At 30.4% G+C, this 265,431-nt stretch overlaps 17 protein-coding genes and 5 pseudogenes across 17 annotated transcripts; 9 read left to right on the forward strand and 13 right to left on the reverse strand.

The window, feature by feature from the left end:
- The first annotated feature begins 21,966 nt into the window (after nt 1-21,966).
- On the forward strand, nt 21,967-24,243 carry LOC132942510 (uncharacterized). The gene has a single exon (XM_061010957.1). It carries the CDS (start codon nt 21,967-21,969, stop codon nt 24,241-24,243), a length of 2,277 nt encoding a protein of 758 aa, XP_060866940.1.
- Nucleotides 24,244-35,277: 11,034 nt separating this feature from the next.
- LOC132935564 (uncharacterized) lies at nt 35,278-41,369 on the reverse strand. The gene is made up of 2 exons (XM_061002157.1): nt 41,102-41,369; nt 35,278-36,853 (listed from the first exon to the last, which is right to left on the reverse strand). The coding sequence occupies exons 1-2, from the start codon at nt 41,286-41,288 to the stop codon at nt 35,883-35,885; spliced, it is 1,158 nt and encodes a 385-aa protein (XP_060858140.1). The 5' UTR covers nt 41,289-41,369; the 3' UTR covers nt 35,278-35,882.
- A 2,443-nt stretch (nt 41,370-43,812) lies between these two features.
- LOC132942514 (uncharacterized) lies at nt 43,813-45,146 on the forward strand. The gene is made up of 4 exons (XM_061010968.1): nt 43,813-44,247; nt 44,345-44,585; nt 44,664-44,933; nt 44,992-45,146. Exons 1-4 carry the CDS (start codon nt 43,813-43,815, stop codon nt 45,144-45,146), a joined length of 1,101 nt encoding a protein of 366 aa, XP_060866951.1.
- An 11,569-nt stretch (nt 45,147-56,715) lies between these two features.
- Nucleotides 56,716-57,405, reverse strand: LOC132934059 (uncharacterized). The gene is made up of 2 exons (XM_061000337.1): nt 57,170-57,405; nt 56,716-56,866 (listed from the first exon to the last, which is right to left on the reverse strand). The coding sequence occupies exons 1-2, from the start codon at nt 57,403-57,405 to the stop codon at nt 56,716-56,718; spliced, it is 387 nt and encodes a 128-aa protein (XP_060856320.1).
- A 5,713-nt stretch (nt 57,406-63,118) lies between these two features.
- On the forward strand, nt 63,119-63,941 carry LOC132934506 (uncharacterized). Its single transcript, XM_061000816.1, has 2 exons — nt 63,119-63,361; nt 63,720-63,941. The coding sequence occupies exons 1-2, from the start codon at nt 63,119-63,121 to the stop codon at nt 63,939-63,941; spliced, it is 465 nt and encodes a 154-aa protein (XP_060856799.1).
- A 3,112-nt stretch (nt 63,942-67,053) lies between these two features.
- LOC132942520 (uncharacterized) lies at nt 67,054-67,913 on the reverse strand. The gene is made up of 2 exons (XM_061010984.1): nt 67,434-67,913; nt 67,054-67,329 (listed from the first exon to the last, which is right to left on the reverse strand). Exons 1-2 carry the CDS (start codon nt 67,911-67,913, stop codon nt 67,054-67,056), a joined length of 756 nt encoding a protein of 251 aa, XP_060866967.1.
- Nucleotides 67,914-68,720: 807 nt separating this feature from the next.
- LOC132942521 (zinc finger MYM-type protein 5-like) lies at nt 68,721-69,266 on the reverse strand. Its single transcript, XM_061011000.1, has one exon. It carries the CDS (start codon nt 69,264-69,266, stop codon nt 68,721-68,723), a length of 546 nt encoding a protein of 181 aa, XP_060866983.1.
- Nucleotides 69,267-69,669: 403 nt separating this feature from the next.
- On the forward strand, nt 69,670-71,468 carry LOC132942522 (uncharacterized). The gene is made up of 3 exons (XM_061011016.1): nt 69,670-69,774; nt 70,132-70,657; nt 70,705-71,468. The coding sequence occupies exons 1-3, from the start codon at nt 69,670-69,672 to the stop codon at nt 71,466-71,468; spliced, it is 1,395 nt and encodes a 464-aa protein (XP_060866999.1).
- Nucleotides 71,469-80,984: 9,516 nt separating this feature from the next.
- Nucleotides 80,985-82,051, reverse strand: LOC132942524 (putative nuclease HARBI1). The gene is made up of 4 exons (XM_061011030.1): nt 81,935-82,051; nt 81,431-81,627; nt 81,217-81,364; nt 80,985-81,104 (listed from the first exon to the last, which is right to left on the reverse strand). The coding sequence occupies exons 1-4, from the start codon at nt 82,049-82,051 to the stop codon at nt 80,985-80,987; spliced, it is 582 nt and encodes a 193-aa protein (XP_060867013.1).
- Nucleotides 82,052-85,332: 3,281 nt separating this feature from the next.
- LOC132933962 (uncharacterized) lies at nt 85,333-116,499 on the reverse strand. The gene is made up of 7 exons (XM_061000234.1): nt 116,437-116,499; nt 114,133-114,294; nt 90,943-91,077; nt 90,667-90,830; nt 90,309-90,595; nt 85,494-85,630; nt 85,333-85,413 (listed from the first exon to the last, which is right to left on the reverse strand). Exons 1-7 carry the CDS (start codon nt 116,497-116,499, stop codon nt 85,333-85,335), a joined length of 1,029 nt encoding a protein of 342 aa, XP_060856217.1.
- On the forward strand, nt 96,142-97,691 carry LOC132936164 (zinc finger MYM-type protein 1-like). The gene is made up of 2 exons (XM_061002854.1): nt 96,142-97,427; nt 97,508-97,691. Exons 1-2 carry the CDS (start codon nt 96,142-96,144, stop codon nt 97,689-97,691), a joined length of 1,470 nt encoding a protein of 489 aa, XP_060858837.1.
- Nucleotides 116,500-118,443: 1,944 nt separating the features above from the next.
- LOC132942530 (SCAN domain-containing protein 3-like) lies at nt 118,444-119,327 on the reverse strand. The gene has a single exon (XM_061011043.1). It carries the CDS (start codon nt 119,325-119,327, stop codon nt 118,545-118,547), a length of 783 nt encoding a protein of 260 aa, XP_060867026.1. The 3' UTR covers nt 118,444-118,544.
- Nucleotides 119,328-120,321: 994 nt separating this feature from the next.
- On the reverse strand, nt 120,322-121,911 carry LOC132942539 (uncharacterized). Its single transcript, XM_061011055.1, has 2 exons — nt 121,831-121,911; nt 120,322-121,632 (listed from the first exon to the last, which is right to left on the reverse strand). The coding sequence occupies exons 1-2, from the start codon at nt 121,909-121,911 to the stop codon at nt 120,322-120,324; spliced, it is 1,392 nt and encodes a 463-aa protein (XP_060867038.1).
- An 86-nt stretch (nt 121,912-121,997) lies between these two features.
- Nucleotides 121,998-122,630, reverse strand: LOC132942541 (protein FAM200C-like). Its single transcript, XM_061011070.1, has one exon. The coding sequence runs from the start codon at nt 122,628-122,630 to the stop codon at nt 121,998-122,000; it is 633 nt and encodes a 210-aa protein (XP_060867053.1).
- An 8,277-nt stretch (nt 122,631-130,907) lies between these two features.
- On the reverse strand, nt 130,908-216,838 carry LOC132942549 (uncharacterized; annotated as a pseudogene).
- Nucleotides 134,260-135,107, forward strand: LOC132933552 (uncharacterized; annotated as a pseudogene).
- Nucleotides 151,938-154,487, forward strand: LOC132936174 (GATA zinc finger domain-containing protein 4-like). The gene is made up of 7 exons (XM_061002863.1): nt 151,938-152,472; nt 152,587-152,706; nt 152,826-153,044; nt 153,180-153,263; nt 153,328-153,891; nt 153,976-154,229; nt 154,296-154,487. Exons 1-7 carry the CDS (start codon nt 152,424-152,426, stop codon nt 154,485-154,487), a joined length of 1,482 nt encoding a protein of 493 aa, XP_060858846.1. The 5' UTR covers nt 151,938-152,423.
- Nucleotides 171,724-178,056, reverse strand: LOC132936179 (uncharacterized; annotated as a pseudogene).
- A 708-nt stretch (nt 216,839-217,546) lies between the features above and the next one.
- Nucleotides 217,547-218,777, forward strand: LOC132942556 (uncharacterized). The gene is given in 4 exon segments (XM_061011094.1): nt 217,547-217,797; nt 218,032-218,216; nt 218,219-218,246; nt 218,312-218,777. Coding segments are annotated over 4 exon segments (930 nt in total).
- Nucleotides 218,778-224,175: 5,398 nt separating this feature from the next.
- LOC132942571 (craniofacial development protein 2-like) lies at nt 224,176-225,351 on the reverse strand (annotated as a pseudogene).
- A 30,966-nt stretch (nt 225,352-256,317) lies between these two features.
- On the forward strand, nt 256,318-256,887 carry LOC132942594 (uncharacterized). The gene has a single exon (XM_061011151.1). The coding sequence runs from the start codon at nt 256,318-256,320 to the stop codon at nt 256,885-256,887; it is 570 nt and encodes a 189-aa protein (XP_060867134.1).
- Nucleotides 256,888-258,751: 1,864 nt separating this feature from the next.
- LOC132942603 (uncharacterized) lies at nt 258,752-261,223 on the reverse strand (annotated as a pseudogene).
- Nucleotides 261,224-265,431: the final 4,208 nt, after the last annotated feature.

Consider the following 265,431-nt stretch of genomic DNA (forward strand, 5'->3'; position numbering starts at 1 on the left):
TCTACACAGCAAAAAATATCACCCAAAATATTAAACAAATTTGTGATTAATGTGAAGTTTGTATAAAAAATAAATCAATGAGAAAACCTAAATATGGTTTAATGTCACATTTTGGTCCAGCAACACGCCCATTTGAAATCATATCTATTGATATTTGATACCATTGGATCACGGTCAACCAAAAAATATCTACATCTCCTGGTTGACCATTTTACAAGGTATGCTTGTATCTGCACGTCAAAAACCCAAAGCTTCAATGACTTTATAAAATTAATTAAAAATGTAACACAAGACTACAATATAGAAATGCTTCTAACAGACCAATACCCTGGTATAAATTCTAAACAATTTAAACAATTTCTTAAGAGGGAAAACATAAGAATGGTTTTCACTGCTGTGGATGCACCATTTTCAAACGGACTTAATGAAAGACTAAACCAAACATTAGTCAACAAGATAAGATATAGAATAAATGAAAATTATAAGAAAACAGCATGTACTACGTATACGTGAAGTTGGCACCCCGACATTCTCCGATCAGAATCCAATCAACATCATTTTTTTGCAACCATTTTGCAACAATTTGCAACGCTCATTAATAAATTTGCAACACATTTTTTGCGGTGCTACAGACAAACATAGCATCGGGGTGCCAAATTCACGTGGCACCCCGACATCGTCCGATCGGTTCCAAATCGGTGTCACTTTTTTGCAACCAATTTGCAACATTTTGCAACGTCGATCAAAAAATTTGCAACGCATTTTTTACGGCGGCATAACCGAAATTCCGTTTAGTGGTAGCACCCCGACATCGTCCGATCGGTTCCAAATCGGTGTCACTTTTTTGCAACCAATTCGCAATAATTTGCAACGGCTATTTTTAAATTTGCAACTTCAACCAGTCTCTGGAAATTCTGATTTACTGATGTCGTGCCAACTTATCGCAACATTCCCACTTTTGAATTTTTATATCTTCCCACACTAAAAATATTATTCATATAAGTTTTAAGTTTGTAAAATATAGAAAATATTATTAGTATAAATTCCCTACAGCCGTATAGGCCAAGTTACTTACCTACATAATAATATTCAATCGTACATTACTATCCAAATGATTATCACTCATTAGTTATTTTAATACCTTTTTAATGAATATTTTTATAACTAACTTTTGTTATTAATTGCAATCATGTTAAGTTAATAGTATTTATTTACCTAATTCAAACTTATTTTATGTATTAAAAATGTCTATGACCTTACTTTGTAGTTGAATTGAAAAAAAATTTTAACTTAACTGAGTTGAAAAATATTCATTAATACTTTCCCAAATGATACAAATCTACTACAGCTAATAGTATATCTTGCAATTTATCTATTTTTTATGTGAATCAATTTGGCTTTACCATATTAACACCATTTTTACAGTTTTATGTGTTAATATAATATTAATTTATAGTTCTCAATCAAAAGTACCTTATAATATTTTATATTTATCTAAATAAAAAAAAAAGTATTTAAATTAAAATAATTAAATGATACAAAAATCATTTGGTTTGGTGGTCATAATATTACATATATATATAATTGTACATAAACAGGAATGAATAATGACAAAAATAATTACAATTAATAATCCTTTATTCAATGTTACAAAACAATTGTTTATTTTTGGTACTATAGACCTTTAATTATAATTTCTGTATATTATAAAACTTTAAAACCTTAGATAAAATAAGCAAGAACTTTTTACTTAATTTTACAAATTTAAATATTTGAGCACTCATAAAATGTTTTTTTCAATCTTTTACTTTTATATTCATAAGCATATGTGGATTTACTTGACGGTTTTTACCTTCAACAAAGGTCAGCACTTTTTTAAGTAGGTCATTGTGCGTTTCCCACTTTTTTTCCCTTTTTATGTGAGAAACGTAATGATCATACCCGTAAGCCACGACTCCATAGAATATGTAACTAAAAATAATGGTTGGACTGTTTCGTATGATATTAACATTCTGACATTTTTCATTAGAACATTTCCTATTTTCTGTAGCTGATGGTGCATTGTTCATCAGTTGCGTAACTAAATGCAGAACACTGCATCTAGCATCGATTAATTGAACACCAGTTATTCCATCCACCTCTGGGAATATATTTTTTAATAAATGTAAACGTTCAATATATGTGTTTTTGGTTGTTCCTTTAATAGCTAGATTCTTACAAAATTTTAAAAATTCATTTTTAGTGGAATCCATAAATTGTTGGTACTCACAATTATCAAGATAAGCCTCTGGGAATAGATATCATCGCCGCAACCGAATCAAAGGGACAAGTGTTATGAACCATATATCTTTTTCGAGATACGCGCAAACAAGATGTTGTATTCCCATTTAAAAGAAGCGTATTCAAGTGGGACCGAGTATTTTTTTTATTCAACATTTTTTCAATTTCTGGAGTGCTTTCCATGTACTTCGTAATCCTTTTTCTTTTTGTTTTTTCTGAAGGTTGTATATCTTGGTTTTTACCAAGGCTGCTCCAATTTACAATTGGCTCTGCCAATTCATGATACATATTCGAATAACTACTACTTACTTCTTCCTGCTCATAATTTTTTTCACTCAATGTTTTTGCAATTTCTGGAGTGGTTTCTATGTACTTTGTAATCCTTTTTCTTTTTGCTTTTTCCAAAGGTTTTATATCTTGGTTTTTATCGAAGCCGTGCCAATTTTCGATGGTATTTGTCAATTCAAGAGACATATTCGAATAACAACTATTTACATCTTCCTGCTTATCTTCATTTCCATTATTATATTCTTCATTTGCTTCAAATTTTTCAAATTCATTTTCAACGTTTGGTTTAAAGTTTTTTTCGGGATTCTGACTGTCGAATGAGGTTTTATTAGTTTGTTTTAGCTGTGAACTTCTAAATAGTTTGGTATTGCTATCAATGCTCAATAAATGTTTAGCAATAAACCGATCTACAGTCATAGGTTTTGTATCAAACCGTAAGATTTTATTTTTCAATTCCGAAAAATCACTTTCGACTGAAGCTGATGTGGCGATTTTATAAGGGGAATTGAAAAATGTTTGCATGACGTTAGTCCATAAAGGAAAATATTTAGACATTCTAATAATATCGTTTGATAAGCCAGGTAGATAGTACGCCGACAATCTATCACCTTTTATTTCAGAATTTCCATTACAAAATGATAAGATATCTTTTAAGAAATTATCGATATTGTTTGATGAATTACCATCTACACAATCTTCATTATCATCATAGTCATCGCAGTTATCATCAAGATCAGGAAATCTTTATGATCATCTTCTTCTTCAAAATGTTCAGTAGTTTCAATACCTTAAATATGTAAAAATTGTAATGTTAATTTAAAATTATAAAAATTTGAAAAATGTGTACCACTTTGATGTGCATTATAGGTGTCAAATAGTTTACTGTAATGGATGGGTTAAATTTGAACTAAATAATTTGAACATTTGTAAACGAAAATATATGTTGATCAATGATGGTGTGTGTTTGTCCAAGATATTTTATATTTTATTAATATTACTGTTAGTAATAATAAGTAGGTCGTTATTACAAAAAAACATTGCCTTTCCATATCTATTATTCTAAAATTATCAGTTACTTGGGTGCTACCCTTAAACGGAATTTCGGTTATGCCACCGTAAAAAATGTGTTGCAAATTTTTTAATGAGCATTGCAAATTGTTGCAAATTGGTTGCAAAAAATTGACACGGACATGGAGCCTATCGGAAGGTTTCGGGGTGCCACGTGAATTTGGCACCCCAATGCTATGTTTGTCTGTTGCACCGTAAAAAATGTGTTGCAAATTTTTTAATGAGCGTTGCAAATTGTTGCAAAATGGTTGCAAAAAAATGATGTTGATTGGATTCTGATCGAAGAATGTCGGGGTGCCAACTTCACGTACGTATGTACTACTATTGCACAAAAGTTTGTAGAAAAATATAATGAAACAGAACATACAGTCACGAAGTTTGCTCCAAAATACCTTTTAGAAGGTGAAAATGTAAATATTCTACCACTTGAACTAAAGAAAAAAATGTTTGACTTACATAGACGGAATCATAAATTAAAAGTTAGAGACAGAATATATGTGGAGAACGGTAATAGATTGAATGGGGAGAAATTGGAGGAGTTAAGGATTGGACCATACAAAATACTGAAGAAAATCTCAAATTCAATCTATGAAGTTGATATCGGACACATAAAAGCGGAGTCAAACCTCTACCATGAGACAAAACTGACTCCAGTGAAAGTGTATGAAAGTAAATAAACTATTGCATATGTTGACACTTGCAATTGTTTCTTTTTTTTTTTTTGGGGGGGGGGGAGATGTTAAGATAACAATGTGACTCATACTTTAGTATGTTTCTTTAATTTGAATTGTCTGTCCTACTGACCAAACCGCCAGATGGCGCCAGGGTCATATTGAAATATCCTATCATTATTATTTATTTATTAAATGGGGAGTGCGTAAAATAGCCGAAAATATTTCAGCCGACCCGTATTTTGGCCGAAAAATATTTCAGCCGAAAAATAATTGATTGAACAAGTATATTAGCAGAACCGTATTTTAGCCGACAAATATTTCAGCCGACAGTATTTCATCCGACAAATATTACTGCGACAAAATGTCACAAACATTATGTACACATTTTTATTATAACACTTAATACTTATTAACCTATATAAAAATCATTTTATTTAATTTAGTAAAAACTATAGAAATAAGGGCTTTAAATGTCGTGTCTTTAATTGTTTTAGGTGAGTAAATCATGAAATATAATGTATAATAATTAATATAATTAATAAATAATCTTTAATTGTTTTAGAGAAACACAGTTGAGTCTTGTTTTATTTACTAGACCAGAAGGCTATTAAGATTAAAACCTGATAGTAGTATTATATACATATAAACTTATATTTTGCGTTTTTTTTAATAATATAACTGAAGTATACTAATCAACTTAATGCAATGTACCTATTGGATAATTTGTAAATGTGCTTTAGAGAAACAATTATTATTTAAAGCACACGTCATACTAAAAGAGTGATCATAAAGAAATGTTGTCGAATGGGCCGATACTTTGTTGAGGGCCGGTATAAATGTAAAATCTCGGTGGGCCGAAAAGTCTCTATCCCGCGCTGTGTTCAATAGTTGTGTGTTTATTCCGAAATCCGAACTGGTGTTCAGGAATAAGCTGTCTTGCTTCTATTATTGGTTTTAATCGCTTAAAAAGTAACGCGGGCTAGGTAAAAAAAAAAGAAGGTGAAGCACTCGACCGTGAGTATAAACATAAACCTAAACATTCCCATTCAATATGTGTTAATATTTTGGTATTATTTATTAAAGGCTATAGGTCTACATTTTAAAAAGTAAACAAGACTTACGTAGGTAGTAGTATGTAATGGACATTTTCCGATGGGAATAATTTGAAAAAAAAATTTTATTTAATAAATAAAATATTAATAAGAAATTTTAATAAATAAAGAATATAATAATAATAACAAGAAAGTTATCATCAAATTAAAATAACAATACTATTATGGGAGATTGTGAATTAAATAAATTATATTACAGAAAGTTAAGTGATTTGGAGGGATGTTAAATTCGGAATATAAAAAGTGCCGATCTGATCTAAGATAGATTGTAAATTTCGATTAGCAGCAGCTTTTTGTACATTGAAATAGACAAACTATGCAAAACAAAATAACGAATGACATTTGAGTGGTTGATGAACCATTTAAGATTTTTGAAAAAAAAAAAAATTAAATAAATAAATAATAGAACTATTAGATGGAGAACCTTAAGTTAGTGAATCAAATAAAGTCTCAATAAGAAAAATAGGTAGTGAAGAGCGGGGCAAGTTGACTAATTGGGTTTTGAAAATGTTTTACGCCATCTAGTGGCGATTTTCAAAGACATTTAGATTCATATCTATGCATGCATATAAATTATATCGAAAATAATGATTATTTGATAACACATGAGCTCGTGTTATCATTTGTTTGTTTATTGCAGTAAAATAAAAATTTGAAGACCGTTTCCGTAAGGCTTCACCAATAAACTAAGTAAGTACAGCTATTTATTTTTGCATGTATGGATAGTGGTAGTTGTTAGCAATTATATTACACTGGTGGTATGTGCAATTTAATTTTACTATAGGTGTAAATAACAATTTTCAGCAATGTAGACGCTGGGGCAAGTTGACTGGGGTAAGTTGACTAGTTCGTCAACTTGCCACTTCCTTGTAGTTTGGCTTAAAAGATTTGTATTTGAAGTTATTAAAAATTAATATTCAAATTCATCTAACGTTTGTTGTAGGAAAACATGGTACGAAATTATGGGAGAAGATAGGTTTCAGATAGGGGTTTGTGGTCAAAAGTAGATATGCAAAAAGCATTAGATTTTTGTATCAATAAGAAAATGGCCTGTATAAGCATTGCAAAACAGATGAATATACCAGAGCTAACGTTACGCCGATACATTAAAAAAAAAATACAGCAAAAAGTAAATATCAATATAATGAATATTAATTATAATAAGTACCTGCCTACACAACTATTTAAATTATTTGTCAGTTGTTATTCAATTTCATAATGAACACAATTCAAATTAAAATAGAAGATAAACAGATATAATTGTATTTAATTTAAATACTTTCTACCATTAAAAATAATAATATTTTTATTGAAATGTTGAATGGCTTTGAAAATTGGTAATACAATTGTTTGTCTGATCGGTCCAAAATTCATTTTTTTAATTTAAATGTTTTTAATTTGTGCAATATTAATTACTTTTTATTATTATAATATAGGATTTACCTGTTAATGGAGGTAGATTCAAACAAGTATTTAATAATGAACAATTAGAGCAGTTGAAGACTTACGTTACTGATATTGAACGTCGGGCATTTGGTTTAACTAAAGTACAGTTTCAAAAAGTTGTGTATGATTTTGCAGAAAAGGAAGGCATTCAAAATTCATTTAACAATGATACAAAAATGGCAGGAGAAGGTTGGTTATCCAAGTTTATGAGCACCAATAATTTAAGTTTGAGAACTCCAGAAGCCACTTCAGTTGGGCGACTTATGTGCTTTAACAAAACCAATGTTGATCACTTTTTTAGTATATTGAAAGAAATTCGCTTACAAAATAATTATCAGGCACATCAGATATACAATGTTGATGAGTCCGGATTTTCTACAGTCCCAACAAAGCAACCCAAAGTCATCTCTCCTACCGGTACAAAGCGAGTGGCTAAAGTAGTGACAGCAGAAAGAGGTAAAAATGTAACAATTGTTTGTGGAGTAAGTGCTATTGGTACTTATATACCACCATTTTTCATTTTTCCTTGAAAACGATTAAGACCAGAATTTTAATTTGTTATAAATAAAATAAATTGTCACTAAAGTTTAGTTAAGTTAAGTTGTGTTATGTGCTTAAAGCATAAAGCATGTTATACAACAAGTAAACAACCTTATTAATTATTATATTAATATTTTATACTGAATAAAGATATTTTAAATGATTTAAATGAGATTTTTAAAACTTTATTCAACACAACCAAAATAACAGTCAACTTGCCCCATGGAAATGTCATCTTGCCCCAACCATGGGGCAAGTTGACGAAATTTACAAATTTACAAAAATTATTTTTGAAGCATAAGATACTAAGTATTGAGAAACCAAAAAATTACCATATACTCTTAGTATACTCTGGATTATCTGTAAAAAAAATTATGATAATCTAACCATTAGTTGTGGCAGGATAATTGTTCGAACCTTAAGGTAGTCAACTTGCCCCGCTCTTCCTATAAATAAACATAATAAATTTGATAAGTTTAAATGTTAAACGCATCTTTAAGTGAATAGAAGTTGTACACTCAAATTTGGATTAATAAGATAAAAAGTGAGCAAACAAACATTAATGTAGAAAAAAAAAATGTAATAATTGATAAATATATTAATAATAAAAAACCATAGTAAAAAAATAGAAATAAATAGATAAAAGAAAACATTTTTTTTTTAGATATTATAAAATTGGGAGATATATATTACATATATATATTACACTGAAAATGAAAAGAAAATATAGGAATAACTTTGGAAAATATTCAAAATAAATAATATTTTGAGAGAATATTATAAGCATGGTGTTGGAGATAAAATATACGTAATAAATTACTAAATTAGTATATATGTATATATATATATATTGTACAAGAAAACAAATATATTGTAATAATCTTAAGTTTAAGCACGATTGAGATATTGGAATTACTAACAGTAATATGGTATATATTGTGGGAAAAATAAGAAATAATCCTTAATCGAATAATAATTTAAAAACTAACAAGGATGATAATTATGTAACACCTATAGTAAAAGAAATATTGTATTAGAAAAGAAAAGAAAATATCATGATATATAATAATACTGTAAGAGCTCTTGTTAACGGCGACGGACAACGGTTTTCTACAACGGACTGTTATCCGTTGCACAGTGCTGCATAGATTAGTATATTTGTTTGTTTATGCACCGGAAACCATCCGTTAGCTGATAAGAACCGGATCGCCGTACGTTGTCCCCTCGGCGCACCGGGTGCCGGCACGTTGCAGTAAACCACGCTAGTCTATACGATTCATCTCCAAAATAGCGAAAATAAAAAATCGAACACAAAATATTGAATATAAAACAGCGAATATCATTTAATTGAAAAAATAAAATAGCGAATAAAAAATAATGGAAAATATAAAAAAAATTAAAATTATGACAACAATTATTATTTTTGTTGTATCTAATAAAATATTAATAAGCTAATACGTCAAATTATAGGCAATTCCTTTTAAAAAATTTAATTTATCATTTTCGTCGTACCCATTTACTAATTTTTGAATCCGTACAACCGAATCTTTGTACTTCTTTTTTTCCTTATATTATTTATTCCAGATTGATACTGCTCATATTTAATTTCCTCAAAATTCTGTTGTCTTTGAAGGCATTCAATAAATTTCCAGATGGATGGATGATGTGATGCTAAAGATTAAAATATATTAAGTTAATTAATTAATTAAATTTATCAACAAATAAAATATGGTACCTAACAATGAGCTGAAACCTCTATGCCAACCCTTAATAGAATTATTGGTTTTGGCCCCCTGGCGTTTGGGAATTTCATAGCAGTTCCATAACATTATATCAAAACACGGTGATTTCCGAACATTTTTTCTTCCTCGACGTCCAATCCACGTGTCTTCAAAATAGTTGGTGTATTAAGAAATTCTTCATTTTCGCAAAAAAATGGGGAATTCAACAATTCTTCAAACGCGAGTATAACATTGTTGGGTGGCACAAAGGCAAGAGCCGATATCATTCATATATGTAAAGCAAAATTAGGATCTAATTTATACTTTGTTGATAAACCTTGAATTTGTTGAATGTGCCTCCATATAGATTGTGCGAAATGAAAATGACAACCATATTGTTTTATATTTGGAAATACATATTTGAATGCGTTGAAAGCACTACGTTCGAAGTCTGTCATGATTGATTTTGGATTTAAATTAGGTTTAATTTCTTTTAAAGTTGTTAACAGACGAATATACGTTTTTTTCAGTTTTGTTCGGCAGTTAAGCATTAATAGTGGGTATAATGATATTTTCCTTAATTAATACATGTATTGTATAAACTTGCGAAAATATTAAAGGCGATGTTTTAAACGTGATATCAGCAAATCAATCACTATAATTGTCCATTATGTCTAAATTATCATGTGTAGAAAATATAATTATTCGATTATTTGAAGGGCCACTATCGTGCAACAGAAATTGTGCGCCATTTTTGGTTTTTCTAAATTGTTCAGGAATATCAAGATCAAAAAGCGATTTTGGATCCGTAGGGACGCAGTCGTTCCTTTTGCGAATTCGACGAAGTGTATTTTTTATTGAACTTACTGATGGCATTGCTCCCACCACTCCAGCTGGTATTTGTCTAGCACTTATTATTTGTTGTGGTAACTGTTGTGTGTGAATAGCTTCGTTTTTCATATTTGCCACTACAATCCTTGCATGAAGTTTACTTGCATCAGCCACGTGTGAATGATCTGACGGCCCTTTAGTAATAGATTCGCTTTTAATTATCATTCGGCTTTTACAATGGTGTTCTGTACACCTTAAATACATTGTGTTCTCAATAGTTTTTTCCACTCTAAATGTATATCCATCAACAATTTTGAATTTTTTATTTTTATTACTGAGTACGTATTCCATATTAATACAATATTATTTGCTCTTAGCGAAGAATTATACACGTAAAAGTAACACGAACTACACTAACCATCACTCGAATACTCGATTACTACTAACGATAACCACGATTAAAGAATAAAGATATCTTTAATTGTGCTACTAAACTGATAATTTACTTGTGTCTGAAAAAATCATTATCGATATTATTGTCATTCGCTTTTATCTAGATTCGTCCAAACAGCTTTCTCTATTTTTAATTCGCGGTTTTTTTTTCGTTATTTTTTTTTCGCTATTTTGACAGTATACCAGTCTATACGATGTGTTGACAACGCCGGTATTCACTCCGTTTTTCTTTCAATTTTCAAAGTAAAATCAAACTTAAAACCTAAAAATGAATATCGATATGGAAATGTTGATTTCCCTGGTTGAAAATAGACCTGTTCTTTGGGATAAAACTTCAGAAAGTTACAAAATTAAACAGCTTAATTTTACGGCATGGATGGTGGACATGTGCAAAATGATACATCCAAGTTTTGATACATTATCTGATAAAGAAAAAAACGAATTTGGTAAGTTTACATTAATTATCTATTCATTATTATTTATTATTTATTATACACATATTATTTTTTCCCTATTTTCATTAAATATACTGATTCTGCCACGGTAATCTCCCTCATATTTGATGTTAAGCTACCTCTTACCAAATTTGAACGAGGTAATTGGCGTAGATCGGAGTTTAGATCTTCAGTAGTTGAATCGCTAGGTATTCTATTAATAATTCCCTCTTCTTTGTAAATACAATTTTGCAACAAACAACAAGTCTTTACTATATCCACTGCTAAATCCGTAGATACATTTAATGGTCGATGTAAAAATCGCCATTTATTCGCCATTATTCCAAATGTACATTCAGCATACCGTCTTGCTCTTGTCAAACGGTAGTTGAATGTACTTTTTAATTCATCGAGTTGATGACCACCAAACGGTCGAAGTACATGTTCATGTAGGGCAAATGCTTCGTCACCAACGAATACGTAAGGTAGATCACAATCAGTTCCTAGTTTATTTGTAGATGATGGTATGCTCAATCTATCATTTAATAAGTTTTTTCAAAATTGTGTTTGTTTGGATACCGTCGAATCACATTCTTTCCCGTATGCACCAACATCGATAAAAATATAATTATAGTTAGTGTCTGCCACGGCCATCAGTACAATGGAATAGTAGTGTTTGTAGTTTAAAAACATTGATCCACTTTGTTCGGGTTTTATGACTCTAATATGCTTACCGTCTATGGCCCCAAGCATAGTGGAAAATTTGCAGCACTTTCAAAATTGGAGACGGTTGGAGACCTGCATTGGATGCGTCGTCCTGTAAGCCGGACCGAAAAGTGTCTTTTTTTTGTAACAAATAACTAAAGTGTGTCAACTATGTAAGTCTATCAACTGGTGATATATTTTTTTTAAATTTATCTAATAGTTTTTTTTGTTCGAAGAAAGATAGTTAACAGAACCAGAAGTGGGATACAAACAAGAATCGGCCCCAGTTCAAGAAAGTGGATCGTGAGCGAAGGCGTGGTGGTAACGGGTAGACTCGGGATTTTTGGAATCTGCGTTTCGTGGCCGCGATTACTCACCAGCTGAAGAGTGCGAAGAGAGTAACGCAAAGAAATTGCAGAAAGACGAAACAAGAAGAAAAACGGTTGCGTTGTTACACAGTTTGAACAAAACATGGGTTACTGGGAAAGTAAGGTTAGTAGAACCAGTGTCGTTCGGGGCAAGGTGTCGTGCCGCGGAAATCGGCAACCATCGCGGTTGTTAGTGCGGTAACGGTAGTTAGTGGTCATGTGATAACACTGATAACGGGTTGTTGATTTGCGACTGTGATAACGCTTGTTATTTTTTATTTTACGACGGCGTTAACGAAAGTGGCGTCTGGAAGATGCCACCGAACGGCGACTTACAAGCCCCAAGCTATGTTGAGCTGCATAAAACAATCGCCGAATTACAAAAGAAAATTAAACAGTTAGAATCGAAAGTTGCTTCGTCGCGTGATGGGAGCCAAGTCTCACCAACAACCTCGGTCGTCAACACGCCGCGTGCAGACGTTTGCGAATATAGAGTGCTGCCGGATTTGAATAAATCGATTAAAGTTTTCGATGAGTGAGAACCAGTGCACGAAGCGGATGACTGGATACAGACTGTTGAAGGTATGGCGAATTTAAATTGTTGGCCGTTGGCATTTCGCATGCAATTTGTACGATCGTACATTACGGGAGCCACACGCAGCTGGTTCACCGGACGCGATTTTAAGGATTGGGATGACTTTGTACAAACATTTCGAAATATATTTGTGCGACAACTAAGAACAGCTGATAAGTGGGAAGCCATGCGGAAAAGACGACAAATTTTCGATGAACACATCATGATTTACTTTCAAGAGAAGTTACGGTTATGTTGTGGGCTGTCCTTATCGTTCGACGAAACCAGAGATTACATCATTCAAGGGATCTACCATAAAGAATAAGCCATGTACGTGCTGGGCAAGAATCACGCTGACGAAGAAGGGCTGATGAGTGATCTGTTGGATTGGACTTGCATGAATGCGAAACGTACAAAGATCAAGCATGAAAAAGAACAAAGGGTCGTCCTACTTTAAAAGCACGAGAGGTGGCTCAGGGTCTGGAGGTTACGCTTCTGGTTCGACAGGAAAGTGGGTCGCGAAGACAGCTAAACCTGAAGTGAGTGACAAGTCTAGTACTGACACAGATGAAATGGCAGAAACGGACAAAAGCAAGTGTTGGGTCTGTCGAAAAGTCGGACATTGGTCAAGAGACTGTACAATGAAAAAAAAGAGTAAATGCTTTGCTTGTGGTGCTGAAGGGCATTTTGCGCGGGACTGCACGTCACGACCAACTGTTAATAATGTGATGATGATGAAGGAAACAACAAACCCCTACCTTAAGCGTGGAAAGATTAACGGTATTGAAATGACAATGCTACTGGACACTGGAAGCTATTATACTTTGTTGAAATCCAGTATGGCATCCCGATGCAATTTAGAGCTGAGGAGAACCAAGAAATCGTTATACAGACTAGGCAGTGTCTCAGTGCTGTCAGTGTGTGCTGTGGAGAAAGCGAACACAGTCAAGGTATTGGTAGTACCTGATAACGTACAGCGGTACGACATCATTATTGGCCGCAACTGGTTAGACTTTGATGAAGTTACTTACAAGAAAGAAGAGGGAAAGCTCGTTCTGTGCAAGTCGAAGGATGATATAGGACTGGGCAATGTGTCAGTCATAACCATGGATAATGAGTTGGACATGCTACAAGTGCTGACAGCAGTACCAGGACATAGACGTAGAGATCTAAGGACCAAAGATTTCAAGTATGTTAACACTGATGTATCTATTGAAGAGCAGACAGAGCTGCTATCGTTGATAAACGAGTATCGCGATTGTTTTGCTCTGGGGATCGAGGAGTTAGGTTGCACGACAATGACGGTGATGGATATTAACGAGACTGAAGGAAGTGCACCCGTGACTGGCCGACTATACAAAACCACAGCTGCCGATCGAGAAGCTATAGCTGAAATAATCGAAGAGTGGAAACGACATGGTGTGGTGGTGGAGACTGACTCGCCTTATGCTAGTCCAGTGATTCTAGTGAAGCAAGGCGATAAAAACAGATTGTGTGTGGACTACAGGAAACTAAACAAGCAGATAATAAGACACAATTTTCCATTACCTGACTTACAGGAACAAGTTGAGTCGCTGAGGGCAGGACGTTATTTTACACAGTTGGACCTGGCGAGCGGTTATCTGCAAGTGCCCCTGTCTGAAGCTGCTCAAGAAAAGACGGCCTTCATCACACCTGATGACACTGGCCAATTTACCAGAATGCCTTTCGGGTTGGCGGGAGCCCCCGGAGAGTTCACACAGCTGATGAGGAAGGTGCTGGGTAGCCTCAAGGACAGAATAGTCAAAAACTATTTGGACGACTGGGTAGTAGATGCTGAAGACCCAACAACCCATCTTCTTTTGAAGCAACTCTATTAAGCTATGACTTTTTTTCAAACTACAAATCACATCAGGTTTATAATTCCATAAGACCTGGAAGAGCAAAAGATGACCCCGAAGTTTAAATCTAAGAGCAATTCAATATAATCCTGAAAGTCAGCGCATTTTTTATAAATTAATGTTTGATGAACCCTACACCGTATTGCCTATAGGAAGAAAATGTGATAAAATTAATCCAGATGTGCAATATGACAAACTGTATAAAAAACCCATCCCCATAAATTTATCAAAATGGCAAGATTTACAGAAACTCAAAAAATTTTTACCTCAAGATACTCATCCGCTTTATGACAATTTGAGTCATTCTGATACATACAAGTCAAGAAATGGTAATATATAATAATTTATTATCAAACTTTATTTTAAATATTTAAATTGTATCCTTATAATAAAGAAATCCTAAGACTGGAATCATGTTTTATAAAGTTCATTAATTTTTATTTTTTGTTTTATATATTTTAAGTAACAATATTGTTACTACAATTCTATTTTATAACCAAACTTTATTAACAACTATTTCTAGTTATTTTAAATATTTAAATTTTATCCTCATTATTTACTAAGGAAATCCTAAGACTGGAATCATGTTTTATAAAATTCATTAATTTTTATTTTTTGTTATTACTTATTTTAGTAAAAACATTGTTACTATAATTCTATTTAATAAAAAAATTGTATGACATTTTTTTATAGTTATTTTAAATATTATAATATCTAAGTTTAATTATTAAGTTCTACAAAATTAATCCAAAGACTGGAGTTATATTTTATAAAATCTATTAATGTATATTTATCTTTTTTTATTATTATATTGTTACAACAGTATTACTTCAACTATTATATAAAATGTATTTTCATTTTTTAGTTATTTTTAATGTAATAATATTTAAAGTTTGTTAATAATTAATGTTTACAAAAAAAAAATCCAAAGACTGGATTCATATTTTATGAAATCTATTATTTAATTGTTTGTTATTATTTTATTGAAACTATAACTGTCAATAAAAAAGTTATGAGAGTTCATTTTTAATAATAATATAAACGAACTTTATCAAAAAATGTTTTCTCTATTTCAGTTACGTGGTCTTGATAGTATTATTTTATGATAATATATTATGTTTTTTTTTTGGTGATAACATGTATCTCTAAGTATCAATAACACATATCTTATTGTGATGTGGCTAATAGCACGTAAGTGGATTTTCCAGTAAATAATACTGTTTTTTTAATTTTTAGTTAAAAAAAAACGATGTAGGAATACTTAAATTAACAGATTACATTTTTAATCTGGTCGACTTAGTATTAATTACCAATTAATTCAGTTTATTGTCTCTCCTGAAAAGTAGCAAAAATGCGATACGTGTTATTGCTGTTAAGGTAACGATATAATAATTAATAATATAATAGTAGATATTAATTATTAAAATATTATGATTATCTAGTTGAATTTTTTTAATTTTTTTAGATACAGGAATATTTGCATCAACCACTTCTTCCTCCTACATCAAATTCCCTTGTATGGTGGAAAACTAATACTGAACAATTTTCAAGTTTGGTTCCTGTTGCGTTGAAGTACCTTAGTATTCCAGGAACATCAGTTTGTAGCGAACGGATGTTTTCCAAAGCAGGACAAGTGGTTACAGCCCGAAGACAAAGGCTATCACCTCAATTAGTTGAAAAATTGGTGTTCTTACATGACAATATTTAAATTAATATTTAATTATATAATTTAAAATTTGATACAAAATGTAAATAAAAAATATGTAGGTTCGGATCTGTTCGAGTTCGTTAATTTAAAGAAGAGTTTGGTTCGGGTTCGGTTCGACCTTAAAAATCAATAACGCATAGTATCTGAATATTAACGGAAGGCATATAACATATATGGTAAAGATAATAATGGGACATGATTCTAGGAATAGCCAGGCGTAGGAATGAATAGATAATATTTTGGATCACGTCCTGTGAGGTCCACAGATATATCAATAGACTAGGGGGAAGTAGGAGAGCAGGAAGCCCTATAAAACCAGACCCGAAACGGCCTGTAGATTAGACGTGATTTACCATCGTACATGCGAGCACCTTCGCGAGAGACAGAATAACGATTTTGTCAATTTGGACTAAGAGTGTTTTATGAAGAACAATTTTAAATATACAACTTAAACTTTTCAACAAAGTCTAATTATTTATCAACCTACCTAAGAAATCCTCTACCAGCGGTCTTGCTACCTGCAACTTATAAGCTAAGCAACTAATCCAATTGCCAGGTTATAACATCTTACAAAACAAATTTTAACAATTCTTACTCATACAAAATGGTTTGCCACAAAATTTAAATGAAATAACAATAACAACACCGCCAACACCCCCACAAACAAATTAATGCGGGTTGAGCCATCAGGTATAGGGTTGAGCCAGCAGGTTGAGGTTCCAGAACTCTCTTTTTTATCCTACTAATATTAATATCTATATCCTTTTCACAACTTAAAAGAATAAGACTTTCAAGTCGTTCTTCACCCATTGTTGAGCGTAGTGTAGTAAACCCAAAAGCCATTATATTATTTTAAATAAAATAAGTAAAATAATAAATTATACATAGTATAATTTTTGAGTAGAAACGTAGGTATTAATATAATCCTAAATAACAGGAAACATAGAGCAAAGGTGAAAACAACAAGTTGTTTTACCGAGTCACAAAATAGTGCAATTCAACAATATTAGGGATGTATTAATACCCACAGCTATAATACGATATTAAACAATATCACGTAGAATAAATTATACATTTAGTATAATTTATAATGGGTAATGTAGGTAGTAATATGCAATGTAAAATAGGCCTAAATAACAGGGACCGTGGATCAGAGGTGAAAACAACAAGTTGTTTTACCTACTCCCATCATAATGCAATTTGACATTACTGGGGAAGTAATATTAGAATATAGATATCACGCCACCAATACGTCATTGTTAGAACCCGCATAAATACGGGTAGAGCACCAACTATTACTTAGAAGATAGTCAGCCCTCGACGTAGGTCTATCAAGCTTACGACAGTGCTTATAGTTATTTTGGAATTCAAACTTGTAATAATAAAGTGTTATGTAATTGTCATATTTAAAAAGTCTAAAAAGTGTTATTAATTATTTACCTATCTTTCTCAACCACGACTCAAGACGACAACGAGTGCTACGTCGTTTAAATAATTATTGTATTAGTGTTCAACGTGTCCTTCACGGCGATCACTACAGTAGTCTCGTCTTCACTAATTTTACCTAAATTTAAATTAAATGGTGAGTCATCAATCATAAATAATTTCTACTCATAGTTTAAAATAATGACTAGGGAACAGATTTAAATGCTCTAAAGAACAAGACAAATGCATTAAAAAAATATGGTTGATACACTCATAACAAAAATAATTTTAACATTGAAAAAAATTGTTTTATTATTATAGAAATTCTTATTCATATTAATTATTTTTATCATCTTATTATTATTTTATTATTCATTTTATTATTTCGTTTGAAAAATCGTATAAAATAGAAGTACGACGAGAAAAAATAAATAATATTTTATTTTATTCTTTTAGAATGAATTTTAATTATATTGTTATCAAATGTAATCTATTCTTATATAAAAATGACTTAAATAAATAAAAAAAAGTCAAAAATGCTCTAAAAAGTAAGTCTTAAAAATGCACAATTAAAGATACATTTTTTAATTCCTTGATGTATGAAATTAACTTTGTGCTTGGATAGCAATGTTTTCGGACATTCAGAAAAAATTGCAATCTACATTCAAATTCGTTCCCTAGTTATTACAATTTACAATAAACATTATTATAAAATATTATGATATTAATAACATAAAGAAAGCTGACGCTGAAGATGCTGGTACTGTTCCTAATGCTTTGTAAGCCAAATATAAGTTTGGGAACGTAGACACAAAATCAAAACTTGTTAAAACATGTAGGATACCAGATACTGTAATAGTATTTTTGTAACATATTGATTCAGTTTCATCATGATCAATTTCAGATTCACTGGTTTGTAAGGTTTCTGGTTTTGATTCTGTGGTTTTTTCATTGATAATGCTTGTGTCGTGAAGATTAGCCGGAAATTTATTTCCATCATGCAAAGGTACTACACTAGTACTAAATACTTTGTACTAATTTTTTTAATTTTCTAATGATATACCCTCGATCCATTCTGCAACATAATTAAAGCAGTTTTTTGGTAACTCTTGCTCGGGATCTTTGCCAAATTCAATTAAACGCTCAGGTGAAAGTAAAGCTAAAGTCTTTTAAAATATCTTGAGCACCACTGAACCGTGATATAAACGATGTTGTTATTTTATCTAAAGCCATATAATATGTGTTGATTTTATACTTTTCAAATGGTGAATTTAAATTTTCTTCTTCAGCATTTTCATCAATTTGCCTCTTCCGTTTTTTTAATCTAATAATTTTAAAGTCCTTTTCAGACAGATCATGTGCTTCACAAAATTGTTTGGCTTCATCTATAATTTTCTCATATTTGATGTCAGAGCGCATAGACAGTAAATTTTCTTTTGCGTTATTCACAAGTAATAAAAAATATGCCTCAATAAAGTCTAGTGATTTTGACTGTAAATAGTTAGACAGTGGTGTTACAACTTAAATTACAGTAATGACAAGTGAGTGTAATGATTCATAAGTAGTTTACATAATAAATTTATAGGATACACAATTGTGTTTTTTTTTATTATGACGTTCTCATTTATTTATAGACATTTTTATATAAAATTAAAACATAAATTATTTAGAGTCATTGCCTATGTGAGTCTTAATAAAAAACACAATTATGATATCTCCAATATTTCAGGAGATATCACAAATATTAGTAAATCCACACGGTACATCCTATATAAAATTGTAATTTATATTATTTTTTATTCTTTCTAGTGTATTATTCGGAGATGTTATTTCACTGAAAAAGTGGTTGTTAAAATGTGATTGGTGTCGAACTACATACAGTTGTTCCAATTACATACAAATGGAATAATTAATGATCATTATCAAAAAATAATGAACTGCCACGAGTCCATTAATAACCGAATGTTGAAAAATTGTGATTTCCTTTTTATGGCTTTTGTTAATCAGTTGGACAAGTGGTGGAAACATTACCATACAATAAATGTCGGTATTGCGGATATGGTGTAAGTATTAGGAACCGTAATATCAATTACACCTTGTATACTTACAATATAAAATTATAACATTACATATGTCCAGTCGAAAAGACACAATATGACGCCTCCTTTTGAATACTATAATAATATATTAGTTCTGGCACGTTTATACGTTTATTACCAGTTTTCATGTTCTCACCTTCACGCAATACGGTATGTATTGATATTCCTATAAATACATTCAATTTATTATAGGCATATTTTAATTTTTGATTTTTCAGCTTCATAACATATTCAACCACTTTACAATTATTATGATCATCACGAACTACAAATTCATCAAAAAAAAAAATACTTATCGACAGTGTCGTCCTGGCCATGGCCGGTTGGCCGCGAATGCGGCCGGGTCCCCTCCTTTTTTTTTTTTTTAGTGTCGTCAATTTTGTCCAGCATTTCTCTATGGCCTATAATATGATGAATAATAGTACAATGAAATTGTCTAGTAATAACTTGACTGCAGAATCCGATATCCAAGTTATGGAGACTTCTGTTGGAAAGAAATTAGCACCAGTGGACGTGGTAGATAACTCCATAAGTCTCAAGCTCTCTGCTGAGTTTGATAATTTGTACTACGTGTGGTGTACCGAGTACTAATAATTAACACATATACTATAGATTATATTAGACATCTTCTTTATTAATTGTCACACTACAACATTTCAGAACTACAGCAAGAGAGTAACAATAATGCATGAGACATTAACGAACAGCATTCAAACATAATCATAATAATAATAAATAACCTCAAACTTATTTATCATGGAATAATACATATTACATACATTACACTACGAGTTGGTTGCGTTCGCAGATGTTTATGGCCTTTCATTGTCTCAAATTGTCGACTCATCATCTTCTCAGTCAGTACAAAATCATTCAGCTAGTTTCGGAAACCTCTCAACATACAAATTTCCAACACGGAAGTTCCCTACATTTTCTGGGCTTCTGACTGAATGGCAGGGTTTCGAAGATTTGTTTACATCAATTTTATCTCACGCCCCAGCTGATCTTTCGGACGTCGAACGATTCGAGATCTTGAAAACTTCATTAGAAGGTGAAGCCTTGACGCTTATCGCACATATTCCTTTGACATCGGTAAACTATCAAAAGGCTTGGGAAGTATTACGTTCGCGATACGGAAATAAGCGTGACTTAGCTCGCATCCATCTGGACGCTCTGTTGTCCCCACATACAGTTAAGGCAAACGACGCGTCTTTAATTAAAACTCTAATCACATCTATTCAAGAGCACACTGCTGCCTTGGATAATTTGGACTTTATTACTCGGCAGTGGAGCCCAATTTTGGTCCACATTTTCGAAAATCATTTGGACTATGACCTTCGAGCGCGTTGGGAGATCACTGTGGGTGACCGACATCAACCGTCGATTTCCGATTTTCTTGAGTTTCTAAGAAGTCATGTACGATCAGCGGAAGCACGTGCTGGACAGTACACGTCGAGTTCGACGTCGTTCACGTCTCAGCAAAAACCTCCTCAAAAATAAAAATCGTTCACTACCAAATCTCGTCACCCAATTGCACCAAAGGTTTTAGCTGCTACTACCACCTCATCCACCGTGGTTACCTGTCCATTATGTACAAAACCACATACGGTCCGAAAGTGTCCAACTTTTCTTTCAAAATCACCAAACGATCGTTTTCAAATAGCCAAGACGCATCGTTTGTGCATAAATTGTCTGGGCACAGGACATGTTACTTCATTATACCCTTCAAAATATAAGTGCACAACTTGTGATCGGTCTCATAATAATTTGCTTCACTTTGACTCAAAGGAAAATCTTCCGTCCTCGTCCACGGTTCTCTCAGCAGACCAACCCGATGCTGGTCAGAGTGCCAAAGCCATGATTGTAAGAGGACAGCCTCAGAATGTAGTTTTACTCTCTACTGTCCTACTTGATGTGGTCGCTGCTGATGGCACCCGTCATTCAATTCGAGCCCTGTTTGACAGTGGTTCTCAAGCGAGTTTTATAACTGAACAAACTGCGTGTGTGTTGATGCTAAAGCGACAGCATTCGACAGTAGCAATTACCACGTTTGCCAGTAGTACAACGTCCCCAGTCCGTGGTCAAACAACCATCACTGTGATGCCACGTGGCCAACAAGCACCGTCGTTTTGCGTGGACACTTACATCGTCCCACAGGACCAACTCCTCAAGCTCCTATCGTGCCAGGACAATGGAGGCATATTCAAAACCTCTCCCTCGCTGATCCGTCATACCATCGTCCTCAGGCAGTCGATCTGTTATTGGGGGCCGATATCTTGCCAATGCTACTTCTAAATGGAAAAGCCACCGGCCAGCCTGGCGAGCCCATTGCCTTCGAGACTGTTTTCGGTTGGATTTTGATGGGACCTGTCGACAAAAATGCTCAGTCAACTTTCACTGCTATGTGTTTATCTGTTTCTGAAACTCTTGACTTGTCCATCAGGCGTTTCTGGGAGCTTGAAGAGTTACCTGTTGTTCGCCATCTCAGTCCAGATGAGCGTGCTGCTGAGGAAATTTATAAAAATACAACAACTCGGCTGAGTACAGGACGATTTATGGTGTCTCTTCCATTTCGGAAAGCATCACCTCTGTTAGGTGATTCAAAATCTATTGCCCTTCGCCGCTTCCAGGCACTCGAAAACCGATTGAATAATGATCCAACCCTTCAACGCCAGTACGCAGACTTCATGCAAGATTACCTGGACGCTGGTCACATGGAGCTGGTTCCACTCGAAAACACCGACAATGTGTTTCATTATTATATTCCACATCATTGTGTACTTAGGCCGGACAGTAGCACCACCAAGCTTCGTGTCGTTTTCAATAATTCGTCTCGTACAAGTGCTGGGTGTTCCTTGAATGAGAGCATGTATACGGGTCCGAAACTCCAGCCCGACATACAAATTGTTCTTCTTCGTGCACGGTTGTGGAAATATGTATTCATGACAGACATCAAACAGATGTATCGGCAAATTGTGGTGCGGCCTGCTGATCGAGATTACAAGCGAATTTTCTGGAGATTTTCGAAACATACCACAGTGCAGGAATACCGTCTCTGTACGGTCACTTACGGCACATCAGCGGCACCATATCAAGCTCTTCGTACAATTCAGGAATTGGCAATCGTTGATGGAAGACTCTTTCCCATCGCTGCGTCAATTCTCCTGAACGACACCTTCGTGGATGATATTCTCACTGGAGCTAACACCGAAAAGGATGCCCTTGAGTATCAGTCACAACTTATACAATTGTGCTCTTTAGCCAAGTTTGAGCTCCGAAAATGGGCCAGCAATAACGGTAATATCTTACACGCTGTTCCCACAGAAGCTCAAGCAATGTCTCCAGCACTTCTGTACAATGACAAAAATGAATGTGAATTAAAAATACTTGGTTTGAAATGGGATCCGAGAGCTGACGTATTTTCATTTGATACAAAACCATCGGCAACTGACCCGACAAAGCGGTCAGTTCTCTCTGACATTGCCAGAGTTTTCGATCCGTTAGGCCTTCTGTCTCCCATCACGTTCTGGACAAAACACGTCATGCAGTTGCTCTGGACCGCTGGTCTCAAATGGGATGACAAAATACCCACAGATCTTGCTCAATTATGGACACGATATCAATCAGAACTGAAATTGATTGAATCGATCTCTATCCCTCGTCGTATAACGGTCGAAGAGGCAACCAAAGTGCAACTTCACGCTTTCTCGGATAGCTCAGAGAAAGGTTACGCGGCGGCAGTTTACCTGCGAACACAAACAGCTACTTCAGCTTATTGTCACCTTGTAACAGGTAAATCCAAAGTAGCACCTCTAAAAAAGTCTACTATCCCACGTCTTGAGCTGTGTGGAGCTGTATTAGCCGCCAAACTATTACGTTTCGTAGCTGATACTTACTCGAAGAGTCTTCAAATTGATGAGTTGCATGCTTGGACGGACTCAACCACTGCGTTAGCCTGGATACAATCGTCACCACATCGTTGGGCCACATTCGTGGCAAATCGAACAAGTCAAATTCATGAATTCACCTCACCAGACATTTGGCATCACGTCCCCACGCAGTACAATCCGGTCGACTGTGCTTCCCGTGGACTATTCCCTTCGGAACTTGTTGATCACCCGTTGTGGTGGACTGGCCCTGCGTTTCTGGTAGAGTCACCGGAAAATTGGCCATCCGTTGTCCCTCGTTCAGACAACACAGATGCTTATGTTTCCATTGAAGCTCAAAAATGTACTGTTCTCCTAACAAAAACTACATGCTCAATTACTGATCTTCTGCATCGTTTCTCGTCGTTCGATAAAATTCTTCACATTGTCGCCTACTGTCTTTGTTTCTCGAAATCACGTCCTTCTGCATTCACACAAATTGTCAATGCGAGTGAACGAGAACGAGCCTTGTTGGGCTTAGTATATTCCGTCCAACAAACATCATATTCCGAAGACATATTCACGTTAAAAAACGGATTGCGTTGCTCTCCTGCCATTCGGAAATTAGACCCGTTCATTGATGAAAACGGACTTCTTAGAGTAGGTGGGCGTCTCACGAATGCTGATCTCCCATACTCTCATAAACATCCACTTCTCTTGCCATGCCAACATCGACTAACGTTGTTACTCATTGACTATCATCATCAGTGACTGAAGCACCCCGGATGCGTCTCCCTTCAAGCGCATCTACAACGTGAATTTTGGATACCGTCGGTACGGAAGATTATTCGATCTCGGATACGGCTCTGTACCTCATGTTTCCGCACCAGGCCGCGTGCAGTCCAGCCGAAGATGGCCAGTCTGCCGAGCTTTCGGGTGCAGCAAGTGAAACCGTTTGCAATAACTGGAGTGGATTATGCTGGACCAGTCACGTTGAAAGAAGCACGTGGACGAAGATCGGTTCCAAAGACAGCATAAATTTGCTTGTTTGTCTGTACCACAACAAAAGCGCTCCATTTAGAGCTGAGTTCGGATTTGTCCACAGAATGTTTTCTGATGTCATTTACTCGATTCTCCGCCAGACGCGGACCCATCAAGGAACTACACAGCGACTGCGGGACCAATTTCGTAGGAGCGTCACGATTATTGACCCCCCTACATGAATTTACTCATTCAAAAGGTTTTCAAGATAGTGTTCATCATCACCTTGCTAAACACCAAATAACTTGGCACTTCAATCCTCCCGCATCTCCCCATTTTGGGGGTTTGTGGGAAGCCGGAGTAAAATCCGTAAAGTCATTAATTCTTCGGTCCATTGGATTGCACAAATTGACGAGTGAGGAATTTTTGACACTTCTCACTCAAATAGAGGCAACATTGAATTCTCGCCCATTGTGTGCTATCAGCAACGACCCAGGTGACTTAGAAGCATTGACGCCCAGTCATTTTTTGACTCTTGAACCTTCCACCTCGCTGCCAGAACCAAGTCTCGTCAATCAACCTATGTCAAAGTATCAGCGATGGCGTCTCATTACTGATTTACATCGCCACTTCTGGACCAGATGGAAGAACGAATACCTCAGTAGTCTTCAACTTCGTAGAAAATGGACGGAACCAGGTCAAGACTTACGCATTGGTGAGCTTGTCCTCGTGAAAGAAGCGACGCATCCTCTACGTTGGCGGATTGGACGAATACGTGAACTCCATCCGGGCTCCGATGGGACTTCCAGAGTGGCCACTGTAGAAACTACTTCTGGACCGTTGACACGCCCAGCTGTCAAGCTCTGTCCACTCCCAATGTCTTGAAGGGATATTCCTTCAAAGTGGGCGGTGATGTTCGCACCAAGCAATTAACGCTTATCGCGGGACGCAAATCTGCGCTGCGGCGACATCGTCCCTCCTCTTCCGTCCACTCATCCTCTCTCCTTCATGCCGTTATTGAAATGTAAAAACGATTATTATAATTGGATTATTGTTATAATTTTTGATATCTCTATTCTCTTTGTGTTTTGTCTTATAAATTATCTGTCGGCCTTTTGCCTCAGATAGTATTATAATATTATCAATAGTTATTAGTACCTTTTTTGTTTACATTCAGCGGCCAACGCCCTTATTATCATTATTGTTTTTATTCAATTATTATTATTATTCGTGTTCTTTTTTGTTCCGTTGTTACAGCGTCCATACTTTTATATATATATTTTTTTTATGATCCGCTCATATAGCGATCTATAATATTGCTATTATAAAAATGTATACTTTGTGATCTGCTAATACAGCGATCCGTGATTTTTATGTGTGGTCCGCTATTAAAGCGAGTACCACAAAATATTCATTTATTTATTGTATATGTTATAGTGCACACGGTTGCTCTATTAGTATTATTTTTATTATTATATTGTATGGTGCTATAAAATATCTGAGCTGCTGAATAAAGATACGCTCTCCAACAAATCGTAAGTCTTTACTTTTCTTGTTATTCTCGTCGTCATTCTTGGGAGGTCGTTGTTGTCAACGTCGGTGCCGTCAGATTCCGCGCGTAAGTCCGCCAGCAACGTAGGTACATACGTTGTGTGAGAGGCCGCCCTAGGTCGTCAGGTCGACTTCATGTTACTACTGCGACCACATCGGTGCCATTAGTAGCTGCCGCATAAGTCCGCCAGCACCGTGCATACGGTGTGTGAGAGGCCGCCCCAGGTCGTCCAGGTCGATGTATGCCAACAGCGTCAATCAGTGGGTCGTCTCAAGACTGCAATAGGGTTAAGGTAGTTGTTAAGAATCATCCCTATTATTGTGAGCTCTGTGGTCATTGCACCAAACCGAATCGGCCACAGAGACCCCCTCCCCATAACTAGCCTGCACCTTCATCACTCCTTCGATAGTTCCTTTCCGTCGTCGTCGGTGTCGTCGTGGTGCGTAGAATTGCCTACCCACCAAACATTAGGCGAAAGCACATATGGTTGCCTACCTTTGACAAGAGTAGGCGGTAGGGGTGACATAGGCCAAACTCATTAACCAACTCATAACAAAATCGTTTCTCGGGCATCACCGAGTGGTCCTTCGGGTGTTACGGTCAAATTCTAGGGCGTAAACACATATGAAGAATCGATCGGTTCAGCTGATGATCCTACTTATACACTGAACAAAGATTTTTCTTCAAATGAAGAATGCTCAACGAGTGGTGATGATGGTGACGAGCAACAAAATGGTGCTCATATAGATAGCATATCCGTCGATTTCGAAGATATAACCAGTGATTGGGAAGACGATTTCAATGATATTGAAGATTTCAATTTTGATGAATATGGTGCTGGTGTGCAATTAGATATTACCGATGAGGCTACCCCGCCCCGTACGACGTTTTCATGAAGATCTGGGACGATGAGGTAATGCAACTTATTTTAAAGTCATCTAATAAATATGGAGAAAAACTTAGCTATTTAAAACGCCCCCATATGAAAAATAGTCGTGTACAAAATTACAAAGAAATTTCAATGCTCGAATTGCAAAAATTTTTTGGATTGTGTTTATTGAGAGCGGAACTTGGTATACCTGTACTTAGGCAATGTTTCGGAAAAGATCCATTGAACTATCATCCTATAATTTCCTTCACAATGAGTGGGAGAAGATTTGAACAAATATTAAGTGCTCTAAATTGTTCTGAAGGTTTTCCAGTTGAAGTAAATGACAGACTTGTAAAAATATCTCCACTTTTTAATATGATCATAAAAAATTTTCAATCTTCTCTCCATCAAAAAATTTGTCACTTGACAAATCTATGATGCTCTGGAGAGGCCGTTTAATATTTCGTCAGTATATTAAGAACAAACGACATAAATATGGAATAAAATTCTATGAACTTTCCACTACCGATGGATATGTACTTTCAGCAGAAATATATAAAGGGAAAAATATAGAAAATACGTCAACGTCAAAAGTAAACGATTTAGTTATGAGACTAATGAGACCATTTTTAAATAAAGGTCATCATCTTTTTATGGACAATTTTTATAATAGTGTGGGCTTATCAAAAATATTACTTGAACATAAAACACATACAATTGGAACATTAAGGTCCAATAGAAAATTAAATCCTACACGAATCACAGGTAAAGATGTTAAATTTAAGAAAGGAGACCACAAATTTGCGAGAAAGAGTCCTGTTTATGTTAGTGGATGGAAAGACAAAAGGGACGTTTTCACCATAACTACTGGATGTCACCCTGTAATGGTCACTGTAAAAAACAAGAGAGGGATAGAGGTTCAAAAGCCAAAACAAATAATAGAGTACAATCATGGGCGGGTAGGCCTACCGGGAAACCGGGAATTTCCCGGTGGTCCCCCCTTCGTATTTCGGTAATGGGGCCCTTTAATAAAATGCAATTACCTACGATAGAAATAATTTGAAATATCAAATAAAATATTATAATCTTATATCTCATATACATTAGGTACTATCTGTGGTCTTTTTCAAAACATTTCTTATCGGCCCGCAGCCGCCGCGCTCTCACAACTACATCGTCGATTAATGGTTGGCGGCGGGTAGTGGGTCACGGTTGAAACTGGTAACTGGTGAGGTGGGTAATGACTCACAAATAGGTTGTTGTAGATACTATTTTTAGAATAATCTAAACTAAACATTGGACTTTTTCAATGCTATCGTGTATTTGTGTGCGGTAATATAATGTAATATTTACTATCATCACAAACAAATTGTAGAATTATAATTATTATATACTTATTGCACTATTGCAAACATAACGTTTCTACTAACTCGCGATTACTCGTTAGTCATTTTTTTTGATAATTTAAGTTATATAGTTGATCAGTATTTAGTGTTATATATTATATTCCTTAGTTCTTACACATTGCATAGTACATACAGACATACAGTTAAAACAGACGTTTACGTGCTGTTTTATTTTTTTCAATGGGCAATTCCAAAAAATTACATAAAAGCGGAAGTGCTAAACGAAAAAAAAAGGAGAAAGAGATGCTTAGAAAGGAAAGTCAAAACCCTAATCAAAAAAAATTAAATTTTGTAAAATCAAGTAAGTATTCACATTGGTTATATTATATATTATATTGTATAATAACTAAAATTACACTATATTTTATATAGATATCTTAATATCATTATTACATTTGATAGGTAGCAATTAGCAGTATAAAATAAGGTAAATTGATGCATTAATTGTATTGTATTTAATTTTGGAATAATGTTAGGACTTCAGAATTAGTTTAATTAAAAAACAAAATTATAATAATATAAAACATTAGATATATTATGTTTTAACTGAATAATTTTATAAATATACTTTCCACTTTTCATCTTTAGGTGACAATAATTTGAAAAAATGTAGCAGTAGTGTAATTTAAAATGAAAGAGAAAATCTGAATAGTGATAATGGTAATTTCTAGTTATTTTTCCATACTTATTTACCTAAACTATTTTAAAAATGAAAACTTCCCTTTCTAGATGTCAATTCTTCAAAACAGGATATTAAAGATATTGAAAATGTTGATACCATGGCAATAGTTGAAACCGAGGTTGAAACCTGTTCAAATATTGATAATGGTACCTATATAATATTATATACCTAATTTTTAATTATATAAATCTAATTTCCAATTATCATCTGTAGGTGACAGTAATTTGAAAAAAATATAACAGTACTGCTATTGAAAATGAAAGAGAAAATCTGAATAGTGATAATGGTAATTTCTAGTTAACTTTTTTACCTAAACTATTTTAAAAACTAAAACTACTTTCTAGATGTCAATGCTTCAAAACAAGACAATGAAAAAAATCAAGTTAATACAATTGAAAATGTTGAAAATGTTGATACCATGGAAATAGTTAAAACCTGTTCAAATATTGATAATGTACCTATATAATATACACCTACATTTTTTTTTATTTATTTATTGTAAATTAAAATGTTTCAGCACACTGAGTGCTATTACAAGTATTATACAAATATATAATTGTGTTAATAATAATAGTTAATAATAAATGTTATACGTAAATTTGAATTCTATAATTTTAAACAAGTATAACTTTTTTTTTTACAGAGGCTACTGATATGTTTATAAAACCTAGAAGTATTAATTTTACAAGCTTTTGGTCATTCCATCCTCATCAACCGAAAACCAACATTCCATTCAGACCTTCAAAATTGTACAACCGTAAGGATGGAGGTCATCGTAAATGGATATCTTATTGTGTTAAGAAAAAAGCTTTATTTTGCAATATATGTCTTTTTTATGGTGATGGTTCTGGATCATTTTCCAAAGGATTTTCTGTCTGGAAACATGTTTATGAGCGAGTCAGTGATCACGAAGAAACAATAACACACAAATTAAATGTTGATGCTCATTTGATGAAAAAGCAATTTTCCTCGGTGGATTCACTTTTAACACACGGACTTGGTTCAATAAGAAAAATACAAGTTGAAAACAATCGAAATGTATTACTTCGTCTTATTGATGTGTTAAAGTTAATTGGAAAGCGCGGACTAAGTTATAGAGGTAAAACAAACGAGGCTGCTTATTCACTCGACGATTCTTCCTTAGACCATGGCAATTTTTTGGAAATAACTTTACTTATTAGTAAATATGATTCCTTGCTTAAATCACATTTAGATAAAGTTGTAAAAAAAAGTTTAAAATGTCATAATTCTGGAGCCCAACAAGGAGGAGGTCAAGTTACTTTTTTATCAAAAACTACAATTAATTATATTATTGAAATTATTGCTAAAAATATCAAATTTACAATTTCTAATGAAGTGAAATATGCTGTAATATATTCTGTACAACTCGATACAACACAAGATATATCTGTTACAGATCAATGCTCAATAATATTAAGATATGTAAATGGTACATCTGTCTTTGAAAGATTAGTTGGTATGGTAAGGTGTAGCTCAAGTAAAGGCTCTGATTTTGTTGAGTTACTCTTAAAAGTTCTCAAAGATATGAATCTAGACACAAAATGCTGTATAGGAAACGCAACCGACGGAGCTGCAAATATGCAGGGAGTTTATAATGGATTTTCCACAAAAATAAGCGAAGCAGCAGTTGAACAAGTACATGTATGGTGTTATGCACATGTATTAAATTTAGTTATTAGTGATATTACAAGCAAAATTGTCCAATCTATTTCTTTGTTTGGTATCTTGCAAGGATGTGCGGTATTTATACGTGAGTCATATAAACGTATGGACAACCAAAAATTCCAAAAAAAAAATATGTACAATCGGCGAAACAAGATGGTGGTCCAAAGATGCAGCATTGACAAAGGTTTTTGGACAATTTAATGAACCCGAAAATGGATTGTATGTTGATCTCATAACTACATTAGATGAAATTGAAAACAATTTAGGTACAACTCCAGATGCTCGATTCAAGGCAAAAAATTTAAAAGAAGGTTTGTTAAAATATGAAACTATTTTAATTGCCCAAATGCGAATTTTTAAAAAAAAACCACTCCTCTATCAAAATATTTACAAGGGCATGGAGTTAATATAATTGCAGCTTATCAAATGGTGAAACAAACTTTGAATGATTTACAAGACTGTGCCCGCCAATTTCAATGTATAAAAGAAGCAGCCAATACTTTTGTTGAATATACCAATAAAAAATTTGATGAAATGGAGAATAATACTTTAGAAATTCTAAATGAGTTACCTCACATTAGAGTAAGAAAAAAAAAAGACAATTTACTGACTATGAATCAATAGATGATCCTATTACAGATCCATTACGTGCATTTGAAATCAATGTTTATAACCAAGTATTTGATACTGTTATTGAAAGTATTTCAACAAGATTTGAAAAACATGAACAACTATGTGCCGATTTTTCTTGTCTCGACCCAAACAATTTTCAACCAGATTTACCACTTCCAACAAATGCTTTAATAAAAGTATATGAAAAAATCAGAAATTTTATTCCGGACATAACTTACGATGATCTTAGAAATGAATATGTTGACTTTACATCTAAATGGAGAGAATTGAAAAAAACCATTGCTTGTGTGTATGATGAACTAAATAATCAAGTTACTGATGATGGTGATGATTTAGAAAATGGTAATCTATATTTATTTTTACATAAATATTAATAAATAAAATCATTAATAATTATGTTATATTTTATTTTATGTTTTGTTCTAGGACTCAAGAGTGATGATGATATTATAGTATGTGTGCATAGTGCCAGTACCAAGTATTGTGTAACTTGCTGTTATGAAGTGTTGGTGAAATATAATTTATACGCAAATACATATCGTGGCCTCTATTTTGCATATAAATTTATGCTTACTTTATCCATTACACAAGTAGAATGTGAACGTACATTTTTGAAATTAAAATTTGTAAAAAAATATTTAAGAAATACAATAGGTCAGAATGTATTAGAGGGTATGTTGCTAATGAATGTAGAGAAAGATATTCTCAACAAAATTGATTCCGAAGACATCATAAATAAATTAGGAGCTAGGAGCCCAGTATTTGGTAGAATGTTACTATTTTAAAATGAAAAACTAAATTTGATTAAATAGCAAAAAACTGTTTTATTATACATTGTTGGTTATGTGTTATGCTTTATTTTGATGCGGTACTTAATAAAATTCACATAGTAATGTACTTGCGAGCGAAGGGAGCGACTTTTTTTTCATGTGTGGGGCCCCTTTGTAAAATTTCCCGGTAGACCAAAATTGGCCTATCCGCCCACGAGTACAATTTAAATATATCTGGTATAGATCAAATGCTGTGATCAAATGCTATCATATTATTCAAGTCCGAGAAAAACCATCAAGTGGTACAAGAAAGTAATGTTTCATCTTCTTGACATGGCTTTGTGGAACTCATTCTACATCTATAGAAAAAAATGTCCACAGTACAAAGGACGTTATATTGATTATCATCGTGAAATCGTCAGAAGGCTTATTCATTTACCAACTGATATTATAGATGGACGTCAATTGATCAAAAAAGACAAAGGAAAAAGCAGCACTAATTCAAACTTTCCTAGTCACTCTCAAGAGAAGATACCACTACCCGAAGGTAGTATGAGTATTTTACATTTTTTTTATTTATTATGAATCGCGTATTTTAATTTGCTTTAATTTTACTATAGGGTGGACAATAAAAACATATTTCTTGAGTTGTCGGGAATGTTACAAAAAAAAATAAGAAAAAATACGTCTTGGAGGTGCAAAGATTGTCCCTCAAATCCTCCATTATGCCCAGGACCATGCTTTGCAAATCACCACTTATAAGTTATATACCTTATAATTATTCTTATATAAATGTATACATTATAACTTTATATATATCATTTATAATCATTAAAATATAAATTGAATAATCAATCATACTCATAAATGTTATTTTATTTTTATAATTGTTATAAAAAAAAGGATTGACCTAAATTGTTTAGGTATATATCCTAATAATAATACAGAAATATGAATGTATTTACGTAACTGCTATAGCAGTCATATGACCATACGAATAGAAAAAAAGTCACTGATGGGCTTCAACTGCTATAGCAGTTGTATTTTTTTCTATTTTCATTGTTTGTATTCTTTTAAATTAAAAAGAAAAGCTTTGACTCATTTCTTATTATAAGCAATTGTTAATGAGATATACAAGTGATGATGAAATTACAGCCAGATGCATGACTGCTATAGCAGTCATGTCCGTCAATGTGTTAAACGAATGATTTCCATCGTGTCGGCTTTGCGTTAATATTGTATTATAATGCTATTATTTATAAATATTATATAATGTTTTTCTCGCATCCCATCGAGTATCGACTATAGTTATAAGAATATTGTCGACTAATATAACTAGGATAATAGTGATAATACGTACACACTACACAGCTATGATTATTGATTTGTTATTTTATTAATCAGACTGCTCACTGCTGTAGTCATGTACTCGCGTGCTGTCGATTATTGTTAATTGTTATTTGTTATGCGATATATTTGATGTTATACTGTTGTCTATTGTTAATTTATTTACCATGAATTTGTGCAATTAATTTATGAACATGAAACGTATATATAAATCTGGGGCCGCAAAAAAGGCAGAAAGAAATAAAAAAGCATTATTAGCGACCCAATCGGCAATCATCCCCACATCAAAAAAAATTAAGTTTTCCTACACTGGAACAAGTGCAGCGTGTTAAGATTGCTGAGAATAGTACGAAAAGTAAGTTTTAAATATGTTGATTAAGACTTTTTGGGTTTTATTTAGGATATTGTGTATGCAGTGAATAAGAATTTCTTGTTTTTTCAGACTAAAATATACACTGTCATTTTAATAATAACAATAGAATTTTGCAAATTCACAGTCTTTAAGACATGAATATACCAAAAGGATGATTTAGTGCAATTAATATTTACACAATTTAAAAAAATTAAAATATAAAAATTTGAAACAATTAAAATATGTTTATTGCAATCTTGCAAAATTATAATAAATTTAAATTTAAAAAATTTAAAATCAAAGTTAGTGTATTCGGTAGGTAATTGCAGTCTTTAGTAGGTATACAGAAAAGAACTGATAGAAATTAACTATCAAAAATTGATAGAGACGATAGCATATTCATCTAATGAATTAAAAAAATTACTTATTTAAAAATTGTGTTTTATTATTCAAAATATTCTTACTAGGTAGGTTAGGTTAGGTTTTATTTCAAAAATAATTAGTTGTAAAATTGCTTTTATATTTAAGTTAACTCATGAATCATGATTATGATATATATTATGATCCATATTGGTAAAAATGTAAAGTACCTATATTTAAAGAAGTATCTTAATATGTTGTTTCAACAAAATACAGTGTACATTTTTTGGGGGCCCCTTAAAAAAACTGATCCATGGGCCTTTGGTAAGCCAGGCCGACACTTCTTATCGATTTAATAAAAGAAAAATTCATAAACAGCAATAATATTAATAACAATGTAACCATTTACACAGCTGCAAATATCAACAAAATTAAACGCACCGTGAATAGTTATATGCATGGACAAGTTTACCTGTGTACAGCAATGTTTTACCAAGTAAGAGGAAATTACAGTTCACAAATTCAAATAATTAATTTAATTGCATTTTGTCTTCTATTTCAGTTACCAACAACTCTGTGGGCAAAAACTACTCCAAAACATTTAGGCACAGCACAAAGAACCGAAATATTCGATAAATTATGAAAAAAAAAATATATTCATTAATCAATTCTTAAATACTATAACATTAAACACCACGACACAAGACATAAACATTGACTGAACCCACAACATACAGACTTACAAATGACAATTACACAAACGACACAACTCACAACATTAACATTTGACGAACTTATGACAATAACATTAAACGAACAACCTGAACTAACACATTACAAACAACTGCCAACAAACATTCAAATAACAACAAACACTGACTCTATCAAAAGAAGCCCACTTTTAAAATATAATATTGATGATTATAACAATTAAAAAATATATAGTAGGAGCAAAACATTGTCTTGTGTAACAACACTACACACAATATATGCAACCAACCAGATTACAGTGTTTCATGGACAAAATTACCGCGACAGATAATACCTGAAACCTGTACTGCTATTCGTAATGTTCTGTGGAGAGATCATTTAGGCCCGATGCACACGTGCGTTTTTCGCCGCTGCGGTGCCGCTGCGGCGCCGCAGTTGTTGAATACACACCATTGCGTTTTTGATGCGGTAACCGCACGTCATCCAGTCGCCCGAGACGGCCTTCAGCATGGAACACTTTAGTTAGTTTTTAGTTGCCATTCAGTTACCAACTATGGAGGTTTATTACAAAAAAAAGGCAATTTTAGCTTACTTGGTGCACAAAAAATATGTACGGACGTATGATAGACGTTACTGGGTGCACCCATTTACAGATTCTAGATTATTAAGAGGTGAATTTTATACTACATTTAGTGATATAAGAGAAAATCCAGAAAAGTTTTTTACTTATTTTCGAATGAGTGTTCGCTCGTTTGACGAACTAGCAACAAAAATATCTCCAAAGCTAATCTCTCAAGACACGTGCATGAGACTCTCTATACCACCACTAGAAATGATTGCAGTAACTTTGAGGTAAGTTAATTCTATTGTTATTATTTATTTGCGTAAGTAAGTACTGAATGTATATATAATATAATATATTATATAAAAGGTATAAACGTGAAAAACATATTTATTTACTTTTTAAAAATATGGGGTTTAACATTACAAAATATAGGTACACGTAGGAAAAGTATAAGTAATGTACCAAATAAAATAATATTACTTTGTTAAATATTTTTAATTGATGTCAAGACTATCTTCTTCACTAATACTGTAATTGTTTCCAATTGATATACATGGAGATGTAGGATTGGAATCCATCCCATAGTTATTTGATTGTGGAAGTGGAGCAGAATATGTGCCAGGTTGAGTATATCTTGGCGGGCTTTGTTGCATGTTATTTGATTGAGGAAGTGGAGCAGAATATGGACCAGGTTGAGTATATCTTGGCGGGCTTTGTTGCATGTTATTTGATTGAGGAAGTGGAGCAGAATATGGACCAGGTTGAGTATATCTTGGCGGGCTTTGTTGCATGTTATTTGATTGAGGAAGTGGAGCAGAATATGGACCAGGTTGAGTATATCTTGGGGGCCGTTGTTGCATGCAATTGGGAGTTTGATGTTGGTATGATGCAATTTGAGGAGAGTAGTTTGATAACTGTGATGTTTGATTAGCATATAAATAATCCTGATTAATTCGTGGATAACCATAGTTTTGTGGCGGTAAAGTTGCAGCCCTCATCCGTTTTATAATATTTAGTACCTCACAGCGGAATTCTATTTTCTGGTCTTCTGTTAAATTTGCAATGGATGGCAATATGCTGTCGAAAAAAGACCTGTCTGGATTTGGTTCTGGAGCTGGTGTTGTAATAATTTGACTAGGAATAGGAGTGTTTAAATAATCTATTAAAGATGACTCTAAGTCGTGTTTGCGTTTTTTTGATGAACTGCTTTGTGTGTATGAGGGAGGTGTTTCAGCTTCTTCGTTAGATTGGTTTGCTAATAATTCTGTATCCTCCTGTTCGTCGTTCCCATCAAAACTACCCTGTGTATTGGTTATGGCCCCGGCTGTTAGTAAAAAAGATAGCTGACGATCATAAATGTAACGTCTACCTAAGTTGGAACCCTGTCCTGACGTCGTTTTGTTTTTTTTTTTACTTTTAGTGTAATTGTCTTTTATGTTTCTCCACTTTTTGATAAGTTTTTCACCTAAGAAAAAATAAATTTATATAATTTGTGGAAGTATACAAGTGCAAGTTGAAAAAGGTGTGTAAGTGGATGTCACTCTGCTGTATAGTATGTTACAAATGGGTCACTGTGTAATGGATGGTATTAAATTGGAATTCAATGATATAATATGTATTCACAATTATAGAAAAAAACCTAAAATCATTGGAAAATGAAAATTCCGTAAACAGCTCAAGATAAATCAAAATATTTTAAAAATGTTATGGTGTATAGAAAATGCTAATATAAACATTCAGTCAAAATTTCATGTATATACGGTCATTTCTTTTAGAGTTATACCAAAAACCAAAATCAATTTTGTCGAAAATCGGGTTTGCGTAAAAATTCCCATTTTCCGTTAATTTTTCATTTGTGTTTCTCGATTCTTTCGAAAATTACCGGGAAATTTTAGATTCTGAGTGAAGCGATGAATGTATTGATTTTACAATGATGTGTGTTTTTTTTTTTTTTTTTTATATTTTTTTTATTTTTTTTTTGTGTCTGTCATCACCTTTTAGGACAGTAAAAGTGCTTGGATTTTCTTCAATAGTAACTTTTATGATAGGAAAGTGAATCTAGTTGGTACTTTGGGGGGTGAAAAGTAAAAATTTCCCAGTAGTTTTCACAAGCGACGTGAAAAACGAAAGAAAAATTAAGGAAAAACGGGAATTTTTACGCAAAATCTGTTTTCGAGAAAATCGATTTTGGTTTTTGGTGCTATTCTAAAACAAATGACCGTAGGTGCATGAAATTTTGACTGAATGTTTATATTAGCATTTTCTATACACCATAACATTTACAAAATATTTTGACTCTTTTTGAGCTGTTTACGGGCATTTTCAGTTTTCAATTTTTTTAGTTTTTTTTCTATAAATATCAATAAAGTTTTATTTGTTGGGCCATAAAGCGTATAATATATTGTTACAATAGCAGTTGAAAAATGTTAAAAATACAAAGGTACAATTTTTTTTTATAAGCATTTAAAGTTTGAATTTTGACAACATTTATCAAATTTAAAATTTAATAATTATTTTGTAGTTAAAAATTTGTAAAAGATTCAACTTTTATAGCTAAGGATTGAAAATTGAAAACAAGGTTCCACGTAAATAGATTATATATAAATTACTTTATTCACAATAATATCATCAAATATACTTGGTAATATCATAGGCTGACTGACCGTTTTCGCTCAGAATCGTTTTTCTTATACAATGATATTATATCATTGAATTCAAATTTAACACCATCCATTACAGTGACACACTTGTCACATACTGTACAGCAGAGCGACATATACATACCCACCTTTTTTACTTTTGACCCCCCAAAGTACCAACTAGATTCACTTTCCTATCAGAAAAGGTACTATTGAAGAACATCGAAGCATTTTTACTGTCCTAAAAAGTGATAACAGACACAAAAAAAAAATAAATAAAAAAATAATAATAATAAAAAACACACATCATTGTAAAATCAATACATTCTTTCGCTTCACTCAGAATCTAAAAATATATGAGTATAATTATATGAGTCGTAATTTCATTACAGGTACTTGGGAAGTGGCTGTGATCAGATAGATTTACATTTAACTTATAGGATAGGACACTCAACTATTGGAAAAATTTTGAGAAGAGTTTGCGGTGTTATATGGGAAGTATTACGATCTGAAACATTTCCTGAGCTGAAGGAAGAACAATGGAGAGATATAGCTGATGGATTTCAAAATCACAGTCAGTTTCCCAATTGCTTAGGGGCAATCGATGGCAAACACGTTAGAATTCGTAAACCGAAGATGAGTGGGTCACTTTTTTATAATTATAAAAATTATTTTTCAATTGTTTTGCTCGGCATCGTAGATGTAAACTACAAGTTTATTTATATTGACGTTGGCGCTTTCGGTAAAGAATCTGATAGTACGATTTTTGAAAAGACAAATTTTTATAAGGCACTTGAAAATAATACACTGAACATTCCAAAAAGCCGACCCCTTCCAGGTACTAATATAAATATGCCTTACACATTTATTGGTGATGAAGCTTTTTCCCTTTCGTCGAACATCATGAGACCTTACAGTGGAAAAGTATTGTCTCATAAGAAAAGGGTTTTTAATTACAGACTTTCCAGAGCTAGGAGGCATGTTGAAAGTGGGTTTGGTATAATGTCAAATAAATGGAAAATATTTCATAAGCCCATAAATGCTAACTTGGATTTAGCCATTCAAGTGGTAAAAACATGTTGTTCACTGCATAACTATGTTAGAGTAAGAGATGGAATCAACATACAAGATGTCATGAGTGTTACAGGATTTGTTGACGCAGAACAAGATGGAGGAACAAGTACAACTAACCAGTATATTCAAACGAGAAATAAGTTGGCTGATTATTTTGTTTCGGATGTTGGCAGTGTTCATTGGCAAAATAATTACATTTAAGAACTTTTTTTTTAATGTTATTTAAATTAAAAAATAATAATTTATACTATATTTAAATTTGGTTGAATTTAGGTATTGTCATAATATTTTAGGGAGTTTAAATTTACATGTACAATTGTTTTTATAAAATATTTGTTACTTTTTTTTAATATAATATAATGTAATATAAAATATGATGGGTAAGAGAAATATACAAAAAAAAATTATAAATTATAATATAATAGTTGCTAATTGTATAGTTCACCTAAGGATTTACTTAATTTGTCAACCCAATCAGAAATGTATGTCTTACGCCGATACTCACAAATGGCGCTGTAATGCGCCTGTACTGGCTATCAACAGTCGGCTGGCCCTTACGGGCACAGTACTGGCTAAAATTGTATCCAGTACTGCACTAATACTGCAAAACTAGTACTGGCAGCCAGTGTTAACTCAATCAAAGTTTCGACAGTTTTTCATACTTATCAAATAGCTATCAATTGACAATATTATCATAGTATTTAGCAAGCCTGGGCATTAACGAGTTTAAAATGTTAAAGTTAAGTTAAAAAGTTAATTTTATCTTAACTTTTTAACTTAACTAGTTACTTTTGGATATTCATTAACTTAACTATTAACTTATTAAATTTACTTTTTAACTAACGTGAAATCAACGAGTTGATTTTCATTTTACAGAATAAGTTAAGTTAATTTTTAAAAATTTTATATTTTTCCAATCACTCTGTACTCTAAAGAAACACCCTGTTTTATATTATTATTAAATAAATAAATTATATCAAGTAACAATACAAATATAGACATAATAATATAGTCCCATTATGACTATATGGCATTATGATTTATGGGTATATTATTGTTATTGATAACCAAAGTCGCCATTTCGGGAAAAAAATATAAATCCAAAAAATAAACCAAGCCTAAAAATAAACAAAAACCAATTATCGATATTATGATTTTGTGTGATGTGGTCCTGAAATTGTATCAGTGTTCAGTTGTGAACTTTTGGTTATACACGAACGACACAAACAGTATGCAGTATGCACGTTTATAATTTATTAAAATATAATATACTATATAAAATATAATAACTATATCTATATGACTAAAATGTGTATGCTGAAATAATAAAATATTATATAATTATCCAACTATTTCAATGTATTTATAATCTTTTTCTTTAAATTATATGTTATATTTTAGTATTTTACTAAGTATGTAATACCTAGTACCTATCTATTTAATAAAATATTTAGTGATTATTTATTAAACACAGTAATATTCCATTTCAAACCCACACACACAAATAGTATCTGTTTTCAATGCTTGATTAAATAATATTAATTCATTATTTTTATAGGTATTTATTTACTACTTATTATATATAGGTAAGGTAACTACTGTTCTTTTTTTTAGAAATGAAAATTTCAATGAAGTTCAATAATATACTGTATAGAGTATAAACATTTTTTCTAGTCACAGTCCAAAAATTAGTTTTGGGTTTCAGGGTTTGTAAGAAATAAAATATGCGTAAAAAAAAATTAACTTTTTTTTAACTTAATAAAAAATTTAAAAAAAAATGTGTATTAACTTTTAACTTAACTGAGTTAACCTAAAATTAAATTAACTTTTAACTTTTAACTTATTGTTATTGGTACATATTAACTTAACTTAACTGAGTTAAAAAAAATCATTAACTTGCCCAGCCTTGGTATTTAGAATACTTTATAAATTTGTAACTACAAAATAATAGGTGCATTTTCGAGATTTTGACGAATTTTAATAATATTGCGAATACTTACATATATCATTTCTTTCTTTGTCGTCCTTTTCATCAAACGATGGAAAAAAATTCTGACAGATGCTTATCCAAGCACTTCTTTTTTTGGTCCTATCGTGATAATTTTCATCAGCGATGTTCCAAATTTCTTTATGCCTTTTGACTTCACCGATCAACAACTCGATGTCAACATCGTCAATTTCGGACATCTTGCGTGGAAAAATCGGGCGTGTGCACGAGTCGATATACAACAATGTACTACTGAACCGGATTTGCGTGCGCGGTGCCGTTGCGGCGACGTTGTTATCTGCGGCAGACACCGAACGCAGCGGTGACGCAGCGGCGCCGCAAGACGTGTGCACGCACGTATTGATCACATATTAATTACGCCGTATTTGCGGCGCCGCAGCGGCACCGCAGCGGCAAAAAACGCACGTGTGCATCGGGCCAAGGTAAATAAGCGTTTTTTTTTCATTGTATTTATATAATTGTCGATGCATTTTTTTGCATATAATTATCTCAATTATCTAGTTTAGCACCAAATCGAATTTGTAATTGTTTTTTTCAGAAACCTAAGTATTTTAAGGAGTTAAAAACGGTAGGGCAAAAATGTATTTATGGAAATCATTAGTTTTTAAGTTATAGCCTTACCAAGTTCAAGATTTGGCAAGTTCATGGTATTGGCGGAATTTCAATAAGTGCATATCTATTTAAGGTGCCTAACTGGGTTTCAAACAAGGCATCAAAGATTATTTTTTCTGCGTATATTCTCATCATTGGGTCTAAAGTACGAAGTTTTCCTGCAAAATTTTTACCTGTAACATCATGGGCATCTTCAGGATTTGAAAACTTAAGATTCTCTCCAACTAAAGTGAACTCTTCATCAGCCTTGTTATTCATCTCTTGTGAATTTTTTTTCCTTTTACGATTATCATTTTCGGTCAATGAGCTATGGAACAAGAAGAAATAGGACTAAATATGTGTACATTTGCATCTGTTTCCTGAAATTCTTGACTGACTTCATCGCTATCGTTGTTCTAAAAAAAAATAACTTCTTGTCACTTATTAGCTATCGCGTATTTTTGTTGTAACGTATTTATTTGTTTTAATACTTTTCATAAAATATCAACATTATACCACATTATCCATACAAAAAACTTTTTTTTTTTAAAATCTTATTTGTACAAAATAATTACATACTTTGTTGAATGGTCCCACCGAATATTATTTATTTACATTATTATTTGATGTGCGTATTTATACATTTATTGTAAATTCAGGATTTCTATTATTATTATTATTAATATTTTTTTAGTATTTAGTAGCTTTTATATTTTATAGTGCAATACAATATAATATAATATAATAGTAATACAATAGTAATAACCAACTCAATATAATAATAATACGCATTCTCATGAGTTTTTTTTTGTTTATAATAATAATTTGTTTGTTATTCTTATTTAATTATTATTTGTCTAATAATATTCCTACTACATGCCTATATGTAATATTATATTATAGTTATATTATACTTATGCATTGCATTTGTTTATAAGTAATGACAAAATATTTTGTATCTATAAAATAAGTTAAAACGTTAAACTTTTTTGTTTGTATTATTGCTATATAAAATTATAAAATATAATTTCAGTATGTTGACAAAAAGGAAATCATCTTGTTTATTTTTATACTTGTTTCGTATTTATACTATTTCCTCATTGTTTTATTAAAATAATCATTAAATCCTAAAAATAAATATGTTGGTGATGGTAACTCGAGTTCGTAATGAATATTGTAAACAATTATTATAGATGCCAAAATGAATTCTTTCTATCTAGTAATATTGTGATATTATCAAACTGTTATATAACTGTTATAACTTATATTATTATAACACTATTATACCTACTGTAAAAGTATTTATTATAACATAGTATAAGTTAAAACTGTTAAAAGTTATAAGCAATATATTTACCTGACTAAGAGCATCAATGAATTCTGGACAATCACTACCGATGCTCGATCTTGGCATTTCGTGGTCCTTAAGAAACATCAATGAATCAAAATACCATAGGTTGGGTTTGTAAGTTGTAGATATCATCTGTACCAGCTCCCGATTTCATTGATGCGACTACTTTTTTATATTCCTTGCGGAAACAACTGCGTAAAGAATTAATTTTTTTTGCCACGTCTTGTCTGTTTGAGTTTGGGTTTATTTCTTTTAGTTTCACGAGTAAAACATCATATGCTTCGTTATTTTATTTTTTTCACTATATTCTGATGACTTAACTTTCCATAAACATGATTTTCTCGGTAAAGTTCAATAAATTCGCTTAGAATCTTTTGTGGCCAATTTCGTTTTATAATTAATTAATTATATATGTATATGTACTTACTCTACTAATATAATATATTATATTAATAATTATAGTTGATATACGATGAATAATATTGGAAAGTTTTAATACAGGGACTATTTATTATTTATTTAATACGTGCAGTATGCCCTTGGTCTCGTTCGCGCCAATTCAAAAAATCAAGAAAAACCAGTTCAGTTCATGCCACGCCCAGGACTGAACGGGCCTTCAGTTTTTGCATACTTAAGCTGAGTACACACGTTCAGTCTTCAGTTCAAACTTAACTTAAAGTAAGTGTGTTCAGGTAAGTCGGAGTTCGTGATTTACTACACACGATTTGTATCGTTGATCAGTTAAGTGTGGCCACTTCATGATGAACGACGATTTGTGTTTAATTTCGACTGCTATTGCGTGCTATACAAAGTTGAAGTATGAACCAAACAAGTCAAACAAGAGCTCAAAATGGGTCAAAAATTGGTTGCAAAAACGAAGCACTTACTCTCATGTAAATTTATTAAACGATTTACGCCTAGAACCAGATGACTGGAAAAACTATTTGCGTATGGACGAGGACACATACATCGAACTTTTAAATTTGGTAACACCACTTATAAAAAAACAGGATACTGTAATGAGAACGGCTATCACTCCACACGAGAGGCTGTCAACAACCTTGCGATTTTTGGCGACTGGAAGAAGTATGCAAGATTTAAAGTACTCTGTAGCCATATCTCCGCAATCACTTGGACAGATAATACCTGAAACTTGTACTGCTATTTGTAAAGTTCTGTGGAGAGATTATTTAAAAGTAAATTAGTATTTTTATTTTCATATAATCATTTATATCATTGTCGATCTAGTTGTTGAATGTAATATTAATTTTGTTCGTTTTTAACGTTATGTAGTTTCCAAATTCAGAAGATGAATGGAAAGAAATTTCAAGAAAGTTCGAGACAAAATGGAATTTTCCTCACTGTTTGGGAGCAGTTGATGGTAAACATGTGTCCATAGCTTGTCCTCCAAAAATTGGTTCGTTTTATTACAACTATAAGGGATTCTTTAGTTTAGTTTTAATGGCGATTGTAAACGCCAACTACGAATTTATATTATGTGATTTCGGGACTAATGGTCGTGTCTCAGATGGAGGTGTTATTGAAAATACAAATTTTTATAATAAGCTTAAAAATAACACATTAAATATTCCATCTCCGTGTGAATTTCAAGGAAGTAAAAATAATTTACCTTATTTTATTGGTGATGAGGCTTTTTCATTAAAGCCAAATTTTTTAAAACCGTACAATCAAAAGGAACTAAATTATGAACGTAAAGTATTCAACTACCGGCTATCAAGAGCTCGAAATGTAGTAGAAAATGCCTTTGGGATTTTATCTGCACGATTTCGCATTTTTCATACCCCTATTAACATGAAATTAGAAAATATTGAAAGAGCAGTGTTAGCTTGTTGCACACTTCATAATTTTTTACGAAGAAATTGTAAAGATTCGTTTATGTTGTCTAATGAATAATGACAATTCTGGCAATATAAATATAGATAAAGAGGGACTTATTTTAACGAATTTACAACGTGGACATAACCGTCATGCTGGAGAAGAAGCCAAGGAAGTACGTGAAATATTTTTAAAGTATTTCAATGAAGAAGGGTGTGTTGCATGGCAACATAATCGCGTAACAGCAGGCAAGGATTAATAAATTAGGTAACTACTAATCTCACTATTTAAAACAATGTTTTAGTAAAAACAACAATACCGAATAATATTTAAAACTAAAACTTTACAATAACATATAAAAAAAAATTCAACCTTTTAAAATTAAATTTTATTAAAAACAACTTAACAGAGTAACTATTAGTTAAAAAGTTTAAATTTTAGTTACGTTAAAAAAAAACTTATCTTAATTTACTTATTTAACGTATTTTGGTATAAAAACAACAAATATTTACTTTTTATGATTAAAAAAAAAATTTAACTTCCATATTAAAATTGAAAAAAAACATTAATTTCCATATTAAAATTGAAAAAAAAACATTAATTTTCGTAAAAAAATTGAAAAAAAAACCATTAACTTTCGTAAAAATTGATTTCAAAGTAAATAAAAACCGTTATGACTTGTAAAGTTTATACCTTTTAAAATACATAAAAACTGATAAGTGCAATACACTTCAATTTATTTAAAATACAAGAACTCGCCTACATCATTTCCTGGTGTTTCTTGTCCGTTTTTGTATGATTGATTTTCATCAATTAGATTTGAAATTGAAAATAAGCGCGATTGTGCGGGCTGTAGATTTTGATAGACGTGCTCAACATTTTGTTCAGTACCTTGAAAAAACAATGGCGATGATGTACCTGAGATATGTATGGATTTGTCAGTAATTGAGTTGTTGACTGCTGATTTTGGAGCATTTTGATCTGGTATTTGCGGAATTTCAATACGTGCATATTTATTTAAGGTGCCCAACTGGGCCTCAAACAAGGCATCATAAATTATTTTTTCTGCGTAAATCCTCATCATAGGGTCTAAAGTTTGTAATTTTCCTGCGATATTTTTACCAGTAATATCATGGGCATCTTCAGGATTTGAAAACTTAAGTTTCTCTCCAACTAAAGTTAACACTTCATCAGCCTTGATATTCATCTCTTGTGAATGATTTTTTCTTTTACGATCGTTATTTTTGGTCAATGAGCTATTAGTTATATACGTTGCATACATACGTTAGGACTTGCCTGAACGGCCAGGCCTGTTCAGTCAAGTTTTAAACATAATCTAAACGTGTGTACGCAGCCATACAATAGTCACAAAGCAAATAGTATTGCCAGTGCCGCAACTACACCATTTTGGGCCCATGTGTAAATAAAATGGATGCCCCCCCTCCCCCGCTTGAAAATTAACTTATTCACTATTTTAAAATTAATTTTTCCAAATTTTAAAACATACTTTGAATTTTGAGTAATTACTCAATAATATATTAAAATCATCACACACAGTTTTCATTCCTTCAAATCTAACTCTTAACTGTAATAGTACTGTATCTACAACTGGGTAAAAGATAGTAACTCTAAAATTATCATCAGTTGTAGTAAGCCGGCGATCACTGTCTACTTCATCAAAATATTTTTTAGCATATCTTTGACGTGTTTCACTTAACTTGAAGGGTATATTCCACTTCATACACAAATTTCTTGAATCTTCTAATATTTGGTCATATTGATTCCGCAACTGTTCTATAATTAAAATAGCACTTTCTAATTGTGTTGATGCTCTTTGTAAGCTTAAATTTACTGATTGCATACTCTTTGAGACCACTTGTAAAGATTTTAAAAGGGGTTCCCATATACATAGGATAATTACAAATTCAGCATTTTCCATTTTTTTTTTTAAAGTTGTAGCCATATTTATTTCATCTTTTTTGGAACTTGAAAGCTGGATATTAGAAAGAGCTTTCAAAACATCAACAAACCTATGTTTTAATGAAAATAAAGCATTATGTCTTGCTTCCCACCGAGTAGGACACACTTGGTCTTGTTTGGTTATGTCTTGAGTAGAATCTAATATAACAGAAAAGAAACTACTAGATCTTATATTATTACAAATTAAATTACGTAACTCTGTAGATAAAATGTCTAACAACTCATTCTGAACAGACCAACTTAGATACTTAATTTTTTGATTTTCGTCATGTAAAATACTATTTAGAATAGGATCAAACTCTGCGAGTAATCGAACTGTTCTTAAAAAGTTTCCTTCGGTGGCATTCTTAATTTTAAGGCTTCCTTCATTTCCTCTTAAAGCACAATTTCCTGCTGTTATGGAAAGTATAATTTTTATCAACCTTTTCAATACATTCCTCCATTTCATTGCTTCGTCAGTATATTGTTTTTCTAAACTAGCGTCAATGGTTTCATTTTTAATCCAAATGGACCGAACTTTGGCAGCATCCAAATGTTGAATAGATGATTCATGTCTTTGAATACTTTGTGACAAGTGATTCCAATCATTAATACCATATATCCAATCCCACTTAAATTTGCTATAAGATCTATCAGCAAACAGCCAACATGATTCGCAATACACGCAGTCTAAGTTATAAGAATAACATAGCCAAATTCTTGGAATTTTTGTACCAGATTTAGTTGTTAAAAAATAATAACTAGATGAAAAACGTTTACCATTAATGTTTACTGGAAAGTTAGTATCTGGCTTACAGGGTCCATATAATAGCAAACTTCTTATTAAATTTGAATCAGTAATAGTCCATGGAAATTTGGCTATGTCTGTAGGGAAATCATCTTGGAGATTCAGCATACTATTCAAATCTATAATTTTTTATAAAGCATAAAAGATACAAAGATAATAAATTTGTGTTTACAAAAAAAATCAAAATTAAAACTATTAAAATGTGTACATATTAATTATAGTATAGAATAAAACAGAAATTTTTAAATCAAAAACATTAGGTATTAAAAAATATTTTACAACACTGAAATACTATTAACATAATATGCCTTAAATTTCAAAAATCAAATTTTGAGCTAGTGTACCTATACCTGTAGAAGTGCTAACATCAGAAGAGTTATTATTCTCATTCTCAGTTGTATTATTTATGTCGTGTCCATCTTGTTTTGAATCTGAAATACTTTTTAGATCATTTTCAGATATTTGTCCAGCACTTTTAAATTCTACATCACACTCCACAACTATAAAAACAAAATTTAATATGTTATTATTGTTTTATTTATTATATTACATATTAAGTAGGTATAATGATTAATCATAGAATTTGAAAAGAATTTGGCTGCTAAAGTTTTTTTTTAAAACTGTGACTGCTTGATAACCGAACTTTTTCTATACCAATATTCTATATGACTATATCAAACAATATATCTACAATTATTTTAATATTGTTATAGGTATAATCCTCATTGTTTTTTTATGTTTTAATATTGATAGTAATATTTTTTATTATAAACCACATTGATTGATGTTAATATTGAAATAAAATGTTTGTTATAACACTTTTAACTTTAGTCATGATTTTAATTTTTAATGGTTAAATTTGTAAATGCATATGGTTATATTTTAAATAGGTAAAGAATTGTTTTGAGATTTCATCTGGAACCCCTAATTAATATATATTTTGATCACAACCAAAATATTAATTTACTGTGCTATGAGACCCTAACGGAATCACATGGATTATAAATACAAAAGCCAATGAAAAAATCTACATTTATGTGCTAACATTGCATGTGTACATTTTTGAAGTTAAAAAATCAAAGAAAGTTTTTTGAAAAACTAGTAGCAGAGAGTTTAAATCCTGTGAGATCTAATGGGCCATGATAGGTATTAGGTACTATACTACTATGGCAGTCAAGTTGTTAATAAATAGGTTAAATAACAACATTTCAGTCATCTCTAATTTAATACCTTAATGGTCATTGGTCAACAATATATTATAATCATAAAATAATTTTGTACTTACCATCATTAACCTGACTGCATTCAAAAAATGTATTAATCTTCTTATTTGTTTTTAAAATATTACACTGTTGTTGATGTTTCTTTTTTCTTTTGGCTGCTCCACTTAGAGCTTTCGGTGCCATCGTTTATTGTAGAAGGTATCAGACGTCAGAGCATTCGATTAAAAAAGTTAATTATGTAGGCAATCATATAATTATTGTTTTATAAATTTAATTATTCAAATCAATATCGCAAGTCGCAACTAAGTTTTCACAGATGTAAATAAGATGGATATCTTGTTGACAGACTACAAACACCGACCGACGACCGTAGAAGATACCGTCTTTAGAACGTGCAATATAAAATCGAGCCCGGTCTCGTTTTTCCCGCATGACGAAAGGCGATTCCCGCATAACAAAAATAGACACCAATAATAAATTGAGACGCGTAAACACACACACTAAACCAGTCAAAATGCGCGTTACTTCGCATGACGCGCTTTAATCAGTTGCAACCAAACTATTTTTAATTTCAGTTATACAGGCGGCATAAGAAACGTATGATAATAATAATAATAATAATGTACGATAATGTTGTGTACATAATAAAACCGATCTATTGTTCAATCTGTATGAATAATTATTATTATTATTACAAAATTATTTTGTTTTATTTCTTTCTATATATTTTTAAATTTTTATCATTGGGCCCCCCCATTATCTGTTGGGGCCCTGGGCCCGTGTGTTTGACACACGCAACACACCCGGTTATTGTGGCACTGAGTATTGCGCGCTAACGCGTAAATGATCGCACTATTATGTAACAGATATCCCCCGATCCCCACAACCTGCTGTGTTCAGTGTCCAAACGCCGTTGCCCAAGGCTGCCGATGCCGTCAGCGCCTGGGTCGCGCCCGGCATCATAAAGGTAGGTTTACACGAGACGTGAGCCACGATCGTAGTCTTTAGAAGCGTGGTTCACGGTTTGTGTAAACAGACAATTCGTACTTCACGATCGTGGTATTATCGTCCACGAACCTGTCACAACTGGCTCGTGCTATTGATTAAACCATGTTAGATATTTCAGTCGTGAAAGCTCAATCGTGGTGTACTGTTTGTCTGATTATGTATATCTTTTTATAACATTTTGACTAAAAATACTTGTAATAACTTTTTGTAATAATTAAAATTATTATTATTACTAATTATTTTACTCAATTGAAAGTTATTTAATTATAATACATTTATTATTTTATTATTTTATCAAGAACATGAGTGTAAATAAAAACGTTATGAAAATGAATGACGAACAAACAATGCAATTTATAGACTATTATGAAAAAAAAGAAGTTCTATGGAACACTAAATTACAATCTTACAGAAATAGAGATGCTAGAGGCGAAGCTGTGAAAAGAATAGTATTAGGCATGAATATTGAAGGTTTATTATTTTTATTTGATTATGTTTGTATTTACTTGATACATCTAGTTCAACTAAAGAAAATAATAATATCATTTTTAAGGTTTTGGACCTGATCACGTTATAAGTAAATTTAAAAATTTAAGAAGTTCATATTGCCAAGAACTGAAAAAAAATTGCAACTAGTAAAAAATCTGGAATATCTTTAGAAGTTGTTTATGTACCGCATGTAGTTTGGTTTATCAAAATGAACTCATTTTTAAAACCGTATGTGACTATGAGGGATACATGCTCAAATTAAGTAAGTATAACATTAAAATGTATATTTCAATAATTAATTACAAAAATCAAATGTGTTGACTTTATTTAATTAATTTCCATTGCCAAGGAACAGCTCCATCTCCGTTGAAATATGCACAAAGTCATCTCTAATTTTCTTGGCATTTGTACATGCATTTCTGTGATTTGTTGGTTGAAAATCTACGATGCAACTTTGATTTTGTCTCCATGATCCATTTGTGATTTCATAGTTATAATCTTCGTGATAAATAAGACCCGGTGGTAAATAAGCTTGACTTGTTTTTCGTAACCAATTATGTATTGCACAACAAGCGAGAATAATTTTATTGACTTTATGAGGTATCAATGGGATTGGTCTTTCAAAAATTCTAAATTAGATGTTAGTATACATAAAACTTCTCTTATCTCAGTGTAACAGTTTTGTATTTTATCTAATGATGTGTACTAATATGACCAACGAGTTTCTACAAGCCTTTCTAAATTAATAACTTTGATATTTTTTAGATTTTGCGCTTGTATAAAGAGTTCATATCTTGTACTACCATTCATAAGAAATTTGTAGAGATCCTGGACAGTTTTAAAAAAGTTGACTATCAATTGAACATTTTAAATAGTATTTATGAGACAAAGATTAAGTCTGTGTGCATAGCAATGGATATATACAGCATGTGGTATAACATTTGATATCCTTTGCTGTATCCCTGTATATTTGCCACTCATTACCGATGCCCCATCGTAACACTGGCCTACACATCTGTTAATATCCAAATTATTATCTGCTAGTATTTTGAAAATTTCTTGAGCTAAATGCTGTGCATCACACTTTTTCATATGGAAACAACCTAAAGCCTTTTCATGTATATTAAAACTTTCATCAATAAATCGAATAATAAAACTCATTTGTTCTATTTTACCAGCATCTTTAGTTTCATCAATTAATATCGAATAATCTTTAATGTTGGACATTTTTTTCAAAATATTTTCTACTGTACATTTAGCAAGAACAGGCTATCTGTTCCGTTTGAGACAAGAAATTGTTAATTTTCCAACGCAAGAAATATGAAGAATCGCTTGGGCCGAGTTCTAGATTTGTATACCAGCTATGTAATAGATACCCGAGGGATGACGATTTTGGCGTGAAAGTGGTGGCTTCAAAGATCATTTACATGGATAACCAAATAACAGAATTATACGGGTCAATGGAACCTGTCACAGATGATTTTTGTCTGGTCCAATACGAGAATATTCAGTTGTGAAGTCACAATCTACAGGCCCAAACTAAATGGTGGCTTGGTCCCGAAAATTTCGTGAATCAAACACAGATATATTGTCTTTATGAAGTGACGGTGCTATTGGCCCACATTATTTCGGACCAAACAACAAAGATTGTATTTGTCGTTCGTGTGAAATTAAAAAACTGGACATTATCGAGAAGCTCGAGAACAAGGTACAGATTGCATAATGTCGAATTCACACTGCAGTGAAAAAGATTCAGAAAGATTACACAGAGAAAATGTATTTACATGCAATGTGTGGGAAAATTTTATTGTACAAATGTTGGGTGTGGAAGACACATTGCTTCCCATATGGTCCCGATTCATGAATGTGAAGAATGTCATAGGGTTTTCAACAGGAAAGATACTCTTTATAGACACATAAAAAATGTTCATATAAAAGTGAAGCATTATTGTGATATATGCGGTTGTCAATTCATCACAAGTCATAGCAAAATTAGACACATCAACAGGACTCATAGCCAAGAGGATACCACAGTCCACTGTCCAAAATATCCTTCGACGTTTTCTTACCAACTGGACCTATGATAACTATACCATGATAACTTAAGACACGCTCTCTTAAAACCGTATATGTGTAAGGAGTGCAATCAACGATTTGAAACACCTTATTTGCTTCATATACATATTATGTTTGGTAACAGTATTACCCACTTATGAGAAATCTCGTTTTTAATTTCGTATCTTTAGTTGATTAATCTTAAAATTGAACATATTATACATTTTTAACCAAAAAAAGATTTGCAAATGTTTGCGGTATTGACTAATTTTGTAAAAATCTGTATCTACTTAAAATACTTGCATAAAAAAATAATCATACATAATGTATCTTCATTGTTAAAAAATTGCTATTATAACAACTTATGAGGAACCTTGTATTAATTGTTCAAGCTTTTAGACCAAGCGAAAATTGATTGATTATTTTTTCAAAATTTCAAATATCTTTAAATGGGTCAAAAAGAGTCGAAATATTTTGAACATTTTATCATGTAGGCACCTACAGAAAGTTATAATATTTTATCATGATCATTTTGTGAAAATTTGAAGTATCTATTTATAGTTAAATTTTGAATTACAACAAAATATCGAAAATCGTTTGAGGAGAAATTATTGACTAACGGTTGAATATTCATCGTAAAAAAAGAATTTCGAATGCATACAAGAAATGATTCCAGTGTTGGGAATAGATAACAAATTCATAGATAGTAAAAATACTGATTACAAATTGTTTTTACCACATAATATTACACTTAAATAATAATATGCTCACATATTTTCAAACACGATAAAAATCAAATATTTCCAATTTGAACTAATCGAATAGAATAATATGTATTTTAATATATTTCGTAGTGTCTTGTACATAATGTTTCTTTGAATTGTTTGTAAACCCTACGTCCCGCGAGTCACAGCACTCACGACATGTACCCATATAACGTACATAATATTGAGCACACATACTGACTGTATAATAGTAATAGAATTGACGTCTCGGCATCACGCGATCACTGCTGCAATGGGATGTAAATTGTAAACGTACAACCACCAACAACCCACCACCGATTTAAATCATCTGCCACCGTAGACACGCCTATGTCCACACCACTGTAGGACAAGGAACATATTATTCAATGTAGTTATAACAAAAGTACTATTAACAGTTACTGTGTATTAATGTTTTATAAAAAACATTGTTTCAAGTCGTTCCAAAACAAAGTTTTTATTAAAAATTTTGTTTTTTAAACGACTAAACCGTTAGTGATAACAACTCTCCTTCAGTGACATGGTGAATGGTAATTTCATAGTTTTATCTTAAATAGAGAGGTGGGTGGTAGTCGGTGGGTCCCCTAGTAAATGTAATATGATATACTTAATAGGTAATCAATAATGATCTGAAATATAATGAGTTATATTATATTAATACATTATTATGCAATTTATCCTTGGGATATTTGTAACTTGCCTCTGGAAAATTTTCAGTTCGCCACGTCACTGCTTTTCTTCGACAGTACAAATTATTTTATAATAATAGTATTATAAGACAGTATATTATAGGTATTAATAAAACATTTGCCTTTTTGCTTGCAGACTATTTTACCTGTCACTATTGTGATAAACAATATAAAAAAATCACTTAATGCTCACATAAAAACTCACGAACAACTATATGATTGTACTGATTGCAAGAAAGTATTAACAAGAAAGTATACATCAGAGCGCCATGCAAGAACTCAATATCCTGCAACTACACCAGCTGCTACTACTTCAGGAACTCCAATACCTATCAATTGGACTGTTGATATTATGTATGATGTTAGTTCCAATTATTTATTAATGGGTGCAAACACTATTTTAATCACGGCCAATAAATTGAAGTCCTTGGGTAAATAACTATGAGGTTAAATTGTCATTTTTTTTAAGACTACTTGATTATTAGCTAGTTTTGACTGTGGACAATATTCCACGCCATTATTTTAACTTGCAATTCACTATGCCATGCGAGAGGTTCAAAAATAAATCAAAAATGAACTTCGTTTTTTTGACACTCGCAACCCCATACGGTTTGTGTGGTACGCGTTTTTATATGTGAGGCACAAAGAACCCAGGTGGTCACCCATCTGGGAGCCTGCTCGACCGCTGCACACATTACTATATTAGTGACTGCGTCCAATCACCGCGCTTCACTAGGTGAACTCTAATACCAACCACGTTAAGTTGTATATTATATGTTTATATATTTACCAGTTTAAATTCTTGCCAAATGTATTATATGAAACATTTGACATATCAACAATTATTGCATACAATATTACAATCCTTAATATAGCAATAGTACTGAGTAGTAAAATATAAAATTGTATATACAGATAATTGTAAATTGAATCATTTGTTGGTCGTTGCCACATCGATAAAATCAAATATTTAAGTAACTTGATCGTCATATTTAAAAGGTGATTTTGAAAGGATTTAATATTGATACTTGTATATTTTAGAAATATAAGAAAAATATATTGGGTTAGGTACGTTATGTTATTTGGTATTAGCAAGACTTAAACAGTTAATCTAACTATTAATTAATCATAGAAATAATAAACTAGGTATAGGATCATAGTCAAATACAATTTTAATGTTTAGAAAACCATGTAAACATTCAAATTAATAATTATGTATATTCTTATAACGTATCCACTACCTATACAAAGTGTGACAGTATACCTATATGAAAAAAAAATTAAATTAAATATGTCCAATTATGTTCAATTATTACCTAATAATCGTTAGAATAACGATCAAATGTGTACCGGTTATTAGGTATTTTTTCATTGCTCAACATTTTAAAAAACCCAAAATATAGATCTATTAAAAAATTGATAAAAGTATACAAATAGTATGTATTAAAATAATTAAAAAATATAAAATGTATCAAAAAAGGATAATGAAAGGATGACTGAACCAAAAAACTTGAAAATTTACCCATGTGTAATGTAAATTATTAAATATTCAAAAAATAAATAAAAAATACTCTATGAGTCCCAGACTAAAATACTAAAATATTAAACTCATTAGTAATACAATTAACCTAAAACTATAAAAGTTATAAATACAAATTTAAAAACTATTTTTAATAAACTATTATTTTAATACTTACTTGAGTTTAAATTTTGGATGAGTAACAGCTGCAAGTATAATTGATTTCTTTGAAATCATGGAACCAAATCGTGCATTCACACCATCTAAGCAGGCTGTAGCTAACACTTTACAACTACCACCTGATATAGATAGTTTTGATAATTTAATTTTAAGCCAACTAATTGTAGGTAAAAGGTATCCCATACACATAAATTTATCCCCTTGTAGCAAATCAAGAGCTTGGGCTAGTGGTTCCATAACCTACAAAATCAGGTTTTTTATTAATTGTATTTATTTAAGGATAAAATATATTATTTATAATAATTAATAATCAATTAAAATTATTAATCTATTAGTCTAGTTATCTACCTTGCAATAATCTGACATAAATGACTCATCTTTTTTGTCAAATCGAGGAATGTTTGCTTTATCACAAATAGATTGTAATTCCAGTTCAGATTTTATCAAATTTTCATATAAACACTTGACAGCCTTATAAGTGGAATTCCAACGTGTAGCATTTGGTACAACAATGTAAATATTTAACGAATCGTGGATATCATCAGCAATTAGACTAGTGCGTTCCTGTTTGTTCCATAAAGATTGCATTCTAGCAAATGTGATCCTAATTTGCTTTTTGTAAATGGAATCAGATAAAGCTTTTTCACTATCTTTAGTGGCAATTAAATTTAGAGTATGGCTAGCACAGCGATGATGATATGGTAATCGATACGCTGAATCGATGTTTTCTTCTTCAAGAATATTACCTATTTCAATAACTTCAATATATTCTTCAATTCCACCATCATCAAGTTCGCACTGACTTATAGTTACATCTTCTTGCTCTCCAAAAATACTGCAAAAATCATAATATAATAATAATAACTAATATAGGTATTAAATTAAATAATTAAAATAACTAATAATTTTATGATTTATGATAAAATAAAACCTACATGCTAATTTAATATTTTTATTAATAAAATAAAACTAAAAATTAAATTGTATATTTTAAAACAATACACCAATTAGTGGCGATTATATTTATATTAGCAGATACCTATGAATTTCCTACTATTATAACTGAATATTAATCTTACCGAAAAGCCTTGACAAAGTTAGAGCCATTGTCCGTTACTACATTGATTATCTTATTTAATATGCCATATTCACAAAAACATCGTTCAATATTTTTGCTAATGTATCATATGTGCATCTCCCTTTAATTCTGCGACAAGCTAAAGCAGCAGATTTCCGATCAAGAGTTTCAAAATCAAACCAATGAGCTGTTATCCCAATATAACTTCTGAAAAAACATTTTTTTATTATTTTACAGTTTTAACTATAGCTTATAGACTCTATGTCACCTACTTATATGGCCTATCCAAACATTTTATTCAATACATAAAATAAAATATATATTCATATTCATAATATAGAATGTATGACTTATGTAAACTTAATTATTTAAATATTAATTTATATAGCCATGTAGGTATTAATATTAAATAAAACTAAAATATTTTTTTTTAATTTAAAAATGTGCCCGTTGAACATATCATTCAAATATTAAATTAAGACAAATCGATAATAATTAATAAATAATTACTTTTTAAACACAGACCAACAATCTGCAGTTGCACAGACATGTTTTACTTTTGTAGATATTAACTCCTCTTTCACGTTTTTTCGTATATTTTCTGCGTTTGTCGATACTCGAGACATGAGTGTTTTTCGTGTTAATGAACGTCGATTAGGAAATCCTTTATCAATTATTATTTTAAATTTCTCTTGTTCAATTGTACTGAATGGGTGATTACCACAAACTATGAATTCTGTGATCATAGTATCCAAACATTCTGAATAATATAAATTACAAATTACAATTTACAATAGTAAAAATTGTTTGCGGGTATATTATACATGTATTATTGTAATATCTTACCTTGACTAACAACTTGAGGTCGGTTGAAAGCATTAGCAATGGACATTTGTTTTTTATATGAACTTTGGCCAATACTTGACTCGAGTTCATGTTTACGTTTTTGCCCTTTTTGGTTATTTTTATTTAAAAGATCTTCAAGCTCTTTAAGTTTTGTGGAATGTTTCGCCTATATTCAATAGTCAATAATAAATTATAAAATATAAACATTTAAAAATCTAAATAATAATCAGCCTGTATAGGTCTTATTATTTATTAATATTTATTTAATCAAAATTATACTGTATATTATTATTTTAAGAGATTACATAGATATATGAATAAACTGAATTAGGTACTTACAACAATGTGTTTTTTCAAATTTGAACTACTTGTAATCGAAGTAGATAATGTTTTCAACTTCACGCATAATTTACATTTAACTACAATATTTTGGTTATTTTTAGATAAACATTCAAAAAATGTATTATATGCACCCCACGGTAGTTCCATTTCCATAATAAAATAAATTTAATAAATCATAAAGCGAGTAGCGACAGTAAACATTAGAACATTTTAAAAATGTATCACAATTTACAATTGTGTAGTGAGCCAGTCCAGTGAGCGAGTGCTACACAAATACTGAAATAGATTCAACAATATATCAATAAAACTAATAAACTGGAAGTGGAAGTGATACGACGGGCGACGGCATGTCGCGACGCCTGGATTTTCTGGTTTAATTTAAAAATATTGTTAGTACAGTCCAAATATAGATAGGTACTAGGTTATTAATGTTATTTTCAACAAATGACCACTGTGATAACTGATAATATAACTATGAATTGTTTATTGTTGACATAAGCTCCGGCCTACCAATAGTTATTATCGGTAATCCGTAACACGGACATACCATATCGATGTACATATTTTATCAGATGTGATCTAAAAATAAATAAACTATAGCAGTTGGCAGTTGCTGCCTGTATAGGCTATAATCGATGTTTATAATCAGTTAAATTGAAAATAATATTAACACAAAATCGTATATTTATATAATTATATTAGATTATACTGTGAAAATTGTGTAATTACATAAATACCTACTTAAATTATTAATATAGGTACATTTATAATGTAACGCGTTCTTTTGCTAAGTTACTTCTAAATAATTAACGTAGTTACTCTTGCGTTACCCAAAATTAATAATAACGAAGTTACCATAACGTTACTGAAAAATGTAACTACGTTACAGTAACGAGTAACGCACGTTACGTTACTACCCAACACTGAATTTTTATATATATTACTATATTGGGTAATTTATTTTTAAAATTAACAGCGTTGTCTGTTGCTAATCACTATTATTATTATTTTAATTTCCATTTTCTACTGCGACCTGCGACTATATAAAAAGTAAGATGCATGACAGAATAGATCTATTTCGTATATTTATATAATTTGTTATACCTATGATTACCACTATTATATTTAAAGTCACACCTCAACCACCAGCGGTGTACCGTCAATTTATCGTAAGCAATTGATCGCAAGTCAATTTATCGCAATTACAATTTGCCGCACGATAATTATTGATCGTTAACATAGCTATATAGGTTAAATTAGGGCAATTTTAAGGCAAATAGTATTTTTTCTTAACATTATTCGATCGTTAAAGATCGAGTGGTATCTAACATTGTAGTCGTACCCTATTTATCAGTCCATATTATTCTCTAATAACCCGATAGTCGTATAGATCATCATGAAACGCTACGACAATACATTAGTACTGACAAAATCGTCAATCGGTATACTAATAACTTCGTGCAGCTGAACGTACTGTACATATAATATGGCTTTAGAATACGTATTAATCGAAAAAATAATTTTATGTTTATTTATCAAGGTTTTTTACACGTAAAAGAACGAGAACATGACAATAAAATATAGGTACTGGAAATGTTCAGAATATAAAAAAATTCACTGTAAAGGTTGTGTACACGTATTAGACGACTAAGTCACTAAATATATTGAACATAACAATCATGTTCCAAATGCAGCAAAAATCGAAGTATTATTCCAACGTTCTTCCTGGTGTTTACATATTATTACTGCCAGATAAAAAAGAAAAAACTTATCGTCACATGTTTGAAATTTATTGGATGTATTATTTCAATATAATATAGTAATTTATTATACAAATTAATTCACAAAGTTTTCTAAAACTATTATTTTAGAAATGATACCTGTTTCAAATTCCCGGTTAGGTATTAAATTCTAAAATAATACCTATTATAATATCGATAGTAATAAATAATAAATACTAAATTACGTCATTAATTATTTTAATACAATACAGATCTAATAGTAATTATAATATAGAATAATAATTATAAATAATTTCTAACCTGTGCTACATGTGTGTTAGTATTACCCAGCCAATTATGAAAATACGCCGAAGTTCGATCATTTTCTTTTTTTTTTTCGAGAGCTTTTTTCCGGAACTCTATTAACACTTATACTTAAACTGTAACATTCATTAGATACCGTCCAGTGAACAGTGAAGAGAACGCTAAATACTGTTATAATAAATAAAACTGTTAAATAGCAGAAAATACGCACACACGAATACGCAATGCTTGGTTATCGGCTTATCGCTGTGCAATTAGTTCGTCTACGTCTACGACTGACCGATACAATAGTATACACTATACAACATAAGTTTATCTTAATTGCAGATTGCCCCGATTGTGTTTTTGGCTATTTTCAGGAAAATCATAAAATTGAAAGTATAATATAACATAATATGTCGAATGTCTTTTCTTAATCATTACCAGTGTGACTATATTGAATTAAAACTATTTAATTTGAAATACTTGTGTAATTCAAAAAAAAAATTAAAATATAATAAAAATGATGAGTTTAAAATTTGAAATTTGCGCCCTCTATGATAAGCGCCCGGGGTACGGGCCCCGGATGGCCTCCCCCCTAGATCCGGTATGGATTTAGCTTCCACAAATAATGCTATAGAAGGGTGGCACAATTGTTTCACATCACTTATAAATGGTATGCATCCTTCAATTTGGCGATTTATAGATGCATTAAAAAAAGAAGAGAGCATTAATCGGTTTAAAATCGAACAATATGTAGGGGACAACGAGCTCCCCCCCCCCAAAAAAAAAAAATTACCGAGATAGAGCAGCTAAAATAAAAAAAATATGTACCAATTATAACAATAATACAAATATTGAAGATTTTCTTCGTGGCATTGCATACAATTTTCAATTGCAAGTTTAATTTTTAGTGTTTTTCATTATTATATACCTACATTGATGATTTATTATTATTTTTTTTTATTCAATTAAATGTACCAATTTTTTCGATTTATATAAAAAATATTGCATATTATAATTTTAAATTGAAAGTTTAGTTTGTTAAATTTTTATATACCTAACAACATTTTTTAAACATTTTTAATCTAAGACGAAAAAATATATATTTAACCATACATTTAACCAAAGTTGTGCCAAATTTATTCAAATTAAATATGTACCTATTCAAATTAAAAATTATTCCTAAAAATGTTATTTTTCGATCAATTGGTGTGCGGTAAATTGTAATTGCGATCAATTGACTTGCGATCAATAATTTGCGGTAAATTGTTTACGACCAATTGACATGTATCCACCACCAGCACCCACGAGACGCCACTGACTGAAATATATTATGATAATTTCCAAATACTTGGTTACAGAAATATCTGTTGATTCGTCTAGCAATAGGCTAAACTTATTATTACCTATATCGTTTTTTAAAAATATCAGGAACGCGATACAACGCAGATGGAGTTAAACGAATCGACTTCTGGAAGAAAATGTAATACATGGTGTAATGAATACGAATATAAAGATGAAACACTTACATTCGGAGAAGCATAATGGTGTAACATATACAGGTATGCATATAAATTAATTTAAAACATTGTTGAAAGATTAGAAAATACATTTATGGTGTCCTATGCCGTACGTGATGGTATTACTGTACAATCCAATAGGAAACGAGGATTGCTTTTGAAAGACTTATTTACAAACCAATATACTTCCGAATTGACTGTAATTAATGCAGCGTGTACGGCTCAATTCAAGTTAAACAAATTGTTTGCCAAATTTTCCTTCACTGTCCCAACCTTGGTATGTCCTGTTTATTCAAATAGATTTTTAAGGGAAGAAATAATTGTAACAGTCAATTTACCAAATGATTATTTAATTTTCTTACAAGATATAATGGAAGGTTTTAATTTTACACCATCACATTGTAAAAATTGTGACACAAGTATGACACAAGCCCTGGACTTTAAAGAGCATTTAATTATCGAACCAGTGGTACCTCTTACTCAACAGCGAAAACTTAAAAAAACTTCTGGACTTAAACACTCAATTAAAGGTTATCCTCCTATCTTATCCTATTCTTAAAGTGAAAAAAAAGTTATTTTATCTAAGAGGAATTTTAAACTTTATTTCGCCAATTCCAAGTGCAATAAATGCAGTTGGACATTATATTGCCTACTGTTGTAGAGAACCAAATAAAACATGGGAAAAATATGATGATTAATTTCAACAAAAATCAAAAACTGTAGACCAATAACCGACCAATAACCGAGGCACTTAACTGTCAATATTTAAAATACAGTAAATAATTTTAAATAAGTAAAAATTATAATAAATATTTTGTAGTTTAATATACGAATAAATTGAAAATAGTTAACAATTAGGTACTTTAGATAGTACCTTCGCACCCCTGTCGACCGATCAACAGGTCAAGCTGGTGGCTGGTGTCAGGTACGATGTAGATGTCTGCTGCCACGAGTGTCCTTTCGTTGATGCTTAGGTACTGTTTCCCCCCGATTGTAGTGGTTTCCGCATTTACGCCGAAACCCATAGTCGTAGTCTTGTCGGGTAATCTGGGAAATTGGGAAATCTAAGCACTCCCTCGTAATATGCATACTGATAATCCCGAGTCGATAAGGCCATTTATGGCATGCACCCCATTTAGGTAGGTACACTTGTTTTTCATGTAAGGTGCCACCACTACGTCAATCCGGACCTATCGATGTGCACGTATGTACTATTGTGCGGTAGGGCTGCACACCGAGCCGGTGGACGAGTTTGCGCATGTCTGTGTGTGCGCGCCCGAACGGCGACCAACACGCAACGCGTCGTGTGCGATTACTTAAAGCCGGGTTCACACGGAGTCGTAAACAGGTCGAGAATACTACTCGCTCTGCGCATGTCTCACGACTGCTTGATTTTCACGACCGATAATATACGACCTCCAGTTCACACGAATTAGTGTCTGAAAGGCGTCGCGACCAGAAATGTATCGCCGCTGACAGTTGTTCATGGTACGTTTTTTTATTTATTTGTGTTTTTTTTGTGTTTAATCACGGCTAAACGGGAAAGTGCAAAAATTGTGTGTGAACTTTTAATAAATGAATTACAACGTTTGAAAAATGTTTAAAAAAAGAAACGTGTGTGGGTCCGTGATTGGATAAAAAAACGAAATACTCTTGGTGCCACTAATAATATATGTCGAGAATTATCATTGGAAGATCAAAGTAGCTACAGAAACTTTTTTAGAATGGATCCAAGTCTACATTTATATTTGCTCTGTAAAATAAAAGTAGCGATTCAAAAAGAAGACACCAATATGAGATTGGCGATTCCAGCAGAATGTAAACTTAATGTCACCTTAAGATTCTTAGCGACCGGTGATTCATTCTCCAGTTTACAATATTTATTTAGAATACCAAAAAACACTATAAGTACATTTATTCCTGAGGTATTCGATGCGATTTACAATGCTTTATTTGACTTTTTAAAGGTAAGTTCATTGAAAACATTAATAATGTAAAAAACGAAACAATTATACGTTAGCAAACTATCCTTTTTTTACATTTTTTAGGCACGATTTTGTTTTTTTTATAAGCATTATAAGTTTATATTTTTACAAATATTGACATTTATCAAAATCTTGACAATTTACAAATTATTTAGTAATTATAAATTTATAAAATTTATAAAATTTAAAACAAGGTTCTTACTGTACCCAAAAAATCTAAGTAATACACTCTTATAAAGCATGCAAAAACACACAAATTCAAAAAAAAATTTAAAAAATCGAGAAATTGCTAAACTAGAATTATGCCTAAAAATAATAATTTATTGATGGGTCATTTTAGGTGCCAAACTCCGTAGAAGAGTGTAAAGAAATCGAAAAAGGTTTTAATGAAAAGTGGAATTTCCCAGGATGCATTGGAGCAATTGACGGCAAGCATGTGGCTATTCATGCTCCAATGTTTAGTGGAAGTGAGTATTATAATTATAAAAATGCATTCAGTTTAATACTTATGGCTGTAGTTGATGCCAATTATTGCTTCCGTTTCATTGATATTGGAGCTTAAGGACGTCATTCTGATGGTGGTGTTTTTGACCATTGTTCTTTAAGACATGATTGAACAAAATAAACTACATATCCCAGAAAACTTTGTGTTGGTGGGAGACAAAGCGTTAAAAAAAAAACTATTCTCGACATTGATTGTAACAAACTAAATAATCATTATGTAAATGTAGGTTTTAATCTAGCGTCAAACATACCAATTGTAGAATCGAAAACTAAAAGTAAAAATTGTGTTAATTCTATTTTTCTCGAACTCATCACCCCAGATGAAATAATTCTCAAAATGTATTCTCTTAAAAATAATATCGCTCCAGGTTCCGATAAAATTAGTGTGAAATTATTAAAATCAGAACATTCATCAATCGCAGGACCTTTATCGGTTATGTTCAATTCATTTATTGAAAAGAATTACATCCCTAATGAGTTTAAACACGTGTTGCATATAATATATTTAAAAATTATTTAGAAAATCGAACATGTTGCACAAAAACAGGCAGAATTAAATATGAAAAAAAACTAATTACTTGTGGAGTTCCGCAAGGAACATGTCTCGGACCTTCACTCTTTATTATTTACATTAACAGTTTAACAAATCTTAAATCAAATGGAAATTTAATTCTTTTTGCAGACGACACTGCTTTAGTAATAGAAGCGGACAACCCGACAGATCTATATAAAAAAGCTTATATCGATCTTTTTAAAATTAGGAATTGGCTAATGGAAAATAAATTATCTCTCAATATCTCGAAAACTCAATATATAGATTTTTCCGAAAAAATAGACAAAAACATTAATTTGATAATTCATGATTACTTTTGTAAAAATACTTGTAATTGTCAGAATCTCGAAATTGTTGAGGAATATAAATATTTAGGTTGTATAATTGATCGTAAATTAAATTGGAAGCCTCAAATTGACAAAATTAATAAATCCCTACCTTCCTTTAATGTTGCCAGAGAAACAAGTTTTAAAAAATCTGTGTACGCTGCCTTAGTCCAATCTCATTTGCAATATTCAATAACTATATGGGGAGATTCTTATAATTTAACCCAACTACAAGCTTTACAAAATTATATTACCACCAAATTTAATATAAAAAATGTTGCGTCCATGCAAGAGCTTTTCGATCACAGATTAAAAAAAGAATTTTATGAACTTGATTATTTAATATTGCAATATTTTGAAATATTTACGTGTTCCTAGTGGGTATTTTTGCTCATGTGTCGCTCAATATATTATTATTAGCCTACTTTAATCTTAATTTTAAATTTCATCAATATTTTTTTTATATATTTATATTTATATTATTTACATATTATACAGTCATACACATTCATTAAATATCTAACATTATCGTTCCGGAAACAACTCCAACAAAATTCTTGTGGCTTAACGGTGCCGATTCAGAATAATAGGCATTTTAGCAACAACATTATCAGGTTATTCGCTTCCGTTAATGTAATGACATTAAATGTATCATCGTATATTATTTAACATTGAATGTTTATCTTTGTGGATGTTGTGTGTGTGTGTGGTGTGTATATATATTGTATATTATACATCTGAAATAAACATAAAAAACTTTAACAGCAACATCTGAACGTAAACATATTGACGTCTTACGTTATTACGTTGTAACGTTGTTACGTTGTTGCGTTGTTACGTTGTTACGTTTTTTGTTGAATTTTGGGATTGAGAATTTTATTTTAATGATATGTTAGTAGTCAATTTCAATAAATGGTACATTCCTGAAGACAAAGTGTGTATAGACGAAAGTGTGGTTCCTTTTATAGGACGATTAGTCTATAGACAATACCTGAAGAATAAAAGACATCGTTATGGAATTAAGATACTCAAACTATGTTCAAAAGATTTTTATACTTTGCGTTATAACATTTATGCCGGGAAAGAAGCAGTAAGAGAAACTGACGTGTCTTATACAATTGTATTAAAGTTAATGGAGCCATATCTTAATTTTGGACGAACCTTGTATACTGACAATTGGTATTCGAGTGTTAAGTTAGCTGAAAAACTTAACCAAGAAAATACACATTTGGTGGGAACTCTGAGGGCCAATCGTAAGCATAACCCGGAAAATGTAGTTAAAAAAAAATTTAAAAAAGGAGAGATAATTACTTCACAGAGCAACAATAACGTAATTATTCTTAAATGGCGGGATAGACGTGACATTTTATTAATCACAACAAAACACTCTGACCAAGTCATCGAAATACAAAAAAGGGACAGGATAATAAAAAAGCCACTCGTTGTCGAAGATTACAATACAGGAAAATCGTACATATACCGTTCTGATCAAATGTCATCTTACAGTACACCTTTGAAGAAGACTATAAAATGGAATAAAAATGTGGCTTTTGATATTCTTCTATCCACATCATCGGTCAATGCATTATCATTATTTAAGTCTGTAACAAAAAATAAATTCATAACAATAACTACTTTCAAAGAAGAAATTGTCAAGCAGCTACTATATAAACCAAATGTTCCTCAACCTATTTCACCAGGCTTAAAACACAACAAAAAAGAATGTGTAAGCCGTGTAATATTTGCATAATTGGTTACAGTGGCGTGTTGAACTACTTTTAGTTAAGGAGCGTAGTTTCTTACATACCACCCACCCACCTATTTTATTAAACCCTACATACCAAAACCGCTCGCTTCGCTCGCATTGTCACTTACAAATCATAATTAACAATTTATTTTAATTATTCACCCCCCCCCCCTTAATACTGCATTAATATTTAAATTCTATACAAATATAGAAAAGTAGTTTAGATTTATACTCACTTATTAAACAGTTTTGATCAATTTTACATATGTAATTGGTAAATAGATATCAATTTAATTCGTATATTTTTAATAATGATAATTGTTTCATTATACTTCATTATAACATTATATTATACTCAACTTAAGTCTCACTATTTTTAACATTAAGTAAAATAAACTATTAGTTAACTAAAACTTAATTCATTAAATACTTAGTCACTAAGTCACTATACGTCTTAATGTACAACTGTTGAACTGTATAAAGATGTTTCTTAATAAATAAATACTAATTCATACATTTTATTATTTTAACAAGATATAAGTTGTTACTTATATAATAATGCCTCTTGTAGTAGTTTAGAGGTATTGGCATATTTGTTTATTGCTTCATCAAGGTTAATAATTACATCTTTTTCGCATGATAAGAGCATCAAACTGTCCAGACGTTTTTGTACCATTGTTGAACGAATTCTCGTCTTGATCAATTTTAATTTAGAAAAAGTCCTTTCGCTACTGACTGATGTAGCTGGTATGGTACACAAAAATGTATATGCTATGTACATATTAGGAAATGCAGATATCAAGTTAAATGTTTTTAATAACTTTAATACATGTAAAACTGTCATTTTAGTTTTATTTTCTTCATTATTGCCTTCATCTGAATCAATACTTGTATCCTCATCTGATTCACATATTATTCACATACCTTTTCATGCAATTTTTCAATTGCTATATTTGATTTCAATTTAAGGAAACTGTATGCAAAAGTGGAATACTCCAATTTTAATTGATCAATTTGTAAATTTGGAATCCACTTATCAAGATACACAAAATTATCTTCAGGTATTGGACATCCTTTACTTGTAGCAATGAGTCGGTCGACTGAAAGAAGGGACAAGTCGGATAAAATTTCTCGTGATCCTTCAAATCGGCTAGTTATAGACGTACATATTTGATCTAAGACAGTGAAATAAACTTGTATATTAAAATTATCCTTGGCATTTGATACTATTTCATCATTGGTTTTTTCTCCAGCCATTTTTTTCCGTCTCTGAACCTGTTTTTCTGGAAACCATACTTCTTCCAGTTCATTTTCCTGGGAAAACATTTTGGCTTCAGCCAATAGAACATCTAACTGTTGCTCATTTCTTAATTCAGACAATTTCCTAGCACAATTATCAACCATAGTTAATGCGGTGATGAAATCCAATGATAGCGATAGTAAATACATGAATAATGGAGTTGTGTGCTTAAAGATATTTTTCATTAATAACAAATGTGTAACAAACTTGAATGAAGAAATAGTAGACAATAAATTTGTTGCCATTGAAGATGTATCGCGTTCAGTTGAGTCTGATAACTATTTGAATGTATTAGTAAGTGCTTTATATTTTTCTGTCAAAGCACGGCCATGAGATGTCCAGCGTGTAGTAGAAAAATTTTTCATTCTACAAACTCTTTCTTCTGGATAACATATTTTTTGATGATTTAAAAAAATTGCAGAACGTTTTCTTGATCTTAAAAAAGCTATCAATGATTGTAGATCTCCAAAAAAATTTCTCATAGTTTTACTTGTATCACAAGTGTCCACCACAACAAGATTTGAAATATGAGAAAAACACCAGACATATATTGCTCAAGGATTTTTTTCTTGAATATATGCACGAACACCAGAGTATTGGCCTTTCATGGACGATGCTCCATCGTATGATTGTGCACACAGTTGATTTTCCCAATCAATATCATATTTTTGACAAATATTACACAAAACATTAAACATACCCATACCCCTTGCGTCTGATACAGTTTTTAAAGCAACTAGTCTTTCTTCTACTTCTTCATTTTCATTTATAAACCTAATTACTAATGAAAGTTGCTCTATATTAGAAACATCTGTTGTAGTATCTATAATGAATGAAAATACTCCAGATTTTTTAATTTTAATTAAAATATTTTCCCGAACCATTTCACCAAGAACCCGGAGCATATTATTTTAGCTTAGGTTGGATAAAAACGTTAATCGATTTTTTTTTTTTGAATTTTGAATTTTTGATAAGTGAGACGAAAGTGTTGGATTATATTTTGATATGAATTTAATCAATTCAATAAAATGTCCTTGTTTATTTGGAGTCCAAGATTCATTGCGGCCTCTAAACGTTATATTTTGACGAGCAAGGTAGATAAGACTTTCAAAAATTACTCTAACAATTTCCCTATTTTCAGAAACATTTCTGTTTGAGGATTCAAAAATTGTACTAATCACTCTTTGATTACTTACAAACATGGCTCTTCGAATTTCAGACTCTAAATGGACACTATTTGATTTAAGCTTGAATGATATATGGCTCCAATCGTCAGAACCAAACCGCGCTAGTTGATAGCTTATTGCATCTTCTTTACCAAATTGTTTGCAAACAATGCAGAAAACTTTATCTTGCGACGGGGAATATGAAATCCAAGTTCGCTTAACAAATTTACCGTTTGGAAGTTTTTTATAATAATGTTCCTCGTGAAAAGAACGCAACCATTTTCCTTGCATTCTAGTTGGAAATATACACCTTAAGCAAACTGTTCTGGGGACATTTTTGAATCTAGAATTATTGATGGATCATTTGGAAATTGATGAAAATGCCCGACATCCTGCTCGACAATGTTACCAATATCTGTTAAAATAATAAGTGACATCTGAATTAATTATCAGTTTTATTTCAAAATATGTATTTTAGTCAACGTAAATTTAAACCACATTTATTTGACTGCCTTTTAAAAATAAAATAAATAAACTTTAATATATAAATATTAATTTTCAATTTTATTAATTAAATATTAAATTATACCTTCAACGTCTCCAGTTGATAACTCATTATATTCATCTTCATCAGAACAGACACTATACAATATGTTAGATGATTCATCAACTATAGTCTGTCCAGCGAGAGAACATGACGCGGATCGACCAAAATCGGTCTGTTTTCGCGCATGAGTTCCGACGAACGACGACGTGCTCCGACGACCGGCTGCACGTGTCCGACGACAACGCTGCGGTGGCAAGTGGCAACGATTTGATCGATAACAGTAGATACTAGATGCATCGTAGTGACGTATAGTATCTACTTTCCCGTGCGTAGTGTGTTTACTATTTTTTACGATACGTAACTGCAGTGAAAATTATAATAATTAATATATATTTTTTTGTATTGTACTACTATTATAATTTAAAAATGAGTGATGAGAGACCAGTTTAAATAACACCATTAAAGGTGAACCCTAGAGGAAAAGTAAGTATTCATAAATTGTAATTGTTTTTTTTAATTTATTTTATTTTGTAATTTTTTTATGTGTATTATTTAATTTGTAATGGCTACGTATTTTTTGTAATATATTTTTTTGTCCTATTTTTTCAGTTCGTCGGCAGTCATCAAAAACTGATGATCGTTAACCTATATAAATCCAAAATTGTACAACAGCCAACGCTAAAGGTAAAAGAAGTCGTGAAGATAATATCTAAAGAATTGGGAATTGGGCAAAATACAATCCAGTTAACCATTTCTGAATATAAAAATAATAAAACTGTGAGTTCACCAAATAAATGCAAGATTCGAGCGACATTCAAGGACAAAATTGATGATTTTGAACGTGACGCCATACGGAGGAAGGTGCACGAATTTTGGTTCCGAAAACAATTACCAACACTGGACAAGATTTTAAGAGCTGTAAACGAAGACCCAGACCTAAACACTTACAAAAGGTCGGTTCTACATTTACTTATACGTGACCTAAATTTTGTACATGTCAAACGCGGTCGTAACAGCGCTCTCATAGAGAGAGATGATATTGTGTTGTGGCGCACAAAATATATTGAGGATATACGTAAATACCGGGAACAAAGAAGAACGATCTATTATCTGGACGAGACATGGGTTAATGCAGGTGACTGCAACGATAGAATTTGGCGGGATAATACCGTTACGTCCCAGTGTCCCGCAGAGATGCCTTTTTGAGCGGTCTTTCAACTGGCGCACCGAATCCAACAACAAGAGGCAAACGACTTATTGTTGTTCATATTGGGTCGAATGAGGGTTTTGTCGACGGTGGTTTATTGCTATTCGAATCCAAAAAAGATTCTTCGGATTACCACCAAGAAATGAATGGCGATGTGTTTTACGATTGGTTAAAAGGCGTCATTCCATTACTTAAAGACAATTCTGTCATAGTTATGGATAATGCGCCTTACCACTCGGTAAAATTAGAAAAATGCCCAACATTAAGCTGGAAAAAGGCGGAAATTGAAAGTTGGCTTGAAGAAAAGGGTGAACCATTCCAAAGGCCGATCAACAAGGTACGACTCATGGATATCGTCAAAAGTATTAAACCGCAGTTCAACAAGTTGGTTGTTGACGAATACGTTAAAACTAAAAATATGACGGTATTACGGACGCCACCATATCATTGTGAGTTGAACCCAATTGAACTTGCGTGGTCGTCCGTAAAAAGGTATGTGAAAACCAACAATACCACATTCAAACTTCCGGATGTGAAAAAACTTTTGATTGATGGTGTTAACCAATGCACTCCCGAAATGTGGAAGAACTGTGTCGAACACGTCATCAAAATAGAAGACAGATTTTGGAATGTGGACATAACTGTCGATGATGTGATGGATGACGACAATTTACATGTAATGACTATCACTGGGGACACGTCCGATTCAGACGATCTAGGATGTGAAACTTTAGAGTAACTATATTTATTTATATAATTTATGTATATGTATTATGTATTTTTTTTGTTTTTTTTATTAGCTGTTATGACAATGGTAATTAACCTACTTTTAATGTATTTTGTATTATGTTTATTGCATATGAAATAATTGTTAAAGATGACTATTAAAAAAAATGTTTAACGCTTATTAATATTTGATATTCAATTTTTTATTTATTAATAAGGAAAACGGATTCATACGAAACCTTAGAGCTTAGGGTATACAATTAATTGTAAAAATTACATTGCTCACAATAATTACGATTACGATATTATACGCTCTATTATTGATAGATTATTATTATACGGGCGGCAATAATCAACAGGTGGTTGATTACTGATGATCGGCGACGAATCGATCGACCGTCTTCGTCACGCCGAGAGAGGGGGAAATGGGGCCTCGGAGCTCTCTCGCTCGTCAGTCTGCATGCGCAGAAGCGGCATGTTCTCTCGCTGGACAGACTATACATTAATTTTACTGCCTTTTAAAAACAATACAAATAAATATGTAAATTACTTAATAGTTTATAATAATAATATGCAATATTTTATGGAATGAAAGTACACGCTTATGAGAATACTAATTATAAACTTACAAGAAGCTATTGAGTTGGTAACCAAATCAATCGGTACTACTATTGTGTTAGCATTGCCTGCAGTATTCAATATATTGAATGGGGTAACAGAAGATCCATAGTTTGAAGTAGCAGGTGTAATTTTATCTTTTGGTGTATCAATTAACAAAATAAAACCTCTTACATGTGTCTTTAAGTACATCTAAATCTTAAAAATATCTAATATAAAGTAAAGTAAACCTCTAAAGAAACTATAAAATAAGTTTTTCTAAATACCTATATTATAGGTAATAAGTAAACTTTAAAGTATGATTGTTATAATTTAAAAATGATTAGAATTCCAGTAAAATTAGTCAAATAAGATTTATAATACAATATACTATAATTAGGTAGATAATTAATAAATAATTATTCTGAATTGTGTATAACTATTGTTTATTTTTATTGCTAAATAAAATAGAGAAATTACCTTCTTTTGGTAGAGATGGGTGCATTTCATCATTAATAGTTCTTTTTTTGTCATATAAGACAATAGACTAGTTACAGTTTTCGAACTTTTTAGTTTTTCAACATAGCATGCACTTTGATGACGTTTCCAGTTTGTATCATTCATTTTTTGCCTTTTTCTTTCACATAAACACAGATTATTGTTTTCTGACATAATTTAAAATTTTTAACTAGGTTAAATTTTGAAGAAACTGAACAGAACAATAAAAAAAACACGAAAAACACGTAAAACACGAAAAATACTTCCAACACTAATACACTATAATATTATGTTGTATTGCTGTGTGTTGTACAACGTATATTGGATATTACAAAATATGCAGACGGTGTCATTGTGGCAGTAGTCGCGGTCGATCTGTCTTTAGTATCTACTATCTACTATCTGTGGGCTATAGACCTGTAACAAGCTGTCAACAGCGTTGTTGACATAATATTTTCTATTATAATTTACAGCCAGCAAGCGGGCGAAGTTTAGTGAATTATTTTGATAACAAATACAGTTAGGGATTCCCATTCCCATATATTTTAAAAATAGAACTGATAACTGGATTGAATTTCTGATAATATTTTGATACATTACACATGGAATATAGATAACGAAACGGTTTCGTATGTACTACGGCAGTAAGTTGCACGACTGTCTTTATCTTTGAGAATAACAACATACTACGTAGGTACTAGGTAGTACGTATTGTATTATTCTTAGATCATATACAATGGATGGAGTCATAGCATACTACGGGCATAAAAAGAGTTGATGCCAACATTACTATAGGACCTGTGACATCTGCGCATGCGCAACTGCTTATCATAATATTTCAATCTGTTCATATACGAATGGATCAATAGGATCAATAGGAAAAATGTCTCACTGTCCATGACGTCATTACGCCGTCGTATTGCCGTTTATCATTGTTGATAACAGTAGACAAGCATATTATACAAAACGCGTTTGCGGCATTTTTAAAAAAATGTTTTTGAATAGTAAGTTTGTTTTTCTGTCTAAATAAGAAATTATTTAGTAAAGGTAGCTGATATATTCATATATTCATGCTTTTTTGTAGAATATGTGATATTATAATCCCTCTTAATGTTATGCACATCTTTTTTTTCAAACAAATGAATTCGTTTTAAGTCTCCTTGAATTGTTGATGCTCTTATATCTTCTAATACTCTGTTGACAGGAACACCCATTGCCAATTTTCCTAAAAATAAATCATTGCAATATTATACAGACTGGGTAATTAATATTTTAAATCATAAATCACTATTATATAGTCTATAATGTATGTAAGTATATTAAAACAAAAATTAAATAATAGTAAGTACCTGCAATCATACTTCTGTAAACAATCTTTGTTTACCTATTTCCATATTATGCCACATATGTGTACTACAATATTGTACATTCACTTTTGAACTATTTACATGTACTTTAATACTTGATGGACATACTGAACCAGTTTTAACAGATCCACTGCTTTTGGAATTTTTACACCCCTTTATAGACAATAGACATACATTAATCATAAAAAGTAAAAACATTCATTAGGTTCTTCATTAGTTATTTTGCAAAATTTACAACGATACAATATATTAAATATTAATAATTATTACTAACTATTAGAAAAAAACTGCAACAACGAAGTGCAAACTGCAAACAAAATACTATTGATTATTGTATTATACTTATTATTTTTTTATTATTTTAAAAGTTGGTACTTTCTATTGTTTTAAATAGATAAACCAAAATTATATAAATTAATATAATATAATATAATTAATATAATTTTATAAATTATAAAATTATATTTAAAAAAAAACTTATTATTCAAATACATTTTTTTAAAAATGCCGCAAACGCGTTTTGTATAATATGCTTGTCTACTGTTATCAACGATGATAAACGGCAATACAACGTAATGACGTCATGGACAGTGAGACATTTTTCCTGCTATGATCCATTCGTGTTCATATTATTATAATGCCGACACTCTGCGCCAAGCATTAATGATAAGAGACCACGCGCATGCGCATATCATCGAGGTCCTACAGTGATGTTGGCTTCACAAATAGTTCGTATGGCTCTATCCATTGTATATGATCTAAGGTATTATTACCGTAAAATGGGGTAACTTTGATAATACATATTTTTCATCTTTACATTGATAATATCAGGTGTTTAAATGTAAGAGTTGTCGTTTTTATTCTTTTGTCGTACAGTGCAAATGACCATGATCCAAGAATGAATTATTGATAAATCGTTCTTATCATAATTTGTTTGTTATCTCTAGTTGTATTACATGCTTTCTTAAACGAAATTATTCTTTTCAAGATTTAAAATCTGCGCAAAGTAAGTACATTTGAGAGTACAGTTATTTTACATATTCCAAAAGAATGGTGATACCACAAACATTGAAATACGTTGTTAAAAAATATGTTTTGCTTTAAATTTTATGAAATAAGTGTATTTATTTGTCTTGGAGGGTAACTTTGATACATTTCATTTTTATTTTATTATAGTGGCTCGCAATCCAAAAAGGAAATTAGGCAGTAGACAATACAAAAATTATACAAATGAAACTTTAAATGAAGCACTAACTAAGATTGCTAATGTTGATATGTCTATACTTGCTGCAAGTAAAACGTATAACATTTCATATGGAACTTTGCATAATAAATATAATGGGAAACACATAAACCGACCTGGAGCTCCCGGAGTATTCAGTGATACAGATGAAATGACTTTCTTGACAGCAGCTATGAAATGTGGACAATGGGGCTTTCCACTAACATTAATGGACCTTAGGTTAGTATTAAGCCACAATTTTTATACTTTGAAAGATTTATACACAAAACTTTTTTTTTAAATTAAGTATTAAATAAGTATTGAATCATCATAAACAAATGAAATGTTTTTATTTGATTGGCTTTTGATTTTGTTACTATTAATTTTATTTTTATTTTAAATTTTGATAAACCTGCCAGGTGTATTTGTTATACATTTACTATGTAGGTACCAATCGATTTCAATAGGTAATTAAATATTTTAACAGGTTAATTGCAAAATCATTTTTGGATTCCAAAGGCATTGTGATTGAAAAGTTTTCAAACAACTTGCCAGGTAGAGATTGAGCACAAAGTATGTTAAACAGACATAATAATTTGGTATGCCAACGAACATTGCACGTAATCGTGCAGAAGTTTCTCCAGAAATTATTTCTGAATATTTTGATAATTTATAAAAAGTGATTGAAAATGTCCCTGCTCAAAATATATACAATTATGATGAAAGCAACTTGCAAGATAATCCGGGGAAACTCAAAATGATTTTTCAACGAGGAACAAAGTACCTAGAGCGCGTTCAGAACCATTCTAAATCCTCTACGTCCATTACGGTTTGTGGTTCAGCTGCTGGAGTACTATTGCCACCATATATTATTTTCAAAGCTAGTGAAATGTGGCAACCATGGACAGAAGGTGGACCAAAAGGCCAACCATGTTGTTCAGAACCATGCTGTTCAAAAGGGTCTCGATATAATCGTACAGCTCATGGCTGGATTGACGGAGTAACTTTTAAAGATTGGTTCAAAACAAGTTTTTTGCCTCATGCAAAACGTCAAGGGGGGAAAAAGTGTTAATAGGAGACAACCTTTCTAGCCATATTCAACCAGAAATTATTTATCTATGTGAACAAAATAATATTGATTTTGTCTGTCTTCAAAAAATTCAACACATCTTACACAGCCCCTAGATGTTGGGTTTTTCAGACCTCTTAAGCAGGCATGGCGAAATTCTTAATATTAATGGAAAAATCAAAATACCAGATTAAAGGCTATCCCTAAATCGTCGTTTCCAACACTAGTACGCCAAACTCTTAATACTATGGACAGTTTTAATGGTGGTGGTTCCATAACAAGAGATTTACAATCTTCTTTTAAGGCTACAGGTATTTTCCCATTAAATAAACAACATGTTATGGAAAAGTTACCACAGCAAGATAACTCCGTTATAATAAATGACAAGGTAACTGATTATCTAAAAAGTCAAAGGTATTTTAACTCTGATCAAAATTCCAGGAAAAAAAGGAAGAAAATAACAGTAGCTCCAGGAGCTAGCATAACATCAGCTACACTTGGTTTGGTCCCATCTGATGAAGAAATAGAGTTGAATCACCACCAACTAATGACAGTTGATGATTCAGAATCAGATCATAAAGCTAATGGTGAATCAATTCCAGAATATCAAGAACCAATGACAGAAAATCTTAAAATTGGCACATTTATTTTAGTGAAGGTCAAAATTGGAAACCGTTGTGCATCAACATGTACATATCTTGCTGTCATAAACAATATCACTGACAACATTATTAAAGTAACAGGATTAAAATCTATAGATACATCCAAGCAAACGTTTAAATTAGTAAAATGTGATGGGTTTGATGTTTCTATAAACAACATTCAAGCAGTTTTGAAGTTTCCAATGATAGAAAGTATTGGAGATAGTATTAAATACAAATTTCCATATTCTGTAGATGTGAGAGAAGTCTAATAGAATTATACAGTATATTATTTAGTCTGACAGAAACGACATGACTGAAAATGTATTAAATAGGTATAAGTTTTTAATTTAGTATTATTATAATGATTTTATGATTTCTTGTTATGGTTATGTCTTCATTAATATAATATAATATAATATGAAAACAAGTCTGACAGTAACGACAAGACTGAATAATAGGTAACAAATAAGTGTTTTTTTTATTTTGTATTGATATAATAATTTTATAATTTGTTTTAGTTATGTTATTTTAATAAAATAGATTTGTTAAAAATCTAATATGATAATGAGTCTGACAGGAACAACAAGACTTGATAGGTATCAAAATATATAGGTTTTTTTTTATTTAGTATTATTAATTGTATAACAATTGTACCTATAGTTGTATGATAATATAATTTAAAAAAGTTATAGTTTATTTGTTAATAAACAATTGTTTTTACTAGATAATTGATTATTTATTTTTAGAACTATAATAACCTATATCAATGTTACCCCACCTAAGTAAATCGTGAATAACTCAAAAAGTAAAAGTCAGAAAAATTTTTTTTGCCAACATTGATAGTTTGACTATCATACCATTTGATTTAATGTATAAAAATAGTAGGTATCAATGTTACCCCCAAAATAAGTGGAACTTTGATAAGCACATTCAATGCTTAAAATGTATGTGATAAAATTATCGATTTTTTTTTTTTTTTAGGATCTTTTGGGAGAACTTATATTTGAGCTGAATTGATTATGCTATACAATGTTTATTCCTTTAAACAATATTTAAAAAAAAAAATTTAAGAAAAAACGAACAAAAATTATCAGTTACCCCATTTTACGGTATAAGTTATGCCATGTAGTATATTGATGATCATACAAATACACAATTACAATTCCATTTTTCGTATAAGCAATAAAGTACCCACAGCCACGACCCACTTAATTATTAACCACCCACCCTTAAAATATTGATGGAGCGACCGCTCCTTAAAAACATTGTCAACACGCCACTGATTGGATATAACACTTAAAATTGAATAAAGGATCTAATGACCCTACATTTGTCATTAACGCCACGTAGGGTTCTAAGATCCATCACATTTTTTATGTGTGCATTCATTTCAGGTAAGAAAGTTAATCAATAGTTAATATGTAATCAAAATTGATAGCTGTCTTTCTTCTCGCTGAAATGTAAAAAAATTTTTAGACAAACCTACTGAATTTGATAAGAATCATTTTGACAAGTCGTATGAAAGGTCAATAGACCCTACATGGCGCTTAACTTGTTAAACCAAGGTTTATCTTCCGTTCCTATTACTTCTATAACATTATCGTCAAATGCAAATATAGTATTAAAATTACTCACAAATCCATCACACAAATCTTGGCTAGATGATGTTTTAACTTGATTAGTTTCCAAATTATTATTTATTGAATTCATTGCAGACTTATCTAAATTTGTGAACTTAACATTTTTTTTTAAAAAAACAAATCAATTTCTTTTTTAGGAGGAAATTGGAATATAACACCTAATAATGTAATATTTTTCAGAAAAAAACTAATTAATTAATTAATGTTATAATCTATTCTTACAAGTTAACTAAACTACTACTATTATTATATAAAAATAAAATGTATTAGTTTATTTAATTAATAAATTATAGTAAATTTTATTATTTCAGTCGTACAAAAATCGAAACAAATACGTGTTTATACGCTAGAAACTTCACATTTGGTGGGTTTTTCATGACTAAACCGGTGGTGTTCAATCCAACATGCCAGAGTTATCACGACCGATCTATTTTTGGTCGTTGACGACTCCCACTACCACGACTACCAGTTCACACCAGGTAGTGATCACGACTAACTCTCCTACTAGTAGTATTCTCGACCAGTTTACCACTCCGTGTGAACCCGCCTTTACGGATCGGTTCATTAAAATGATCCGGTTAAAACACCCGTTCGTCTAAATCGGATCATATTAGATCTAAAAGATCAATTATCCAGATACCAGTTAAAACTGGTCTGTGGCTCCTGCGAACTGTGAACCATGATAAACGGTTCACGTGTCTTGTGACTGGCTGGTTGTTATTTGTAAGTCGTAACTCGTTACAACGTTACATACTTTAATACTTACATGATATTTTGTCATGAGTCGTTTGATATTATAGGTTAGATAATATATAGGTAGATCCATTATTCGGACGAAGAAGAAACTTATCAAAAACCCTTGTAATTTGTAACTGATTCACAAAATGTAATAACAATAACAAACACACTAGTCGTTGATATTTTACGTAATATTTTTATTTTTTCAAACTAACCCATAAAATAATAATTTTTAATTTTGTATATTATTATTTATTTTATAGCTTGTTTATATAATCTAATATTGTAAATAAATAGTTACGTTAATTAATGGTATAGGTAGCACTTTAATTTATTTTTAATAATACATATTAATTATTTTGTATTGTAATACAATAAATTATTATACTTTAATAATAAATTATTTTGTCAAATTGTTGAGTTTGTGTTTTATTTTTTAAGGGGATTTGATACCGTGATTTTCTTTTTTTGTCTAACACACACGCGACATAGGATTTTAGATGAATTTTTTGCCAAACACCAATTTTGAAATATTTGTAAATACTAAAGTTATAAATGAGTTAATAATTACAATAATATAATAATATTAACTTGCCTAAAACGCATTTCAAAAGACCAATACACCTTTCAATCAAACTTCTAACATATTTAAATCTGTGATTGTATCTTTCTTCGGGTGTATGTGGTTGATATTGTGTTAAGGGTGTCATAAGCCAAGGTCTCAAGGGGTAACCGAAATCTCCTGTAACCCATATTAGTTGTGTTTAATTTTTTAAATTATGTAATAATAGGATAATAAATTATAATATTATAAAGAAAATCTAACTTTCATATAGATAAAAACTACCAATGTAATGAAAAGTGCCTAGTACCTACTAGGACATATTCATACCTAAAAGATAGAATCCTTCAGGGTAATGGTTATTAATAGGGCTCGGAAGTTGTAGGAGCTAAAAAAGGTAAAATATGCACGAAAAAATTGCAAAATATGCATTAAAAATGTTAAATATGCAAAAAATATTATTCTGAATTCCAAAAATTAAATACATCAGTGATGTTGTTTACAAATTAATCATTAGTTTTCAAATGCTGCGTGACCGTACATTTTTTTTCTGCATTTACTTTAACTGAACATACTTTACAAAATAGTATATCGCCATCAGTTGAAAACACGTCTCCATATTCTCTTAAATATCTTTGTAAATTAATGTCTTTTGGCATTTTAATAAAATCAAAATAAATAATTAAATATAAAATTGATCAAATATACGCACTTCACCTACTAACAATACGACGTCTAAAACGAAACTGTCAAACATCAATCGTGTACAATCGACAGTGACGATAAACGAAGAAACCATCATTATATTTACGATAACTTATCGACGATAAGATAGTACTACAAATAAGTATTTCGGCATACTAGCGTGATAGACTAAATGCGTATCACATTAGTACACCACTGTTATTAACTCCGTAATTGACTATTAGTCATTTTGAGTTTTATATTAAATATTAGTTGAAATATACAGGTTAAGAAAAAAAAATCAATTTTTTTTGAAAAATATGAAATATGCATAATATGTGTATAAAATCAATGAAATATGCACTTTTTAGCTAAAATTGGCAAAGTATGCAAAATATGCATTTTTAATTTTTGTATTTATAAAGTCATTGTATAGAACGGATTTATAGCTTGGTTTTATAAATTGAGAACATACAGAAAAATATGCAACTCCTACAACTTCCGTGCCCTAGTTATTAATTTCCCTAAGAATAAGTTCTAGTTGACTATTGTTCCAAATGTAGACGTCATTTACACTCCCTGGAAATAATGCTGAAACATTAATTATTTTCATATCCGAATCACATACCTACATAAAAAATAAATAAAGAAGTATAACTATGGAAATTATAACATATTATTACTATAGTCTATAATTAAATGTATTATTTAACCAATGTAATGACCAATAATATACGTACTAGATGGACATTAATGCTATGGTAGTTTTTTCTATTTACATATATATATTCAGGATGATCTGGATCATCCTTTTTGGGGGGAAATATTCCAACATGGGTACAGTCGATAATACCCACTATTCCCGGAAATATAAATTTAGTATTAAACCTGTAAAAAAAATATTATGTTAAATTATGTTAAAAATATAAATTTTTAATACATAGTGTAGATTACTTTTCTCTTGTTCGTCGTAATTCATCGTATGTTGATGGCAATGTTACCCAGTAATTAAATATTTCTGGTTGATTCATAGCTTTTACTACTTCATCAATTGCTCTCGAAACTGATGGCTGGGAAACAAATGTTAAATGGCTATTTCCAACGGGATGTTTGTAAGAACCAGTCGCACAAAAATTTAAAGCTATAAATACCTAAATTATAATTAACAAATTAATTGACGAATGTGTTAAAAATATTAAATATAATTGTTATAAACATTAAAAAATGTAAAATTTTAAAAGTATTGTAGAGGTAACTTAATATTTATGATAAGTAATTATGTTCAGTGTTCACCTACAATTAGGTGGTATTGTTAGGCACAGAAATGTATTATGTAGGTACTTACTTTAGTTTGTATATCTAAAGCAGATTTTCTTGTCGGTTCTATCAGAAATGGAGTAAGTATGTTTATAACATATCTCACTAAATTTTTTTGAGTCTATAATTTTTAATAAAAACATCGTCTGGCAATAAAAAAGCATCAAACCTTTCTTTATGATTTAATTTCCTATAATTTAGAGCATTAATTTCTTGTCGTTCGAGATTATCTAGGGCGGCTACATAAAACTCATCCATTATTACCAAAATATATTTAAATGTTTAAATATTTTAATTTAGATTATTATAATATTATTTAGAATAATTCAGTGAATAAAAATATAGAAAATAAACTGTAAACAATTAGGTACTAAATAAAATATAAGATTTTTTAGTAATGTATGTATCAATTTATTTACATTATGACATGATGAAATAACTGTGATAATCAAATTCACCGGCAAAATGCCTAGGGATAATTTATCACTTTTGTTATCAAAGTAAATTATGAAAAATAGATTCCAGAATACCAAAATACGATAATTTCGATATTTGTGTGATAGTTCATGAATATCACGCGTGTTAAATTATCACAGCGATTCAAAAATTGGGCCCCAGACCTATCAATCTAAGACCGTGATTTGTACCATCAATAAGTGATAAGAAATAATTTAAGTTTCAACCTAACCTAAATCATAATTAATTTCGCGATCACACTCTCGGTAGTCGGTAAATCGTTAGGACAGTTGACGTCGGCTGAGTTGCGTGATGATTGTCATACCCGATTGTCAAACCACCAAAAGTATAAAAACAAATTAATTCTTAGTAGGTATAATATAATTTTTAACTATTTATTTTAATTATAAAACATTGATGTTAAGAGCTGGATTATTGTTGTCGGGAAAAAACAAACATTTGATAATGCGGTCATTATGATCAGTGATTGTGTAAGCGTGGCACACGACTCATCGGTATCAGTAAATTATGGACCTGTAAAAATATTTTGAAATTTATTTGCATTTATTTGTAAAAGTTATAAAATGTTGTAAAAGCATTTTTTGTTTGTTTGGGAAGTTGGTGATGCACAATATGTAACATTAATTGTTATTCAATCCAAAAATTATGTTGACCATTGTTATCTGTTAAAAAGAAATCCACGCCAATCATACAAATACTCAAAATTGGATTGAAAAATTGCCAACAATATGTACTTTGATAGAAATTCTAGAGTACCTACTTTCGGAATCCATTAGGGTTTTTAATATAATATTTTTAAAACGATCAGGAAGCTTTTAAGTCAACAGAGCTCCTCTTCCCTAAAACACTAAAAAATAATTAAATTGATATAATATCTACAGTAAAAAAATCTATAATAATTTGTTGCTTCACAAAAAAATCAAATGTTTTCTACACACCATTCCTATTAACTATATTATATGATTCTGAGCATAGCGATAAATGTATTTGTTTTATAATTCAAACCATTGGACGGATTGGGTTGAAATTTGGCATACAGATATCAGTTATGATGTAGGCGTTCGCAAAAAAAGGAATTTTGGATATTTTCCGTTAAAGGGGAAAATAAGGGGTTTTGAAAATACAACAGTGGTGAAATTTATCAAGCAATATCTAATTTAAATATATAATATTGGTTTTAAAGTGCAAAACGTACGTACTTGATATATTGAATAGTGGTTCCTCTAATTATCTAGATGTGCTATAAGAAAGAATTTTCTGATATTCATGTTTTAAAGAGGTGTTCAAACAGGGTTAAATCTTAAGATTCACGGTGGAAATTGAAACTTTTTTTGTTTATTTATGGTTGCATTTGGTTACAGGTTATATATACGAATTATTTCATAAAACTAGATACAATTACGCTGATTTGTCCGTAAAATTAAAATGAAATAAATTAAAATATATAAGTATATAAATATTAAATACTCCTAAAACTGTTTTTGAGATATTTTCGATTTTATTCAATTATTGTCGATAAATAATTGTTTGTACGATTAATTAACTTGAATAGGTAATACAAGGTTTCACATAAGTTTTTACGTCTTGTTAGTAGTGTAATCAATACAAAAAAGTTGTGAGTAAATCCTCAATACATTTTTATGATTATCTGAAGTTAAAATTTTGCCAGAATTCGTCAGTATAAGTTTTCTACCCTTAACAAAAAAGTTTTTCGGCATATAACACTATTGACAGCCATGATATATTTAAATATTTTCGATTTTCATTATCTAATTTTTTTTTAAATTATTTATTTAAGTATGTTTGGCTGATAATCTTTCCGCTCATTATCCATTACATTACCATAATCGACAACTACTGTAAAGCAGAACCCATTTGTCCACCTTTTGTTTTCCATCATATATTTATTATGTTATTTATATAATTTATAAATCATAATGTTCACGATTTGTTTTTACTTTTAATTTTTGTATGATTTAGTTGATACATTTTTCTTTTCCAAAATTTAGATTGATATAAGATTAATAAATGATTAATAATATAGAGATGTAATAAATAAAATGGTGATACCAACAAAATAGCAATATGAATAAAACAATTTAAATCAAAAAATTAATACCGATGAATATTGTTTTTATTATAAGAATTAAAAATTAAAAAATGATTGTATTCACATCTAGTGAAAAATGAAAGTACCTATCTAAAATTATTAGCTTATGAGTTACACCAGATAAATAAAATCGATATTGTCAAAAAATGACTTTGCGTAAAAATGAATCCTTAATTTCTTTTTGGTCTTTCTCGATGCTTTAGTAAACTAGGTACTGGAAAGTTTCAATCTTTACCTTTTTAATACACCAACTATATTTAAATTCCTATTAGAACAAATGCTGAAGTCGAAATTCGGTGCATTTTTACTACCCCGAAAATTGGTGACAGAAAAAAACACACATCATTGTAAAACTAATACATCCATTGCAACGCTCAAAATCTAAAATCTCATAATTTTCTTAATAACTTGATAATAATTTTTAATAATTTTCTTAAATAACTTGATTATGAATTAAAATATGTATGAATTATGATGGATAGTTTTGAATAAGTGGAAACTCTCATATTTATATGTTTTTGATGAAATTAATGATGTACGGTTATCATGTCAATATTATGATGTGCCACCATTGACGTGTAGTTGATGGCAAATTTTGAAAAAATCATATCAAAAAAATTACGCTCTAACAAATGCAGGAAGACTAAAACAACAATTCAAAAATCCAAATACACGTTGGTGGCCATTATTAAATTAAATTACGAGCGATTCCGGCACCAATCTCTGTCCAACCAAATGTCTACACATTTCCATCTACGGCTCAAAATAATTGTTGAGTAAGTTGACCGTTTTAAATACTTAGTGCCAATAAATTCATGGAACACAATATTTTTGAATTGAGCCCTTCATAGCCAAACTAATTGTCACCACCAAACTATCGAGTTAATAATATTAAAAACACATAGTTGGATATCATCGAGCTTAAGTCGGGAGACAAACTATACGTACATGTTTAACAGGTGTTAAATGTTCCACATTTACTAATCACGATTTTGTGTTTTGGTTTACCAGTCGCGAACCCCAAATCCTCTATCTAAACAACAAAAAACGTGCGGTTAAAAATGTTATAATCTTAAATATTTTCTTGTCCTTTTTGGTCAAATGGATACACACGAGTCTTAACGTCTTCATCCCGCCAATGACTCTACCAAAAACAACATGTCTACCGTTAAGTACCGTCAGTGGCTTGAACGTGATCATGAATTGTGAAGCGTTTTCGTTTTTTTCAAAATTGTACATAGACAGAGTACCTGTGCCAATAAATGTATGGGTGTTATAAACTATAATACATTTATATAAATATTAATCTAACCATTCTAAACACGTCATTGAACCGTGTAGAGATAGTTTGTACCTAAAAACCTAACCTAGCTGTCTATTAGGATATGAGATAAGACTATAAGCACAAAACTCAAAACTCCACGCTCCCTTCTCCCCCTGATGAAACGAGATCTACTTTGGTAGACTGTCATAATGATTGTTTATCAGTTTTTTTACGCCTCAATCAGTCTTTTTTTTAATCCATGGGGCCTCGAACGAACGCGGTATTATTCTGCTTAATTTTAAGAGGACGTGATACCCGCTGTGTTGTCTCCATCTTACATGAGCGTAACATAACAAATTTTACGCTCAGCAGAAAATGTATAGCTCCGTTAATTTAAAAATTAGAGCGAATTGACCTCTTATAAAATTTAAAGGTAAGGTTATTATCTAGGGAACCTCGTGGGTTTTTAAATATATTTTAATTTTAAAGCGAGTTATGAGTATTTTAAGATGTACAAAAAATTTACAATTTTAAAATACTCATTACTCGTGTTAAAATTAAAATATGATAAAAAAAGAGGTTGCCAAGATAATAATCTTACCTTGGGATTTTATAAGAAGTTAATTCGCTCTAATTTTTAAAGTAATGGAGCTACACGTGTTCTGCTGAGCGTAAAATCTGCTATGTTACGCACTTGTAAGACGGAGACAATACAGCGGGTATCACGTCCTCTTAAAATTAAGCAGAATAATACCGCGTTCGTTTAAGGGCTCGATAACAGTTGACAATTCATATAAATCATATAAAATTACTCTAATAATGTTCTATTTTTTTTTTGTAGTAATCTTTTATTTCTAATTTTACATGATTTACTATGGAAACTTATATTAAACAAACACGATAATAAAATCAATACGTACATAGCTTGAATTTACCGATTGCCTATACTATATGCTGCAATTTTTAACCACCACAGTTTTTTACAATTAAGTAGCACACACCATAAAAAAAAATGTTCTTTAAATTTTTTTTTAAATATTAAATAATTGTAGCTATGGCTAAATTAAATAATTTGGTGAAAATCCGATGTAAAAAAAATGATTATTACTTTAGGATATATTAAGAAATGTAGAATAGCAACGTCACGTCATTGGACCCGGCTCATCGTAATTGCCTATCTTAGCGTAAAAGTTCCTCGCTTTACACAACGACTTACCTATCTAAAAGTTTTATTTTTTGAATTTTGTTTGCGTATAAATGTGTGATTTTGTGTGTTTAAGATGATTAAAGCATCAGAAATTCATATAATGTTTGGTTTTTCAAATATCAATAAATCTTTAGTGATATTTTTGTTAAACGGCGCGTCATGGCCAAAGTTCAAATATGTCTTAAAAGACTTTGAGTATTTAAAAAACTATTATATTAAAATGCTGATACTTGTATCGTCTTAAACACAAAACCACACAATGCTATGTAAATAAAATTTCAAAAATAAAATTTTTAGGTTGTTAAATCGTTGTGTGAACGAAAATGTACAACAAAAAATGTTCAAGTACTTTTAAATCACTTTTAGTCTTTTATGTTGTATTAATATCATTCTATAAGAAAAACGATTCTGAGCGAAAACGGTCAGTCAGCCTATGATATAACGAAGTATATTTGACGATATTATTGTGAATAAATTAATTTATATATAGTATTTGTTAGCTACAAAAGTGGAACATTTTATAAATTTTTAACTACTAAATAATTATTAAATTTAAGTTTAAATGCTCATAAAAAAAAAATTGTGCCTATGTATTTTTAATATTTTTCAACTGCTATTGTAACACTATATCAAGAGCCTTGCATTTAATGTTCACGCCTTTTTACCCAACAAAAAAATTTTATTGATTTTTTTTATATTTATAGAAAAAAAAAACTAAAAAAAATTGAATCCGTAAACAGCTCAAAAAGAGTCAATTTTCTAAATTTTATTGTGTATAGAAAATGCTAATATAAACATTCAGTAAAATTGTCATATATCTACAGTTGTTCATTTTTGAATAACAATAAAATAACAAAACCACTATATGAGAAATCGAGTGAATATACCCAATCTTGTAAAAATATGAGCTTTAAACGCTCATAAAAAATTTAATTTGATTTGCTTGTAGACATTTTTTTTTTTGATAAAGGTAGACAAAGTTGAGGAATCTTGTATTACATTTTCAAATCTAGATTTCAAAAGAAAAATATTTATGAATTCTCAACTCAAAATAATTTGCTAATTTTCGTGATTTTTCCGTATTTTGTCAAGATTTGAACATTAAATTCTTATAAATAAAAACTGTGACTAAGGATTTTTAATATTTTTCAAATGTCATTGTAACAATATAGTAGGAGCCTTGTATTAAATTTTCAAGCTTTTTATCCAATAATTAAAGTTTTTTTTGACATTTAAAGAAATAAAGTCTAATAAAATTTAAAACTGAAAATGTTACTAAAGGATGTTGAAATACGCATGCCTCGAATTTGTCACAGACAAATAAATAGAGTAAATATTGATCCTGAAAATGCTGAAATATATTTCAAACGATCAATATTTCATCCTTTTCTTGATTTCAATCAATGGATACACGGTTTGATAATATACTATTTAGTATTATCCCTCTTGAAGGTTTGATTCCAAGTCATTTTGATGAGTATGACGAGGGAACTATTTTAGAAGCTGTCAAAATATATAGCAATGATTTAATCTAACCATATGAAGTTTACACTCAAGGCTGAATTATCTTTATGGAGGCAACAATGGACAACTAACAACATACCAAAGCCTGTCTCAGCTATTGAATCAATATCCCACTGTACTAACCTTGTACCTAACATTACATTATTGTTACAGTTGTTTGCAACCTTGCCTGTAACTTCTGCAACACCAGAAAGAACATTTTCCACCTTATCAAGAATGAAAACATACTTAAGATCAACAATGATGGAGAAAAGATTAAATGGCTTAGCAATGGCAAATATAAATAAAAAAGAACTCGTGAAGGAAGCAGATGTCATTCATGTTTTTGCTCAAAACGCCCCAAGAAGAATGCAGTTAATTGGAGCCATAATAAATAAATAAAAATGTTTATACATGTATACAATTTTTTGTTGCTTAATTTATTACAAACATTTTAAAAAGCATAAATAAAAATAATATTTTATTTGTAATTTTTCATATTTTTGTGAAGCTTAGCCCCCCCCCCCCCCCTATAAAAAATTCCTGGCTACGCCACTGAAAGTGATACTCTTAATATATAAAATCATTACGTAACATTTTTGAAAATCATTTCTTATTGCACGGTAAAAATATGAGAAAAACCTCTATTCCAAATTTCATGTTCGTACGTTGCGTAGTATTTGACTATTTGAGTTACAGCGATCAGTAAGTGAGTGGTATTATGATTTTATATATTAAGATAGGTGATTGATTGTTATTCAAGCTTAAAATCTTTGTTTTTATTTATTGTATAAATACATTTAACACATACAATTGATGTATATTAACATTTTAACATTTATCAGTAAAATGTGAGGGAAATGGTTATAGTATTAAGTTTCATAGGTATCTAATATCATAATGAAGATACCTATAGTTATCTTTGCTTATAAAACATTCACTTTAGTATACTAGAACTAGGTATATTCATACAACAAGAAAAAAGTAAAGCTGAATTTAAAACTTAAAAAAAAAATTATATCATGGGACATGCTCCATCTTGTCTAATTGTATTTTTCCTGTCTTCAGTCTTACCCCAAATAGTAATATTTTAATTTAACGTGTCTATTATTTTTAAAATAAGGATACACTCTACCAAAGTCGAATTAATCGAAACCTAACAAGACTAGCCATTAAAGTTATTCGAGAGTAATTAAGAGTAAACAATTATTTAATAACTTATTATTATTTGTAGATCGCAAAATATTACATCTCATATTGCCGTTAAATTCAAAGCATCCGTGACCCGTGCATATCAAATAATATTACTATAAATATTGGCATTCGATCACATATGGTATGCGCTCTGGTGGATTAGTTTGTAACAACTCAAACGAGGTAACCATCGACGACAGTCTATAAATATCGAATTTGTAGAGTAATTATTATGGCGCACAATTTTATATATTATTATCTTGATTCCAGGTTGTATATATCATATTATACTATCACAGATAAGTAAACTACCTACATATTTTAATATGAATTATGATCTGCGAATCGTATAAAATATATTGAAAATATCAACCCATTGTGATTGAAAAATGAAAATATTTAACAATTTTCAAAACTTTTTCATTATATCAAAGTAGACGCGTATGCCGCCGCTCGACAGTTACCTCGTTTGATATAGACCGAGTCCACCGTTCAGATGCCAATAGTGTAACCAACAAACTAAATTTTTTCCAAAAACTCAATAGTTTCCGAGATACAATGACGTCCTATCTTACCATCTAGTTCTTATCTTACCCAGGTTTCCTCTACCTATACAACGATAACCAACTTAATAAGTAAAATATTATTAAATACTAATGTAAAAACATTGGGAACCCCATGTATAAACCTATAATTTCTAATTTGGTGAAAAACGGAAAGGTTATTTTTAGTGAAACACGGTAGTAGGTATCCTTTGTACCTGGTGCGTTGTGGCTGAGTGCGTAGTTCTCGTCGTTGAAATACCGTTCACCTTTTGTGGCTGACAAACCACCGAGTCCGATCGAGTACTCAACGTCACCGGCCAAACAGAACAGCCCCGGCACGACGCGAAAGATCTGCGTTCCACTGTAATCGAGTTCATCCGACCTTTGCTGGCACAGCATTTTGAAATTATCAGTTGTTTTGGGAACGACGCTGTCATAAACTTCAATTGTCATACGACCCAGCCTTCTATTTTCCGTCAAATCTTTGATGTCCAAATAACACCTGTGGTATCATATCACATGTATCGCCGAATGTAAAATAAGAGACGCTGATGTAATGTGACTTAGGTATACTTGGATTTTTTAATTCGTATGCTTTTCGGTAATTCGGTGTTTATAATAAGCGGATCGTGATATTTTTTATTCTTATAACTCTCTGGAAATTTGCTCATTAACATTATTAACTCAACGTGTTTTTTATAATGTTCTTCCATTTCATTAAAATCCACTTGAGGCTTCTAGAGCATAGATAATAAATTATGTTGAATTTCAGCAGCAGTTACAATTTTATTTGTATCATTTTTTTTTATTAGTCCCTATAATTATTTAAAAGTATTGATGTGTACTTACTACGTGAAGAATTCTATCTAGCAATTCAAAGTTTTCTTTCAATTTTGCCTGGTTCAACTTGATAATATTGACCTCGTTATTTTTAACTTTTATTTTACTGTTCGATAATTTTGATCTAAAACAATCAGTTTTACCCTGACACACACTTGTATTAACTGGATGTAACTGATATCATAACTTTAAAGGTAGGTAGGTACCTACTATATTATTCTATAAGTTTAATGACATTCTTTAAATGTATAGGGGTTTCCGTTTCCCGCCAAAATGACCTCGTCAAATTTTAACAAAACCGTTAATAGGCCGTTTAATGATATAGATTAGGGTGGTCCTTATATGGCAGTTTTGAAAAAAAATATTTAAATTTCTCAGGGGAAACCCCTTAGATTGATTCAGTTAGATATAAAAATGAAATATTAGAAGTTTCAAGACAAACAGAAAAGTTAAGCTGTGCCACAAGAGCCTCAAACTTATTTATTTTTGTTTTTCACAAATTATTTTATATTCTAAATTCTGACCAATAAAATATTAATTTTATACAAAATTTTATCAGATAATATTTGTATAAAATACTATTTTATAAATTTTATATCCTTAACTAATTTTCATAGAATTATTATTTTACAAACAAATAGTGTTTCTGTATTAAATTTTGTTTTTTAAATAATTTTGTGGATAAAGAGTACCATTGTGACATACAATATAGAACGATTATTTTGTTAACTATAATCTATATCAATAATCAATATAATAAGTATTGTAATATTGAAATATAACTATTAACTGGGATGGGAAACTTTTACCGGCTTTAACAGGCAAGTATAATGTGGATAGACTTCCAATTGTAGCTTCATGGAATGGTAAAGAACAATTACTTGGAGTTCCGGCTCTTGATACCGGGATAGGAGTTGACCAGGCTAATGAAATATTTCAAACACTTGAAGATTGGTGTGTTACAGATAATATTCAAGCATTATCCTGTGATACAACTGCCTCCAATATGGGCCGTATAAAAGGTGCCTCTGTTTTATTGGAGCAGTTACTACAGCGTAATATTTTATACGTGCCGTCTGGGCATCATATTTTTGAAATTGTATTGACGAGTGTATTTGAAGTGAAATTTGGTATAACTACATCGGGCCTAGACGTCCCAATTTTTAAACGATTTAGACAATTTTGGTCAAATGTAAATACTACAAAATTTGAACCTGGTATCAAAAATGAGTATGTTGAAAAATTATTGCACAACGTTAGTACAGAAAAATAGTTTTGTATTAGTAATTTAAATAATAGGCTCCCTAGGGAAGACTATAGGAAACTGTAGTTTCTCGTAATTTTTTTTGGTGGTGTACCACCACGAGGACTATCATTTAAAATACCTGGAGCCATACACCAGGCACGGTGAATGGCCAAAGCAATTTGCTGTTTAAAAATATATATATTTCGAAAACAGTTTGATTTACAACAACGAGAATAAATATTTATTGCTAGTATATGCGTGTTTATTGTTAAATTATATGTAAAGGTTTGTTTTAAAGCTCCTCTAACTTCATGTGCACCACTGCAAGATTTAACATTTTTAAAAGATTTAATAAAATATCAGTCGGTCGATAAAAGTATTTCAGATATATCCATAAAAAAAATGTGTGGGCATCTATAGTGTTTATCTCCAGAAGCTATCAGTAGCATTCTCATTTTTTGACAAGGATGTCTCCGTGGAAACAGAAAACAATGATAACGGCTTTAAATACGGATTCCGAAGACGAATTCAGAAAACAATATATTCTCAAACCAAACCAAGTTAAATAATAATATAAATAAATAATAATAATAAATAATAGGTTGTTTATAAATTTTTATTCTTTTCTTTTATAATTACCTTAATAAATTGTAAGTTTATGATAAAATAAATCAGAATATAAATTTTAGAAAATATTGTTTTCTAAAATAAAGTCAAGTATACATTTAAAAAAATATTTACTTTCTTAAAAATCAAGGTTTATCAAACTTTGGCGCTCTTATGTAGGGTTACCATTAGTACTCTTTTAAGAGTACATGTACTCTTATGAGCTCTTAAAATGTTTGTACTCTCACTTTTTTTATATTGTCAACAATGTACTCTTTTTTTCTATTTCTATTTAATTCCGAAAATACCGAAATACCACAAGTCGTAATAAATTTATAAGCTAATCTAATAAAGTAATAACATAAATATAAATTTAATAGGCACGGACGTTATCGATGTTATCGACGTTTTTCTCCGAAATGTCTACGGTATTACGGTATATATAATATATGTTACATGTATGAATGTATGATCGATGTTTGAAAATTGGAATTAGTCTGTGTTAGTATTTGCTACTATGTACTATAGTTACAACCATATAGTTTAGTTCGTTAATTTCGTAAATCGTGTTCATCAAAAATGTCTCGCCGAAAATGTAAATTTAATGATAAATTAATAGAAGAATACCCAATGTTTAAAAAAACAGAAAATGAACACAAGGCTTTTTGTAAAATTTGTTGTATAATTGTTTCATTGGCCAATAAAGGCAAAGCTGATTTAATAAAACATTTGTCTTCGTCTAAACATTCAAAAAATATTCAATCAACTAGTGGTTCAAACTCTGTGAATACGTTTTTTGTAACACAGAATACAAAAATTGAAGAAAAAATATTTGCAGTTGAGACCACACTTGCCCACGGTAAGACATCACCATAGCTATAAATCTTGTGATTGTTCCACTAAATTATATCGTCTTATGTTTTGCGATTCAGAGATAGCATCTAAAATTTCTTCAGCTAGAACTAAAACTGAAGCTATTGTTAATAATGTCTTAGCCCCACATTCATTAACAGAAGTTTTAAAAATCATTAATGATAACAATATTTCATTTATTGGAGTTTGTACAGATGGGTCTAACCACGGTGCTGTGAAAATGTTTCCTATTTTAATTCAATATTTTGATAAAAATATTGGGATTAAACATAATTTAATCGAACTTAAGTCATTACCAAATGAAACTAGTGAAACAATCTGTAATTTATTGATAGAGACTTTAGAAAACATGAGTTTACTTTCAAAGTGAATAGCCTTTTCTGCAGATAATTGTAACACCAATTTCGGTGGTGTAGAAAGACGAGGGACAAATAATGTTTTTTATCGTCTCCAACAGCATATTAGAAGACCAATTATTGGAATCGGATGCCCTGCTCATATTCTAAATAACTGTGTTCAGCATGCAATTGATGGCTTACCGATAGATATAAAGTCTATTATATTAAAAATATATAATTATTTTTCAATTTATACAGTACGTACTGAAGCATTAAAAGAATTTTGTACTTTTGTCGATGTTGAGTACAAAAAAATTTTTTTATTCAAAAACAAAATGGTTATCATTATTTCCGGCTATTAATAGATTGTTACAAATATATCCAGCACTTCAGTCATATTTTTTGTCACAAAATCAAATACCGATTGCAATTAAATCTTTTTTTGAAAATCCTTTAAATGAAAGTTATTTATGGTTTATGCATTCACTAATGTATGTACTTCATTCAAAAATTGAAATAATGGAAAAAGAAAATAATTCTATTTGGGAGATTTCGTCAATATTGTTGTCTGTAGAAAATGCTTTACACGAACGAAAACAACAAGAATTTTTACCCTTAAAAGTAAAAGAAATATTTTAAAATAATTATAATCTATCCGGTGCATCTAATTTAAAAAAAGAAATGTTAAATGTTTATGATCATGGTTTGTGTTATTTGAAAAAATGGACAGCCAATTTCGATCAATTTAATTGTTTAAAATGGATGTCTTTAAACACCAAACCTTTGTGGACTGATATAGAAAATAGCATTGTATTTTTAAACAAATATGATCTACACAAGGGCGCCCACAGGGGGGGGCCGGGAGGGGGCCATGGCCCCCCCCCCGCTTTTTTTTACCAATGTTTTTAATTTTTATAATAGGTATTACAGTATATTTTTATAAATATTTTAGAAGTTTTGTAGCATTTTATTCTTTATATTATATTTTAATAAAATAGATCGATAATTGATTAATCATAAGTGATTAGTGATAAAATTGTTCTGTGTGATAACGTGTTATCAAATAACGTGTTATCTAAATCAATTCTTATGTCTGATCATAGATAATAAAAATCTTTATCATCTATGTGTCATCTATGTATGATCCATACTCCATAGCCTTATTGATAACTAAGTGCCCACTAGTCAAAAACAATTAACAAGTTTGTTACTTTATAACTTTGACGAATTAATATTAAGATGAATCCACCAAAAAGAAAAAATACTTTTATGGATAAGTTTGTTGGTAAAATATCTAAAAATGATGACGACAGAAGTACAACTGATGATCAAATATCTACTCCAACACAAGTAGCACCTTCTAAACTACAGGTAGGTACCTTCATAAGATTTTTTCCTAATAAATAATTATTACTTAAGGATTTATATTTTATATTTATTATTTATGAATTTTTATTAAGATATTATTCAAATGCAAGCAAATAATAAACATGATATTGGTCTTTTTCTTGGTAAGTCTGTTGACAATACATTAAAATATGAAATGCTTATGTCTCCATGGAACCCTTGTAGTGCTTATGATTTTAAAGCAGATATTGGTGTTGGTAAAAGACCTTTTTTGTTAGCTTGGCTTAAACAGCATGATTGGCTTTGCTACTCAGCCATTTTTAAAGGAGCTTTTTGCAAATTTTGTGTTTTGTTTGAACCAAAGGTGGAGTGCAAGGCGCATTCATAAAAACAGCGTTTATTAAGTACAAACATTTTCAAGCTCAGTCAAAAATACATTCAAAATGTTCTTGGCATATATTTTCAGTACAGAGTGCTAAAAATTTTATAGCAATTATGGATGGTAAAAAAATAGATGTACATCAAATGTTAAATTCTTCAGCGAAAAATGTAATTGAATCAAACAATCGTAAACTGCATTCAATAATTTCTTCTATTATTTTCCTTGGTGTACATGGAATACCACTCAGAGGAAAAACTGATGACACAGCTATATTTAATAATTTACTACATTTTAGGGTTGAAAGTGGAGATGAAATTTTGAATGATCATTTTAAAAATAGTGCTAAAAATGCAAGTTACATGTCTCATAGAATACAAAATGAACTTATAAGTATAATAGGTAATGTAATATGTAATATGATTTTAAAACGTGTCAAGGAAGCTGAATGTTATTCAATATTAGCAGATGAAACAATGGATATAGCGGGAATAAAACAATTATCAATATGTTTAAAATATGTGACTTATGAAAACAACCAAACAGTTATAAAAGAAGACTTTGTTGGCTTTATTTCATTGGAAAAATTGGACTCAGAAAGTATAACAAACAAAATTATTTCTAGTTTACAAGAATGGGGTTTGGACCTAAATAAATTGGTAGGACAAGGATATGATGGTGCTAGCACAATGGCTGGACATGTCGGTGGTGTACAAAAAAGAATAAGAGACAAGTATAAGAAAGCAGTTTTTGTCCATTGTGCTAGTCATAGATTAAACTTGGTTTTAAACGAACTGAACTCAGTTCCATGTGTTCGGAATACAATTGGTATTATTAAAGAAACTATAAACTTTTTTAAAGAAAGTTCATTGCGTCGAATAGTTGCTCCAAGTCTTACGAAATTGTGTGTTACTAGGTGGTCGGAGTCACATAAGGCATTAAGAAAATATTATGAAAATTTCCTGTTGATAGTGGAAGCACTAGAGTATCTCAAAGTAAATGGGAATAAAGATACATCATTGAAAGCTACATGTCATTTAAATTCTGTTACCACATCTCAATTTATTGTGTGCCTTAGGATAATTGCTAAATACTCTGCAACTATAGAACCTATAACTAATTCTTTACAGGGAATAAATTGTGATTTATTTAGTGCAAATAAACATATTAAAGACCTTATTAAATATATCAGTGATGACAGAGCTAATAACGAAGAAATGTTTCTAATTTTAATGAAAGATATTAATATGTACTTAAATGAACTTGGTATTACATTAATGACTCCAAGAGTATCCTCAAAACAAACTTTAAGAAATAACCCCCCTTCGTCAGGTCCAGAAGATTACTACAGAAAATCTATTTATATACCATATTTAGATTCACTGATCACATCTTTAAATGAAAGGTTCCCAGAGGATAATTCAAAATATGAGATCATTTCAGTTCATCCTAAGTACTTAAAACAAACAAAAAAAGAAGAATTTATCATACAACTCCAAAATCTAAAATCATTTTATGGAGAATTCATTGAGAATATTGAAGAAGAAGGCCTAGTATGGTACAATATGTGGAAAGAAAAAAATGATGACAATATGGATTTTCTGAAGTTATTAGATGAAGTCACATTTCTACCTTCAATAAAAAAATGTCTTTTAATAGCAGCTACACTTCCATCTACTACATGTAGCGTTGAAAGGTCTTTTAGGTTTGTATTACAGTTTATAATATATTTTTTATTTTTACTACTTCAATTATTAATTATGTTTTATATTTGCTTTAAATTAGCTCGCTTAAAAGACTTAAAACATGGCTTCGTAGTACTGTTACTGAGAATCGCTTAAATGGCTTGGCATTGATGAATATCTACAAAACTTATGTACAAGCTCAAAAATCCAACATTATAGAGGAAACGATAAAATTATTTGCCATGGAGCCTAGGCGCATGCAATTTTTATTTAATGACAATTAATAATCTTAATATTTTTATAAAATTAGATACCTAGGTTAATAATAAGCAATATAATAATTTATAAGATTTTTTTTTTTTTTCAGTGCTCTTGATGTCTCATATAATATTTTGATGATACCCACGTCCTACAGTAATCATATTATGGTGTCATCTGCAGTTTGTAATGAATCTATAAAATACTATACCTAATAATATGTTATGGCTATGTATAATATAAACTTTGCCCCCCTCCCCCCCCGGTGAAAATTTCTGCGGGCGCCCTTGGATCTACAGTTAAACGACTCTTTATTATTTGATCGATCTCAAAACTTAAATTTGTTTTTGTCACAAATGGAAAAAAAAGAAGACTTTTCATCATTATTATCAGATAAAAAGTGGGTGAAATATTTTGAACAAAGAAGCTATGATACTATTAAAAATATGTACGTTCTACTTCGCCATACCTGCTCAAAATGCAAATGTCGAGAGAATATTTAGTCTTATGAAAGCACAATGGACTGATGATAGAAATAGACTTCTACCCGATTCTGTAAAACATTTGTTGATGACACAATACAATTTCAAGCATTTTGACTGTACTCAGTTTTATGATTATTGTATTAAAGACAAAAGTTTGTTATCAAAAATTCGAAGCAGTAATAAATATTAAATTCTTAAACATATATTATATTAATACCCATGTACCTAATTAAAATTATTAATAAAAACTAATTTTTTACCAAATGTATCATAAATGATAATATTATGCATTTCGGTATTAAGTATTCATACATAGTTTAGTATATAAAATGTCTTGTTAATTAAATAAAAATTAACTATGTAATCAGAGTTTTTATATTATGTTCTCTTTTCTAAAAGACACAATGTGGTAACCCTACTCTTATGGCACGGGTTAATTATTTTCAATCATTCCTAAACTTTACAAAACTCATTTTTATCACTATCCAAACGACTTTAGGGGGTTTCATCTGAGTAAATCAGAGATCGAAATATAAGGACCAATGGGGTGAATAGGAACATAGAGGCGAATAGGAACAAATGTACAAAAAAATGTTGTTATCCATGATAATAACTAAATTGAAGGCCTACCGTGGAGATCGGTGTATGTTACAATTTTTCAAAAACCGTTTTATTACATTAATTGATAAAACTTAGTGTTGCTAACAGATTGTAGTACATAATGTATGAATAAACGTACGTTAAGAATTCAAAAAATCGATTTCAAGAAAGATTTTATGTATCTGAAGTTGTGGACGTTTGTTGAAATCGGTGTATGTTACATCTGGTAACATAATCAGTATATATTAGTCAATACGTTCAAACTTGAATATTACAACTCACATGTACATGTTTTTCGTTGTTCGTTTGAAGAAAGCAAAAACGGTAACACAATGCACACCTGAGACACTAGTTGTTTGTAAATGCTCGTATGAATGTAAAAAATTGACTGTGAATCGTATCGTTTTGACTCGTAAACAGTTTGCGTCTTTGCGTTATAAACAACAAGGGGATTATTTGTTGAGCAGAATTTCCTTGAACAGTATTCAGCGGCGTAGTAAGGAAAAAAAAGAAATTCCTGATAGCAGTCGTAGACAATGTTCAATCAAATATACAGTGCCGGGTGAAGAGAATTTGCTACAGGTTTGTAAACAGTCATTTATGCGTTTATTTTCATTATCGAATAGTCGGTTACAGAATTTAATTGAGCACGCAAAAAAGGGTGAGATATCTTTTATAAGTAACATCGGAAAAAATCCAAATTCGCATTTACATAAAATAAAGTACCAAGAAGAAACGCGAAACTCTATTATATTACACGTGATGCAATTCCCAAGAGAAAAATCACATTATAGTCGTAATAAAAATAGTAAAGAATTTCTCAGCCCAGATCTTAATATTTCGAGATTGCATAGCGCATTCAAAATTCAGAACCCTTATTCAAATGTTTCTATTCGATTTTATCGCCGTACATTTCTAAAGTATTTTCCAACCTTATCTTTCCGGCGACCGCGAACAGATACTTGTATGACGTGCGACCGGTTGCACATGCAAGGAAAAGATAAAACGAAAAAAAGGCCAACGACCTACTAAAGATGTTGGACTATTTGGAACCGAAGTACCGCGAATTCTACACACAACTGTGTAGCCAAAAATAAAAATATTATTATACTAATTATATTAACAATATTAACAATATTAATTATAAGAGCTATTATTTAAAAATAAATAAATAAATTTCTTTTGTCTCATACACCGATCTCTAGCGTTCTTTTCTTATACTGCCTTCAATTTTTATTGCAGGAACGTAATTTTTTCAGGTAACATAAAACTAGCGTCATTGAAAAAAACCATGTACTAAACATGCACATACACCGACTTCAATGGTATATATACAGTTATTTGTCGCTCCTGAAAAATTTCACTTTTGTAACATACACCGATCTCCACGGTAGGCCTGTAGTCAATGATGATGCTTCTGATACAGCTGATAACGATCAAAGCAATGAAGATAATTCAAATAAAGGCAGAAAGATCAGAGACAAAACAAAACGGAAAAGGAACATTCGAAAAAATTTAAGAAATGCTGGTAAGAAATACATAAATACCAAAGGTAAAGAAGTTCCTGAAAAATATTTTGAAGATTTTGCGTTGTGTCACAATAAATGTCACCAATTATTTACTTTAGAGCACAGAGAAAATGTGTTTAAATCCTATTATGCAATAGGGTGTCATAATTTCCAAACTTCTCATTTGTGCAGTTTAATAACTGTTCTTAAAAAAAATCGATGTTATAATAAAAATATATCTATCAGAAAGGAATTTAGTCATATATATCGTTTTCCTGTAAGTCTAAGTAATATTGATTCAACCTACATTAAAGTTTGCAAAGATTTTTTTAAACGTTTATTAAGATGTCTGACGGTCGCATTACAAGAGCTTTAGTAAATAAAGTTGTTGGTTCTACTCCGCCTAAAGATGCCCGTGGAAAAAGTGGAGCTGTAAATAAAGTATCAAATAAAAAGCGTTATGAAGTCATAAATTAAATTAAACAATTTCCTGTGTCACATTATTCACATCACATCACATTATTCTAGACACAAAAATTTAAATAAGAATTTTTTAAGCTCCAATTTATACATCTCATTAATGTATACACTATACAAACATGAACACAATGATCCAATTTCAAAGTATGTATTCAGACAAATCTTTGACAGACATTTAATTTATCATTCCATCCTCCAGTTTTTGACAGTTGCAAAAAATGTGACATATTAATTACTAAAATTAAAACAGCCTCTAATGAAGATAAAGTCAAATTAAATGAAAAACATGAATTACATCTAAGAAAAGCTGAAGCTGCTCGTAATGGGATGTATTGTGATATACCAACAGCTAAAACAGATAATCAAACAACAGTTATTGCTTTTGATCTCATGAAAACGTTTGCAACTCCATCTTTATCTGTTGGTATAGCATATTATAAGAGGCAATTGTGGACATATAATTTAGGTATACACAACCTAAGTACAAATGATGCTTATATGTACGTTTGGGATGAGTCCATAGCCTCAAGAGGGCCACAGGAAATTGGGTCTTGTATTTTACACTTCGTTAAAAATTATGTAAATACAGAAAAACTTATAATGTACAGTGACCAATGTGGTGGACAGAATCGCAACATTAATATGGCTCTAATCTGCAATTGTATTGTATGTTCTGACCACTTGTCTCCCATCCAAATACATCATTAATGTTTAGTGTCTGGACACTCATACTTACCATGTGATAGAGATTTTGGGGTTATTGAAAAACAGAAAAAGTACCATCCTGAAATTTATGTTCCAAATGATTGGATTATAGTCATTTTAAATTCTCTGAAAAAAGTCCCTTCAAGGTTGTACAAATGACTCAAGAAGATTTTTGTTCCACTGTACTTATTGAAAAAGACATCACTAATAGGAAATGGTGATGGAGAGAAAGTAGAATAGTTAATATTTCAATGGATCTTTTTTACAAACGACAAACCCTACCATATGTTCTACAAACATTCAAATAATAATTTGTTACATTTTCTTGTGTAAATTTATTTAAACGTGCAATGGCTAAGCCAAAATTACTTCAAAAACTCTACCCCAATGGAAATCCTATTCAGAAAGAAAAATACAAAGATCTCTGTGAACTAATGCAATTTATACCACCTATACATCATGATTTTTATAAAAAATATTAAACAGAAAAAATAAATTTTTTATTAATTTTGCAATTTTAATAAATAATAATAATATTATGTTGTATTTTATTTCTAAAAAAATTATAAGTCTGAATTATTAATTTATTGTTATTGTTTAAATTCTGTTATAATAATATGCTGTTTTTAAAATATTTCAAGGTATGATAATAATCATTATGTTATATGTATATATAAAAATAAGTGAACATTTTGAATAAATTTTATAACTCAAGATCCACCAAACCGATTTCGATAAAAATTTCAGAACATATTAAGATTGATATGTAGATGGTTTCTGTGAAGTGTGTACGTTGTGGGATAAGTGGTTCCGGAGTTATTGCCTTTTAAGTGCACACCTGGCGACATGGACAAAAACAACAACAATTATTTTTATCTATATATATAACCCATAGCAACCATTAAAAAACAAAAATTTCTATCGTAAATCTCAAAATTCCTGTTTGAGCACCTACCGGAGGTGATCACTTCCCTTTTTAAATTAGCCTATGACACTCACAAAGAATGTGGCTTTGTATTGGTGAAAGAATTTTCGAAATTAGTTCAGTAGTTTCGGAGTTTATCCCGAACATACAAACAAACGCTATCATTTTATATATTAGTATAGATATAGACAAAAATGAATGTTTGTGTGTAGATTAAACCTCTGGGAAGAATATATATATATATAGATATATATTTTTTTTTTATTCATCGGATTTTAGTATGGTTGCGATAGGCTTTTGTATTAATTGATTATATTAATCCTCCGTATGTGGAATTAAGTAAAAATGACAAACTCGGTACAATTTTGAGTTAAATCATACACTTACGTACAAACGGCACGGGGTCCGCGATCTACCGCAGGTAGATTGCCTACCTGATAATATACTGCTGCGAATCAGAATTTTTATTCCGGGCAACAGAAAAGTTAAGATAAATTTTGAACACCATACACCATACACCGAATATTAAATAACGAATCGAACAAAGTTTGAGTCATATAGAATTGGTACATTTAACGGGCAACGAAGTGCCAGCGGGATCAGCTAGTTTTAATTCTAAAAAATGCATACGTCTGAATTATTAATTTATTGTTATTGTTTAAATTCTGTTATAATAATAATATTATGCTGATTTCATAATTTTAAAATCTGATTAAAAATATGTGATTTAAACAATTCATAAGCCTGAATTTCAAATACCTATATTGTTATTTTTAAATTGTATATTAAGTTGATTAAAAGAGTTTAGTTGACATGACATGGTTGATTCTTTTATACAAATTTGACCTAAACCACATTTTATAGTTATGAAGTCGTTATAAGAAAAATGCAAAAGTGACCTATCCAACATTAACTTAGGGAATTTTGACTTTTTTTGGTTTCAAAAACGCTGATGTAATCTACAGTGGATTGCAATAAGAACCCCCCACCCACAACAAAAAAAAAAAATATTAAATTGTTCTCGGTGATACAAAATTAGTAAAATAATTAAAGCTTATTAACTCGGATTGATGGTTGAGTCAAATAGGCCACTTTTGTGCTCAGCGCCTCATTTTAGAGTAATGTTCAAATTATTACCCCCGGTTTTACATTTGTTTATTTGGAGAGGGGTGTCTTTAGAAAATTTAAAAAATAATAAAATGTTATTATAGATGGAAACATACGTGTGGGTTCAATGTCCTCTTAATGTACAATAGCTATAGTGGCTTAGACATTTAGAATTTGTGTCAACTAAATGTATTCGTAACAGCCTGAATATAAATTATTCAAATATTCCTATGACTGACAAATATGAAATATTAAACGAATTTAATTAGTATTATTTATTATATAAATATGTTGATAAAATTATTTCTGATGAGTTAAAAACGAATAAACTAGCGGAATTACCCGGCTTTGTTTCCGATTGTTCAACTTCTTTTAGGTATAACCCGCCGTGTGGAAGCAATGTCTTTTAAAGTGTAAATTATATTATATTTTGATGTATAGTCATGCGGTAGTGCGGTATAAAAAACTGTTTTTTTGTTTATTTTAAAAAAACTTCATATTTACCAACCCTACGGTTTTGTATAATTTAATATATCTTATGTATCAAAGTTATACCTAGTTTGTAGTTTTTACTTAATTCAACCTAAGGCCGTATATATAATCAATGTATACAAAATCAAACATTCTCGTGTATAGATAAAGAATAAAAAGAAAAAAACAATTTAAAAACAATACAAGAAATTTGTCCACCGAAACTGTGGTTCGAACTCAATACATTCTGTACTAAAATACATAGAAGTACCACTGCGCCAACAGGTTTATCGTTTTAGTAATAATAATAATTATTAAACCCAATAACAACCATTTACAAACAAAAAGTCTATCGTAAATCTAAAAATCCCTGTTTGATTACCTCTCAGGGTTGGACCTCTAATTTACCCTTTTTAAATTAGCCTATCTTCTTCCTAGAGTTTTAATTTATCTCTGTACCAAATTTTATCGAAATAGGTCGTTGTTTAGGAATGCATAAAGATAGACGTACAGACAGAAATCTGAAACATTCATATATTAAATTGGAAAGAATAAAAATTGTCATATAAATTATACTATTTATCTTCATCCAATAAACCCTTTAGGCATTTATTATTTAATTCGGAAATTCCGAAAAAATCTCCATATTTTACCAATGATATTTTGTCAAATGTTATTCTTAAAAAATGGTTGACACATTTCGATAAAACTATCTTTTATTTTTACCACAGCAATATTGTTTTTGGTAAATACCCTTTCAACTATTATTTTGATTCCTTTTAAATCAGGTGACAAACAATTGTGTATCAGCATTGACTTAAACTATTTCAACGATTTTAAAAAAGTTTAATGATTTTCCTTAATAAACATTCACTTTTTCACTTTTCATGAAATCATCATGGTTATCTTGCAAATTAGTCCACTACTGACCCTTTAGTTAAAACTAACTAATTTATATATAATTATTTGAATAAAAAATTTAAAGTACCTACCTATTAGGTATTTTTCTCGATTTTCAAAAAGCGTTTGACTGTATAAAACATAACTTATTAATTAAAATTGGAATTTTGTGGAATAAGAGCTAAGTAATGCTCTAAATTTAATTAAATATTTTATTTCGAATAGGCCTCACAGGTTCGACTAGAAATAATTCTTAGCGATAAAATACAAATAGTTTTTCAGTGCCTCGAGGAACTGTTCCGGGTCCACTTTTATTTATTATTTATATTAATGGGCTATTAAATTTAAACATAAATGTTGAGTGAAATTTGAGTAAAAAAACAAAAATGTGCAATGATCTATTTAAAGAAGCAAATATTTGATTTTATTTAATTCAGGAAAGATGTGACAATAATGATCTACGATGAAATATAAGTAAATACCTAAATATGTTATATTTACTAATACTAACTATATTATATAAGCAGGTACTGATTTTAATATTTGAACCTTCAATTTATAATATGAACATCATACTTAATTGTTGATTTCCTTTGTAGAGGAATAATATAGAGTCACATACTAAGTTTATGTGCTGATTTTTTTTTAAATTCAATTTGTATTATATTATAGATGGGTCTAAAATATATCAGAAAAACAAACCGAGATTCTTGGTAAAAAAAGGATTTATCAGCTGCTATGAAGGCAGTAAAATATGGTGACTGTAATATGAGACAATCCGCTTCCAGATATTCAGTTCAATTTAGTACACTCCAAAAAATAATAAAGTTAGACTAAAGTAAGAGACCAGTTATGGGACGCAAATCTATATTTACCTCAGATGAAGAAATTAGTATTGCTGATCATATCAAAGATTTAGATAATTTGTGTTATTACCCTTCATCAGCTTCGAGAAAATGGTTTTCTTTTTGCTGAAAAGAATAATATTAAACATACCTTTAATACCACCAAACTCATAGCAGGAAAAGATTGGTTATATAGATTTGTCAAACGTAATCAAACAGTTACTGTAATGAAACCAGAGTCTACCAGTTATACATTACAAATGTCAATAAAGAGTAAGTATAACTATTTTTCCACGATTTAGAAACTGTTATGGAAAAGTTTAAATTCACAGTTTCAAAAATATTTAATATGGACGAAACCGGAGTTTCTACTGTGCAAGATACAAGTAAAATTATGGCAGCAAAAGGTTAAAGAAGAGTATAGGATCTGTTTCTAATTGGGAACGTTGGGAAAATGTAACAGTTATATGTGCTATGAGTGCATCTGGCTCTTTTGTACCCCCTGTTTTTGTTTACCCTCTCGAATCTCTCTTTTATTATCTACAGGTGGACATCCGAGAGTTCTTTACTTAGGAACTAAAAATGAAGACATTTTTCTAGATTGGCTCAAGCACTTTGTAATCTTTGTAAAACCAACAGTTGATGATCCATGTTGACTTATATTATATTAATTAGATAATCGTAATGTTGTTAATACTACCGCATACATCGACCGATTACAGCCTTTCGATCAGTTTATATGTACCATTATTAAATATTGCCTTCAGAAAAGAAAGTGATTTATTTATCAAGAGAAACGCTTTGAAGAAAATAACACCTTAGATTTAGCTTCTATTTTCCATCGGGCTTACTCTAATGTGGCAACTATAAGTAAAAGTATTTCAAGATTTTCTTCAACTGGTATATTTCCTATGAATCCTAATATTTTTGACGAAGAAGATTTTTATGCTGCTTCGACTTTATAACAATTAACGAAATAATTCCAATTGTAATTGCTAGCACACCGGACTCCTCTCTAGAACTCAGCAATTCATCTAATGATTTCAATTCAATAGATTTTCAAAATACAACCATAGAAAATCCAATCTCTCCAATAGCATCTACATATACATGTACTCAGTGGCGTATCCATGGGGGGAGGGGGTCAGACCCCCCCCGCCATGAACCTGAGTTGGTAAATTAACTTTTACATTAAACACGGTTTTTTCTTTAACTTTTTTATATTTTAAAATTTTGACTTGGGAATTATATTAATAGTTTGTATAAACACTATAAACGAATTATACACACGCTGCACATACACACACAAGTCATAATATTATGATCGTATTTACTACTTTGATCATTTTTGCTTGGGAACGTATTATTTGGGTTTTCTACAACGGTTGATTCCAAATCGGTTCGCTGAATCGGTCGTCTGGTCCCGATAACAGCGATAAAAGCAATATCATTATCTGTATTCAAAATTTATTTTAGGTATACCTAATGCATTCGCGGCTCGCCGATCACTTAACACAAGAACATTAATGTCTAAAACTAATAGTTATTAGTTAATAGTTGGGGAGAGTTGGTCGTTGCCCGTTGGTATCTCAATGTTTTACTTAATTTAATATTGCTTATTCGTTTGTATTTGACATTTGTATTCCATTTTATTTGTTTTATTTTAATTTGACATCATTTTAAGACGTCTAAACATTAATACGTCTCAATATTTATTTTTATAATTTAATTTTTATTATATCTAAGTGATTGGACAGAAAATATTCTAATATCTAATACTTATGTTCCTAGTTTCCTAACTTTAATAGTTAGGTATAAGGGCCGTTTCACATGTATGAACTTAATTAATGTAAACTAAAAACGAGCGCGGACGATGCGTTGCGTATGATACACGCCCATGTGAAACGGGCCAAACTCATAAACTATTTGTCTGAAATTTGATTTTTATTTATCGAAATACTCCGAAAAATATTCTGCTTAGCAATATGAAATTAAATTATATAATATACGTACCTAATATTATTTTATTGATTTCCTAAATTTTTATTATTATTATTATTATTATTATTATTTATTATTATAGGCATATTCTCTAACAAATAAGCAGACTAGAAAAATTAATTTTTTTTTTTTGTACCTGAGTCAAAAAAACTGTCAACCAGACTTGAAAATACCGAGATCAATACAAATAATAGTCAAAATGTTAGTGATAAGATTCCCGTTCAAATTCCCGCTCAAAAGGAAATAATTTGTAGATCGACCTTGCTAGCTAGTACACTGTTAACTTCGCTTGATTTGATTGGGATAGATTACAATTACATGATTGGCCAAGGGTATAATGGTGCTGCCGCAATGAGTGGTGATATGGTGCCCACGTTTATGTCCAAGAAAAATGTCCACTAGCAATATACGTACATTATGCATCTCATAGTCTGAATCTTGCTATTTCTGATGCATATAATATTACTTTAATAAGGAACTGTTTAGGAAGTGATGCCAAAAAGACAAAATATTTTAACTACATCTATTCAAAATATTGTACCTATTTCATCGCATACAAAATTAAAACAATTATGTCCAACACGTTGGGTGCAGCGCCATGACTCAATTATAATTTACCTAGAGTTACAAGATGCTGTGATTGATGCTCTAGAAAAAATAAGCAGTTGGTCCGATAAAAATACATCTTCATCAGCAAATCAATCGCATTTTGTGATTAATAACTTTGAATTCCAGATTACTATACACATAATATCAACAGTATATTTTGCTGATAGTTTACCACTAAGTAAACTTTTATAAACACCTGGATTTGATTTATCTCATGTCATTGATATGGCTGATAATTCTATAAATGTTTTAAAAGAAATGTGAAAAAATATTGAAAAAGATTTTAAATGAATATTTGAAAGAGCAGAAATATTTTGTAAGAATTCCAATATCAATATTTCTTTGCCTCATCGTGTTGGTAAACAAGTACATCGAGATAATACACCTGTTACCACGCTTGAGGAATATTACAGAGTGACAATATTTATTCCATATTTAGATAATTTTATAACAATGATAAGTGATCGTTTATTAAAACATAAATATTTGTTGAAAAACTGTAATTGTTTATTTCCGATTAAAGAGAAAGATAATTCAGATACTTTTGAAAATGACATAACAGATTTAGTAAAAAAATATTCACAATTATTACCATCTTTTTCTCCTTTAGTAGTTATTGCAGAACTTAAATTATGGTGGACTTCTCTAATAATTTATCAGAGTTACTTAATAATTTTAATGAAAATAACTATCCAAATGTCTACAAATTGTTAAAAATCGTGGCAACTTTACCCATTACAACAGTTACTGCAGAAAAGTAATTTTCGACAATGCAACGATTGAAAACTTATCTCAAAAATACCATGGCAGAGAACCGTTTAAATGGATTAGCTCAACTGAATATTCACAGGACAATTGAAGTTAATCCAGAAGTAGTGTTGGATGAATTGGCAAAAATAAAAATAAAAATAGATTTAATATTGTAATTACATTTTATTGTAGTTGATAACTATTTTAACCCTGGCATTCGGACATTATATATTATTATGTATTGTATTAACAATGTTTAATAAGTTGTATTTGTTTAAAACTAATAAATTGATGAATTTAATTTTTACGATATATGTTAAATTTTCACAATAAAAATGAATATCTTATACCACGAAGTAAAGTATGGTATTTTTAAATTTGCTGAAGTGCAAGTGGAACAATGTATAATGGATTGTATTAAACTTGATTTCAATGATAAAATATCATTGTATAAGAAAAACGGTTCTTAGCGGAGACGGTTTATCCGTCTGGATTTTTTAAATTTTTATTATTTATTATAGCCTTTAAGTAGAATTAAAATTATACCTAATATTATAATTTTTTATTCGTTGCGACGGTGATAAACAATTCGTTAGAAATTAAAATCCCATTTTAAGCGGTTTTTCGTAATTTGTCAGTAGTTTTTTCCCGTGGCATTAAATAACTATTGAGAAAATCGAAAAATGACCTTTTTAAAGTACCATCTTGATCCAATTTGCTAAAATATAAGGTACTATATGTTAAAATCGAAGCACTCCATCTGGTAGAAATAATGTTGTATACAGGATATAAAAAAAAAAAAATAAACACCATTGTAAAACCAGTAGCTTCTTTGCTCCGCTCAGAATCTATAATCAACCTAAAGGTTGGTTAAAAAAAATGGAGACTAGTGTAGGGTTGCCATACGTCCCGGTACACCGGGACATGTCACCAGTTCATGACTTCGGTCCCGGTCGTCCCACTAGACCCTACAAAAGTCCCGGTTATGTGTAAATAATATTAGTACCAATAATTATTTTTATAAAAATTATAATTGTATTCTAAAACCATGAATTTCATGTCGGACACTCCTATCTTATCTTCACTGATAATAATTGAACTTTGCTATTATGGCATAATAGAATAATTCTATTTATGTCAGTCAACATGCATGCATTGAGTTCGCATTAGTTCGCATTAGTTCGCATTAGTTCGAATCTAACCAACGTCGTGTGATGTCTGTATTCAGTGTATTCTCGTTTATCGTGATTTTGTAGTTTCGTATGGTTTTACAATTTACAAATACAATGCCAAAGAGAAAGTGTCATTTTTCCGATAATTACACCAAAGAATGGTCGTTCATAAAAAGGGGTCGAAATGAATATGAAGCACATTGCACAATATGCAATATATTTATTTCCGTGAGTCACAGTGGTAAGACTTCAATACATGACCACAACAAGTCTAATACTCATAAGTCCAATATATCGATAGCGTCCTCTTCACGAGATATTTCAACATTTATGGTTAAGGAAAACACTCCAGAAGATATTTTAGTCTGTGCCGCAGAATTAACAACAGCTTACAAAGTTGTTAACCACCATCAATCATTTAATTCATTGGATTGTAACACAAAACTTAATTCAAAACTCTATCCAGATTCAAAAATTGCCGCAAAACAATCAACTGCGCGGACTAAAGCAACAGCAATCATCAAAAATATATTGGCACCACATTCTTTGCAAACAATTAAAGAAGAGATTGAACAAGTTCCTTTCTATGGAGTTCTTACGGACGCTAGCAATCATAATGCGGAAAAATTGTTTCCTCTTATTATTCAATATTTTTCCGAAACAAAAGGTAATGCAATTAAAATTAATAAAGCTTAATTCTTTGGAAAATGAAACTTCAGAGACTATAGTGAAATTTTGTGTTGATACATTAAATAATTTAAATATTTCTTTACATAAACTAATCGCGTACAGTGCAGATAATACAAATACTAATTTTGGTGGGAGAGACAGACATGGAACAAACAATGTTTACTTTAAACTCCAATCCATATTATCTAAAGATATCGAAGGCATAGGTTGTCCAGCTCATATTTTACATAATACAGCGTCTACATCCGCTGACGTACTTTCTGTTGACGTGGAGTCTATAGTACTTAAAATTTATAAATATTTTTCCATATTTACTGTAAGAAATGAACGTCTTAAATCATTTTGTGAGGAGGCTGATGTACATTATGCTAATTTACAGTCTCATTCGAAAACTCGATGGATGTCTTTGTTGCCAGCAATTGAACGTATTCTACAGTTATGGGAACCACTAAAAAATTTCTTTCTCGAAGAAACAAGACCACCAAAAGCAATCGTCGATTTTTTCAAAAATCTGTTAAATTTATTTCTTGTTTTTACATTGTCAAACATTTTTATTTGAGAAACAAATCAAAAAAATAGAAAAATCTGATATTACCATTATAGAAGTCAAAAAAATTATAAACGATTTAGAACAAACACTTTCAGAACGCGCCGAAGCTAACTTTTTGGGAATCAAAACTAAAACTGAATATAATAAAATAAAAGACGATGCTCAGCTTTTTGTTTCGATAAAATTATTCGACGAAGAAGTCGATAATTATTACAAAACGGCACGGGAGTATTTACAACAGTGGAGTAACCCTCTTATAAAATTTGAGGTATTTTCATGGATGGATCTTACTTCTTCGCTGCAATGGCAAGAAGTTGAAAAGACAATAACTTATTTAAAAGAAAAGGGAATTGATATTACGGATAGTTGCTTTGAAGAAATATTGTATTTTAAAAACTTCATAGACAAACAGAAATTTGATGAAGATTGGAATAAAAAAAATATGCATGACAAATGGTTACATTTCTTTCAAAAAACTGATGTATTGGAAAGAAAACGTAATTTAATTTTAATGTGCCAATACTTATATGCTATTCCTGGTCATAACGCTAATGTTGAAAGGATATTTTCACTGATAATGGCCCAGTGGACAAAAGAACGTAACCGTCTTCAAGTAGAAACTGTAGAAAGTATCATTCAATGCAAATTTAATTTCAAAATGACTTGTTCGGAATTTCATATGTATGTTATGGGAAAACCAGAGCTATTGAAACAGGTGAAAAAGTCAGAAAAATATAATATTTCAAAATAAATAAATAAATAATATTTCATTAATCAAATGTATCTTCTAATTTAATGTCTTTCATAATTCAATACTATTATTTTTTTTCTATATATATATATATATATTAATTATACTGTGTTCTAAATTTTAATATTAAAAAAAAGGTTGTTCAAATTATTTTTGTAAATGTCCCGGTCAGTACTTGGACTTTTATGGCAACCCTAGACTAGTGTCACATAAAAAACTCACTCGTCTGTGCTTATTTATTGTTTCCAGTAAAATTCAAAAGTAAAAAGAATTAAGAAATAAACGACAACCTATGTTTCTAGTTCAGAAGAAGAAAGTATTGATATTCAGCAGCTTTGTGATGATGATATAGGTAGAAGTCATGGAAGATCAAGATCAAGAAGTATGTTTTATATGCGAGAAAATAGGGGTGAAGTCTGTAACTTATGCATTATGGGTGCATGCAGAGTATAGTGGGGCTGACTCACCAGAAGGATATGAATGTTACATGTGCGTAAGATGTGTACGTAGAGCACTTTTCAGTTCCTAAATTAAATTACTTACCTACTGTGTATAGTGTATTGTTATCACAAAGTATAATGTTAAATGATTTATCCATCGTTAAATACTCATAGCCAAGTATTGGAATAGGTTAAAAAAAACTTTAAGTCTGACAACTGTATTACTTTAAATTAGTTTTTATAACACATTGGTTTTTATTTTATTGTTCTTTTTAATAATTTTTGAATGTGCAATTGTTTAATACTAAGTTGTTTTTAATAATTCTATTACTTAACTGTTTTGTTTTTGTTTGTTTACAACTGTAGAATACCTACATGAAATAATTATGTTCAGCTTAAAATAGTTGATTAAAAAGTAATACCTAGGTATGTAAATAATTATTTTAATATGATATAGTTTAAATGTGTTTTTATTGTTTAATTTGTTATTCCTGAAATAAAATGTCTTATTAATTTGAAAATATTATATTTCGTATCTATTTACATGAATTTAAAACATAACCGGTGTTACCCTCCAGGAAGGGTAAAGCCGGGAATCCGCATTAAAAAAAATGTAAAAACCTTAAATTCAAATATGTTGAAGTCTATAAATGTATAAATCAATATTGAGAATTGACTTAGTTGAAGTTTCGGAGATGTATTAGGTTAGATAGGTATAAGAGATTTCCCTTAGGTGACCGCAATTCACCCACTCTTCCCTACGCTAATATAACATATATATTTTTTCTTTTGCTAATTTTAATCGGTATACAAATTATGTACCTACTTTATTTTCTAACTCAGATGAATTTTCATGTATACCTAATGGCCATACCTGCATAGATCTTTATTTCTTATGGTAATATTATTTAAATCCATTGTAACTTATTTTATTTTTTTATTTTTTAGTTTAATTTTGTTTAATTTTGTGACATACTTAATTTTATTTTTTTTCTAATGAACTCAACCGATCCGCATACAAGCTAATGCTTATAGGATGAGTTTGAAACTTTGTACTGAATACAAAGATAATACATTTATGCATTTTTGTGGTTTCAATAAATATTGATAATTATTATTATTATTAGTATTTGTGTTTCAAATAATTTTAGAGTGATAAAAAAACAACAACTAAACTCTAGTTATCAACATGATTTAACAATTTTTCAGAAATTAAAATTAACTGAAAAAAGCTAATTAGTTTTAAACGTAATAAAGATATTAATAATTTATTGTACATGATGAATTACTAATATTAAATAGCTATATTAATAATTGAAAATAGCATTAATAACCCAGAAATCATTAACTTTTAACTATAGGTACCTACCTAAATATAATAGGATTATTATCAGAAAATTCCTGTATCAATGTCATTTTGGCGTTATATTCATTATATTTTATTTAGGACATGTTGACCTTATACATTTTATTTCTACCTGCGTACGATAAATGGTGTTAATATGTGTTATCAATTTAAAATTGTCCTCTTCTATTTGTGCTAGCTTCGCCGCGTTTCCTTCAATAACTCCAGGCTTGTAATACGCTGTAACTTTAAGCGACGGTGATTTGTTATCCACTTTTGGCTTGACATTTCTGATCTAGAAACAAGAACAGGGTCGTTGTTATATTACCAACAAAATTATGGATTTATTATGATAATATATAGATTGTTTGCTGGACGCAGTAGTGTTCAAATCTGGGTTGATATATGGGTAGTGGGACCTTGAATTACAATTTACATGATTAATATATATATTATACAGAGTAATTCGCCAAACATGCTTTCCCCTATTTTAGGAATAATGTATTAATTTTACAATGATGTGTGTTTGTTGTTTTCTGTTGGTCAGCAACTTTTGGACAGTAGAAATGCTCTGATTTCCTAATTCAGCATCTTTCCTGATAGGAAAGTGAATCTAGTTGATCAGTTGATGCATCCGAGATATCAAACTTGAATATTTCCAGGAGTTTTCAAAAGCGTCAGATAAATACAAATTGAGAATTTATACGCAAACCAATTTTATTTTTTTGGTGACTCAAAAACTAATGACCGTATAGATTCTTTAAAATTTTCAACAAATATTATTAAATCTATGAAAAATTTTCTATTTTCATTAATTTTTTTAAATTATTGTCGATAAAAAATTGCTTGCTGGATCAAACAGGTTCAAAATTCAATGAAGGTTCCTTATATATTGTTTTAACAGCAATTTAAAAAAAAATATTAAATTCATACGCATGCATTTTTTTTTCTAAGCGTTCAAAGTTCAAATTAAGATCATAGCACCATTATATCATAGATGTCCTACAAACTTCAATAAGTAAAAATGTGATTGAATAAAAAAAAACAAACCATGCAGAATCTCTCCATCCTTATAAATAAACTCACAGTGAATTCCCTATAATTAATGTCATAAATCAGTTACCAATATCTACGATCTAACCTATTTATGTACCTAACTCGTTACAATTTAGACAACATTACCAGAATTATTATTATTATTTCTTTTTTACTCTCCCTCAGTTATGTATTATGTATGAACTATAGATACCTACAGACTTATATTATGTAATTTTCAAATTAATAATTTAATATTTAGACTTCATCCATCTTAATTTTTGAGCAGTTATAGAATTAAACTAAAAGCTAAATAAATAAAAAAAAGTGAACATTTTTACAAAATTCATGAAAATCACGAACATTTTGCAAATAATTTTGTACCTAGTTAAAAATGTATAAATTTTTTAATTTTTTATAGTTAAGGATTGAAAATTTTAAACAAGGTTTTCATAAGTATATCATAGCGTAACTAAAAAACCTAAAATCATATATAGATAAATATATATATATATATATATATAAATGATACACAGTTTTTTTTAATAGATAATTAAAGTTCAAATTTAGGGGAAATTATACAATGGAGTGTAGAAAAACGATTTTAGTTATTTTGTTGTAACTTAAAAATATTTTTCGCAAGTACTTGAAACTTTTAAAGTATATAATAATATTGAAAACACACAACAAAAATTGTTTGGCAAAAATTAATAGTAATATACATTGGGTACCTACTTAGAATAAGAATAATAAGAATAATTTCATAAAATATACTCAGTAATACGTATAGGCAGGCATGCAGTCTTCACACAGAATCGTTTTTCATATACAATGATTTTATATTATTAAATGCCAATTAAACATACCTATCCATTACAGTGGCCCCTCTGGCACCTACTTTACAGAAGAGTGGTACCAGCTTTTCCCAACTACTTTTTCCATTTAGTAATGAATTTATTCAATTTCAGATTTTAGAATTTTAAAAAGACTCAAAGTACATTTTTCAAATACAAACTCTGTTGTTCAAATGTGAACCCACCCCCTTTTTATTGTAAATTATTTAATGAATAATTTTTGTGAAAATGTTGGTGTATTTAATTTAAAATGAAATGTTTTCCGCTATTCAGAGGGTTTAGTTTATAAAAAGTTTGATATTAATAGTTCTCAAAAAAGTCTGTTATTTTGAGGTCTTTGTTTGGATAAGTTTCACTGTATCTAATATTAATGTAATTTATAATTATATTTCACCAGATCCCTTTTAATTTTTCTAAATGACATATTTTGTATATTAAACGCCAAATATCACTACATAGTTTTGTATTCCTGCATGGTACATGTTGTTTAACTCAAACTGGTATTGGACGTAATGTTAATTGTTTCTTTATTATGATTTTGTTTTTACATTATTTCTATGCTGTCGATACATATCTTCCTGTGACACTTTCCTTGTAAGTTTGCTTTGCATTTTTGGTATGTTTGAAGTCTCGACGGTCTTAAAAAAATGTGTAAAATTATGAAGTTATATAAACCATAAACAGACTGAATAAACAACCAACTCCATGGAACTGTTTGCGTTGTTATCGAAACGTGTACATTTTAATATTACCAGGTAACTGATTTTATTAAAAGTGTAAAATTAATAATTTATGTTGGATTGTCATGTAGTGCATCATATCATTATTGTAATGTGTTCAATCGATTAATTTTGTACTTCCGTAACAGTGTCGTGTGGTCACGGTCATATGGTATTTTGCATAGGTTCTAAAATGGTGTGGTTAGAGATTAATTATGAATTATTTTTCGTTGAAATTTTGGCACAAAAGCACGCGACCCACCACTCAAAAAAAAATAAAAAATAATTAGATTCCTATGATAACATATTATAATTGATTATCATGCACATGGTCTGTAATAAAAACAAGTTTTAGCAGTTTTTCATGTTGAGACGTGTGTCTATAAGCGATTAAATAATTCGCAAGTACAAATTGTTTGTGCTCCGGGCGGCCGTGTAAATATTAGCTACATGTCTCGACACGTTAGTAATATATGGTAGTTTGGAACACATTTAATGTGTTCAGTGTTCACCAAACATATTTTTATCGTGTCGCGATTTCGCGTCGTTCGTTGAAACGATAACACTGTACATTACCCATTAATTGCGCCAGTGGGCTCTCAAGTCAACTAATAACTTCTAATTAGGTACATTATTTTGGTATGCACCTATACCAAAATAAATATTTTACCATCTTACATATGTATCTTATACATTTCTTGTGCACCACCTTAGGTGAACCTCATGAGCCGCCACTGGTTTTAATTATTTTTTCTTAAATTAATTAATTTTTGAGGTTGTATGGTTAGTAAAACTATACCACAGCTGTTTATTTTGTTGGTTATCAACACTTGAATCGAATATAATTGAAAATAAGTACATAATATATTAATATCATTGAGTAAATTATATTACTATTATATACCTACTTAATACTCAATGATAAAATTAATGATTCTGTGAGTATGAGTTAATGTCTGCATGAGTGTTTGATAATTTTTACTTTTCACAATGGCTAAACAATTTAAAACTATTCTATTTAATTTCACGCGTTATGGAGTCATAGTTAACAAAAAAACATTTTATACCTGTAATTACCAGAAATGGAAAACCGTAGTTAATATAACCAGAATGTATGACCACATATTATATAATGAATGTACTAAATGCTCAAATATGGTAAAAAATACATCAAGTGGTATAGTTGAATCTAATGGAAATGTTGACTTCGACAAGCTTGAAACTCAATGTGAACCAGTCAATAACTTCCAAATTTCAAATGCCAAAGAAAATAACCAAGAGACTAAGGAACAAAAAAAAGTTATTCGTAAACGTAAACGTAATGTGACAAACTTTGTCGATTTTATAACAAAAGATAAACAGGTTAGTGTATAATCAAATATTTATAATTTTTTACATTAGATTCCTCCTTGATTTAACTATTTTAACTCATTCCATGGACATAGTTCGTCGCGAATGTCTATGCAATTCTTATTCTCTTGTACATTCTCGGTCTTTAAAAAAAAGATTTTACATTTTTCAATATGACAGGTTAGACTATTATTATATAACTATATTTTAGATTCTGAGCAGAGCGATTGAATTGATTGAAAATGAATCTGAACTTTCATGGGATTTTAATTTTTCTGAAAGATGTTTCCAATCTTTTAGAGTCCAGTGGTTCCCAACCTTATTTATTCTACGCCCCCTTTGTAGATTTTCAAAAATTTCGCGCCCCCCCACATATAAATTGAAAAAATTATAATTTTTTTGTTTACTTTACATTTTACAAATAAACTATATAATATTTAGAAAGACTACTTTTTATTGATGATAGTAATTATAAAATATAAATAATTGTAAATAATATAGTATTATAATGAAATTATAAATTGACGTGAGTAATTAATTAAATTAGTAAAAAATATAAATAATAGAATGTATAATAAAATTAACATTTAATGTGAAGGCTGACAACACTTTTCTTTGGACAATTTTTTAAAGTTCGGCTCGATGTTTGATAAAGAACACCTCAAGTCAGATTCGACATCCAAGCGATTTCTATGTTTGGTTTTTATAATGGCCAAGCTGGAGAACCCAGATTCACATAAATAAGTCGATGAAAATTGTACAAGGACTTGTAAGGCTTCATTTGAAATTTCAGGATAAATGGGTTGGTATTTTACCCAAAACTCTTCCAAAGAGCTGCCACTGTTAAAATCAATTTTTGCGCGTGAATCGTTCTTCAGCTCGATTGCCTGTTCTTGAAATGTATCCGGCAATGTGTCTACGTTAGCACTGAATGGACAACTTGTTAGCGTATATTTCCAACTTTCGTTAGAAAAATCCGGAAAATATCGCATGAATTCATCAGTCAAACAGTCAAGATGATCAATCACTATACTTTTCAATCCAGCAAGACAAATAGATTTTTCCTCATCAGAGATAAGTTCGTTCAATCGACGGAAAGACGAAAAATTAGGAGTCTCTTTGTTTACTCGGCGTTTCCACAGCTGTATCTTTTCTAGAAATGAGTTTATAGAATCTTTGGCGGTTATAATATTCGTATTCCTCCCTTGTAATTTGAGATTTAGGTTATTAATAGTTTCAAAAATATCTACTAGGTACGCAAAGTAGAATGTGAAGTTTTCATCGGTAAAATTCTCACGAAGATTGTCTTTTCCTAATTGTAAAAGCATAATTTCAACTTCAGATTTTAATTCGTACAAACGTTCAAACATATTCCCTTTGGATAACTAACGAACCTCTGTATGGAATAATAAAACAGAATGTTCCGCGGACAGCTCTGAACAAAGAATCTTAAAAAGACGCGAGTTAAGTGCACTGCTTTTGATGGTGTTAACAACTTTTATACATACTTCAAGTACATTTTTAAGTTCAGATGGCAGCGTTTTTGCAGCTAAAGCCTGTCGGTGTATTACACTATGAGAACCAATTATTGACGGGTTTTTATTTTTTGCTAGGCTTACAAAACCCGATCTTAACCATAGCATTGCAGGTGCACCGTCTGTGCAGACACCTACAACATTTTTCCAAGACAAACCATTCTGATCAAAAAATATGTCAATGGCAGACAAAACGTCACTGCCTTTTGAGGTGGAATTTAAAGCCTGGGAAAATAGAAGTTCTTCTGCGATGGACTGTTCATTTATAAAACGGCAGTAAACTAATAGGTGGCAACAATTGGCCACATCAGTTGATTCATCACACTGGATCGCAAAGAATACGGAACGTTTTAATTTATGAATCAACTGATTTTTAATGTCCAAAGTTAATTCATCTATACTCTGTTCAAAATAAGAAACCTAGACGGCGGCTAGCTACTGCGCAGGGGCGTGGCTAGACAAATAGCACGGACATAAATCAACGCCACCGCAGCGCTTCGGCGGGAGCGACTCATTAGTCTATCTTTGATAAGTGACATGAACACATAACTTAAAATGCATTGTATACCTGTTCACGCCGTGCGGCGAGGTGTGTGTGCGTACTTCTCCGTACGTTAACACGTTATACAACCAATTTATTTTATGTTTTCTAATTTATATTATGTTACCTTTTGTTTCAATGTATATTTATATTTTTTCTCTTACCAGGTGTAAAATACATACGATCGTAAAAAATAAAAAAACAATTTTTAATTTTTAATAAATATATTTTAATAAAAAATAAACAAAAATAAAAAATATATGATACAATTATATTATAAAAAAAAAGTTAGTCAGAAGAGTCATTCGATGTGTCTCCTGTAATGGTTAGCACACATGGTTCCATTCCATCAATAATCTCGTCCATGATGTCGTCAACTTTCCAAATCTTGTTTTCTTCATCAATCACGTGCTTGATAAAATTTTGCCAATTTTCTGGTGTAACTCTGTCAATTGCCGTGTTGAGAAGTCGGCGGACGTCGTCAGCCTTAAATGTTGTGTTCTCCCGTTTGACGTAGCCTTTTACCATCGCCCACGCTAGTTCAATTGGATTGAATTCGCAGTGGTACGGTGGTAATCGGAGAACGGTGTGCCCTGCGTTGCTAGCCAAGTTGTCGATAACATACGATTTCTCGCGTGGTTTTAACTCCCGCAGCTTAGCTAAAAGTTCAGGCTTTAACATCGGCCTGTCGAAAGTAACTCCTTTCGCATTAAGCCACTCCAATATTACGGATTTTCTTGCACTTGAAGTAGGATATTTTTCGGTTTGGACTGAATGGTAGGGTGCGTTGTCCATAACAATAATAGAACGAGGATCAAGTCGAGGAAGAATAGACTGAAACCACTCTTTGAAATTATCGCCGTTCATTTCATCGTGGTAGTCAGTGCTATTCTTTTTGGACTCGAAACATAACAGCCCACCCTCGAGGAATCCTTTGTCTGAACCGATGTGTAACACAATCAACCGTTTCCCCTTACCAGTTGGGTTTGTCGGCCCGGTTGTTAGACCCTTGTTGAATGCATCGTGTTTGGACCGTACCGTTTTATCTATCCACACCCGGTCTACACAATCACCTGCGTTCAACCACGTCTCATCCAAATAGTAAATCGATCGACCTTCGTTTCGATACTTGCGGATGTCATATAAATATTTGCGGCGCCAAACAATCAAGTCTTCTCTCTCTGTCAAGACACTGCACCTTTTCCTCTTTGTAAACACAAAATCCAATTTCTTTATAATGTTGTACAAAGTAGTACGCTTGAAGTTAGGGAGCGACGGATCTTCGTTAACTTCAAACAAAATTTTGTCGATTGTAGGGAGTTCACGACGCAACCAAATTGAATGGACCTTTTGCCGAAGTCCATTGCGGTCCAAATCATCGATCTTATTAAAAAGCGATGTTTTTACTCGCTTTGTGTTTGGAGAAGTCACAGTGTTCTTTTGCTTATACTCGACGATAGTTTTCATTATTGTATCATAACCTATACCCGTGGCTTTTGACAGATTGTTATACATATCACTGCATGTAATATCTGGAGTTTTCATCAGAGTATCTTTGTACATATTAACAATGATACTCTTTTGTCGACTGTGTACATACTGCAAAAAATAAATAAATGTTAACACACATCGAAGACGAATATTTCAAATGGTAATTCTTTAGTATGTGAGCACCAGTCTACTTGCTTTATCCATATTATAATTTTACACATAACTCAATTTTCACATACTAACAAATACCTTTCAAATGTGTGATTATTTGGCATAACCAATCAATAAAAAAAAAGTTTAACTTACTTTTCCTTTTGGATTTTTTCTTATTGGAGAAATAACTTCGTCTGGTTCAACAAGATTGCGGTTTTCACTGTGCTCACTCATAGTAAAAGAATTGTAAGTAGAAATTGCGAGGTTAAAAAACGGAGGACGTTGTAACGGAACTAACACAAATTCTACAATGAACAATATTATTTGAAATTCAACGGAAAGGCGCGTACATGCGAACACCTGCCACCAGCTGCGTCGCGCGTAGTCGGCCGAGCTGGTGAGCAGGTGGTTGATTTGGTGGGGAGAACAATGGGCGTAGCCTGACCGCCGCCGACGAAAACTGGTCGCCGCCGTCTAGGTTTCTTATTTTGAACAGAGTATATACGTCGTTTCACTGTATTATCTGAAAGAGATAATTGAGCTATTTTCCTTTTGCTTTCTTCACCAAGTACTATTTCAACAGCTTTAAGTATGCTAGGTTTAATTAATGTTTCACCCAAGGTATGGGGTTTCTTTTGCTGAGCCACCATGAAGGCGATGTGATATGAAGCTTCAATAATTTTTTCATTATTCTGTTGAAACTCACCGGTATGGTCAATTTTCATTTTACTTAAAGAATTTTTTTTAGCAACAAAAAACTCTTTAGGTTTTCCTTTTAGCATCGGATGAGCTGTGGTTAAATGTCGTTCTAGTCGACTAGGTCGGAGGGCATCGTTACTTAATACAACGTGACAAATAACACACTGAGGCTTTTGGACACCATCTTTTTCAATGAACGTAAAACCAAATTTGACATAATCATCGATATACGTTCTTATTTTCGGAGGAGCCATTACTTTGATATACGTGCACTCGCGACGACTACGTACTACGACACTGACGTGCACTGAGCAACTGCAAAATAAAACTAAATCGAGTCTAAACTAATCTAATAGTTTTTTCCCCTGGCTTTTTCTTATCGTACTGATTAATTTACGGACGATGTGGCATGGTGCACTATGGCTAAACACTTGTAATCTTTATCGATCACTTTATCGACTTTAACGACCCTATATTCTATAATCTATATTCTATAACGATAACCAGTCTTTATTAATTTTTCATTTTTTCTCTTCATTTTAAATATAATAAAATTTGATAAATAAAAATTTTACTTTGTGATGACTGCTTGCGCCTCCCCGGCGATGTGTATACGCCCCCCAGGTTGGGAACCGCTGTATTTAGACCAATATTACACAAATGACTCTCATTTTGTTTATTTTGTTGGAATATTTTGCATGGAAAACAATAAACAGAGTCTTTAACTTTGGAATAAACAACCCATTTTCTATCAATCATATCACCATTTGATAACTTACGATAGTAATTATTTGAATTAAACCTTCTTTTTTGACCATTTTCATAGTTAGTTATGGGAAAATCATAATTCTCTACTCTTACGGGGCCTAGTTTTACAATTTAATACTTATCTGTATTAGTTAACAGCTGAGGCCAATTAGCAGGATCGGAGTGATCATAAGAAGTTGTAATTACATCACAAGTGGTATATTTTTCATTTGTTTGAACATAACTCTCCAGTTCTTTGTTAATGTTCTTCACTAAATTAACATCAGCATCGACCAATTGAATCTAAAAATGATATATTGAATAGTTTTTATGATACCCAATTAATATGTCAGAATACATCCTACCTCAGACTCAACAATATTCTGTTCAACAATTTCTGGTAAATTAACATCAGATGTAGTATCAACCATTTCAATCTAAAATTCATAAAATTTACAATAATAAACTAGCTAAATTAACCATTAAATTAAAGTATCTATTTTATTTGTTAATTGTTTATTAGGTAGCCATACACGAGCGGATTTCATGACGGATTTGATCTGACGGACTAAATCCTTAGGTCCTCGACGGATTTGGTCCGTTGGACTAGGTCCTTTGACGTGTCCACTAACGTGAAAATAAAAGTCCGTTATTTTTCGCGGAGCGAATCCACCAGCGGACCATGTCCGCTGGTTAGTGGAGGAAATCCGTTGATTTTTATGCTGAGGACCCGAGTCCTTTGGTCTTTCAAGACGTACTGAAAGATCTGCGGATTTATACGACGGACTACAGCTGGTTTATCAGTTATTATTGTTATGTTATCACTCATCTATGAATTTGTGTTAATAAAATTTTATTTTATAATCGTAATATTATAATATTACGATATATAGGCCTATGATAACTAAAATATGAAACATAAGTTTGAGATTTAATATTCTCCAAATATCTGGAAAATACGGCGTCGATGGTGGTCCCATATTTTGTAGTAGATTCTTGTGGATCATTATTTATGCGTAAATTTAATTTTTCTAAGAGAAACGTTAGTCTCTCTGATTTTTTATCAGCGAAGTTGATGTTGAAATCGCCAGCCAAGATAAGTGGAAATTTATGGGAATTTCCATCAAGTATTATTGACCCTTCTACAGTGTACTCCAGTAAAGTGCGATGAATAAAATATTCTACCTCGTCCAATTTTGGATTTGGAGTAATGTAAATGACTACAATGACTATTTCTAGGCCATTTTGCAGTTTGCATAAGCACGCACAAATATCTCCAACATTTGAGCGTCTAACATTTACATCTACAACATTTGCCACATTTATATCAATATTCGGAGTCATAATATTGGTAGTATCATTATTATTATTTTGGTAAATGGCTACCCCACCTTTTGAAACAGTATCTCGTTTGAAATGAACTATGCAATTGAAATTAGGTATGTCGATCGGATAATCATTTTACATGCAAGTTTCACTTAGAAGTAATACATTTGTTTGTCTAGTTACGGGACAAATGAGTTTGTTTTGTTGGTAGATAAGTGAATAATAATAAAAATAATAATAATAAAAAAAAAACGATAACGCAGCATGTATCATACACTGTGTAATTTTATCATATCCACTATCCAGATATAAATATATAAATGTATATTATATAATATAAACCGTATAATTATTAATTATAGGTACATTATTATTCCTTGGAAATATATCTGCAAACAATAGCCGCCGACAGCCGACCTTCGATCGCAGATAGCATTGTATGACAATACGGGTCGCCGCGCGGTAGACAGGAGGGGGATTACGGGATTCCGCAGGTAGTGGTCACGCTTTTTCGTTACGAAAAATTTTTTTTCAGTCACCACACCAGGCCTGCGATAAAAGCTATGCAATAGCTTAAAAACATTAAAATAAATAGGTACTTAATAGTTGCCCTCAGACTTTTGTGTAGCAATTTGACTATTAAAATAATAACAAAATTAACATTACCTATAAAACATTTTAATCTCTGAACAGTATAAATCATTTGAGAACTGCGGGGCCTTAAATATAATTTTAAAATCGCGGGGCCCAGGGCAACTGCCCCGATTGCCCCCCCCCCCCTCGCGCCGTCCCTGATTATAGATAGTCTGCGTTCTGTAGAAAATCGAGTACGAAGGGAAACTCGTCAAATAATTAATGGTCAACAAGTTATGAATTTAATTTACCTACCTAATAAAAATTATTATTCTTTCATACACGCTGTCAGTACAGTCAGTACATATTGTATACAATTGTAAAACTTATTTAAATATACTGTTCTAGGCAAGGAGATCAATTATTACTTCTAGGGATACTAACATCATTATCTTGGCAGATGCATTACGGCTTGTACAAAATGGACGGTATGACACTATGGCTTACCTTTAAAAAGTAGCATACTCATCAAATAATTATTTAAATCAGCAAATAGGCCCCATTCCGAATAGTAAACTTGAAAATAACTTCTGTTTTTACAGCCAACTAAAATCATATTTACCTTATAATCTAGATATCAACCTACAAGTAGATGCCATTATTTTGGAACCCCTACCACTCCCACCACCACTACTACCTCGTAAGGTTAGAGGCCGTGGTCGTGGTAATATGCAAGTCGTTGGTCCAGTCCCAAATAATAGGATTCAAAGACGTTGAGGAAGACCAATTGGACGTATACAGGCCAGAGGCCGAGGAGTAAATAATTCACCAATAGGTAAATCTAAATATAAAAAAAATAGTTAAATATATTTCATAATGCAGAAAATATTTTAATTTAATTTATTAGTAGAGGAAGTGGAAGATGTGGTTGAACCATTATATGATGATCACAGACAACCCGAAGTAGCTGAAAATCTATTAGTAGAGGAAGTGGAATATGTGGTTGAACCAGTATTTGATGATCACAGACAAGCCGATGTAGATGAAAATCAATTGTTATTAACAAATGGTAATTATATATAATATAATTAATATACAAAAATAAAAAATTCTATTCTATTCAATAGAAGTACCAGCTTTATTCATGGTAAATACCACACCGGTTCATTTTGCTGTTCCACCAATTGGAGGTACCTATAATAAATAATCTCGTTAGCTAAAACAACCTTTTCAATTATAATTATTATAGCAAAAATCTACTTTTTAGATTCTGAGCGAAGCGATGAATGTATTGATTTTACAATGATGTGTGTTTTTTTTTTTATTTTTCAAAAGTAAAAATTTCCCAGTAGTTTTCACAAGCGACGTGAAAAACAAAAGAAAAATTAAGGAAAAACGGGAATTTTTATGCAAAATCTGTTTTTGAGAAAATCGATTTTGGTTTTTGGTGTTACTCTAAAACAAATGACCATAGGGACATGAAATGTTGACTGAATGTTTATATTAGCATTTTCTATACACCATAAAATTTACAAAATATTTTGACTCTTTTTGAGCTGTTTACGGCCATTGTGAGTTTTCAATTTTTTTAGTTTTTTTTTCTATAAATATCAATAAAATTTTATTTGTCGGGTAAAAAAGCGTGAAAATTTAATATAAGGCTCCCGATATATCGTTTTAATAGCAGTTGAAAAAAATTAAAAATCCTTAGTCACAGTTTTTATATCAGTTTTTAATTAACTAATCTACCTATATTAACTTTTAGTTGTAGAGAAGAGTTATATCGGATGACGTATAATACTCGATTTTCGATATTTCATTCTCAAAACCGATAAAATCGTTTTGCGTTTTCACTTTTTTACTTGTGAATAATTAGTATAAAAAAATTAAAATATCAAAAATCGAGTCTTAAACGTCACCCAATATAACACTCCTCTACAACTTTTAATTAAGGTATTTTTATCTAAAACCATCGAGTAAGCCGTATTATTGGAACAATATTGCCATATTTTTGTACGGTATTGTCGCTCATGTGGCATCCTCTTAGTACAATCCATTATACGGTGACCCACTTGTAACCTACTGTACAGCAGAGTGACATCCACTTACCTGCTTTTATAATAACGAGTTTGTTTTATTTAATAAAAGGATTTCAATATTAAGAATTAAAAAATCATGAATTATATTGGTAACAAGTACATTCCCCATAAAATAAGTTGTAACTGCTGGTGGTCTTGCTGTTGCGGCTGGTGGTGGTGGTCTTGCTACTGGTGGTGGAGGTCTTGCTGCTACTGCTGCTGGTGGCGTTGGTCTAGCTGCTGTTGCTGGTGTTGGTGGAGATCTTGCTGCTGCTGCTGATGCTGATGGTGGTGGTATTACTCCCGCTTCTACTGGGTGTAGTCATTGTGTTTCCATATGCAGCGCCCAATTCATTTTCCGTTGCTCATAAGCTGAGGTGACATGTGCAGTTCAGCCGAGAAACTACCACATGGTTATTACTATTAGCCCCAGAGAATATTCTTGAATTTAATTTTGAATTCTATTTAAATTCGTAAGAACATTTGATGTTTGTTTTCTTGTAGGGCGCAGGTTATTTGACAGTAGAGTACAGTTTTGTGGAAATTTTTGTTCAGGTGAGTTTTTTTCCAAAAAATGTAGCACTCTACTCGACATTTTCCACTTTGAAGAAAATGTATGAATCATAAATATGTTAATTCCTATTGGTAATTAGGTAATTTTTCCATTTTTTCGTTTCTATGGTTGAATCTGCCGGGTACTAAAAATATTATTAAGTATGCCCGGACACCAGATATACTTCGCGCGCACCACTAATCACCTACCGACTCTTGTACACTATAACCTATGGTGTGTTTGTGTGTGAGTAACTCAGTCGGCAGCGGTCGGGATCGCCTCACGAGTACCGACGAGCTACGTAATATGAATGTAGTGTGTATGTGTGTATTTGTGTGAGTGTAAAAACTAATAATAAAAGGTAACACGTTTAAAGTAAATAATTAGTTGCTGTATAATTCACGATAGTGGTGGGTCGTTCATGAACGAATCGTTCCAAAAGAACGAGTCCAGAGGGGGAACGAATCGGAACGATTCCACCTATTCGTTCCTTTTAGGTGCAATAGGTCCAAAACCAAATTGTTCCTCAGTCTGTTGTGTGATGTCGTGTATCACTATATCAGTCGTATCAGTTGTATATACACACTCCCAAGTTCCAAACCTAGCTGCATTTGGTGCGCTCGCATATTCCCCACTACTTTATTTATTAGCAACAATATTGTAAATATTGTAATGTACCTACTAACGTAAACGTACTATGCTATCGCCTGTCATATTATTATTATTCTACATTAATCCATACGTTCCGTCGCGCACTCACGCGTCGGCTATGCATTATGAAACGCCCAAGCGCACGGTGGCACGGTATATTATATTCTATTTATGGGATGGGAGATGGGACTATAAAATTTAAAAATAGCTTGATTTATTAAAATAATAATGAATAATTTTAGTATAAAGATAATCGAAATAATCGAATCATTTACGCCGTGGTTTGTTTATCGGCTAGTCGCAGTTCGTTTGACAATCATTATTTTCATGGTAATTACTAACTATTTTGTTTTACTTTTATTAATTGTTAGTTGTTAGTGTTGTTACCAATTTTTTAATAAATAATAATGAGTAAGAAAACAAGCGATATTTGGTATCATTTTACTACAGCGAGTAACGAATTAGCAAAATGCAAATATTGCTCGGTTTCGTACTCATATAAAGGTGGTTCAACCGCAAACCTCAGTAGACATTTAAAACAAAAACACATTATCCAATATGATGTTAGGAAAAAAATGTGTACTGAAAAAACTGACAATCTAGATCTGGAGGAAAATATTGATGACCCTAATACAGTTTTAGTCCAGCAAAATACTTCTGTAAAACAAAACCAACCGGGGACATCTTTATTTTTGACTTCTAATACTTCCCAATCCCAAACACTAATGGACTCATTTATACCAAGACCACTCTCTATGAATAAATCTCAAAAAATTGACGAGCAATTAGGAATAATGATAGCGAAAGAATTTCAACCATTTAGTGTTGTTGAAAATATTGAATTTAGAAAGTTTGTTAAAATGCTAAATCCTAACTACTCAATTCCTTCTAGAAAAACCGTTTCTAAGTCCATCATACCACAATTACTAGAAAAAACCAAACAAAGAGTAAAAACTAATTTAAATAATGCCGAATATATCGCATTTACTACAGACGGCTGGACATCTTTGAACAACGATAGTTTCGTTGCTATAACAGTTCATTATATAGATAATATAGAATGTGTTTTAAAGTCGAATTTATTAGGATGCTATTATTTCGAAGAAGCTCATACTGCAATTAATTTATCCGAATTTATGAATGAATGTTTCGGCGAGTGGGAAATATCCGAAAAAATAAAAATTGCCGTTAGTGATAATGCGGCTAATATAACATGTGCAATAAGTTTGAACTCAAATTGGTGTCATATGCCATGTTTGGCACATGGCATGAATTTATTTAATTGCACAGAGTGGGATATCAGAAATACAAAATGTTCATAAAAAAGTTAAAACTATTGTAGAATTTTTTAAGCGATCAACAAAATCATACGTTAAATTAAAACAAACACAAACGCAAATAGGTCAACCATTACTTAAATGAATTCAAGATGTTGCTACGCGTTAGAACAGTACGTACGATATGTTCAAAAGATGTATTGATATTAAAGATTGTCTTAAAACAATAAGTGATGAGTTTTCTTTTTTAAAACCAATAAATCTTACTACAATAGAGGAACAAATTATAATTAAAGCGTCCTACGATTTACACATAAAGTATAAGAATGAGTTAAGTTCAGATATTACAAAACAACTTTTGTGTTTAAGAAATTTTCTTTGTGTTAATAACTCAACATCTGTGTTGCATAATATTAAAGACCTAACAGTTTATTTAATCGAACATGACTTGGCATCGTCTTTTCATGACGTTTTTACGCTGTGTTTAATTTTTCTGACTATTCCAGTTACAGTCGCTTCTGCTGAACGTTCTTTTTCTAAGCTTAAGCTCATAAAAAATTATCTTAGAAACTCAATTTCACAAGACAGACTTACGAACATTGCAATTCTCAATATTGAAAGAGAAAAAACCTCAGAACTTGAAATTGACAAAATTATAAACGACTTCGCAAATTTAAAGTCAAGAAAAAAAATTTTCTAAAGTAGTTTCAATGTTTTTATTAATTGCAATGTTCGTAAGTCGGTCTTGTGAAATTGAGTTTGTATTGTTTCTAAGATAATTTTTTATGAGCAAAAGTATTTCAAATAAAATAATGTTAGTTATATAATATTATGCATTATTAAATATTTGTATATTACCTAGTACCTATTATTTAATAAGTACCTAATTAAAAAGTGTTTCTAGTGATAAATGTAAAATGATTTTATTTTGTGGTGATCATTACAACATGAGTAATATATTTTGTTTTTTTAATTTAATGTTATTCTTTAAACGTATCATACTTTTATAGTATTTAAATGATTAAATGTACATACATTTATTAAATTTATATATATATTATAATATATATATATATTTATATACCTACATTTTAAAAATACCTACCTAAAAAAATTTACAAGATGTGATTAATTTATAAATGTTTATAAATGTTGCTAGGTTGCTTACAAGTAAGTAATGGGTAAACAATAAATATATATAAAATTATATATATTATTATATAAATATAATCATTAATAAGGATAAATCATATTTTATCACTGCTTATTTTTTATTTTTTTGGAGGGCCCATTTTAGTCTTTGCACACGGGCCTCCAATGGCCTATTTACGCCACTGCGTCGACAAATTCCGGACTTACTAAAATAGTAGTATGTAATACTCGCCATTTGTTGGCAAGTACTCCAAAAGCACATTCTACAGTGCGTCTAGCTCTAGACAAACGGTAATTAAAAATTCTACGTTCGTCGTTAAGTCCTCGTTGTGGATACGGCCTTAATAGATTTGTGTGAAGGGAAAATGCCTCATCACCAACAAAAACATAAGGCTTTGGGGAACCTTGCGAACTAGGTAAACGTGTAGGACCAGGAATATTAAGTGCATTCGTATACAACTTTTTTCCAAAAGAACTTTCCTTAAAAATATTAGAATCAGATTCTTTACCGTAAGATCCAACATCAATGTAAATAAAACTCAAATTGGCATCAACTACGGCCATTAAAATAATCGAAAAATATTTTTTGTAGTTAAAAAAGAATGAGCCCGTGTTTTTTGGATTTTGTTTACGAATGTGTTTCCCATCTACAGCACCAAGACAGTTGGAAAAATTGGTTTTTGAATAAAATGTATTTGATATTTCCAACCAATGTTCAGTAGTGGGCTCAGGCATTCTTCCTTTTGCAACATGTTCCATATTGCAATACAAGTTTCTCGTACTATTTCACCAACAGTACTTTTGCCTATTTTAAATTCAAAATGTAACGCAGTAAACGTCATTCCAGTTGATACCTATAGTATAAAAATAATTAAATTACACATAGTTATAACAATTATATCTATAATAATAATAATTATTACATTTTAACTAGGTATATGTAAAATATTTACTTTAATAGGTTCATGTTTCATGTTTCATTATAATACATAGGTACTTTGTTTTATATCGTTTAAAAAAAAAAAAATAAAGTATACATTCGCACTAAAACCACTGTAGGACGTAGGTACTTCTCAGAATATTTGGAATTTGGAATTTATTCCGTTAATAAAGAATTATTATTATTATGATGATATATTGTATTATTATATAGTAGTGTTAGTCCAGGCAAATTAGACTCATTTTTGACAAATAGCGGAAAAAAAAGCTGGAAAGCTGAATTTTGGTATACACCTTTATTGAAGGGTACTAAGTAACATACTAAAAGTCCCCTAAGATTTGATGACCGCTACCTCCGCTAGAGCGCGCTTTGTGCAAGAAAAATCAGTTTTTCTCAAATAACTCGGTTGTTATTAAGATTATAAGAAAAATACTTATATACTATATTATAGAAGAGGTAATTACCTATAAAAAATGTACTTACAATATATTTCGTGGGATCAATATTTACCTTGATAATCGGACATCCAATATTATAGAATTGGTAATTTCTGTCTTACGGCGTCCGTAATTGTGACTAACACAGTTTTTTTTTGTATTAATTTTGTATAAATGAGCGGTTTATTGTTTTATAATTATTATCTAAACATAAAATAACTATTACATATAGAGGTAACCGGTAGGTATATAATAATAAAAATTAATAGAGAAGTTTTAGGGGACATGTATTAGTACAATTAGTATTGGGTAAACTTATTTTCAAAGAACTAAATTTAAATACGGAAGATTACCATGATATTGTAAATAATTTAAATAATTTTCAAAATGATCCCCCAAAATATGGGCAAACTGTTGTAGACATGACAATTTTACACACTCGCTTTAATGAATGCCTAAAAAACCTCGAAAAAAGAGGCCCAACTTCAAAACTATGGGTTCAATATTTTAATATGGTAACTCTAATGAAACATTTTGTAATGGCTGAACGAATAGGGGATTGGAAACTTCATTTACAGTGTGTTCAAAAAATGATTCCATATTTTCATGCTAGTGTACATTTCCCTTATGCTAAAGCTTCACATATATATTTACAAGATATGTACAAGTTAGAATTCAAAATGGAAAAGGAAGAATTTCAAAAATTCACTAGCGAAGGATATTTTACCATTAAACGAACTGATAAGTTTTGGTCGGGTGTGTGGTCTGATATGACAATAGAACAGACACTTATGCGATTGATGAAAAGCTCAGGGGGGTTAACTCACGGACGTGGCATAAGTGACAGTGTTATTATGAAGTGGACACAAAATATGAGTCCAGTCAATGAAGTATGTCAGAGTCTTGAGGATTTCTGTAGTTTAAGTATAGTTTTTTCAGAGCAACACGTTGAACTAAGAAGTGCAAGAATGAAGAGGGACAATTCTGACATAGTAAAACTGACCAATTGGCTATCTTCTTATTATCCATTTCCGGAATGTAAAGTAATTATGTCTATATTTAGTGGACTAATTGGCGATGCTTCTATTAATTGTCATGAAGCCGTTGAAATTGGTAGAGTTTCAATGGACTCTATAGTAGGCAAACATTTCAGTGATGTATCACTAAAAAGAACTAGCCGTGTTTTGACGCTAGCCAGCTTAAATTCCTCAATTAAAGTTAATGGCGAAGTAACTCCGATTGATCCACTGTTATTATTTCAACGTATTTCGTTCATTAAAAAAAGTGATGAAGAACTAAAGGAATATTTGAAATATGAGTTAGCCCCTTATCCTCTTTCAATTTTTAATGAATTAGGGATGAGAAAAAGTCAAAAATGTTCACACCTGTTGTAAATATGGAATTATCAAACTATATTTGTGTTGTTGATGGTGGGTACCTATTACACCGAGTTATATGGCCATCAAATCAAACTTTTGGTAATATTTGTGATTCTTACATATCATATGTTAAAAAAAATTACGGAGAAAAGTCCGTTATAATTTTTGATGGGTATGAAAAAAGTTCACAGAACACAAAAAATGTAGAACGCCTAAAGCGCTCCAATAAAACATGTTCTATGGAAATAATATTTAATGAAACAATGCGGAGTACAGTTAACCAAGAGTTATTTTTAGCAAATGAAAAAAATAAAACAAGATTAATTCACATGTTAACAAACAAATTTGAAAAATCTAATATAACTGTGAATCAAGCCTTAGACGATGCAGATACTTTGATCGTGAATACTGCCATTGATTTATCGTTAACAAATGAAACAGTTGTAATAATAGTTGGTGAAGATATTGACTTATTAATTATTCTAACAGGCCTGGCTCCTACAACCAATAACATTTTTTTCGTGAAACCGGGAAAAGGTACAATTGAAAGAAGAATTTATTCAACTAATAGCTTACAATCACAAAAAGATACAAAAAAATCAATTTTATTTGTACATGCATTTTGTGGTTGTGACACGACTTCCTCATTTTATAGAAAAGGTAAAGTACAGTGCTTTAATATTGTTGAGAAGCGGCCTTATTTATTACACTCAATAGAAACATTTTACGATCCTATTGCAAGTAAAGATAATATATGTAAGGCAGGTGAAATGTTTATTCTTGCACTGTACAATGCCAGTGAAAAAGAAACAAACCTCAATAACTACCGTTATCAATGTTTCGCAAAAAACGTATCCAGCAGTAAAAATGTGTTATTAACAATTCCACCTTCTGAAGCAGCTGCGCGAGAACATTCATTTCGAGTTTACCATCAAATTCAAATGTGGCTGGGAAATGAAAAAATACCAGTAGAATGGGGTTGGCATCTAAAAAGTGACTTATTATTGCCAATACCCTTAAAAGGTCCTCTGATTCCCGAAATCTTACTAAATTTAATTTCGTGTAACTGCACAAAAGGATGCACTGCTAGTTGTGGATGCCGAAAACATGGTTTAAAATGTTCCACGATCTGCGGATACTGCAAAGGAAATTCATGCCTTAATGCGATGGAAGCTATTGATGAAGATGATATTGAATCAATATCAGATGAAGATAACAAATCAAAAAAAGAAGCAGATGAAATAAACGCTGCTAATCAGGTATATATTTTAAACAATTATTAAACATAATAATAGATTATTTTTCTATATAAATTATTTCGATGTCGTGTTATTCAAATAGGTCAGTGATGATGATACACCTACTACTAGTGTTCAAAAACGACCAAAATTACATAAAAATTAAGATGATTATGTTATAAATAAAGTTTTGTTTAAGTTAATAAATAAATAATATTTTGTTTGTCGAGCAGTAACCGAAATTGTGTCATCGCGATATTAACCAATATTAATTTTTATTATTATATACCTACCGGTTACTTCTATATGTAATAGTTATTTTATGTTTAGATAATAATTATAAAACAATAAACCGCTCATTTATACAAAATTAATACAAAAAAAAAACTGTGTTAGTCACAATTACGGACGCCGTAAGACAGAAATTACCAATTCTATAATATTGGATGTCCGATTATCAAGGTAAATATTGATCCCACGAAATATATTGTAAGTACATTTTTTATAGGTAATTACCTCTTCTATAATATAGTATATAAGTATTTTTCTTATAATCTTAATAACAACCGAGTTATTTGAGAAAAACTGATTTTTCTTGCACAAAGCGCGCTCTAGCGGAGGTAGCGGTCATCAAATCTTAGGGGACTTTTAGTATGTTACTTAGTACCCTTCAATAAAGGTGTATACCAAAATTCAGCTTTCCAGCTTTTTTTTCCGCTATTTTATTTAATTTGCCTGGACTATGTGTAATATAAAATAATTTAAAACATAACGTAATAAAATTACCAGTTTATTTATTGTTGAAATATCTAATTTTGTCCAAATTTGAACCTGGAATACCGTCTATGAAAAATCCAATTTCGAAAAAATGTGCTCTTAAAAACGCTTACTCATAAAACAATATTGTAACTATGTTTTTTTAATATTTTTGATATGATATATTATAAACAACTTGGTAGGGTCTTAGTACTTATAAATTTGAAATATAATAATTTTTCCATCACCCAATATTTTGGTATAACCGCGCGTGGTTCGACCGCGCATATGTGAACGGTTGAACCGCTGCGGCTCGACCGCTATGTGTGGCTCGGCCCTTAAGCGGCTTAAGCTATTAAATACTGAATAGTATAATACTATAATAATCAAACTATAAAATATAAATAATAAGAAAATCATATAATAATTACTGCTAGAACCAATTATTTATAGAGGTACAATACTAGGAAAAACTGAAAATAGCACGGGTTTTAATTTGTGTGAGTGATCGTACGACCATCGCCGCTACTGCAGTCTGTAGGCCGTGGGGAGCAGAGACAATAATAATAACACTAATATAAAAATAAATTTAAAATATATAATATTGTTTAAGAATTATTTAGTTATTATAAATAACTGTATTTTTAATTTTTCCCTAGTGCCCCTACACTGTATAGTGTATATATTTCGATATAGTAGTGCAGTCTGCGTGTTTGTCGTTCATTATAGTGTAGTTCCTTATCGGTTTACTTTTTTTATGTACAACTTACAAGTTTTAAGTTTATAACTACGAGTCCATCCACGTCAAAATTGATATTATATTTATTTTAATTGGTAAGTACCTATTATTTAATTTTTATCGCTATGGTTAACTTTTTCAATTTTATTTTTACTAAATGATTTATTTACTAGATACATATTACCTACATCAGGTTGTTTCATTAATTACATAAGAAATCATGGGTAGAAACTAATCCTGTTGGCTGTTTATTTTTCACTTTTAATAATGAAACAAATGAGTCCAAATGTACTGTTGAAGGATGTATAAAACCTATTTTAAAAGGTCGGCATAGCAATAATCTTGAAACCCATATTCGTAGTTACCATCTTAACGAATATATTAATTTACAAGCAGTAAAAAATGATGATGGTCAAAATAAACAATACAAGAAATATGAAGAATCGCTTGGGCCGAGTTCTAGATTTTGTATACCAGCCATGTAATAGATACCCGAGGGATGACGATTTTGGCGTGAAAGTGGTGGTTTCAAAGATCATTTACATGGATTACCAAATAACGGAATTATACGGGTCAATGGAACCTGTCACAGATGATTTTTGTCTGGTCCAATACGAGAATATTCAGTTGTGAAGTCACAATCTACAGGCCAAACAAAATGGTGGCTTGGTCCCGCAAATTTCGTGAATCAAACACAGATATATTGTCTTTATGAAGTGACGGTGCTATTGTCAAAGCAAATAAAAAAATCAGACCCGGCGAAGAAATAACTGTAAACTATGGCCCACATTATTTCGGACCAAACAACGAAGATTGTATTTGTCATTCGTGTGAAATTAAAAAAACTGGACATTATTGAGAAGCTCGAGAACAAGGTACAGATTGCATAATGTCGAATTCATACTGCAGTGAAGAAGATTCAGAAAGATTACACAGATAAAATGTATTCACATGCAATGTGTGGGGAAATGTTATTGTACAAATGTTGGCTGGGAAGACACATTGCTTCCCATATGGTCCCGATTCATGAATGTGATGAATGTCATAGGGTTTTCAACAGGAAAGATACTCTTTATAGATACATAAAAACTGTTCATATAAAAGTGAAGCATTATTGTGATATATGCGGTTGTCAATTCATCACAAGTCATAGCAAAATTAGACACATCAACAGGACTCATAGCCAAGAGGATACCACAGTCCACTGTCCAAAATGTCTTTCGACGTTTTCTTACCAACTAGACCTATGATAACTATACCATGATAACTTAAGACACGCTCTCTTAAAACCGTATATGTGTAAGGAGTGCAATCAAAGATTTGAAACACCTTATTTGCTTCATATCCTTAGGAAATCACTCACATAATAAACGAAGTAACGATAACGACGATAAGCAGGACGGCGGTGTTATATAATTCACCTGTATGTTACACGATTTTGAGTGTAAAATTATTTGTTTTATGATTAATTGTAAGTGTAATAATATATTTTATAAATAACGTAATATACCTAAATTATTTTCATGTTTTCAGATTAGAAAATCAAAAAAAAAAAAAATTGTCAATTTAACGCGAAAGGAGCAAAACGACACTTCCATAATATTTTATAAAATTTTTTTTTTTAAAATTATTTTATTTTTAATTTTCCTAATAAGTTCGAGGAAATTACCTTATACTTGAAATACGTCGGCAGCCGAGTGTAGCTGTGTCTACAGCGGTTGCGGTGTGAAAGGAGAAGGTTATGGTTGATGGGTGGTGCGAGCGTGCCCAAAATGCCGTTTGTAAGACAACTCTTTTAAACGTCGTAACTGGCAATCAAATAGGTGAGTTGAGTGTTTATATGTTTTGTTTTACTTTTGTTTATTATGTTTGATTGTTTGCAGACCTTTTAGAGACAACCGCCCCACCAACCCCTACACCTGCCTCACCGCTACCAGGCTCCTCGCATGTCGCCACTCCGCAGACTCCAGGGAGGGTTGAAGGTTCCCCAACCTATTGAGGTTTTCTTACCAACTAGACCTATGATAACTATACCATGATAAATTAAGACACGCTCTCTTAAAACCGTATATGTGTAAGGAGTGCAATCAAAGATCTGAAACACCTTATTTGTTTCATATACTTAGGAAATTACTCACAAAATAACGATAACGACGATAAGCAGTTCGGCGGTGTTGTTTAATTCACCTGTATGTTACACTATTTTGAGTGTAAAATTATTTGTTTTATGATTAATTGTAAGTTTCATAATATATCTATTATTAAGTCGAAATTAATATGTAAAATTTTACTTCTTATTTAAGATAAATTATATAATAATTTTTAAAAACAAATTAAATGCTATACATTTTAACTATTATCCTTCAAATTTTTCAGTTTAGTGATCCAACATTTCATTCATACAAAATAGTAATAATTATACCTCTAAAAAATGATATAAGTATAATATTAAAATAAAATATATTAGAAATTTATAATTTATAATTATTGGTAAAATAATTGAAATTTCAATGTCAAAAATTAAAAAAAATAATTGCATTTAAGTAAAAATTTAAGGAAAATAGAATTCGTGATTTGTTAAATGGGGCAAATCCATATTCCAATGGTGTTGATTTATTGTAATTAAATTTTATTTTTATATTGATTAAAATTATAATTATGAATAAGATTAATATAAAAATAAATATTGCTAATATTGAAATTAAATTAAATATAATTATTTTATTTAAAAATTAAACTTTTTGATTGGAAATCAAATATACTATATATATATTAATAAAATTAATTATTTCATCAGTAAAAAGTTATGTATAAAAATAATCAAATAATATCAATGAAATGTCAATATCATGCATCTAATTCAAATCTAATATGAGAAATGTAATTTTATTATACGTAAAAAATTAGTTATTAAGAAAATTGAATTTGAAAATGTAAATGTTGCTTGTTTATATTTTAATATTTGAAGTATTAAAAAATAAATACTTAAAATAATTGTTGTTTTTTTTAATTATTTAATAAGTAAATATGGGTATCAGTGGCGCCGAACTAATGTTTTTTAGCTGTGGCAATAAATAATTACTTATACCAACCTACCCCCATTGGATATTAGAACTAAGTCGTGAGAGCAACCACCACCCCACCAATTTTAATCTAAAAAATATTTAAGTTATAATATTTACCACATTATGTTTACATTTTAGCATTATTTAATATTTTAAAATATTACAGTTAGGTTCATCTAGTCAAAATGAAAACTAAGTTATTAAAATCTAAAAACGATATTCACAGTCACTGATTTAGTTATTTAAGCTTTTCGTTAGGTACATCACATCATTCCGTAATAATTAGAACTATTAAATTATTTTTCTTATACCTGTTATAAACTAGCAATTTGGTTAATTGCTTAGCTTATAAGTTACAGGTAGCAAGACCGTTGGTAGAGGATTTCTTAGGTAGGTTGATCATTAATTAGACTTTGTTGAAAAGTTTAAGTTGTATATTTAAAATTGTTTTTCATAAAACACTCTTAGTCCAAATTGACAAAATCTTTATACTGTCTCTCGCCAAAGTGCTCGCATGTACGATGGTAAATCACGTCTAATCTACAGGCTGTTTCGGGTCTGGTTTTATCGCAGCAAGCGAATTGCGTCCCAATATCCCTTTTTCATACGAATTGCGTCCCGATAATATTTAACAACTATACTTATTGCGTCCTATGTATAAACTGTTGAATGGAAGAGATTAACAAAGTAATCCAAACAATGTTAAGTTTAATTAATAAAAAAGATTTTTAATACAGTGAACACCAAACATATAACTATACAATAATTTTTTGGGTGATAAATAAATTATAATTAAATAAATTATAATTTAATATTTCAACAAGTACATTATTTTACTTCCCATTTAATACAGACTTAGGACAGTCAATAGCAACATTAAATATTATATTGCTAAAGGTGGGTTAAAAATATTGTTTTTTTATCATTTCGTAATCATGTACATCAAAAATATTGTTTCCATCATTAAATATAAAAATAAAAGAATAAGTAAAAAAAAAAATAGCAAAAAATATCAGTTATAATATACAATTATTTATGGCTCGGTAAAAATTTGAACGATACAGTTTTTACATAATCAAATCGGGTTATTTCGTTCAAGTCGTATTTAATCATTTGTTTTCTTAAAAATTCTTGTTTTTCACATATTTCACGTCTTATTTTCTTTATTTGACTACTGCTGCGAATGCATTTCCCAAAAAGGGGACATTCTAACGAATCCAGGGATATGATTGGTTTTTGAACCTGAGTACCTGACTAGAGTTAGTTGATGTTTAAACCTGTCCAAGTGCGCACGTCTTTTTCATCAAAAGGTTAATTAAATTAATTTTAACAATGGATAGTTATATTTTAAATAATAATAACATTCTTCTAACACCTATGTTAGAAGAAGAAGAAGAAGAAGACACAATTATAGTGGTTAATTCATTGCCGAAAAATAGAAAGCCGATAGATAAAATGTTTAAACTTCGGGATAGTGAAGGTTATTATACTTCTCTTCCAATTCTGCCATCAACGCAAATATTCTAACTTTAGCTTCACGTTTTCCTTGACTTGGAAATTTTTTAGCTGTCAAAGCTAAAGATTTAAAAAATAGATCCATATCATCTAATTGGTTATTTTGCTTCATTAAAATTTGTTCATTTTGGTCCTGTATTTTTTTGATTAACAAATTACGTTCATTCGATCTTTTTATGAACAAATCAGCCATTTTGTTTTTTGTGGGACCACGCTCTTTTGAAAATGTTTGTTTGGGTGCATTATCATCTGTTTCATAACATTCCTCATTTTTATCTTCCAAAAGATGAGTAGTATCAAGGTCTTGATTAGAAGTATCATGGTCTTGACTAGAAGTGTCAAGTTCTTGAGCAAAACTGTCAAGTTCTTGAGTAAAACTGCCAAGTTCTTGAGTTTGAGTAACGTTGGATGTTGAACTGTATATATAATATTTCATAGGTAGTTAAAATATTATGTTATTAAATATTTAATCGTTTTAATTCAATATAGGTTGATGTACGTAAACATAGTAATAAAACTTTATGGTAATAAGCTGATCGACTAAATTCGTTAATGACAAAATTATAAAAATCTTTTAAATTTAGGTACCTACTATTAAAATTATAGATTCAATTATGTGATGTATGAATATTTTAGTATTATGCGTTAGGGCGTACTACAGTAGGTTAAATTTATTTTTATCAAATAAAATTACATTTGAAAATGTCACTGTCTATATAAAATATAACAATATAGGTAATATAAAAGTTTCATATATCCACGAATAATATTTTTAAATTAGGTACAACAAAATAACTAAAATCGTTATTCTTGGTTTTAATATTATGTAAAAAAAAAATAAAATAAAATAAAATTTGACATTATTGTATAATTATTGTTATCGTATTCTTCATATTTTATTAAAAATACTTATTTTAAATAGGATACTTTATCTTATCTTATTTACAATATCATATCATATTATAACATTTGTATATATATAAATTATACAATAATATGACCTTTTTTTTTACATTTTGTCTCTTCCATATTTATTAATATGTGTTATTATTACCAAATACTATAATACGTTCGTTTTCTACAGAAAAAAGTTTATAAATAGACTAAATTGAATTCTAATTCCATAATTCGAAACTTTAAATAATCGTCAATTAAAAATAAATCGTCAAAATAAATCGTCGGGTAAATATTTGTTTCATTATATTTTTCCACCAATATACTTTCACAAGTAAACAGTTATCAATAATTAGTTAAATTAGTAGTTAAATTATGAAAATTACTTTATTATAACTTATAGGTAATATAAGCAATACCTGCATTCATTTAAAGAATATATAAATACAAAGACGTAGGTACATTTAATACCATCAGAGACTGAAAACTCCAGAAAAATTATTTGAAAAATGTAGGCAAATTGAAAATATTTTAATTTATGATAACTAAGTTTTTTACTCATGACACGCATTATATTATGATTCAGTTTAATAAAACAAGCATTAAAATATATTACATTATAATGTAAATGTAGGTACCTTCGTTCGCATTCAACTTGCTCCAAAAAACCAAGATGAGGCGCTAATGTCCACTTTTTTTTTATAGATGCCGCTGAACCCGTAGATGGTTTTCTTTTATTTCTAGAGTATGAGTCTCGAATATTTTTCCATCTCTTTTTTGTTACATCCACTACAAAATATTAATAATTGTTTTTTTCATAATATACTTTATATATATACCTATATCTAATATAGACCTATTACCTGATTTTCCAAGTTTCAATGATATGTCTTTCCAAATATTATCTTTTAATATTATATTTTTATAATTTTTATCTCCAATATTGAAAAGAACCGAATTCTCTTGTACCTCTTGAATGAGAATTTCGTCGTCGAACGCAGAAAAAACCAAAGTAGACGCCATTATGCTGAAAAATCACAACGACCGCTGTGAATGTCGCGACGACTTGTCGCGCAGTACTGCCCTCGGAGCAGTAGTGTCGTCGGTCGCCGCGACCCAAAGTACGGTCGTCGTGGTTTGTCGCGCGTTGCAAACCAGTCTATATGATTTTCGTGTAAGCAGTTACTAACGACATGTCGCGGCGACTTGTCGCGCCTAGGAAACCGTACCTTAAGCCGTAGTACAATATTTCGATTTACAATAAATTATAAACCGAATTGTTTCTAACGGACTAGTGTACATTACGTCTCCCTGATACATATCATAAGATTCATACAATTACATACAATTGTAAGAATCGGTAAACGAATTCAAAAGAAAACGACTAATTTTAAGAAGCCGATTTCAAATGCTGAAAGGTTGTAACTTTAAGGTAAGTAACATTATAATCAATTTCGTTGTTTATTATTATTTTTTAAAGATATTAATAGTTTAAACAAACAATTAAACTGTACTTTTTTTAATAACAAGATAAATACATTTTAAATACATAATTTATAAAAAAATACTCACCTATTACTGAGGTGATTAAAAAAATATTAAATAAACATAATGTTCTCCTTTATTGAAGCTGCTATAAATGGCATATTGTTGTCAACAATTAAACCCGCAGGTTGTATTTTTTGCTTTAGAAGATCTTCTAATTGTTCTATAGCGATTATTTCATTGGCAATTCCATACCTAGAGACGGCGTTTCCAGTGAATGTGCCAAATAAAATATTTTCCACAGTTTTAGCACGTGAAGTTTTATCACGCATCTTGCAAACTTTTCCGAAAATGGAAGCTGTAAGTCTGTAAATATTTTAGACATTACATAATAAATTATAAATCATAACTCATAAGACTAAAATTCATAAATAACAACAACAATAATAATAATAATATAATAATCATATATCATAATGTACAAGTTATTCCAGAAGGCTAACACCATAAAAAAAAGTTAAAATTAGAGGGTGTCTTCTGCAGTGGCGGCGCGAAATTGTGGAGACTTTGAAACATATTATATATTTTAAATACTTTTAACACCTTTGAATACTGTTTCTGAGGTAACCCGGTATTCGCTCACCTTTGGAATTTTTCGTTTACTTGTCAAATCTCTTAATCGTATGTAGTTTTGCAATAAATGGTTGATGCATTCCACTTTTTTTATTATAAAATTAGGTCCATAAGGTTTAGCAATGCGTAAACGTTTCATAACGTTGCTATCACCATCACGTAAAAAATTAAATATAAAACGTCTTAGAAGCGAGGCAAAATTAATATTATGTTTTAATATTTTGTTATAATAAAAATATTTTTAACATACCAATTAGCTGCGAATAAATAAGATTGTGCATCTCTAAACTATGTTTAAACCCATCGACAATTATGTCTGTACAATATAGCTGTGGAAGGTCCATTCCAATTCAAAAAACAATGATGAGGCCCTGGTCCTTTATCATGCTTTTTGGCCGAAAAACACACAAAACAGAATTTATTTCTCACGCCGAAAAAAATAACTTTTTTAGTAACTGCTCCAATAATACAAGCCTATTTGAAATCCAAAATTATTAATTTATTTTTTTATTTATTCACATTTAATAAATTATACATACAACACCAGATAATGCATTATAATTTGTTCTATAAGAGCATTTACTCCAAGCACCATCGGCTACAACAGCTATTTTAGGACGACCATACTGGTCTACATCGCCCCTTTCAATAGCTAGCCTACCTTCTTCTTTCCCTGCTAATAACATTCCTTCCAAAGCCATTTTGTGGGTATAATAAAACACTTTTGAGTGCATTTATTGGTACATCCTATTAGAAATTACCGGCATATTCAAAGTGGCAGAAAATTCTTCAAGTTGAGTATAACCTTGACTAGTATTTACGACGGCCATATTAGCATTTATATTTATGTTATCAGAAGGATTTTCACTATTAATATTTTCTTTTGAGCCACATACTTTGCAAGTAAAACAAAAAGTACTGCAAAATCCTTTCCTCTTTTCTTTAGTAAACTCCAAGTCACGAAATGTGCAATCAAACCCTTGATGTTTTATTGATTGAATAGACTCAAAAATATATTTAATATTTACTAATCTTCTTCCATCCAGACTATCAAATGAGCTATTTATTTCTGAACTATTATTTTCCTGCTCAACTACTTCAGTTAAAATTTTATTCACCGGAGTAGAAGCAAAAAACGATTTTGTTTGAAATGTGAAGTTATCATTGTACGAAGATTCTTCAGCGTTTAAATCGTTAGTATTATTCCTATGCACAAATAAAAAATCACAACAAATTAAATCCGAAACAGCTATTTCGTAACCTTTAATATTTTTTGTATCAAAATAAGTAATATGTGTCTTTTGCAGTAATTGGAAATAATTAGCTGAAATTCGATTAATATAATGATACTCTATACTTATCTATATTTTTTTATTGCAGTTTTTTTAAATATAATTTATGACTAAATTATTAAAAAATAATTTTTGCCTGAGGCTACCTTTTACTATTAAATAAAAAACATTTTAGGCGTTTTTTAAAATTTTATGATTTAAATATAAGATTTTTTAACAACAAAAATGGTGAGTATTTTCTAAATTCTTAATTATCCATAAGACACAATTTTGTGAAACCTTGTATTACATTTTCAAGTACTTTGACTGAGCGAAAAAAAATATTTTAATATTAATAATTATATAATATTTTATAATTTGTGATAAATAATATTAATCACTTGATAACTTAATGCAAACCAAGGACAAACATATGATCATGGCCAGTTTAGATATAAATTATGAAGTAGGCAAGAAAGTCTAGAAAAAATAGCGCATACTACTTGAAGATTTAAATATATATTTATTAGGATATAATGAAAAGGTTACTCTATTCCCCATATCCCCTCATAATACAAGCACTGCTTTAGACTGGCAAGCAGGCTCGTATATACGGGGAGTTTACCATTTTGGGGTTCAAACCCCCCTACATTTATAATTGTTTAATTAATTTATTTATATAGACTATGACCCCCCTCCCTGTTTCCGACTTTCAGAGAATCTATCACGGACTGTCGGCAGCCGCGAGCCGCCGCCGTAATAAACTCTCGCACGCACAGGCACATGTCAATACTTTACGAAAAATGAAATATATTCATGTTTGCAATGCTATAAAAACTACTAAAAGCGGTAGTAAATTAAACATACTTCCTGAAGTCCGATTGTAATTTTGAAAAAATGGTTGAATTTATAAACTTCTAGACTATGCTCTTAAGGAATCACTTTTTTGATTTAAAATTAGATGTGCCCAAAATAGATACAAATGTAATGCAATTATTTCATGTGATTTTTGAAAAAAAAATCGTTATTTTAAGGTCCTTTAAAATGTTTTTTTTTAAATTTTATTAGAGAATATACAATCTACACCCATAGGCATAATGAGAATATGTGCTACATTATATTAAAAAAGACATGAATAGGGTGATGGAAGAAACCATCCAGTGATAGCACTTCCTATAAAATTCCTTTAAAATTGCAATTGAAAATCGACTTCCTAAATAACCTAGATATTTTGTCAAAGAGTTCATACATGTATAAAAAATTAAAATCGGACATTCCGAAGTATGTGTTGGCTATACCTGATGGCTCAACCCGCGAAACCCGTTGCTCAACCCATATATACATCTATAATACACCTCTGCTCAACCCATGGGTTGAGCAGATCTATCACATACGTACACGACATTCCCCCCGCTACCCCGCTCTTCATATACCCCCACCATCAATCACGCACTTGTACGATAATCCCCCCGCCACTCTTCCCTATCAATTAGCCGCGGAAAATAATTTAAAAATTTTTTTGCCGAACCGGATTCGAACTCGAACCGGTCGCTTTCCATACGACAACCACACCGATGCGCAACTTACTCGCTTATGATTACAAGGTATATTCTATCTGATTTAACTGGTGTTTACGACAATCGTTTGCATACGTGATGTATAATTTCCCCCCACAACCACAACCACTATACCTTACAAAGGGCCGCCGCGAACGCGCGCGAGCCCGCCACCGCGTTATCATATCTATGTTATCAGTTATCACATCTATAAATACCTATAGTCCGCGACATGAAATGTGGCCGATGACCGTCGCGAACCTAGCGGCCGTTTCGCCTAAGTGGTTCATAATCTAATTAAATAAATTGCCGCGTTTTTTTAAATTAACCATTTCAACGCGTAATCAACACGGTAACTCCTAAACTCCAAAACTCCTATACAAATGATTTTATATTTCAATTTTAATAGTGTTAACAAAGACGTTATACACCATAACCATTATTTATTATTATTTTATCATTATATTATCTATTTATAATTACTTTTTTTACACCATTATGAATTTTTAGATAGAAATCAGGACCGAAAGAGTTAAACATAATTTACTAAAATTACTATAATTAATTTTTTTATTCAAACCAAACAACAAAAAAAATTTAAAAAAAAATACAAATACAAAAAATTTTTAATTTAATATTATTTAAGACATATGTTATCCGTGGTTTTCTTCGTCAATATCTTCTTCATCATCACTCCAGTCACTGTCATCTGGTAATATTGTCATAATTATTGGTTCTATCATGGTGTCCCTCATTATTTCATTTTTGTTGTCCTCGTCCTGAATTTCTTCTGCATGACGAACGCATTTCGTCCAGTCGTCTATTGTTACTGCATCTAATGCCTCGTGTGTTAACCGCTCAATATCAACCATTTTAAAAGTATTGTTAAATTTCGCTACTTGGCCCTTAACTTGAGCCCAAATTAACTCAATTGGGTTATACTTACAGTGGTATGGTGGAAGACGGATTACCTCATGACCCATTTCAATTGCAATGTCATCCAGCTCATATTTTTTTTCACGTGGCAATAGGTTTTTAACTTTTTGCCGAAGTTCAGGTAATGTTTCCAATGGATGGAACTCAATATTTTTTTCATTTAACCATTGTTGTACTTCGGTTTTTCTCCAATTACTTTTCGGATATTTGTCTCTGAGGATTGAATGGTAAGGCGCATTGTCCATGACTATAACTGATGGCTCTTCTAGATTTTTAAGCAGTTGAATAAACCACTCTTTGAATACTTCACCATTCATCTGATTATGATAATCCGTGGTATTTCCGGTATTGCTTCGAAATACCAATTTTGACCCTTCTATAAACCCGTAGCGACTACATCCTGCATGGCATACAATAAGTCGGCCTCCTTTACCCGTCGGCACCTTCAGACCACCAGAATTATTTTCATTTTGCCAAATAAGGGTGCGTGAATGGTTTTGGTTTACCCACGTTTCATCGAGATAAACCACTGGACGATCGTCTTTATTTTTTCGCAGCGTACACATTTGTCGTAAAAATTTACACCGAAGTGCGACGATATCATTCCTCTCCATTAAAAACATACGACCATCGTTACATCTTTTGTAAGTAAATTTTAAATTTTTTAGGAGCCTTTGCATTGATCGAACGCACCCATTGTAATTTGTTTTTTTTTTTACGACATTTAATATTAATTGAGCCGTTGGGTACTCACCCCGGTCGTAAAACTCGTGGACAGTTCTCCTCACAACATCGGAATCGAAATCATCCAGCTCCGAAACAGTTTTTGCTCGTTTATACCCTTTACGTGGAGAAACAAATGTAGGTTCCGCACCTGGTGTTTCTGGATTAATATTATTTTTTCCTTCAGCACAAATCCGTCTTACAGTACGATAACCCACACCACAAGCTTCGGCAGTAACAACTTGCGCATTTTTAAAAAAATCAGCAGTTAAATCTGACTTCTTTGATAATTGTTTTAAAAATAAATACACACTATGAATAATTTTTTTACTCTGACTGTGAGTATCTGAATCGGAAAACGACATTTTTAAATGGATTAACACGGTAACGCAGGAGAAAAAACAGTGTAAAAAAATAGTTGTTTACGAGCGCACAGTACACAACATACAAAAAGATAAAACACGAGTGCCATAAAACGTGTTTGTATTATGTGCATTACTGTATCCCCTACCACAGCACATTCTGCAGCTGCCCTCCAGGCATTCCAGAAGATCAGCTAAGGGTGCACAAAAAAAAACCAGTCTACTATAATGTATGGAATACACATTGCGCGCAGATGCATGGCACTGCGACCGCCGTGCGCCGGGCAGGAGGTGGTATAGGTTGAGAACCAATGGCTAACAGGTAGGGAAGCCGCAACGGGTCGCGGTACAAATCGGCCACTTTTCGTGTCGCGGACTATACTTACATACGCACTTATGTACAAACACACATACACATACATACACACACGTTATACCTCTCAAACAAACACACATTCAAATATATTATAATATAGTCTACATATAATATACATAGGTATTTACATATATCTAAACAATTATACACACATCATTATCACAAACCCCTGAACATATTATTATACAATTTATACACTTATTACTTACATATCAATAAAACGCATCATATAAATATGATATAACCATACACATACAAACTATAATATACTATTAAACATTATACAGTACTCTTCAGTTTTCATTCTGAACTTATATATACATACATACAAACACACATACACATACATGCATACATACACACTTACATACATACATACATACATACATACATATATACGAACATACGTTATGCTCATAATATAATATAAGGTACCTACAACATCACACATACCTATATACAAATATTATACCATAATATTATATACTTATTACTTACATATCAATAAAACGCATAGGTATATTTATTCATATAAATATGATATAACCATACACATACAAACTATAATATGGTATTACACACTATACAGTACTCATCAGTTTTCATTCTGAACTTATATAATAATATTTACAACACACACAAGATCAACATATATATTATATACCTTATCATACATAGGTACACGCATGCATGCATAGATACATACATTCATATCATATCACATCACATACACACACACACACACACACACACACAGACATAAACTTGTAAAAATATTTATTTTCAAAATATACACGTCGGAATATAGGTACATTCGCTTGCATTCACACATTCCTCTCCCCGACAACATACGGAAATATTAATTATAATATATATATATGTATATATGGTCAATCGTTTAATCGTTTACAGATGATGATGAGTTTGATTCACACATTTCTCTAGCACAACACACTTACACTCATATACCCATAGGATAGTTCATACATATTTAGATACTTACATAGTCGCATATTATATACATACATACACACATTCATCAGGTATCACAAACACCCAAACATATTATAATATATATGTATATGCAGTATTCATTTATATTTAGTTTATGTACATATATTCACACATACAACATCACAAACACACACACAACCAAACATATTATACAGCTTAGGTACATATCAATATATTAAGACACAAAAGTCATACTTACAAAAAACATAGTCGCAATTACGTAGATGCATTTAAACATTCCAATCCATCCACCCTAGAAAGTATTTTCACCCCCGCCATCCCTCGTCAATTACGACTACAAAATTGTAATTCCTATTAAAATACATAGATCTAACTATTTTATACAGCTCAAAGGATTACTCGACAACATACACAAAATTATATATTTATGACACACAATATTATGAATTTGTGTAACTAGTAGGTATACTGACTAAGGAGAATAGACGATATCGACTCTGAGGGTCTTGGACGTCGTCTTTGAGTATATAGTTTGGTCACTAAATGCAAAAATTATAGTATCCTATTTCGACTTCACCGTTTATATACCTACTACATTTATTTTAATGTTTGAAATAATACAACATTTAATAGCTTAGGAATATATAGCTAATAATTTAATATAGCTTAGGAATATTATATTTGCGAGTATTATTATTATTTGTCAGTGCTTAGTAGACAATAAACCATAATTATAACTGAAATGGAATCCTAGTAATTTAAATATATTATTTAAGATTCTGATATTTACATATCTGCCCCTAACCTATGGTATTTATATCTATAGGATCCTACGATTCTCCCTGAATATATTATATTTAACTGCTCGTCCCCCCGATCATGATACAAAGTTTTTTTATTTATTGTTAATAATGCTACATAAGGTTACACCACAGCCGTCTCAATCAACATTCGCCAAACACCCCGCACCAGCACCTACGCAATGTGAGACGTAGATTATTCTAATATTTATAGGAAATTAAATAGTTTATATGAAACAAAAAGACACTATATATAAAAAGTATTTTCAATTATTAAAATAATATTAAGGTTTACAATAAATATTTACAAGGTTCTTACTTATCCATTAAATGGATTATAAAATTGTATCATTATCTGAGTAACATATATTTCTCGGTATTTCGTCATCTTCTAGGTAATAATATATAAAAACGTATATGATGCCTCATCCATATTATATATCCAACGGTATATTAATTTTCATATCTCCTTTATACTTTCGAACCAACGGATACATTATGTATCAAACAACGTCTTGATCAATTGTTATGTAATACATCTGAGAAAAACAACATTCATCAAGACTAGTCATGCATCTACATGTTTGTTTGCTAATAAAACCTTAACTATTGTTAATCAACAATATTGATATATTTTAAGAACGAATGAGAAAAACATACATGTAAAAGCCATTATCACTAGTGTAATATTTATTTTTTACATTATGTATCACACCTACCATATTATTATTACACATATACCCCTCTTGATCACTAATCCTTAATCATTACCTATCACTTATTCAGTATTCTTGATCCCTTGATCCTCTGATCTCGTGTTCTATATTTTTCATACCTGTGCATGAGAAAACACATACACGAACGCGCATACAACAACTTACATATTATCAATAACCTGACCAACATATATATATATATATTAATTCATGCATGTACACGGGAAAAACACACAACATTACCAGTCACAGTCACCACCAACGAAACACTCTCAAAAACATATTTTTTCACGCTTACATATCGTCGTCGTCATGCAAAAACTGACTACATGCATAAAGTGACCAAGTGAAATAACATTATAAAATGGGTTATTTCAACCATATTATTGTATGGAAAAATTGACCAAGTGATATGATTAATATTTTACGAGATATAAAAAAGCAGTTTTGACTAACTGCAGATTTCGTAAGTATTTTTCTAGCAAAAAGTGATCAAGTTATTTAGTCACTTTTCGCATGTCAATATTAAATATATATAAAAATATTGTTTAAGCAAAAAGTGACCAAGCTATTTAGTCATTTATTACATGTGTACCAAAAACGTTTGATTTGTACAGTTGGTACTTGGTCATTAAATTATTAATAAATAATAATCATAAAAGTAAAAAATATTGATAATGATTGACGTATAAAAATAGGAAATTATAAATATCTATATTTTATAAATAACAAATCTATGGTAATAATTCACGTGACATGGATATTATTATCACCCAAAATATTATTGATAATATTATAAACTTATTTAATTATTTACTTGTCATAGTTGTTAGTTGTTTTTATATTTTATTCATCAAAATAAAAATTTAGTTCACTGAAGTACAGCTATTTAAAATGAATAATCGAAGTAAAAAGCTTGTTGCATTGTGCAAAAGTAATAACAGTAAGTAATATTTTAATTTCCTGCTACCTATGAAGTATTGCCATTTTTTCATAGCATTAATATTATAATAAAATCATAATGTTATAATTAATTGTCCTTTTAAATAAAATATAGAATCAAATAATGCTAATCCTCAAACAATTCAATCTCTGAATGTAATCAATGAATCAAAGATAGTGCATTTAGAAAATAATATCCAAGTCTCAAGTTCACAGAACTTTATTATGAAAAAATGTAAGTAATATGTTGTTAAAATAATTAGGTAACAAACTCATAACTTTATAATTAATTAAGCTTTAATATAATCACTATTTTTGTACTTATAATATTATAACTTTTTTACACTTTTATAGTTCTGAATGATGTAATTACAGTACCAAAATCAATTGACATTGATTATCAAAACTATAGTAACAATATTACCTCATACAATGATCAAGACCTGAACATACTAGAATCAACTGATATTAATACACAATCAGTAACTGGACCATCTCAGATAGATCTACCTAATAATAATCTCACAGAAAACAATAATAAAGAAACTGATACATTAATTAACAGTAATACACGTAAGATAAAAATACTAACTACCTATTATATTATTTATATTTAAATAGAAAATGTTGAAAATGTTTTATAACATTATTTATTAATTTATTTTCAGCTAAATAATATTTGTTTTTGTTTTTATACTATCATGTTAGCAGGTTCAAATTATAATACTAGATTTCAATTAAATAAACAATATTCTACTGATCAAAATGTACATAATAATAAGATATTATTAGGTATGTAATTTTTAATAATATTTGTTAAACTATTTTTAAATAATTAATATTATTCATTTTATAGATAGTAGTGATGAATGTGATGATAGTGGTGATGAATGGCAACCCTATAATAATAAAAATAATGCAATTGACTCTGATAGTGATGGTGTGATAGGGACCTGCAATGATGAAAATATTTTTGGTGTGATAAACGTTACAGAAAATACAGAAAATAAGAAAACAGGAGAACAGAATATAATTAAATCAGTGATAAATTATATTATTGATGAAATTTGCAATCAAAGTAAAGACACATTACTTGAAGCATTAGATGAAACCGTGAATAGTCAAAGTAAAAAATTGGTTAGAAGAGTAAGGGGTGATGCAAGTAAATGGAAAAAAAATGTTATTTCTAAAGAAAAAAAAAAACTTAAAAAACCTAAGGCTATTGATTGTTCCCACTGTAAATTTAAATGCTCTATTAATTTTGATGAAAGTTATAGAAATGAAGTTTGTAATAAATTTTGGGCTTTAGATTATAACCGCCAAAAAGATTTTATTTTAGCCAATGTAAATATAAAATCTGTCAAACGCCATGTCCCAATAACAAATATTAGAAAAGCTAAGGAAAACTCAAAAGTATATAGTTTTAATAATAATACAGAACATAATATTCAAGTTTGTAAACAATTTTTCTTGAAAACATTATGTAATAGCCATGGGCCTGTAGATAAAGCATTTGAAGGATTAGGCACAGACACTGGATTATTCATGGACCATGATAAAAGAGGCAAAGCACCATCGGTGAATAAATCTTCTGATGAAATTATAGCTAATATTAATTCACACATAGAAAAATTTCCTACAGTTGAATCCCACTACTGTAGATCTACATCTAAACGTCAATATTTAGATCCAAATTTATCTATATCAAAGATGTATGAGCTGTATGTGAAAGAATGTAATGAAACAGGTCAAAAACAAGTAAGTTTATCATTGTATAAAAAAATATTTTGTGAAAATCATAATTTATCATTCTTCAAACCAAAGAAAGATCAATGTTTAACTTGTGAAAAGTATAACAAATCTGCAAAACCTCAATCCAAAGACATGGTTATAAATTATGAAAATCACATCCGGAGACGTGATGAATCTTTTGCTGCAAAAAAATTAGATAAAGAACGAGCTACAAGTGACCAATCTTTTTGTAGTGCTACATTCGACCTTCAAAGTGTCCTCTAAATTCCAAGTTCTGAAGTATCAGCCATGTACTACAGTAGGAAACTTTGTGTATATAATTTAACATTATACGAGGCTGCTGCACCAAATAATGCATTTTGCTTTTTATGGACCGAAGTTAATGGTCAAAAAGGAAGCTCTGAGATTGGATCAGCATTATTAAAGTTGATATATCAACTCCCTGAACGTATTAAAGAGATTTCCCTGTATTCTGATACATGTAGTGGGCAAAACAGAAATCAATATGTTGCTGCATTATTTTTATTTGTTGTAATTCATACAAACATTGAAGTACTCCATCACAATTTTATGGAGAGTGGTCACTCATATATGGAGGTAGATAGCATGCACAGTGCTATTGAGTCAGCTAAAAAAAACGTACCAGTCTATACCATGCACGATTGGTTGAATATCTGTCGCCTAGCTCGTTCTCAAAGAAACAATAAAAAATGTTCTGGGTACTCTGTTCATGAATTATTATATACAGATATTTATGATCTAAAAAGTCTAGCAAGTATTTTAATAAAAAATAGAACTATTGATAACTATGGTGATCAAGTTTCTTGGTTAAAAATTAAAGTTATGAAATATGAAAAAAATAAAAAAGGGATAATACAGTTCAAATACAATTACTCAGACAATGAATATAGAAGTATACACGTGGGTGGAAAAGGTAGGCCTTCTAAACTTCCTGAAAATTTAAAAATGTTGTACGACAAACAATTAAAAATATCAGAAAACAAAAAAAAAAGATCTCATGAAGTTGTGTAAGTCTGAAGCAATACCAAAAGACTTCCATAATTGGTATCAAAATATTGCATTCAGCTCAAAGAAGAAAGATACAATACAAATTTCAGATTCTGAATCAAATTCTGAATAGCATACCATATTTTAGTTATTATGAATTAACTATTTTTTTTTTATTTGTAAACAAGGTCGAAAGTTATTTTTTATTTTTTTGTTATTTTATTGTAAAACAAAGTTATCTTTTTATTTTTATTTTTTGTTATATTATTTATAATGAATAATATTATTTACTGTTAAAACTAAGATTTGGTTTTAGTAATTATACAGTTTCAATAGGATTAAAATAGTTATTAATGTTATTTATATAATAATACCTAATAACAGAATTTGGAAATAACACATGTTACCTTCCAAGTTCCAATACTGTATGTTTAGACCATTGTTAATAATAATAACATGCTGATGTACATTGTGCATTTTATATTACATTATTATTCAATTTTTTTTTTTTTTGTAAACAAGGTTGACAGTTATTTTTTTGTTATTTTATTGTAAAACAAAGTTATCTTTTTATTTTTATTTTTTGTTATATTTATAATGAATAATATTTACTGTTAAAACTAAGATTTGGTTTTAGTAATATACAGTTTCAATAGGATTAAAATAGTTATTAATGTTATTTAAATAATAATACCTAAAAACAGTATTAGGTAATAACACATGTTACCTTCCAAGTTCCAATACTGTATGTTTATACCATTGTTAATAATAATAACATGCTGATGTACATTGTGCATTTTATATTACATTATAATTTAAATTAAAATATGAATGGAAAAAATGACCAAGTGCTTAAAATGCCACTTAGTCATTTTTTACCCATATTAAATTTCAAATTTTTTCAATTTAAGCTTAAAACAAAAGAAATTGAAAAAAAATTATTGAACATATTAATTATACACATTATTACAGTTTATATGATATCAATTTTGAAAAAAATGGATAAAAATTGAATTTTTCATAGCATATCTAAAAGTAAAATTGATATAACCTAAAACTATAAAAATACACTTGGTCAGTTTTTGCATGACGACGACGATATGAGAAAACGCATGTGTGCTTGCACATCAACAACTTACATATCACTCAAGTGGCCGATGCGTATATTTTATCAGCACATACGTACAACAGTCATATCACTTGTATAATATTTTTATTTTACCGTCATACACACAGGCATATAACACCACCGCCATATATTATTGTATAAGTTATAATATCGGAAAATTAAGAACTATTAACAATATCTCTCATTTCAGCAGATACTTTATGCGGTTTATTACCTAAATTTAGAAATATACAATAATTAACGGCACATCTGTAGTACCTATCTTACCAACATCTTTATCAATTTAACAATTTAAAATTTTCATATTATTAGTCATTTTCCATACAGGCTCATGCTACAATGTGCATACATGTGGGAACATACATACATTCTTGTTATTGTATGTTTATATACACAATACTATCAGGCTAACCTATCCTGAATAATATTACAGATACTTATATTTTTAATCAATCATACATACATTGAAATATTGTATGAGATTACATTAGACTAAAATCATAGCTTATATATACATACATGGATTATAGGTATATACGAGAAAAAATAAATCTCTTTAACTGTTATTATTGTTATTATTATTCGTCAAGTGTAGTGAGAATTATAATATATATATATATATATATAACAATAAGTAAAAAAAAAAATAATACTAAAAACTATTATCAACCCATCACTTAGTTCTATAGTTACCTACATGAATACGCGATACCTAGTATGATATTATGAAAACCCACATTAAATCATATATACATATTCGATATTACAAACGCCTAAACATATTTTATAGTTAACATAACTATATATACATATAAACATTCATATATATATATATATAGGTACACATCAATAAGTCATCTACATAATATAGGCATACACATATATTACTTACATAGTATGCATACACTTGTATACCTATATCCTTACATATTTGATATTCTTATATATTTAAACAGTATTCATACATACATACATACATACATAGACTCGATTATTTCAAATAATAATTCACATAAAATATTTTCGGTATATAATTTATTCAATACCTGGATTCTTTAACATATATTAATTATTATATATTTACATTAGATAGGTACATGAAATATATCACAACGTCGCCGTGGATACTGATGTAACGATATCCAATATACAACAATTAAATGCAATATAGTACCTGATCATATATTATAATTTACTCATTTTTTCGTTAAATACGTAGGTAGAATTTATGCAGAAACCTAAAAATATACTCAACAATGTGAATACACATTAAAATGTACTGATTTTGATAAAAAAAAAAAAAAAAAAAACATTGCTGTCTGTGTGTAAATACAGAAATCTTGCTAAAATAAGTAAAAATATCAAAATTTCAATAAAGCATATTATGGAAACATCACAATATTTTAGTAAAAAATGGGCAAAAATATCATAATTTCATTAAATAATATGTAATATTATAAAAAATATCATACCCATGTCTAGTTTATTACCATCAAAGGCATATATACAGTTTAGTTATTAAATGTATCTAAATGCATGACCATCACTGTAACGAGTCATTATTACAAGTCTCAACATCCGAAACATATCGTTGCACTATAATATAATAGTTAATACATACATACATACATGCACACACATACACACGTACATACATTTGCATACATATTTACTTAAACAGCATTCGTGCATACATATAGACGCAATTGATTATTTCAAATAATAATTCATATAAAATACTTTCGATATATACCTATTTTATTTAATACCTGAATTCTTAAACATATATTAATTATTATATATTTACAGTAGATACATGAAATATATCACAACGTCGCTGTGCATAATAATACTACAATTAAATGTAATATAATACCTACAAAATCATATTTAAATTCCATGGTATTCGATAATGAGAAAGATAATATTATATTATAGTTATTTTCATCACATATTAGCAAAAACAAAATAAAATGTACCTACGTCAAGCTGTGATAATCTTTCACTTATGATATCATATAGTAAACCATATATATTTCAATTATTTTTAACGCATATCTTACACAGATGGCCCAGCAAAATAATAGGAGTTTATTATTATTTATACAGTTATATCTATACTACATGGATGCTTATCACTGATACTTTTAATGTATTAGGTATTCTATATGCTTACTTTGTAAAATAATCATGGAATCGCTTGTATATTACCTTCACAAGCTTGGAAATATATATATATTTTTTTCTAGTGAAAATTGATAAAAATACCTTAATTTCTCCCAAATTATTATATTAGGTATATTAATGTCGATAAAATCTTATACAAATATAATTTCTATGTCAAGGACATGTCTAAAATATCGAAAATCTCAATAATTACATATAACTATAGTCTGCAAATCATTCCATCAATCATATCGCATTAGATATATTTCAAGTTTTATGACTCATTCATTATATTATGTTAAAACACGTAAACATTTCATAAATTCAATAAAAATGTGTTCAATTATCATAATCTCACTGTAAAAATAGGTATATATAACTAATACATTACCTTTAAAAACCGGTATTTTCATAGATACTTTTGCTAAAAGTTATTATTTTTATTTAAACATCATAAAAACTGTATTCATAGAGCCTCACTCGTCAGCTATATAATATAATATACCTATACTCTCATTACAATCTTCACTGATTTTCATCACTATACCTGTCTTGAAATACACAAATCTATAACACGTCGATCAAGACCACTATATTTTTATGATTTTCCATCAATGTAACATAGAAATCATATATTTGTCTCCAATTATCGCTAAATACATGAGGGTATTTATGCTGAAACCATACCCGTTCATCTATTTACTTCACAAATAATGTAAAACACACGTATATTACCATCACAAGTTAGGATATATCTTGCCATCTCTAGTAGATATTAAATAATTAGTCATAGTTTGGTTTTATATAGGTATAAAATAATAATAATATTATATTATATTTTTATATTCGATCGTACGTATACATACTGATCATAAATATAAACATATTTATACTCCAACACATATAGACACTATTCAGATCTTGATAAAACTATCTGAATAAGACGATACGTATATATTAAAAATCTCGCAAAAATGTATAATTTCAACAGTCTACAATGCTGATATAAATATAGTTTTTATTGTATTTGACTTTACTCTAAATAATTGATAGGTACACATATTTGTATAATAATATCATATTTTCAATGAAAATATATACAAACTTCATATTCGTATTAAAAAATCATATTAGATGCATCCACGTGAGAAATATTATATTTCTGTAGTTCTCATAAACATTAGCATATTTATACCTCAAATATAAACTATTTTCATACTAAATCCATTTACAAATATCGTAATTTTATTAAAAACACATATTATAATTATTATCATTATCATCATAAACCGTTATACATAATATGATGATTTCATACGTTAACTGTTTAACTCAAGATACATTAAAGATCATCCAATTCATAATTAACATTCGTACGGTTCGAATTCAGAAATCACAATCACTCGCATACGTGCACGACTATATTTCCCCCTCCACCCCTCCACTAGGTTAGGTTAGTTTCCTGTAGGTTAGACTAAAAAAAAAAAAACGAAAAAAAAAAAAAACAAAAAAAATACAAAAATTAAATTAAAGGTCATGATCTATTATGACTCTTTACTTCATCCTTCACAGAGTGTAGGATGAAGTAATCTTTAATCGTATTAAAGGTCAAGATCCATTATGACTCATTACTTCATCGTTCACAGAGTGTAGATGAAGTAATCTTTAATTTAATTTTTGTATTTTTTTTGTTTTTTTTTTTTTTTCGTTTTTTTTTTTTTTAGTCTAACCTACAGGAAACTAACCTAACCTAGTGGAGGGGTGGAGGGGGAAATATAGTCGTGCATGTATGCGAGTGATTGTGATTTCTGAATTCGAACCGTTTTTATCCGAAATACGAAGTCGGAATGAAAGTACTAGTCAAAGAACACCGGCTATCGTCAGCTGAGGACCCCGAGACGCATAAGTTATTCTTATTATACCATGGGCCCTATCAGATCCACGAAGTACACCAAAACAATACGGTAACCATACGTACTCAGAGTGGAACCCAACGCACATACAACTTAAAAAATATCAAACTGTACCACGAAGTGGGACTGCTCGCTGGGGTACCAGTTGAACATTAACAATTATACAATAAAAAAAAAAGAAAAAAAAAAAAACAGAAAAAAAAAAAAAAAAAACTGTGGCTAACTACTTTATGTTCTGCCTGTGATACTAACCAATCAAATTATGAAATTAACACATTTCCCCTTAGGAAAATAAAATGGAGATGTGCATACGGATTCCCCTGGGAAAACTCCGACCCATCAATAAATTAGAAGTTACCCATATTGACCAACACCTCAATGGGGAACAAAATAAAAGGGTGGCGAAATTTTATCGGGAAGAAGCAGCCAAGAGAACCAAATATACCCTCGAACCCACCTGAACGATGCCGGAAACAATAATAGCAGTCAAGAACACAACCGTCATCGAGGTCAAACCTACCAATACAGAGGAAGAATTGGTGAGCACATCACCCACCAGCACAATCGTCACGGATAGCGATGAACTTGAGCCCGAAGACACCCTCGAGATAGCTACGTCTCCCCTACCCGAGAGTGACCGCGTACCCGAGAGTGACAGCGAACTCGGAAGAGACAGCGAACCAGAGAACAGCAGCCCGGGGGGTGAGAGCTCAGAAACCGAGCATCTAAAGAGTATAGTGCAAACAATGTGGAATAAGGATCAAGGAGCCTATAATAAGCTCAAGGAGACCGTATTCACGGCAAGGAGGTTTGTGAAAGAGTTTGAAGGAATGTCCAAGACCCAGCTCAAAAGACAGATGTACAGAGAAAAGACGAGACAGATAAAAGCGTTAAAACAACAGCATCGGCAATGAAGAAACAAGCCACATCTAAAGTTTTTAGTTTTACAGAATAAATCGGATCTCACTATTCATGTAAAACTAAAAAAGGGGACTATGTAACGGGATAAAACGGAGTGCCCATTTAGGTGGCGCACTCTCGTGGCCCGTTACCACACAGTCACCTCCAAAGACTACCGCGCGCTCTTGCGATTGCAGAATTGGCGAAACACCGGCGAACGCCCAAACCCAACCGCACCACACAGCCACAGATAGCGCCCGTGCAGCACCCGATTTCCGGACGCCTGCCGCCCTCCGGGAAATCGCGTATTAAATAAAAACCCCTCAACTTAAAACCAAAGTTGAAAGTAATCCAGAATCCAGATCAGTATAGCTATCTCCCAGGATATTTTAAGTGGTTTTAGGTACGACCGGACCAACCAAAGAGACCAAAACCGCTACCATAGCCCACAACCCCTATCGCTACGGCCAGACTTAACATAAGTATAGGCCAACGAGCACAGCAACAGCACCTTCGTCCCCTTCGCTGAGTGAGGCGAGTTAGTAAACCGGCCGGTACTTTGTTACCGGTAGACACGGGAACTTCCGCCAAACAATTGAACAGCACCTTGCCTCCAGTCTGCAGAAGCCGGCCGGTATTTAATGACTGGCAGATACGGTGATGCCACAGACTGTCCCCACCAACTAGTGACTTTCATCAGTTCAGTTGGCTACCCTGTCCTCTCTCAGTGTTGAGAACGCCGAGCCGTCGCCGCCGCCGTCCAACCCATTACGCAAGTTTATTCGAGAACGCCGAGCCATTGCCGCCGCCGTCCGATCCAGTTGTGCCGCTATTGTTGTTGAGAACGCCGAGCCCTCGCCGCCGCCGTCCAACCCGTTACGTAAGTTTGTCCGAGAACGCCGAGCCGTCACTGCCGCCGTCCAACCCATTACGCAAGATTATCCGAGAACGCTGAGCCGTTGCCGCCGCCGTCTGATCCCGTTGTGTCGCTATTGTTGTTGAGAACGCCGAGCCATCGCCGCCACCGTCCAACCCGTTACGCAAGTTTGTCCGAGAACGCCGAGCCGTTGCCGCCGCCGTCCGGACCCAGTTGTGCCGCTACTGTTGTTGAGAACGCCGAGCCATTGCCGCCGCCGTCACCCGACTTTACCCCGTTTTACCACCACGAGGTTGCCTCACAGACGTCCACCTCATACCAATCCACGGACCAAAACAGTGAGTTCCATGTATGATTCCCACCACTAAAGGTATTCCCAGATAAATCATTTGTATTTTTGTAAACTCTTTGAGTATTAATATTGATCAGTAAAAGAAAATATTGTAAAAATTGGATCAAAAATATTGTTAAAATATTAGTTGATGAAAATAAACGAATTATTCAAGTATACCATAAACGACAACCGTCTGTTTTCATTACAATATATGTCGGTCAGGTTATTGATAATATGTAAGTTGTTGTATGCGCGTTCGTGTATGTGTTTTCTCATGCACAGGTATGAAAAATATAGAACACGAGATCAGAGGATCAAGGGATCAAGAATACTGAATAAGTGATAGGTAATGATTAAGGATTAGTGATCAAGAGGGGTATATGTGTAATAATAATATGGTAGGTGTGATACATAATGTAAAAAATAAATATTACACTAGTGATAATGGCTTTTACATGTATGTTTTTCTCATTCGTTCTTAAAATATATCAATATTGTTGATTAACAATAGTTAAGGTTTTATTAGCAAACAAACATGTAGATGCATGACTAGTCTTGATGAATGTTGTTTTTCTCAGATGTATTACATAACAATTGATCAAGACGTTGTTTGATACATAATGTATCCGTTGGTTCGAAAGTATAAAGGAGATATGAAAATTAATATACCGTTGGATATATAATATGGATGAGGCATCATATACGTTTTTATATATTATTACCTAGAAGATGACGAAATACCGAGAAATATATGTTACTCAGATAATGATACAATTTTATAATCCATTTAATGGATAAGTAAGAACCTTGTAAATATTTATTGTAAACCTTAATATTATTTTAATAATTGAAAATACTTTTTATATATAGTGTCTTTTTGTTTCATATAAACTATTTAATTTCCTATAAATATTAGAATAATCTACGTCTCACATTGCGTAGGTGCTGGTGCGGGGTGTTTGGCGAATGTTGATTGAGACGGCTGTGGTGTAACCTTATGTAGCATTATTAACAATAAATAAAAAAACTTTGTATCATGATCGGGGGGACGAGCAGTTAAATATAATATATTCAGGGAGAATCGTAGGATCCTATAGATATAAATACCATAGGTTAGGGGCAGATATGTAAATATCAGAATCTTAAATAATATATTTAAATTACTAGGATTCCATTTCAGTTATAATTATGGTTTATTGTCTACTAAGCACTGACAAATAATAATAATACTCGCAAATATAATATTCCTAAGCTATATTAAATTATTAGCTATATATTCCTAAGCTATTAAATGTTGTATTATTTCAAACATTAAAATAAATGTAGTAGGTATATAAACGGTGAAGTCGAAATAGGATACTATAATTTTTGCATTTAGTGACCAAACTATATACTCAAAGACGACGTCCAAGACCCTCAGAGTCGATATCGTCTATTCTCCTTAGTCAGTATACCTACTAGTTACACAAATTCATAATATTGTGTGTCATAAATATATAATTTTGTGTATGTTGTCGAGTAATCCTTTGAGCTGTATAAAATAGTTAGATCTATGTATTTTAATAGGAATTACAATTTTGTAGTCGTAATTGACGAGGGATGGCGGGGGTGAAAATACTTTCTAGGGTGGATGGATTGGAATGTTTAAATGCATCTACGTAATTGCGACTATGTTTTTTGTAAGTATGACTTTTGTGTCTTAATATATTGATATGTACCTAAGCTGTATAATATGTTTGGTTGTGTGTGTGTTTGTGATGTTGTATGTGTGAATATATGTACATAAACTAAATATAAATGAATACTGCATATACATATATATTATAATATGTTTGGGTGTTTGTGATACCTGATGAATGTGTGTATGTATGTATATAATATGCGACTATGTAAGTATCTAAATATGTATGAACTATCCTATGGGTATATGAGTGTAAGTGTGTTGTGCTAGAGAAATGTGTGAATCAAACTCATCATCATCTGTAAACGATTAAACGATTGACCATATATACATATATATATATTATAATTAATATTTCCGTATGTTGTCGGGGAGAGGAATGTGTGAATGCAAGCGAATGTACCTATATTCCGACGTGTATATTTTGAAAATAAATATTTTTACAAGTTTATGTCTGTGTGTGTGTGTGTGTGTGTGTGTGTATGTGATGTGATATGATATGAATGTATGTATCTATGCATGCATGCGTGTACCTATGTATGATAAGGTATATAATATATATGTTGATCTTGTGTGTGTTGTAAATATTATTATATAAGTTCAGAATGAAAACTGATGAGTACTGTATAGTGTGTAATACCATATTATAGTTTGTATGTGTATGGTTATATCATATTTATATGAATAAATATACCTATGCGTTTTATTGATATGTAAGTAATAAGTATATAATATTATGGTATAATATTTGTATATAGGTATGTGTGATGTTGTAGGTACCTTATATTATATTATGAGCATAACGTATGTTCGTATATATGTATGTATGTATGTATGTATGTATGTAAGTGTGTATGTATGCATGTATGTGTATGTGTGTTTGTATGTATGTATATATAAGTTCAGAATGAAAACTGAAGAGTACTGTATAATGTTTAATAGTATATTATAGTTTGTATGTGTATGGTTATATCATATTTATATGATGCGTTTTATTGATATGTAAGTAATAAGTGTATAAATTGTATAATAATATGTTCAGGGGTTTGTGATAATGATGTGTGTATAATTGTTTAGATATATGTAAATACCTATGTATATTATATGTAGACTATATTATAATATATTTGAATGTGTGTTTGTTTGAGAGGTATAACGTGTGTGTATGTATGTGTATGTGTGTTTGTACATAAGTGCGTATGTAAGTAGGTATTTATAGATGTGATAACTGATAACATAGATATGATAACGCGGTGGCGGGCTCGCGCGCGTTCGCGGCGGCCCTTTGTAAGGTATAGTGGTTGTGGTTGTGGGGGGAAATTATACATCACGTATGCAAACGATTGTCGTAAACACCAGTTAAATCAGATAGAATATACCTTGTAATCATAAGCGAGTAAGTTGCGCATCGGTGTGGTTGTCGTATGGAAAGCGACCGGTTCGAGTTCGAATCCGGTTCGGCAAAAAAATTTTTAAATTATTTTCCGCGGCTAATTGATAGGGAAGAGTGGCGGGGGGATTATCGTACAAGTGCGTGATTGATGGTGGGGGTATATGAAGAGCGGGGTAGTGGGGGGAATGTCGTGTACGTATGTGATAGATCTGCTCAACCCATGGGTTGAGCAGAGGTGTATTATAGATGTATATATGGGTTGAGCAACGGGTTTCGCGGGTTGAGCCATCAGGTATAGGGCTGAGCCAGCAGGCTGGGGTTCCAGAACTCTCTTTTTTATCCTACTTATATGAACTAATCAATACATACATATCAATATAATATTACAGTCGTCAGGCGAGTTAACTGGTTGAGGTAATCAAATAGCCACTTTCATTTTGGTAATTAATAATTTAATGTAACATACAAATACTGCTACAGTTACTATATAATATTTTGATTGAGCGCCACAAAAGAGATCCGTTTTCCCTCCATTCTTCTCTATAGAAGTACGAAAAATCGCCAGAGGAGCGCCCTCGGGTTTCTGCTTTATATAGTTAGAGATAGAGAAGAGATATATAATCATATTTTATTGGATTAAACATTTGAGAATTGAACTTAGAAATAACAATGGTTTAATATCGTTTAATTATATGCATTTTTTTCCAAAGTTTAGTGGTTTGTACACTTGATTATCCATTTTTGTTGTTAAATGCCAACAAACATAATATTTTAATTATTCTGTATTCTGAAGTATACTTATTATTTATCTAACAAACAGTGAATACACCTCAAAACATCTAATACAATTCTGGTAGGTTAACTATCTTAATATTCTTTGAAGAGCCTGCAATAGTTCATATAAAAATGATATCAACTTTTTGAATCCAATTTATCCATAGGTATATAACCGAACCGGACTCAAAAATTTGTTCCAATGTATCTTTGGCTTGTACAAAATCAACATCTCTTGTGTCAATGTTATAGGACTTTATTCATTTGAACAACTTACAAGTGTTTTGCAGAAAACACTTTTAGTGTGATTGTTGATGAAAGCACTGATGTTGGTTGTGTGAAAACAATGTGTAATTGTGTTAAATATTTTGACAGTATATCAGATTCTTTCAAAACTACATTTTTTAAGCTTGTTCAGTTTATCAAAAGTGCAGACAAAGGAGCTACTGGTCAAAAAATATTTGATGAAGTAATAAAAGCTATCACAGATTGAAAAATTCCATTGGAAAATATAATAGGTAGGTAACTAAGTTAAAATTTTATTTAGAAACAACTTATTACTTGGTAACTTTAGTTATAATAATTTAATCAAACAATTACTTTAATTTTTTTAGGATTCGTTTCTGATGGATGTAATATCATGTTCGGTGCATCAAATTCTGTTACATCAAGACTAAAAGAGTGTTTGCCAGGTAATGCATTTATTTATACTATAATGATGTAGATTTTGATATTTAAAAAAATCTTTGTTTTGTGCAGTTATTTATATTCAAAAATGTATTTGCCACTCACTTCATTTATGTGCCAGTGCTGCATGCAAAGCTTTACCGCGAACCTGTGAAGACCTTTCCAGTGAAATACTTACTTTAAATCAAGCTGCAAGTGAGTAAGTCAATTTAAGTAATTTCAAGACTTCTGCAATGTATCCCCTCACAAGATTTTAAGACCAGCATAGACCCGATGGCTTTCATTGAGTATGGTAGTAAATAGAATAGTTGAGCAATGACCTGCACTAAAATTGTTTTTCCATCTCATTGGATTGATGATAAACTCAAAGCTTCGGAAAACATTTTTCATGCCTTGAATGATCCTTCTGTACTAATTTATTTCATATTTCTACAATGGGTCCTTCCAAAATTTGTGAATCTCAATAAACTGTTTCAAAGTGATAAACCAGTTATATGGTTGGTATATGGTAAAATGTCCATAACTTATACTGATATTCTGTATTCATATATGAGACGGCTTAACAATCCTTTGTCAGTAGATCCAAACAACACATCATACTTTCTTCCTTTAAACCATATGTATTTAGGAATTGATGTTATAAATATGTTACAAAAACCAGAAGTTGCTGAAAATCAAGTAATGGTACAAGATGTCTTTTGGATTAAGCTTAAGGCATTTGAAAAAGATGATAAACATCCATTTAAAGATGTTTCAAATTTTTTACTCACTGTTCTGTCCTTGCCCTAATCGAATGTGCCTTGTGAACGCATGTTTTATAGTGCCATATGATAGTTCCTGTTTTAAAAGAGAACTTTTTATCAAATGGTAATAATAAAATTCGATTTATTAAAATGCTTAAAATAAAATTAATTAATCATGGGTTTATTGTTGAAATAGCAAATGATGATGCTGATACATTAATTGTTAGCACTGCCATTAATGTTTAAAGTTATCATCCTAAAACTATCTTGGTTGATGAGGATATTGACTTGTTAGTACTTCTAATTGCTTTAACTCCTAGAGAAAATAATATTTATTTTCTAAAACCTAGCTCAGCAAAAATAGAAAAAAAATGTATAGTACTGAATTTATACAAAACCACGATAAACCAATGATAAATAAAATATTGTTTTATCATGCGCTAAGTGGTTGTGATACAACGTCAGCTTTATTGCAAAAAGGAAAAAAAATGGGTACAAATACTAAATAAACAGAAGGATATAAACTCAATCGTTTCAATTTTTAATAATCCTAATTCATCTCATGAGGAAATAGCTAAAAATGGTGTTAAATGTTTTTTATATTTATATGGCGCATCAGAAAATGAGAAGTCTTTGAACCAACAACGTTATAAACTGTTTACAAAATGTGCTACAAAAAACAAAATTAATCTTGCGTCACTTCCTCCAACAGAAGAAGCTGTCAGACAACATTCTTATAGAGTTTACTTGCAAGTGCAGCTGTGGCTAGGTCATATAAAAAACCCGGAAGATTGGGGATAGATATTTTAAAATAATATTTTGTTACCAGTTACTACACTGAAAGCTCCAGCACCCGATCAGTTACTTAAATGTATATCATGTAGTTATACAAAAGGTTGTGGTAAAAACTGTGGTTGTCGAAAAGCAGGTCTTAAGCGCTCAATTATATATGGACATTGCAAAGGCCAATGGTGCACTAATTCTATAGAAATAGAGGTTGATAGTACGGAAGATTGTACACTTTCAGAATTATTAGATGGAATCGCAGAAGAAGAAGAATACGAAACATAAAAGTATGATCTGCTTGTACCTACTATATGTAGTGTAATTAACTTTAAATTATAATAATTTTTTTTTATTATTCAAATTATTTGTATGCTATCGTAAGTTTTAAAAACATCAATTTATACTATGTTATTATAATTCAATCGTGTACAGTGTAAAACCTATTTAATACGGAAAGAGCCGTACAGAATTTCAGATAAAAGTATGTACATCGCGAATTCACGACTGACCTTTTACCTATTCTCTAGCTTATTTACTATTTTTATTTGTAGTATGTTTTGTTATGTTATTATAATTGAATCGTTCACCTTTAGTTTGTAGAACACATAAATATATTTAATACAGTGTAAAAAAAATTTAACACGGAAACAGAGAGAAAATTTAATAATAATTTTTTAACTGTCAATTTTTATACCTAACCTAACCTAACGTAACGATGCAAATCAGTGCTTTAATATTATATATAATAATGTTGTTGAAATGATGTCAAAATTAGGCACTGAACTAAAACTTCCAAGGACTACTAAAAGGCAGACTTACAGAAATAATATTGAAGTCAACCCAGAAGACAGTCAAGGTTATTGGAGAATATCAATTTATATTCCTATTTTAGATGAAGTAATAAAAGATTTTGATAATAGGTTTTCTAGTGATAATATGCAATGCTTTAATATTAATTTTTTGATGCCATCGAATCTCATGAAATGTTTCAAAAACACTGAACAGTTAAATCAATCAATTAAAGACATTTCTAATCAATATAGTGAGTTATTTGGTGAATCTATATTTTCTATTGAACAAAAACTAAGAGGAGAATTAAATCTATTGGAAAATAAATTAAAATCAGATACTGACCTAACAACTATAACATCAGCTATAACATTTCTAGACAAGCTTGTGACTATTTTCCAGTATTTTCTTTATTTATTAAAATTCTAATCACTCTCCCAATATCTATTGCTACAGCAGAAAGAAGCTTTTCTTCTCTACGTTTACTAAAAACATGGCTAAGAACTAGAATGAGCGAAGAAAGGTTAACTGGTCTAGCTTTGTTATACATTCACAAAAATATTGATATTCATAATAATATTGAGAATATCATTAATAGATTTGCTAATGATAAAAATAGAAAATTGGACTTTATTTTGTAATTTTATTAACTGTACAATGATTATTTTATAATTAAGCACCTATATATGAAGTTATAATAACAGTAACAACTATTTTATTTTCTGTTTTGTTTTATTGATTAGGTATTTAATATAAAATAAAGTTTTATACCTACTTGAATTAAACTGTGATTAATTTTATTTGAACGTAAGTTAGTTCAAAATGATAAATTGGTCATACATTTATATATAATAGTAAGTATGTAGTACCTATATAAAGTATAGTAATACTTAAACTAATTATTGCTTAAGTAAAGTATTTAATTTATCATAAATATTAATTATGATTCTTTATTTTTATATATCTACTTCTTATCTACTTCTTCCTATCTTTATTACATTTTTAGATATAAATAAAATCATAAACATATTTGGGAAAATACTTTTAATTTTACATAAATATAATTTTAACTTACATAGAAAGTTTGACGAAAAATCGGAAGACCAATGTAATTGGTATACATAAATGTCTAGAAAATGTGCGCCCCCCCCACAGAAAATTCCTGGATCCGCCCCTGTGTCACATCAAGGAAGGCTGCTGTGCAAATGAGTTTTTTATCAAGAATATACGATATTTTATCCACAAGGCGATGGACTTGGTGTATTGTAGAGTGGTTATGAAGAGATCCAAAATTGGGTATTAGGTATGCTCGATTCTAGGTTAGTTACCCTGGCCCCGCCACTTACGATTTATAAATGGAAATTAATGTCAAATTATGTAATATCATTTGTAATCATTTGTAACCACAAAAAAAAATTTGTAACCCACCCACTTCGGCTCAAAACGAAGTTTCCATGTGGCGGGGCCACGGTGACGTCACTACAGCCCGCCATTACAGAAGTTCGACTTGTAGGTACTTGAAACCTAGTGGAGATTATGTAATATCATTTGTAATCATTTGTAACTACCAAAAAACAATTTGTTCATCGAACCTTTTGACTAAATGGTGCATGTCAATTATTTTCAATTTTCATTAATAAGTACTCACCCATGTTCAATTGTTTACCCTGTTAATAATTTTTTTTGGAACTTTTTATTCTTTAAAACAAATGTATTATTTATTTATACCTTTATATTATATATAATATGTTTTTTACGTTATAATATTATGTAGCTAATATCTATGTTAATATACTTCATAGTATATAAAGTATACTACAAAATATAATAAAATGTTAAAAATATTTTTCACTACGTCAAATTAAATATTGTGCAAAGTTCATAATCAATAATATCTCAAAAACAGTCTTACCTTTTTTTACATTTTTTAAATCTCTTAAAATATTCGTGTATTTGCGTTAGTTCAGTTCTTGAAATTATTATTTGTAACTATATAATATTATGTAGGTAGGCGCCTACCTATATCATATTATTGGTGGTTATTACGACATTATTATGTAGGTACGTTTACATATATTATTATTCATTACATTGCAACACATATTATATGTTATTGATTGAACGTTTATTTAATACATAGCAATACTTACATTATTTGGTTGCTATTCTTAATGTGTTTCTTAAGTTATGATGGATATAATATAGTTTCAATCATGCATTAAAGAAAATCGATATGGTCACAGAGAAGAGGATCATTTACGTTGTGCAGGTACTTTGTTTTATTTCAAATGAAAAATATGTAAAATTAACAATATAGGTATTATTTTGTATAAAATAGAATTTCAGCATTAACTTTTTGATTTTGTTGATACTTGATCCTTTAAATCGTCATAGCATTGCCATTGATCATTTGATCTCAAACCATATTCTATGTAATGGCCGTATGATTGTCTTAATGCTCTTGCCGATCCATCAAAAGCAATTACCCAGTGGCGCCCACACGTTATACCTGGTGTGGCTTAAGCCACACTTATTTTTGGAGTGGGTGTCTGGTGCCTGGTGGCATTTGGAAGTTGGAACACTTTAATAATTTGTGGATTTAATAATTTATAATATAAATACGTAATATTGTAAATTGTAATTAGTATAACTAGTATAAGCCATAAGGTATAACTATTAACTAATAACTAATTGTTGGTTTGTAATACATTATATAGAATAATGAAATGAATAAAGATACAAGTGAACAATATATAATAACATATTAAATACATATTATTAATACATCTAGATCTAGTGATAATTTATTTTTAGACATTAGACATCGGCTAACTATTTTCCCTCATCCTATAATACTCATTACTCATTAGTCATTAACCATTATTATGATTTTTGCTGGGCGGTGAACGTCGAATGTCGACTATCGATAATTATATATAGATAACAAAACAGTATTGAATGTTATTTTTAAAAACGTATTGGGATTTTGGTATAATTATATTATCATAATATTATTTGCAATCAGTCAACCAGACGTCCAGCGGGACTATAGTAGAGTGCGGACTAATGTGTAATAATATGTGTATTGTTTTATTGTGATATTGTCCATAGTCTTGAGACTATCATTATATTATTTACTGGTTTACTACTACTTAGTACTTAACGCTGGTGCTTATTTTAGTAAATGTGTGCCGTGTTCATCATGTGGATTTAACGATATAAGAGTTTAATTGTTTAACGTGTTAAAATGTGTAGTTGAAAAACAACAATTTTGAATTTTCTGTGTTAACTGTTTAAAACAGTGAGTGGTGATCGGTAAGTAAAAGTTATTATTCATTAATATCCAAATGTATTAATCAAAGTGTCAAATATTAAATATTAATGAATTATGTATTGTTTCATAATTTTATATATTTTAAAGTAGATTTGCGAACAATGAAAAATTGCGAAATTTGTGGACATGAAAGAGGAGACATGAACCCTACGAATTGGAATAGACATGTGAAAAGCTGTAGGTTAAAAACTACCGTAACACCTAAACTAAAAAGAAATTTAAATAATGCTTCAATAAAAGAATTCTTCACCAAGAAAATAAAATTAGAAAGAATTGGTAAGCTTAAATTTATTATTATGTTCATAATATATTATAGTTTATTATTTAAGTATTTTATAGTAATTTGGAGAGTATTATTAATTAATTAAAATACCAATATGTTATACAAAATTTACTCTGATTTAAATATTTTAAAACACCATGCTAAACTTTTAATGGTTTCACGTGCATCATTAGAATTTTATATATTTATTTTATTTTAGGTATAGGTGTATTTTATGCTTTTTTTCTCTTATCACATTCAAGTGTGTTTTTATTTTTAAATAGGTACCTCTAAAATTCATACTTTACTTATAAGTAGGGCTGAGATTTCAATGAACTAAAAAAATCACAAAAATGCCCTAAAAAAATGCAAAACTAATATTAAATTAAATATAAGAAGCTTAAAAAATTAAATTAAATTAATATATTACAAGAAAATTTTTTTTTTAATAGTATTTTATGCAAAAAGTATTAGCTATAGTATTAGTATATTAATATAAATTTAAAGAACAATTTACAAGAACTGGTAAGATTATCATATAGTTAAATTGAGATACATTTTTGTAATTTAAATTTGAATATTTTTATTTAGGTGCTACAAATAGTAATGACGATACTGAAAATGTAGAAAATAGTCAACCCAGTTCTTCTATTCTGAATAGAATTCATGATCAATATGAACAATCTGTGTCAACTGGTAAGATTATCATATAGTTAAATTGAGATACATTTTTGTAATTTAAATTTGAATATTTTTATTTAGGTACTACAAATAATAATGACGATACTGAAAATGTAGAAAATAGTCAACCCAGTTCTTCTATTCTGAATAGAATTCATGATCAATATGAACAATCTGTGTCAACTGGTAAGATTATCATGTAGTTAAATTGAGATACATTTTTGTAATTTAAATTTGAATATTTTTACTTAGGTACTAGTATATTTATATTTTATTATTTTACATGTATTAATACAAACAACTGACATAATTTGTATCATGTATTGTTAAAATTATTAATTATTATGAATAGTTTTTAATTTATACCTTTATTAATACACTATAAACATCATACAAATATTCAGTTGCTTGCTTATTAATTTACATTTAAAACATACTTTTTTTTGGATTTCAGAAACGTTATGTATTTCAACTTCAACACAATCTAATATGATATATGAAAATGATCCAGCTAAATTTCATACATTTATCAATGTTACACCAGAATTTACTGATATGATAGTACGAAAAGGGCCTTGTCAACCTACAAATAATAATTTTAAGTTTCCAACAAATGAGGAACACAGAAGTTTTCAAGAGTCCTGGTTTACAAAAAAATTAAATGATGGGACTTTGGTTAATAGAGATTGGTTATCATATTCTATTTCCACTGACAAAATGTTTTGTTTTCATTGTCAGATGTTTGGTAGAACAAAAAGAGACAACTGGATCATTAATGGTGTAAGTAAATGGAAAAATGCATTACATAAAATTTTAGTTCATGAAACGTCATCAAATCATATAGATGCGTCTTTGAAATTTAAATTGAGAAATCAAGTGTTACCCATTCTTCCATCACTGACTGAAAAAAGAAAATTTGAAGTCCCCTGTAATCGTGGAATTGTAAAAGAACTCATTGACATCACTTTGTTTTTAGGCCGCCATTCTTTAGCTTTTCGTGGTCATCGTGAAAAATGGTCAGATTCATTGCGAGGAAATTTCAAAGATTTAGTAGAACTTGTTTCAAACTATTCCCCTACAATGGCACCATACATTTCAAATTTAAAAAATAAAAATAATAAACCTCAGTGGTCTTTCATATCATGGCGTAGACAAAATGAACTTGTAGAATGTATATCAGATGATATTGTCGGTATCATATCTAAAAGTATAAAGGATTCTCCTTTCTTTAGTGTTTCACTTGGCACAACATTTGATGTATCTCGAAAAGAACAATTGTCGTTTATTGTTCGTTACATTGATAAAAACTCGGGTAATATTTATGAACGCCTAATTGCTGTCCTGGAAACACCTATAACAACAGGTCATGAATTAATGAATGTCTTTAAAGAAACTTGTGATTTGTTAAACTTAGATTGGAAAAATCATCTTGTTGGCCAATCGTATGATGGCGCTGCCAATATGAGAGGTAATTATAATGGTCTTCAAAGTTTGATCAATGAAATTAATCCTCATGCTATTTATGTATGGTGTTGGGCACACCGATTAAACTTGGTGATTACTGATGTTGTAAGTTCAGGTGTTAATGCAATGGATATGTTTGGAAATTTAGAAAAATTATATGATCTAATTAATTCAAGTAAAATTAGAGTTAAGTATTATGAACAGTTTCAAAAAGAAAGATATAAGAAGAAACAAATTCGTCGAATAAAACGTGTGACAACTACACGTTGGATGTCATTTTCATGTGCGCTGGACGTGGTTTTGAGTACATATTTGGCTGTAATAGACACATTAGAAATAATGCGAAGTAAAGATGGACCAGGTGATAGAAAAACTGGATTTGAAGCTGGAGCTATACTTGATTATTTAAGGTCTTATCGCTTTGTATGGACAGCATTGACGTTTAAAAAATTGTTTGATATACTATCACCGACCAGCTCAATATTGCAAAGCAAAGATCTAGATCTGATGTTAGCTGTTTCAATGATTGAACAAAATAAAATAAAAATATCAACACTTCGATCTGATGAGAGTTTTGAACATTTATCTCAAGAAGTAGATGCTTTTGTTTTAGAACAAGGAGATGAAAATGAAGAATTCATTCAATTGCCCACTCCTCGTTTATGTAAGAAGAAAAAAATGTCTGGTGAACTTTCAGATGATGAACTTATTTTAAATCCTATTCAAAACATAAAAGTGAACACATTTTTTTCTGCACTAGTACAAAGACAACTATCTGAACGTTTCAGTGATGAATCAATTGGTGTTCTTAAGGATCTATCACTTCTTACAAGTAAAGTCATTTTTAAAATAAATCAAAATCCTAATTTTTACCAAAAGATAGTTTTAAGTTCTTCTTAGAAATATATGGAAAGTTTGTTGATGAAAAATATCTTTCTTCAGAGTACTTACAATTTGCTTCAATTTTTCATACTCTTATAACGTCGGAAGCTTTACCAAACACCTTACATAGTAAATGTGAAGAAATATTTGGGAGTGAATCTGAACCTGAAAGCGACGATGAAAGTGACGAAGAAGATAATAATTCAAAAAACATTAAAAACAATTCGGGAAGCTTACAACCAATTTTTCAAATATTTTTAAATAAAGGTTTAATATCTGTATTCCCAAATGTGTATACAATGTTAAAGATAGGATTGACGTTACCGGTTACTAGTGCTAGTCCTGAAAGGGCGTTTTCTAAGCTGAAAATAGTGAAGAATCGACTTCGTTCTACTATGGGACAAGAGAGATTACAAGGTTTAATGAGAATAACTTGTGAAAAAGATATAACTAGAAATTATGAAAATATTATTAACGCCTTTGCATCTAAAAGTCCTCATCTACAAAAAGCATTAGTATTATAAATTACAATTTTTTTTTACCCTGTTTTATACCTATTATATTACATTCAAAATATTATTTACAATTATTATAATATTAATATATGTATATATATTAATTATATTATGGTAATTATTAAAATATTATAGATTTGAAATTTAAGTATATGAATAAATATTTTTGTGACTAGTATTATAATCAAACATTTTTTAATAGGTACATTAAATGTATATTTATTTATAGTATCATAATAATAATAAGTTGTAAAATAAATAATTTGAATTTGAATTTACTATTTATTAAACTATAATATGATATCTATAAAAACAATGTAATGCAAAAATATTTTTTCAAAGAGAACAAACGTGTTATTGGTGTGTTATTTGGGGTGGTGGGTATGCTAAAAAATATTTAGGCCATTAAGCCCCACTTATTATATAACCTCTGTGCGCCACTGCAATTACCCCTCTTAAATTGTACACATCTCTATTAATTGTTATTGTCTTGCTAATATCTCCAAGTTTCAACCAAACCTTTCCTGCATTTTCGTTGTATTTTCAAGATGACTATATTTACCGGAAGCTCTAAAACCTATTAATAATGAAAAATTATCATATAAATAACTACAATGTAATACATTATTTAAATATTCTATTTAGTTACTAAATTTTTTTTTTTTAATAATTTTTTGTGCTTATGGTGTTAGCTTTGGGGTGTTCCCCTTTAGTATTACTTACCAGTTTTATTATGTCTAATATTTTGTTTTTTTAGAGAATAACAATTTTGCACAGAATAGTTAAAACAAATTTTATTTTTTAATTTTAAATATCAAATGGCTCTAATTATAGCTTATATCACTATTATAGTACGTACCTAATATTATTATTGTTATTATTATTATTTTTTTTTTTTTAATAAGCAATGACTAAAAAATACAAATAACGGTATTAGGATATTTTGCCACTTCCCCGTATGTTTTTAAAATAATTAAGATGTTTTTATTTACCTTTTGGTATTGAAAATAGTTCCACTACTATGTGATTGGTTGGTTTTGTAACCACTTCTCTTGAGCAATTACAATTTATTGATACACAGAATATTGTAATTGGTTAAAAAAAATTGTCTATTTCTTTTTGCAAATTAATAGTCCCATCGACGCCAAGAAATGTAATGACAACCCTTCCTGCCGAACTTTTTTCTTTATCAAAACATAGCATATTTTGACAAGTATCTAATCTAATATACGATGGCATATCTCCCAATAATTTTTCGCACATCGATGCAGCCGTGTCTACTGTATTGCTATTCAATAGCATTATACCTCCAATTAGATCTTTGCTCTCCGTTATGAAATGTAGTGCAAGCAAATATCTTATAGCGATCTTTGTACATTTCTTTATACTCCGTTTCACGAGAGAAGGTACACGAGTCGCGCATCCGACTGCCGCCGTCAACAGCGCGGAGGCCAAATTTCCCCCACTTTTTACTGCCCGGCGGCTAACCAAATCGATTATACACCCCGATAACATTCGGTGCAACGTGTATACAGCGTACTGTAGTGTTTACAATCACTAAAATATTATGAGTGATACAGGTATTTTTTTTATTATGAAATAATAGTAAACACAAGTTAATATTTATTTAATTAGTATATTTTCAATAAATAAGAATAAGAATGTATAAAAAAAAATAATAAGTACTTAATATTTCATATTAGTCGGAATCCGAAGTTGTCTCCCCTGTTATTGTGAGTACATGAGTGGTTGAAGTATTTTCTTCTAACATTTCTTCTGAAATACAATCAATATCCCACATCTTGTTTTCTTCTGCGATGGTGTGTTTTACAAATTTGGCCCACATTTCCGGAGTAACTTTTTTAACTCCATCTATCAACAATTGCCGTACATCATTTAATTTGTACGTAATATTGTTCTGCCTCACGTGATTTTTTACCACCGACCATGCTAATTCAATTGGATTTAATTCGCAATGGTACGGTGGTAAACGTAGGACAATTTTATTATATTTATTTGCTTCTTCGTCAATGACGTATTTATCAACAGGTCGAAACTGTTGAACCTTGTCTAATAGTTCAATTTTGAGCCATGTTTTGTCAACCTCCACATTCTTGTCTTGCAACCATTGAACGATTTTATTTTTTGTCCAAGACATTGATGGTATAGGGTCCTTTTTCACTGAATGGTACGACGCATTGTCCATCACTATCACAGAATTTTCGTTCAATAGAGGTAAGACTCTACAAAACCATTCAAAAAATGAATCACCATTCATTTCGTCGTGGTAGTCGGCTGAATTTTTTTTTGATTCAAAACACAGCAGACCACCCTCGACGAAACCGTTAGATGAACCAATATGTAGAACAATTAATCGTTTGCCTTTACCTGTAGGATTCTTGGCCCCAGTCGTTAGTCCTTTTATGAATGCATCATGGCACGATTTTACGGTGTTGTCGACCCACACTTTGTTCGTACACTCCCCGGCATTTACCCAAGTTTCATCTAAGAAATAGATTGTTCGACCTTCATCTCTATAACGTCTTATATCTCGGATAAAACGTCTACGCCATAATATCAGATCATTCCTCTCTGTCAGTGCACTATTTCTATTTCTTTTAGTGAATTCGAAATTTAAGTCAGCTAACAACCGATACAAACCACTACGAGATAGATTTGGAAGTTCAGAATCTTCGTTAATAACCGCCAAAACTTTCATCAGTGTAGGTATTTCTCGTCTGAACCAGAAGCCGTGTATTTTTTGGCGAATCGCGTTCTTATTGAAATCATCAATTTTTTCAATAACTGTAGATCGTATTTTTTTTTTGTTTGGTGAGGACACTACTCCTGTTTCTTTATACTCCTTAACAGTACTTCTTATTGTGCGTAAACCGATCCCCGTATCAGTCGACAACGACATCATTAGATCGATGTATTTCATTGTTGGTTGTTCCAGTAGATACTTTTTGTACAAATTAATAATAAGTGTTTTCTGGCTGGTTCCGACAAACTAAAAAAATAATAAAATTGCCTTTATCAATATTATGTGTTTACGATGAGTTACGTACTTGTAACAATTAAATTATTCAAAAAATTAAAATAATTTCAATATTGTATAAAACAGTGGCGTATTGACCTAATTTTAGGGTGGTAGAACACTAAATTATTATTCACGAGGGTAAAATAAATTATTAAGACCATCAAATACGCCACTGGTATAACAAATAATGTTTAATAATTTAGAGATACCTTACCTTTCCTTTTTTATTTTTTTTCACGGGCGATGGTGTTGGCTTAGACGATGTGCTAGGCACATTTTCTTCTACGGCAGCATTCATAATTATTTACAAATTAAATTGCAAAAAACAAAAAGTAAAAAACAAACAGAATAGTGCGATAAAATCGGAGGTATGTAGATGTATACAGTGTGTACGTGTTACGCGGTTAGAGTTGTATAGACAACAGTTGCCGTTTAAATTTTGTTATGCACGTTAGCAGCGCGAACAAGTCGTTGCCGACCGCAGCCGGAACATTTTACGATCGTGAACGAACGGGCGAAATTGGTGGGAGATGCGCATCGACGGACGAAAAAACGTGTACCTTCTCTCGTGAAACGGAGTATAGACGGTCTGTTTCCGATCATTTTTTTTACAAAGTCAGCTACATTCTTATTATTTTTTCCTCCTGTTAAATACTTTTTATAATTATTGCTTTCTGCAACAGACACCGCTAAAATTGATAACAAAGAATCTGCTGAACAAGTATTGTTCAGCAATACTTTGTCATATCCTTGTACGTATATAGGTTTGATTTGAAAACAGGAACCATTTCTGAGTAAGGCTATTTCGTCGGTTAAAAGGCTATTTGCTGTAAGCGACACTTTTGTTGTAAGCGACACTAGGTACCCAGCGTTGTAGACGACGTTCTATCGGATCCATAGATAGTTTTCATGCAGTGATATCATTATTTTATAACATGTTATCAATGATCAAACTTTATGCTGTAAGCGACAGGTATGAAAAAAGTGCTGTGTAAGCGACAACCAAGGTGTATTGATAAGGTGTCGTCACTTGTTTGAAAACTTGATTGAAAATTTTACCACAGACAGTCGTCACCACCGGGAGCGCTGTATGTCCTAAAGAGGCCGAAAAACGAACGCTTTTGTACACCAAAGCCATAGAAAATTGAAAATATATTATGATTTAAGGAATAAAATTAAAAATTTTTCATTGTATAATTACTTTTTTGATCTAAATTATTTGTATGCATGTATTTAAATAATTTCTTTTTATCAAATACAGTCATTAATATTATTAAATATTGTCATTTTTAAATTTCCTACCTATTCCAAAAAAATATATGAAAAATGTATGAGTTACCTATTGGTAATTCACTAAATTATCATACATAACTATTTCAGAGTGTTATAATTAACAAATAATAATTTATAATTACATGGACATGAAAAGGGAGGGCCGGAGGGGGCTTAGACCACTCTGAGCAATCTTAAGGCCTCTCTAAGATAATATGTACATTAACAGAGATCCTGGGGATACCAAAATATATGCTAAATGATTGATAGATTTATAAGGTCATCATATATCAGTGCTTCTCAAGCTGGAGGCATGGCTATTTTATTTAAACTATTTTCTTTAGGCTTTAAGAAAAAAGTATACTAAAAACATTAATTTACTATAATTTTAATAATTTATCTGTGTGAAATAGTAGGTACATGTAATTTTTGTATATAATCAAGAAAAAATAATTTGATTTGATTAAGGGGCCTTGACAGTTTTACATTAAATTTAGGGGATCACACGACAAAAAAAAAATGAGAAGCACTGTCCTAGATTAAACTGTAGTATATCTAAATATATATAATATGTATTATATACATATTCAAAAATTAAAGTCAAACATGTACAAGCATGTACAAGCATGTACAAGCATGTACAAGCATGCTTAAACTCTATACAACTCGGAATCTTATGCCTATTTAGCTGTCAAAACAATAATTTTACCCTAAACCTTATTCATTCAACCTTCGCATTGCATTCACAAAGCTGAAAATACATCTGTCTTCTAGTATTTTTATTTTTATTTTAAAATGCCAAACAAATGCTTTGTGCCTGGTTGCAGGACTGGTTAAGCTTCTAAAAAAAATAAAACTGAGAAGATAAAATTAATTTCATTATTTAAGCCTTCAGAGGTAATACTTTTTAGTTGTTTTTATAGACAGTTTAATATATATTCTATTACATTTATTTATGCAGATTAAATTATTTTCAACATCAAATATAATATATATACAAACAATACAAATTTACATAAATCAATGTTTTATTTATATATTGATACTATTTGTAACAGGAGTTAATTGAAGTATGGAATAGAAAAATTCCACGGGCAGATAGGTATTTAACATCAAAGACCGCGTATGTGAGTTGCATTTTCTGGCCGATTGCATAACGAAAGAAAAAGTTTTAAAGGGGCCTAATGGGAAGGACATACAATATAAATTGTGTAAGCCTACATTAGTAGCTGGAGCAGTTCCTACCATTTTCCCAAATTTACCGGAATATTTGAGTGATAAAACCATGAAAAGAAAGCCACCTAAACTGAGGATTGCTTCAACAAAAAAAACTAAAGTATAGATAACTGAGGTACATAATTATATTTGAAAATATGTAGATATAGTGTCACCCTGTGTGTCGCAGCAATCTATAATTTTTTTCCTTAATATTTTTTAAATTTGATTTCTTCATATTAATTATTAGTTATTACGTTCCTAATGAAACATCTATTTTTTAAGTGCTTTAACTATCATTGAAAAATATAAAAAATATGGTCCAATCAGACCACAATAATATGAAAACATCAAACTTCAATAATATTGTTTAGAAAAAAATGTGTTGTAATTTGCAAGTAATAATTGGTTTGGTTAAATTCAGGAAACACTAAATGAAAATGAAAAAAATAATTTAATGCCAGAGTTCTTTAATAGTTTACCACATCCAGGTTCAATGAATGATAATTATCCAAAATGTGCCACTGAAGAGATATATAATGTTCATTTGGATGCAAATAATGTTAAGCTTCCAGGAAGTATGTGGGGTTTGCATACAAATGGAACAGAAACTCTATTTACCCATATCACTGGCCTGAAAAATGATAAATGTGTCAGGTTTTAATAATAATAATAATAATAATAATAATAAGAATAATAATAATAATAATAATAATAATAATAATAATAATAATAATAATAATAATAATAATAATAATAATCATATTTTAATATTTAAATTTACTTTTAAATAATAAAACGATAATTAGTTATGGAAATATAATTTATGATTCTATTAAACTTTTAAGTACATAAAAAGTATTAGATATTGTGACATGTATTTTTAAAATAATAATTAATATAACTATTTAATACATAAAAATATAACTATAAATAAATTAACTAATTAACAAATAAAACTATATGAAAACAACAATAATAAATATTTATAATATTAAGGTTTTCATAAGAGAAAAAGCATTGCCTACCGGAAAATTAGTAACATGTCGTGACGACGTGGAAACATTATTGAAAAATATTGATAATATTAAAATTTGTCCTGGATATGGTGGAACCTGGTCTAAAAGCTGTGAAATAACTTTGGAAGGAAAAATTATGAAATGTATATGTTGCCGTCAACTTCAGTACAATGATAAAAAAAAACAAAGAAAAGGTGTATGCTTCAAAATAATGAATCCTATATACAAAAGAAGCCAACAAAAAAGGCGTCTTTATAATAAGGTATTAAACTAATCACAATATATTATTTAAAAACATGTTTTTACCCCTCATATATATTTTAAATTATGTACATATAGATAAAAAGTTTGAAAAATGAGATAGATAATTTAATGAACAAGTACAAAACATTGAAAATTGAAAAGATTGAAGAAATTGTAAAAGATCTTTCAGCTAAACAAAAAGAAGCTGTTAGAACTATTTATAAAGCTTCATCTGTAAAATCTCAAAAAGGAATGAGATATTCTAATGACTGGGTATATGAATGTATACTAATGAAGATTAAAGGACCAGCTTTATATAAAAAGATTAGACGTGACAACATTTTACCATTACCATCCCTGTCAACTTTACAGAGGTATATTCAGCAATTGCAGCCTTCATATGGATTTCAAGAGAGTGTTTTTAAAATGATAGAAGAAAAAGCTAAATTTATCCCTAATTTTGAAAAACACGGAATACATATTTTCTAAAATGATGAAATGTATTGTTTAAATAGTTATTTAATTAAAATGATTACTTTGGTTAGGATGTTTGATATTGGATGAAATGGCTTTAACTCCAGCGGTATCATTTAATAAATCCACATTAGAAGTTGATGGTTTAGTTGATTTAGGAAAATATACACCAGAAAGCCAGCAACATGAAATGGGAGATCATGCGTTGGTAATTATGTATCAACCTTTTAGAGGTTCATGGATTCAAGCAATAGGAGCATTTTTAACCAAAGGCGCCGCAAAATGTGATATTCTACAAATATTAATACTAGAAAGTATCTTATTGTTGGAAAAGTCAGGACTCCAAGTTCATAATATTGTTACTGACGGCGGGTCTTGGAATAGAGCAATGTGGAAGCTTTTTGATATTAATGAGAATAATGTAAGTTGTCAACATCCTGTTGATTCAACTAGAAAATTGTGGTTCACGTCAGATTTTCCTCATTTGATGAAAACAATGTGGAAAAGAATTTTGAAGTGCAAGACTCTCATGGTACCTATGACATTTACAATCTAAAATTAATTAATATGTTTATACAATAGTTATAATTGATTACCAAATAAGGTGCTTACTATATATTTTTTAATTTAGACTCCATATGGTAAAGTTGAATTTGATCATTGGAAATCATTGGTCAAATATGACGAACAAAAACACATTAAATTGTGTTTTAAATTAAAAAAAGACCATTTGTATCCTCAAAATTATCAAACAATGAATGTCAAAATGGCTTTCACGGTAAGTTATTCATTCTATAATATGCAAAAAAATAAGATAATTTTACAAACATTATAAATAAAAAGTATTATAAAGCATAGACTTAAAATAGAGTAAAATTTAGTTTTACATTTTTTAATTTGACTCAATTGCATGTTTCAGTTTTTTAGTGGTACTGTAGCAGATTGTATGGAAGAATTAATGAACAGAGTTCATCCAGTTTTTATACATTGTAGTCCAACCATAAAATTCATAAGAAAAATTAATACGATGGCGGACATTATGAATTCAAAAACTGAAATGCACGGACTTGGAAGTAATTCACCTGCAAACAACAATGTAAATAAAGACAAAAAAAAAACTATTATAATCTATGTATTACAATAATTAATAAGATATTTGTTATAATTTTACTTGATTAGGTTTTAGAGGAATTCATAGATTTTTTGAAAACTTGGCAAACATGTACAGACAAACAGAACCAATTCACAATCCAAACACAAACTGGGCTTTTGGTATCACTAAAAGGTGCATTAGAACTTTCAGAATATTTATGTAACAAAGTAGGTTACTCATATTTAATGACAAGGCGAATAAATCAGGATAATATTGAAGTAAGTTCTTACTATGAAGTAATATATTAACTCATTTTTAAGAAATTACTTAAGTTACCTACTTCTTATTTATATAAATTTTTCTTACTTACTTTTTAAGCACCTATTTGGAAATTTAAGACAAGGTTGTGGAGCTAATCAACATCCGGATCCTTTACAATTCAAACAAATTTATCGTTTGCTCTCTTGCTATTCTCTTATAAAACCACCCAAAGGCAGTAACATAAGTGGTGGTGAAATGTTAAATTCTTTGATTAAAATGACGTCAATAGGATCAAAAAATGATCAATTAACTAGAGTTAACCTAGAACAACAAATTGATGATTTATTAGATGAAGGACATTATGATGCATTATTAGACCATAATTACACGGAACAAGACTTTTTAATAAACGATAGTATTGACATGTCAGCCCTAACATATTTCATTGGTTACATTGCAAGACAGGCTAAAAAATTTTCAACTGCCAAACATTGTGAAAACTGCTATTTATCATTGATTAATGATGTAGATATCAATGTGCAAAACTTGGATCCCGAGGATAATCTAATAAAATCAAGAAGCAAGGGATTTTTATTAATCCCTTCAAATAATTTGAAAGAAATTATATTTAAGTTAGAAGTAATAATAACAAAAATTATTGAAGAAAAATGTATGAAACAACATATATTAATAGAAGGTATGTTTGTAATGTTGCATTTAAATTAAAAAACTTCACACACATTTTATACTCTTTATTTTTTAAACATATTTTGTAGTTATGGAAGAAATAAATAAACAAAACATTTTGACAAAGGTTGGTTGCCCAATACATAGCCAAATACTAACAAAATATATTATTACATATTATGTCAAAACAAGGATGATATTTGCTTGTAAAAGGAAAAATGAGCAAGTATTATTTAATTGTATTTAAAATCTTTACTTCAAAATGTTATGATGTTTTAATTTTACATAGGTAATTTAGATTTTAATTTAGATTCTGAGCGGAGCGTTAAATGACATTGTAATGATTGTAATGATATATTGTAATGATTTTACAATGATGGTAGTTTTTTAAATTTAAATTTTACATTTTATTTGTGTCTGTGTACATGAAAAGTAGTCGAAACAATGCTTCGATTTTCAACTTCAATATCTTTTCCGGCACTCGGCATTAAAGTGAATCTAGTTGACGCATTGAGGAGGTCAAAATATAAAATTCTCAGTAGTTTTCAAAAGTGACTGTAAAAACAAAAAAAAAAATTAAGGAAAAACTGTAATTTTTACACAATATCGGTTTTTGAAAAAATAGATTTTGATTTTTGGTGAAATTCTTTTTTTTTTTTTTTTTTTATTTTTATAAGAAATATACCATCTGTACCCAGAGACACAATAAGAATATAGGCTAATTTACAAAGACGTGAATGAGTTGTTGGAAGAAGCCACCCAGTAGTGACACTTCCTATTGACTTATTTTATTTTTTTTTATTTTTTTTTTTTTTTTAGTTAAGGAGATCTCTGCACCATTTTCTTTTTAGTCGTCGATGAGGATTACCAGGAATTTCGTTTGACGCTAATTCACGGATTAATGGATTTGTGTGGGATATGAGACGATCATGAAAACGCTTATAGAAGTGTTTTGCTTCTTCTTGTACAGTTTTTAGGCGGAGATCAGTGTGGAGGGTGAGATTTGATATGTAAGGGGGGGATTTTGTAATTTTTCTAAGTGTAATATTTTGAAAAGTTTGAATTTTTTTAAGATTTGAGATTTTGGCATTGCCCCAAAGTTGTATGCCGTAGGTCCATATAGGTTTGAGAAGGGATTTGTACAATAGTAGCTTAGTGTTTAAGTTTGTGTATTTATTGTTAATGAGGAGTGTTTTAAGCATGCGTAGCCTGGAATTCAGCTGTGACCGTTTAGTTTTAATATGGTGTGCCCAAGTGAGACGGCGATCGAGTGTTAGTCCGAGATATTTAACCGTAGGGATTGAGGGAATTTGGATGTTATAGAGAGTTACAGCCGGACATTGAGCTTGTTTAAGAGTGAAAGTTGTATGAATAGATTTTGTTTGATTGATTTTAAACCACCATTTCCTGTACCAGTCCTCCATTTGGGAGAGATTATTTTGAAGATAAGTGGAAGCTAAAACAGGGTCTGCGCTAGTTGATATTATAGCTTTGTCATCTGCGTAGTCCACCACTAAGGTATTGGGCGTAGTAGGTTGGTCTGAGGTATAAATATTGAACAAAACTGGGGATAGAATTCCTCCTTGCGGAACGCCAGCTCTGATACCTGCTACACTAGAAAATGCAGATCCATGACGAATTTGAAAGTATCGATCTTCAAGATAAGATTTAATGAGAATGTAATATGTTGGGGGTATACATATCTTAAGTTTGTATAGCAGCCCTTCATGCCATACTCTATCGAAAGCTTGGGAGATGTCAAGGAATGCACATGTGCAAAATAACTTTTTTTCCAACGCAAAGGTAATAGCATCAACAACCCTGTGAACTTGATGAATGGTAGAATGCTTGGCGCGAAAGCCAAACTGATTGTCCGGTAATATATTATTTGCATTTATGAAGGGAAGAATGCGTTTGAGTATGAGTCTTTCCAGAACTTTGGCAAAAAAGGGGAGCAAGCTAATCGGTCTATAGGAAGGAAGAGAGTCAAGGAGTTTGCCTGGCTTTGGAATTAGTATAATTGTAGAAAACTTCCAGATGAGTGGAAAATAGGAGAGCCTCAGAATCGCGTTGAATATATGGGTTAGTAAGATTATAGCACGTTTTGGTAAACATCTAGCCACTTCGGCTGTGATAAAATCGAAACCCGGAGATTTTTTGAGTTGGTATTTTTGAATTGTGAATTTGACGTCATTTGGTGTGAAGTGTTTCTCTGGAAGGGAAAGTGGAAGTGGAGAGTTGAGGAGAGTTTGGACAGTATTTACGTGTACAGGATCAATTATATCTGGGTGAGGTTGGAAGATTTCGTAGAGATGATTTTTAAATAATTCAGCTTTCTCGAGATCAGTTGAAGCAAAACTGCCATCAGTTTTCCTTATTGGAGGGATTGGAGGATTGTGTTGAAGTATTTGCTTGGTTGCTTTCCAAAGACCTCCATCTTTTGCCGATAGGTTGGATAGGTGATTCGCGATAGAAAGGGATTTGTTTTTTGCTAGAATTTTTTTAAGTGAGTTGGCCAGACTATTATATTTTTGTTTGTGGGATGGGAGGTGGGTTTGTTGATAGAGAGCTCTGGCTCTCCGTTTTTCAGCTATGAGCATACGTATGTGATTTGGTAGTGGGAATTTGTTTTTGGAGAGCGAGTTTGTATTAGCAACTAAGTTGGAGGACCTGGCCGCGGATTGAATTAGATTTGTGAGACTATTTACAGCTGAATCAATATCGTCATTCGTTTTTAATTTAACATTTAGTTTGATTGTCTGGTTAACTATATCATGGAATTTGAAGCGATCAGTGGAGGTATTAAAAAGTTTAGGTGGTGTTTCATGAGTTGAGGGGTAGTCATTAAGTGTAAGGAGAACTGATGAGTGATCTGAATTTAGATCAAGGATATTATTAGTAGTGCAGTACAAACTAGAAGGAATTTTCACGACAAAGATATCAAGAATATCCGGACTTTTTTGAGGGGAGGTAGGCCAGTAGGTAGGACCTGGGGGAGCTAATATTTTGAAATTTTTTGTAGATACGAAGTTGTGAAGGACAATACCACGCGGGTTATTTACGCGGCAACCCCAATTTTGATGTTTAGCGTTGTAATCGCCACCAATAATAAAATTATTATTGATTGTTTTGAAATAATTCGTGAAATGTTCACTATTGAGATTGTGTCTCGGGGGAGAGTATAAAGCTGCAACCGTTATAGGGATATTGTTAAGATGAATTATTATGGCACAGGATTGAAGAAAGTCTTGGAAAAAATTGGGGAGGGCTTGGAATGCTATTGTTGATTTTATAAGAATGGCTACTCCACCATGAGCAGTGTTGTCTGGGTGATTTGTTTTAAGTAGTTTGTAACCGGGAATGTAAATATGTGAGTGTTGGGTAAAATGGGTTTCTGTTATGAGGGCATTTCTTAAAAACATTATCGTAAATACATGAAAGTTGTACTGAATGTTTATATTAACATTTTATTTAAACCGTAAAATTTTCAAAATATTTTGACTCATGTTGAGCTATTTATAGGCATATGAATTTATCGATTATTATTAGCTTTTTCTTAAATTAATGTCGATAAAAAAATGTTCTTTCGTTCAAAAAACTTGAAACTTCTAAAGTATATTATTATATTATACAAATAATATTAATTAAACTTAATAGTTACCGTATTAATAATAATAATATTATAAATATTATAAGTAATTTAAAATATTATCCTTGGCTGACAAACTGTCTCCGCTTAGAATTTTTTTTCGTATACAATTATAATTTATAACATTATATCACTAAATTCAAATTTAATATCATATATTACAGTGACCCACTTGTAACCTACTGCACAGCAGAGAAACACTTACTTACCCACTTTTCAACTATAAAAATAATAATAAGTTTTTAACTCATCATGCAGTCAAGGACAAAAATGATTTTTAAGATGATTAATCATAAAGGAGAACCAAACCAAAAAATAAAATATAAAAAACCAAAGATGTCAATTGAAGCACGTGATATCGATCAAATAACAAATAATTTATTTAATGAAATAATGCAAAATAAATCTAACTTTGGGGAGACTCCTATGTCAGTTCATGAGTCAAAAAAAACAAGTATAATATCTGAAACGACCTGTAGTAGAGACACAAATGATTGGGTTCCACCTAATAATACCATTTTAAGTACCGATTCACCTAGTCATAATAATGATAAAGGTTGCTCTCGCCAGTTATTTGGAACTAATATAGATAGTTCTAATTCTACGTTATCATCTAAAAGTGTATCAGGTGACATTGTGGGTATTGAAGGTAGGAAAAAGAAAAGAAAAGGTAACAAAAAGATAAATAAGAAAAATGAAAAACAAAGTGGTAAAGGAAAAAGTGTTCAGCCTAACCCATGTTCAAAAACAAAATGCCAGAACAATTGTAAAAATAAATTTACTGAAGACGAAAGGGAAATAATTTTTGAGGAATACTGGAATATAAGTGATCGAAATGGAAGACGTGACTATTTGATAAGTTGCATGGAAGAATCAGAAATAAAAAGGAAACGTGTACAAATGTCAAATTTGCGTAAAATAACAAGGTTTTATTATTTTACTCTAAATGAAAGAAAAGAAAAGATATGCCAGCAGTATCTTTTAAAAACATTAAATATTACTCAAAGATTTTTAAGTTACACGTTTGAAAAATTGTCACCCTTGGGAAAGTCAAATCCCGATAGTCGTGGTAAAGGCCGTCCCAAAAATAAAACGGATGAACCAGTTTTATCAAATGTTTATAAATTCATAGAAAGTCTTCCAGCTGTTCAGTCTCATTATTGTAGATCTTCAACAACAAAAAAATATCTACCTAAAGAATTTGAAAGTATTGAACGCGTTTTTCGATTATACATAAGTAACTGTGAATCAAATGGGTTAAAAAATGTGTCAAGTGCTGTATTTAGAAGAATTTTTCGTGAAAAGTTTAATTTGGGTTTTCATTTACCTAAAAAGGACAAGTGTAATAAATGTACTAAATTCAAAAATATAAAAGAAACAGGAGATTTAAATGAAAATGAACTTCAACAAGAAAAAGAACACGCAATTGATAAAGAACAGAGCAAAGAGGCATTTATTTTTGACCAAGAGCTATCAAAATGCGATGGAAATTTTCTCTGTGTAAGTTTTGACTTACAAAAAGTGCTCAGTACACCATATTCAGACAACATGAACTTATATTATAGCAGGAAATATAGTACTTATAATTGTACTGTATACGAATCAGGAAGTAGAAATTCTTACTGTTACTTATGGGGAGAAATAGATGGTTTACGTGGCTCTAATGAAATAGTAACATGTATCTTTAAATACCTAACTGCATTAAATGAACAGAATAAATTTGAATCAGTTGCATTATATTGTGATTCTTGCGCGGGACAAAATAAAAACCGAGCGATGATGACTATGATAGAATATGGTTTAATGAATGTATAGACTAAAATTAAGGAAATAAAAATAACATATTTATTGCCAGGACACACGTATATGCCTGTAGATTCAGTACACTCAGTGATTGAACGCTGTATTAAAAAAAAAACCATATGGGGTCCATCCGAATGGCCGACCATAATTAGAAATGCTAGAATATATCTAAAACCTTATATAGTTATTGATCTTAAGTATATAGATTTTTTGGACTGGAAAATGCTTGCTGCACAGTGGTATAGTCCTCAATTAAAATGTAACGAAGGGAAACAAAAAATTCAAATATCCAAAGTGAAGTCATTTGTATTCACAAAAATTATGAACGAATTGTCAGAAGAGCAAATTACCATACATGTTTACTTTTCGTATAATGTAGAAGAGGTACCTCTTACGCTAGCAAAAAAGAAAAAGAATAACCATGACAAATTAGAAGTTTCTAAATGTTATCAACGTACACTAACCATTGCAACTAAAAAATATGACGATCTGTATAAATTGTGCAGGGATGGCATTATTCCTAACTCATACCATTTAGAGTATTTTAGTATGAATACTAGTGAAGAAAAAGCTGAATGCTTAGATGAAACGGATACAGAAGAATCATCTACAAGTAGTGATGACGAAAAATTTGATTTTAATTTTAAAAAAATAATAATTTTTTATTGCATTTCTATGTTATTTATTTTTTTATTTTATTATACGAGTTGTATTTTGTTTATTTTTACCTAACGAGTTGTTTTTGTTTATTATTATTTAAAAATATAAAACATGTATTCATAAATTAATAAGAAAGCAATATTCAAATTTATTAAAAAAGAAGAATCATCTACAAGTAGTGATGACGAATAATTTGATTTTAATTTTTAAAAAAATAATAATTTTTTATTGCATTTCTATGTTATTTATTTTTTTATTTTATTGTACGAGTTGTATTTTGTTTATTTTTACCTAACGAGTTGTTTTTGTTTATTATTATTTATAAAATATAAAAATGTATTCATAAATTAATAAGAAAGCAATATTCAAATTTATTAAAAAAAACTTGTTAAAATTGACTTGTTATTAATTGTAATGACGTGTGTATATTGTGTCGTTTAATACATTTTTCGATGGCGCTTGAAGCATTTTATTAGTAAATAACGTAAGCGACAAAAGTACAAGTAAGCAAATTAAAATGTGGTAAATGCCAAAAATAAAATGTAGGTATTTACTAAAAAATCAAAAAGTTATATTACTCTATGGAATTAGATTTATCTTAAAGATAGATTAATGTGAAAAAAAAATTGAAGGATTATCTATAAAACAAAAAAAATTATACCATTTTGAAAATAAAAAAAAAGATAAAATCGTTTTTGGGTTCTCCTTAACAGTTTGAAATGTGTCGCTTACAGCAAATAGCCTTTTAACCGACGATTTCATTAAATGTTTTCGTGTGATTGAAATCTACTTGTTCAAATCCAGGCTGTTTCACTAAGTATGACTTCATAGAACGTGGTTTTGATGACGACATACTTCCTTTCTTTTTCCAAATTTCAATTAAATTTTTTTCTGTTTCTAATTCGTCTATTTTGGTACACGCCAAACAAATTCTTTTTTCTCCACAACAACCTTCTTCACTTATAGGATCTTCTACTGAACACCCAAACAAATTAACTGCTTTATTGCAGTTGCTACAACGATGAAGACCTGTTGGAAAATCTCCATTTTTGCAGGCAATACATTGTTCTAATATATTTTCAACGATATTTTTGTTAACTTTTTCATAAACTTCATCGGATGATATAGGGCCACAAATTGGTTCTGAACAATCTTTACTCAAAGGAACTTTAGTGGGTTTTCCGTCTTTCTTAGTCTGTAGAATAAGATGGTCACCTCCGTAGAATTCTACCAACCTTTCGACAAAATCATCCACTCTCATCGGCAAATTATCATTTTTGAACACTCTATTTTTTATGTTATTGAAATTGCTTTCTATTCTGCTACTCGAAGCAATATTGTCACCATGGGGCCTATTCTCAAAGGTATCGAAAGCAGTGGTCGAATAAAACTGTTCGATTGTGAATATTCGATCATTAATATTTATTCGACCCAATAAATTCGATCAATCATATTCTCAAACAACTATCGAATATTGAATGTCGAATATTATTTTATTCGATATACTTTTCGATTATCGAATAAAATCATTGTTTTCTCCATGAAATGTTCAGTTGTTATCACAAATTGATTGCTAAAATATGCTGATACAACATTTAAAATTTAAAATTTGTTTGACACTCGTGCTAAGTTCTTACTCCTTACTGCTTAAACATATTTGTTAGTATTAAGTAGTCACTCCAAGTATAAAAAAAACAATAAAAAGTGTTACTAAATTACTGTGACTACTATGAGTACTGAGAAAAAAATTAAAGGCAAGTCCGTCACTCACGCGCAGAAGGAATGTCTTGTGGATTTTATGGAGACACATCGAGGGTTGACAAAAGGCAAATTCAGTACCAATTTCACCCACAAAACTGCCCAACATCTTTGGAAAAAAATAACGTTAGATTTAAATTCAATGATAGGTGCAACAAAAACTACAGAAAAATGGAGAAAAGTAATTATCAATTATACAATTTGTGACAAATCTTTAGATAGGTACACTAAATACTTTTTTTAACACCTATTAGACTTGGACGGATATGAAATGTAACGCCAAGACTAAAAGTGTTGGACTTAAAAAAAGTATTTCTAAAACAGGCGGAGGCGGTTACGAACAAGAAAACACACTAGCACCTATAGAGGAAAAGATTGCTGTAATAATAGGAGAAGTACCCATTTTTGGTCAACCACATACAGTTGAACCGACTGTTCATTTTGAGAATTATGAATTTTTAGTTGATTCTGCAAATAACAATATTTTACAGTAAGAATTAAATGTTGAATTGTTATGAGATTTTTCTTATTGAAAAACTAATATCCCATCAATACATAATAACACAATATTAATTATATATTCATGAAATCATGAAGTCTTAAAGGTAAATAACTGAAAGATATATATTGTATAGGCCATTAGAAAAATCAGTTTATCAAAATGTATGTGGAGAAGAATTATTCACTAATGATTTACCATTACCAATAATTGAGTCATCATCTTCTAAAATATTGGAAAATTTACAGTCATCGTTTAATGAGTTTGCATCTAAACCCATAGAAATGTAATTTATAGAAATAATTTATTGCATTAGGTATACTTAAAGGACCATGAAACAAAAAAAATGATTTTTTTTTATACCTTTATATAATATTAGAAATGAAAACTTAATTGTTCGTCTTTTCAAAAAAATTATCCGATCACTCCTTCTGTGTCAAATAGCGATCGTACATATACGCGTGACATCACTGGTGCGCACGGATTTGTGCCGCCGTATTATTGTACGCAGTAGATATTTATATGGTGCATTAAAATATACAAAATATAAGGCTGAATTAATTTCTGTAACGATATAATATCATTATAATTTATTATTATTGACATTAAAAGTTATTTATATCGTATTACATAATTCCATTTTAATAACATGAATAACAAACTAGGATCTATAAGATATTATTAATTGTCATTTGTCATTCTTCAGCCGTCATTCACAGTTGCTATTAGATATTATAATTAGAGGCTAGAGGGTCAATTTAAAGGTGATTTAGAAAGGCAAGCCTGTGAACAATTACTAATGGATTTAACTAATAGAAGTAATTGTAAAATCGAGTTATTTTTAACAGATAGACATAAAGGTATACGTGCATTTATCCGTACACAGCATCCAGATATTAAACATGAATTTGATATTTGGCATTTAAGTAAGAGTTTAATGAAAAGATTAAAACCACTCGAAAAGAAATATCCTGATGCTTTTTTATGGAAATTGTCAATTAACAATCATATTTGGTGGTCAGCACAGACATGTGAAGGAGATGAAGAAAAACTCATTGATAAATTTACATCTATATTAAAACACATATCAAATGAGCATGAGTGGGAAGATAATGGTGAAAAAAAGAGATGCGAGCATGAACAATTAAATGAAAATGAAATACGAAATAAAATGTGGATAGACCCAGAAAGCGAATCATATTACGCTTTGAAAAAAATTATCATGGCAATAGACTTTTTAAAGGATTTGACACATGCTACTCATTTTGTACATACTGGTAGATTAGAGTCGTATCACAATTTACGATTAAAATATATGCCAAAACGTATTCACTTAAAATACAAAGGTATGTATATGAGAAGTATCATTGCTATACTAGATCATAATAACAATGTAAATAAAAAGGAAGTCGGAGAGAAAATAGTATTTTCCAAACCAGCCAGTAGATATGTCATAAAAAAAAAATATGAATTAAATAAAACTGATGAGTGGCGCGAAAATATTATGCAAAAAGTCCATGTTCATATGAAAGAAAATAATTCAACAATATCAGAAAAATTCAGTTTACCCGCGGTACCTAACAATATAGTTCTTCAACCAAAACCTAGTTACAACGATTTAATGAAAAAAAAATTCACAAGATTCTAAAAATATAAATTAATAGTTTAGCATTTTTAAATATTTTAATTGTTGAAATATAGTACACCATTTTAAATTTATAATATTCCGTCTATACTAAATGTAAACTGTAAAACTCAAATACTCATTGTAATAATGCATTAATAGATTTCAATAAATGTTAACTTAATACTTAATATTTTCTTCGACATTTTAGGAGTAGTAGTTTTCATTTTAAATAAGTGTTTATAAAACACCATGTAAAATACCGCGTGAAATAATACGGCGGCACAAATCCGTGCGCACCAGTGACGTCACGGGTATACGTACGATCGCTATTTGACACAGAAGGAGTGATCGGATAATTTTTTTGAAAAGACGAATAATTTAGTTTTCATTTCTAATATTATATAAAGGTATAAAAAAAAAATCATTTTTTTTTTTGTTTCATGGTCCTTTAAGGTACAATTTTATTTTTTTAAACATTTACATTTAGATCCAAAGATAATGTTATTGACAACACCATACATTTTATTAATCAAGACAAAGTAATTACTGAAGAGCCTATTAAATTATCTGTTAAAAAAAGGTAAGCATATCGTTTATAAGAAAACTACGTTGAAAAGTTAATTTAATCCATACAAAATTGTTTTGTTGATATCCATGTTAAATGACTCGAAAACTTCTAAATTTGTTATAGTTTTGTATAAAATAAATTATTTAACTGGTATTCAATTCAACTTCTTTCTAGTAAGCTTGATATATTTCAAAAATCTGCTGATGCTTCTTTGCAATTACATTATGCCAGTGAAGAGAGAAATGGAATTCTTAAATCATATTATACACCTAAGTTAAATCTTTTAGAAAGAATTGCAATAGCAAAAGAAAAGAAAGTTGCTTTAATGGAGGCTAACAGTAAATTTAAAGAATGATTAATATTGAAAAAACATTTTATTTGCCATGTTATTATTTTACAAATTTTTTTCAAGGGGGAATGTCCCCCTTGGGGCACTCAGATTTACCGTGTAACACAAAACAGAGATTTTCTACCAAATTTTGTCTTCGTGTAGCAAATTTTTTAGCAAATCTTTAAACTAAAATAATTATTTCAAGTAAAGAACACAAATTATTAAATAATAGTTTTTATTGTTAAAAATTAATTCTTAATTATATTTACACAAGTTTTCTTACTTCTCTAGTAAAAGGTACATATTCTACAATACGATCATGAATTAATAAACAGTAAGCAGTTACACCTGCAAGCGATTCTGAAGCTTCAATTTCCAATTGAACATCCACTGCCGAGGCAGTAGCTGAATCGTTCTGTTTCGAAGTATCGATGACTATAATTGGAGCGTTTGTCAGAAAAGTAGAAGGACTCAATATCGGGTTACGAATACTTTTTTCATAGTACGATTCTTGAAACGATGTATACATATTATATAATAAAGTGAAATTATTTTTAGTAAAATCTAAATTCAAATTATTGTATGGATAAGCTATCGAGTTCAGAAATACTTTAACGTTTGTTAAATTACTTGGTCAAATATACTACAATCTTTGGATAACATATTTTTGCGTCCTTTTTGCAATCCAATTATGATAAATCGTGGTTTTTCTAATTTTGAAGCAGTTTTCAAATTCCATACAACTTTTTTAGCGGTTCCGAGTTCAGGATATTCAAAAGTTTCAAAAGATCTAAAAGGAATAAACAAACTTTTTTCTTTATCTATAAGTTTCAATAATTTTAACCTTTCTTCATCGTCAACAGTTATATGTGGAACCATCCAGGCTATTTTATTTAAAACGACTTTACCTTCAGAAGCAGTTACACCAGTTTTTAAACTTAAAGCATTTAAATCGCTATGACTTCGAGTTAATATTAATTCCAATCTAGAATTCACTAATATTCTTTTATAATCTTCAAACAAACCTAACCAATATTTCAATGGAATGCAAGCACTAAATTCACCTTTATCATTTTCCGATTGCGTTGCATTTTTAAAATTCCATCCAGAATTTTCATAACAATTGTAGTTGTCTGGTGTACCAGATAAGTAACCTTTCAACGAGCTAGTGATTCCAAGAACACGTGTACTATCTACTTCTATCCCATTGATTTCCAATCGTATTTGCTCGAAGAGGTAAGAGTAACCGTTATTAGATAGTTTCACTTTGGTGGCATCAGTAATTTTTCCTTCCAAAAAAATAAAGCTTTCATGTAGATATGGATAAACATCTGTTTGCTGGATTGATATACGTATTTCGTCATTATTATTAAATGATGCTGTATACGGTGTGTATGAATGATATTCAATTTTTGTAATCTTAGAATCCGTTTCGTACTGTGAAGTTATATCCAAAATATCACTTTCAGGCATTTTGTTTTAATTGATAGCCCAGAGCTTGCAAAATTTTTTTATTCTTCACTGTCAATTGTTTTATTTTATTTGATGTTACTGGTAGCACTTTAGTCTTATGACTAGTTGTACTGATCCGATGTAGTGGGCTTATATTGAATTTTAATCCCATCTCAAGACCCGCAACGTTTAATGTGTAACACAATTGTCAATGTCTCACCAAAATTATCAATCAGATTATGATCTTGATCAACTAACTGAACGGTTATCGTATCAATATTTGTTTTATTCAATTTGTAATATATTAAATTTGATGGTGACTGTACTACTTTCGATCCTGTCGTTTCACTAGGGAAAAACTCATAAATCGAATGACTTTGAAGATGGTTGTTGAATGATCCTTGAGCTATATTGCACATTACTTTTATAGAATTAATTGTGTTTAAATTCACAGCTTTTTCTGATCTATGAGTTTCATATTCTGGCTTATATTCTCGTTTTTCAAAACCCAATACAGGTGCTATGCTATGTAAAATTTCAAAGTGTAGTATTCCATTACATTTTATATATGATCTAAAATCGTTAGGATCAACCGAAATGTCAAATGTCAAATTAGTTTTGAATTTTTCATTATAAATATTTATTTGTTCCATAACTCGATGCTTAATATCTTTAATTTCATAACATCCCTCTTCCAGTTTAATATAACACCACATACGATCATTATTATTATTATTATTATAGTCAACTACTTGTATAGCAAATTTATTATTATCTTTGTTAATATTCGGGAATAAATTAAATGTCTGTAAACATAACAAAGCTATTTCTGAGTCTTCGTAAAGGTTTATAGACGGAAAATAATTTGTAGATAATATGGTTGTGTTCCCGGTTAAACTTAAAGTAACTGACTCGTACATCCTGATATCTGAGATACAAATTTAATAATGAGACTCGTAACGTTTAATATGCAGAACAACTGACAATGTCTCATTAAAGTTGTCGATCGGATTATTGTTTTGATCAACTAGCTGCACAGTTATTGAATTAATGTCTGTTTTGTTTAATCTGTAATATATCAAATTTGGTGGTGACTGAACTACTTTTGATCCAGTTCTCCCACTAAGGAAAAACTCATATATTGAATGACTTAGAAGTTGGTTGTTGAATGATCCATGTGCTATATTACACATTACTTTTATAGAGTTAATTGTGTTTAAATTAGCAGCTTTTCCCGATCGATGTGCTTCATACATTGGTTTATAGGTTCTCTTTTCAAACCCAAAAACAGATGCTATACTGTTTGGAATATCCAACATTAGTATTCCATTACATTTAATGTATGTTCTAAAATCAACAGGATCAATAGATACGTTGAATGTTAGCTGTGTTCTAAATTCATTATTAAAGTGAAATAACTTTTTTTTAATTTTGTTGTTAATATCTTCAATTTCATAACACCCTTCTTCCAAAATGAAGATAAACGTTTTTAGAATAAATCTATTACTTGTTGAAGGAATTACCTCTATCTCCAGCCGGTTATTAGTAGAATTTATGTTTGGAAATAAATTACGTGTTTGTAAACATAACAAAGCTATTTCTGAATCCTCGTAAACATTTAGGGACGGAAAATAATTCGTTGATAATATAGTTGTATTTCCAGTCAAACTTAATGTAACAGATTCATACATTGTAAAAATTCAAGACATAAATGACCGCAGTTAAATGTATTGAAATCTTGATAGTTAGAATAGTTGTATACTATTTTAAACTCATGAAAATAATGTTGTAATTCAATTGGTGGTGGTAAATCACCAAAGCTATCGAAATAAACAACTTTGTCCTTATTTTTATAAAACGCTACCCAATGACTTCCGTCGCCTGAAGATATATCCAAGTTTAATACACCACATTCAATCGTATGCGGTTTTTTAGGTAAGTTATCACGTGAAAAGACTCCACGGAAATGATTGATTTTCAACTTTCCGACATATTTTATAATATCTTGAGACGAAAGCGGTCTGTTAGGTAGCGTGATCATCAGTTTTTTTTTCTTAACCTATTTTTGTTTGATTTCAAACCACTGCCTTTTTTTCTTTTTGAATTTTGAACAGCATTATACACACTAGCACCTCCAGACATCAAACTACCAAGTGCCGACAATCCTGCAAATATAGGTATTAAGGGAATTACACCTCCTGACTGTCTCGGTGCTAAAATCAGCCTTTTACCACCATTCTTTTTCTTTGAGATTCTTTTTTTTTTTGCTGCTAGTATACCATTTATTTTTATAGCACGTTTCCGTTTACAGCCCATACCTATTTTTCTTTTAGCTTTCATTGCGTTTGTTACTGCGTACGCAACTAATTTCTCTTTTCTAGGTGTATCTTTTGATAAAAATCTCTCCCAAGCACGATTTTCTAGCATTTTATCAGCTTTATGTCTATCGTCTAAATTTTTACTCGTTGCATACACAATATCGTGATCACGACAAGCAGCATCCAATGGGTTTATTCCTTTATCACCACGATCTAGTCTCTTTTTTAATTTTGTACCAGGGCCGCAATACTGATAGCCTGAAACATGGGCTTCGAACGGGAGACTATTTATAAGAGAGTTTACTAATCCTTTTCCAGTCTTGTCTGACTTATACTTGCGAGTTGAACACGCCATCTATAACTGGCTATAAATTTAAAAAATCTAGAGTATTTATATGAAAATAATATGAATTTGATTGAGCAGAAAGATAAATTAGATGTTATAAATGTAGATGTTCAGGTAGTAAAAAAACCATCAAGACATGGTTCGTTATTACCCGATACTATACGTGCTATACTAGTTGGCCCCAGTGGTTCAGGAAAAACAAATATAATGTATAATCTGATCACACATGCAAACGGGTTAAGATTTGAAAATATTTATTTATACTCAAAAACCTCTAATCAGGAAAAATATGTTTTATTGAAAAAAATAATAGATGATATAAAGGGTACTAATTTTTTCATATTTACAAGCGCTGATAAGGTTATAAAACCAAACTTAACCAAAAAAAATTCCATTATCATTTTTGACGATGTGATATGTGGTCCACAGTCCGTAATTAGAGAATACTTTAGTATGGGTAGACATTCGGGTGCTAGCTCTGTATTTTATTTAGCACAGACATATTCTAAAATAACCAAACAGCTAGTAAGAGATAACGCAAACTTCTTAATAATACTGAAACAAGATGATACAAATTTACGACATATATTCAACGATCATTCATCTACAGATATGGATTTCTCAGAATTTCGCAAAATTTCTCATTTATGTTGGAATCATAGTGATTATGGGTTTATGGTCATCGATAAAACTCGGGAAATGAATGAAGGAAGGTATAGATGTGGTTTTCATACGTTCATTAAAATAAGATAATTTTATATGCTTATACTCATATATAAATATACCGTCACAAAGTAATTATCTGCATAGTGTTATCGGTAGTCACACGATACAGGTATATTACATTTATTATTTACAATGAACAAAGAAAAAGTCTTGTTGGAAAATTTAATAACATCAAAAAAAAATATTAAACGAAAAATAATGGAAATGAAACGCGGTGTTATAGATTCTGAAAACTATTTCCGTGAAGCATTTAAGCCAATAATTGAACCATTGAGTACACATACAAAACAAAATGAAATATGGAACACACAGTCAACTGAGCTAGAAAATAAATCAGAAACCTCATGTACTAGTGAAGATGATGATGATAACGAATTAAATTCACCATTTGAAAATTTTTTAAATAACCGTCCTAAATCAACACGTTATGATAAATCCTATGGTTTGCATTATGATAAAGATAGTGATTCGTATAAAATAGGAAAACACTCTGCAACTTTTAGTCACGGTAAATTATTGCTGCTTAATAAATATTATAAATTTACACCAGGACTATGGTCTTTATTATGTGAGAAGGAACCAAAAAAAACAACTATAGAAGATATAGAATCTTATTACAATATTTTGAAAACTTCTGGAGTCCATTTAAAAGCAGATGGAAAACCTAGAACCTCGAGGTACCATAAATGGATGACTGTTGTAAAACCGTTGTATGATCGAATGAAAATGGAGGAAAAACAGTTTAACGAAGAAATAGCTAAAATTAATGAGAATACAACTCCTCGAATTAGCTTAAAATCATTTAACAATAGTTTACCTTCTACTCCTTTTGGGTTATTTAACGCTAAACGTAGAAAAATAACACAAGAAATTGAACCATTTGATTTTAATCAATCAGCAAGCAGTTTTTCACCTGCAGATCACATGTCTACAGATATGATTAATTTTACTTCATCACCTGATCCTAAGACAGGCAGAGGTTTATATAAAGATGTATTACCTCAAACACAATTAGTTTATTATGACGATCCGAATGAGCTAGTAACTAGATTAAATCTTCTGACATCATCACAAAGTATTGGTAATACTGGTGTCAATAATGAAATTATATCTATTTTAGAAGAACTGCGTGAGAGAAATATTATTGTATAATGACAACCTTAGAGAGTATAGCTAATGAGCTACATCGACCAGCGAGAAAAATATTTCCTAGACGTAGTGTGGTAACACGGTTTATTGACGACCTCTGGCAAGCTGATTTAATGGATATGCAATCTCATTCTAAAAAAAATTATGGTTTTAAATTCATATTAATTGTTATAGACACATATAGCAAATATGTATTTGTGGAACCGCTGAAAAATAAATCAGGTAAAGAATGTACAAAAGGAATGTTTAATATATTGAAAAAAGCTAAACCAAAATTTGATGACGGTACAGAATTTTACAATGTCCAATTCCAAGATTTAATGAATAAATATAAAATTAAACATTACAGTTCATACAGTGTTATCAAATGTTCTATCGCGGAACGTGTGATTCGAACTCTTAAAAATAATATATATAGACATTTTACTGCAACAGGCACATGGAATTGGTACAATACAATATCAAAAATTATACATAACTATAATAACACAAAACACAGAACAATCAAATGTACACCTAGTGAAGCTCGAATGGATACAAACAGAATTAAATTTAGTACATATATAAATTCTGAAACATTGTATAAACCAAAATTTAAAGTTAACGATAAAGTACGAATATCTAAGTATAAACATATATTTACTAAAGGATATACACCAAATTGGACATCGGAAATATTTACAGTTTCAAAAGTTTTACAGACAAATCCAGTAACTTATCAACTAAAGGATGAATCAGGCAGTATAATTTTAGGTGGTTTTTATGAACAGAAAATTAAATTAACTGATTTTCCAAACACCTTTCTCATTGAACGTATTGTAAAAAAAGTTGGGAATAAAATGTTTGTTAAATGGTTAGGTTTTGATTCAAGTCAAAATTCATGGATAACATCATCAGATATTTTAAAATAATGTTTTTTTATGTATAATATTTATTTATTTATTTATTTATTTATTTTTTTAATAAAATAAAATATCAGTTTTTTTTATTAAGTCGAATTAATTATTTCACATGATCTCCTGATCCTCATTAGTCTGTTTTGAAAACTATATATATATATCTACAATCGATAAAAACAAAAAGCGTCATCTAGTGGTAAATAAATCATTGAAAATAATAATACTGCTGTATTTTGTTCCGCTAGATAACGCTTTTAAACTGAGTCATTAAGTTTATAGTGAACATAAGCTAAAGTATTTATCCCGTCATCCATTATATAACGTTTATCATCGTTTGCACTTAGAACAAGTTTGCTCATTGTTTTCGAATGAACAACATGTTTATTTGATTGGATAAAATTCATTTTTCTATGAGTTTGTTCATCCTTGAGAGTTTTATGGTTATAAAAGCGTTTAGTATATTCATATAATTGTTAAATTGCATGTGATTTTTAATTATATATTTCTTTACGCCTTTTGCTTTTTTTTTCTCAGCGCCATCTATAGTTTTATAAGCATATAATTTCGGTCTTAATGAAACGAATTCTTTAATTATAATTCCTTTCATTTCATCTTTAAAGAACCCTGGTTGATTTTTATGAATTTCACTAAAACAACAATGGTCTTTAGGATAATTAGATGTGTCAAAATATGGTAATAAACTATTTTTTAAATCGTCAAAAAAATTTGTTGTTTGGATAGCATATATCAGGGAATCAGTATCCGAATATAAAGAACTAATTTTAGTACCATACCTTTTCTTCATTACATTATAATGGAAGTCATACATAAATGTTTTCGAAACGTCTAAAATTGCAAATCCTACATAAATTGCCTTGTCGAATTTAATTGTTTCCTTATGCTGATGAATGGCCATGAGATTCTTAGAATATATAGTTCTGTCTTTAAAACTAGTTTTCGCCATTATTTTCCTTGCTTTTTGTTCTGAAGAAACCAGTTTTATAGAAGTTCTTGCTCGAACATTCTCCATACATTTACCAAAAACGCTATTAATTAGCAACTTCCAGAAATCCTTCTCAAACTCGTTTTTAGCTTGTACTCTCATAGATGTACATAATTGTATGTATGATGCCATCCATTTACTTTGGGAAAAACGGATAGCTCGATGAATTTTTACTACTTTAAGACCGTGAGAAATTGCTTGTTTTAAATTTTTGTAATGTACAATATAGTTTTTTTTCGGTGATAAAGTAGTTAACAATTTCTCAACTTTCGAATTTGGTGGACATTCGTTAAACGGTAAAAATGGGAAATCATTATGATATTTATGTAGATGTTTAGGATACTCAATATCAACTTCTAATATATATCCGACTTCTGAATCATCAGCAATTTTAGTTACATCTATGATGAGATCGTCAACCCATTCAAAATCTTTAAAAGGTAATTCTGTTAACATAGACTTCCCATACAAATTCACACAATCGAGATATGTAATCCATGTGATCGGTTCATTTGCATTATAGTCCAATCCTTCGATATTTGGTATGTTTGCCTTAACATATCTTTTGGTTGATTGGCATATCCCGCCTCTAATTGATTTTTCGAAGAAAAGCAACATGTTATACTCCTTTAACCTTGATAATTTGACCTTGGTATACTTCAGCATACAGTCAAAAGCAAACCCGGGAGCAGTCATATAATGAGCAGGATCTAGTTCGAGCGTAGATAAACATAAGTCTCTAAAATTTTCGAACACATCGGCTAGTATGCTAACATCAGTTTTTAAATAAAGATCGCTATATTCACCTAAAGTCTTTATATCAAATGTATGCCATACATTTTTAGCATGTATATAATCTTCATCACTAATTTTCTCGTCTGTTAAAGAGTTATAAAATTCTAGCTTTGATGGTAGAAAAGTATCATCTAATTTACTCCAATTATCGACATATTCATAAGGGAAGACTCCTTTTCGTGTAACTAAATCTAGTGCTTCCGCAGAAAATATTTTAAGAGTTTCTCTAAATCTCGACTTATCTTCAGATAAATTTTCCGCAAGTTTACTTAATGACTCGCTCATAAAACGGAATGTATCAACAAATTTTATACTAAATTTAGGTGTGATTTCCTTGCTGAAGGATATATATTTTTCTGATGAATTAGGAATAACGTGAATATTTTGATCATCGCAACCGAGCTCTCGAATTATGAAATGGCTATCGTACGATAAATTATGAAAGAAAATTGGAATGAATGATGGATTAGTTATTTGAAAATTACATTCGAGACAAAGACATTGTCTATATTTACCAGTAAAATGACAGTGATCTCGAACTTTAATTAAATTATTTTTTTTTAAATGTTTTGAACATTTTTCACATCTTTTAATTCTTTGAAAACGTTTTTCTTCTTTTTCAGTTAATTTACCCATTGGTGTAGCAGTTTCGTAAATTGTTTTGATATTATTTCCGATATCAATCATATTTTCCATAAATTTTTTTGCTGCATTTTCACCTCTATAAATAACCACCTTTCTAGGAATCTTCAACTGTTTTACTAACTCTTTTGGTATAATATCATAGTCGACTTTTACATAAAACCCATAACTCATAATTTCATGTAAATGTGTAATATATGTTTTTTTTTTTACAACTCTGAATGAATTCATCAGGTTTTTTAGGAGTTAAAATACATTCGAAGTCTGCATAAATAACAATTGGTATCCTTTGAGTTTTTTTATAACTTTTAAAATAAATAAAATCATCATCTCCCTCTTCAAACATTATAGGTTTCCCTAATTGGTTCTTTCTACAATTATGTTGATGTTCAATCAATCCTTTCATACCCCAAAGTTTGCTTTTACACGGTTTGTTCCCAAAAGTAGTAAAACATCTTTTACAGATAATTAGCTTAGTACAATTTTTAGTTTTCTGACTTCTAACGAATCTTGAAAAATTTTTTATATAACAGTTATGTGATGTTTCATCATTATTGAACAGAAAAAGATCGAAATGTTTTTTTCTTTCAGTATTACAAATATACAAAGGAAAAATATGTTTTTTATCATTTAAACTATAAATATTAATTGATACATCGTTTGTACGTCCAAATTTTTTCATCTGACTGATTGGTGTTGGAAAATCAATACATTTAAAATCTAAACCACTTTTTGTTTCTAACATTTTAAAATATTTCTTATTCAAATAAGTTTTATTCGATCGATTATCAAACTTAGATAGTATTGAATATTTAAAACATTTAGCATCGTTATTTTTTACATTTATAATTGCTCTTTTATCTTTTATATATTCAGGTAGATCTAGATACGTTCCTCCTCTGAGAGGATTCACTGTATTAATTCTCAATTGTAATACATCTATAGTTTTAAGGGACCACCCAGATCCTTTCGCTAAAAACTGGTCTTGTTCAGATAATAATTTATTGAACATTCCATTTAGTAATTTATTGAAATCGGATGAATTACATGCAAGTGTATTAGAAGTTTTGAAAGCTATGTCCCGAACTTCTTGAGTGAGTATTCTTTCGTATACGCTATCCACATGTAAATTAAATTTTATAGATGATTGTAAACATGATTCTTTTAACTTTAAAATTAATTTATCTCTAACATAGTTAAAAAAAAGCGTGTAGTCTATAAAATTTAAAGTATTCTTAATCAAAAATGTTTTTGAACATTTCTTAAATCTCTCGATTTCAAATAAACCTTCATCAGAAGATGACATCCGCTCGTGTTTTGTAACCGTTTTTCTTTTCATTATGAAACTGAAAAAATAGATTAAATAAAAAAAAACACAGATATAAGCAATCATAATATTGTAAAATGTATTATAACATCAACTTCTTTTTTTTAAATCTTATGCAAGCAATTCAGAATATTGTTTTCAAAATATAATAAAAGTATTAATTCTAAATTATTACAAAGAAAAAAAGAATTGGTTAATATAATAAGAAATTACTCAGATTCTAATTCTCTTAACCGATTGTTTAGTTCTGTTAACCGACACTGAATATCTGCTTTACATTCACTTGAATAGTTTTCGAATCTATTATGTTCATTTATCAATTTATTTTTAAAAAATGAATTTTTCTTCATACTATCATTAATTTTTACAAATACTTTTCGAAATGCTTTCCGTTTCTCGATATAATAGCGTTTATTGTCACGCACCTGCTGTTCTGCTGCTAGAATTCTGCTTTTAATTACGTTTATTTCTGGGTTCATGATTCTGAAAATTACATAGAATTTCAAAAACTAACTAATTGATACGTTTTTTAAATCTAAACCACTTTTCCTAACATTTTTATTAAATTAGTTTTATTTGAAAACATTTATCATACCAGCAGATCTTATATACACAATAATAATTATATGATAAAATAATAAATAATAACAAAAAAAAAAAAATAATATTTTAATTATTTATTGAAAAACAGAATATTATTCGACATTATCTAATTTACTATATAAATTATTTAGACCTTTTTGAATATTTTTCTCGCATAAATAATTTATATATGTTAAATGTTTAAATTCGTTTATTAAATTCTGTTTTTCTTCAATAAGTCTTTTTCTGGTTTCTTTCAGCACCGCTTTTTGAATTTTTATTTTAATATTTTTAATATTGGAATAGAACATTTTTTCGTCAACATCTTGAGCATGATCATTTTCTTTTTGCTGTTCCAATATTTGAATGATTTGCTCGTGAATTAACGATTTGGCTTCCATGTTTTTTCTTTTTTTTTTAAAAAAAAATCTGGAAAAATTATATAGAATTTGTAAACTATCTGCCAGATAAAATAAATAATGTATATTAATGACAATAATTTATTTCCAACATATTTCTATTTTTTATGTTTTTTAACTTTTATATTAAAAATTTGTATGTATTAATCAAAAAAAGAAAATTACATTGAATACCTATATACATAAATATAAACTTATAATATTATTACTAATTATTCATAACAAATTAAAAAAAAAAAATTTTAACCTGATCTAAATCTTTCGCGCTTAGATTCTGCTGTTGTAATAAAATCTAACCTTTTACTGAAACAGTGTTCTCGCTTACGAAAATTTGTAACATATAAATCACTATATTTTTTACATATATCCATTTTTTCTTCTCTTAATAAAACTAATTTTGCGTTTAAATCTTTTATATAAGAAAAATTTGGGCTAGAGTTTGTTCTGCTTAAATAAATAATGAATTTCAGGTTTTTAATTTTTTTTTTGAGATCTTTATATTCATATCTTTCTTTAATCTTATTTTCATCAATCATCTTCGTTAAGGTTACAATTTGTTCTCCATAATATTGAATTTGTTCATTACAAAAATCATATGAATGCCAAAAATTCATTATCTGTAATTTTTGACTAAATACATTAGTATAAAATATAAAATATTATATAAATCTAATTATTAAAGCGATTATTTATAAAACAACGAATGTACGTATATACGTATATATAATAATAACTAATTATATTATTCAAAGCTAAATAAAAAAACTTTAAAAATTAGACAATATAGCATTTATATCATAAAAAATAAAATTTTAGTTGCTAGTGAAGCTACGTCACACGATAATAGAAAAAAACGTGATAATTTATATGTTAGTTAATAGTAGATAGTGCGATTGTAACTATCGTAGAGTTCGTACGGTAACATTACGTTGACACGAAAGCAACTACGTGTTTACTATCAACGTGTGACAGCAGCTTTCGAATAATCTTAACGTAAAAGCAATAAAAAAAACATTATAGAAAAAATAATTTAAATTTATATAATATGTGTATAATATACGTTTTAGGATATATTTTATACAGTCATTAAACATTATTGAATATTTTAATATAATAAAAAAAATTTTTTATATTAAAACATTTTACGTAAGATAATATTACACGTGTAATACAACAATCACGTTATCTATAAAAAATATTTATAATCAGCTATAGTATTTTAACATTGATAAAAACAAGGTATCGTGCAACAACTACTAGATAACGGTATCTATAGTTATTATCATGAAAGAGATTGACTATTAAAGATTTTTGAGGTTAGGTAATAATTATCAATATTATTGATGAATGATAAGCCCGATGTTCTATCTTATCTATGTAAATCTATGATAGTATGGTACATCAGTCATCTTCTATACTGTGTACGTGGTGTAATTCATTTTAGTATTATTACTCTATGGTGTAATTATAACGTATTATTGTTACTTGATCATAACTTAACAAAAAAAAAGAAAACAGCTTATATTATAGTAGTGACTAAAAGTGAGAGTTGAGAAACCGTCTTTCAACTACTTCTATTTTAATGTTTTTATTTTAAATAATCTATGAAAAAAAATCTTTAAGTCTAAACACTCAATACCCATAGTAATATTATAAAACTGTATTATCATTACAACAATAAATTTTTATTATTCTATTTTATTTTTTTAAAAAAAAGAAGTATGATGTTAAATTAAATAATAACAATAAAAAAAAAAAATAGTACTTACATAGCTTGTAGAAATTGAGGTACTTTTTCTAAGTATGATGGCTGGTCTATTTGTTAGAGTTGTTTTGACAATCTTTTGACTGGCCGTTGAAGATGTTTGGTAAACTGCTGGCTGGCTGTTGTTTTGGCGAAGAAGACTGTTCTGCTGCTGGCTGCTCTTGGAACTGCTGTTGCTTGAACTGATGACGATAAGCTAAGAAATTCTGGGTTTTATACCCGAAAATAACCCTCTCTTCTCTCATTAGAATTTTTTTGTGATGGATTTAAACATTTCAACTTATTTTACATCCTGTTTTAATATTATAATGGCATTGACATTAAGTAAATGTGAAAACATTTGACTGAGCAGGTTATATTAGCAGCAATTTAGATTCATATAATATAATTGGTTTTTGAGAATGAATGTATACATTCTAAGCATTGACATTTAGTAAATGTGAAAACATTTGGCTGGACAGGTTATGTTAGCAACAATTAAAATTCATATAATGTAATTGGTTTTTGAGAATGAATGTATACATTCTAATTTATTTTAAATCCTGTTTGTAATAATTTAAATTCATGTAATGTAATTTGCTGTTGTATATGAACATGTTTCAGCACCCATCTAAGGTAAGGTTATTGTAGAAATTTATTCAAGGAGGGTATTGACCATGGTAAAAGGTGAATGTCATAAACATTTGGCTGGGATAGGTTATGTTAGCGTCAATTTAAAGTCATGTAATGTGATTTTGCTGTTGTACCTGTATGTTCATGTTTTAGCAGGTTTCTATAATGTAAGGCTATGACCATTTGTATACTTAATTATTGAAGTAGTGGTAAAAATCTGTGTATAAAAGACAGAGGGAATTCTCTAATATTCACCAGTCTTCAAGATTTCATCCCAGGACAAGAAGCTCAGTTCAACAGAAATACTACCAAAATAAAATGTCGTACCGTACAATTGCTTCAACTGATTCAGAGGTTAGTAACTACTTAGTAAATATCTTATAACCATAGAAAATTGGAGGCCGGTCGTAACACCACTCAACGCTATGGTTATAATTCTTAAAATAATATTAAATGACTGATTATAACATAGTATATTGGAAGTGCGTCGTAACATTACTCAACGCTTTGGGTATAATTCTTGGGACATAGAAAAAATATATAATGGAAAAAAAACAGTAAAAAATAATATACTATGTTTTATGTTTCACAGAATGAACATTTTAGCGAATCAATTGATATAAGACCGTCTTTTTCAAAAACAAAACCTGGATCAAAACGTTCTGCAGAAAAAACTAGTGTTAAAAAACCTATGAAAAAGAAGCAGAATAAAATGGTAATAAAAATAATATTTTTTCCTAATGATAGCATAAATAATTTATTTTTTTTTTATAGAATGCATCATACAGAGATAATATCAGCGAACGCTTGAGATCAGAAGATTTTGATGTTGAAGTATTTAATTCGCTAACATTCAGACAAGGAGATGGCGTTGTGACAATAAAGACGCCTTTTGAAGAAAAAGGAAAGGATCTTTGGGTGCTAAGTCATTATAAGGTTACTAACATCGAGAATGTACCAGTAAAGCACAGGTAAATACATTGGTTTAAATTTAAAAACTATTGCTGAATCTGTTTTTTTTTTTACTGATTTTATTTACTTCTTTTGTTTTTAAATAAAATAATTTGTTGTAATAGATGGAAGTTCAGTGAAGCTACTGTTAGATTGTACACGACCGACGAATCAAAAGATCAAACACTTCATACTGGTCTTAATGAGACAATGCAAATTATATTTGATAAATTACTAACCGATCCAAAGCGTCAAACTATTAAAAGCAAGACGGTTGTTTGATTATTATACGGAAAAATGAGTTTCATTTAATAAAACAAAATATTATTATACATGTATGTTTTTATTTGTTCAATATTCAAAGGTCTTGGAAAACATAAACCTATAAACTATATAGTATGTCTGAGAAAAAAATTTCTAATTGAAACATTGCTATCAATTCTGTACTATCAAAATGTAATCTACTTATTTACTGAAAACATAAAATTTGAAACTAAAACGCATTAAAACTATTCTTTATGATTAAAGGTGACATGTAATTTAAGAAAAAAAAGCAAGTTTATTATTGAATAAAAAAGTTTTTATTTTTTAAATAAATAATTATTAAACATATTTATATATTTTATATTATTAGATCTTGTAAAATCATATCGGACAATGTGTCAAAATGAAATTGTAATATTTCATATAAAAATGATGTGTCATCGTTCTGTAAATGATTATAATAATTAAAATCATAGTTTTGAATATATTGGTTGGTAAATTCGTTCCTTTGGCAAGTGGATGGCAGACCACGGACATCATTTTTAATTAGGTCATATGCAGTGTTGAAAGTAATTTGATAATTTGCTAAACGTTTTTGCTTGTCTACCACATACAAATCAATCAAATTCTGTAATTGACGAAGCCGGTACAAATCTACGTGTGTCAAGGTAATATATTCCTCGTTTAGATGTAGGGTAATTGAACTCTGTTTAACATTAATTGAATATGAAAAGGAATCGGTAATCTTTACACGCCTCACCCTGGTATTTAGGTTATTAATAATTGAATTGTAATTAGATTCAGACATCAGTGTGAACCATTCTTCTAAACTTAATGTAATAATTTTCTTTGAAAGTTTACATTCTAATAATAAAATAATTGAAATCTGCTTATTAATTAGTAATCCAACTGTAATACTTTTCTTGTTAAAAGCTCGGATGTCGAATGTAGACTTACAGACAATTATTGGTGGACTCATAATGAAGTTTTTTTTTGCTAAAAAAGTACACAATAAAAAGTAGGATATAACTGTTAGGAGTTATACATTGGACTGTTAGTTTTTTCCTTTGCAGTCATATTATATACTAAAAACTCGGATAAAAAAAAAATGCAAAAAATGTGAACGTACAGTTAGCGAATTAGTGCATACTAGAGAGGGAATTTACATATACTTACTAACCTGATACCTGAAAAACATTTTAAATTATTATATACGCACTAACCCGCTAGGCTATACGTCCACAAGATATTAAATCGAATAATAAAGCATTTAAGATAAAACATTCAATTTTTTTTTTTATTTTTTTTTTTATTCAATACAGCAAATATTATAAACAGTATATTATATAAAAAAAAACATGATTTAACAAATGGTGTCGTACGAACCGGTTTCACAATTACAAATAACTTCGGTTTTACAATATTTACTTAAGACTTTTTGAACAAACTGATTACCTTTCATTAATAATACATATAAACATTTTGGTGAGAATCGGGTATGTTCTATAAAACAATTATCATCGATTTCAAAACTATGTAGAATTACTCCACACCAATGACATTGAACTGCGTCATCGAGATTGATATAGTAAAATCCACATTCTGAGAGCTTGTACTTATTCTGACCGGTATTTGGAGGAAAACTTTTAAAAGATCGTAACCTAGATACAAATGCAGAGAATTCTGGATACGCTGGCGTTGAATTGAATCGTATTTGATCGACCAATGACTGGACATCGTTTGCGCATTTTTGAAAATTCATTTTTGAAGAAATTAAATAACTTATACAATTTAATAAAACTTTGAGAAAATAAAGAAAAATGAGACACGACTTGAGTGAACGATGGATCATTAGTAACTGAATATGAAAAAAATAATCAGCAATCAGCTTAAAATTATTGTAAATAATAAATAATGTTTTTATCATTATTAAAAAAATCAGTGTAACCAACATGAGTAAAAATGAAATACAGTACATTTTTTCGAGGTAAAATTTACTAACAATCAGTGTGAAATGTGTTACACGGTAAATCTGAGTGCTCCAAGGGGGACATTCCCCCTTGAAAAAAAATTTTTACCGTGGAAAAGCTGGCTGTGAACATACAAATATATACTACTAATATAAATTATATACTACCTCTTGTTGCATCTTGGGTAGGTTCAATATTCTTTATTAATGGAAGTAATCCCAACTTTTCCTTGATTCCTCCACGATTAAGAGCCACTCTAACCCGTATAGATGCTGCAGTAACTTCATTGTCGTATTTTGAATTAATAATAGTTGCTATTTTATGCCATACTTGGTCTTTAGTACCGGCAATATCTTAAAACAATAATAATTTAATACAATTATCTAATCACGGAAATTTCATTAATTCCTAATTTTTAATATTATTAACATACTTCTTCCATCCTCACTAATAATTTCATTTTTCAAACTTAATAGGTATTTCAGCTTCTAAGATAGCACTCTATACTTTAGCTTTTCTACCCATTCTAAATAAATTATAAATTTAATATACAATATATAAATATTAATTAATTACAAAAATAACGTCTAACATATACATAAATTATATAATATATACAGTGTGATCACGATAAGTGGAAACACTCAATAACTATGTACAGGCTTCATATATTTCAATTCTGATTTTTTGGCTAACTAATAAACATTATTATACAAATTTTCAAATAATAAGACTATTTTTGTGACAGTTAATTTTGCGCATGCGCACAACATTTTTTTTTTAATGGCACGACCTATCTTTGACCACAAATTATTTTTCTTTGAATTTTAGAGGTTGAATTTCTTTTCTAAGTTAATAAATGGCTGAGTTATAGTAATCTGATTTTATGTTATTTCCATGTATAATTTTATTATATCGTATTTATTATTATTAACTACGTATTTTATAATCTGTTATACCCATTCAAATAACATAAAATCAGATTACTATAACTCGGCCATTTTTTAACTTAGAAAAGAAATTCAACCACTAAAATTCATTAAAAAATACAAAGAAAAATAATTTGTGGTCAAGAAAAAAACGGAAGAAGACTAATAGGTCTATATGATTCGGAAGAGTCGGGGGGTTTACCAGGCTTGGGGATCATCCCACATAGCACAATATATTAATAGTATATTCTACAAAAATACCATTCATACTATAGATATACAGACACTTTAGAAGATACGATAAGTATATACCAAATTAGATATCTATTATTGAATTAGAATATAATATTCTTCATTTATTATTTTAAGATGCACCTATTCTATATTATCTAGAATCTCTATGGTATATTCATTGTATATGGTAATGTTATATGCTAAGAATATTCGTTTTGTGTTATACTATGAATGTTCGCTTTGGTACCGAGAACGATTTAAGATAGGCCCATCGCACACCAAAAGAGCAAAACTGCGTTAGACAGTGTTAGTCAGCCTAACACAGTTTTGTTAAAAATAGAACATAGGAAATTACATTCCATACGCACACTAATAAGACATAGTCAAAACAAAACGTTTTTGCTTTAAAACACAATTAGTCATGACTGATACTGTCTGAAGTGTCCACATTTGTCTTTAGTCATAATTAGACAACGAATGTTATTTTTATATTTTTGTGCGTTTTTTTACTTGTATACAAATTAAAATAAAGCTATAATATATATAATTGAATAATTATACTATATTATTACAATGGCTTGTGATGGTGAAATTTTAGTTAGTTTAATAGAAAAAAGACCATCAATTTACGACTTTAAACATAAAGACCACAGTAATCGGACAGTCCAAGACAAACCGTGGGAGGAAATCAGTAAGGAAATGGATGTCAGTGGTACGTATAAATATTTTTATTATTATTTATTAATGAATTATATAAAAAATCATAATTATATTATATAATATTAATATATTAAATAATTATTTAAAAAATATATAAGCTTATTTTAAATTTTAAATAATATATGTATTGTATTCTGCCACGGAACTGATCCTATTCCAGAATTAAAATAACTCATGAATGTTTCACGAATCTCAATAGCTTCTCGTGATGGTCTACGATTTGTGGGTCGGTCGCTATCTTCCTGGTATACTTGCAAAGTAGTTGTTTCAATTTCACTATGAATATCAGTCAAATTACTTTCTTTATCCATAATTATATTATGAAGAACACATGCAGCCTGCGTTATAACAACAGCTTTATCGGGATGAACCAAAATTTTATTTTCAAATACATTAAATCGTTTGGTAAGTATACCGAATGCACATTCAACGATTCTCCTTGCGCGAGATTGACGATAATTATAAATAGTAGTAACAGTAGTTCATATGATTAAATTAACAAGTACCTACACTATTTCAATAAAATAATATAATATGAAGAAAGAATATTTGTATCAGTTATTATTAATTTTAATTCAATACCTATTTATGCATAAACAATAAATATTTAAACATAATAATATGTAATAAATTTATTAAAGATGTACAATTAAATACAGTTGAATATCAAAATAAAATATTATGCTTATACAATCTTACCTTAGTGTAATTAAAAGCCTTTCTTCAGGAGAAATACTTCTTCTGAAATTAGTGTCTTCTTTTCTAATTTCCTCTCCTATTTGCTGTACGATAAAATCAAAAGTTGTAATACTAACACGTGTATAGTTTTTAAATTTTTTTTCATCAGATCGTAATTCACAAATAAATGATACAATAACGTTGTGAGTGATACGTTTTTGGTTTAATGGATGTACCCATAACTTTTTTTTTTCCCGTTCTTCCAAAGTGTGTAGAGTGTACCACATACAAATAGCAACCTCTTCGTCAGATGACATTTTTGCAACTAAAAATCGAATAATATTGTTTGTCTAGTCTTGTCTTGACTAACTGATATGCGCGTATAGAAAACAAATTGTTTTTAAGTGACTTAAAACAAAAATGACTAACAGTGTCTAACACAGTTTTGCTCTTTTGGTGTGCGGTGGGCCATAGTATGGTTGCCCGACGACCTATGATAAGATCGTTTTAAACTGGCTACTAAATTAAATAACCAGAACAGCTGGAAAATTGATCACTAGCGCTTGCGACATAATGTGTGCCAATATAGAAGCAGAATTTACGAGCTTATTATTTTTTCCCGCGCTTTACTAAAATATCAAATATTTACCTATTACCACAGTAATACAGAATATATCTATTGTGATATTATTCTCAATTCTCATAGACCTTAAATCGTGCTATCTATTATCTTAGTAAATAGATCTATCGTCCATGATAAATACAAATTTACATCTTGACAAGATATAACAAAAATGTTATTATTCATAAAGTTTTAATATATTATGCTTAATTTTGTTGAAATTATTTAATTGTTTTTAAAATTATCATGTCGTGTTGTATACCTAATTGTCCTTCACATGACAAATATGCAAAGATTAGTTCCTTCAAAGTTCCATTGAATATTGCCTTACGGTCTAAATCAGAAAATGTCTTGGGTATTCCTTTAACTAATAATTCTCGTGTATGTACATTCAGACTCAGAAATGTTTGTCTATGTTTTTGAAAAAAAATTGGGGGTATCAGATATTGCAGCTAGTTCTTTGAATAAAATAGACACATACAGCGACTTGGAAAAATGTATTAAACTCTTTGATATTATGCCAATGTGTCAAGGTGCGGTTCCATTGTTCCAAAATAGGGATTTAAAATTATCATCTAGTCCAGTTGAATCAAGTGGCATGTGGTGGCATTCAAAATGTTGTACAATACTTCCTAAAGAAAACAGTAGTGATAAGTAAAACTAAAAATATTATATGTTTTGTGGTAAGAATAAAACATTTTTTTTTTTTAATTTCAACATTTTCAGTAGTACCTGTATCTGGTGTAGACGTTTGAAATACATTATACAAAACACAAAGTCACGCCAAAAAAGGAATCAAAATACTCGTACATTATTTTCTCCTAATAAAAAGAAAATTATTAGTAAAATAAGGAACATTAAAAATGCAATTAAAAAAAAGTATTCAAGGGCCAATGTAAGAGTTGGACGTTTACAAAATCATTTAAAAGAAGTGCAAAATCAAATGAAGCTCGTCACTCAATCTACTTTAGACAAAATGTTGGAAAGTTCTAAAATTCCTAAGTGTCAAAGTGAATTGATTAATGACATTTTTAAAGCTGCTAGATTGAAGAACCCCAAAAACAGAAAATACAGCTTTTACTTTGTATGCTTTTCTAAATTAGGTAAAATTAAAATATGAAAATTGTTATGTACATTGTCACTTACAAAACTGACCTGATTATTCCAGATCTCCAAGTGGTTACAAATTTATACGAGACCAAAATATATTGCCACTCCCATGTGTCAATACAATTAGAAAACATTTATTGGGAATAGAAATTGGTTGTGGATTCGATCCAAACTTTTTCAAGCTTTTGAAAAAGAAGTTTGACACTAAAACTGAACAACAAAAACAAGGAATTTTGGTTTTGGATGAAATTTTCCTACGAGAAAATATTAGTGTCAATAGTCGTTCATTAACATACTTGGGGTTGGAAGATTTTGGTCATGAATTGGAAAATAAAATAGATGGTTCCCAAAAAGACAACCACGCTTTGGTTTTTATGTGGCAAAGTTTGGAAGAAAAATTTGTCGTACCAATTGCCGTATTTGCTTCACATGGAACTGTTAAAGGTTCTTTTATATTCACTGTAAAAATAACTTCCAATTTCAACCAATCGAAAAACGTATCACCGTTCATCTCATCGTGGTAGTCCAAAGTATTTTTTTTTGACTCGAATGACAATAAACCGCCATGAACAAAACCTTGCTCCGATCCAATATGCACAATAATCAATCGCTTGCCTTTTCCTGTTGGATTTTTTTCACCTGTTGAGAGTCCTTTAAGGAATGCGTCCCTGCTATTTTTGACAGTTTGGTCGACCCACGTTTTGGATGTACACTCTCCCGCATTCACCCAGGTCTCGTCTGTATAATAGATGGTCCACCCTTTATTACGGTACTTACGAATAGTCTCCAGGTACCGGTTTCTCCAAATTACTATGTCGTCTCTCTCTATCATGGCACTGTTACGTCCTCTTTTGGTATATACGAAACTCAGTTCTTTTAAAAGACGATGTAAATTTGACCGGGAATATGTTGTACTGATTTCTTCATCATCATTCACAGACTTCAAAATGTTGTCAAGTGTCGACACTTAACCTTTAAACCAAAAGTTATGGACTTTCTGGCGAACCGCATTCTTTTCAAAATCATCTGCTTTTTCGTTGATCGTCAATCTAAATTTTTTTTTATTTGGCGATTTCACTACTCTGTCGTATTTGTAGTCCGAAATAGTCTTTTGATCAGTATTTTGCCCAATGCCTGTTTCTGTCGAAATTATTTTCACTGCCTCTTTAATTTTCAGTTCTGCATTTTCGGTGATTTTGTTTTTGTACAGGTTGATTATTATTTGTTTTTGACGGCTACCAACAAACTAAAAAAATAATAATGTGGATATTTTGTGCGGAATTCATAAAATTTTTTGTATTCATAGCTTAGATATTTAAATTTAATTCAAGGTTATCTATAAGTTTTGCTTACAATAGTTATAAAAAATTCGAGCGTAAGTCAATTAAAAAAATTTTACGTGCGCCTAAATTTTAATTTTTTACGATGATAAAACATTTTAAAATTTTAAAATTCATGCGTAAAATAACGATTTACTATCAAACGGTTTTAGACATAATATATTATAGATACTTACTTTTACTTAGCACACCATTTTCCATTGCGCCAATTGGGAAGGCTGCAGAGCTGAGCTTCATGAACGCTTGGGCCGATCTCCAGTCGCGACAGATATGCCAGGCATCCTGTGCGGTCCGGTCTTCGAAGACCTCCCGATAGACCAACAGAAGAAGGCTACCGCTTTGAACGAAGTGGAAGACTTTTAGACTCTTCTACAAAATGGTGGAAGACATTCTAACGCTAAAGGAGACAAAGGAGAGAGTTCGACAAGCTGCGGAAAATGTGGCTAATGGGTGAAGCTCAGTACGGGAAACGAGAGCGACGGGCTCTGGCCGGCTCGCGAAGATCAGCACGAGCACTCCAGGATGGTGGGCTACCACCGGTCCGAGAAGAGGACCCATCCTTGCGTTAGCGATTCATGTTAATAAGGTGGGAGCATAGCATGGGCTTGACCTGGCTATATTCCTTTGACCGCTGTTAAAAAAAAAAAAAAAATATTGTGAGGCATCATGTGTCGGGGGTACTATAAAATCACGAGTCATGCGAGCCCAAAACAAAGCTGTGTACATTTTTTATTAAATAAACGATGCAGCATGGGAGTTAGGCAATGTGTAAACAGTTCGGCTCCCATGTAGTGATTATATTCGAAAAAAAAAAGTTGGTTTAAGGACCTAATATAAGGATACAGCAGTAGCTGAAGCAATACGTCTAAATGAGGTGCCATCAAAATCATGGAAGTTTTATAACTGCAAGATATTGTCAAAATCAAAAATAGTTAACTACCCAACAGCTATGAAGAAAGCTTGTCGAGCGCAGTATGAATCAGAACTTTCCGAAAACTTTCTGAATCTGCTACAAATAGTTCGATAAAGCGAATTAAAAAAAGGAGTACAAAATATGATGATACAATGTCTGATGAAGAATACAGTACTCCTAACAAGCGAACAAAGTTGATACCATTCCCACCAACATTTGGTAAGATTTATCATTTTAAATAAGTACCTATATAATAATGTTAATTTTTTTTTATTTTGTGAAGTATATTATGTATAGTTAATATAAGTTATTATTATTTTTCAATTTGTAATATTATTTTAGACGATTTTATAAATAGCAATAATAGTTCCGATGAGCCCAATTATGAGGAAGATATTTTGCATTTACCTGAAAGTGTAACAACAAATGATTTTACAACAGCTATTACTGATGTGATAAATAATAATCCAATGGAACCATGGATGATCTGAAAAAGTATATTGATACAAGTAATTAAACATTTTTATTTAATTAGGGGATATTGTCTGATCAATTAAATTACATTTTACGAAAGATCTAGCTTGATTTGTTCTAATTTTTTGTTTAAAGAACATTATTATATGTTTTTTTTTGTGCAGAATTTGAAGACCTAAGACATGAACAAATTAAACTACATACAAGTAAGTATATCTAGCCATAATTAACCAATACAGATGAGTATTTATTATTCCACAAGTTGTCTATTGTTTTTCTATACAAAATAGTAATTAATTTCACAAGTAGCATCTATTGCATATTCGTTGAATATTAAGTATAACTTTTCATTTGAGATTCTTTATATATATACAATTATATGACATTTTAGTTGTTGAGAAATGGCAATCAGACACTTCAAGATTACTAATCACAATGGGAAGTCACCAAAAAGAGCAACTAAAATATTTGGAAAATATTCAATACATAGTTAATAATACTGCCAATGCTACAACAATTAGTAATGTAGGACAAAATAACAAGGACAAAAAAAAAGAAGAAGAAATTATATACACCAAGTTTCCAATCACTTCGCTGGAAGATTTAAACGATTTAGATAATGAAGTGAAACAACTAAAATTATCAAAAGTTGACGTTTATGATGCATTAGTGAGTTTTAAATTGGTGTCATGTTATAATCATAGTTATTGTAATCACTAAATAGATAATATATGACAGAATATCCATTGATCATCTAACGTTTTTATTATTGTTGTAATTTTTCCCTTGTCAATGAATTTTTGTAGAAATAATTTTTAGGTTCAAATATTTATCAATTAAATTCATATTATATATATTATATCATATACTCAACACGATAAGCGTATATTTTTATTAAGTTTTTATTAATAGTTAGTAATACCTACACAAATAACATTTATTGTTTATTAAAACATTTATCTTCTTCTTCTTTTTCTTCGGTAAACTCGGCCACTAGGACCATCCCGACATACATCCTTGCCTCCAGTTTTCTCTATTCGATGCCTGTAATCTCCAATCTTTTCCTCCACCTAATGCTTTCACATCATCCCTAACTCCGTCCTCCCATCTCCGACGTGGTCTTCCCAGCCCAAAGCAATCTTTTGTTCTTTATTGTTTCGAGTATACTGGGTTTATGAAAGAGAGTCTCTAGTTCATCATTTTTCCTTATTCTCCATTCCCCACTAAGCATGTCTTTTACTGGTCCAAAGATCTTCCTCAGTATTTTTCTTTCCAGAACTAAGAGTTTTCTTTCATCACTTTTCCTTAATGGCCACGCCACAGCTCCATAAGTAATAACAGGTCGTATTAATGTGAAGTATAATTGTAATTTTAACACTCTTGAAAGTGATCTTGATCCCAGTAATTTCGCAAGACCATAAAGGCATTTATTTCCTGACTGAATTCTTGCTCCTATTTCTATTTCGATTTCATTTTTCTCTGAAAGTATGGATCCTAGGTACTTAAATTGTCTTGTTCTTTTGAAATTTCGGTTGTTGATGTTAAGAGTTGGATATAATCTTAAAGTGTCTCGTCTTCCTACTACCATATATTCCGTTTTGTCCTCATTGATATTGAGTCCAACTTTCAGTGCTGCTTTCTCCAGCCGGTTTAATAAACCTTTTAGTCCGTCTTGTGAATCCTCAATGATCACCAGATCATCTGCATAAGCCAGAAGTCCTATGGACGATTCCTGGAATTTAACTCCTTCTTGCGGTGTAATATTCATCTCTCTTACAACTTTCTCTACTACTATATTAAATAAGATTGGTGACATAGCGTCTCCCTGTCTTAATCCTGATTTAACTAAAATTGGGTCTGAGTTTGTATTTCCAACCTTGACTTTGACAAATGTTTCCAAAATGCTTATCCCAATCAGTTTTATAAGCTTGTCCTGAAAATGGAATTCTCTCAAGATGTTTATTAAGCTTTCTCTATGGATGCTATCATAAGCCTTCTTAAAATCTATGAAAAGAACGTGTATTTCTCTATCGAACTCCCAGATTTTTTGAAATATTTGTCTTAAAATAAATATCTGGTCTGTGGTCGATCTTCCAGGTCTGAAGCCACCTTGGTAATTACCAATAATTTGTTCTGCTTTTGTTTTTATTCTTGTTAATAGGCAATTTGAAAAAATTGTATACGCTACGTTTAAGAGGGCTATCCCACGATAGTTATTGCAGTCTTGTTTACTTCCTTTTTTATGAATTGGACAAATCATCGCTGTCTTCCACTCTTTAGGCATTTTTTCAGTTGTCCAAACTTCGTGAATTACCTTCCATAACCACTTTACCATTTCCTCTCCGCCTTCCTTTAAGAGCTCTGATTGAATGTCATCCTCTCCGGGGGATTTGTTATTCTTTAGCATGTTGATCTGTAATTTTATTTCCTTCAAGGTCAGTTCTTCACAATCCTGTGATTCTTGGATTTCCTGATTAAAATTAAAATTAAGGGTTTCACTCGGTTCTTCACAGTTTAGCAACTTTTCAAAGTAGCTAGCCCATTTCTTTGCCAACTCTTCACTTATAGTTATCAGGGAGCCATCATCATCCCTTAGGAATCTTTCTTTCTTTTTGTATCCACCTCTGAGATCGTTCACTCGCTTATACATATCTCTAGTTCTGTGTGTTTTATAATCGAGTTCTGCTGTTTCTAATATGTTTTGAACGTATTTCCTCTTTTCACATCTCAATATCTTGCTGGCTTCTTTTTGACGAGTTCTAAATCTTCTCAGTGTTACTTCGTTGTCAGTGTCAATTAACCACTCTTGTCTTGCTAATTTTCTTCTTTGTACAGTTTCTTCACAAATCGTATTGAACCATGGTTTTGTTTTCGATACATTTTTTCCCAAGACTTTCGTTGATGCTTCATTTATGCTTTCTTTTACATGTTCCCATGTTTTATCAACATTTAAGTTTCTTTCTATATCTAGTTGTTTACTTTTAATACTATTCTGAAAGCACTCTACATACTCTTTGCATACTTGTTTGTCCTTTAGTTTATTTATATCGGTTCGTCCTTTGTTTGTTAAATTACCTTTCTTATATTTCTTAATTTTAACTTTCATCCATATACCAACCAGTAGATGGTCCGAGTCCATATCAGCTCCCCGTAAAGTTCTTATATTCAGAATACTTTTTTTGAATCTATTATTTATTAGGACATGGTCAATTTGGTTTTTATGTCTCCCATTCGGTGAGATCCATGTATATTTATGTATGTCTTTTCGTTGGAACATAGTACTTTTGACCACTAAACCCTTTCCTAAAGCGAAGTCGATTAGTTTAGTAACATTATCGTTGGTGCTGGAATGTAGGTTGTAGATTCCAATAGTCGATTTGTAGCACTCTTCCCTTCCTATTTTTGCATTGAAATCGCCTAGTACTAATTTTATATCACCTTTTGACATGCTAAACGTATCTTCTAGTGTTGCATAAAACAGTTCTTTTTCTTCTTCATTTTTATCATCAGCTTGAGCATGCGCGTTGATTAATACCATGTCAAAATTGTCTGTTTTAATTGTTAAAGTTGTAATTCTCGGATTTATATCTCTAAACTCGTTTACTGAGTGTATAATTGATTCGTGCACAGCAAAACCGGTTCCCAGTTTATGACCTTTTTCGCATTTTCCGTTGAAGATGGTTGTTTGAGACACTTTTGTTGACCCGGCATCTTCCCATCTAATTTCTTAAAGTGCTACACACTTCGTTCCATATTTTTCTAATTCCTTGACCAAATCCAAAGCCGCACCTGATTTGTGCAGAGATCGCACATTCCACGTACCCAAAAATTGTTCCGTTTTCCAGTTTCCAGTCGTTTTACCATATACTCTAGTCCGAGGCTTGTTGTATGTATCCTGAACAAAAAGCTTTTTACAAGGCAGGGTCGTCAACCCTGCGCTCAACCCCCAACCTGGAGGACCAGACTACCTCAACCAATTAAGGTCAGGGTAGGGCTACTGCAGCATACTTGTTAAGGTACACTGGGCGATGGGCGCGCCACTTTCCCTACCCCCTTTTTTCGTACCGAATCAGCTCTTGAACACAATTCTCGTTCCTTCTGGGACTTTGTTAGGAAGAGCAAATCACAAAATGGTATACCAAATTTAGTCCACTTAAATGGCTCCTCTTGCACCGGCCCCGAAAAGATTTCCAATCTTTTTGCTTCACACTTCAACTCTGTTTACACATCCAATACTAGTAATACATTCGATATGCCATTTCTCCAACATGATTTACCAAGCAACTTCAGCATTAACATCGTAGATATTGAAGCAGGCCTGGATAAGCTAAAGAATTTAAAATCAGTTGGTCCTGGCAGGCTTTCTGGCATTTACTTGTACAATATTCGAAATTCCACTAGCTTTCCTCTTCTGCTACTTTTCCGACGCTCACTTGATGAAGGAGTTTACCCTTCTATATGGAAAATGAGTTGTGTTTCTCCAATACATAAATCAGGTGACAAATCCGACGTTAAGAACTATAGACCAATCTCTATATTATCCCATTTAGCTAAGCTGTTCGACTCACTTGTCCTCCAGAGTATTCAACCATCTGTGAACTCTGTACTGATTGATGAACAACATGGCTTCAGACCCGGCCGCTCCACAATAACGAACTCTATGATCTTTAACAAGTATATCTTTGATGCCTTTGAAAAAAACCTCCAGGTAGATACAATATATACGGTTTTGTCAAAGGCCTTTGACCGTGTAGACCACTCAGCACTTGTTCAAGTTCTTTACAAGACAGGCTTTGGCGATTCTATATTGTCTTGGTTCAGGTCTTACTTATCCGACAGATTACAATGGATTAAGACCAATGGGCATAAATCATCGGTTTCTTTCGTACCGTCCGGTGTTCCACAAGGTGGCCACTTATCACCACTACTATTTGCCCTATTCTTAAATGGCCTAAAACAAATCATACCAAACTGCAAATTCCTTGTTTTTGCAGACGACCTCAAGCTGTTCCTGAAAATTAGATCTATAGATGATTGTCACTTACTTCAATCTAATTTAGACAATGTGGCTTCCTACTTATGTTCACTAGGACTTGGTCTTAATGTGAAGAAGTGTCTAACTATGTCGTTCACTAGAAGTCGATCTGTTATCCCCTTCCAGTACAAGATTTATGATTCTTCCCTTGTATCAGTCATGAGCGTGAAAGACCTAGGTATACTGTACAACCCTACTCTGGATTTTCACTCACACATCGAATTTGCGTGTTAGGGCACTAAAAGTGCTAGGATTTGTGAAGCGAATAGCTTCCGAATTTAAGCTAGAATCATCGATAAAAGTGCTCTATTGTTCCTTAGTTAGATCTATTGTAGAATATGGCTCCGTGGTATGGGACCCACATACAACCTCTAGCTCCCTCCAACTAGAGCGTGTGCAAAGACTCTTCTTATCATTCGCTGCTTATGTACTTAAGATAGATCATGTCCCTTATGACTACTTCCCGGTGCTCACTGAACTACATCTAACTTCACTGGTTGATAGAAGAGCAACTGCTAATCTATCATTTTTACGAAAGCTCTTGGACGGATCAATAGACGCCTCCACTCTTCTCTCCAGTATACATTTTAAAGTACCACAGCGTTCCCTCCGTTCTTATACAACCTTCTCCATCCCAAATTGTTCTACAAACTACGGCCGTAATAATCCTATCTATCGTATGATGCGCATAGCAAATGAACAACCATCATTCCCTACCTAAACTTATCTAATTGTTATAATTGTTATTTACTGTTCTATTAAAATGTAACTATTAATATTTAAATATTTAAATGTAATTCTATACTTAGTCTACACTTGTAATGTAATTGGGCTCTGCCCGTAATGTTTGAAAATAAATAAATAAATAAATAAAATGAATTTAAGTGTCACCAAAGCACAGTCCCTTAAAATTGCGTTGCACAGTCATACTTACGGGATAGCTGTCACTTAAGGTTTCCTTAAAGTTAAGAGGTGGATAGACCACCCTTAACGAGCCCGTAAACTATTATTTTTTTTTTAATCATTTCAAAATAAAAATAATAATGTAATCAATTTGTTAAAATTGTTCACAAAATTATCGTTCTACCATTTGCATCGATTTATGTTTTTGTTTTTATTAAATTGTCCTATCTAAAGTATAGTTAATATGGCTGATATATTCGAACTAATTGATTTTGCTCAGTTTGCTGATGAAGATAATACACCTCAAAGGTACATCAGGGATCAAGAAAACCCTGTAGAATTATTTTCTGATCTTAAATTGTACAAAAGATACAGGTAGGTATCTGTTATAGGAACTATTTATTGTACTACTGTAAGTATTTTACATTATAATAATTATACGGTGAAATAAACCCTTTTTAATAGATTCAACTGTAGGTACATTAAACACAAATTGAATAATGTATTTTTTAATTTAGGTTCTCTAAAGAAATATTTATGGATACTATTATGCCATTAACTACTATTCATCACAATAATAATCGTGGTTTGCCCATCCCACCTATTCTACAACTCTTAACAACACTGCGGTTTTACGCATCTTCAAACTTTCAAGTAGGCACCAATTTTAAGTCCCATTCAGTTGTTTGTAAAATAAGTTTTGTTAATTTACATCTTAGATTGTAAATGGTGACTTAAGAGGAATTAACCAAGAAACTGTATCAAGAATAATTAAAAATATATGTAAAATGTTGGCAAGTAATGTTAAAAATCATGTACATTTCCCTAGAAATGCAGATGAATGGAATATTATAAAAGAAAAATGTTACCAAATGTACAAGATGCCGGGAATTGGTGGATGCATAGATTGTACGCACATAAAAATACAAAATCCTGGAGGACCTGATTCAGAAGTGTTCAGAAACAGAAAAGGATATTTTTCTTTAAATGTTCAGGTATGCATTAATTAGTTATCAGTTATCAAACAGCGGATTTAAACCCAATCACAGAGAAAGTATAAAGAATTATTTATTTAAAAGTTATTTTTTATACTTACTGTATGTATTTATACTAGGCTGTTTGTGGACCATCGATTTAATTTGTAGATATAGTTGTAAGATGGCCAGGGAGCTACCAAGATAGCTTTATATTTAGTGGAAACCATGCAAACAAATACTTTTCTGAAAGTATTAACCATGTGTTATTGCTTGGAGATGGAGGTATGATTATATTTATATATTTAATGTACTTATAATTTAAATTTATATTTAATGTATAGGTAAAAGCCTTGAGAATTTTTGTTTCAGTTATTAATTAATAAGTTTTTCTACCTCTCAAAAGTTATGCTAATTATAGTCATGAGATATTTTTGATTGTAATTAATTTTTTTTTAACACTATTAAATTTGATTATTTATACAATAAATATTTCTAATTTCCTTTCAATAGGTTATGCATGTAAACCTTATTTGTTTACACCTTTAAGAACCCCTGTAACACCATCAGAGCGAAAGTATAATAAATGTCAGATTAGAACAAGAAATATAATAGAACGGACATTTGGAATACGGAAAAGAAAATTTCCTTGTTTGAGAAGATGTCTTGCTAATGCACCTGGAACAACTGTAAATATTATTCTTTCTTGTGCATTACTTCACAACATCTCTCGAAAATATAATCAATATACTACAGACAGTGATGAAGAAGAAGAAGATGGGGAAGTTGCTGGAGAAATTGACCACAGTATACTAGGACCTGCAGCAAGACAAGCTTATATCATAAGGCATTTCAGTTAAAAAAAAATAATAAATCATTATATTTATCCATGGTATTTACGCATTCATTTATTCATAAAAGTAACAAAAACTTAATCCAATTTACTATAACATCACATTATTTATATTTAATAAATATGTATAGGTATTAAAGAATTTTAATTTAAAAAAAAGTATATAATATAATAAACAAACAAAACAACTGATTTATAAAAGTAACGAAAACATAGGTATTCACTTAGGTATGTGTGATAAACATTATATGGCTATAAGCTTTTTAACTTAACTAAATAACAATAAGCATAAAAAACAAAATATATAGGTACTTAAATAAGATTTTCTTTAATTTTCTTAATTTCTAGAGCAAGTTTTTCACATTGTAACTTGAACAATTTATGTTCCTCAAAGCGCTTTGCCACTAAAGACTGCATTATTAGTTTCTGATTTAAAATCTAGGCAGTTGAAAATTAGGAAATGTATTTAGAATAACAATAATGAGATCTATTTTGAACATTATTAATTTGTTAGCTTACTATTTTCAAACTATTTCTCTAGTTAGTAGTTATTTGTAACTTTTTCTTGTAAACATTACAAATAGTTATAATATGAAAAACCAATTGTAATTACTACGGTTAATTCAAATTTACATTGTTAACTGTAAATACCTTTCTTATAAAACTGCACACATTCAGTAATAATATGTAAAAACATAAAAATCTGGAGCCTAGTTATAACTTATATATTAAATTATGCATAATTTCCGACAGACACTTCCCGTCATTAACAGAAGTACACACACAGATATCATCAAGGCACGCTTGAAATCGTCCCCTTTATGGACTTCGATTGAAAATTTAAAATTACGAACAAATATGAGAGCACATCTTCGTGGAATCACAGATAGTGATTTTCCACAACAATTGCTAAAAATTGGGGAAGGAATTTTTCCCACTCCAAATTTAAGAGAAAATTGTGACATCCTTCTGGATGAGTCACTAGGCCAGATAGTCCATAATTTAGATAATTTAATAGATGCAGTTTACCCTGACATGAAGAATTTGCACGAAAAGGACTATCATTGGTTGTGTTTGAGGGCAATAGTGTCACCTAGGAATGATGATACTGTCAACAAAATAAACAATATGATTTTACAAAAAGTTTCTGGCCGAATAAAAATGTACAGATCGATCGACACCGTCACGAACATCGAAGACGCAGTGCATTATCCACAGGAATTTTTAAATTCACTGAATCCTTCTGGACTGCCACCACACGAATTTACGTTAAAAATCGGAATTCCAATCATGCTTTTGAGAAATGTAAGCCCTCCGAGTATGTGTAATGGAACAAGACTGCTTACTAAGGAATTAAAGGACAATTTAATTGTAGCGACCATTATTACCGGCCCGGCAGCTGGTCAGCTAGCTCATATTCCGAGGATACCGATGATCCCAACTGATCTGCCAATCCCGTTTAAACGGGTTCAATTTCCGGTGAAATATCTTTCGCGTTGACTATTAACAAGTCCCAAGGTCAAACCTTCGAATTAGTAGGGATCGACCTACGAAAGGAATGTTTTACTCATGGCCAACTGTATGTGGGCCTATCACGAGTTGGATCTGCTAATAATCAATTAATTTTGCTCCCACAAAATAAAACAATATCAAATATCGTTTACAGAGAAGCTCTAACCCAATAAATTTAATTGATATATAATTGAATATAATTTTATTTTATTTTATTTTCAATATATGATTAATAAAAAATTTTCTATAATATAATTTATTTTCATTCGATACATGTTATTATGTTTTACAACAATAATAAAAATGTAAATTGTATTTGACTTGCAATTCTTTTCACATATATATATATATATATATGTCTATGGCATTAAAAGTTACGTTTTACGACGAATGTATTATTTAATGTATCATCTCACAATGTTCTGTTATGTTACATGTTACATGTTACAAAAAGATTTTAACAATCACAAATTTTTAAGGGCAACGAAGTGCACGGAATCAGCTAGTTCATAATATACCTAGTAACGAAAAATAGAGATCGACAGAAAACAACTTACGAAAACATGTATATATCATTAGTAAATTTGAAACTACTTTGCGAAGAAAACAAATTAAATAAACTAGCCATAAATAAATTAGGTGAACACGACGATTTAGAATGGGAAAAAACAAGGTCAATTATACGATACGTATTTCGTAAAACAGGTATAGAAATCATTATATGTGCAGGTGTAGAATATACTGAGGAAGAAAAAGCAATTATTTTAAAAAAGTTTCATGACTCAATACTCGGAGACTATTAAACGTATTCAAAAACAGTTTATATGGAGAAATATGAAGGGGGACGTTAAGAAATATATAAAGAATTGTACATCGTGTCAGGTATCAAATCGGCATATCAAACAACCAATGGCTATTACGTCTACAAGTTCAAAACCATTTGAAAAGATATTTATGGATATAGTAGGGCCTTTGCCGACAACATTATCTAATGATATTTATATTTTAACTATGGAAGATGATCTAACGCGTTACACTTTGGGGGTTCCAATTCCTGACCAAAAGGTGAACACGGTCGCGGAAGCCTTTGTTATACACTTCGTTTGTGTACATGGCATACCGGGAACGATATTAACTGATCAGGGCACCAATTTCCTTAGTAAAACGTTTGCTGAAGTTTGCAAGTTATTAAAGATAGAAAAGGTTAACACTAGTCCTTTTAGGCCACAGGGTAATCCTGTTGAACGTGCTCATAGGACTTTAGCTGAGTACTTACGACATTATGTAGACAAGAATTTAAATAATTGGGATCATTTATTACCCTTTGCATTTTTTGTATATAATTCGACAGTACATTCATCTACTAACTTCCAGCCATACGCACTAGTTTACGGACGCACATTGGAGGTACCGATTAAATTAAAAACTGAACCAGGACCACGATACAATTACGATGATTATTTCTGGACCTTGGGTCTAAAAGGGCCAATTTCACTATTTAACACTTTTGGATAATAAACAATTACGTTTTTTTTTTACTTCAAAAATGCATATAAATTTGAATTTTTATTGTATGCATTTTTCCTTTTGCAATCATCATAATATAATATTATATACTACCTAATGGTAAACATTTGGTTTTTTAATGTTCTTATTTAAGTATTTTTTATTGACATTGGCCCTATGAAAATCAGTATTTATAAAAAAATATGCGACATTGGCCCTAAAACCACATCATCAATGTTTATAAAAAATATTTTTTATATCTAGCCTTACACTTCTTAGGTTTAGTAACAATTAATCAAAACAGTTGATTTTTCATTTTTATATTTATTTAATATTTATATATTAACATAATTTGTTTTAAAATAAATATAATAAATTAACACTCACTAAAATATTATAATATTAATAGGGTAAAAATAACTTTCTTATGTAACAGTTTATAAGATTAAAGATATTATTATTATTATTATTATTCAGCCTTGAATATTTGTTACAGTATCACAAACTTAAAACTAAACTATAAAAAAAAACCTTATAACAAAATTAAAAACAAACTATAAAATAATATTCAAAATAACAACTTAATCACTTTCTTCTTCACTTGATCTACAAGTTGTGGAGTTGTTTATTAATGAATAGTAAAATGGACGGCTTGATTTACTGATAAAAGGTAATAAAGACTGTAAGTCTTTTAACTTTTTTGCTTCAAGTGGTAAAAGGTTAGTGTGTAGAGCATGTAGTTCACCTAATTCACAAGAACGTCTGGTTTTTTTTGTTAAGTCCAATATTTTAAATGTATGGTTTTCATCACAGGAGAAGGAATGTTTATATAAAATATTTCCAAAATTATTAGTCATGTACTTCATCCACCTAATCTTATTCCACCCCACAGCTTCACCATCAATATTAATTTTTTTATGTATAAATACTTTACCAATTAACTCTTTGAAGTTTAAAAAGTTGTATTGCTCCATTTGTATTACATTTATTGGAGGCTTTCTTGGAACTGAACTTATGAGTATAGCCCAGTCTCTTGGCAATTCAATATCTATCATTGTACGTTTTTTTTTGTTTTTCAATGGCTGCATGAATTGTATCTGCCTCCATGTGTGTATGACCAGGTATTAAAAATTTATGATGGATAATCAGATCTCTTCCTTTTTCTTTCAAACAACCAACTAAGTGCAAAAACATTACAGCCATATAAATATTTCTGTTCTGACCTAGGCAGCAATCACTGTAAAAGATGATCTCTTTAATACCATCACATTTATCAAGTTTATCATTAACATATTTATAAATACAAGATGCTACTTCTTGACCACCACGATTTGCTTTAGTTTCATCCCATAGATAACAATATGAATAGTTTTTATCACCATATGTCTCATATATAGTTAAATTGAAAGTCCATAATTATCGCTTGTAGAAAGAAAGACCACTAGATAAGAATGGTGTAGCTAAACATTTTTGTAAATCAAATGACACAGTTAATATTTCATTGTTAACAGTAATTAGAGCTTTATCTTTTTTTTTCTCCTCATAAGCCATTTCAGCCATTTTTAAATGTACATTTTTTTCTTCAATTGTATCTTGTATTTCTTCATTCACAGTGGAGCATTTCAAAATAGTTTCAAACTTATCGCATAACTGACAAGTATCAATATTTGGTTTTTTGAAAGCTAAATTGAATTCTTCAACAAAAATGTTCCTGTACATAAATTCACTAAGAATATTAAAGTGGTTTTCTGTGCAATGGTTTTTATAAAGATCATACATTCTACTTATAGAAAGATCTGGATTCAAAAAATACTTTTTATTAGTTTTGTTTCTAGAGTAATGACTTTCTTTGAATGGAAACATTTTAATATGATCTCTTATATTATTTTTATCTTGGTCAGATGTTTTTGGATGATTTGAATGACGTCCTCTACCATCTGTCAAACATATACCTGCACCTGTTATTTTTTTTTTTGCCATAGTAACTCTAATTTTTTTCAAGCTTATATTCAATGTGTTCATAAACATAACCTGACATACTTCAATTTGTATATTATTAATTCCTGTGAGAAAGTATTTTCTTGAAAATTGTCTTCTACTGGGTGTGGAGTTTTGTTTTATACGTTCAGTTTTTTTAGGGTACTCTTCTATATTATTTGATATGAACTGGCTTTGTCCTTCTGATTCCAACTTATAAAAATTATCAAAAATAACAAACATTTGATCTGTGTCAATTTTTTCAAAGCATTTACGTTTACATGAACAAGGGGGCTTCAATGTTTTTGCTGGAACTAATTTACCTTTTGTAGTTATATAACTTTTGCCTTGCATCTTTGACGTTTTCCTTACATTTTTAGTCCAACCTTCTGGATTTCTTTTACGTTTTCTTGTCAGTAATTCATCAGCCAATTTTTTCCTACCACCACCTCTTGAATTTATGAAAAATCCTTCTATATCTTCAACAATACTTATATCTCTAGACACACTAGGGGAGTTCACCACTAAATTTCAAAATACCAAAATATTAGAGTGAGTAATTTAATAATGAAAAAAAAAATCTAGTTATTTTATTTTCAATACTTTAAAATATACTATTTAGTATTATTCTAATAATATTTTATAGTATTGAGTTTTTAGTTTATTTGTATATAATAATAGGTGCCTAGTAATAATAGTATAATATGAAATTATTCTATTATAAAATATTATTATTTCTGTAAAGCAAACATTATAAAAGTATATACTATTAATTTACCTTCAATATCAAAACTCTCATCATTATCATTGTTGTTTTCAGGATTTAGTGTATTTATCAAGTTTTCGGGATTAATCTCAATAAAACCTAGGATATTTCAAAAATATATATTATATACATTACTTTTAAGTATAGAAATTATGGTATAATTTTAGTATGTTATCTACCATTATTATTTAGAATATCGTCATCACTACTTTCTTCAGACTGAATATTTTTGATTGGTGGAATATAAAATTCATCACTAGAATAATCATAATTTACACTACCAGATTCACTTTCGGATTCGACTGTATTTTCTAGATTTAAATATGATAGTATTATGTATAATAATAATATGTATAATATTAAATAAAATAATATTTTTAAATATGACCAATCAACTATAATAGTACCTTAACTGTTTTGTCGTTGCACATTGACAACAGCAGCTTCGATCTCTTACTCATTGTAATGATTTAAAAATAAATAACTGTTTTAAAAAATATTGAACTATGAGTACTACACATTTGATATTAACAAAAAATTGTTCGACGATGTAATGTTTACTTGTTATTAAATATAATTTTAATATTTTTTTCGTTTAATATAGAATAGAATATTGATAACACTATCAATAAACAACGTCAACATGGCCAATGATAAGACAATATTTTTATTTAATTTTATCATATAAGGGCCAAAGTACACATAAGCCTTATAGTTTTATGAATTAGATAATGACTATAAAGACTTAAATCAGATAGGTCACTATAGAAATAGAAATAATGTTTTTGTTTGTAACATTGGCCAATCTGTTTCTTGTAATTTTAGTGATCAACATACGCCCTTCTAGCACAAGAAAATATACATAAAATTGTATATGTTAAGCCATTTATCTCATTTTCACCAAAAAGTGAGATTGGCCCTTTTAGACCCAAGGTCCAGATTTATTTGATTTAAAGGAAAACATGCAAGTGTCACATAAGATAGCTAGGGAACAATTAGTTAAAAATAAAATAAAAAGTAAAGAAAGATACGATCGAAACGAAAACCCACAAGAAATACATGTTAAGGATTTAGTACTCCTATAGGATAATAATCATAGAACAAAACTCGATCCATTATGGTTAGGGCCATACGAAGTCATAGCAATAGTGGGAAATGAAAATATAGTTATACAGCGTGGGTGGCGTAGCATCACTGTTCATAGAAACAATGTTAAAAAATATTATAATGATGCACAAACCGATTAAAAAAAATATATACTTAATTAACGTGTAAATTATTAATTTAATTTTAAGAATAAAACTAAATAGGAAGCATAATACAACCAATGTAGAATTAAACATTTTTTTCTAAATATTCTTTAAGCAGAGAAAAATAATAATAATAAAAATTATAGATTAATTTTTATTTTAGGGACAGACAAAGGGAATTCATTTTGGAACTTGAAATCGCACTTCAACAAGAATTACATGAAACATATACTATAGGGCCGGAAAACACACCGAGGTGTTTTGTAGGTCATATCAATACTGCAAATAATAACGTTGAAGAACCTTTCACATCTCTCGAAATAACTAAAATAATAGAAATTATTACTAAAATCATGTACGATTTGTCACCAGATTCAGTGACGTCAGTAGATACATTATGTAAACGACTAACAAATTATATGAAACTTTTATACGATCCAAGGGTTATACTAGATTATGATAGGTGGTTTTAAAAAAAATATATATAAGATAATTAAAATAAGGTAGTTAGTTTAATATAAATACAATTTTATACTTCAGATTGGTGATGATGATGATTGGTTATCTAGTAAAATCTGACGAAATAAATATATCAGAACACTTTAAATATACGCCTTATGGAAATGGCAAGGGATTATATTACGAACATTTAGGACCTACTAGGATTATAGGGCTGAATATAAACTTGTAACATATTTTTCGTTAAAGGAGTATAATACAAAATATGATTTATTGGGGGAAAAAATGAAAAATATTACAAAGATATGTACCGATCAAAAACATATCGATTTATGCGGGAAATACCAGATAGTGATAACGGATTTATATAACGAAATAAGTAAACAAAAAGAACGTATGTATTTGTCATTAGGAAGTGGTATGGATCAATTCGATAATAAGCAACGGAAAAGAATGGGGTTAGTAAACATAATGGTAACGCTATGTACACGTTATTTGGCGTATGCGATGATAAATGCACTAAGAAAACACGGGAAGCTATAAAGCAAACAGAAGAATCGGGGGCTAATATACTACACATAATGAAGGCTCAAACAACAGTATTAAAATTAATAGTAAAAAATATAGGAAATACGTTAGATCAAACCGAACAATTATATAGAAACATTTCAACTAAGGAACAATAATTATACGTAAGAATGTTACAAATACAAACTAGAACTAACGATGTTTTAGACTTATTAATGGCAGGAGAAGTCCATAATTTATATATAAATAATAATAATAACAATAATCACAAATCAATACGCCTACGAAACTCAGACGTTAGGACAAATAATAATTGCCGCTAGAGAAGGAATAATACATCGAAGTCTTATGACACCGCAAGAGTTAGCATCAACTTTAAAATCAATATAACTAACAATTAAAAAACAATATAGCATTCCTATGGGAACAAAAGCTTCAGAATTAAATGAGTTTCAAAAAATTACTAAAATGAGTATTTACTATGTAAACGATAATTTAGTATTTATTACAAAAATACCATTAGTTATTGACATTGAACTTACATTATACCATTTAATACCTATACCAATAATCCATGTTCAAAATAACACTGAAAGGTGGTATCTTCCAACAGTTACTCAAAACAATATTGCAATAACTTAAGATAGAAAACGATTTACCACATATACAGAAAAACAGTTGGACGACTGTACAGAGATTACAATATATAGAATATGTAGAACACCACAACCTATTCAAGAAAACAGCGAACGCCAACCATGTGAATTACAGTTATTCAAAGGTTAGGTTAAAGTTAAAGTTAAAGGTAAAGTTATCATATTATGCGTTTTATCGGTCGGTCACTTCCCGGTGGTTTTAAAAGGTTCCGTATATCGGTCTAGTCTGGCCCCAATAACGCGTTAATATTTTTGTCAAAAAATAATTTCTGTCATTCCATGTTACATTTTATTACATGGCCACATGGGTCATGGTTGTTTATGAGCAAAGTACAAAGTTCATACACAGATATACGTGTGCGTGTAATGTGTATAATAGATAATATTTTGTAATCGTAATATCGTTGCTATCTACTTTGAATCATGCGATTTGACATAATAATAAATATTATATACCAACTAAACTAATCTACAAATAACCGATCGACGATTAGGTCTTATCTGCAACGTCAATACTCAGAATACTCGCACAATTTCATTTTATTTTGAACTCTCGTTCAGAACGAGTCGTTCTGTGTTCAATATTTTTGTATTTATACAATTATTTAATATTCTAAACGTAATTTATTGATTTATTATTTTAAACGTAATTCATTTTTTTATTTATTTTCCAATATGTGTGATAAGAAAAGAAAATTAAATAACACCACTCTAACGATGTTTTTCAAAAAAAAAAAGGAAACGAGTGAAGATGAAGACGAATCTAATACTTCAAATTCTGTAACACCCGTTGAAAACAATAAAGAAAAAAGCTCGGTTAGTAAACTAAGTATGAATGATAATGATATTGCTAATTATTTTAAACAAACACATACGTCAGATGAGTCAAAGTTATCTATATTTAAAGCATTATGGTACCCAGATAAATCTTATCAATTTCCTATTAGTGGAAAACGAAATTTAAAATTTCAATTTAACTGGTTTTCTCGTTGGGAGTGGTTAGCTTATTCAAAAACAACGGACGGAGCTTATTGTAAATATTGTGTATTTTTTTCTTTGCACCATGGCGGTGTAGGAAGTGTTTCACTTAAATCTCTCGTAAAAATTCCTTTTTCAAAATGGAAAGATGCTGCAGAAATTTTCCGCAATCATGAAATAACTGAGTATCATAAAATAGCTGTTCTTCGTACTCAGAATAGATTAGCTATTACTGAAAAAAACAAATTTCGATAGATTTGCAACTAGATTCTTCTTTAAAACAACAAATACAAGATAATCGTTCAAAATTGTCGCCCATAATTGAAACTATAATATTTTGTGGCAGAAAAAATATTTCTCTTCGGGGGCACAGAGATTCTGGATTACTTGATTTTAAAGAACCTATTGAAAACGACGGAAATTTTCGTGCCTTATTACGATTAAGAATTCAAAGTGGGGATATAAATTTAAAAAAAACATATATCTACATCATCACTTAATGCAACATATATTAGTCCCAGAATCCATTATGAAATTATCGATTGCTGTAATAATATAATGGATAATTCAATTGTTTCAAAGATAAAAGTTGCCGGGGTATTTTCTATATTAGCAGACGAAACAGCTGATATTTCATGTAAAGAGCAATTCTCTTTATGTGTTCGATATCTAGAAACCAATACTTTAAAATTACGTGAAGATTTTTTAAAATTTGTTCCAGTAACTAGCTTAACGGGAGAAAGCCTCGCTCAAACTTTATTAGATAATCTAATAAATCTTGGTATAGATTGTTCTTTTATGGTTGGACAGGGATATGACGGGGCTGCGGCTATGAGTGGTCGTTTTAATGGTGTACAAGCGTATGTTAGAAAAAATTATGATATGGCTATTTATGTCCACTGTGCCTCTCATAGTCTAAACTTGGCTATTTCTGGCGCTTGTGGCCTTCAAAGTATTCGGAATTGTATGGGTGTACTTAGTTCTGTATATAATTTTTTTAATACTCCTAAACGACAAGAAGTTCTTTTAAGTAAAATTGCAAGTATAGAAACAAATACAAAAGCCACTAGACTTAAAAATGTATGCCCCACAAGATGAATTCAACGACATGAATCAGTTTTCATTTTCTTAGAACTACAAAATGCTGTTATAATTTCTCTTGAAACCATTTCTTCGTGGCAAGACAAAACTACTTGTTCTACAGCATTACAACTATTATCCGCAATTCAGAATGTTGAATTCCAGATATCCCTCCGTACTACTGCCAAGATTTTTGGTATAACTTCTCCCTTGAGTCGTTTATTACAAACAGAAAATCTAGACTTATCAACTGCAATGATTCTCGCAACAAACATAGAAGAAATGATAATTAAAATGCGTAATTATAGTGAGAAATAATCTAATTATATTTTCAATGTTGTTCAAAAAATATGTTCTGATTGGGATGTTGATGTTAAATTTCCACGAAAATTTGGAAGGCAAGTACACCGTAGTAATATTGAAACAGATTCACCTGAAGTATATTTTCGTGTTTCAATATTCATTCCATTTAGATACATAGATTTTTTTATTACCCAAATTCAAAGACGTTTGTTAGACCATAAAGACATTTTGTCAAGTTTTCACTGTCTCTTGCAATCAAAAATAAATATTTTAGAGTTCAAAAAACAATTTGAGACTGACATTGTACATTTAGTACGTCGTTATGAAAAAATCGTTAACTGCAGTGAACAACAAAGTATCGGAGAACTTAGATTATGGTGGAATTATGTAAGCCAAATGAATGACAATCCTAAAAATGCCCATTCAGCTTTACTTGTATGTGATGTAAAAATATTTCTAATTATACGAAAACTTTTAGTTATTCTTGTTACTCTACCAGTAACGACAGTCACACCAGAAAGGACTTTTTCGACTCTTCGTCGTCTCAAAACCTATCTACGAAATACAACCGGAGAATCTCGCTTAAATGGATTAACAATGCTAAATATTCATCGGGATATTGAAATCTCAACAGACGCAGTACTAGATGAATTATCAAAATCATCGAGACGAATTAATATTAAGTTATAACTTAATAGGTTATTGTTTTTAGTCTATAAAATATACATTTTTAAAAAATTGTATTGTGCATGTCTTGTGCATGTCTTAAATATAAGAAGAATACAATTGTATAAACATTTTTTTTTTTTTTTATATTGTATATAAAATATGATAACCCCCCCTCCCCCACCATTAACGAATTCTGCGTACGCCACTGTTCAAAGGTCATGAAATCACTTCTAACTAACAAAATTGTGCAATTGAAAAGTTTAATCTACAAAGAAACATATACCATAAATTACGAAACAAAAACACCTGGTGACATGTGGGAATTGAAGAAGTGACCATAAGTTGTACATATTTAGTCGAGCCATTTACGCTAGATACAAATAAAATTGGAGAAATAACTATCGTGAACAATAATTGTCAAGTATTTACACAAGATGCAGTACTAACAGCCACAGAAATAAAGAATGGGGAGACAATCCAAATATACAATTAACGGATCTACACGGCGTATCCAAGTCCTTGAATGAAGTACAACAAATGATAGACCAAGAAGTTTTAAGAGAACAAAGCCAAAAACACCAGTTTATACACAGTAACCTACTATATGTAACAATAATATTAGCAGCACTATCTCTTATACTCATAATCGCGATATATTTATTAATTAAATGCAAATATATTAGTAATGAACAGGTAATAGATATACTCAGAAGAATAGTTAAATATAGACCATCAAACAGAAGTGACTACATGAGGGGGTTTGCAGAGACACCATTCACTCCACCACCGTCACCAAGATAATAGTAGAAAAAAAAATAACAATAAATAATCAGCTAGTTAATTAATATTAATAATAATTATATATAAATAATAGTGATGCAAACAAAATAATATAAATTATGTTTCAGAAAATAAACAAGAAAACGTCAAAATAAAATATACGTTAACCAATAAAATATAAATTATAAACATGGGCGGAAATGCACCAATACCTTTAGAAATTCATTTACATTACATGCAATCGATTTTATTAAAGAATTAAAAGAAGTATTATTAACTAGTGCGCATATTCAATTAGTACGAAGAAACATAGTATACGTAAGCTGTTTTGAACATCATGTACTAGAAGCAAACAATAGAATGTCCATACCACTATCAGAAGAAGATTTAAATTTAGTGATGATTCCTTTGACCACTTAGTATCCATTTTGTAACCTTACACGTCCGAATAGATCAATTTGTTTAACTATAGGTGCAGTATTAAATCAATTAATTAATATACGTATTTTTACCACCGATTTCTTTTTATAAATAAATCCTTGTAAAAAAAAATAAAAATGAAATAAATAAAAAAAATAATAATAAATAAATAAATAAGAATAAATCAAAAAATAAATAAATAAATAATAATAAAATTAAATAAATAATAATATAAATTATAAATACTTACAAATAAAAAATAATACGTAAAAATAATATTTCATAAGTAATATTAACAGCAATTAGAATAGTAGTTGTTCAAGATATAATATCCACGGGCTCAGTTATCTCGCGCCCGGAACTTGTGACCTTTGCCCACGATAAGTCCGTGGGGGTCCACCAGCGTTCCCCCTTCTCTTGCCGGTGTGTGACGGTCGGCTCTTATCCACCGACAAATAATATTGAATATGACAGTGCGTTGTGGTCTATTGTGACCATAATACGAGACGTTGTCGCCGTTGCTCTTCATGTAGCAACAGTGCTAATAAGCACGTGTTTTCTACCGTTCTCTTTGTGGGTGTTTTTTCTTTGCACCGTTCAGCCAGTCGACTTGGCCTTTGCCGTCGACCGTTTTTATGCGTCCGTCCATTGCCGAGACTCGTGTGTTCCTTCAACGACGTCAGTGACAAATGACAATATCGCTTTAAGGTACGTTTTCCTAGGAGCGCGTTTTTTGCGCCACAGAAACCGATCACGTCGACGTGATAGCCGTATCACGTCGGCGTGAGCGTAAAACGTATTACGCGGCGTAAAAGTGTTTTCCTATAAAATATAGTGGTGGCGCGTTGAACAATTCAGTTGACTACTGGAAGTATGATCAGTGTGTAGTGTGTTTGTAATAATTTATTATGTAAATACAATATTACTAGTACAGTATTATTATTAATTATTATTATATTATTATAATTATTAATTAATAATTTTGCAATTGCAATGAATCGTCGTGAAAGAAAGAAAAAACTAATTGCACTGCTTATTCTTCGACATTTAACAATCGATGACGAAGATGAAGAATATATGCTCCATGAACATTGGAAGTTAAGAAAGAAAGTCAGCGACATTTATAATAAACGAGAAAACGAGGGTATTTTCAAAATGTTGATAAATAACCTCCTTGTCGATGAAGAGCAACGGTTTAAAAGTTATTTCCGAGTAACTCGTGAGATGTTTGCCTACATTTTGAACCTTGTAGAAGGGGATTTGACAATTGCCTCATACAACAGAGTAAAAACACCTATAACTGCTGCGGAAAAATTGGCTCTTACTCTTAGGTAAGTGATCTATGAAAAGTGATAATTCATTTTATTTAAATAATCTTTAAAATTATTTATTAAATCATCTTACTCTCCATATAAAAAAATCATTAAGGTATATGAGGTTATATATGCATATAAATGTAGCTTATCATTAAATTATTATAAATAATGTTAAAAATGAAAATTATAATAAAAAATCATTAAGGTATTAAGGTTATATATGCATATAAATGTAGCTTATCATTAAATTATTATAAATAATGTTAAAAATGAAAATTATAATAAAAAATCATTAAGGTATTAAGGTTATATATGCATATAAATGTAGCTTATCATTAAATTATTATAAATAATGTTAAAAATAAAAAATATAATACAAATTAAAATATTATTAATTTTATAAAATATTGAAAATATTACAAATCTTCATCATCTAAAATTCCCTTCATAGCATCACTAATTATGTGACTGGAAAAACTGGAAGTTTCCGAGTCAGTGTCCGCAGGGGTAAAAGTATATGGTGTAGTGCATGTAGATGATGCTGCAGATGAGTGGTAGGAATTTTCACTATCACCGTGAATAATGTTAGTGAATCCGGTATTTAGTGACTGCTGGTTCAAAAGTTCCATTTCTGTTGTGATTTGAAAAATTTTTGCTTTTGTCTTAGTGGCGAGGTCTGAGCGAAATTTTTTCACAGTAGCAGCTACAGTTTTGAAATACATGTCTGTTGCGTCTTCTTCTGGTTCTGGTGTTGTAAGCTCTTCTAAGCACTTTTTAAAATGATCCCTATCTTCCTTTTTTTCTTTTAAGTATTTATTAATAAAAGCATTTTCTTTCCTTTTATTTGATTTTGGTATTTTAAAATCATAAGAGGAAGTCTTTAGACCACTTGACATCTGAGTATGTTCAGTAGGAGTGTGTACAGAAGTTATAGGAAGAGTTGATTGGTCTGACTCTTGCTCGGTTGAAACACATTATTCCACTACTTTATCTTCTTCATCGCCAACGCCAGTCACTTCATGCTCGGATATGTTTGAAAAACTGTCTCTTTCATCTTCCACTACATCTAAAAATCTCAAGCAATCCCAGTAAACAGCTCTCTTTTTTTTAGCAGCTTTTCCTGTTCCTTTCCCTTCCTTTTTTTCTCTCCTATAATGATCACGCACACTTTTCCATCGCTTCTTGCACTCAGTTCCTATAGCAATCAAACACAAAGATACATATACACCTAGTTTTCTATTCTTTTTTTATATAATTTTTTTTTTCATATTGGCCATTATAAGGACCACTCTAATGTAAAATGTACATAATACTCATTATATTTGTTATATACATTATTTTGTGAAAAAAACTAGTAATCCGCAAAAACTGAAAATTAATCCGCAAAATAACGTATATAACAAAATTCAAAAAATAGCAAATGTACATTCTGTAAAATGGTGCTGACTAATTCATATACATATAACTATTCGTTTCAGATTTTTAGCCACAGGAGAATCCTTTAGATCGCTGGCATTTGGTTACCGCATCTCTCCTTCTGCTATAAGCACATTTGTACCCAAGGTTTTGGCTGCGATACAAAAACAACTTGTACCTATTTTTCTACCTTCACCAGACAAGATAAACTGGAACCAAAAGGCTGAAGAATTTAAGAAACGTTGGGATTTCCCTAATTGTGTTGCAGCCATTGACGGCAAACATGTGAGAATAGTGGCACCTTCTAAGTCAGGAAGTTTGTATTTCAACTTCAAAGGATTTTTTTCTATTGTACTTCTTGCAATGATCGATGCTAATTGCAAGTTTGTAGTTATTGATGTTGGTTCGTATGGAAATGAGGGCGATGCAGGCATTTTTAATAAGTCGAAAATGGGGTTGTTGGTAAAAAATGAAACTATATTTCCACCCTCGAAATTTCTCCCGCATTCTAACATCTTGCTGTCTCACGTAATAGTTGGTGATGCTTCGTTCCGGTTAAGTGAGCATATAATGAAGCCATACTCCAAAGCACAGATGTTAGAAGATCCGATTAAAAGGAAGTTCAATTACCGACTGAGCAAAGCCAGAAGAGTATCTGAAAATACTTTTGGAATTATGTGTGCGATTTTTAGAATTTTTTTCACTCCCATAAATCTGAAACCTGAAACTGTAGACTCGGTCATTGTAGTATGCTGTTGCTTGCATAACATGCTCAGAGATGATTATATACATAGAAATCCCTCCCAACTGGTTATATACCAAGACGTAGAAGATTTCCCTACACAAAATATGATTCCTTTAGCAGGTACAGGTGGTTTTACCAAGTCTGACGGATTTCAAGTGAGAAGTCGATTTACTGATTACTTCAGTACCCAGGATTTTACTAACCATGAAGATTGAGTAATTAACTACAATAAAATTCATACTTTTAAATATAAATATAAATATAAGTGTAATAGTAGTAATATAAGTGGTATATATGTGGTGTATATATACTAGTATAGTACCTTAATTTTTGAATGTTACAAATAGTGTAAAAATTAATATTCATAATAATATTAGGTAATTCTTTTCATATTATATAAATACTTTAATAATAAATACAAAACAAGACGTAATAATATACTTAATGTTTATTTTATCATATAAATATTGTTGTTATTGCATTATCGCAGACCACAGTCGTTTCTGGGAAAATAGACTATAATAAATATAAATAGATTATAATAATAATGCGACAACAGACTAAATATATGAATTGATAAAATTAAATTGTGTAAATTGAAAAGTAAATACGAAATGAGGAAAAAATGAAGTTGTTTTTATGAATAAATATGCAATTATAATTCTAAAAAATCTACATATAAACATATCTTTTTACCTGTCCTATTCAGAATTTTTCCAGCTTCCTCCCATATGAGATCTTTTTTTAATGTGTTTTTGAAATCCGGATTCTTCAAATCATATAATATTGTATGATTACTAACAAATGCAATCAACTGATCGTCGTCGTCACCCGAAAAACGAACGCTCGGCCCAACACAACTACTTTTATGCATTTTATTATTTTGAAAACACTTTTATATAATATAAAATAGCAAAATAGAAAACCACAATTTCTATAAAACGCTGCGCGCAACGCAATAGGCTGCCTCTCTCGTCAGTCGGCGAATCGCGCCGAGCTTATTGGGCTGACACGCAACGTGTTGCGCTCTGTAGGAAAACAGTGTAATTAATTTCAAAAGAATAAGTGGATGACGTACTGCGCTAAGCGTAATACGTTAAACACGACGCAAAAAACGCGCTCCTAGGAAAACGTACCTTTACTGCAGTGTGCGTACGAATAGCATTTCGCGACGAGTCGGTCGTAAGTGTGCCATTATTGAATATTCTTCATTCAAATATTATTAAATCGTGCGACATCGCCTTTGGTGCTACCACTGAGGAGACTCAGACTTGGGTATATCCGCACACCGGTGGTCAGTAATCAGCCGCAGTTACGAATCGGCGTCCATAATTATTATCATATTGTCGGAGGTCAGTGACCTGCCGGTTGACACCAGCTTTCAACGGTGTTTCATTATTGTCAACTGCTGGAGTGGTCACACTGGTCCCTGCTTCAACCGTAACGTTATCACTTCTCAATTATCACTTCTCAATTATCATTATAATTATTATCATCGGATTATCGCCGTGATAAAGCGTGATCGCACCGTATTATTTATTATTCTGCATCATTATTATGTACTTGTAATATTTTATTGGGCGCCAGCTTTATTTATTATTTTATACTATTGCGCACTGCTGAAAGAATAGTGACACAACTCAAAAAACACAACCATTGGTAATCAACTATTTAAGGTTTACAAAAGACATAACAATTCATATCTGTATTAGATTTGTATGATGTTTTGATAGAATAATGTTAACAACATTGTTTTTAATAATACTTAGTGGATGATAGTTTGGATGTATTATTATTGATGTTATCAACAAATGTTTGAAAACATTTTGACTTGTGTCACTATTCATGACTGAAATAATCATTTTTTTCCATATGTGTCTCTTTTGAGTAATACATAAACATGTAAATTAAAATTATAAATTATATTAATTACAATAAGGCCATTTTTAAGACTTAACCATGCATTTATGTTAGGTAATTAAAAAATAAATTAAACATATTGTTATATTTAAACAGTATCATTAAATAAAATAAACATTTATAAACTCATAATAGAATCAAATAAAAATAATAACATACCTATTGTTATGAATTGATATTATTAAACATAGGAAATAAGCAAGGATGTAGTAATTAGTAAACAAATTAAAAATGTAGTATTTAGAAAACAAATAGAATTATGAAATTAAGTTATGATTGTAAATTAGTGTAAACAGGTACAATCCCGAAACTGCGTGTAAGCACTTTTTATATTGGAGGGATTGTGCTAGATAAGTTTAGATATAAGGAACCAAAAGATGGAAAGACAATTAGTGGAGATTGGACAGTGCTATTGTCTGTATATGTTCAACTCAATAAACTTCATAACTAAAAAGACGTGTGTGTTCATTTATTTAATAAATCTAAATTCAAACTCTACAAGTACGAGGCTACGGACAACCGACTTGTAACACTATTATATTATAAAAAAAGGCAACTTGCAATAAGACAATTTAATTTTCTGGTTAAAGAATGATTATTAAGAAATAAAGTTAAGACTGTAAGCTATTATAAAAATCATGGTATATGTTTGGTATGTAGTAATTGTCACACAGTGACATCAAATCCCGTTTCTTATTGACTGAAATTTTGTTTTTTTTGTGTATAAGCTTGTTTTAATGTGTAATTAGCAAGTGATGGGTTTCTGCCACGAGTTCCACTATGGTATAAATTAATTTTTTTGAATTCTGTATCTGAATAACTGGTTTTGTATAAAATTGTATTTGGTTGTGCTTTTTCTACTCTCAACACTTTTATATCATTCCAAATTACTTTTTCTCCATCATAATTTATAGAAAAATTGTTCTTATTATATTCTGTAATGGGTTTCCTGATTTTTTGGCAGTTTGAATTAATGATACATATTGTGTTGGCAAGTAAATAGGCCCAGATTTAAAGGATTTTTTAATTTGTTTCTCTATGACAGAATGTGCTGTGTCTCCTTCATTTTGAGTATGTCCAACTACTAAAAACTTGTGAGTAATCGAATTAATATCCATATTTGTAGTGGCGTACAAGTATAATGATGTTATAAATTTATTTTTGTTTTGCCCAGCACAGTTATCCGATTAAAAAATTACTTCAGTTTTTCCATTGTTACATTCAGATTTTAAGAATTTTATTATAGATGTTCCAATTTCATTAACTCCTTTTTTTGCTTCGCCTTCATTCCAAACATAACAAAATGATTGTTTTCTCACAATATCAGATATAGTAAAATTGTAAGTGGATAATTTAGATTTATAATAAAATACAGATACTTCACCTTGTAACGATTATCGCCATCGACATCGTACATTACTCCCTACATTGAGCACGGCTAATATGCTGAGTGTTAGTAATGACATACTCATATACAATGTATATATGTATGAAATATATATTATGCTGACGGGATGTTTAGCTCACATCGTATAAATAACCGACCGGGATGCCTGGCGGTAGTCAGTTATGATAGAGTCTACGGTGAGGTAGTCGATAGAATATAGTCGGCGGTTGATAGTTGGATGGTTACAGTGCCGTATCCAGGGGGTGGGCTTTTGGGCTTAAGCCCCCCCCGAAATCTCAGGAAAAATATTTTTTTAGTAATGCGTTATGCGTAATGGGTTCATATCACAGAACAATATCATATTATCGTTCATGTCATAGTAATAATGTTGACGACCTTTTAGTATATTATGGTTGTGGTGACGCGGTAGTCTTATCACCACGTCTTACTCACTCCGCTCGCGTTACCGCGCTATACGCGCCCCATGATAATATATTGATAACAATAATCTTATTCGTGATATCACAAATTGTTTTATAATATAATCTGTGGTGATACGTGGTGATACCATCATAAAATAATGCAATACTCCAATATACCTACTATCATTAATTATCAACATCAATTTGTGGCTTTTTGCTTTTTAGTTTTTACTTTATATTATATTTAGTGAAGTGTGTCAGTTTTATTAGTTTATAAAATGAATGAAAACGAAAATGAACCTAAGAGAAAAAAAACCAAAACATTGTATTCATACTTTAGTTCAAATGTAACTACTTCTGCAAATATTTGCATCAATGAACAGGTGAGTTAGGTACTTAAATATACAGTAATACAGTATATTTAATATTAAATTCATACATATATTTATAAACTCATGAATTGTATTATGTATCTACCTATAATATAAATTTTTATGTTGAATTTGTTTTTTAATACCAACAGTCAGTACATAATATGTTAAAATCATGTTATGTAAGTTACCTAGTTAAAAACATGTGAAAACCTAAAATTATTATTATCTTTATTACCAAGCAAAATTGGTAATTTATCATTTAGTGATATACAGCCAGCTATTGATTTTTATGAAGAAGATTTAAGATCTAATAACCAAAACATTCACATGGACTTATTAAAAAATGAATTTGAATTTTGGAAGCAAAAATGGTCTAATGAAGAAAATAATTTACCAAAAAATGCATTAGACACATTATCAAAATGCCCCGAAGATTTATTCCCACATATAAATATTTTATTAAAACTTCTTGCTATTTTGCCTGTATCAACGGCATCGGTTGAAAGAAGTTTTTCTTCTTTAAAAAGAATCAAGACCTATTTAAGAAACTCTACCGGTGAGGCAAGATTAAACGGATTAGCTCTTATGAATATCCACAGAGACATACAAATTGACACAGATGCTATTTTAAATATGTTTGCGTCTAAAAAGGAAAGGCGTTTAGATTTTAAATTGTGACAATTTAATAATGAATGCATAATACATTAAAAACTATGTGTATATATTATATGTTTTAAATTTTTTCCTATAAAGTTAAGTATGTTAAAGCCCCCCCCGAAAACAAATCCTGGGTACGGCACTGGATGGTTAAGAATGAAGAGTCATAGTCGGTGGTCGATAGTGGAATTCGAGGACTGACAACGATCTGAAGAGGACCTGCGGATGACCAGCTCAACCCACATTTGGACATCGGCACCCACGACACATCATGGCCCGATCGGTAGCCCGGAGTTATAATTTATAAGTATACTTTCGATGTTGTAACTCGTAGTAGATAATAATAATACATTAATATTCAGAAATACATATATATATATATATATTACGTTGAGTAGGTACTTGCTTCACATAAAGTAACCCTGATCCCTAGTAATAATATCACACACCGAGGTCGAGTCTCCGAGACCTCGTTAATATAAACAGAACGACACCTGAACGGGTAAGAGCCCAGGTGAAGAGGAGACGTTACAGTTAGTGGAGGCGCCCGTCCCTGGAGTCCCTATTTTTTTTTGGAAATTATATTTTGTTTTTTCTCCAGAAAAATTTCTATTCTAAGGTACACCCCTTGTGTTGTGATATTATTGTTGGGTGTCATGTGAATCTTATGTGAAGTTATTGGCCTAATAATTCTTAATGGATGTCAAATTTTATATTAAACGAAATACTAATAATCAGATTCCTAAAGTAACAAAATTAAATATTTTATTTTTAAATGAACACTTTGATTCAGAAATAAATGCAACAGAATTGATCGGCATATTACGACAAATCGATGAGAATAATTTAGGAGATTTTTTTGAAAATTCAAAATTTGGAAAGATACCTTTATCGGCTAAGTAAGTTAAAAAATTTACGCTTTGCACATTATACGAAGTCGAATGTTTAAGTAAAGATGAATTTAATGCACTAACACCAGTTGAAAAAAAATTTGAATTCATAATATCTCAGAAAACGGTATCGTGGATACTTTTGTTAGATAAATCTGAAGTAGTCGGTTTTTTAAAATTTTGTAACATACATTGTGAAGAATCGTCAACCCTCTTACACTTAAGGGATCTCGCGAAATCAGCAATAAAAACTTTTAGAGTTGGACTTCTTGATACCGAAGATAAAGATAATAGGTTAGTATAGTACTGCAGATCTTACCTTTACTGAAAATAAGTTATCATTAGATTTCAATAATAGCCAGAAAAATCATTGTGAAAAAAATATTAGCGAACCAGACTCACAGGTAGAATTAGAAAATAAAGGTACCGATACGGTTGGACCTAAAGACGTGGCCCAACAGTTAGAAAATCTCTTAATAGACCAATCACTTTCACCAATTAAAAATACTGAGCAACCGAATAATTTAAAATTTGAATCTGTAGAGGTAAATCAAAATAATAAATTGGACGCGAATTCAAAAATTGATAATATAATTAAATTAAATACGAAAAATAAAATGGCAAGACCATTTGTACCTAATATTTTCAACGGTTCGGGCGATGAATGCGTTTTAGAATTTTTCGAGTACTTTAACGTGGTAGCTACTGCTAATGAGTGGTCTCCGCAAATAAAACTAATTTACTTGCCATTATATTTAAAAAATTCCGCTTATAAATTATACAACACATTAACAATTAATAACTTAAATCCGACTTTTGATGAAATAGAACAAATATATAAGGAAAAATTTGCATCGCCGGCTAGGAATCGTATGTTAAGAAACAAATTACGAAATAAAAAATTAAAATCGACAGAAACAATATCGGAGTTCTTAGCAGATATTTTATACTTAATTAGTCAAACAAATTGCACCATTCCTGAGACCGAGAAAATTGATATAATATTAGAGGCACTAACACCAGAATATTATAACACCGAAACTATTATGAATAATGACACTTTAGAGTTTAGACAACTTGGAAATTAATTTTAAAAAAAATAGAAAATTCGAAATTGATGCACACAGATTTTCAAAATATAAGTTCTGTGGATATTGACACTCTTAGGAAAGAAAATTAATTTTTAAAATCTAAATTAAATAATATTAACAATGGTAATAGACATTTTAACCAGAAAAAGAAATTTAATAATAATATGCATGTGAATAGTCCTAGCCCATATCACAATATTCAAAATAATCCAAACAATGCATTCAATAATAATATGTGCAATTACGAACTAGCAATAATAACAATAATGGTTATAGTAATCAAAAACAGAATGCAAATAATTCATTTAATTCAAACAACAGTTTTAATAATCAAATGTATAATGCAAATGATTCATTTATTCCAAACAATTATGTTAATAATCAAAATTATCACCCAAACAATACTTTTTATCCAAATAATAATTACAACACAAATAATGAAATTAGACCGAATCAATATATAGATCCTAATAAACACTTCCATCGAAAAAATACATATAACCAGTCCCTAAAATTGTGTGTAGTACGACACATTTTGTGTAGTACGAAAAGTGCAGTGTGTAGTACGAATTTTAAAAGTGTGTTAAACCTTTATAATAATATTTTATACAATTTTATAGCTTCACATTTTTTTAATAATTTAATGGTTTTTTGACAAACCATATTTTTATTATTATAATATACATTTTACACAGACACACAGTAAACAATATTTTGTATTGTTACTTCTTATACTCATTATAGTTGTTATTATTTATTGTTATCGAGAGAAGCTATTTTTATTTTTATCAGCTTAGTAATGTTTATCTAGAAATAACCCGCATGCAACACTGCAATAGCCGTCGCTGATAGTATTATTATTAAACTCAATACCTATTTTACTAATATAACCGTGAACCAGACACGACACACCACACACTAATGCATTATAGAGTATAGACAGTCTGACAGTAGTACAGTACTACACTCAGACACTCAGTAATAGTTTTATTTCTACATATTTCCAGTTTCCACAATGCATAAATTTTTAATAAAAGTAAATGGTAAGTACTACCTTATTGTAAGCTCAAATGTAGTGGTACCTCTCTTTAACAAACTTCTATTTAACGAAACTCTATATAAAAAAATGTTGTATGGAATCGTACATTTTTCTTTCAAAAACGTTTCTATTTAACGAATTAATTTTGAGTTATTTTTCTGCAATAAACTTAAAAACTTTGTTACATAATTATAATTGTATAAAGTGCACACTTGTCAATCAGCCTTATAGGTCAATAGGTACGACCATTTTTATAGTCAGAATGGTACAAAAGTTTTTCAATAACAATAATAGTATAATACTGGATATCAGAAAGTTCTTCGACCACAAAGAATAAAAAAAAACTTTAATATACATACTTAATTATCTAGGTAATTTAAATTTAATTTTTATTTATTTACTGATATTATGTTTTATTATTTTCATGCATTTTGTACATTTAAAATTAGTTTTATAAATAAAAAAAATTTTCAGCAAAATTTCTATTTTACAAATTTTTTTTAAAGAACCTTCAAATTTGATAAATAGAGGTCCAACTTTATTTAAATAAAAGTCATTGACTGTAAATATATATTATTTATTGATAGGGGCTATGTTTTTTTTTTTTTTAGCAACTTCTAATAATTCTGTTGAAAATGTAGCTATTGATGCTTTACAAGAAACTGGTAACTCTGATATTAATATTGCTAGTTGTAGTAATGTAAATATTAAAGAAAAAAATAATATTGGCACAAATATTACTGAAAATGTAGCTATTAATATTTCAAAAGAAACTGATTCAACTGGTAAATCTGATGATAATAATGCTAGTTGTAGTAGTGAAGCTATTAAAAAAAAAAAAAGTTTAGTACTGGATAATGTTTTTGAAAAATTAGAAGGTGTTAAAGGTAGAAAAATGGTAAGGTGCAGTATATGCTATCGCCAACAACATTATTTATATCAAGCAAAAAAATCATATTCCAGCTATATGTAGTGAACTAGGTACTGCTCCACGTAAAGAGCTTTTAAAAAACCACCTCCAGTCAGTTGAGCATGTTGAATGTGTTAAAGTATTTCAACTATCAAAATTAACCACGGATAAAAATAAAAAAATTGCTCCAATGGACAAATGTATATCTCAACAAAACCAAAAATTAGCAAATAAAATTGGTCGTTTTATGTGTACAATATTTAATGATGCTAAGCGCGGTACCTTAAGTGCTTGGTCATGGCCATCACGAGAAATAGTAGACTTAAAACGTAAACATTTAGATCTAGCTAAAAAATTTCAACCTTTTGTTCCGAAAGAAGGCGATTTACAATATATTAATCCAACAAATTATACAGAGTTTTTAAAATGTATTGTTCAGGCTGATGTTATTAATCTTAAAAATAAATTAGATAAATGTCTTGCGATTTCTTTAAGAGCTGATGGATCAGTAGATCGAAGTCAAATAGATAACATTCATATTTTAGTTAAAATAATAACTGAAAATGGTGATCCAGAAATGTTATTTATTGGTTTTGAAGAACCAGAAATTAAAGGTGCAGTTGGACATTTTAATGCAATCAAGATTGCATTGTGTAAATTATTTGAATGGGATAAAATATTACCAATGATTTCTTCTTTTGTCACAGATGGTGCTAATGTTAATATTGGACAAAAAAAGGGTCTTTGGGCGTTATTTGAAAAAGACAGGGAAGATAAATCTATTCAAATTCCCTTTTTAAAAATGTGGTGTGCTGTCCACCGTTCTGCTCTAGCTTGGGAAACACTAACTACAAATGTTATTGAATTAAAAAAATGTATACAACTATGTTCATCAATATCAACTTATTTTCATCAATCTGGGATAAGAACAAGAGAACTAAAACAATTAGCTAATGAAGATAATATCAATATACTAAGTCTTCCAAAATATTTTGAAGTAAGGTGGACAGAGTTTACGTATGATTTATTAAATTCTATGTTGAGAAGTTGGAGAGTTTTGGTGAAATATTTTAAATTGCAAATATCTGAAGATAAAAATAATACAGCAGCTGGATTTTATAAAATGTTAACTGACGTAAAAAACTTAAAATTATTGTGCTTTATGTCAGATCTTGGTTACTTGTATTCAAGATTCCAAAAACAAATACAATCTGATGATATTCTAATTTTTGACTTAGAAGATAAAAGAAATACATTAGTTAAAATGATTGAAAGTTTAAAATTGTCTGTATATCCTGGTGGCTGGGAAGAATTACTTGAAAAACAATTAGTTTATTTAAATACAGAGGATTCAGTTCAAATAATTACTTTACATAATATTGAGTTACAAGACAAAATGTTGCAAAACAGAAAAAAAAAAATCATAATTTGTATGTGTCTGATAGTCGTTTTTTTAAAGCTATTCGTCATGACGCAATTCAACACATTTTGACTTACCTCAATGAACGTTTAGATACTTCTGCATTATCAGAGTTAAAACCTTTAAGAAAGTTTAGTGAATTTGTTACTCCTGATGAACTTAAAAGATGTCACAGATTGATTTGCCCAGATTATCAGTTAATAGATTTTGTTGCATCGTATCAAGAGGCTTGCACGATTGAAGAACTTAAAGGCCATATTTCAATAAATATTTTAAAAATTGTGTTAAAAAATGAAAACTGGAAGTCACTTAGTACTTCATTGGTATGTTATTAATTTCATTCTGTACAATTTAATTATTTGAGCTTAATTTTTTTTTTTAATAATTACAGGCCAGAATTTTTGCTGCTAAACCTCATTCTGCAGATGTATAACGGTTAATTTCCTGTTATAACATTATGAAAACCTCAAGAAGAATTTCTTTAACGCCAGAAACCATTAAAGATTCTCTTCATATTCGAATTAATATGGTAACTGTCAATAATTTCAATCCAGAACCAGCTGTATTATTATGGTTGAATAAAAAAGATAGACATAGCAAAAAACACACGAAGGCCACCCAACAAGAGTACTTTGAAGGTGTTTTTCCCGAAGCTAAACGTCAAAAAAACCAAAATTTATCAGAAGTTAATCGTATAATGTTCTAATAAAGTTAATATTTAAAAATATTTGTTTTTAAAGTTCCTTTATATTGGTAAAATACTAAAATATTACAGCACTATTTTAAAGCCATTGCTTTATAACTAAAAGGTTAAAGTATAATATATGTGGTGCAGATGGTCAGACTGATTAATATAATTATTACTATTATTATTTGTAAAAGCAAAATTTAGGTTAGGTTAATTATTTAATCCTTACAAAAACTTGTGATCATAAAAATAAAAAATTGTTACTTAATAAAATTATTATGTGAAACTAAAACATAATTGTAGAGTGTTTACTACTGTTTAGTATTAACTTTTTAAATTCACAATAACAAGATACCTCTACAAAGTGGTGACCTCGACCTCGACGTCGACGTTTTTAATAAAAAACGGAAAACATGCCCGACGAACATCCACTAGCACAAGTTCAACAGCCAACTTTCATACACCATTTCAAGGCACCACCATTTTGGATAAAGAATCCAAAAATGTGGTTCATTCAACTGGAATCCCGTTTTGTCACAGCAAATATCACCGACGACGAGACAAAGTTTCATTACGTTGTCGGCGCGCTAGACGGAGATATTTTAACGTACGTATCAGATATTCTCGAAAAACCACCGGTAAGCAATAAGTACTTGAAACTAAAACAGGTACTCGCCGAGCGTTTATCCGAGTCGGAGGAGAAAAAGCTTAAAAAGTTGTTGCGTGATTTAGAACTAGGCGATAAAAAACCGTCATATTTGCTTCGGGAAATGCAGCAGTTAGCAGGTGACCAGTTAGCCGACGATATGCTGAAAAATCTATGGTTACAGCGCCTACCTGTACAAGTACAAGCTGTACTCACAACCAGCACAGATTCGCTATCTAATTTGTCAAAAATGGCTGATAAAGTCCACGAAGTAAGTGAAATAAGTACCGTAGCAACTGTGAATACGGAGAAACAATGTAAATGCCAAACAAATTAGGTTATATGTTATAATGTATTATGAACATTTATTATAATAGTGATAAAAAAAAAAAAAAAATGTTAATAACTATAGTACCTACTTGCAATATTTTTGTAACCTTATAATATATTTCATGTACCATCTTCAATGTAATTTGTATGAAATTAAACACTATTTCTTATATACATATATAAAACAAAAAAAAAAAAATTACTTAATACTGCATACTTAAATTCTAACTAACTCGAGGAAACTGAAAGGGGTAAGTGAAGACAGCCGTGGGTGTCGGTATTCAAGGACGGAAGAGCCAACGACAATCCACTCCACTATCCAGAAGTTATCAAGCAATAATATGCAATGAGCATATATTATTAATATTATTATATACGCATGACCATTGCCTTGGTGTCTTGGTGTTTGTATACCTAAAAAATGTATAACCAAATTATCTTTATCAGCATATAAATCAATGCATTAAACATTAAAACAATGGCTCTGGGGGATCTATCCCCATCATCCCCCCCCCCCCCCATGCCACTGATATAAAATATAAACAGCTATAAGTACGCGCCACACCATACTATACTCATATTTCAACTACATAATATACGTAATATCATTGATTATAAATACTATAGATTGCTCACTGACTGTGTTTTCGGCGGCGTACAATAAAACTCTCGGTAGATGGCGATAAGAACCAATAATACTAATAAATTCGTATTTTATTCCAGCCGCCGTAACTATGTTGGAGTGAGGTGCGGGGATAACTGGTTTTTATCGTCGTAATCGTGGTGTCCCGCTGGCATATTAACAAAACGTACATGATTTCGGCACCAGCATAATTCTCATTGGTCGCTTCAAATCGACTTGTTTTCCCGCGCTGATAGTTATCACATAGTTATATATCTGTTATCAACAAAATATAACAAAAACTTGCAATAATAGTTTTCAACTTTTAAGTTTCTTTCTTGCATATATTATTAATTGTATAACAAATGAGGTAATTAAATGATTAATTACAAACATCTTCCTACGTCATTTACTAAAAGGGAAGGACAACGTTTTGTCTGCAAGTAAGTGGATATTGGTAAAATATAACATGATGTAACGTTTTATGTCAAATTTGATTTTCTAATACTACCTAGTACTTACCAATTTATCCTTGATTGTTGGATTGTGAATAAGTAATAAATAATAATATAATAATTTGTAATTGGCCCAGCCCCCCACATCAACATTTGACAACTACCACATATTTATAATTGTTTAGTAATGATTATTAATTTTCAATCAAAATTACAGATTATTGTTTGGTAACTGCAAATCTAAAAACAAATTACACTATTAACATTTGATTCCATTATGATATAGGTATTGGATTCCTCATAAACTTAGACTTGCTTCCTGGAAAACACTCTCATTCCACTGTTGTTGTGCACTTGTGCGACAAGTGGATGAATTTAATAATGCCTTTTATTGTTAGAAATCCTTTTTTAACAACTAGATAAAGATGATAATTGTAAATATGAAACACATTTAATTTAATATAAAGTTACTACCTAATTATAAGTCTTGTAAATACTTTTTTTATTTTACTTATTGTAAGTCGATTTCCTTAAATTATTTAATCTCCATATATTTATCACAATTTTTGTCGTACGTTTAACTCGCATCTGTCTGTTACACTGTATAATTACATAATTCACAAAATAATTATTTTTTAAATCTAAAAACTAAAAAATATAAAATAAATGAATAGGTAAATTATAATTAGGTACATGCCTATTTAAAATCATTAATTGTTATATTTAATATTTAGTAATTATCCTAGTGTTACCTTTTCAAAGATAATTGTCATTGTTAGCTTATTAGTATAATTTCAATGTGATTTTGCATTTGGTTGATTTTTATTGATGTTTTGTTGTAAGTTTCTTTTACGCTTATTTTTTTTCGAATTTTCAGTTTTTGCTGGTCGTCCCACCACTAATCTACTACTGCCTCTAGTCACTCCAGGTCTTCGTCGACTTATTGATGTAGGTTGAACTCGTATTTTAGCTTTATTAGCATGACGAAGAGAAATCTGTTTCCCACAAGTGGACAAAAATGTTTCCCAAGAGTTTTTGGTTTTGACGTTTCCAAGTTTTTTCAAAAATATATTTAACGATTTATTTGTTGATCCAAATTCGTCATTTTTGTGAACCATTAAATCTACAACGCTTTGAAAGTCCTGTTGTACAGGTTTTAATACATTATTTGTTATTAATTCTGGTTGTTTTTCATCTATAACAACTTTACTCATATTATTTGTATAATTTACATCAATAATTTCAGTATTATTTTCTTCAATCTCGTCTTGAGCATTTAATGAATTATAAAATGATAAAGGTTGAACTTTGTCTCCAAATGCTAAAACAGCCATATTATATCTACATTTAGCTGTAACTGGTGGTGCATTAGGTAGTTCTTTACTAAAAAAAAAATATACTGCTGCTTGGTGTTTGCAAAAGGTCCCCAAATGACCTTGATAGCAAGTACAATACCCCAATGTTGCATTTACTTCATACATTTCTGTATCTTTTTCACTTGGTACTTTAAACATATTATTTTCCAATGATTCAATCATATCGATAGTTAGATACTTAATTTTTTTTTGTAATGATATTAAAAATAAACGTGATACATCACAACGACTATTACAAAACTTTCGAATTCTGCGAATATAATAATGCTCCATTACAGTACTTGTGAAATCCACTAACGAAACCACATTATAAGCTTTATTTCTGGATAAAACTATATCTTTATATATTCTGACACATATCTCGCTGAAATTGTTGGTTTGGTGTCCATGGGTTTCAAAGTTTCTATAAGATAAAACCCATATTTCCTTACGCTTCCAATATAAATTTACATAGTTAACCCAGTTGGGATACTTGGCTACATTAACATTATTATTGCTGTCTATGGCATTTAAATAAGCGACTTCAGCCATTTCTACACTTGATGCCGTTAATATTTTATTAAACAATGCATACAAAATAGGGCGATCTAACTTTTCAATGTTATTTTCACTACCCCATAACCACCTCCAAACAGATTGACATATGTGGAAACGACACAGTAACTGCTTTGACTGTGGCCATACAGATTGTATGCCCGTCTTTCTGCTTCACTGTCATCTGTTATGAATAATTTTGGAAAACATTCACCACCAAATCCATCAGGACCAACACAATTCTTAACTTATTCAAATCCAATTTTATAATCATTCATTGACTGGCCTTTAGTGATAATTACAGCTAATGGAACAGCACCAACAGCACATGGGGTAAGCATGAATGTAATAGAATGATTATGTGCATCACATGACGCTGTACTATCAGATAATACTATGTCTTTTGAGTAAGGTAATTTATGTGCACGTTGCATCAGTGGTGTACAAATAACAACAGCAAATGGTTCTTCATTAATTAAAATCTTAACTCCTTTTTCTTCATATGAGGCTTTTTTTGACTGAAGTTTCTTCAATAAAAATAAAAATATTAGTCAAATCATAATAATTGATAGTAACTAATGGATAATTGTAAATAGGTACCTATTAAATAATAATAAATACCTACCTCTATTACGCCCTCCCCAATTCTTGGGCCTAGATTAAATTCTCTCCATACATTATGCCAATGCTGAACTGTTCTGTACTTTGGGTTTAGAGATGCATCAGCAATAACATGTTCATCACCTTCTAACTCCAGCTTACCTTCAAGAAATGTCATTGAGTCAGTTATTCCTAAATAATAAACAATGATATAAATTATACATAGGTAGTTAAGTACAATTTGAAACTTTAAATTAAAAAATAAAATTATTAATTTTGTAAAAACTAATACTTAACTAACCGAGTCCATCATTAAAGTAAGTTTCAAATAACTGCCTTGTATCAGGAATACTTCTTATGTTACCTAACGCATCAGCTGTGTCTAGTGCAGGGATGGCGAACCTTTTGATAACTGCGTGTCAAATCTTTTTTTTTGCTTAAAAAATAATTAATTAAACATATAAACATGATTTTTTTTGTTGTTAGGTGTATAAAATATTTAAACTTTACAGCATTTTCTATTTAGGTACTATTGCATATTAATATAACCTTACAGCATTTATACTATTTACTATTTATAAAGTTACATGTACATATTAATATATCTTTACAGCATTAATTTACTATTTACTATTACATAATATTAATATATATTTACAGCATTAATTTACTATTTACTATTACTACTACATTCATAATTTCTTGACCAGTTGTTTTAGTAGAAATCGTCATTAATTTTACTAATTCTTCCCTCATGATATTAACACTACTGAACCTAACAAAGACTGCTAGTCGCGCCTGTGAAGTTACATCTGTACTTTCGTCAAGACAGATTGAAAAATAATTTTCTGAAGCCAAATCTGTTTGAAGCTGATCTGTTATATCATTACTCATACAAATAATAATATAATATAATAAAATATAATATAATACAAATATAATAAAATTTGTTTGATTGACTTCTAAAAAATTTTACTTTTTGAGAAATCAATTCTAATTTTTCTTCAGCCGATAGAGAAAATATATTATTATGAACTGTCTCGAAATGTCTTTTAACATTAAAACTACGGCTTACAACTGTTTCGTTACACAAGCAACATAGTACCTTATTATTGTTTTGAATTACACCAAAATCCACTGTCCACTGTTCGTGGAATAATCTCCCACTACCACTTTTCTCTGGATTCAGTTTTAATTTTTTGAACATCTTTATTCTATAAATTAAGAATATAATATTAATTATTTTATACGAATTTTTAATTTTTTGGTGAAATATTGGTAAAAAAATAATACTCACCAATGTATTAAACTTCCAATGGTTAAACGTGAATTATATTGAGTAAGCCCGAAGCAATATTGAATAGGTTGGTTAAAATAGTCGTCGTGTAAGGCATCCGAAACTATCTGTTGACGACTGTCGACTGTTCTGTTGTACCTACGTTTGTTACGTAAACGTGATAAACGAATTTATTTATCTAATCGTTTCGTTTACGAGCTTAGGAAATGGAAAGTACAGATTACAATATCTTACAATATACTCCAATAATAAGTTAAAAATAGTTTCAAATTATCAATAATTTTTTTGGAAAGTGAAGTAAAAATTATGAATTATATTTTAAATTGGAGTGTCACTGTAATAATGCGCGCGTGTCACTCCGTGACACGCGTGACACAGGTTCGCCATCCCTGTACTAGGTAGTATTAGAAAATCAAATTTGACATAAAACGTTACATCATGTTATATTTTACCAATATCCACTTACTTGCAGACAAAACGTTGTCCTTCCCTTTTAGTAAATGACGTAGGAAGATGTTTGTAATTAATCATTTTAATTACCTAATATGTTATACAATTAATAATATATGCAAGAAAGAAACTTAACCTTTAGTGACGCGCGCGGTATCAGACCATATAGTTGCGCGCGTGGGGTAATTATTTTCCGTTAATATAAAAACACTTTTTTCTTTACATTATTCAGTTATTATTGACTATTTATTGCAGATTTTAAATTACAATTTATAAAATAACTTTCTTATTAAATTAATTAAGTATATATTAATTAATTTACATGCGTGTTTTACAAATTTTAATAAAAAAAAAAAATATTTAATAATCTTTGTTTACAAATACATAATTTTTATTTCCTTAAAATTTAAAATTATTAAAACTATGAAGCCTCAAAGCAGTCAGGGCAAGTCTCTATTATATGGTCTCTGCAAATGAGCCTTGCGCAATTAGTACATACTTTTGTAGCCTTACGATCTTTTGAGCGGTCACAAAAAGTACATCTTCCAGAAGCTCGTACACGTTGTATTTCCCCCACGTTAGGTCTTGTTATGTTGCAGTATTCATTTAGTCTTAATTTTATTTGTTTTGGCAAACAATCCAGTGTCAAACGATATTCCATTTGTTCTTGCATTAGTTGACGAGCTAATGTCTTCAAAAATACAAGTCTTGTTTTTCTTATTGAAGTATTTTCTTGGAAAATAATTTGTGCGTTTAGTCCACCGATGTTTAGCAATGAATAAAAAACTACTAATGGCCAACGTACACCGCTGTGCAACAGTGTAATTCTCGGTTTTCTTATCCATTGTATCCACAGAGCCTTTCGTTGCATTATATATCGTTATCATGTTTGGTTTTTTTGCCGCTCCTGTACTACTGTCGATTGAATTATCATTGTGCATTGTGGATAATAGTAATACTATTTTGTTATTTTTAGGTTTGTATGAAACTAGAACTTTTTTTCCACTAAATCCAAAATAAGAACTAAATACAGGGCGATTTTTCGTGTTTCGAAATGTTTCGAATTTTAAATTCCTGTGGTATTTGAGTTTTATTTTTCCTAAGGGTACCAAGTAAGGTGAGTTTTTGATTCAGTAATTCATCTGCGAGCGGAACACTAGTAAACCAGTTATCGATTGTCACGTTTCTTCCTGTATTCCTAATAGGTTGTATCAAACGATGAACAACATTTTTCGGACTGTTATCAATACTAAATGGACCATCAGGTTGTTTTCCGGCATAAATTTCCATATTACTGGTGAAATATGAAATGTTATCTACCATAGCAAAAATTTTTATACCATATTTAGCAGGTTTGGACGGAATGTACTGCCTAAAAGAACATCGACCACGAAAGGCTTGGAGTTTTTCGTCTATAGTGACAAACTCGGATAAACTATATGACTGTTTACACTGTAGTATAAAACTTTCAAATAACCATCGCACATGAGTTATTTTATCAAACTTTTTTCTTTCTTCGCGTCCTCTTATGTCATCAAAACGTATATATCGCAATAAAAATTCAAACCGTTTTTCTGACATAACACATGATACAATATCTACACCTACTCCATCTAATTTCCACAAATCCCGAGCATTTCTATGACCACATTTTATTGCACCTAATAACAGAAATATGATAAAAAAATAAATAAACAACTACCTATATATTATATATTATGTATATAATTTAACATAACAAAATACAACGATAAGAACAACGACGACTGACGAAAATAGTTACACAATAAAATTCTATATAATAATAATATAATATTATATAGGTATAAAAAAATGAAAAATACGAAACTGAATTTTACTCAAAACTTATATATTATTGGTTTTTACGGAACTTTTCTTAGCAGGGCAGTATCATATAATAATGTATTACAAGATGTGTAACGTATACAAATTTATAATTATTATAGCTATAAAACTATAATATAAATTATTATTACTTACCAATCATGTACAAGCAACCAGTAAACCTTTTATTTCCCGTGTGGTTGTATGAGCTACATCTCTTTCTCTGGTAAAATTTGACTTAATTTTATCGATATATATATTTGTACAGAACACTATATGTTCAATCATAGGACCCGTAAAAAAAATATACCACGCGTCAATTTCATTTTTTGCATTTTTTGCCAAATTAGTCACACCTGGTTTTTCAGTTATCTTATTGTAACTTGGATTTTTTGTTCTCAGATTTGGCTTACGACGATTCCATTTCGTCCCATCTTTTCCATAAAAACACTCTACACGCATACTTAGTGGAATTTCATCGTAAGATTCGCAATCTGCTGATAGTGTTTGTTGAATATCATTGTGAATCTCATCATCGGTCGATTCTCCTGATTGTTCGGTGTTCGAAGTTTCTAATACATCAAAATGTTCATCGGGTGAACATTCGTCAGTGGAAGATGTACCACCCCACAATTCCTCGTCACTTATGTCATCCAAAAGGCATGCAATACGACGGCGTTCTAATTCGTCCATACTTACAAAAAACGACTATAATTTAATAAAAATAAGCGCGCGCGGGGTAAATTTTTACCGAATTACAAACACAACCAATTTAGTCAACGATTACTCACGTACTGATTGTAATTAAATCCAGATTGTTACGTTTTTATGATTGTATGATAGTGACTATAAGATAGCATGACCCGCATGAGTGAGGAAAAACCAACGAATATTTGAAAGCATTTTAAAAATAGACTGGGGTAAATAATTACCCCGCGCGCGTCACTAAAGGTTAAAAGTTGAAAACTATTATTGCAAGTTTTTGTTATATTTTGTTGATAACAGATATATAACTATGTGATAACTATCAGCGCGGGAAAACAAGTCGATTTGAACCGACCAATGAGAATTATGCTGGTGCCGAAATCATGTACGTTTTGTTAATATGCGTCCCGCTGCGCCGGCCGCCTGTTAACCACCGCTCCGACATATTTATTATTTATATTAGGAAAATTATTAATTAGGATTTATGAATGAAATTTGACCGAGCGCGGTGCTGGAGAAAACAGGCGTACTAACGGGCTAAATAAGCCTAAATATATTTTTTTTGTTTTACAGAAAAATAGTGAAATGTTATAAGTTATAAGCAAATAAACAATATTTATTATTTACTCTAACAGTTTAAACTACACAACAAATTTTTAATTGCACG

This window comes from Metopolophium dirhodum, chromosome 1, assembly GCF_019925205.1.
Source record: "Metopolophium dirhodum isolate CAU chromosome 1, ASM1992520v1, whole genome shotgun sequence".
NCBI lineage: Eukaryota > Metazoa > Arthropoda > Insecta > Hemiptera > Aphididae > Metopolophium > Metopolophium dirhodum.

Coding starts and splice junctions, on each gene's coding strand:
- LOC132936164 (XM_061002854.1), top strand. CDS start 96,142: ATGATTTTAAAACGTGTCAAGGAAGCTGAATGTTATTCAATATTAGCA. Junction 97,428..97,507: donor AGCGTTGAAAGGTCTTTTAG/GTTTGTATTACA, acceptor GCTTTAAATTAG/CTCGCTTAAAAGACTTAAAA.
- LOC132942514 (XM_061010968.1), top strand. CDS start 43,813: ATGAACGACGATTTGTGTTTAATTTCGACTGCTATTGCGTGCTATACA. Junction 44,586..44,663: donor TGGTCGTGTCTCAGATGGAG/GTGTTATTGAAA, acceptor GTGAATTTCAAG/GAAGTAAAAATAATTTACCT. Junction 44,934..44,991: donor TAATTTTTTACGAAGAAATT/GTAAAGATTCGT, acceptor ATATAAATATAG/ATAAAGAGGGACTTATTTTA.
- LOC132942521 (XM_061011000.1), bottom strand. CDS start 69,266: ATGCAAGGAAAATGGTTGCGTTCTTTTCACGAGGAACATTATTATAAA.
- LOC132942530 (XM_061011043.1), bottom strand. CDS start 119,327: ATGTTTGAACGTTTGTACGAATTAAAATCTGAAGTTGAAATTATGCTT.
- LOC132933962 (XM_061000234.1), bottom strand. CDS start 116,499: ATGCAAAGCAAACTTACAAGGAAAGTGTCACAGGAAGATATGTATCGA. Junction 91,078..114,132: donor ACACCATTTATCGTACGCAG/GTAGAAATAAAA, acceptor AGTGTGTGTCAG/GGTAAAACTGATTGTTTTAG. Junction 90,596..90,666: donor ATACGAATTAAAAAATCCAA/GTATACCTAAGT, acceptor ATGATACCACAG/GTGTTATTTGGACATCAAAG.
- LOC132942594 (XM_061011151.1), top strand. CDS start 256,318: ATGCCCGACGAACATCCACTAGCACAAGTTCAACAGCCAACTTTCATA.
- LOC132934506 (XM_061000816.1), top strand. CDS start 63,119: ATGGATCCAAGTCTACATTTATATTTGCTCTGTAAAATAAAAGTAGCG. Junction 63,362..63,719: donor CTTTATTTGACTTTTTAAAG/GTAAGTTCATTG, acceptor GGGTCATTTTAG/GTGCCAAACTCCGTAGAAGA.
- LOC132942541 (XM_061011070.1), bottom strand. CDS start 122,630: ATGGCTCCTCCGAAAATAAGAACGTATATCGATGATTATGTCAAATTT.
- LOC132936174 (XM_061002863.1), top strand. CDS start 152,424: ATGAATAATCGAAGTAAAAAGCTTGTTGCATTGTGCAAAAGTAATAAC. Junction 152,707..152,825: donor GAACTTTATTATGAAAAAAT/GTAAGTAATATG, acceptor ACACTTTTATAG/TTCTGAATGATGTAATTACA. Junction 153,264..153,327: donor TAATAATAAGATATTATTAG/GTATGTAATTTT, acceptor TTCATTTTATAG/ATAGTAGTGATGAATGTGAT.
- LOC132942522 (XM_061011016.1), top strand. CDS start 69,670: ATGACGCGGATCGACCAAAATCGGTCTGTTTTCGCGCATGAGTTCCGA. Junction 69,775..70,131: donor CCGACGACAACGCTGCGGTG/GCAAGTGGCAAC, acceptor CTATTTTTTCAG/TTCGTCGGCAGTCATCAAAA. Junction 70,658..70,704: donor CGAGACATGGGTTAATGCAG/GTGACTGCAACG, acceptor GTTACGTCCCAG/TGTCCCGCAGAGATGCCTTT.
- LOC132934059 (XM_061000337.1), bottom strand. CDS start 57,405: ATGATCACAGAATTCATAGTTTGTGGTAATCACCCATTCAGTACAATT. Junction 56,867..57,169: donor TGTTGGTCTGTGTTTAAAAA/GTAATTATTTAT, acceptor ATGTTTTTTCAG/AAGTTATATTGGGATAACAG.
- LOC132942510 (XM_061010957.1), top strand. CDS start 21,967: ATGGGACCTGTCGACAAAAATGCTCAGTCAACTTTCACTGCTATGTGT.
- LOC132942524 (XM_061011030.1), bottom strand. CDS start 82,051: ATGGATGAGTTTTATGTAGCCGCCCTAGATAATCTCGAACGACAAGAA. Junction 81,365..81,430: donor TTACGACGAACAAGAGAAAA/GTAATCTACACT, acceptor TTTTTTTTACAG/GTTTAATACTAAATTTATAT. Junction 81,105..81,216: donor ATAGCATTAATGTCCATCTA/GTACGTATATTA, acceptor TTTTTTATGTAG/GTATGTGATTCGGATATGAA.
- LOC132942520 (XM_061010984.1), bottom strand. CDS start 67,913: ATGGTTGATAATTGTGCTAGGAAATTGTCTGAATTAAGAAATGAGCAA. Junction 67,330..67,433: donor TTGAAAAATTGCATGAAAAG/GTATGTGAATAA, acceptor CATGTATTAAAG/TTATTAAAAACATTTAACTT.
- LOC132942539 (XM_061011055.1), bottom strand. CDS start 121,911: ATGAGTGAGCACAGTGAAAACCGCAATCTTGTTGAACCAGACGAAGTT. Junction 121,633..121,830: donor GAAAAAATCCAAAAGGAAAA/GTAAGTTAAACT, acceptor TATTTTTTGCAG/TATGTACACAGTCGACAAAA.
- LOC132935564 (XM_061002157.1), bottom strand. CDS start 41,288: ATGTCCGAAATTGACGATGTTGACATCGAGTTGTTGATCGGTGAAGTC. Junction 36,854..41,101: donor CAAAGAAAGAAATGATATAT/GTAAGTATTCGC, acceptor ATTTTTTCTTAG/GTGAAAAACTTATCAAAAAG.